The sequence below is a fragment of the Microtus oregoni genome, unplaced genomic scaffold, assembly GCF_018167655.1.
Source record: "Microtus oregoni isolate MIOR12 unplaced genomic scaffold, Mior012 000050F_ref0000143, whole genome shotgun sequence".
Classification (NCBI taxonomy): Eukaryota; Metazoa; Chordata; class Mammalia; order Rodentia; family Cricetidae; genus Microtus; species Microtus oregoni.
In genome coordinates, this window is record NW_024543256.1 from 14,931,949 (window position 1) to 15,220,306 (window position 288,358).

A 288,358-nucleotide genomic window follows, 5' to 3' on the forward strand; every position below is an offset into this window, starting at 1 on the left:
ATATGTAAGAGCTAGCCAATAAGAAGCTGGAACTAATGGGCCAGGCAATGTTTAAAAAATACAGTTTCTGTGTAATTATTTTGGATATAAAGCCAGCCGTGTGGGCGGCTGGGCGCCAGGAACATAGCCCGCCGCTCCAATTACAACAACAATGTCCCTACTAAGTACCACAGGCTAACAAGTACTGAAATTTCGAACATTAATTGGACAAATTGATGCATTCCACAGTGGCACTTCCATCCTTCCTTCTGTACAGATCTGACCACATCCTCCCTTCTCAACTCCCTCCTCATACGCTTATGGACGCGAATTTGTCTCTTTCTCCCACCACACCCTGGGCATGTACTGAAGAGCTCTAATGACCTAGGGACTGCTGAGGATTCTGGCAGTACAAGGGTGAGCTCAATCAGAGATAGCCCTTGCCCTCATAGAGAATGCAGTTTTGCTAACTCTGGAAAGTTCTTGTGTTTTATCAACAATAACATGTTGACTACAGGAGAGAAAAACTAGAATTTGCACTTCTCTGAGGAGAGTCTCCAAATTATAGTGATCTGTGATACAAAGTAGGGTTCTTGGCCAGTGGACGAGTTATGACCCTAGGGGAAAAGGGGATACTTCTCCTGTGCTGTATGCCAAGAAGTTACTATCTGCCTTTTACAGCTGCCTGTGTGTGATTCAAGTCTGATGAGCTTTCAGTAGAGAACTTTAACAGTGCTCAGGTCTTTTCCTACTCCAGTACCGCACAGTGACTCCTGACAGGGAGAGGGCTGGAGCGGCTCGATAACATACAATGATAGTCTTGTGTGAATCAATAGTTGGGCCACTACTTTGCAAAAAACAGGTGTCCTTGTGTACACTCACCTAGTTTCCAGAGGGGTAAAAATGGGGAGATGGCTCAGCAGTTAAGACTGTTCTCCCAGAGGATATGAATATGAGTTCAATTCCCAGCAACCACGTGGTGGATGGCTCACAACCACCTAAAGTCAATAGAGCACTTATATACATAATTAATTAATTAATTAATAATTTTGCAAGTTCTAGGAAGAGGGGAAATGGTGTGAGATGACATAAAGACTGCACCTTACCGTTCCCACACCACCTTTCATTGTTTCACAATGAAACAAGCACATGCTTTAAGAACAAAAGGTAGGGTTTTTTTTTTTTTTGGTTTTTCGAGACAGGGTTTCTCTGTGGTTTTGGAGCCTGTCCTGGAACTAGCTCTTGTAGACCAGGCTGGTCTCGAACTCACAGAGATCCGCCTGCCTCTGCCTCCCGAGTGCTGGGATTAAAGGCGTGCGCCACCACCGCCCGGCCAAAAGGTAGTTTTGAGGCCATGTATTTGATTCCAGCACACAGGAGGCAGAGGTAGGAGTTCAAGATCAGCTCAGGCTACATAATCAGTTCCAGGCCAGCCAAGGCTACATAGTGAGACCCTGTCTGAGAAATAAACAAACAAACAAAACCAAAAAACAAGTTTATTTTGCAATATTGGAAAGTAAGTTACAAGGCACCATAAAAGAATCAAAAGAAAAAAAAACCTGCCATTTGTCATTACTTGTGTCTTTAATCCCAGCACTTGGGAGGCAAAGGCAGATGAATCTCTGAGTTCGAGGTCAACCTGATTTACAAAGCAAGTTCCAGGATAGCCAGGGCCATAGAGAAACACTGTCTCAAAAAAAAGAAAGGAAAGAAGGGAGGGAGGGAGGAAGGGAGGGAGAGAGGGAGGTAGGGAGGGAGAGAGAGAGAGAAGGGAGGGAGAGAAAGAAACAAAAAAGCAGGGTTTAAAATCAAAGGATACACAATGAGGACTCCAGAGAATTTTTAAGTTATGTCAATGAAAGGAACACCATTATAGCTGCTTAAAAAACTTCTGATGCCAAAATTTTCACACCAAACAACACTGCAAATTACTATGGGCATCAACTGTGTCCTCTAGAATTGAATTCAATCTTGAGTTGGTACAGACCCCACACATCAAAGGCTGAGACCCACACAATTGTCCTCTATTTGTCTACACCAGATACCTTTCATGATCACTGTTTAGGTCATCCACACTTCCATGTGACACAAATTGGGAATTTTCCTAATTTCTTTTTTTTTTTTTTTGGTTTTTCGAGACAGGGTTTCTCTGTGGTTTTGGAGCCTGTCCTGGAACTAGCTCTTGTAGACCAGGCTGGTCTCGAACTCACAGAGTTCCGCCTGCCTCTGCCTCCCGAGTGCTGGGATTAAAGGCGTGCGCCACCACCGCCCGGCTGAATTTTCCTAATTTCCTACTGAGGTTTCAATAAGCTATTTTGATGGCTCATAGAATTCACAGAAATATTTAGATTATATTTACCAGTTAATTGGAAAGGATGTTGCAAAAGATCCTCCTACACAACTATCTGAAGAGGTACCTAGCGTGAGGTACAAAAGGGGCTTGTGGATGTATTCAGCAACTTGGAAGGCCACCAAGCCCTACAGCTTAGGAGCTTTTCTGTAGAGACTTCACGCATAAGCTTACTGAACCTCCAGCCCGGTAGCAGAGGATGTGGGAAGTATTAGAAGTGGCAAACCCAATTTTGATAACAGTCCATTCTAGTCAACAGTCCCTACTTACCCTGAGGCTCCAGAAGCCCATCAAGATCTGATCGCTGAAACAAGTTGCTCCGGACTCTCAGGAAATTCAAAGGGCTGTAGGAGGTATGTATTAAGGTATTCTTTTACTTTTAGCACACAGGAAACCAGAGGGGAGCTGTAGGTTAGAACACAGGAGTGAAACCGAATAGATGCAAGCCACTGCTAATTTAAAGCAAGGTACAGGATAGGTGTTACAACTAATCCCAGCGATTATGAAAAGGCCAGAGTTCCATCTACTTGGTTCATTGTTGGAGTGTACACACAAAAGAAATAGCTTGGGTTCCAAGGAAACTAGGTTTTGTGACTGGCTGTTTCTGCCGCTCTCCGTGTTTTTTTTTTTTTTGTTTTTTTTTTTTTGGGGGGGGGGGGTTTCGAGACAGGGTTTCTCTGTGGTTTTGGAGCCTGTCATGGAACTAGCTCTTGTAGACCAGGCTGGTCTCGAACTCACAGAGAACTGCCTGCCTCTGCCTCCCGAGTGCTGGGAAGCTCTCAGTGTTTTATCTTTGAAATGGAGATGATTTCTCTCTTAGAGATTACTGTGTGAAAGGATGTAAGAAAAGCTTTCATATGGAGACTTACTACTGTATCTTCTGACAGTTGATTTGGTGTTTTTATTAGGATCATTCAGAGGAACGTTTCGGGGGAATCATAGCTCCCTTTGAGAGTTTGATAAAAACTACATGAAGCTCTGCTTTCAATTTTAGACAGTCGACAGAACTGTAAAGCTGAAGCCATGATCCCCTAAGGGAGTAACTTTTCATACTCTAGCAAACATACCAACAGACTGATTTGGGAGCTCAATAAAAATGATAAGAGAATATGAAAACAGACAAGAACCAGACATAACCATGTAAGAAATTCATTGTAGTTGGTGTAATTGAGGAATTATGGAATCAAAATACTGGAGGTCACAAACTAAAACACAAATTTACCTCAAATGTAAAACCTAACTGAAATATGCTATGTTCACGTTAATATGTTAAGTGTTATATTTTCTATAATAGAAACTTAAGGAAGTAGTATTTTTCAGTTTCAGTGCTGGAGTGATGGCTCTATGTCTAAGAGCAGGTACTCTTCTTGCCCAGGACCAGACTTCAGTACATAATGCCCCTGTCAGGTAGCTCACACTGCCGCGGGGATCCAGCCCTAGGGAATCCAATGACCTCTTCTGGCCTTGGCAGGCACTTCATTCACATACACAAACCCAGACTCAAAACAAATGCATCTACACATAAAAATAAGACCTTATATTTGTTTCAAGTAACCTACTTTTATATTATATTCTTGGTTAGCATCACAACTGAATTATCATATTCTCTGAGTTCATTTTGTTATTACAAGACCTACTGACCTGAATGAGGTTTGTTGCTATTTAGTTTCCTATAGGAACAAGTAGCAATTTGATCAATGTCAGAGAAAATTAATATCCTGGCTTATATAATTAAATGATTTAAGTAATATTAAGAGCTTACTAATTTCCTGAAACTTCATTTGATCTTTACTGTTGAATCAAGAAATCTCAAAATTTGTAAAATTTTATACCCCACGCCACCCATCAGACACTATTAGACAAGACTTAATTTCTGATCCTATTAGAAAAAGACAAACCAGAAATTCTACCCACCAACATTTAACAAATGTTCATTTCATAAGAAAATACATCCCAAATTCATTCTAATAAAGATTAGCACTCAATATTCATGGCAAAAAGTTTTGGTATCAATAATGCAGCTCATATATACAAGACTCATTTTAGTTAACTGGTCATTTAAGTCTTTGACCCAAAATTAATGAAAGTTTGCAGATTTACTTAGATCCCATCTTTGAAGCAATAATTGCAGGATAAAATTAAAATTTGAAATACATTTGCTGACTACTAATCAATTAAGATGCTTCGCTAAATAGAGTTCAAGTTTATAATTATTAATTTCCTTTCACTCTACATTAACTTAGCAATTCAAAAGATTACGATTTTTTATGGATTTTAGCTGCAGTTCAAGCTCCATTAATTTTATTGACTTCAAAACTATCCCAAACTGAAAAATACATCTTAGTTCAAGATTCTAAGGTTTAAGTGAATGTGTAACTGACTTGAAAGAGAAATTAGGAGATTCTTTCAACAGTTTATTGCTTGTAGTACTTGAAATAAGTTTGTAGTACCTGAAATACGAATCAATATAGACACTTTTTATTTCTTTGGAAAAACTATTGTTTCATTTTGGAGGAAAATGGCTAGTCAAAAAGGTACATGGCACATAGTATATGTTCTTCAAGGATCATAGACTTCAACTTAAAATTTGGTTCACTAAAATACACGACTTCCCCCATAACAAAAATAAATTGACCTCATAGTTGAGAAAAGAGAAATTTGGCAAAGGTCTTTGCATGAACTTGAAAAACAAGTCAGGATTTGTTTTGCCTGTGTGGAACCCACCTAGACAAAACAACTGGCTGCCTGTTTCTGCACTTGTTCGGTTCCACAGCAGGACAGCAGGTAGATGGGAGGATACTCAAGACTCATAAAAGCCACAGGACCACTTACTCCAAATTCATCAAGATTTAATGGAGAACAATAAATGACATCAATAGAACAATCCCAACAGTTTTCCGATGCCTTAAAAGTGGGTGGTAAGCTTGGAACAGGTACTTCAGCAGGAGCAATACAACATGTTCTAAGATTATGGAGGTGAGAAAACATGTTTGTTAGTTCAAGATGCCTTGTGCACAATACAACAGTTTCCAGGACAGAGAGGACAACAAAACATATAAAGAATAAATCCAAGCTGCTTAACTTTCTACAATTCTCTTGAGTAGTAAGCCCAGGCCACCCTTGGCCATTTGCATGGGTGTCTTTTTTTCTTTATTCTCAATGTAAATACTTGCTCCTTGGGTCACCAGTAATTTTGCTTCTTCCAGTCTCTCCTCATCACAGGCTAAGTGTCTGAAATTGGGGATCACAAAGATTAGTCACTACCAGTTCTATATAATGGTTAGGATTTCCAGTCTAAAGTGCTTATCGCTGGACAGTGGTGACATTGGAAAGTTATTTCATCAGGAAAGGGAAATCAATTAGCACGGCAAAGAGTATAAATTAAATTTAACTAGAATAATTATATAACACCGGATTACCTATCTTACTTCTGGCTCTACTAAAACAGCTAGTTGGCTCTAAATGCTAGACTAAGGCACAACTTCCCCATTTGATGGAGATTACTGGTAATTTCCTCCAAACACTTCAATGTAATCATAATGCAGGATTAGAACTGAGAGAAGCTTCAGTTCATGTTGTGCTTCTGTAACAAGTAGTGACTTTCAGAAAAAGAGCTGATCTCACTTGACTGGTATATCTACACGGACAAACCAAGTTACAATTAGCACAGTTATACAGTACAAGTTGCACAGAGGTTAAAGGTCTTGTTATAATGACAGAGCTCACAGTTAACTTGTTGAATCAAAGAAACCAACCTCTGCCAGTCACTTCTATAGACTCTGACAGGCAAAGAATTCAGCACTTTAAACCTCACATTAACCCAGTGAGGAAGAAACTACTGCTATAATGTTACGGAGGGGAAGGAAGGTTAAGTTCTTTAACATGCATGCGTAATGTAGATACAAAGTGGCAGCTTTTGTACTGAAAAACAGTATCCATCCAATTCTAAATCCTACTTTCTCCCAAGGACCCTATACTATCTGATTCCTAGACTATTTCCAGGCCAACGTGATTAATACGTCATGGAGAAATAAGCTAGAATATTCATTAAAAGAAACACACAGTTGCTTAGGCCTACAAGAAAGATTTTCAAGTAAGAATTAAGAAAACAATACTTTTCTTGGTCTCCACTGGGTCCCTACCCTTGGAGATCAGGGAACCCTGTGGAAGAGTGGGAGTGGGAGGAAAGACTGTAGTCAGAGGAGATGGAGGACTCTAGGAGAACATGGCCCACCAAATAAACTAAGTAGGGCTCATTTGGGATCACAGAGACTGAAGCAGCAAGCTGGGCCTGCATGCGTCTGCCCCAGGTCCTCTGCATGCATGTTATGACTGTTAGCTTGTTATTGGGGAATTGTTTTGCCTGCATACTGGGTTGCCTGATCCAGCCTTGTTATGAGGGCTTTTGCCTTGTCCGTTTTACAGTATCTTGTGCTGTGTTTGGCTGATATCTTTTAGAAGCCTGTTCTTTATTAACGAGGAAATAAGGGGTAGTGGATGTGGGGGAGAGGAGAGGTAGGAGAAGCACAGAGGATTGGAGGAAGAGAAAAATGTGGTTGGAATGTATTGAATAAAAGAAGAATCTATTTTCTTTTTATTTTTTTAAATAGTTATTTATTTATTATGTATACAATATTCTTTTCTGTGTGTATGTCTGAAGGCCAGAAGAGGGCACCAGACAGATGGTTGTGAGCCACCATGTGGTTGCTGGGAATTGAACTCAGGACCTTTGGAAGAGCAGGCAATGCTCTTAACCACTGAAGCCATCTCTCTAGCCCAGAAGAATCTATTTTCAATAAAAAAAAGAAAACAATACCTTTTTATGACAGGATCTCTCTATGAAACCCTGAATAAAATAGAAACTTGCTGTGTAGACAAGGCTGGCCTTGAACTCAAAGAGGTCTGTCTGTTCCTGTTTCTCCCAAGTGCTGGAATTAAAGGTATGCACCACTGTGGCAAAGCAGTTTTGTTTGCTTGCTTTTGTTTTTGTAAACAGGGTCTCACTATGAAGCCCTGGCTGGAGTGAAACTAGCTTTGTTGATCAGGCTGGTTCTAACTCACAGAGATCTGCCTTTCTCTGCCTCCCCAGGACTGGGATTAAAGGCGTGTGCCGCCAAGATCAGCCCTTGAAAACAATACTTTCAAAAGCTGTCTTAAAGTCAGAAGGGAAAAGGTTCAGCCTTATTCTACACTACAAAAAAGACCCCAAATTTCTGGTTCAAGAAGTCCTGATTCAACAAAGGAGAAAAATGGGTATGAAAAACCTTACAGACACACAGACACACACCAACTGAGGTAAAGGTTGGCTTCAAGTTATCCACGTCAATTAATCCCAGGTGGATTTAAGAGTCACAGAAGTGAATACTTCATTCATCTCAGACTTACTAGTTGTGGTGGAAATTAATAGGTTTGGCCACATAGTAACTGATAACTCCTGATAATAGTTGAAAAATCATGCGCAAATAAATAAACTGGGAAAATACTTTCAACTGATATGGCATAATGTTCCTACTTTTACTGTGTCAAGAGCACTGAAAAATCAGTCAAAATGACAAAAGGGCAAACTATATGACATGCTGAGGCCCCCAATGCCACCAGGACGAACGGAGAGGTGGTGGAGAGTTGGGGAAAAGGAAAAGCAAAGAGGATTTTTATGTTTTGTTTTTGTTTGCTTGCTTCTTCTTGCTGACTTACTTTTTTGTTTGGTTTTTTTTTTTTTTTTTTGGTCGGAGGCACTGCAGGGATGAGGGGAAGATAAAGGGGAATCAAAAGGTAAACAGAATTGGGGTACATGACGTGAAAAACTCCTAAAGAATAAAGTTAAAAAAAACTGTCAAAAGAAAGAAATTCCCCTAAAAGGGAACAGAAAGGCCGCAAAATTACAATCTTAGGCATTAATAAATTTCAAAATCAAATGTACTTTCTAAGCACGAAATGTCATATATCATACAACACGAGGGTAATCTGAGTGCTGATGGGGAGGTATTAGGTACTGTTAAAATGCTATTGGGAGGAGACAACTCCTCTGGAAGCAATTCATCTTCAAGTATGTGTATTTGTTGAAACAATCAACTTCTAACAATCTCTCTAAGGCCATAATCAGCAATATGGGCAGAGGGTTTTTTTTGTTTTTGTTTTTGTTTTTTTTTAAGCAAATTGGTCAATGCAACATTACTTAAAATGGCCAATAGTTCCGAACTGTTTTAAGTAAACAGTATCAGGAATGATTAAATCATGGCACATCCATAAAATGGAATTGTATACAGCCATCATGAATGTTTTAAACATATTTAATGACATTGAAAAATGCTCACAATGTGCTATGAGATTAAAACATAAGTTACATGATCTCAATTTTGTGTATATCTGCATATAAACAACTGGAAAAATACTCAAAATTTTCTATCAATATTTTTGGGGATAGCAAAATGATAGGCAATTTTAGTTTTTGTCATTATACTTTGGTATCCTTTCAATTTCTTTTGTTCTTAGCATGTATTGCAGAATAAAAATGACTGCTATTTGTCACTTACAGAGGAGTGTTACCCTCAGTGTCTTGGATGTTTGTGGCTGCTTTGTAGAACAGAAGAATATGAACCATCTTCAAGTTACCCTTGGCTGCTGCCCGGTGCATTGCTGTAGCCTCATAATGGTCCTTAGCATCTGGATCAGCTCCACCTTCCAGTAACATGGCAGCAATCTGGAAAGAAGGACAAGAAAACAATGAGGAAATCTATGTTCCTGTATATGATTAGAACTCAAAGGAAAATCATGCAGGGACAGAAGCATACCTCATGCCTATTTTTTGAGGCTGCATAATGGAGAGGAGTGCAGCCATTTTGGTTGACCGCATTCACTTGTGCACCTTTCATCAGAAGGGCCTTTACAATCTCATCCCGGCCAGCAGAAGCAGCAATATGCAGAGGAGACCAGCCTGCCTGGATAAAAGGTGAGTTTAACAAAAGTCAAGGAGAAAAGTATGAACATTAACATTTATTCAGGTTTATAGTTCTGTATTCTCTTGCATTTAAGCATCATGGAAAATTTGGAAATAAAAATTTATACAAACGAAAAATGAGGAGCTGGAGAGATGACTCAGTGGTTAAGAGCACTTATTGCTCTTTCAAAGGACCTTCCTTTAACTTAGACTGCTCACAATGGACTGTAATTCCAGCCCCTGGGGATCTGATGCCCTCTTCTGGCCTCCAAAGGCAACTGCACATAGTTGGCATCCACTCACAGATAAACACAAATAAAAACAAAATAAACCATTTAAAAATAGCCACAATCCTATAACATAGACATGGTGTATTATACTAATTCTAATGGGTTTTCCCCCATACAATAACTTGAAAAAAATAAAAACTAGAATCAGAGTATATGAAGTTCTGTGAGGTGTGTTTTTCACAATTTCTACTTCTAAGAATGTTTCTGCCATTCTTTGGAATGACTGATGGCATATTAAAGTACGAAGTATGTATCCCATGCTCTATTCAGTCATTCTCCCATAAAATCGTTTTCATTTTCTCTTAGAAACATTACTTTAGTAAACATCTCTGAAAATTAACCTGTGCCTACTATAAACAAAAAGACTTCCATTCTCAGTTTTTGTGAGTCTTATCTTTTTACTTATGTATAGGCCAAAATGGGGTGTCAGGTCCTCTGAAGCAAGAATTACAGGAGGTTGTGAGGCACCCAGCATGGGTACTGGAACCAAACTTTGGTCCTCTCCAAGAGCAGCAAGCATTCTTAACTACTGAAACATCTCCCCAGCTCCCCACAAGTCTTATCTTAATATAATCAATATCATTATAATAAATGCTTCTACGTAACACACATATACCCAGGTCTTTATTATTCAGGCAATATTCACCAACAATTTAAACATGAAAATGTTTAGAGTCTTTTTGAGTTCATAATAAGCCCTGCTCTGTATTTCCACCCTGAATTACAGAGATTCATTACCATTGTAAAATAATGCAATCATTAGCCTCCGGCCTAGTCACTAAGGCCATACTGTAACTTCCTACTTATAAAGGTTCAAATTTTGTTTATGAGCTTTATATTCAGGCTTCACTAAATACAAGGCTGGAGTCTAAAGATAACCCAGAGCTTATCAAATTTGCCTAATACTCACGTCATCTTTATCATTCACCGGCACACCAAGTTCCAGCAAGAATTCAACAATTTCTGTATGACCGGCTGAGCATGCCCAGTGCAATGCTGTTCTGCTGTCCTATGTGGGAAACAGGGGAGCACAGCTATCAACATTCCTGAAGACAAATAGGCAGAAAACTATTGATGCCAGCACACCTACAGGTTGAACATAAGAAATGGAGAGTACCAGGTCCTCAGGTAAGTAACCTTAAACCGTATTACTTACTAGCATTTGAGAGGCCAAGCTATTAGTAGGTGAGTGATATCAACGAATGTAAGGAATTCTGGGCAGAAAGGAATGATGAGGCAGAGATGGAGATGTGCTGTGTATAATTCCAACACTTACGCATGCCTATGCGAAACACTGTGACTTTTATATACATCATTTCTTTGGACCCTCACCATGCTCTGTGGTCCCTATTACCCCTCATTTTACATGTAAGGTCACTCAGACTACTTCACATAAGCAACGGATCCAGGGCCACACAATTTATCCAAGCTCTGTGACTGTGAAATCTCTATTATCACACAGACTTCAAGTGAGGTTCTACAAAGATGTGAATTTTTTTGGGGGGTGGTGGTCAGGATCTTGCTATTGTAAGTCAACGTTACCTTCAAATTCTCAATCCTTTTCCTCCAACTCCTAAGTGCTAGGATTACAGGCGCATGCCACTGTTATCTGGTAAACACACGAATGTTATGGAGAAAGAAATGAGAGCTGAATTGCATAGAATCAGCGCACTAAAATTGATTTTTTTAAAAAAAATAACAAGGTAGGAATCATGATTCTCAAGGAGAGTGCCTATTTGTGTTGATTGCTATGCTTCTCAGCCTTGAGTACTGTAAAGTGTTGATTGTATATATATATATATATATATATATATATATATATATATATAGAGAGAGAGAGAGAGAGAGAGAGAGTGTGTGTGTGTGTGTGTATCAAACCTAGGGCCTCCTGCAAGTGCTCTACCACTGAGCCTTTAAAGTAACTTAACTGTGACACTCAGGGAGTTGCCTGGTTTGGGGGAGAGGCTCTAGAAGAAGGAAAAGAAGAAAAGAACTGGCATCACTTGATGCTTCTGCTGGTGCCCAGGGAGGGAGCCAACTGGAAGTTTCACTGCTGTGGACACCTGTGGCTTTCCCTGTCAGTGTCCCCAGACAGCAATTAAACCTTATGGAAATTTCAAATACAAATAAAATAAAGGGAGTATGACAGAGACAGAGACCCACATGCGCCCATTACCTAGCTTTAACAAAAAATAGCTCACCATATTTACTTCTAGATTGTTACTATTTAAGTTTTTAAGAGTTATTGCATGTGTGTGGGTTTGCGCACATGACCTCATGTGCATGGGGAGGTCCTCTGGAAAAGGAATATATACTCTTTTTATTTAAAAAATATTTTTCTTTACTTTAAAAATATTTTTTACTATTTATTTTTTAAAAAACTATCTTTTCTCATTTTACCTACCAATCCAAGTTCCCACTCCCTTGGCTCCCTGCATCTTTCCACCCATTCCACTCCCCATCCACCCCTCAGAGAGGGTAAGGCCTCCCATGGGGAATCAACAAAGTCTAGCACATCACTTTGAGGCAGGACCAACACCCTCTCTACTATATTTAGGCTGAGAAAGGTATCCCTCCAAAAAAATGGGCTTCAAAAAGCCAGAACAAGCAGTAGGGATAAATCCTGGTTCCACTGCCAGTGGCCTTGCCATCTGCCCCAGCCATACAACTGTCACCCACATTTAGAGGGACTAGTTTGGTCCTATGCTGGTTCCCTCACTGCCAGGCCAGAGTTGGTGAGCTCCCATTAGCTCAGGTGAGCTGTTTCAATGGGTGTCCCCATCATGGTCTTGACCTCTTTGCTTCAAATGGAGAGCAAAGAAAGAGATATCTTGATTGAGGGAGCCATTATGGGGCTAGCCAGAAACCTGGCATTAGAGAAATCCCCAAGAATCCACAAGGATGACCTCAGCTAAGACCCTAAGCAATAGAGGAGAGGGTGCCTGAACTGGCCTTGCCCTGTAGTCAGATTGATGACTATCTTAAATATCATCATAGAACCTTTATCCAGCAACTGATGGAAACTGAGGCAGAGATCCAGAGCGGAGCACTGGGCCCAACTCCCACAGTTCAGTTGAAGAGTACGTACTCTTAACCACCTATCTACCTCTTTGGCCCTGCTGAGGTTTCTTTTAAACAGAAACCTAAATGTCATGATTGTTCATCTCTAATTATTTAGCACCCACAAATAAAAGTGCTTTTGTCGCATGCCTTTAATCCCAGCACTTGGGAGGTAGAGGCAGGCAGAACTCTGTGAGTTCGAGGCCAGCCTGGGCTACAAGAGCTAGTTCCAGGACAGGGACCAAAGCTACAGAGAAACCCAGTCTCAAAAATACCAAAAAAAGGGGGGGGACTTTTGTAAGAAACCACAAGATCATTATTAGATTTTTAAAATTAACGTTAACTCTTTGTCACGGATGGAACGCAAACCTTCCAGGTCTTATAGTGTATAGGAAGGGCTCGAGCAGGACCACCTGGGTTACACAGAAAGATTATATCTTAAATAATATCCATAAATTGCATTTGGTTGTTTGTTAGGCTTCATAATCCTAACTCTCTCTTTTATGCCACTGACTTGATTGAAGCATGGTTACATTTTCAAGTGTCTTAATATAATTCATTTGATTAAATTTAAACCATATTACCAGACAATAACAAAAGCAAACTGCGTGAACATAGGGGAAGTCTCCTGTTGAGTAATAAAGGAAAATTTCAAAGAAAACAGTCTCTTCATTTTGAGTTATCTTCTAAAAAAGACAGAACATGGAGAATTTGAAGTATTATACACTGTTTACTACTGTTTAACACCATATCTATCAAACAGAAAGCAATCTATGATTTAGAAAGTTATGAAGAAAACATGAGATGTTGTTGATCAGAACAGAATCATTTCCCAATGTCCTCAGTTCACTCAATCCCATTCGAGGTGGAAATCCATTCTTTGTTCACGGTGGAAATAACCTCCCCTTCTACACAAAGCCCTTTCTGACTATTCCTAGAGTCTTCCCTTTCCATGTTCTGAAATGAATACATAAAGTTCTTTCGGGGGTAAGTTTACAATATGTAATAAGATGAACTTTGTCGTTATTTCAGTTTTGCCTGCTTTTTCTACATAACAAAAATTCTCGGCTCCTCTCAAACTCCCTGACACAAAATTCAGTTACACGGGTTCGATTTAATGGGATTACAACGAAAGAAAAAGAAATCCACATAAAAAGCTGTGTCTTGAAGCCTGGGCATTTCTGAGAAAAGCCGTGGATGATCTAGGAATATAAGAAATTCAGCGAGCTAGTGCTTGGGCCCTCCCCCTCCCCCCAAAATGTTAGTTGTGGGCTAGAGTTGGACAGCAAGTCTTGAGCTAACCCAAGGCTACAATAGGGAGGAAGGGGCGGGAGGAGCTCAGAAGTGGCCTTGGACCAACTCAGGACCGGGAAGCCTCTTAGGGCTTCGCTAACGCCCGCGGCTAAGCGCCAAGCCCTCGGGCTGCTTTACCTGATCGGTTCTAGTAGCTAGAGATTGATCGGCCAAAATGCTCTCCTTCAACTCATCCAGTTTCCCGGTGTAGGCCAGGTTGCAGACCATTACATTAGACACACTCCCCTCCATTTCGCCTTCCCAGAATCTCAGTGAAGCTCAAGCCCCGCCCACCCACAGCTCCTGCTCGGGTAGCCAATCAAAGAGCTCGAGGTTCTCCAATCACTGTTCTCTCTGCTTTCCGTGTTGCCCGCCCCATAGCCCGGAGCTTCTGGGAGTTGCAGTTTGATGGCATTTCCGGGCCTGAAGGCGGTTTAGCTTGCTATTCGGTTCCGGCTCCTAGCAGTGTGGAACTACAAGTCCCAGGATCCTCTGAGAAAGCCATAGTCAAGTTGCCGGTGGAATTGGCCCAGGATGACAGCTGGAGAATGGAGTCAGGTAATGGGAGCGGCTTCTGGAGGCACTGTGTGAAAGAGCTAGGGTGGGTGGTCGTTGGTAGGCCAGTAAATCGGTCACATGAAAGGGATACTATACCAGGCCTAGAGCCTTCTTGGACCCTAAAGATCTTGTCCCTCTGGGCCCTCACTTGCAGTGGCAGGCGGAAGGGACAGTAGTTGGAGCGGAGTACTACCACTTGAGCTTGAACCACTGACTGTAGCTACCCTCCCCCTCCCTGCCACTGTCAAAGGAGCGGAAAGAAGCGCAGGCTAGTTACCCTGGCATCTCGGCGAATGGCATCAGAGTAGGATTCTGCCACAGCAGCGGTTAACACATGACACCATACAGAGGTGATGTGCCAGAGTGATGCTAAAGACAGGGTGTGATGCCATAGGAGCCACTTGATATCTAAGAGATCTCAGTGAGTCTGTAGCCTAGTGACATCGCTACTTAACTGCGGTCACCTTAGGGATACCGGGGATATCCTGGTAATGGCAATTACATCGAGGCTTGCTAAAATGTTAAACTAACAATGTGGGTTTTAAAGAGGGAAATTCCAAATAGTGCTGTAGCAGAAGAGAGGCAAGGCTTGTCTTTTATAGAGCATATCCGAAAGTGTATTAGAAAAGTGCTGAAAATATATTTTAAAAGTAACTAATTATGTTTATGTCTCTCCTGTTGTGGGATAGAACAGGGCTTAGCAAAGTTTATGTAAAATGCCAGATCATAGATATTTTAGGCGTTTTCAGGGCAAATGGCAAAACCAAGTACAGAAGACAAGTTATGACAAAAGTTAATTGGTGAAATTCTAGATATAATAATAGTAGAATATATTTTTCACACAGAAATACTGAGATCAGAATTCTTTGAGGGACGTAATATTTTGCTTAATTGAGGTTTAAAGTTATTATTCTCTATCATCAAAATCAATTCCAGATGTTCTTTAATGAGATTTTATCCATTTTAATCGATAGGAAAGTCTTTGAAATATCTTTTGACACTGAAGGCTACTGCCAAATATTGATAATCCACAACCATATTCTTTTTTAAAGACTATTTTATTGATTGTGTGTGTCTCTGTCTCGTCTCTCTGTCTCTGTTTGTCTGTCTCCCCCCCTTTCCGTGTGTGTACACGTCTTGGTATTGCATGTGGAAGTCGGAGAATGACTTTTGGGAGTTGATTCTTTTCTTCCATCATATGGCCCTGAGGATTTAGCATGACTCATCAGGCTTCCTTGTGGAACCATCTCTAAGGTCACCAGTTCTAATTTTGATTTAAATAAATTTAAACATTTTTTTCAGAACATTTTAGATTTATAGGAACGTTGCAAAGTCGGGTGGTGTGACTCATGCCTTTAATCCCAGCACTTGGGAAGCAGAGGCAGGCGGATCTCCCTGAGTCTGAGACCAGCCTGGCCCACAGAGCAAGTTCAAGGACAGCCAGGACTACTGATAGCAAGACCACAGCTCAAAACAATTGTTGCAAAGGTCTTACCGAATTCCTACATATTCTCCACCCAGTTTTACGTTTCCCTCCCTATTTCACAATCTGATTGTGATAACTTAACACAGCATAAAATTCGACTGGGGCTAGGGGTGCCTAATAGTAGAACATTTAGCAGACCTGTGCAAGGCTCTAGGTTCAATACTCGGCACTACAAAGCTAAATAAAACACACCTATTTAATTACTGATTATTAGTAAGTTTTAGGGTTGTGTGGCTATCACAATGAATCTGTTGTATAACATTTTGATCGTCCCAGTAAGATTTCATGCCCATTTTCAGTTCATCTTTATCCCCACTTCCTGCCCAGGCAGCCACTAGTGTACTCTTTGTCTTTATAAAATTGCCCATTCTTAATTGACATTTCACGTAAATGAAATCATGTAATATGTGGTCTTTTGAGTCTGGCTTCTTTCACTCATTGTAATGGTTTTGAGAACTTAACCATATTGTTACATGCGTAAGTACTTCCTTACTTCTGTTGCCTAATAATATTACAGTGTACGGGTAATACATTTTGGGGTACCTACTCACCAATTGATAGAAACTTAGTGGGTTTTTTTTTTTTCTCTCGCTGTAAGCTATTATGACTAATGCTACTTAGGACACTTGTTTTCGCATCTTTGTGTGGATGTTTGTTTTCATCTCTTGTTACTAGATACCTGAAGGTGGAATTCCTGGGTAACAGGACAATTTATATTTGGCTTTTAAAGCAATTACAAAACCGATTTCCAAAGCAGCAGCTGCAGTCTGTGCAGGAGGCTTCTTGTTGCATCACGCACATTTGTTATTTACTGGGCTCTTGTTGTTGTTTTGTTTGAGAATGAGGCCCAGATGACTTCAAACTCACAATCCCCCTGCCTCAGCCTCCCAAATGCTGGGATTTCAGGTATGTGCCTTACCCTTTAAAACATCGTAGCTATGAAATGATATATTAGTTACAATGTTTATTTTCATATGGAGTGGCTAGGGTGGTAAACTTCTTTTTAAGTGCTCTAAAACCATTGGTGTATCTTCTATACATAAGGATCTGCTTCTGTGTTTATTTCCATTTTAAAAGTGGGTTGTTGTTTACATGTTGACTTGTAACAATTATTTCCAGTCTAAATCCAAGTCCCCGGCAGGTATATGATATGCAAATACTTACCCCTACTTTGTCCTCTGTTTTTTTTCCTTTTGCTTTGTTTTGGTTTTATTTGTGCTATTTTGAGACATGGTCTCACTGTGTATCCCAAGCTAGTCTCAAACTTGCAATCCTTCTGCCTTTGACTCCCTAGTTGCTTTTTCAGGTGAGTGCCCCTGTTGTTTGGCTTTCTTCACCACAATGGTATGTGTTTTGAAGGAAAAGTTTTGAACTTTTTGTTTGTTTGTTTTCAAGACCTCTGTGTAGCAGTTCTGGCTGTCCTGGAACTCACTCTGTAAACAAATTTGGCCTTGAACTCACTGAGGTCCGCCTGCCTTTGCCTCCCTAGTGCTGGGATTAAAAGTGTGGGCCACCACCACCTGGCAATTTTTTTTTTGAGACAAGGTCTCACTCTGTAGTCCAGGCTGTCCTGCAGCTCACTGAGTAACCCAGGCTTGCCCCAGACTTATAGTGATTCTCCTACCTCAAGATCTCTCTCTCTCTAGTGTTGTATCTAGTTAAGACTTTAGAATGGTACGATTTTGATGAGTTGATTCCACATGTTTTCTTCTGGAATTTTGGTTTTTTTCTTTTGCATTTAAGTCTATGATCCATTTTGAGTTAACTTTTCTATATGGTGTAACATCAGGTTAGCTAAGGTTGTTATCCAGATGTTCTAGCAGTATTTGTTGAATCTTTTATTTTAATTCACTTTTCTATCATTATCACAACAGATAAACACACATTGTATATTGTAATCAACTTTTCTCCATACTTTGCTCCAGTTTCATTAGTTTTTCTGTGGGCAGTGTCCCATCCATGGTCCTATGAATCACATGGTGTTTCTGTATCTTTAGAAGCTTGTGACAGTTTCTCAGATTTTGCTTGTTTTGCTGACTTTGGTAGTTTTGAAGTGTACTTGTTAGGTATTTTTTAAAGTCTATTTTCTTATGATTGGATAGGGGTACAGGAGCATAGGATTTTAACTGACCATATTTGCTGCTTGAGAAATAAGTCTATTGTCGTGTTTGCTTTGGGAAATGCCATTACATTGCAGATTAATCACTTCCAACTGACGGTTAGGTGAAAGCTCCTCACCTGCACAGGGAAGTGGATCTTGGGCTCAGGGAATAACCTTTCCACTTTCCACTTGGCCTTAAGGTCTCAAATCTGCTGCTAGAACTTCAGTGTGAACTCAAGTGTAATATCTGTTGGAAACTTGTGCGCGATTGGAGATGCTGCTCCTGTTTACCGTATGCTAAGAGGTAGCTATATTGTGATATCAGTGTTAAAAGTTCAGTGTACTTGGTTATAAATATATACTGTTGCGTAACCAACACCAAAGTTGAGATATAAAATATTTCCATGATTCTCCCAAATTGTCACATGCTTCTTTGTGGTCACTCCCCCCACCCCCACTGTTCTTGACAACTCCCAAGCTGATTTTTGGTTTGTAATTTTTTAAGCACACAATTTAATGATTATAAGTATATTCAGAGTTATGTTATCACTCCCAAAAGCTTGCTTTTAATCATCTGCTTTCCCTAAGAAGGAAGATTTGTATCTATTGTTATTCTTCCTTTTGCTCTCCTTATACAAACATTATTCTATAGGCTTCTACTTTATGAGCATTAACTATACAAATAAGATAATAATATTTGGTCTTTCATGGCTTGTTTTGTCAGTTAATAGAATCATTTTAAAATTTATACAAATGTATCATCACTCCATTTCTTTTTATGAATGAATATATACCATTTTATGTCAGTTACATATTTTGTTTAGCCATTCATTAGTTTATGGCCACTTGGGTTATTACTACCTTTTGTTTCTTCTAAATATGGCTGCTATACTTTATATGTAAGTTTCTGTTCAGACATGTACTTTTCTTTCTTTGTGTACATATTTAAGTGTGGAATTTTTGGATCATAGTCATATGAACAACTCCATTTTACTTTTTGAGGGAGCGTCAGACTCTCCCAAAGTGGCTATTTTATCTTCCCACAATAATGAATTTGGATGAAAAACTTTCTACAATGAACTCTATGTATCAATATATTTCTTTTTGTTATAGCTAGTAGTGGGTATGAAGTACCATTCCATTGTTTTGACTTGTCCCAGTACCAGAAGTATATAAAGGGTCTTGCCATCCCTGATAGTTCAGGCAATATTAGGCACTAAAATGGTTTTACTCCATCTTCACTTGGAATTTTTGTTTTCTAACTTTAGGTTGAATTAAGACAAATTATCAAGTTGGCAGCAAAAGCTAATTTCCAAAGCTAGCCAGTGTTCAGCAATTGTGGTTGAAGGTGGTTTCCATGCTGTTTCAAAATGTAAACATCATTTTTACTTTGCTTTCCACAGAAAATATGTAAGATGGGATAAATTTAGTCTTGTAGCTATAGTTTGCTAATGACCAGTGTAGAATAAATGCGCCCCATGTGTAGTAGGTGATCTATAAATATTTGTCCAGTTTATTGTGGAGGTGTGTTGTATTTACACAAGGAATTGGTATACTGACATTTAACCATAATAGTGCATCAAGGAATGCGATGTGATTGCTAGAAACGGCTTAGAAAAGAACAGGACCCAACATACCTCATACCGAGTGATTTGCTTGCATATTATTTTATAGACAGTATAATGTGCTTTTATTTTATTTGGTAGATGTGGTAGTTAACTTTGGATTTGGAGTTCCTTGACAGTAAGCGTAAGCCTCTTCTTTATATTATGAAAGATAGATGGTAAATAGATCTTACAGGAAAAGGTCTTGTCTTTTGTGGTGCTGGCCCCAGGTTCTGGAGGAACAATGCAGTTGCTGCTGACGTTCGTCTTGGCACAAAGGGGCCCTGTCAGTGTCTGACTTCTTGGCTACTCAGATGATTGACTGTTCCCTATTGCCTTTTCTGCTGGCCACATAGATTCTAGGCCCTAGAAAAAGCACATTAGCCTTCCAGACTTAAGTAAAGCACATGCTAATAATTAGCGTCTATAGAGAACAAGCATCAGATAATGTGTCTCACGTAATCCATACACTAAACCTTTGAGATAGGCACTAGTACCCTCCAGGCCTTGCATTTTTAAAAATGAAATTTTAAACAAATGAACAACAAAAACTAGGGCTGTAGATGTAAAATAACATGCCTAGTAAAACTTGGAGTTTACGTACAAATTCAGGCAGTTTTATTCCCAAACTCTAGCACATAACCGCTTTAACATGTTGCTAAATATTGATGAAGATACAGTTATGTATAAATGCAGACCCCAGATCCTGCAATAGCCATCTCTGTCAGAGGGCTCCAGACTGTACCTGCATGACTATGGGGGAAATGACAAGATTTTGTGCTGTACAGCAGAACTCTCTGTATCTATACTGTTCTACTTTGACACCCTTAGCCATACAGGATTAGTGAGCACTTAAAATGTGTTTAGGAATTTTTTAAAATTTTTGCTTAATTTAAAATTAAATAGCTCCTTATGGCTAGTGTTCACCATTTTGGATTGTGTAGAGAAAGGTAATTGGCCCTCATTTGTTTCTTTCTAATTATCACCAAATAGTTTAGTCATTCCATGGCAGAAATGAGGAAACAATGATATGGGAATGCGAGACAGGGAATATATGCAGTTCAGCTAACTACACGGCAGCCATAGGAATAGGTTTTGAGTTACCAGGCATGGATTTCCTCTATTCCTACTTACTAGCTAGGGCTGAGTAGCAAACTCCAAACTTTTTGAAATTGATTTTTCACTTATTTGAAAATGTAATTTATGTGTCATATTGTCAGCAGTTTACAATTGCCACTTACCAGGTTTAAAATGAGACATTTTAATATTTGATTTTGATGCCACTGTTAAAATGTCCCTGTTATTCTATGTCACTGGTCTATTCAAAATATTCCCATTTAAATCTATTTCATTATAAAACTGACATACTGTTATAGCAATTTACTAAGGCGTTTTATTTACCACTCTTTAGCATTCATGCTCTTGTTTCTAGGTAATTTGTAAATGATTTTGTTATTTTTTGTTATGAACAATAAAATAATCACAACGAATTACAGGAACCCAGAAGGGTTCTCTATACTCTTCATTATGTTTACCTCGTCCACTACACTGTATAGAATTATAATACAGTATCAGATGAGATCGGGCACATTCAGGGTGTCATGGTCATAGATTAAAATTCAATATCAAAACCAGGAAATTGATACTGGCATGCCGTAGTTTGGAATGAAACTGTCCCGCTACCAAAAGGGTCATGGATTGATGGCTTGATTCTCTAGTTGAGAGGTGATTGAATCATAAGGATTAACTCATTAGATGAGTTCATACTGAATGGGCTATTAGGAAGTGGGGCCTGGTTGGAGGAAATGGGTCGCAGAGGTGTATGCTTCTGGTGGTTATGCCTTATCTCTGCCTCTTCCTGTTTATCCTTTTGCTTTCTGGTTGCTATGAGGTGAGAAGCTTTCCTCCGTCATGCCCTTCCACGTGATATTTTAGTCTCACCTTAGGCTTAGTCAACCATAGACTGAAACCTCTGAAACCAAAATCAGCGGTCTTCTGTTAAGTTATTTCTCTCAGGTATTTTCACAATGATGATGCATTAACATATGTGTAAACAGCTTCAAGGTGTGTGTGTGTGTGTGTGTGTGTATGTGTGTGTGTGTTGTTTGACATTCATAAGTATGGCATTTCAGTATTTACACATTCATATTCATATATATGTAGGTGCACATGCATGGGTGTGTATGTGTGTGTTGAAGCCAGAAGGCAACGTCAGTAGCTTTCTCAGTTGCCCTCTGCCTGAGTTTTTAAGAAAAGGTGTCTCACTGGTCTGGAGCACCCCAATTTGACTAGGCTGGCTGACCACTGAGTTGTAGGGGGCTGTTTGACTCTTCAGTGCTGGATGACTGATGAGCATCACCAAGCCCAGCTTTCATGGGGTCTCGGGGGATCTGAACTCAGGTCCTCATGCTTGCCTTTTCCTCAGTCATCTCTCTATCTCGGCCATGTTATTTTGACATATGTAGATTTGTTTAACAAGTACCACAACCAGGAATTATTCTGGCAGTATAAAAATCTCTCCTGTAGTCAGTACCCCTCACCTATTCCCAACATGCATATCCCCAACAGCTGCTAACAGTCTCTTCTTGTCTGTCATTGTATCTGTATGTTATTTATTTCAAGATGTATTTTTAACTCCCCTTGAGACTTGCCTTTTGACTGATGGATTATTTAGAGGTAAGATACATCTAATTTCTACTTGTTTGGAAGTATTTTCTTTGGTGCCATTGTCATCAGAGATACATTATGCATAATTTCAAATATTTCTAATTTGTTTGTGTGTGTTTTTTTTCCATTTTTTTATTGAGAAAAGGAGAAAAAAAACACAAGTTTCCACCTCCTCCCAGCCTCCCATTTCCCTCCCCCTCCTCCCACCCTTCTCCCCCTCCTCCCACCCTTCTCCCCCTCCCCCTACTCCTCTCCCCCTCCCTCTCCAGTCCAAAGAGCAGTCAGGGTTCCCTGCCCTGTGGTAAGTCCTAGGTCCTCCCCACCTCTCCGTCCATTCCTAGGAAGGTGAACATCCAAACTGGCTAGGCTCCCACAAAGCCAGCACACTACATAGGTTCAAAACCCTGTGCCATTGTCCTTGGCTTCTCATCAGCCCTCATTGTTCGCCATGCACAGAGAGTCCAGTTTTATCCCCTGCTTTTTCAGTCACAGTCCAGCTGGCCTTGGTGAGCTCCCAATAGATCAGCTCCACTGTCTCAGTGGGTGGGTGCACCCCTCGTGGTCCCGACTTCTTTGCTCATGTTCTCCCTCCTTCTGCTCCTCATTGGGACCTTGGGAGATCAGTCCAGTGCTCCAGTGTGGGTCTCTGTCTCTATCTCCATCCATCACCAGATGAAGGTTCTATGATGATATGCAAGATATTCATCATTATTGCTCTAGGATAGGGTCATTTCCGGTTCCCTATCCTCAGCTGCCCAAGGAACTAACTGGGGACCTCGGCTTGGGCACTTGGACTCTGTGTGAGTGTCTCTTGGGAGGTTGAAAATGTATATTCTGCTCTTATTATGTAGAATTTTCTGTGTATCCCAATTATATCTTGTTGGTTTATTGTTGCTCAGAATTTTTGCCAAATATTGGAGATTTTATGGTAATTAGCTTTATTTAGCCATCACACAATGTTTATATATGTCAAAACATATTTTATACTACAAATATAAAGCATATGTGCCTGTCAATTTAAAAATAAACTACCCTTTTTCTGAAATGTGGGGATTTTTTTTTACCAATTACATTTTCTGTATTTCTTAAACACCATACTCTTTTTCTTCTCTTCCTAGAACTCTAATGACATGGATATTTCTGTTTAGTTTAATATATCCCTGAATCTCTGTTTACTTTTTTCCAACTTGATTTCTTTGTTGCTCATACTGGGTATTCTCTATCATTCCATTTTTAATTTCCCTGATTTTCCCCATCATCTTCTTTTGTTCTATTGTGATCAGCCAATGAATTTTTCATCTTAATTATTGTATTTTTCCATTCTAAAAATCTGGTACTTCTTTTTTTATACCTTTTATTTCTTTAATGAGATTTTCCATTTTTAAAAATTGGCTCTGCAGAGTTAAGAGTTGCTTGTTTGGAGCATTTTAAGATGAGTGGCTTAAAATTGTTGAATCATTACAATATTTGTGTCATTTCCGTGTTGGTGTCTGTTAAACGCCTTTTCCCACTCAAGTTGATATGTTCCTAGTTCTTTGTATCATGAATGATCTTGTACCATGTCTTTGAATCTTTATGTTGTGACTCTCTGGATCTTATTTCATTCTCCCGTTTTGACAAGCCTACTCTGACACCACTATAGTTGGGGGAAGAATGAATTACATTTATATTGCTGGGTAGAGATGGGAGTCAAGTTCTCCCTTCATGAGCCATTTATCCTCAGTGTAGGGATAGGGATGCCATTATTACTAGGCAGGGGTGAAATTTAAGGCCCTCAATAGGCCTCCACTAACACTACCCTGACTTTAAGAGAAAGGTCTCTACTACCATTGTGTAGTGGGGGAGTCATTGATGCCTGGCATGGTTGAAAGTGCTGGATCTCAATTCTGTCTTTTTAAAACTGCTTCAGGGAGATGGGGAAGTTGGTGTGTAACTAAATCCAGATGAAGGTGGAAATCCAGCCATCCCGTTTTGTGATAAGAATTAGGATTAAATTTCTATTGTATTTGACTGGCTAATTATTGCCTAATAAAAGTTTTTTTTATAGTTTGTTACTTTTATGTTCTTTTGGCTAGAAATAGCTTACTTTTGAGGGACATTTATTGTGTATGTGTGTCTACACTGCTGCATTATATGACTATTCTGTCACAAGGTTCAGCATATGTTACTAAAAACCCAGAGGGCTCACTTCCATGTTATCACTTAGGTCCTAAGGCCCCTAGCAACCAGAATACCTTGTCCGTTTTACCTTTCAGAGATTTAGGAGAGATGAATATATTTATTTATGATACCTTGTGGTTTTAGCTGTATTTAAGTAAGAGGAACAGGGAAAGACAAATCTACTCCATGTTTTATTGGAACCAGAATATGTAAGTGATTGCTTAAAGAAAGCATGGATGTTGTGTTAGTTATAGCCTCTCTCCCAGTGAAAAGTTAAGAATAGATAAAATCACTCTGACCTCCATTCCTAGTCCCTACCAAACACATTCTATTTTGATTCAACTAATCTGACTGCTTAGACTTTTAGATATCTAAGGGAAGAAAAATGGTCTTTTTATTTTTGTCACACACACACACACACACACACAGAGACACACACACACACTCATGCACACACCTCCAATCTGAGAATTATGAGGCTCTAACGTTTTAACCACCTCATAGAATTCTCTTTATTTAAAAAAAAACCTACTCTCTCAACTTGATTTCTTTGCTTTGCATTTTTATGAGATAAGATTCTCACTCTATAGCCCAGGCTGACCTAGAACTCATGGCAGCTCCATCTCAGCCTTTCAAGTGCTGGGGTTATAGTCATGGGTCATGATCAGTAGTTCTCAACCTTCCTACTGCTGTGACCCTTTAATACAGTTTTTCATGTTTTGGTGACCCCCTACAATCTTAAAATTATAGTATATGGACTACAATTTAGTCATTTTTTGAGTAAGTGTATTATTATGACTAAATTTTTATATTATCCCATAGAACCATGATATTCTAAGGCAAATTTTTCCCATGTTTGCTTTTTGTACTAAATTGTTTCAATGTTCTTGTTAGGTCTCTCTCTCTCTCTCTCTCTCTCTCTCTCTCTCTCTCTCTCTCTGTGTGTGTGTGTGTGTGTGTGTGTGTTTGCATGTGTGTATGTGTGTTTGTGTGTGTGTGGTGTTGGGTGTATGCATGTGTATGTGTGTGTAGGCCTGAAGTCAATATTGGATATCTCTCCTCAATGGCTCTCCACCTTTATTTTTTCAGACAAGGTTCCTAACTGAACTTGAAGCTCACAGGTTTGAGTAGCCTGGCTGGCAAATGAGATTCAGAAATCCCTATCTACTCCTCCCAAAGGCTGAGGTTATAGACATAGGTAGCTATGCTTGATTTTAGCATGGGTGCTGAGGATTGAAATTCAGATATTCATGGTGTAAGTTAGGCACTTAACCAACTGAGTCATTTCCCTATACCCATATTTAGTTTTGATAATTTTGACTCTTGTCCCTTTTGCTGCTTTCAACCTACATTTGCAAAATTGGCCCCACCTCCTACCTACTGAGGGTCAACAGTAAGCTTCTTCATTGGACTTAATGTCTGAAGGGGATTCTTTTCAAGGATCATGGGATGGTCTGGATTCACTGTCTCTGGGTATTTTGTTTGGCTATCTGCAAGCTTGCGCTTATTTGGAGACCTTCATTATGGGACTGAGAACTGCATCACCGGGAACACGAGCCCTTGGCGCTCCTGGAACCAGATTACCCCCCCCCACACACACACACACATTTTTTTTTTATTTCAAGCTCCTAATTCTGCAGGACTATCCAATTAGGGGTTGTCTGCTAGGGTTGCTGAACAGAGCAAATGGTGACAGGAAGCATTCTGAGGTAATTCTAGCCTGCCTCACTTCCTCTCATCAAAGAAAGAAACTCTAAAATGTGATATAACAAAAGGCACCTTCCATTTGGGGCACTGAAGAGAAGCACTTGGGGCGTTGGCAAGCCATACAGAGTGAGGCATATTTTTAAATTTCATGGTAGATGGCAAATGGCAGAAATGAGAGTGGCCTTCAGGGGCAGTTAGTGTGAAATTCAGACTCCAAGGGGCCTACAGTACTGCGGATAGCGCATGGATGGTGCAGAAGCAGTTCAGAGTTCACGTGGGAAATTAATATAGTGGTTGTTGCATGACTAAAGAGACATCTAAAACTCATAACTGGAAAAGGCAAGGAAGTTATTAATTGAGTTTCCCTTTATACATAATGTAATTGTTTCACCATCTCAGATATGTTAAATTTTAGTGCTGCTGGTCCTGACTCAACTGAAATGCAAGGCATATGTAACAAGCTTTGAAACTGAAGCTCAGTTTTCATTGGCCACACCAGGTACAAGTCTTTAGTTTGAGGCATATTATCATTCCTTTACCAGTATACGATAAAGCACTCTCCTGTTAGCTTTCTCATTAGATATTCGCTGCAGAGCCAGGAGGGAGAGTATTATCAGCATTTTCTGCATGAGGGGAGGGAATCTCAGAACCTGTAAGAGTGACCTGAGATGACATGACTCTAACAGGTGGACCAGAAATAGAATGTCACCCTTTGGATCCTGGGTAACAGTCCAGTCAGTCTACTATTTATTATTTCTTCAGTAAGATTTAGGGAGCAAATTTGTTTAAAATACACAGTTGAGTGCTTTAAAATTCCAAAGCCTTCGTTTCAATGTATATTGATTTATAAATTGGGTAGCTCCAAGCCACCGGAGGGGTAAGCTTCACAGAGGGGCATGAAAGGATGTAAGACAAAGTAAATGCTTGATTGATTGAAATGGAAAGCCCCCAGAGATTAGTTGATAGTTTGTAATTAGTAAATTCCCTTACTGATTGGTTAAAATTAAATTTCATTTTCCTATTTACACCATTGGAATCTGGTTTGCTGAAGTAGGAATCAAAGACACTGGAGCCCCCTTAGCCTAATGGCCTGCCACACATACTTTTTATGCACGTGTGTGTATGTGTGTGTGAGTGTGCATATTTGTGTGTAATACTGAAGGACAACCATAACGGACATCTTCAAAAACACTATCTTCCTCCTGTGAGGCAGGCTCTGTCATGATTAGGTACCCACCAACTAGGCAAGAGGGGATGACCAATCCCTAGGGATCTTCCTTTCTCTACCTTCACAACATTGCGATTACAAATATAGCTACCATATGTGGTGCTTTATTACTTGGGTTTGAGGAATCAAGCTCGGGTCTTCTTTCTCCAAGGCCAAGTGCTTGACTGACTGAACCATATCCTAACCATTCCCACTAGCTTTTTATTAAAGAAGGAATTCAATATATTATCCTGATAATAACCAACTGATGCTATAATATTTAATAAAGCCATGATTCACAGTCAAAATAAATCTACGAATGCTGGTAGAATTTAGAATGATATAAATGGAAAAATCTCACAATTATATTTATAAATATCTGAAGTCCCTAACTGCTTGCATTTAGATTTGATATATATGTATACAGGAGGATATAATAAATTTATTATATGTTCATTTTTGATATTGGCAAATGATATTGTTAATATAATTTTGATGTCTATCACTAGTAAGTCCTGGAAGTAAATCTAATGTAGAAATTTAGCATTTTCTTATAAAGTTATAGCTGAAAAGAGTAAAGTACAATTTTTATGTGAATGTATAGTTTAATTTATTTTTCCCTTTTATTGAAAATGGAGCTGGGTGGTGGTGACACACATCTTTAATCCCAGTGATCGGGAGGCAGGAAGATCTCTGTGAGTTCGAGGCCAGCCTGGTCTACAGAACGAGTTCTAGGACAGGTTCCAAAGCTACAGAGAAACCCCGTCTTGAAAAAAAAAGAAAGAAAGAAAGAAAGAAAGAAAAAAGAAACTTTTCCCATATAATACATCCTGATTACAGTTCCCCATCCTTCTACTCCTCCCAGTTCCTCCCCACCTTTTCCTCCCTCCCATCTGGATCCACTCCCTTTCTGTCTCTCATTTGAAGAGAGCGGGCTTCCAAGAGATAACAGCCATACATGACAAAGTGAAAAATAATACGATGAAGCAAAAGATAACATATTGAAGTTAGACATGGCAACCCCACAGAAGAGTCCCAAGGGAAGGTACAATAACCAGAGATCCACTCATTTACACACTCAGGAGTCCCGTGAAAACATTAAACTGAGAGCTAACTATATATTCAGAAAACCTGGTGCAGACTCATGCAGGCCCTGTGCTTGCTGCTTCAGACTCTGAGTTCATAAGAGCTGTGCTCAGTTGATTCAGAGGGCCTTGTTTTCTTGGTGTCCTCCATCCCCACCTCCTCTTCCATGGGGGTTTCCTGTAGTGATACTTCATTTGTATTTTAATAAATAAAGCTTGCCTGGAGATCAGAGAATAAAACAGCCCCACTGGTCAGTCTTACAACCCAGACAGTGGTAACACACACCTTTAATCCCAGTAGCCACACTAGTTTGCCATAGAAACCGAGCTGTGCATGTCTTTAATCCCAGTGGTGCAAACCTTAATCCCAGCCCTAGAGAGGATTATAAAACGGGAGGAGAGAGCTCACAGACACAGTCTCTTTCTGAGATTGCTGGAGGCAGGATCGCCATTTTGGACTGAGGTCGAGGTAAGAGTCAATGGCTATCTGCTTTGCTTAATCATACTTCAATTTCTTGAGCTCTAAGGGGAGAGATTTTATGGAGACATCCCACTTAGAGCTGAGTGTTCCAAGGTCTGTCTGTCTGTCTCTTTGCCTTTCTCTCTCTCTCTCTCTCTCTCTCTCTCTCTCTCTCTCTCTGTCTCTCTCTCATGTGTGATTGTGGTTCCCCGTATTTGTTACTATGTGATGCAAGAGGAAACTTCTCTGATGATGGCTGAACAAGGCACTGATCTATGTATGAGTGTAGCGGAATGCCATTGGGAGTCATTTTATTAAAACACAAGTAGTATTTGTTTTGACCCTAGGTTTCTGGGGTATCTGGTCTCTGATTCTTGGTAACCTAAGCAGTTTTGGGTATGGGTTTCATCTCATAGAGTGTGCCTAAAGTAAAATCAAATGTTGCTTGATTACTCCCATGAGTTTTGTGCCACCATTGTCCTAGCATATTTTGTAGGCAGGAAAGATTGTAGATCAAAGGTTTTGTGGCAGGGTTGGGGTTTACGTTTCTCTTTTGATAGCCTGAATAATATCTTCCCATTCCAAAGATACTAGAAGATGGGGTGAAATGTAGTCACTATGTAATCACCGTCTTGACCTGTCCTTGTCAATGAGTTGTATTAACGCTGTCTTCAGAAATAGCAGCTTGCTGTCAGTTTGTGGAAAGCAAACTATTGTCTTGGTAAGAGCCTGGGTGTTTGGGGGGGTTCCATGGGACCCCCTGGCCAACAACCTAATTGAATGTAACCCAGTCCCAGTACTAGAAGCTTCGTTTGGTGACAAGAGATGGTCAGCTGGGACTTCATCTCCCCAATTATTTGAAGACTTCTTTAGGATCGCCTTCATATAGTTTAGGAAGTTTCCACTCCACTAGGTTTCTATACCACACTTCAAATTCCGCAGTAGAGTTTTTTTTTTTTAAACAATCTCTCTATCTAACCAAGGCTCGCCTGGAACTTGCTTGTAAACCAGGGTATCCTTGAAATTATGATGTAACCCAGTTTATGCTTGAATTTGTGATAATCCTATGTAGCACACTAAGCACACAAATTTTAAATGTATAGTTCAAAAAAATTTTATGTTTGTAAATGTCACCAAAATCAAGTATAGTCGTTTGCTGCCCCTTAGAGAGTTTTGTTTTCTCTTCGTAGTGAATACTTTCTCCTGAGGTAATAACTATTTTGTTTTCTATAATCATATATTCGTTTTGCTTGATTTAAGCTTTATTTAAATAGAATCCCACTGTGATTATTCTTTTATATATGGCTTCTTTTGCTTAATACATTATCTGTCGTATCCAGTTTTTTTTCTGTGCAATATTCTTGTGTATGGTAGGCCATATTTTAAACTTCATCTTTTGTTGATTGATTTTGATTTATTTCTAGGTTTATGATATTATAAATTACAGCTGATTTAGGCATCTTAAACCATATTATTGGTTCACAACACACTGGTTTCTTAGAACTAACTGCTAAATGTAGAATTGTTCTGGTATATTTAATTAATAATTCTTTGAGAAATGTCTTAATGAAGGAACTTTTGTCTGGACATCTTATAAGGAGACACTTTCTGAAGAAACAGTTAAAGATGAAAATTTGCCATGTTTTCTTGAAATTTTAGGTTCTCTGCCTGGCAGACATTTGAGAACATTTTACTTTGGCCAGTAAGCAGACTCTTCATGCTTATGGGAAGGGATTTATTTTCCTGGTGTCTGGTACATACTGTGCACATTAGGGACGAGGAGCCATTTACTTACAAGGTCTATCTTTTTTGGATAGTGACAAATTTATTGTCTTTTCTTGGGTAATATGATTCAAATGATAATAAAATAACAGGAAACCAGTTTAAAGAATTTTTCCTTGGGGTCAACTTGGAATGCATCTTTAGTTTTGAAAGTGAAGGTACACTTGCGATTTTATGCAATCGCCAAACTTGACTTTGGCAACTTAATTTTACATTATTTCAAAGGTAAAGATTTTTTTTTAGCATCATATGTCTACTGGCAACATTTCCTAATGAAGTGTGATATGGAAAGGGTATGGGGAAAATTCCTGAGGTCTGGGAGGATGTGGAGGGGGTTGTAAATGAGGGTAAAACTGGGAAAGTGCTCAAAATGAGGAATAGAGTTCCTGGAAAAGACTCCAGTTCTCCCGAGGTGGTCTGACACTTAGCATGCTACCAGAGGGACCAGAAGGAGACCACCCTTAACTATTTTCACAGTACCATCTTATTTTAAAGTTTGTCCTTTCCACCCCACTGTCTTTGTTTTTTTTTAAAGCATTTAATCAGTACTGAATGGTTAAAAAATGACATGGGGATATTTTAATGGACAATGACTTGATATACTACGCCTATAAATTTAAATTTTTCTGTATGTAGTTACAGAGGTATTAGAGATCCTCAGAGGCTCCATGAATCCTGAGTCAATTCCAGAATCCTTATTAAGGCTGCCAAGGTCAGCATCTTCTGGTGCTGAATGTTTCCCTAGCCTCAACCCTTGGCAGTCCACATGTGATGTCAGTAATATGGTTTTTCCGTCTCTCTTTTCCCTCTCCCCCTCCTTCTCCTTCTCCCCCTCTCTATCTCTACCTCTTTCTCTCTGTCCTCAGTGTTTGGTGTGTGTGTGTGTGTGTGTGTGTGTGTGTGTGATATGTATCCATGTTTGTATGGTGGTGTTCAGGTGAGTGAATGCATGTGGTAGGTGTACACATGTATATGCATGCATATGGAGTTTAGAGGTTGGCTTTGGGTGTCTTCCTCAATAAATCTCCATCTTATTTTTTGAGGTTGGGTTTACCACTGAACTTGAACCTCACTGATTGGCTAAGATGACTTGCCAGTGAATTCCAGAGATCTAGCTGTCTCCACTTCCAGCACTGGCTTTACACGAACACATCACTGCACCCAGCTTTTATGTGGATGCTGCGCATTTGAACTCAGGTTCTCATGCTCTTGCAGCAAGCACTTTACCAACTGAGCAATTTTCCTCTGGCCCTGGTTCATACTTCTTTATCCTGCAGCATCTTTTCCCTACCTAGTTTGTTGAATTCTCTTTTCTGTTAGTTACCTTCCTTTCCAAAGCCTCCTTTGGACCCCAAACTGGCTTAGGCAAACTACATCTGTGCTGCTTTTGTCCCTAGTATAGTTGCTTATGATACTGCATAAAAATTAACTTTTTATTTCTCGTACCAGAAAGTATGCTCTATTTCCATGGCCTGGTCACTAACTGGTCACTTGGTCGGTACTAATTAAAGATTGGCATTCATGTTTAGAAGAATATATCAGCTAGCTTAATTATTTCAGAGATATGGTCTCATGTAGTCCAAGATAATCTCAAATTTGGTAATGTAGCAAAGACTGACCTTGAATTCCTGTTCCTTCTGATCCAGTCTCTTAAATGCTAGAATTACAGGCGTGTGCAGGCATGTAATTCTATATCTGGTCTTTTAGACCTTTGGTGTGTTCATATGTTTGGTAAACATTTTATTAACCTTAGGGATGGTTCTGGCACAGCTTTATGACCAGAGCTACAGGGAACAGATAATCACTACATGCCCTGAGACTTTACAGAGTTCATTTTGATACAGAGACAGGAGATGTCCACAAATAACAGTAATCTAAAGTACAAAGGGCTTGGTGCTATAATAGAGATGTAAATAAAGTACTGTGGATTTAAAAGAGAGAACATCCCCTAATGTTTTGTTGTTGAGAAAATTAATGGGAAAAACTAGAAAGTGGCATTTGAGATAAAGAATTAAGGGCAGGTAAGACAGGAATAAGCAAAGATAAAAATCTTTCATGTATCTCGCAGCTTATTTGTGGCCTAAGAGAGTAGATACCGTGAGGTTGAAATGGGCAGTAGAACACGACGGGAGCTGTGTGAAGCCGCCCTGCTGGGGAAGCCCTTCAATACCAAGCTGATGAGTTTGCATTTGGTTCCCCCCCACCCCCTGTCAGGTGCAATAGCCTTAGAAATCTGGGGCAGTTTTTTTTAAGTCTAGTGACATTAACAGAAATTCCCTTATGACTAATTTATGAATGACATGCCTTAGGATCTTTGAAGGAAACAGGAATAGATAATTTCTATGTCGAATAGTATAGAAAACCTCTTGGCCTATAGCTCTTTTCACATCATATCTGTTTTCAGTGAAAACTTATGTGAAGTAACAGATACAAGTGACCAATACATTCTAAGAAGCAGACATTGAAATTGCCAAGGGAAAAAACACTACCAAGGCAGAAATGCCTTAAAAATGCAGAAGAAATACATCAAATGTTGTTTGCTTAGGAACCATTTCCAAAACATTGCTGTCTGGAAAATTCTAGATACAGTATATGAATTGTACTGCTGGTAGTTATTACTTTTAAGGTAACTTTAGGATATTCCAGTTAAATATAACTCTATTCTTCTAAGCTCATTCTATCTACTTCCTCTATACGCAGTGAGTACTGCATTCCAGTCTGTTTTATGGCATCTGGTTTCTAGCCGTGTAAAGCCAGGCCTTGAATGCTGTAGGCCTCAATTATTACATTTTCATTGGTTTCTGGATACAGTTTGCACCAGAATAGTACAGAGCAGTAAGAATGCCGGATGAACAATAAGATTAACTAGTTTTGAGTCCTGGTTATACTGTTCACTAGACATATGGCCCTTGACAATTCTACCACCTCTCCTAAGACTTTTTCTTTTCCTCTCTAAGATGGAAATAGTGGTTCATGTTCTGTCTTTCTGAAGGGGTCTGAGTCCAGGATTACATACAAGTACTCTAAAAACCATGAATGGCTTTACCGAGAGTTGGGCTGCACTGGCTAGCTTTACACTCTATAATGTGATCCCATCTTACCTCTCTTACCTCACATTTCAATATTTCCCAGGACCTACCCCTTTCCAATACGAGCGCGCGCACGCACACACACACACACACACACACACACACACACACACACACACAGTGTTCTACTCATCTGGAGTATTTTCTTCTCTCATTGCTGCTAAATTCAAGCAAAAATTTAGACACCAGTTCAATTTGCATCCTCCAATACCTATTGATTGCCATTTCGTTGGATTTTGACAATACCTAGTGATTGTCAATACTTGCCTTGTGAACTGCCTTTTATCCTTATCTCTTTCTTTTACATAAGGCTCACATTAAATCATTTTAATATCCTTAGCTGGTTCACTTAACACTTAGTAAATATTTATGAGACTCTTTTCTGTTTTTTTTCTGTATTCCTCACAGTACCAAGTTCAGAACACAACTTAGTTCATTTACTTCAAAATTCACATTCAGACTTTCTTTTTTTAAAAAATATTTATTTATTATGTATACAATATTGTGTCTGCTTGTATGCCTGCAGGCCAGAAGAGGGCACCAGACCTCATTGCAGATGGCTATGAGCCACCATGTGGTTGCTGGGAATTGAACTCAGGACCTTTGGAAGAACAGGCTATGCTCTTAACCGCTAAGCCAACTCTCCAGCCCACATTCAGACTTTCTTAAGAGAGACTCATGAACTCATCTTTTTCCAGGGCTTGGCGTATTCCCACTGTCAGCTCACTCTACCCCCACTTCTGTGATTCTATAGCAACCCTTAGAATATAAATGGTTATGACAACTCACTGAGATGATGAAAACATTTCATGCCCATGCTGCCCTGCACAGTAGTTATCCATTGTGCGTTTTGAGTGACTGAAATGTAGCTTAGTGCTATGAAGAATTGATTTTTTATTGATTTTTATTGAGCTCTACATTTTTCTCTGTTCCCTCCCTGCCTCTCCCCTCCCCCTTCAACCCTCCCCCAAGGTCCCCATGCTCCCAACTTACTCAGGAGATCTTGTCTTTTTTTTTTTTACTTTCTACTTACCATGTAGATTAGATCTATGTAAGTTTCTCTTAGTGTCTTCATTGTTGTCTAAGTTCTTTGGAATTGTGATTTGTGGGCTGGTTTTCTTTGCTTTATGTTTAAAAACCACTTATGAGTGAGCACATATGATACTTGCCTTTCTGTGTCTGGGTTACCTCACTCAAAATGATGTTTCCTAGCTCCATCCATTTTCCTGCAAAATTCAAGGTCTCGTTATTTTTTTTTCTTCTGTGTAGTACTCCCATGTATAAATGTACCACATTTTCCTTATCCATTTTTCAGTCGAGGGGCATCTAGGTTGTTTCCAGGTTCTGACTATGACAAACAAAGCTGCTATGAACATAGTTGAGCACATGTTCTTGTGGCACGATTGAGCATCCTTTGGATATATACCCAAAAGTGGTATTGCTGGGTCTTGAGGAAAGTTGTTTCCTAATTTTCTGAGGAATCACCACACTGACATCCAAAGGGGCTATACCAGCTTACACACTCACCAGCAATGCAGAAGCGAAGACCTGATTTTTAAGTTGGTGCTGAAGCTTAAACTTGGGGCCCCACACCTTACCTTTCACTGAGCTACATTCAAAACATCTTGATTTAATTTTAAAAAGCATGTGTAGCTACTGTATTGGACAAGTGGCTTTCCAGTTTTTTCTAACCTTTCTAACCTTGATCATCACACTATGAAAAATACATTTTAGATTGTAATCTAGTTTATATAAATGTAAGCAGAATCAGCCAATTCCCTCTGTGATATTTAATTTCACTTCTTGTTTGTGTGTGGGGCTTGTGTGTTATATGCTTGTCTGTACATGTGCGTATAGAGATATGGAGGATGTTTGATGTCTTGTTCTATTGCTGCCTGCCTTATTCTCTTGGAACAGAGTCTGTAGTTTAACTTGAACTTTAATCTTTTGCCTAGATTGGCCAGCCAGTGAGCTCCTGGGATCTGCCTATCTTTCCACAACTGCCTCCCCCAACTACCATAGCCCAAAACTGAGATTACAGCAAGCAAGACCATGCCTTGCTTTATTTTTGTTGTTATAGTGTTAGGGACTCAAACTTTATTGCTTTTACCCACTGAGCCATCTCTCCAACTCTCAATTTTATTTATTTATTTTTCAAGTGGAAAGCAGGAAAAGGAGATTGATTCAATGTGGCCACACTGGGAAGAGGGAAAAAGACATTCACCAAACACACAAGTCTGTCTTTGAGGGCCTAAAGTAAGATCAAAGTTTTATTTGAGGTCATGGATATGCATGTCTAATCAATCCTTGTCAAGGTGTGGCCATGTCCACCGAAAGCACTGACTACATCACACTATGTAGATTTCATAACCCTTGATGAAGTATGACCTGAGGGTTTGAAAAATACATCATACATTTTAAAGTAGAGTCTGAGGTCCAAAGAAGTGCAGTGGATCCTCCAAGGTCACAGGTTAAGTGAAATGGCAGCATGAGGGTTCAGCTTACATTTTGGAGTTTCTAGCCTAGGACCATTTCCAACAGAACTTCCTTCTCTTTACCATGGCAGGTATGGAAAATCCCAGAGAATCATAGATGAGGATCAGAAAACCAGTTAACATGCCATTTGACTGGACAGTGTCCGTTTCATTTTTCTGCATGAATCATGAGCTCGGTTTTTGAGGATTACAACTGTGCTAGCTTGGTTTGACTTGTCCAGTGTTACTGGTATAATGGAGCATGGAGGTGGGATACTTTTAACCCACTGCATGTGGCAGCGACTGAGTGGATGGAGAAAGCGTGAAGAATCAAGGTCTTCTCACCTCTATTGTGGAAGAGGGGCCTCAGGTCTTACATTATATGGCCACTACATATTGTTCTGCATCCATGTATCCAGTGTGCTGCCCTCTTCTCAGCAAACATACATGGTGCTATGGCCAGAGCTACACTCATCTTTGTTCAGTTTAAAATTTTCTAACTTCTTGATTGTTAGACCCGGAAGAGTCAGACACAAGGAAGGAAATAAATGAAGAGGGGCAGGACCTTTGCCGAAGTCAGCAGAGACTAGGGGAGACCAGAGCAATAAATAAACCCAGGCAGAAGGAAATGAAGGCACATTCTGCCATGTGCCAGAATTTTGGTGTTCTAGATTTTTCTTCTGACTTCTAGGCCTTTTTAATTAACCTGCCATCTACTGTGCTTCTTTTCAAAATTCCTTTGTAGGTGGGCTTCTCCTTCCCTTTTGAAATTTGGCACCATGCCTACGAGTCTAAACTGTTGTGGTTTCTCCACTCTTATCACCCACCCACCCACTCCTGTATTTTCTGTCAACATCTCATCACTCACACTTGAAAGCTACAAGTTATTTTTTAGTCTCTCGATTTCACCTGCCCCACCCTACACCGAGTTGCTTGCCAAGTCCACTCAGTGCTTCCTCAACCAGGAAGTTCCTCCCTTCCCCACTACAGCTTCTATCTTATTGTCATTGTTGTGAGTGTGCTATATGAGAAACAGATGGACATGTTTATGTCTTTCAACAAAATCAGAATTTATTGAACAACAACAAATTCGTAAGTTATACTGGTAGCTTGCTGGCTACAGTTTGCCAAGTAGCCCTGGTTTTATTATAATATTAATTACTAATATTAAATCTCAGAGCATACATTACACAACAAGTGGTAATTCTATTTTTATGTATGAAGGTTATAGGATAGCTACAGAAGTATTGAAAAGGCTGGAGCAGAGTTCAAGGGCTTCAAAAAGTTCTCACTGGAGACAGGTAGAGATCCAGTGCACATGCAAAGAACATCCCTTCAGTGGTAAGATCAGGTACCCAGTTGGCAAGCTGCTAAAGTTGACTTGTAGGGCTGCAGGGTTGAGCTGCAGGGGTTTCAGGCTGGACTAAGTTGAACCATAGAGACAAGGTCTAATAGATGGATTAACAGAGTTATGGACAGCAATGTGAGTAGCTGTAGGGACCAAGCTGAGCTGAAGCCCAGGGGACAGTCACAAGTACCTGCTAGTACCTTGACAAACATCCCAGGTGATCAGTGGTCTGCATCACTAGAGGCTGTTGTCATAGCAGTACTAGGTGTCCTTCAGGGTCTAGATGCAGGTCTTGCACCTGTTGCCTGTCTGGTGAGTTTGATAAGTTTTGGGTCTTTTATTTCTGGTATACTTTTAATATGCCTGTGTGTTCATATAGCCCCAGCTTCCCAGTTTGTAAGTACTACATATGTGCTCTTAAACTTGAGATGGTCCATCCACACCCTAGTTGGCCTTGTGTCCTTTCTTTTTCTTACCTTCTACCATACTTTATATGCTCTACATCCTGCTATTAGCTGATTCCAGAACCATCTTCCCTTGTAGATTCAAAAAACCTTCGAAAGACTATTGCTGTATCTCACTGATTAGCTTTTCTTCATGCCCAGCACATAGAAGGCACCCTGTAGAGTTTATAGAATGAGCTGTGTGTATGTGTTTTCTCCTGTGAATGCTTTGATTTTGAAGATGTGACCTAGCAGTATGTTAAATATGCATGCATTGCTGAGGAGGCTGATTGGAGCCAACAGTCCCTGCTTGCAGTTAGAAAAAGGAACCTGCAAGGAGTTAACCTCTATCACAAATCCCTCCTGGCCCTGAGACTCTGTAGCCTTTTTCGAGAGCTTGTGGTATTTCTTTCTTTAGCACAAGGTTCACAGTATCTTGGAGCCTTCTTTTGTAAGGGTCTTTGTTAAACTGTAGTAAAAGACATCTTGTTTTTCAAGGCAATCTTCTTTTTTCATTTACTTGTGATTTTCCAAAACAACCCTGCAAAAATATAGCCATTCCCTGGGAAAAGTATGACATCAGCAAAAATGGCAGAACAAGGGCTTTTGAAAATTCTCTCCTTAATGACAATGGAACAACAACAATATCAACAAAAACTCCGAAAACAAGGCAGCAGATGTCAGTCAATGTGTTCAGAATTCTGGAAACGAAAGACTTGCACCAATTCAGGGTCCATGCAACCAAGAAAACCAACAACATATTGGGAAGAGGAACTTTGTGGTAGTTCTTGTCTGGCCCCGTCTTTGGCCTTGTACTTTGTAGCTAGAATATCCTTGAAAATCAACAGTTTAGTCCCAGAAACGCCAGCTGCCTCGCTAAAGAACTATCCTCATGTCCTCTGTCTAGTCCTTCCTTGGAAGGCCCCACTTAGAAGTCTTATTTACTTGACCTCATCTCTGCGTTGCAGAAAGCCTTTTACCCAGAGTGTTGTTTTTTAAACCATTAGACACAATTAATTTTTCAGTTGCTGGAAGCAGTAGATAACCTTTTCAGCTAACTAACCAGAAAGCTTCCAAGGAAAAACAGAGGGCTAAGATACCTTGGGGATTTCTAAAAGCTTAAGATAGTCCTGAGAATCTAGAAAACACATGTATACTCAGGGCTGTTACATTCCCAAGGCTGTATGCATTTTCAGGACACATTTTTCTCATTCTTGAGCTTTACACAAGCAGAAAATAGAAGACAGAGAGATCTCCTGACTGGGTTGGAGGTGAAGACATACCCTAACATATGTATAGCTTCCCCTTGGTCAAGGATCGGAGGCACTTTGCGCCCTGGACTTAAAGGAAATCCTGGTTTAATCATTAAGCTAATCCAGTAGAGACGTCAGTACAAAAATTATTCCAACAAGGTGGAGTTTATTTTCCCTTAGACCTACTAGCAGTTAATTTTGGTCAACCAAATGGCATGTTTGTATCCTCACCTGGAAACAGCCTGAAAGAGCAGGATAAGCTTGGTATCGTGTTAAACATGAAGGGCTAGCCAAGTGGAGTTGGTGGAGTGAGGTGAGTTAAAGGGTTTGCTGGTAGTCCGAGGCAACTGTGTCAGAAATGAGATTATTTGTCACTACCTCAAGCACTTCTCAGGTGGCTTTTTCCTCTGTCTGAGTACTCCTGGTGTTGGTCCTATTTTTCCTTTCCCATGTGCACTTAGAGATAGAAACTCTGGGCCCCTTCTGCCTTTTCTGCTAAACTCATCTTCTGTTTGTTCTATATGCGCAGCCTTGGCTCAGGATTTACTGCGGCAGACATGCTGCATTCTGGGAGTCTGTCTTCTGAGAGGAGAAAGGATACAAATAGAAGCTATAATGACCTTCTTGCAGGCCTAGCACAGCTTGAGAATGGGTGAAGAGCCAGAGTAAAATTCTTTGGCTCCCATTTTATTCGGAGCCATCCTAAATGAAGCAGGGCAGTTGCCGTGGACTCTAAAAGGGCTGCACCAAAGTGACCAGATAGCTGGCCGGTGACTCATTGTGGCAGAGTTGGCAATCCTTTCCTTTGGGCCATACTAAAAACAGATCCAAGGCTTCCATGCATCCACGCTGTGCATTGATACAGTGTCCCCTGTCCTCACTCTTGCCTGGGTGTCCAAGAAGCTCTCATTTCCCCATGCTCCTCTCAAGGTCCTTAAAAAAAAGTCTCTCTCTTTCTGTGGAAGAACACTGGCTGTTCATCTCCACCTGGTTGTTCCTGCCTGTAACGGGCTAAGGGTGAGGCAGAGAGGTACACCATGTGATTTACCCTGCCTCTGTCACCCACCAGCCCCTGGGAAGGGCTTGACCTGAATGATCATTTTTAGCCTGGTATTTCCTGTGTGGGGGCCAGGGCCTGAGGCCAGAGGCAGAGAGGTTAAGAGGGCACAGGTTCTCTGGCAGAATGCTCTCTGGGGAATGAGATAGCCGTCTCGTGGCTAAGTTCTTTAGGTTTGAAACACTACAGAGACTGTAATCTTAGTAATGAAAACAAACCAACGGAGAAAGGCTACTTACATTCCTGAAAGCTGAGAATTCTATAATGTTTCAAGAAAATACTCTTACTTAACTATGTTTCTAAAAGTGCTTGCATGGATTGTGACTTCAAACTCCAACAAAATGTGCTAAGCAGAGACACCTGCCTTCAGGCTTGGCAAGGTCTCCTTTCTCCTTTGGAGTATTTATTTCTGCGAAGACAGCACTATTCTGATTTAGAAAACAAAAGGCAAAGAATCTGACCTTTCAAGTGACTTCAGCATACCCCACAGGGCCAGTGCGACTCGCACAGGAAAATCCACCCAAGGGACGCTTAGGGACTGCTTTGGGAGGGTCCTTGTAGCTACTTGTAGCTGAACAAAAGGGTCCCTATTCTCTCCTAGTTTCCTTTTGGGGAGGGGCTGGGAGCTTTCAAAAGCCGCGAGATGGGATGTCTTTACTTTGGGCTCACAGTGCATTTTCTCATGCAAATAGAACCATAAATTGTGAACTATAGCTATCAATTTATGTTTTTCTGGTTACAGATTAAAACAGATTTTGACATGCTGTCTTAGGAACCTGTTCACCACCTATATTATTACTATTGCCTCAGAAGAAAATTACTTAAAAACAGTTTGGAGGCAGGACCTCTCCAAGTCTGATTCAAGTCAGTCTTGAATCTTTTAGCCCACATGTTCCTCCCTCCTGCAGAAGTGACTGTGAACTTGTACCTCTCAGATCACAGAGTTGTAAGTTCTCACAGTAGAGCCTGAGAACAGATGGGATTTAGCTTGTTTTCACTTGGTTGAGAGATGACTGTAGCCGAATGTAATAGGAAAACTGGCTTTTACTATTCACATCCACCACTCAGCACCTCTGAAAGCATATTGGTCTGGAGGGGTGGATTCTCAACACACCAGTTCCTTAGCAACATCAGCTGTGTCTCTGCTGATTTAATTTAATTTTACAGTGTCCGTCTGCTTGAGGTCAGGGTCCAATCCCATAGGTTAAGATTTCAGTCTCACACAACTGCCCACAGGAGCTATCAGTTGTGACCTCTTCTTTTGACTAACTGGCAATAAAGTGCAGTTCCTCTGACCACTGTCTTGCATTCCTCCCCGCTTGTGGATTAATCATTTGCAAGGGTTGCTCACAGAGCTCAGGAAAGTACTTACTGATATTTCCCCATTTATTATTTTAAAAAACATTGCAAAGGATGCAGATAAATAGCTAGACAGAAGATATGTATGGAAGTGGGAGAGGCAAGAAGCTTCTGTTTCCTCTGCAGGTTCCATTACGTGTTTAACATAACCAGACCTCCCCAAACACTGGTGCTCAGGAATTTTTTATGGAAGCTTCATCATGTAAGCAGGAGCTATTTTTGACTCGGGCTCTAGCCTCTCTCCCCTTCCTGCAGGATGGGAGTTGGAATGAAACTTCCATGCTTATAATCGCTGCATAGTCTTCCAGGTGACTGGACCCATCTGAGTGCTTACCAAGAATGATTAAATTATTAAAAATGAAGACACTCTTATTACCCATGAAATTCTAAGGGATTAAGATCTCCATGTCTGGAACTGGGGTCGGAGACCAAATACTAGAACAAGAAAAGAGATGCATCTGACATCCCGGTGCTCAGGAAATTACAGGGATTTTCAAAGCTGTGTGCCAGAAAATGGGGGCAGTGAGCAAATATATAGTTCTTTTTATATCGCAACAACACAATGCTCATTTGTGAATCCCAAGAACAGGTTCTATTTATGATCAGCCTCAAGAGCTTTCTTTGTGGGAGCCATATGTATGATGGAAAATAAAAGCACGTTAAAACGATCTAGTCTTCTAGCTACAATGTTATCATCCCAACAATTGTATGTTCTCGGGGCGTGTCACAGCCTCCTCCAAGGCCTTGGCTGCTAGAAACCTCACCATATAAACCCCGTAGTATTCCCTGAGAACAGACAGGAGCCAAGCGTGCCAGCATAACTGTCTTACCTTGGTCTGCTTTTGTGGGGAGAAGCTAGATAAGTGGGTGCTTATGAAGGAGGCCTGTGAAAGGAGTTTTCAAACAATTCTGGGCATGTGGCTTTTCAAACATCATTTTAAATGGAACCATGAGAAATAGGTCAAATGAAATATGAAGGGCTGAGGATGTGGCTCAGTAAAATGCTTGCTATCTACCCATTTATTTAAATATTGAAATACTCCTTTAGAGTCAAGCTGATGACCTTTTAACTTCAGGGCAAAGGTAGAAATCGGCGAATCACAGGAGTAAGCCCTAGCTATGAGATTATGTTTACATTCGTTCATTTTTCCTTTAGTTATGTCCAAGTATGAAAACCAGATTACTATTTTCACTGACTACCTAGAAGAATTCCCGGATACAGACGAGCTGGTATGGATCTTGGGAAAGCAGCATCTTCTTAAGACAGGTAAGTTTGGCGGCACTGATCAGGGAGGCCCCAGCTAAAGCGGGTGCCAGGGGTGCCTGGGGTTAAGGGCGCCTCATTTTCCTTCTAGGGTTGACTAAACATTGTCTTGCTAAGGGCTAATACTACATCACTTGTTAAGCATAGTTCCTTCTAAGGCCCCAAGAGGCCTTAGCCAAACATTTACAAAGGATTTTGTTGGCATGATTTACAAAAGCAGTATATTTTTATTCTTTTCTGTAAGGAAGTTCCGGTCCCATTCCTGAAGACTTTGGGACTCAAAAACAAATGCAATCATTCATAGTAATTATTACTAAGCAGTATCTAGTCATCGGGCTCTATATTTCTTATTCTTATCATGTCTTTGTGCTTCTAGACAAAACACCTGGGAACTTCCACATAAGCCACGGCTGTCAGAAACAATATCAGACACAAGAAACCTTCTGCTTTAGATCTTCTTGTGATGACTGCAGTGCCCTAGTTAGTTGATTCTGGTTCTGTATATAACTTCTAGTTACTTGTAGTAGATGGAAAGGAGGCTTGAGCTTTCCCACTTATCACACGCATTCTTTTTTTTTTTTTTCGAGACAGGGTTTCTCTGTGGCTTTGGAGCCTGTCCTGGAACTAGCTCTGTAGACCAGGCTGGTCTCGAACTCACAGAGATCCGCCTGCCTCTGCCTCCCAAGTGCTGGGATTAAAGGCGTGCGCCACCATTGCCCGGCTACTTATCACACACATTCTTAAAGGATAGAGAAGGCCTAGTGCCTGAGATGGGAAAGGGGCAGCTCTGGGATGTGTTACTTCCCAAGGGGAGATCTACAGAAGCCCTTAGCATAGCATAAAGGATAGGAGGAAGCTGATCAAAGGGCAGGCGAAGAAGTTAGGCCTTGCCCTTTTCTGCGCCAGTGTTTTATTGGAAAATTGTGAACAGTGGAGAGATCACAAAGCTAGCCATTGTGAGACTTTAGCTTCATAACCCAATGGTTCTCAACCTGCGGGTCATGACCCCTTTGGAGGATAAATGATCTTTTCATAGGGTACACATATCAGATATCCTGGATACCAGATATTTACATTATGGTTCATGGTTCATAACAGTAACAAAATTACAGTTATGAAGTAACAATGAAATAATTTTATGGCTGGGGGTCACCACAGCATGAGGTCGCAGCACTAGAAAAGTTGAGAACCATTGCGCCCATTTGGGAGACTTTGAAAAGGGACTTTCTCTCTCTAAACTGTCCCTTCCTTCTCCAGGACTTCCAGTGAAGGGTTGGGGAGGACCTTTTATAGTTCTACTTTCCAAACAACAGGAAAAATCTAGGATGTGGAGTATGCCCTTATTCAGATATTAAATTTGCAAATGTCTTCCCTCCCTTCTTTTTCTTGAGAAGGGTTTTATTCCATAGCTCAAGCTTACCTGGAACTCTAGAACTCACTATGTAGACCAGGCTGACCTCAAATCCACAGCCATCCTCCTGCTTCGGCCTTCCAAGTGCTAGGATCACGGGCATTTGGCACTATGCCTGGCTGGGAAAGACCTTGCAAATTGAATATTTTGCTGAATTCCTCCCTAGCATAGAGCCAAGCTGGAAGCTATAGGGGCTGAAGAGGCAAGAATGATCTGTGTGAACGTTTAAAGGGTCAGGCATATAAAAATAGCAACATTTGGCATAGACTTACAACATACTAGATATCAACTAAGTGCTTTATAAATGTGTATATATATGTGTGTATGTATATTTTGACTTTATGTGAATTATCTTCTTGAATATGCATATCCTTAATGAAGTAGGTATTGCTACTCCTAATTTTATAGATGAGAAAACAGAAGCTCAGAAACATTGAGTGATCAATTTCTATATACAGTAAGTAGCAGACCCAAGTTAAGTCTCACCCTGCTACAAGGTTCCAATATGTAGCTCAAGCTGGCCTTGACTTTGAAATTCTCCTGCCTTAGACTCTTTTGTACTAGGATTAGAAGAATGTGTCACTATACTCTTGGGTTGAGGATATAGCTCACTTGGTAGAATACCTAGCATGTACCAAGTGTTGGATTCAATCCCCAGGACCCTGGGGCTGGTGGCCATGCCTGTTTGCTTAGCACTAGAAAGTTAGAGACAGAATGCTGGTTGTGGTGGCACACACCAGTAGGATTTGCTGAAGGAGGCAGAGGCAGGAGGATCACGAGTTCGAGGCCAGCCTGGGCTACACATTTTTTAAAAAAAGAAAAAAGAAAGATAGTAACAAAAGAATCAGAAATTTACCACCATCCTCAGAAATTTTGAAGCCATTGTAGGGTACATGAGCCCCTGTTGGGGGTGGTGCTTAAAAAGACAAGACAAGAGAACTCAACATTTTTTAAACTTTATTTATTTAGTTTATGTATATAGGTATTTTGCCTATATTCAGGTCTGTGTACCAGGAGGCCAGACGATGGCATTAGATGCCCTGAAATGGAGCTACAGATGGTTGTAAGCCACCATGTGGGTGCTGGAAATTGAGACCAGGTTTCCTAGAAGAGCATAACCACTGAGCTGTTTTTCAAAGTCCAAGAACTCTTACTCTGGAACATTGTCCATCTCTCAAAATGGGGGCTAAGTGCTGGGGACAAAGAAATACATACAACTCTAATTTTTGATTTGTTCCAAAAGATGGAATTAGAAACTATCAGTAAAATTTAAATTTCCCTTCTGCTTTTGAAAACACAATGACTATAAATTCTATACTAAATTCACATATGCATATATGACATTAAGAGAGAGAGAGAGACGACTAGAGAAGACAGAGCCATACCCAAGTACAGGAGGGAATGCAGAAGCCATAATTGTAGTGATTGAAGCGAATTTGCACCATAGAACGCAAAATAAGCTTTGGAAAGGTATGCAAGGTATTTGTGATATTATCCATTCACTTACATGAAAATAGGGCACTAGATACTATGGATAAAGTTCCTATGCAGTTAGTAGGAGCATTTCTGTTTTAGTTAAATGTATGCATTTGTACCCCTTTTCCTACACATGAAGCTCTTCCAAACATATGAACTCCTAGTTTTAGATAATAGGCGATGGACACTGATACTATCATCCTTTAGGCTAGAGACAGTTGCCTTAGTGGATTATAGAAGATACTTGCTTTTCCTATTTCTTGTCGTTTAGGCATGACCTCAGTGCTAATACCTTTCAGGATCCTGAAAATCTTTGAGAAGGAGACAGGAAGTATCTCATATCATTAGAAGAACCTGTAGAATAGCTCTGGTGAAAATGAAGGTAAAGAGAAGTATTGAAATTAGTAGGCTCAAATGGTATTAGGTTTCCTGTGAATTCCCCTAGTTCTATAACAATCAACTTGATTGGCTATCTGAAAGTAAGCTTGCTGCTGATGTAGAAGTCAAATATAGGCATTTTTTAAGATGGGATATGATGATTTAATTTTAATTTCACATTTAATTACAGAAAAATCTAAGCTGTTGTCTGATATAAGTGCTCGTCTATGGTTTACATACAGAAGGAAATTTTCACCGATTGGTAGGTATATCATTTGTTGTGCTGTGCTTTCCTTCTTGTAGATAGCTTGCTTGAGGTTATCAATGACATCACAGAAACCTCAGAATTAACAGCTCACTGTGGCAAAGAATTTGATTTAGGGGAGCAGGTAAGTTTAACATTTCATCCCAAAATGTCATTGTGGAAGTAGCCCATCACGTGTGGTTCCATGGTGTTGTAGTGTTAAACCAGTAGTAATTTTGGCCCACCTTTAAGTGTTCATGCAACAGATGGTATTTAAAGAATCAAATAAGCTTTCACTGGGTAATATCTAACTATTAAATTGCCTTTCACTGCCATATGGTGCTATTTGACCATAAAAAAGGCTTAGGCCCTGAAGGAAAGAAAATAGTTCCTCCTATTATTTTCTCGTGAAATGAAAGCACTTTGATATTCAGAGACAAATTGAGACAGATTTCCTTAGAATTCCTAGCTGCCATCTAGGGAAAAAGAAAAGGATAGTTTGATAATTAAAAGGATTTGTAAAGCATTTGTGAGCAGTGTAGCCATGCCTTAGGAGCATGGAAAGCTAGGGAAAGAGTCCTATAAGTGGTGGAAGTTACTTTCCTAAAGAACAGCTTGTCAGACCAAGGTTGGACCTAGTAATAGGAGTGAAATTAACCTTTCTGTGCTGGGCCCAAACTGAAGTCCACCCAAACATTTTCTTTGCTTTTTAAGTAGTAGTATCATAGCAGACTAATCTTTAGTATTCTGGGGTTCTAAACTGCTAATGTTCACTGGGGGAAGAGACCTTTGCAAAGCTGGACAATTCTTTAGTCAACTCTGACAGTGTTTAGAAAGAGCTGATCTGTTCTTTTGAGGGCCTCACCCTACCTTTCCTGCACTAATATAACGTCAATCCTAGCGTTAGCAATAGCCCAAGGGCGCTCCTCCAGCTCCGAAATCTATCTACACTCCCTTAGTCTTGACATGGCAGTGCCCCTCCACTTCCTACAACAAAGGGGTTGGGATGCAGGAGAATAGCTTGGCCCACCTGTTGCACAAGAGTGCTCACTTCTTCGGAACTAGACTTCTGGGATCATACCTTCAGAAGACTTCTGCTTCTGAGGTGGAAAAGAAAATCAAGTTATCTGATTATGTTGGGCCTTTTGAATAAAACCCTAGTAGACCTCATCCTGTACACATGTTTGACTTTTACTTTATATCAAATCTCCTTCAAATGACACCCATTGTCTCATTTATTAACTGACTTTATATTTTTTAAAGATGTAATACATTTGTAACGTATTAATAGAATTTTATATAAGACCATACTCACGATACCAAGTATCCTTTGTGGGTTCTATAACTGTGAAATATTTTCTCATTTATTCTTATAATGTCCACCGATAATAGGTAGAGTATATGCTATTATCTTCAACGTATAGCTGAGATTTAGCTTGTATTGGTCTTCTGCCTAATCTAGGGTTCTTTCATTTATTTGTTGTTGTAGTAAACTTCATTAAATACATTTGGACTAGTCAAGAGCCTTTCATATGTCTTTGATCATTTTGATGTCCACCCTCGGTGGTAGTATTTGTGCTTTAGTCAAGGTAATCTCCTTGATGATAGTTACCTGTGATAGTTACTTGCCAAAATAGCATGCATACTCTGAAGTCTTCAAGCAAGAAACCCAAGGGGGCTTGCTTAGTTATTTGTTTGCTTTGTCTTTGACTGTAGACTCTGTTTCCTTTGATTCAGCATTATCTTTACAAGTTCCACTCCTATATTCAAATCCCACATGAGCTCTAAATACATTGTCTCTCTTTTCAGAATTCGTGTATATGTATATGTGTTTGTAGTTTCAAGCATGCTGATGATCGCGAAAAGATTAATTTAAGAAACACATTTTCATGCCCATCCATTTTGCCAACAGGGGGAACAGGTCCTTCATCTGATGCTGGCTGGGGATGTATGCTATGCTGTGGACAGATGATGCTGGCCCAAGCCCTTATCTGTAGACACTTGGGAAGGGGTGAGTTCCATTTGGTCTACAAATGGTTTCTGAGACATCTGCCATATCACTTGCTGCTGGGCTTTAAGAACATTCAGTAACGAGACTGCAGATCCTAAATTGCCTTGTAACAGCTCAAGTGTTGGGCTGAAAAGTCAACCAAGCCCATCATGAGAAGGAACTAGCTGATACTTCCTTATGACTCACCAAGCAAGAGTTATTTCCAGGGACAGAACTAACCTGGGGCAGATGTGTCATTTAAAATTTCCATTTTTACTGCTGTTTGAATGGGTCCTGAAAATGTCAGATTAAAAAAAAGCTGTGACCCTAAACTGGGCATGGTGGCAACCCTGTCTGTGCTCAGGAGGCAGTGGTAGGCCGATCTCTGTGAGTTTGAGGCCAGCCTGGTCTATCAGAGAATTTCATGACAGCCAAAACTTCCTAGAGAGACCCTGTCTCAAAACACAAACCAAACCAAATGAAAAGCTGTGGCCATGGTGGCTCACACCTAAAGTCCTCCCACTCAGAAGGCTGAGGTAAGAGAGCTGCTGTGAGTTTGAGGCTAGCCTTGCCTGCATACTAAGTTTCCAACCAGCCTGGACCACAGAGCAAGACGCTGTTTCAATAAACAAAACAAAACAAACAACCAAAACAAAATGAGAAGATAACAAAGAAAACAGGAAGAAGGGTGTGGTGATTAGTCTGTTTCTGAACTCTTTTTAAAATACCCATGTAGCTCAGGATATAAATGACCTAAAGGAAGTGCTTAATGAGGAAGCCAGTACTATTTTGGTTTTGGTTCCCTGCGTATGTCCATTTGATAATGAATAAATCCCTAAATTAGCTTTCTCAGGAGGCAGCTTCACTATTTAAGAACCTTCTGGTTATTCTTATTTTCTCTGTGACATATGCATGCTTCTTCATGGACCTCTGGAGGATGGTCTTAGATGGACACCAGAGTAAAAGTCCAGTTTCCCATGCTACCAAGCTGCTGAGCTTGCTGGCTGTTGTTAATCTCACTGTGCAGACTCACAAGTCCTGTGGCAGCTTTTAGAGAGGATCTGCAAAGTGCTGGGGGAGGTTTTCCAGCTCCTTGCCTTCCTGCTGGGATTGTTTTCTCTGTGTACTGTCATCATTTCTAGCCCACAGACAAGAAAACTGGGGCTCATGGCAGCGAGGTGATTTGCCCAAGGGCAAGCAGCTTAGATGTGAGATTAAAATGCTTATACTTTGATTCTGTGTCCAGCAAGTATACTACACATACTTCTTAAGCTAGACTTATTATTGTTTTAAGGGATAAATCTGCATTTTGTTAGCATATATCAATTGTACAAAGTAGTAGATTTTATTGTGACATTTCCATACATTGTATTTTGACTATAGTTTCTCTATTGCCATTTCTTTTTTAAAAAAATTGTTTTTAGTTTTTAATATTATGTTTGTATGTATGTATGTGGATTTGCATATGTGTGCATGAATGTAGTGCCTACAGAGACTAAAAGTGGGTGTTGATGCCCTGGAACTCCAGTTACAGATGGTTGTGAGCTATCTGACTTGTGTTCTGGAGACTAAACTTCTGTCTTTCACAAAAGCAGCATAGTGCCCTTAACCACCATCTCTCTAGACCCTCTATTGCCATTCCTTATCCCTCCTTCCCTCCTCCTTTGTCCCCTCTTACTGTCCCCCATAATCCCTCTTTCATTTTCATGCTTCACTTTCTTCTCCCTAGATTCCACATATGAGAGAAAACTTGCAATACTTATCATTGTGAGATTGGCTTAATTTTATTTCCCAGTTGCATCCTTACTAGTTATTTTTATTACTTATTTACTGTGTGTGTGTGTGCGTGTGCATGTGTGTGTGTGTGTGTGTGTGTGTGTGTGTGTGTGTGTGTGCGTGCATGCTCTCTGTACCACAGTGTGCTTGTGGAGATCAGTTGTCTCAACCATGAAGCTCCTGGATACCAAACTCAGGTCATTGGACTTGGAACCAAGCACATTCAGCTGCTGAACTTTCTTGCTACCCCTTTTAATTTGTTTTTTAAAATCTTGAAGGTGAGTTAGTTCTGAAAGTGAATTCTTGAAGTAGGGGACTTGATGGAAAAATCTGCACAGTTATCAGTTACTCTTGCTTAGCAGAAAAGCAAATAGCAGGGAGGATTTGGATAGAGCTTGTAGTTAAAGTAAATTAGAAGAGGTAATTTTGTAAGGATTTTGGGTTCTTTCTTATTCAGTCACTTTACAATTAAGATGAGGTATTCATGTGACAGTCATCAAAAAGTATTTGGTGGCCCTTAGCTACCCATTAATCAAGATTTCCCCAGAACCAGATAGTTGAGTAGCTATTGAAATAAGTTGGCTGTGGTTTGTCCTAGTGGATATGATAGAGTTGAAGCTTAAGACTTTGGGTTCAGAGAAACTAGAAACAGAAGGGAGCTGAGGGATCCAAAGATGATCCTGTAGACTCATGTACATGGCCAAAGTCATTAATTCAGGCCTTAGTTGTTAGACAGGGTCTCTCACTGAACCTGGAGCTTCCTGACCTGGCTAGACTGGCTGGTCAGTAAGCCCTGGAGATCCTCCTGTCTCTCTCCCCAGCACTGCGTTATGGTGCATACTACTCCTGCACTGAGCTGTTTCCATGGGTGCTGGGTTTCTAACTCTGGTCCTCATGCTGGCCATTGTTTTACCAATGGAATCATCTGCCTCCTGCTTTGTGTTTGGTTGGCTGTTCTGTTGAAAAAAAGGTCTTGCTGTTTATAGCTTAGGCTAATCTTGAACTAACAATATAGTCTAGACTGGTGATGAGATCGAAATTTTTCTGCCTCAACCTTCTGAATGCTGATATTATAAGATTTTTTTCTCTCCCTTCTCAATATACAATTTTTAAAAACACTTCCTTAGCAGTGAATTGTGTCTATTATTTCCACATAAACTTTCATATATCAGAATAGCATTTCCCATCATGAGACCCTTTGGCAATACTGCCAGAATGGAAGGACAAAAGCCACTGTAGAGATGAGACACTATGGCGTCTGGGTTATATCCTTGCAGCATAGCTGCCAGAAAATAGCTTTGTGACACTGTTGATATGTAATTGCTGGCCAGCTCCAGCCCTTGGGGCAAGTTCAGTATTCAATTCCATCCTCAGCTTTTAGCCATTCCCCAGCCCTGGCTTTCACTTTATCCCCACCACATCTATAGAAGTCAGTTTTGCAGCATCTGCTATCTAAATGAAAGATACTCAGAAATATGCCAGCTTCACCAGCCTACCTCCTCAATGTAGCTTTCTTGTTTTCCTTTTAATTTATTGCCGGGTTATAACAGTTACGGCTGATTTTAACCCTTTTTTATCCCCTCTCCCTGCAAAAGATTGGAACTGGGAGAAACAAAAAGAACAGCCCAAAGAATACCAAAGGATTCTGCAGTGTTTCCTAGATAGAAAAGACTGTTGCTATTCGATCCATCAGATGGGTAAGATCATCAGATTTGTACGTTCAAATTTTGTAGATTTTCACAATTGTTGCCTATGAACTTTTTCCTTCCCTACCTTATATGGAGCTTCACTAAGTTGTCTGTCTGCTTTTTCATGCCAAAAAAAAAAAAAACCAGGAATCTGTGGCTCACGAAAGGTATTTTGCTAACTTGTTGATTTTTTTTCACACACAACAGCACAAATGGGTGTAGGAGAAGGGAAATCAATTGGCGAATGGTTTGGACCAAATACAGTTGCACAGGTGTTAAAGTAAGTAAAAGTCCGGTGCCTGCTTGTTCTACTTGCTTTTATGCTTCCACTGCCCCAGCCAACTAAACTCCTACCCTCTTAAGTATGCTTGCAATCCCATCCTTCCTGCTAAGCCATGAAACATCTCTACCATCTTGTTCAGATACTCCTTTGATGTGCATAAGTATAGGCCTCTGTCTTGGTATATCAGAGCTGCAGTCACTGGTATCAGCACAGGTGGCTCTACTCCAGGACTCATTCTGTTTCTCGTCCTACAGATGGATGTTCATTTGCCAGGGAACCATCAGCCTGTGGGGTCTTTTGAAGTTAATAGGTTCATACTAAGTGCCAGAGGCTTAACTGGATTAGGCAAGAAATAGACTCCTATCCTGTATAGTAATAAAGGCCTCTACTGAGCCAGGAAGATGACTCAGTGGGTAAAGGTGCTTGCTGCCAATCCCAATGACCCGAGATCAGACATGGGCAGCAGAGAACCACCACATGGTGGAAGAAGAGAACCAACCCATACAAGTTGCCCTCTGACCTTCACACACGCACCATAGACTGTACCTCCCCCTAAATAAAGTATTTTTTTTTTAAAAAAAAAAACCTCACTAGTTCATTTAGCATTTACTGGGTGCCTTGCTGTGTTGAGTACTGGGTATACAGAGATAACAGACACAGTCCTCGCCTCAATGAACTGACTGCCTATTGGAGGATGCCAATCCCAAGGCAGTCTTGGGATTAGTTTGGTATCTCTTAGCAGGTTTAAAGTGATACTTTCATAATTGCCATTTTCTATTGCACAATTTGTGTTTTACCAAGAGGTGAGGTAGAGGGGTCACAGTGTCAGTGGGGTGAGTGTCATCAGTACCCACATCTTCTCTCACTTGGAGTTCTCTCCTTCCTGACAATTTGCCAATGGATGAAAACTCCCTGCGGGCAGCCTGTATTTGTCTTGTTCATTCTGTAGCAGTGGCCCATAAAACTGCCTACTACATAGAAGCACCCAGTAAGCACTCAATGAATAAATGAAATTGGCAGCCAGAACCTGGGGCTAGATGTAGGGATCAGAAGATGGAGATCATTAGGCCTCCTTTGGTGTAGTGTATTTCAATTCCTGTCTATTATGGCTCCGTATAAAGTAGAGAAGGGGCTTTGATTCAGCGGTTAAGCAGTCTTCAGTGAATAGCCCGTGGAGCTGTGCATACGAGGTGAGTAGTCTGGATCTCCTGGGACCCAGGGACACTTGTATCTTGGCTTGATTCCCTGATACCAATGCAGCTTCACTGAGTCCACTTTCTTGCCTTAGTCAGAGTACCTTCTGGGCATCCTTGCCTCTCCTGAGCGAGGAACTGGCCGTATTCCAGAAGTGCAGTAGGAACAGACCCAGAGAAGAATGTATAAAATATTAGAGTCACTAGACTGAGCCCCAAATCTGGTTTCAAATAGATTTTTTTCTTTCTTCTATGTTTTATATTTTAAGGTTTTTAACAATAAACAAATGGAAGGTCGTTTTTAATTTATTGTTAAAATCAGCATATTGTGTTAGATATCATTATGACATTTGCAATCAACGTGTTTTATGCTTTGCCTCCCCCTGTCTCCCCACCCTTGGTTATTCTTGTCTTCCCCTGATTGCCTGACCCCCCAAGATTCCTTTCCTCTTTTATGTCCCATCTGTCCCTTTGCCCTCTCTCATCTATCTCCATTCTCATCAGGATTTAAGTATACTCAGATTTTGTGTGTGTGTGTGTGTGATTGCCTCTGTTAACAATAGCACATATGCTTCTTAACACAGTAAAAGACAGACATCATAATTTGGAAATCAAAATGTATTTACTATATGTAAACTATTGAACAGTACAGCTTAACAAGTGAGCTGTTTTCTCTGAGGATCAGCTGGCTGATTGGAGTTGCAGCTCCCTACCACTGCTCGGCATCGGCAGAGGGTCTTACACTGTGTGTGACTAGCCCTGGGAATGAGTTCCAATTCAAAATTCAAAGTTTGGTTTCTGCTGAATGTTTGTCACTTCCACACCATCCGAAAGTAAAAAAGTAGTAATAACGATTGTAAGTGAGACCAGAGACCATATAATCGCATCATCGTTATTTTGAGAAAGGCGCTGAGTTAAAATTAGTAAATTAAAAGTGTAATGAGCGCTGAGGAGATGGCTCAGTGGATAAGGTTCTTGGCTGCAAGCATGAGAACTTAAATTTGGATCACCAGGAACCATGTAATAAGAAAAGAACAAGGAACATGCGCCTGCAACCCCAGCCCTCCGGGACAGACACAGGAGGATCGCAGGGTCATTGTCTAGCTGAAATGGTGAGCTTCAGGGTAAGTGAGAGACCCTGACTAAAATAGTACGGTAGAGAAGCAACTGAGGGAAGACATCATCCTCTGTGCTCTCTCTCTCTCTCTCTCTCTCTCTCTCTCTCTCGCACACACACATACATTCTCTCACATGTACACCCATTCTCTTCTCTTCTCTCTCTCTCTCTCTCTCTCTCTCTCTCTGTCTGTCTCATGCACACACACACATATTCTCTCTCCTCTCTCTCTCTGTCTCGTGCACACACACACATCCTTTCACATGTACACCCATTCTCTCTCTCTCTCTCTCTCTCTCTCTCTCACACACACACACACACACACACACACACACACACTTTAGGTGCTAGGGATGGATGGATGGATGGATGGATGGATGGATGGATGGATGGATTGATCCAGGACCTCATACATGCTAGTCAAGTACTCTGCCACTGAAGCACACCAGCCTCCAATATATATTTTAATGGCATTACTGTTTTTCTTTTTTAAGGAAATCAATAATTGAGAATGTCTTTTATTTAGGGAAACAAAATATGTTGAAATTTTCAGGACAGATATATAGATATCATTTCTTTTTCCTCTACTAGGAATACTGTCATTTGATGAGGTAGAGTTTTCCATTTTATAAAGCATGACCTTCTTTTAGAAGTTCAGATACAGTGGTTCTGTTGTGGTATTCTGCAAATCCCCGGACATGGAATTTCCCAGAACTCTTGTCAAGCCAGAGCTAACCCAAACACAGGCTTTTCTGTGGCTCAGTGTGTGGTGACGTTAGGAATGCTGGGAGTATAGCGTACCACTTCCAACTGATGTTTTCATCTTCTCTAGTTGTGATTTCATTATATGTTGCTTCGCAGAAAACTCGCTTTATTTGACGAATGGAATTCCTTGGCTGTTTATGTGTCAATGGATAACACAGTGGTCATTGAAGACATCAGTGAGTCCATAGATTGTTAGCCTTCTCATTGGTGGGTGCAGTCCCTTCTCTAATTCAGAAATCTGGAGCTGGAAAGATAACCACGGCCTGCCCCACAAGGACAGGGAAGCCCAGGAGAGCAGAGTGGCTCTCTTCCCTTTTCAGACTTCTGAAACAGAAAACCTTATTCTCAAAGGTGTGCCACGGCTTTTGCTTCAGGAGGGAAAGTGTGTATGATCTGTCAAATCACAGTAGATGGATCATAGAGGCCTGCTATTTCTACCATGAAGGGTAGGAAAACAGAAAACACAGTCCATGACTCCAAGGCCCTTAAAGACTAATTTAGAAATGAGATCCTTGGAACAGGCCCATAATACCTGTTGGCCACTAAGCAGGTGCTCAGTGGCCAATATGAAGAGTGACAAGCTGAAAGAACAGCATAGCATTCCTGTGGGAAACGGGGCTGACTGGTCCGTGGTGGCAAAGGAGAGGGCCTTTCCAGGCATGAAGGGCTGCATGCAAGGTCTTTCTGTTTTACCTTTGTGAAGGCCCTAGTGCTAGATACTCCTGCCTCATCCCGATCTCTTGCCTTCTGTTTCTAGAGAAGATGTGCTGTGTTCTTCCTGTGGGAGCCAACACAGCTGATGAGAGCCCTCCTGCTTCTCTGACGGCCTCCAATCAGAGTAAAGGCCCCTCTACCATGTGCCCAGCTTGGAAACCCCTGCTGCTCATTGTGCCCCTTCGCCTGGGCATAAATCAAATCAATCCTGTGTATATTGAAGCATTCAAAGTAAGTCTCTTTTTTTCTCGAGCCCATTGCTGCCTGCCCATCACACTGCCATGTCAGCACAGAGATCCGTGAGCAGCAGTCCACAAGTGAGTTGAGAATCTTGCATTCTCTTTCCCTTTAGGAGTGTTTTAAGATGCCACAGTCTTTAGGGGCTTTAGGAGGAAAGCCAAATAACGCCTATTATTTCATAGGATTCTTGGGTAAGAAAGGATGGGTTGCAAGTAAGTTGTCATGGGCTAGGGAAGGGTGTGGGGCAAAGGTGCTCATGGGATGTAAGAAGTTCCGGTGAGTGGGCATTGCTTTAGCCTAGGGATACTGTGGCCTCTCATCAGCTCCTTCTGTCTCCAACCTGACCTATACAGAGTGATTCTTGCTTCTTTGTGCTTGATGGATGCCAGGTCCCCATTCATGCTTCTACTTCTTTTCCTCTTATCCTTGATGGGATAGCTTTGCTCTTTTCTTCTGGTTAGACACAAGGTCACGGCATCGCTTCAGAGTGGTCCTTTCCTGCATGTGAGTCCCAGGACAGTTGTGTTTTAGTACTCTGCCTTTGCTGATATCCTTCCTATTGAAGTTCAGGAAATAGCCTTGAAGCATCCACTGGTTTCCCAGGTCACTCTGAATATACCTTCTGTCTTATTATTCAGAACCATGATTAGGTAGGAATTAGAAGATGCAAAGGCAGAGTTGTACCTTTTCTGTGACTAAGCCTTAAAAATACGAACCTCTGTAGTCCTCTATAGTTGGGTGTGATAGAGCATACCTTTAATCCTAACACTAGGGAAATGGAACAAGTGGATCTCTATGAGTTTGAGGTCAGCCTGGTCTGCATAGTGAGTTCTAGGCTAGCAAGGGCTACATAGTGAGAACCTGTCTCAAAAATAAAACAAACCTACTACCCTCCTAATATGGGCCCTAATGATTAGCTCATCATTGTATGCATGTGGTGGGAATCTTGCCACCTTACTCACTAGCTCTGACCAGAGACGTTTAAGGCCCTTAGCACACGGCATGCTAGAGGGTCCATCTAGACTTCATTTGTTCACTCATCCCTTTTGGAACCTGTTAAGGTACAGACTCACTAAATTCAAGATGGGGCCTGAGACATGTTTTTCTAAGGGTTTTCAGTGCTACTGGAGGACCATGATTTAAGAACCAGACCCGGATACCCGATGAATACTGTACACTGTGAGAAGAAGAGGGATATAGCCACAGACATTTGGCACAGGACGTTCTCTTCTGGAAATAGAGTGGTCAGCCATGAACTTAGACTGCTTGCCAGACAAGAAGAGCTAGAATATCTGTAAGCAAGTGCCATGAGAGAATACACAGAGAATAAAGCAGAGAGGATGCTGTTCATCTTCCCAAACCATTCTTTGTAAACCAGGAGGTGGGATGGTAACACACATAGCACATGAGTCTCTTACTAGATATTGGCTTGAATTCTGGAGAAAGATAACTCAGGATCATGTTTCTCTTCTTTTAAATAAGCCAGCACTTGACTCTCTGTTAGGTCATCTCATGGTAAAACTATTTGGCAAAGAGACCTACAGTAAGTGTTCAGTGAGAGATGGCCCCACCCAAAGCCACCCACCGGTGTCTTTCCTTAGCTCTTTGTTCCCGTCTTTCTTGTGGGGGTTGCCACACAGCTGCTCTGTTTCTGCAATGCTGCCATCTACTGATCCATCCTTAAAATTACAACTTAATAGAAAATCTGGAGCTACGAACATTCAGATGCCCTCTTTGTTTAAACTTTGGAGTCCTTGTCAAACAAAGTGACACAAAAATATACGGCCATCACTATCTTAGTGTCTGTGGGTTCCCCATGGATAGATCTGTCTAAACATGGATCAGCAATATTCTTGGGGAAAAGTTTGTACTGAACGCATCCATCCTTTTCTCATCATCACTATCAGCCCTGTGAGACAGACTGTTACTTCCATTTTATACATAGTGAAATGATGATTCAGAGAGATTATTTTCTTAGTGTCACTCAGCTAACAAGCAGCAACATCAGGATTTGATCACAGTTTGGTTATCTCTGTCTGCCCTCCATACCTCCCATTTTTCCCCAGGGCCCTCCTGCCAGGTGCGCAGCTGGAGAAGATGCAGATGTGGGAAGCTCTGGCCACATTAATACTCTGCCTGTCAGATTTTGCTTGTATAGGGAGAAGGAACTGTTTGTTCTTTGCTCTTGGGTATAGGTTGCCATGTGGAGATCTATAGCATTAGGCCCATCTGTGCAGATGGTTGTGCAGCCTGCCTGTTCTCCACGGGCCTCAGTGGAGACCCTTAGTTAGTCTCAACATCCATTTTTAGACGTCATATGTCTTGTGCTGTATCTCTTATAGAAACTCTCAGAAAAAAAGCAGCCTGCAAAGCTTTCCCCTCTCCACTCATGGGGAAAGGTTATGGCTATATGATGACAAGCACCCTGGTGGATGGTTAGGTTCTATCCCTCTTGGGATGTCTATCTTTATGTCCCCAACTTCCCTTTCTAACTACCATTTTGTAAGGCCTTAGACAAGCTTTCTGCTGAACATCTTGGTTGTTGCTCTTCAGTGTGATCTGAGGCTATTGGGTTACTGATCTTACTCACCCTGATCTAGTGAGGAATTTGTGCCATGACTTTCATGTGGCAAATCATACGGGGACACTGATTTCCGTACTTCCTAGCTATATATTTGTGAGTAAATATGTCTGGCTCAAAGTGAGATCATTAAAATAGCTTTATAATGGATCCTGTATTGCATACATTTCACAGAGGTGATCATTTCTGGTTCTTATATACCATCTAATGTACTAGAACAGGCCCCATGACCCCAGTTGAAAATGAGAGTGTTTGAAAGGCAAATGAGTTAAGCAGTTTGTCTTTGTCTATGAAACAGAACAGTGAAACTTACCAGGCATCCATAACATATTCTTTACCAGTAGAATCACATAGATGCACCCTCCATATGGAATTCCAAAGACTTTGGGGACATTTTTTTGATGCCTGTAAATCTTTTGTCACCTGAGTTGAGGACATAGAGACCCAGATGACCTTGGGCCTGGACAGTGAGATCAGATGTTTCCTGAGGTATTTATGTCTACTTATTGGCATAAGAACTTCTGCCCTTTAAACATTGGACCAAGGTGGACATTTTATCATCTCAATCTCCTCCAAGGTCATTTTGAGGTTGAACTTTTGCAGTTCACTGAAACATGGGTTTTCTCTTTTGTGTGAAACTTAGTCATTTTGGACTTAGGTTTTGGCTCAGTGGTAGAATGCTTGCACAGTATACACAAACTCTTGAGTTTGATCTCCAGCAAAACACACACACACACACACACACACACACGTCAGTCAATCCAAGTAGCTTTTTTTCCAGTGATGTTCATCTATACCAATGTTTACATGACAAAGGCTGTCTTTTCTGATGGGAACTGACAGACCTGCTCACAAAGACTAACCCACTAGCTAATTGCTAATCATGAATAGGCATCAATTTAGTGGGTTCTGATCCACAGAGCTTAGCTTCCTGTTGTGTACAGGTAGAATTTCCTTTGGAGGCCAAGGCTTTTTCCATCATGAGAGATGCTCTCTGAGTTTGGTTCTGAGAACCAGCTGTGTATCTCAAGATGCCATCCAATGCTGAAAGAGGCAGTGCGCCCCCTAGTAGCATTGGAGCTCCCAACTTGAGGGATTCTCCTATCAGCACCTCTTTGCAACTGCTGCTCACAGAACCTGCCATGCCATCCTGTGTTCTCTCATTCCCACCTTCCCCAAACCTATCCCTTTGCATTCTGGGACTTGGACTTAGGGAAGATGTGTTAGGTCAAGTTGTCTCTTTGATTAGATTTTGGCACATGTGGCTTCTCTCAAGCATGCTTACCCTGGCTTTGGGCTTCCTATCATCCCATTCTCATTGTTGTAAGGGAAGGGGATTTTAGAGCTATGGGTGGTGTCAGAGAAAGTGCATCCTTGGGATAGCAGTGGGGCCAGGGCCAGAGGTTCTTCAAAGACTAAACATGTCTTTGTAAACAGGCGATGAGCTGATTTTCTTGGACCCTCACACAACCCAGACCTTTGTGGACACTGAAGAAAGTGGAATTGTAGACGATCAGACGTTCCATTGCCTGCAGTCTCCACAGCGAATGAGCATCCTGAACTTGGATCCTTCTGTGGCCTTGGTGGGTATTTGAAGGAGCTCTGATGGCAAGCTATTAAACATCGATTCCTTGGCAATTGCCCAAGTTGTTAGGTAGCATGGCAACAGTGCATTTGCTCTGCACCCCCAAAATGAGGCACTCTGATGTGGCAGCTAAAGAACTGACCCTGGGTCCAAACTGATCAAGTTAGGGCCCAAGCTCAGCTACTTAACTATGTAGGAAAAGTCATAACCTTTCTGAGCCTCAGTTGTCACACATCTGGGAACAAGGGAAACAATAGTTGCCTCATTGTTTGCTTATGTGAGGTGTAATCTATATATGTATCTATATATCTACACACACACACACACACACACACACACACACAGCCCCAGACCAGGACACTGCAAACAGGTTGTCAATGTTAATTGTAGCATTAGCATTTCTCCTCTTATTCTTTCCTGCCCTCAAATGTTTGCCATATCAATATAAGGTGGGAAATGACTAGGAAGCGATTAAGGGAGGAGGACTCCCTGAGAGGTATCTATTTCTTGATGCCCAATCCAGGAAGACTTTGCTCTAGAAAGTGTGATTGCTATCAACACATATTGAAAGGGCTCCTGCCTGTGAAGCAGTCAGTATTTCTTAGGCCCTTCTGCATCTTCATTTCCTGTTTCACTCATCAGAACACCAGTGACCAGGGACTGATACTCCCCTCTTGTTTTGGACCACTCTTGTCCTACTGAATGGTGATTGTCAGGGCAGGATACTGCTGCTTCTCGCAACTCTGACAGACAGTTTTTCAAAGAGTCAACCATCTTTTAAAGTAATGCTTCCATCTAAAAGACTATCCGACTAAAAGTACTATCCAGCTAAAAGTACAAGTAAAAGCTCTTGTGTCCTGTTGCAATAAAATATTTTATACTGTGTGTGTGTGTGTGTGCGTGCGTGTGTGTGTGTGTGTGTGTGTGTGCGCCTGCGCACATGCATGTGTGAATGTGATGAAATTAACCCCATGCTTTGGAGACTGACCTTCAAGTTACAATGTCTAACAATGTTGATGGGAGAGGGAGAAGGCAAGAAAGAAACAGAGACCAGGAGGAAGAGGGAAGGAGAAAGGGGGAGAATGAGGACGGGAGGGAGGGGAGAAGGGAGGAGACATGAGGAAAGAAAGAGACGGAATGGTTATGTATATGCTTATGTAAGCCAGTGATTTTAGGGAGAGAGGGCCCAGCCAGTCAGTCCAGGAAAACGTGTGGCAAGAAAGTGGCCCACCTCCTAACTTTGGGACATTAGCTCTATCTTGTAAAGGGAAATTCTAAATAGTGTTCTTCTTCCCCACCCAAGGGATTTTTCTGCAAAGAAGAGAAAGACTTTGACAATTGGTGTAGCCTTGTTCAGAAGGTAAGGATGTATGGATTAAAAAAAAAAGTGCAAACATGAAAGCTACTAAATCTGGCTCCGTTTAAAGATTACTTATACATAATAACAAAACCATTCTGACATAATTTGGTTGCAAGAGGAGGAAACTAAGATAACAAAGAACCTGTCGGTTGTGGAAAACTCTGCATAAGTTTGGGACAAGTGAAGAAAGTCAAACCTGTGAGTGTGTCAGCTAAGTGGGACACTCAGTGTTGAAGGTGAACGCTGCACCTTGCTAAGGCCATGTGGCACCAGAAACGTTCAGCTAACATTGGGCTGTTTTAACTTCAAACTGCAATTTCTTCCCTACTATGTTATGGATCACCAGTTAGGAGCACTGCCTGCTCTTTCAAAGGTCCTGAGTTCAATTCCCAGCAACCACATGGTGGCTCACAACCATCTGTAATGAGATCTGGTGCCCGCCTGAGGAAGAGACCTGGTCAGTCGTCCTCATCAACTTAGACCATGAGACCCAATATGGACAAGTTCAACAGAACTGACATATATGGGCTGCTCATGTATGCTTCAGCATTGCCAGGGCATAAATTTCAAAATTTCATTTTCGTGTTTGTAACATTGAGATGGTTAAACAGACTGACATGCTTCTAGGTGTTTAGTGATTCATTTATAATGCAGTATATACCATTGTGGTTTGGAGGACATTTTCTTCCACTAACTGGGTTATTTATTTAAGATACAGGCATGTGGCCACTGAAAGGGATCAGAATTTGCAGAAGTCCATGATGAGTGATTCCTTTTGGCATATTGTGTAGAAGAGAATTATTGTATTAACTCACCAATCTCTGTTTCCCTCGTTGCCAGTCTCTAACACATACGAATGAGATGTTATATATTGATATGTGTTCACTGAATGAACTTAGGGAGATCATAGAAAATATTTTTTGAAGTGTCTGCTGGGGTACCAGACATGAATTTCTGTCTTCCAAAACCAAAGAATTGCAGGATCCCAGCGTGCTGTATACAAATGGAGGGAATCTTTTTCTTCACAGTGAACAAATGACTAACACTGATGTCCCTAACTGAATCTGTGACCTCAGATAATAAATAGCTTAGTGAAATGAAATGGAGATTTTACAAGAATTTATTTATTTGAGAGAAGTTATTGTGCATTGCCCAGGCTAGCCTGGAACTCAGTATGAAGCCTAGGCTGGCCTTAAGCTTGTGATACTTCTCCTTCAACTTCTGGTATACTTAGATTATAGATATGCGCCACTATGCCCAGTTCAAGAAAAATATGGTTTGTTATCACTATTGCTGCAGTTCTGAGGACTGAACCCATGTCCGAAAGTGCTCTGTCACAGAGCTATATCCCCAGCGCAAGAGAATTAGTATTCCTTTCTAATGGGAAAATCAAGCGGTCTTATTGCTGTAGCTATGTAAATATTATTCGCAAAGAAGACATGTAATGTGTTTTATATATATATACATATATGTATATTCTTCAAAGTTTTATACACATGCACGCGCAAACACATACCCAATGTACTTTGTTCACATTCTCTGCCATTATCCTCTCTTACCCTTCGCATCAAACTCTTTCTTCTCAACAAGTTCCCCTTCTGCCTTCACGTCTTTTTTTTTGTTGTTGTTGTTTGTAGCCATTATATTTACTTAGAGTTGCCTGAAGTACTTGAATAAGAATAACTTACCAGTGGCTTCCACTGAGGAATATGCCCCCACACATGCATTCAAGAGTTATTCTTTTTTTTTTTTTTTTTTTTTTTTTTTTTTTTTTTTTGGTTTTTCGAGACAGGGTTTCTCTGTGGTTTTGGAGCCTGTCCTGGAACTAGCTCTTGTAGACCAGGCTGGTCTCGAACTCACAGAGATCCGCCTGCCTCTGCCTCCCGAGTGCTGGGATTAAAGGCGTGCGCCACCACCGCCCGGCTCAAGAGTTATTCTTTAATGATCCATGCTTATTACGTTTACTTACCTGTCTGTGTAAGTTTGCCCTGTGTACGCAGGTGCCAGTGGAGCCCAGAAGAGGGCACTGGATCCTCTGGAGCCTTAGGTACGGGTTGTAACCTGCCCATTGTGGGTGCTCAGTGCTAAATTTGGTTCTTCTGGAAGAGTAGAAAGTGCTCCTAACCACTGAGCAAAGTGTTCAGCTCCAAAGATTATTTCTCTAAAGGAAGCGTTTCCATTTCAGAATGTATCAATGCTATATTCATGCTTAAAGCCAGAATGACAATTTCATGATGACTGTATCATTTAAACCAAGACGAATTTGGACTAGATCCGAAGGCATGCAGTTGTGTACCAGAATTCTCTTGGGGCATATTTTGTTTTGATTAAATGACTTTTTTGATTATCTCCCCCCTACATTTGGGTGAACCTGTATACCTAGTGAATTCCCTGAGCCCCGTGACTGGATCAGTTCACACTGGGCTCCATTAGCTGTCTGCTCCAGTGTCCTGCTGGCCTTGTCAACCGGATCCAGCATCGATGCCTTCATTGAGGTCTTCAGATTATGCAAGTGGAGGATGAATGTGTTTGCTGGGTCCCACCTGCCAGCTACTGGACTACTCTCAGGGTTCAGGCTCTTGAACTGGCAAGTAAACAGACATTTACAGCTGTTCCTTTGTCTACCCAGGAAATTCTAAAGGAGAATTTGAGGATGTTTGAATTAGTTCAGAAGCATCCATCACATTGGCCTCCCTTTGTACCTCCAGCCAAGCCGGAAGTGACAACCACAGGTGCAGGTAAGCTGTTTCTGTAAGCTCTCAGCCAGCAGACCCATATGTTGCAACTGTCTGCTGAGATAAAAGCAATTATGGCTCATACTGCTGATGAAAAAGTGAAATTTCTACTTGTCTAGCCTGATTCTTTTAATCTTTGAAGAAGCTGATGTTTGTTCATTTGAAAGACTGCTAACCAAAAGAACACAACACGCTGTAAAGGATTTGTCATTGCAATCTCAAGATGACTAGAATTTGTTTTTATAATAGTGAATCCCAGACCTGGGAACTCAGAAAGTACCTTGAGGTTTGGGTTGGTAGTTGTGTGCCTACAAACACTCAGAATGATGAGGCTGGAGGATCGTAAGTTCCAGGGCAGCTTGAGCTACATCCCAAGACCTGGTCTCAACAAATAAATAAAATGGCAGAAAGACAAAGAGGTGCCATAGTGAGCCTTAATCAGACCACCGTGAGCAGCTCTGTATAAACAGGCCTGGTTGTTTCATGTCTTACAGAAAATGTCTAATTCTTTATAGTAGTCCTATTGTACATTTCCTCCAGACAAACCTCGCCTTATCAAACTGATTCAGATAGGCAAAGCAGCAGTGGCTGGGTAGTATCTTGATTGAGAACATCAGCCCAGGTGTCAAGTGTTTCTACTTTCTCATCTTTGTGTTCCAACAGAATTCATAGACTCTACTGAGCACCTGGAGGACTTTGACCTGGAGGAAGATTTTGAGATTCTGAGTGTGTAAGATAGCGAGAACTCAATGTGAAGGTCTTCTGCCTTTCATCTGACTCCACAAGAACTTGATACATAAAACTTTTTTGGTCAACAAGTGCCTGATATGCCAACAGCATACAAACTCAATACCAATTATAACTGAGCCAATTATGATTTTTCAGAAATAAAAAAAAATCAGTGGCAACAACACTTCTCTGAAAAGAAAAAGTCATGGCGTCTAGAAGAAAGATTTGTAATCCGTTGCTTCCAACTTGTCTTACATGGGGACAGCAAATCTTCAGCAGCTGGAATGGGAGCATTTGGAAGACAGACAGCGGCTTCCATCTTATTGCAAGCACCAGCAGATGAAAGATGGTTATACTGTTCTTCTTCATCCTTTCAGGTGTGACCTCTTTGGGGATAAGTACTAAGAAGAAGCCTGTTTTCTTGCTCAAATAATAAAATAAGTAAACCAGGGAGAAATACTCTTGTTAAATTATTTGAATGTGTACTTCATGTAATTATAATTTTTACCAAAATATTTGTCAAAGAAAAGATGTCAAATGTACACCTCTTAATTGCCTTCCAGTTTGGAAGAACCTATTCAGTAGGCCACACTTGCCAGCCTTACTGATGCTTTTGTTTGATGTCACCATATCCTTAAGTCAAACCATGATTACTTGAATCAGAGGTGAGCAAACTTTTTCTTTAAAGGAGTAGATAGATAATATTTTAGGCTTTGTAGGGCATGTGGCCTTTGTCGTAACTATTCTGTGCTGTAAAAAAGCCTTAGACAATATGCATGTGACTAAGCATGGCTGTAATCTAATAAAACTTGATTTACAAAAGGAAGTGGAGGGCTGGCTATGGCCTTACCAGTCGCTCACTTAGTGTTCATTTTTGTTTGAAGGATGGAATAAATTGTTTGAATTATATTGTTTTGAATGATAACTATATTTAGAAAGAATTATTCATATGGTGACATTTAATCTGTCCATTAAATACATGTCCAAGTCATTGAGGACCAACAGCTTTTTAAGTTTTGAAGCACAGACACATGAGATTATTGTGTTGAACATGTGTTGTGAAGGATGCTGTTCTCCACAGCATCTCTCTGTCTTCCTTCCGTTGCCCCTTTCAGTTTCACATGGGTCTGCATTTCATCTTCATCCTTTAAAGAGTTCCACAGGAGGCCAGCATCTGGTGTCTTGAAACTAGCACTGACCAACCCATTTATTTCCTTAGGTTCCATCTTTTTCTTTCCCTTTTTTCCTTTTCCTTCCTTTTTCTTTTTGCCAGTATCTTATGTATTCTATAGGTTAAAAATTCAAAAGATGCAAAATGGTATTCACTGAAATCTCTCCCTCCCACAGGTCAGTTTCCTTCCCTGAAAACTGCTGGGATATTCTTGTTTATCCTTCCCCAGGATTGCTTTATGCGTATGTAAACACACACACATGTTTAACTTATATGCACTTGTAAGATACGCATATTGCAGACATCTAGTTTAGATTTAGTTTTTCTGTATCTATTTGTGTATATGTGCCTGTGTGAGCATATGCACCTGTGTGTGTGTGCACAGCTCGGCGAGCAGATGGAGGCTTGAGGAGGGGGGCCTCGGGTATCCTCTTCTATCATTCTCCCCGTAGTCTTTTCAGAGAGGATCTCTCCCTGAACCTGAAGCTCACATTTTCTTGGCTAGGATGGACGAAAGTAAGGTCCAGTCACCTTCCTGTCTCTACTTCCCTTGAAGCTGGGCTTCAGACACACACAGAACTCCTGGCTTTTTTATGTGGGTGTTGTGATCCTGTCTCCAGTCCTCAGATTGTGCAGTAGGTACTCTTCACTGCTGAGCAGTCTCTCCAGTCACAAGATTTCGTTTCGTTTTCATTATTTATTTTTTTCCTTGCTTTTTTTAGAGCCAGGCTTTTTCTGTGTAGAAGCCCTGGCTGTCCCGGAACTAGCTCTTGTAGACCAGGCTGGCCTCGAGCTCACAGAGATCCGCCTGTCTCTGCCTCCCGAGTGCTGGGATTAAAGGCATGCTCCACCAACATGCAGCAAGATTTCATTTCTTGGACTTCAGTATTTCCCTACTTTTAATTTATCTGTAAATGATTTTTAGGCCACTGAAGGATAGAAAGTCCCTTCTTGAACTCTAGCATGTGATAAAGATAGAAGCGCGTGTGTGCTTATTGTAAAGTATATTGTGGGCCTGTTAACCAGGAGAAACTTTCTGCCCTTTGACTTAATCATCTTCCAATTTTCCCTGTTTCAATGTTTGCTTATAAAGTTGAGTGAGAGTAGATTTTAAAAGAGTCTCAAAGTCAAACATTCACATTTCATTAATTTTATTTGCTATGTACAAGGTAACACCATCCTTTACTTATGTAGGAGGTGATAATGACAACAGCTCAGATTATACTAGTTATGCTTTGCTTGTGTGGGCACAGTTTATATAATACCCAAAGAAGTGCAATCACCCGGAAGGGAGTGCTTCGTGTCCACGGAACTGAGTGTGTTCTAGGCAACTGCTAATTAAAATAGATCACTTCAAACAGCAGGTAGTATGGGCAAAGTATACCTCATGGGCAACTCAGACTGTGCCTTGGGTCTGCTAACAGTGGTGTGTGCTGGATTTTTATGTGATTTTGGGGAAAAAAACTTGCAAATAGTTTAAAAGGCTACCTGTGAAAGAGTAGTTGGATGGCCGGCCATTTTCATTGGAAAGTCTTGAACAGCCTCAGAATGCAAGGAGCCAACTCACTGCAGCCTCAGTTTGCCACCCTGCATAGATCTGGGTGGCATTTGGAGTAATAAGGGATTTCTGAGAAATGGGGACATGAGATTTACCTGTTTGTTCCTGGAGTTAAAAGCAAAACTGACAGTTCCATATCTATTCATCCCTCTGCCCTAAGCCAAGAAGAAAGAGAAGTGGTTCTCATTTCCTACTGAGAACTTGGTCACGTTTACTGCATCCTTTGTTCTACTTTGGACCAGATCAAGTTGTCCATCTCTTTGGCTGTGGAGAGATCCAGTCAGGAGGCAGTGGTTTGTCTAGGACCAAATGCTGGTATTTCAGCTTTTCCTAGTCAAGACGGGGCATGGAATTAACAAACTCTAAAAGGAATCACAGCTCAGTTCTGGCTGGCTCCTCATCTCAATTCTACTGCCTGCCTAGATACAGCAGGCTGCCTTAAGTAGGCAGGGCTAGCCCTAGGCAGACCTGAGCTGTCCGTAATGTTCAGCCAGAGCCATACTTTTAGGGTGGAAAGCCTGAGTTCTAGTTTAAGTCAAATAATGTGTGGTGACATCTCATCATAAAGAAATAACTTAGCTGTGATAAAGAGCTTCCTGGTCAAGGCAGTGAGAACTCTAGCAGTCTTTGAAAATGGCGGTCCAGCACATCTTTCTGAGGTAACCATGGATAATCACACACATGTCCAAATGGAACATTAGCACCAGATTGATGAACATAGAGCTGCGAATCCTAGCACAGTGGGCTCATCTGTTGGGCCTGAGGGTTGGGATGCCCAGTGTCCAGTAGTCCAGTCCAAATGAGACTCTGATGTACAATTTGACAGGCAAATGGGTTCAGGCCTTCCTTTCTCAGACAGCCCAGATTTGTGAGGTGACTGTTGTGAGGGGGTAGGGAGGGCAGGGGCCGTATGACAGACAACACCCTACAGGTGTTTCATGCACACCTGGCAGCGGCTCACCCTGGTGTGGAGCTGCCCGGTTTTCAGTGTTTCCGAAACAGGCTCTTCCCAGAACTGCCGTCTCTCCTCCACTGCGGTTAGCCAGAAACTATACTTGTTGGCAAAGTAGTGGCAGGTGCCACGGGCACCGCTGCACTCAATGAAAGGAGTGGCCCGGAAGTCCTCAAGGCAGGAGCCAGGGGAGACGAGGGACTGGCCTCCGCCCTCAGCCCCGGCAGCAGTGTGCTGAAACAGAAGGGAGGGGACCGTGGGGGCGATGCCAGAACTCAGAGTGGATGAGCCCCACGTCCTGCTCTTAAAGGACTGCATATGTGCTGCGTCTCAGAAGTCTGGACCCTGAAATCACTCAGCTTCTAGGCGGCATGTTGAACCTAGGCTTTGGGAGCAGGTACTGGCCATCCCCCCTGAGGGAGCTGTGGGATGAGTCGCCTGCTCCTGGCTCCTTTGTACCCTCCTAACCATGCTGCGTAGCCAGTGATCACCTTTCACCCAGTGTTTTCCCATCTGTTCCTATCACACAGGCTTCCCAGCTATGTGAGATTTGCCTTCCTTGACTCCCGTGTTCCACAAATATGTGTAATTTGACAATTTTTATTAAATTATAGTTATTTATTTAATGTGCAGGTTGGTTCTGGAATCAAACTTTGGCTTAGTGACAAGTGCAGATTATATGTGTTATATTCTTCCTTTGATAGTGACAAAATGGAAGAACACACAGAGTAAGGCCTTGGCCTGGACTGAGAACTCCATGTTCTCAGTCCAGAACACCAGGTTTAAATTGCTCTCCTTCCCCCACAACCACAAGGGGTTGGAATTCCCATCTTCATCTCTCTTTATGTTGAATTCTAAGTGTACCTGGAGCCTAAGATCCATGAAAGCCTGCCCTGAGCGCTTCTCTCCCACCATCTACCTCTGTCTTCACTCGGGGACAGAATGGTTCAAGGCCTTACCATGAGGAAGGAGTAACCGATCCAGAGGCTGCGCCAGCCCAAAGGGCACTGTGGGATGGTGATGTCTTGGCTGTGCACAGCAATGGCTTGCGAGGGTGCCTCACAAACAGAGCAGCGGCTGATGTACTGGGGAATCTGGCTCTGACCCACAGGCATCATGGGAATGGGGGCAGTCGTGGAGAGCCAGTAGGACTTATCATTGCATCTGGCATAGTGGCACACTTCATTGATGTTGCAATAGATGAATGGCATGGTGCTGAATCGGGGCAGGCAGGAGCCAGCAAACCCTGGGAAGAGAAGATGGGCAAGGATCGGCTAAGTGGTGGCCAAAGGGCAGGGGCACAAGGCCCGAGTAGCTGACGATGTGACTTTCCACCTAAATGCTTTCCCAGAGCATGACAGCTCTCTCCTACAGTTGGGTGACTCCGGTCTGTACTGGAGCCTGAGGATCAAATCATTTCATAAATATACCAGGGGAGTTGAATAATGACGAGAATCTCTTGATAAAGTGAATAATCACTCTCTAATTAATTTGCTTTGTCAAACCAATATTTAATAGATGGAATTCACACTTAAGAGTTAGCCCACCTGCTGCTAATGCAATTAATCCCGGAGTAATCACCTAATCACTGCTGCTCTGCGGGGCACGCTACTATTGTTATAACTAATCACTGATACTTAATGGAGGCTTAAATACATTTTACATTATTTGATTCATGAATTCCTTACACCACTCTATGTGACACGTACTAGAAATAGTTCAGCCCCATTAAGGGAGGATAAAAGCTTGGAGAGGTTGGATAATTTAGCTAGGGTATGTAGCTTTGAAGTGGTAGGACTTTGAGTCAAATTCCTTTTGACCCCAGAGCTGGTGCTTGTGGCTGACTTCACAACCACAGGTCTAAAGGGCTGGGAAACATAAGAGGTCAGTTCTTGCAGGGACAGGTAACAAGGACTGTATGTCAGAGCCAGCACTTACCCAGGTCCTGGTTATGGGCTTTCTCCTGCCCCTCCACGAACAGTAAGCTGTAACCCACCCACAGCCGGCTCATCCCTATGGGGCATAGCGGCACCTGTTCTGACTGACTGTGTTTGACCAGTGTGTAGCCCACTTGCACACTGTGCCCTGGCATTCCAGGTCTCCCAAAGGGACCCTGCTGCCCTGGAGCACCTGAGAAGAAAAGAACATACAAGTAAGTATGGCACAGATGACAGTGACCCTATCCACTCTTGGTCCTAAACATTGTATAAGGCACATCATATATATGTACCGAGCCACATGATCCTGGTGTTCCCAGGAGCTGGCACTATTATCCGTCCACTCTTCAGATTGGGAAACTGAGCCCTGAGCTGCCATAGGTACAAGATCAGCAAGCTAGGACACCAACTCACGTGTGTCCAGATACACAGTTCCCGTTTTTAAAGAGTACACCATTATCCCTTTCTAGCCACTTGGCCTTGGATTCTAAGAGTGAGTCTAGTGGAAACCTTCTCCTGAACAGCCTTGAAGTCTCTCCCAGGACATAACTAGCTGCCGAATCAGAAGCATTATAAATAACATTAGCTTTAGAAGGATAAAGCTTCATTCCCCTCTCTTGGCCATGAACTGCAATGTTTTGCTACTGAGCCTCGGAAGTATTCTCTACCAAGGACAACAAATCGTTTGTCCCAAGGACAACAAATCGTTTGTCCTTGGTAGAAAAGATAAGTAGTAAAACAATGGGCAGACAGAACTCATCTCCAACTTGATCTACCTCTCCATCCATGTCAGAGGAAGACAAAAAGACATGAAAAGCAAAGCCAGGAAGATCAGGAGTTTGAAGTGAGCCTGAGTTACATAATGAGTTTGAGGGCAAACAGGGCTATGCAGCAAGACACTGGTCCGTAACAAAGCTGGAGAACCCAGGCAAGGATTTGACGAAGATTTGCAAGAGTTTGTTGACTTCCTGAGTGCTGTAGGACTTCCTTTCATAGACTGGAGGCTGTGCACTGTGCAGGGTAGAAGGGCAATGCAGTGCTCCGGATAAAAAAATGGCCCCCATAGGCTTATACAGTTGACTGCCTAGTCACCAGGGAGTGGTACTATTTGAAGAAGATAAGGAGGTGTGGCCTGGTTGCAGAAAGTCTGTCTCTGAGGGTGAGTTTCAAAAGCTTAAACCCAGCTGAGGGTTTCTCTCCCTCCCTCCTCTCTCTCTCTCTCTTTCTCCTATGAAGGAAGTGTGTCTCTAAGGGTGGGTTTCAAAAGCTTAATCCCAACCGAGGGTTTCTCTCTCTCTCTCTCTCTCTCTCTCTCTCTCTCTCTCTCTCTCTCTCTCAGATCAGGGTATAGCTCTCAGCTGCTGCTCCAGTTCTTACCCTCCCGCTACCATGCTCAGTCCATGACTATAATGAACTAACCCTCTGAAACAGTAAGCAAGCCCCCAGTTAAATGCTTTCTTTTGTAACCGTTGCCTTGGTCATGGCATCTCTGCACAGCAATAGAACATCAAGGTAGACAAGAACTCAGCCTGCGAGCCCCCTCACAATGGCAAATTCGCCACAGGATTGACTAGGTCTCTAAGTTTTGTTCACCTGACCTTCAAATCCCGGAGGTCCTTGTAGTCCAGGGAGACCAGGATCACCTAGGATTCCAGGTGAGCCTGGAAGCCCACTGGGTCCATCCTTGCCAGGAATGCCAGGTAGACCTTTAGAACCTGTAGGAGAGAAAAATGCACAAGGCAGGGGGAGGATCAATGCGGAAGTCTAGAGTCTTTGTCCTAAGACTCATGTGAAGTGCAAGAGAGAGAGATAACTTGCCCCCGCTGGAGCAAAGCTAGGACTTAGAAGCCAGGTCTCCTGTCCCCAGCCCTGTGCTTTCTCCTTTGTCACTCAACACATCTCTATCTCCGAACAGAACATTAGAGATGGCAAGCTATCCAGGGGAGACTCCCATGTTCTCTGAAGACTGTTCTACTGGAAACTTCGCCTCAGTCCCTGGCATCCATATACCCAAAGAGTCTGGAATGTTCTGATGGAAGTTCCACCCCAAACACCCTCCCTCTTTCTCCCCAAACCCTGCCACATCTCAGAAAGCTCACCAAATGATGACCCCTCCCCCAGAGATGCTCAAGACCACTTCCACGAGGTATTTAAAGTGCCCCTCAAAAAACAGACTGTAGTTTTTCAATCTCTCTTCCCTGGCTCCTCTCTGAGAGGCTGGAAAATCATCCAGGAGCATTTTATCCATTAATCCTGGGCTTTTTCTAATTCCATTTGATTTGGTCTGATTTGGATTGCTGCATCAGCAGAGAAGCTTATCAGGGTGCAGGAACTTTTCAAAGACCAGTATAAACACGCCCCATTGGCTTTCTGGATTTTCCCTTCCCTGGCATGGAGTGTGAGAGTCTTGTGAAGTAACAAGAGAAAGCTTGATGAAGGTGCCTTCTCATAACTGGGTCAGGGCCTAGAGAGATGGCTCAGATGTTAAGAGCACTGGCTCTTCTTCCAGAGGTCCTGAGTTCAATTCCCAGCAACCACATGGTGGCTCACAGCCATCTGTAATGACATCTGATGCCCTCTTCTGGCCTGCAGGTACATATGCAGGAAGAACACTGGACACATTAAATAAATAAATCTTAAAAGAAAACGGAACTAGGTCAAGCCACAGTATCTTCAGCTTCCTAACCAAGGCTTTCCAGCTCCCCAGGAGTCCCCCGTTTCTAGTGTCATTCTTACCTTGTGGACCCACAGAGCCTTGAGGCCCAGGGTCTCCTGTGAGGCCAGGGATACCATCAATGCCTGGAAGACCCAAAAGTCCTGGAGGAGCCTGAATAGCTTCGGAAATTGGTGTGTGTCCTGGCACACCCTGGGGGCCTGGAAAGCCTGAAGGCAGGTGGGGAAATAGTGGTGTCAGGCTGGGAGCAGAGGAGGGGCACGGATGTCCCTCCCTCTGTCTGCCTCCAGGACAGACCACATAACCCTTGATGACCCTTCTTAGTGGCTTGGTGGGTCCCTGTGGGCAAGGTAGGGACCAAGTCATACCCAGGTTGACTCCCCATAGCTCAGTATGGAATCTACTAGGTGGAAGGCACTTAGGAAATGTCTGCTAGAAATAGAGTAGACTGAGACTTGGCTCAGGAATAGAGCAATAGGAATAGAACTTATACATTGGTCATAATGCAGCACCAAATATGCTGTAGAGATGTATCCAACCCAAAGGTGCAGTTGGCATCCCAGCCTAAGAGCCCCACCCAAGTCAGTTACTTTACAAGTAGAATAACTTGTTCACTGCTTCATTAAGCAGGTATTTCTTAGGTGTTGACTATCTGCCAAGGTCCTGGGAGGTATGAGATTAGAGCAGTGAGGGACAGATTGTGGCTCGGTGATGAAGATGAACAATGTACAATTTTTCATCATGCAAATTTTAAGGACTGTGAAGGAAGTAAATGGCGCAGATACAATAGGAGGGAACATGGGGTGGTATGGGTAGAGGGGTCTTCTTTAGAGTCGCCAACGGATGCTCATAACCAGAGACTGTTAAGCTGAAACTTGAAACATCAGAAGTATCAGAAGGAGCTAGACATTTAAGAAGCGAAGGGCAAGAGAGCATCAGGAAACATGTACAATATTGATGCGAATGTAAACTAGTGCGGGCACCATGAAGATCAATATTGGAGCTCCTCAAAGAACTAGAACTAGAAGTGCCCTATGATCCAGCTGCACCTTTCCCAGTAATATACCCACAGGACTCCCAAGGCAGCACACCACTGAGATACCTGCACATCCAGGTTTCTCCCTGTAGTGTTCACAATAGCCAAGGTTTGGGACCAGTCTAAGCATCCACTACCAGATGGATGGACGAAGGAAATACGGCACATACACACGAGGGATGTTCTTCGGTCATAACGAAAGGAGAAGTGTGCCATTTACAAACAAACGGATACATGGAGAGCACCATGCTATGTGAGATACAGAGAGACATACATACATACACATGACATGAACAGAGGAGGGGACTAATGAGGGAGAAGGGAACTAGTAGGAAGGAGAGAAGGGGGCAACAAGAAGGTCACTGGGAGAATAGTGGAGAGGCCAATGAACAATAAAGGGAGTTGCCACACATGATTTTATGGGTTATAGTTAGTTCATTTTAATGCCGTGAATAGAACGATTTGTTTTTTATTGACAACTGTATGTGAGAAAATGAGTGTTGCTGGGAGGAGGCGTGCTACATGAGAAATGCTGATGGCTTGGACCTCCAGGTAGCTGCAGCGCTGGTGTAAAGGGAGCAGGTATAAGGCATTGTTAGGGGATCTAGCTCTCAGGGACTTTCTGATGGGCTGAATGCCTAGGTAGGATTGAGGACTGAGAGAAGGCTGCTTTTCTGAACTGTGAAAATGAGGGTAGGAGTCTAGAAGCCACGCAGAAGTACTCCGCGCCGGGGGGGGGGGGTGTCAGTGGCAGAACCCATGGTGGCTAAGCAATAAGGCCCTTCAGTCCTAGGAGCAGTTGGGGACAGAGGCATCTCCAAAGTAGAGAAACTCCCTCCTGGGTTGGGGAACACGATCCCCATTTGCTTTTGTGGTGTGGCTGGACAGCTTGGCTTCTAAAAGAACCTCAGCCTCATGCCTCACCCCTTCCCTCCACAGCTCGGGCTTGGCCTAGACTCACCTCTTGGCCCTGCCTTCCCCTTCATCCCAGGAAATCCTGGGTCTCCTGGTGGCCCAACCTTGCCAGGAGTCCCCATGAGGCCAGGCTCTCCTTTCATGCCTGGCAAGGGCCAAAGGAAAACAGGTCAGGTGTTGACATGGTGACAAGGGAGACCAGACAGCAAAAAACCCTTCCACGGGTTGTACTTGGGGACCACCGTACTATGCAGTGGTGATTGATGGGTCTTACAGTGGGTGGAACAGACCTACCTTTCAGCCCTAGGTCTCCAGAGAGGCCAGAGAAACCTGGAAGTCCTTGTTTTCCCTTGAGCCCTTGAAGGCCTGGAATTCCAGGGAAGCCAGCCTCTCCAGTGTCACCTTGGTCTGAGGATGGGCCAGGGGGACCTGGAGGTCCTGGAAGGCCTGGGCGGCCTAGGGATAAGATTGGAAAAGAAATGAAGTGTAGGAAGATGGGAAGCTGTTGAAAGCCTAGGTGCTTAGGTGGCCAAAGGCCATTCATAGTTGAGGGTTTTTGTTTTTTTGCTGTGTATGGAGTCCCCATGCCCTGGCTTTCTGAAACACTTCAGCAAAATGCAGCCAGTTCTAGTCCCTCAGATCTTGGAGGAAGGGAATAAGTTGCGGCCCAGCAGATCCACACATGCTCAGCATCAGGAAAAGGGCTGCATTATATAAAGCATATATGCAAACATCCAAGTCGGGGGGCCAGTTCTATTTAGGGCTACTTGTTTTTACCTCGTTCTCCATCTAGGCCTGGCCGCCCGGGGTCACCAGGCTGTCCTGCTATGACTGAGGGCAAGGAGATGCCTGGGGCTCCAGGGGGACCAGCAGGACCTTGGAGACCTGGGAAACCTACAAAGAATAAATAAAATGGGGCTTGGTGGGCTTCTTATGTTCAGGAGAGGGTAGAGGGAACTCAGAAAATGAAAGCTATTAAGGTAGCTGCAAGACCAGCGGACACCAGTAGAGGGCTCTTCTCTCTTCAGCCGACGTTTCCAGCGAGCAGACAGCCGTAAATAAGAACGGCTCTTCCTTTCCAACTGGAGCTTCATTTTATCTGAACAGAGCTGTGGAAATTTCTAGCTCCTCGATTGCACTGGTGATGGAAGTATTTTAGGTTGCTTTTTCTCCAAATCATAAACAAAAGAAGGCATGGCCAAGCAGCTGGATTTTACGTTTCCCAAGTGTTGTTATTAAACACACCGATCCATCGAACAAATTTTCCCAACAGCTGTCTGATGCTGCCAAAGAGTTATGGCTACTGTATGACCCAACCCAGACCATCCGGAACGGAGGCAGCAAGAGTACTATGGATGGATCCCCTTGTCTGTGTATCCTTGGTTTCTGGGCTATCTCCTGGCACTTCTAGGCAAACGAACCAAAAAAAAAAATCCCCAAAAACAAACAAACAAAAAACCAAACCAAAACAAAACAAAACAAAAAGTCCAAAAAACAAAAACAAAAAAACCATCTTTTATAGGTGTCATAGTAGTGGAATGAGCGCTTAGGAGCCTGTTGAACACACGTCTCTGTAACAGGTATCTGTTCCCCTTTGGTCAAAGTGAATAGTTATGTAATAGAGCATTTACAAAATACTCTGCTTAGCCGGGCGGTGGTGGCGCACGCCTTTAATCCCAGCACTGGGCGGGGGGGGGGGGGGGGGGGGGGGGGGGGGGGGGGGGAGTGGGGGAGGCAGAGGCAGGTGGATCTCTGTGAGTTTGAGGCCAGCCTGGTCTACAAGAGCTAGTTCCAAGACAGGTTCCAAAGCTACAGAGAAACCCTGTCTCGAAAAAAAAAAAAAAAAAAACAAAAACAAAAATCAACAAAAAACCCAAAATCCTCTGCTCAGATTCCCATACTACTTTACATGCTTTTGACTTGTGGAATGATTTCTACCATAAGTTAAAAAACAAAAACTTTCATCAGATGACAACATATTTATTTAATACATGTGAAATACACATATGGCAGTGTTGTTGGGGAAAGATCCAAACTACCGACACATGTGGGGAAGTTCCTGCCGCCCAGCATGCATGGAACAGATGTGTTAATTGGCACAGGCTAATGGAGAGTCAACTAAGAAAGTTCAGTGTGTCTGCTCGATGAAATCTGTTGGTTGAGATTCTCTTTGCGTGTGTGAGAGAAGAAAAATCCAAAAATATTATCACTCATTTTCCTATCATATATCTACCTTTAAAAGAAACTGGTAAGTCCATGTAAAAACTTGTAAAGAGAGATGGTAGTCTAGCCGAAGCAGATCTTTAAAAATAGCTCATTAATGTACTGAATCACAAAGAAAACTGGAGATGAGAAGGTTGATTTAGGGAACAGGCTTTGGTTAATTTTAGGTCCTGGACAAGGGGAAAACACACGAGTAAGCACAAAAAAATTACATGTTGCTACTGGTACATTGTCAACTGTGTCACGATGACTCTCTGAAGTACTTCTCGTTTTAATTAAGGATCTGAAAAGAAAGATATAGTGCATGCTTTTTTTCCGGGAAAGAGAGCTTTAGATGTGCATTTTATATCAGCCGAAATTATGCAGAGACGACAAGGAAAATACCATAAAACCACATGTAAATGAAATAAGCGCAAGCAGCCCACAGATTCTGAGTCCCCCATGTCAGTTTTGTGAAGACTTGCCTGCTCTTTACCTGCTTTTTGACTTTACAGTTATACTAAGATGTCATCAAATGCTAAATAAATATACTACTGCCCTAAAGTAGTGCCCAAATCTCATATTGGTAACAAGTTACCATTATTGTGTGTGCTCAGGGTGGTGTGCAACAGGGCATGAGTGGCTCAGAGGACAGCTCTGTGGAGTTGGGTCTCTCTGTCAGCCTTAACTTTGGTTCCAGGGCTGAAACGCGCTTGTCAGGCTTGTAACTTAGGTGCCTTTACCCACTGAGCCATCTTTGTAAGCCCTCGTATGTATTTTTTTAGGAAAACTATAATGTTCTAAATGAGGAGCTGCAAGTGGAAGATGACTGTTTTGCTAACTGATTACAAAGCCAAAGCCTGAGAAACTCTAAATACGTAAGTGTAGGCTCGAAGGATTCAGTTGCAAGTATGAAGACAGCAGTGTAATTGCGAATCATTTAGCTAAAGGTACTGTGAGCCCAGGGAATGGAGTGTTCTTGGACTGAGTCTGTTTTACTTCCATGAGCAAATGACAGATAGTTTTGTCTGTGGGTACAATACATGCGTTATTCTTTTTAAACAAATTGGTTCAATAAATAATAATCCAGGTATGATGAACACATCTGCCCCCCATTGGCACACTAAAGGAAAGCGAAGATGGAATCATCTCGCTAATTATCTGTGTAGCCCCCACAGATTTCACCCCCTCCTCTCAGAGACAACCATTCTCGAATTCTGTGTTCACATCCTTCCTTTTCATCATAATTTGTTCATGAATATTTGTATCCCTAAACAGTATGTTGGTTGTTTCGCTTATTTTTGAACATCTAAAGACAGAAGCACACCAAACGTATTCCTTTGTGGCGTGCCGCTACTCATAATTATGTTCCTAGAATATATCCATCTTGATGTGTGATGTTTTCTGCAATTGTAATTAGGATTTCATGTCAGCTAAAGTAAATGAATAATTTGATAACCAGAAATTCACAGTCAAGATTTACAAATAGAAGAAGAAATGCCATATGCTTCCCTCCAGTCCCATCTTCTCTATGTCCTGGGGAAAAAAGCCACAATTGCTCTGCAGGCTCAAACCCTGCTTTGAGCCCTTCCCCTGGAGAAACTCCTGACTTCCCCAGAAGGACAAATTTGTCCTGACCAATGGAGAGATTAAACACAGAAACAAAAGCTGCCCCAATTCCAAGTGCAGCAGGAAATGCGTTAATATGTGAATCTAGTGGAAAGTGTGGTGAGATCTAAGGCCCCAAATATACTGCAGATATCACTTCCCAAGTAGCAAGTAATAGCATAGTGCCCAGGGGTTTTCGGGGCATCTGCAGGACACTGACATAGGTTCTTGGACACACGTTGCCCTACTGTTGCTAGAATCCTCCGAAAAAAAACCCCTGTGAGACAGTTCTGTTGTTATATCCATTTCACAGAAAGGCATGTAACGTCATTGCTCAGGATCATACCGCTTAGTGAAAGGGAGAACTGAGATTTGAACCTAACGGGCATCCTCTAAGTCATGAGGCTATACTGCATTCATTTCCTGCTTCCCTTAAGCGGGAGTCAGTATGGGTTTCCAGAACATGGCTGAGAAAACTGAAGAATGGAAATTTGCTGTTACTTTCTGAGAGGGACACACAGAAAGCAGTGTGGGGAGCTGAGATCAGGGTGGAATTTGGTTTATGAAACTATAACTGAAGGCTGGGAAGTGGTGGTGCATGCATGCTTTTAGTCCTAGCCCTTGGGAGGCAGAGGCAGGCGGGTCTCTGTGAATTCGAGGCCAGCCTGGTCTACAGAGGGAGATCCAGCACAGCCAGGGCTACACAGGGAAACCCTGTCTTGAAAAACCGAGAGAGAGAGAGAGAGAGAGAGAGAGAGAGAGAGAGAGAGAGAGAGGAAGAAGAAGAAGAAGAAGAAGAAGAAGAAGAAGAAGAAGAAGAAGAAGAGAAAGAAAGACAGAAAGAAAGAAAGAAAGAAAGAGAGAGTAACCCATCCTGATAGAGTACAGACTGAGCCTGGCCTCAGGAGGCCCTTCTCTGCTTGGGTTTCTTCTGCCAGTTGGTGTCTTCCATCCTCAAGGAGCACTCAGGAAATTGTAGTTAAGATCTCACTAGATATACAAATTCTGTTTCTTCACAGCATTTATGCTGGCTCTGGATAGGTGTGAAAAAGGAGGTCCAGAGCTTCATTGGAAAGAGCTGGGGGGCGGGGAACTGGGGATTAGAGGGCACTTAGAAGAGTGCTTCCCAGCATTCTTTACTGGGAAGCCATAGGAATAGCCTATCATCCGTTTCTTAGTAGTCATATAAGGGTTCTTAGACGTTCAAAGATGTACAGCCAAGCACAATTCATCCCGGTGAACCACGTGGCCCTGATCAATACCAAACCCTGGTCCTCTGCCAACACCTCATTCAGTTTCTACAAGGTCTGACTTGGGCTAACATACCTCGGTCACCTTTTTTTCCCCTTGAACCTTGTTTTCCTGGATCTCCGATGATGATTCCTGGTATTCCCTTTTCCCCTTTGGGACCAGGCAGGCCAGCAGGTCCAGGAACACCGGTGATGCTGGCTCCTAGGAAGAGATGCAAAGGGAGGGGACAGAGCTCAGAGAGGAGAGAGCCCTTAGGTTGTCATAGTTGACTACCCTGTGGCCTGGAAGAAAAGCTCATTCCCACAGAAAGACAAAACATCCTATTTCCCCCTCATAGTAAGAACCTCCAATTGAAGACTGTTGAGGAGAACCAGGATATGGGATATGCTACAGTCATGGCTGACTTCTTCCAGGCATCTGGAAGAGCTTTATGTCCTTAAACTTGACCTTCAGGGCTTTTCTTACCTGGAGTGCCATGGGTACCCTTGGTACCTGGAAGTCCATTCAGTCCATGTAAACCAGGAGGTCCAGAGAATCCTGAGGATAGAAAACATCAGAAATGGCTCCAGCCATCTTTATCTTTATTGAGGCATTACTCATTACCCTATGGAAGAATAGCCAGTTTCTAGCATACACCTTGCACCTTTGGTTTTTATGATTCTTATAAGGACCACTGCAGCTTTAAGATTAATATGACAGTTAATTAGCTGTTAGGGTTTGGATCTAAAGTGTCTCCCAAAGGCCCAAGTGTTGAAGGAGGCAGAGCCTTTAGGAAATCAATAGACTACAATGATTCCAACTTTAGAAATGTATTCATTCAATGTGACTCAAAACTTAACTAAGTTACTGAGTGGACAAGAACTTTCATGAAGTGGGGCCTAATTGGAGGAGGTAGCTAACTGGAGGCATGGCAGGAATGGATCTATTTTGTTCTGGCATTGACTCTTTCTGCTTCTTGATCACCATGAGATGAGCAGCTTGATTCTGCAACACACTCTGTAGCATGATATTCTTCCTTACCAAAGTCTAGCTATAGTCAAACCGCATGACAGCTGGGAACTAAAACATCTGAAATCAAGAGCCCGAATCAATAGGTCCTTCCACCTGTCTTGTTTTTGTTTGTTTGAGTGACAGTCTCGTGTATCCCAGGATGCTTGTAACTCTCTACGTAACCGAGCATGACCTTTGACTTCCCATCTTCTTGCATCCACAACTTGAGTGCAGAGATTATAGGTGTGTGGCACCACTCTGGTTTCCGCAGTGCTGGGGATTGAACCTAGAGTTTTGTATACACTGGGCAGGCACTCTACCAACTGAGCTACTCCCAGTGGGTATTTTTAACAGAATGTAGGAGTAGCAATACCGGCACCTTGAGCTGTCTTCTCCCAGAAATTGGCTCTAGAAATTTAGAGCAAAGAAAGATAACACATGCTAGGCAATAACTTTTCGCTATGGCTTCATATAGTAGTTACATTGCTCATTTCTGTCATCAGATACTTGACACGGGCAGCTTAAAAAGAGAAAAAGTTTATTTTGGCTGGCAATTTGAGGGTGCCATCTATCATGCTGAATAACACTTGGCAGCAGGAACTTGAGGCAAATGGTTATATTGCATCCATAATCATGAAGTAGATGATAATAAATGCGGGTTTTCTGCTCACTTTCGCCTGTTTTATTCAGTCCAGGATTCCAGCCAATGGAATGGAACTTCCTATAGTTAAGGTGCATCTAACCACCTCCATTAACTCAAATCTAGATCATTCCTTACAGCCATGTCCAGAGGCTAACCTAATCTACATTGTCCCTTAAAAGGTGTCCCCAAAACTTGTCTCCTAGCTGTTTCTAGATCTTACCAAGTTAACACTATTAACCATTTCACTTGGATATGGTTTTATTGTTTTCCTCAAGGTCTGTCTTGTGATATAATAAGAGCTGGTGGGATCTTTAAGAAGTAAGGTTTAGTGAAAGTTGGCTTTGACCCTGGGACTCTCCACAAAGGAATAAGGTAGTTATTATAGACCCTGAGTTCTCATAATTGTGAATTGCTACAGAAGAATACGACTAGCCCTACCCTTCACTTTGGCCTCCTATTGAATTGTGATTCATTCTCTCTCTCTCTCTCTCTCTCTCTCTCTCTCTCTCTCTCTCTCTCGCACGCACACAAAATCTGCCATGATGGTATCCCCCATGAGGTGACATAGTTATGGTATGGTTCTCCTTAAAGACAGCGCTATAGCTCTTTGGAATTACTGCCTCAAAAACTATAGCCTTAATCTATTTTCTTTCTAAATAACCAACCTCAGGGAGTTCACTATAGTAATGGAAAACTAATATGCCTTTCTTATTAATATTTTTCTTTGTAGCTTTCACGTTCTTCTATCCCCATTCATAACTGCTCACTACCCTTCTTCTTCTTCATTCTTTTTCCCCAATTAAATATTTATTTATTTAATGTATATGAGATTTTTGCCTGCATGTATGTCTGTGTACTACACAGGTGCCTGGTTCCCATGGAGGTTAGAAGAGGGCATTGGATCACCGCAGACTGGAGTTACAATTGGTTGTGAGCTACCAGGTAGGTGCTGAGAATCAAACTCAGGTCCTCTGCAGAAAGTCAGTGCTCTTAACTGGTGAGCCAGCTCTCTAGCCCATTCCACATTCTCCTTTTCCTTTAATTCTTGGGTCACACCTCACTCTAAGCATGGCATCAGCTTAGCTGCTACAATCTAAGATGAAATAGTTGCCATCTGTTGTTGAGGAAAAGACACTCCCTCCCATTTCCTCCTCACAGACACACATACCTTTAGGTCCTATTAAGCCAGAGGGTCCAGGGTGGCCAATTGACCCCAGATGGCCAGGGGAACCTGGGAGGCCTGGGTCTCCTTTCATACCCGAAATCCCTTGAAGTCCTAAATGTGAGTCCAAGACAGACATTCAGAATAGTGTATATGTCTTGAAGCTCATTATAACTTCTCAGAAGAAAGTTGTCAAGGAGTACATAGTACCTGGAGACCCAGGAAGGCCAGGATCTCCAGCAATACCAACTTTTCCATCATCGCCTTTGTTTCCTGGGTAACCTCTGTCACCAACTAGCCCATCTTTTCCTTTAACACCTATAAGGTCAAGAAAATCGCAGGATGATTAGGGCCCCATTGCTGGAATTGAGATCCTCCACAAGAAAGCCTGAGTAGGAAGGTGAAAGCATTTTGAGTTGGTGTGGGAACTTGATTCATTGAAGAAGCGCTGGGAAAGATTCTAGAAGCTGTTGTCATGTTGAAAACTGTTTTAGGTATACACCATGCTAAAGGTCCTTGTCAGTGTACAAATCATTTTGCCTGGGAAAACTGTAAGCATCCCCTGAATGGATGCTGAAGAACTTGGGGGCTGGTCTCCAAAATTCCTTCTAGTCCTCAGTTCTAAAGCACTTGTGAGGTATACGCAAAACTATCTCAGCCTTACCTTTAAAACCTAATTCACCAGGCTGTCCCTTGGGTCCGGGGCTTCCAGAAATGCCAAGTGTTTGGCCTTGATCTCCTGCAGGTATAAAAAATAATTTTTCAAATGTTCGTTTCTTTCACCAAAATAATCTTTTCAATCTTTCCTCCCTCAGTTCAGATTCATTGTGGCCAGAGGAGCTTCTTGATGAAACTGCCCCCTAGGTAAAGGGACCTAGGATTCTGGCAAGCTACTGGCATGAGATGTTCCTATACAGAACATTGGCAACACATCACTAGGCCTAGTACGTGTGAGAAGATGGTAAGTGGGCCCCAAGTTGTGATCAGAATAGAACAGTGATTCTTGTAAAGATGGGAACTGTTCCTGCCTTGGGGCCTGTGCTCATCAGCAGAAGAGTTGCCCTGACCTGAAGTTCTTTTACCCTGCTGTTTTGAAAGCAGATGGGTCAAAATAGAAAACCAAAGGAACACTTATTACTTTTTTGCCATGAAAACCCTGGGAAGAGATTTTGGCAGGTAGCACTGTTGTGTCTTTGAAGAACAAATGTAGAAGGAGCAGTGGGCTGCGTTCCTGCCCTGCTCCTGCATGGCTAGCTTTACACCCAAAATAACAACACACAAATTGTATTCTTTTAAACACTGCCTGGCCCATTAGTTTCAGCCTCTTATTGGCTAATTCCCACATCTTGCTTTAACCCATATTTAGTAATCTGTGTAGCACCATGGGGTGGTGGCTTACCAGGAAGGATCTTAACCTGTGTCTATCTTGGAGAGGAGAGCTATAGCGTCTGCCTGAATTTGCTTCTTTCTCCCAGCATTCTGTTCTGTCTACTCCACCCACCTATGCTCTGACCTATCAGGCCAAACAGTTTCTTTATTAATTAACCAATGAAAGCAACAGATAGACAGATGACCCTCCTCCATCAAACAAAAACTGTGGAAGGTGTTTGGCCAAATGGGAAATGAAAACCAAATTTATTTTCCCTCTAAACATAACTCTGCCCAGCCCTGAGTTATGGATTGGTAGAAAACCTTATGTTGGTCTAGGCAAACACACCAAAAGAGAAAATGTCCCCTACCTTTTAAACCTGGGATACCAGTTGCTCCCAGTGGGCCAGAAGTTCCAGTGCGACCCTGTGAACCCTTCAAGGCAATAGAGGAATCATTATTTCTGCCTAGAGCTCAGAGATGCTCACCATATTTCTCCTTTCTCCCAACCCCCAGCCATTGCCTGAGAGATGCTGATTACATATTCTGTGTTAGGTGGGACAGGCCTGTAGATGGGAAGGGGCTGAGCCAGGGACAGGCATGCATACTTAGGGTTTACGGGGGGGGGGGATATTCCATCTGTAGATTACTCCTAGTCATGTCATTCATAGCCTACCAGAATCAAAATCTCGGTGAATCAGTGTATGGTTGCATTAACTATTAAGTCTCAGAAAACAGGACATGAACCCTAGGCGAGGTGCTCAGTCTGCTCTGCTGGTATTCAGCTACCACACTTTGTCCAAAACTCTGGAGTCATGCCACACAACCATATCTTCCTCCAGGTCTGAGGGAACATGTCTATAATCTCGGCACTCAGGAAACAGAGGCAGGAACTTCACAAGTTCCACACCAGCCTAGTGAGACCCTGCCTCAAAACTGGAAAAACAATAACAGCAGTCTCGCTTTCCTAAGCAGGGCTAGACCTCTGCTGCAGGCTTCCACAAGGAAGGAGAGGTTGCCCCGTCACCAGGTAGCAGGCTGTCAGTGCGCAGGTGCGAATCTGTATTTGGATGAGTAGCTTCCATATTCACCTGCACACAGTGACAGCTTTCTGAAGCAGTGCATCTGGGCAGTGGTTATGTCAGTGGCTCTCAGCTTTTCTAGTACAGCTTGAGGTATTTGGAGATAGACCCAGGAAAAAGGCAGCCAGTTAGTGTTTTATACAGGAGACTTGAGTAATGGCCTGGGTTTGTTGGCCCACTACCTTCAATGGCATCCCCACTATTCTGCCTGCCTTCTGGCCTGGCTTCTTGTAGCACACTGCTGTAGATATAGATGTTCCTAATGGCAGTCTCTGCTTATGCCGGGATCCCTTCCTCCCTAAATGCATTCCCACTTTCTTTCTATCCCTCTCCCTCTGTGAGTTGTCAGGACTTTTCGCCTAGAAGAATTTCTTGGGAGACTATTTCAGCCATGCAAGTGTACCCTCTCTACCAGATAAACTAACACTTTTGAAAGACAGTAATTTGTTTGTAGGGAGTACAGGTGTTCTGGGCCCAATTCATTTGATCAGACTCTTATTTATGTAGAACATTCCACGCGTTTGACACAATGTTAAGGCCTTTGCATGTCTCCTCTCATTTAATCTTCATACTGTCTGAAAGAAGTTTGTTATTAGTCTACTATTTTTAACGGATGAAAAAATAAAGTTCAGTGAAGTTAATTAAGCAAGATACACAGGATCACAGAGCAAATGAGTGACATTCAAATTCAAGGCCATCTGTTAAAACTTCTCTAGTTTACTCGGTCTTATTTATATTTTTAAATTTGTGTGTGTGTGTGTGTGTGTGTGTGTGTGTGTGTTTGACAGAGTGAGAGAGAGAGAAAGAGAGAGAGAGAGAGAGAGAGAGAGAGAGAGAGAAAGAGAAAGAGAATGAATACCACTACCATGCTACCATGTGTGCAGGTGTCCATGGAGGCCAAAGAATGCTTTGGATTCCCTAGAGCTGTGCTTCATAGGAAGTTGTAAGCCATCCAAATAGAACAGCAAGTATGTTTAACCACTGAGCCATCTCTACAGCCCCTACCCCACCTCTTTACTACAAGGGGCCAGTAATGGGAACAAAACCCCAGAGGTTATCTTGAGGGTAAGGGTTGGGAAGTAGGCTAAAACCAGAAAGATGGGAACCTGGGGCCTGTGCCTATGCAGTGAAGGTTCTTTTGTGGTGAAGAGACAGGAATCTGGATAAACTTACACTTTTTCCTGGCAATCCTGGGAAACCTGTGATCCCCAGGGACCCCTTCAGGCCAGGTAAGCCGCTTCTTCCCACAGATCCGGGGGCACCTTGCCTCCCACTGAGTCCTTTGATGATACTAGACTGGCCAGGAGCTCCAGGTGGACCTGGTAACCCTGGGATGCCAGACTCTCCTTTTTCACCTGGGAAAGAAGCAAAACCTATTAGAAAAAGGCTAGAGGCAACAAAATATCTGTTTGTCTAGGTGCAGGTGCCCAAAGCCATATACCAAATGTATTCTCAGGTGAAGGGGAAGCTAGTTTGTGGGGTGGGGAAGTGACATTGATGTCACTCCAGCTTTAGCATTGGGCAAGCAGCTCAGTATCCATGCCTCTCTTTCTACCAGTCTCTTTCTGGGGTACCACAGACTCAGCAAAAGTGAAGGTAGCCTCCTTGAACCCCATGTTGCCTCCCATATAGCCGTTCTTGGGGGTAAACTTTGCTTTTCATGGGGAGGAAGCCTAGGATAGCTGTAAATCCTTTCTTGAGAATTACTCCTGAACATTCTGCCTCAGCACCTCTGGGCCCAGGAAATCCAATTGATCCAGCAGAACCTCGAGAGCCTTTTTCTCCTTTGAACCAAAGGTTCAGCATTGGAGGTCTTGGACTGGTTGCGCCAACTGACCCTGGATCCCCTCTGTCTCCTGAAGGAAGGAAGATCAGGTGGTCAGGATGAGAGAGACAGTTTACACACAAAGTCACACTGGGTTTGATGTTTCATATTGTTTCTTACCACACTACCCACCCCCAGCCCAGTTTTTAGGCCTTTCTGTCCTCTTCCCTATCCTGTCATTGAACTTGACATTTCTGTGTATGCTTTCTCTTTCTCCAACCCCAAAGTCATCAGTAACTTTAGACCCTACTCAAAATTCTCCATTTTGGTTTGAATAAGTGTCCCCCAAAAATCTGGGTAGTAATGGCTTGATTCTCAGCCATTGACTTCTTATGGAGGTGAAAGAGCCTTTGATGCATGGGGTGGAGTGGGGGAAGTCAAATTAGCGGGTACAGGTTCTTGAAGGGGATGATGGGGCTCTCTTTCTTATCACTTCCTCAGTTTTGCTTCCCAACTGCCATGATGTAAGCTCTGCTCCATGATGTACGGTGCCATCGCAGGCCCAGAGGCAGCAAGGTCAACTGACCACAGCTGGAACCCTCGGAAACTAAGATCTAAAGTTAGCCCCTGTCATCTTACAAGCTCTTGATGCTAGGTATTTTTTTTCAGTACTCAAAAGCTGACTAACATAGTCCATAACATGTAGTGTTGACTCTGAAGTGAATAGGCTTTTGGTTTCAAAGGACTTAATTAAGAAGTTCAAATTTTTGTTCAATATAGAGTTGACATTTATCACATGAATGGCAAAGGTGACAAACAAAATACACTTTGAAAACCAAAGTGCTTGCTTTGGAATCTCTCTCTGTCGCTTCTCTTTCTGTCTAATACACCCACCCCACACACACCCTCTTACCTTTTTCACCTGGAGTACCAGCCTGTCCAGGTTGTCCCACCTTTCCAAATGAACCGGAAGATCCCTTTAATCCATCAGCCCCAGGGATACCGGGAAGGCCAGGTAAGCCAGGAAATCCTGCTGGCCCAGAGGGCCCCTTTTCACCTGTTGAAAAGCAAGCCTTTCTTTATCATGTCTGCAGTACATACAAAGAGACAAAGGGGGGGGGGCACAGAAAGCTCTAACTACTTGTCCAGTGTCACAGAGCTAAGAAGGTGCAGAGAAGAGATTTGAACACAGGTTTCTCTAACTCTAAAGTGTAAGGTGTTTTTTTTTTCCCCCAAACTGGTTAATTATTACCCATTCAGATAATGTGGGTTGTTTTACGTCATTCAGAGCATGTGTCACCCCCCCCCCAAAAAAAAACCCAAAAAAACAAACAAACAAAAACCCTCACCTGGGTCCAGGAGACAAACAGAGGCAAAGAGCTAAGCACACCCTTGCCCCTTTGTGCTAACCAGTTGTGTGTCCTGCCCTGAGACTAGCCATTTTCTCCGGTTTAAAAGAGAGATGCCACACACCTAACCCCTGCAATGATAATAAGAAGTGAGGGCTGTCAGGCTCCTTGGTCCGGTGTCATGTAGAGTGATCTAGATGCAGCTGTTACTGCCCTGGCCCTTGCTGGGCATGTCGATCACCCCACTGTTCCTCACAGCAAGTAGTTTGAGGAACTCACATTAGCTGACTGTCTTCCTTTAGCCTGGTTTAAAGATCTTGCTACAGAAAATCCTGCCTACCTTCTGCTCCTGGGTAGAGAGGAGGGAACACTTTGGGTAGTTCAGAATGAATGCTCCATTTAGGGAGCCCCTGCCCACTTCACTAATCTTCCCATTTTATACTTCACTTACCCTTTTGGCCTGGGATGCCTGGCAACCCAGTGACTCCTGGCAAACCCGGGCTTCCCAGGAAACCAGCTGACCCTTGAGAACCAGGAAGGCCTTTGATCCCGGGTAGACCTCGTTTTCCGGTTGACCCAGGTTGACCTATGTCTCCTCTTTGGCCCTTCTTTCCAGGCTTCCCTGAATGGAGAGAACATAGGTCAGCTAGTAAGCAAGGTTCTGGTCAGATCTGGGCCACTGCTTAGCTTATTCTCATTGGTTCTGATTGGCTGGCTTGTCGAGCTTTGTCCATAGCCCTTTAACAATACCCAGCGAGAGCTGCCAGCTAGCTGAGTGCCTCTTTGGTGAGAGCATCCGTACCTACCACCCAGCGCACCACACTTAAATGCATATTGCTTCAAGCATGGCACAGTGGTGGCAGGAAAAGCAACCCCTTTGAGACTATAACTTCTTCTTTTATGAATGTAGTTTACACCGGAGCCTTTGAATAGAAGCCAGGGTGGCAGCTGGGCTCCAGTTTCCCGGCACTTGCACCCCCGAATCAAGTTACAGTGGCAGTTTCCTGAACCAATTCGCAAAGCAGACGCTAAAGCTGAGCTGTTGTTCTAACTTCCCAGGGAGTCTTGGATACAGGGTTGCCCTTTTAATCCCTCAAGCAAGCGGTTAAATCAGCCAGTTCCTTGGCATTAGGTTTGAAAGGCCCCCTAGTGCCAAGTACTGTAGAGACCCGCAAGGCCCATTTGATCTCCTGGGTACTCTGAGTCGCCTTTCACCACACTCTTTAAGTTGGTCAATGGGATTAACCTCCTGAGCTGCTGCCAAAGTGGAATGTCCAGGTACAAAGCAAAGAAATTAAAAGAAAAAAAAACCCAAAGGATTAAATCAATGACGACAGAAGTATTTGGGCTCCCAAGGACCTAACTGAATGGCTGACTTAGCTTTCCATGAAATGAAAAGCATCAAGTAGCTGTGACCCCCAGGATTCCAATAGGAAGCTGGGAAGAGAGCTCTATAACAGGAGAGAGGAATACAATGGGAGCCAGTGCTCTAGCAGGGTTCAGGGATCCCTGGCCTTGTAAGCAAGGCCATGTTAGAGTGGCTAATCAGATAATTCCCCAGTGGGGAGTCTTAGTCGGTGAGCTTGTGAGTTGTTTTTTTTCTTCTTCTTCTTCATGTCAGCATCTTATAGGAAGACCCCAGAAACAGAAGGACAAAGGAGATAAAGTGGATATTAATGGCTTTGCCAATAACTCAGCTTCAGCCGCTTAGTCTAGCAGACAGAGTGAGGGTGATGGTATAGAATTCCTTGGTACTGAGTGAAAGCCACTGTTAGCCTACGGATCCTCAGAGGTCTGTTCCCCTGACAGGCAGGCCACTGTGGGGTGGGAGGAGTTCAGCTTCAGTTTCTTTGTAGCTCAAAGCAGGCTCGCCATAGCCCCAGTGACTGTACAACACAACTCAGCAGAGGGTGGCTTTAAAAAAAAATAGAGAAAGGCCAGAGGCAGGCCCAAGCATCAAAAGGGGGCAGGAGGCCATGGAGGACAGAAATGACAGAGATTTGTTGTCATAACTCAGAAGCTAAACCATAGCAATGCCTTCTGCCTGGCACAGCCAGGGTGACTTGGGATTTGACACTTGAGAGATTAGGAAAGTCAAATCTCCTAGATTCTGATCATGTCACACTGCCACTGTTAGTCCCCAAGATGCCTAAGCCTAAGTAAAGCCTAGCTAAAGTTGCTCAAGTTGGGGGTTCTTCCTCCAGTGGACCTACCTGAGATGCCAGGAAGGCCTGGTGCTCCTTGGAGTCCAGATGTGCCCTTGACACCAAATGCATCACTAGACCCTGAGAGTCCTGGCTCTCCCGGTGGTCCTGATGTTCCAGGGTTGCCCCTCTCACCTTTGGGGCCTTGCATACCAGACTTCCCAGTCAAACCTAATAAAAAAAAGAGGGGGCAAATGTTTATAGGCTGGATCACAGGGAGGCACTGTGCCACCAAATCATCTTCCAATGGAAGTTTTAGCCCAGGAGTCAGCTCAGGTGAATTGTCCTCTATTGTCAGCAGCTTTGCAAAAAAAAAAAGAAAAAAATATGACTATTGGTTACAGCTACTCCTGGAATTACTAGGATAGGAAAATAGACTCCAACCACATAAGGAAAATCCGCCCTCACAGAGAGACAGAATAGAATGTCATTTCAGCTTCCCAATCAATTATTTCAGATTCAGCCATGCATTTCATGCTTGTATTCATGCAAAGACAGCAGTTATTATAAAGCTTTCTATTCATTGTTAAGTAAGGGGTCAAGAAGAATCACCCATGGGCCCTGAAAGGCCAGAGTCTCCAGGAAATCCTTTGTCCCCTGGCAATCCCTGTAGTCCTTGCTCCCCGGAAGCACCATTTTCAGCACCAAAGATATCACCAGTGGCTCCCTTGGAACCTGGTAAACCTGGACTGCCAGCCTTCCCAGGCAGGCCATCTTTTCCAGGAAGCCCAGGAAACCCAGGCAATCCCTTCTCCCCATGAGGTCCAGGAAATCCTAAATGTAAAGAGGCAAAGATTTAAAAAAAAAAAAGCAATGATGTCTAGAAGCAATTTCTTTGGATGGCGATCTGAGACGGCTTTTTCTAATACAAAAGCTAATATATTAATAATGATCAGCAGTCTCTATCCCATGGAGGATTTGTGCAGAGGTAGGGACTATAGCACATGAGTGGAAGACAGTTCTAGTTCTGGGAGGCTGGGAGTTGGCACAGCTTAGCAACCTGCTCCTATTCCTGGGGCTCGGTAGTTGCTAATAGCCCAAGTCATACGGAGCCCCTCTGGTCAAAGTTTAGCCTCTCTTGCAGCTATTGAGCTCCAGCTGCCATGCCCTCCTTCTTCTCAAGTGGGCAGAAAGTAGTGGAAAGACCTGAAGCAACAAGACACACTAGAGCAGACGGCTTAGGAGAGGCCCTGAGTGCTAGAGCAATGGCAGTTCAGAACATATTATGACACACAGATTGCTAACACTATCCTGGAGGTTCTGCCCACTGGATATTGTGAACAGGCTGAGAGTTGACATGACGACTAAATTCCCAGGTGTTGCAGGTGCTGACCTAGGGGACACAGTCGGAGAAGCTGTGGTACACTGCAGGCCTGAAGCTCAGCTTCTTTTGGGCCGATCTGAATAACTCTCTCTGACCTCCAAGTAGTTCATCTGGAATACTGCCATAAGACTGGTAAGCAGACAGCTGCAGAGTCCTGGTTTTGTCACAGTGGGTTTTTTGAGGTATGGTTTCCTCATCTGAGAGTCAAGGGGTTGCCTCCTTTGTCTTTGACATGGTCCTTATTGCTGTGTTAGGCCCTCATTCTATCTATGGCTCTCTCTTGCGTTTTGCCAGGAAGCGAGTAAATTCAAACCATCTCAGCCACACCAGGGAGCAGACCTAGCTTACTGTCACCCGTGGTGAGTGGAAAGAATCCCAACCCAACAGCCACACAAGGGGTGCCTCCTTTCCTTACCTGGCAATCCTGGAAGATGAATTAACCCCGGACTTCCGGGCCCTCCTTTACTTCCATGAGTGCCAGGCTTGCCTGGAATTCCAGGGAGGCCCCGAGCTCCTTTAGAGCCTGAAACCCAAGTGCAGGTAGTGAGGGGAAAGGGACACTAGCAAGGAGAGGCTAGATTTATGATGTTTAGCCAACAATCCTCCTCTCTTGGCCGACCACCCTGAGTCACGCCTCTCAACACCACAGTCTCCAGCCACTGTGTCCTCAGTCACTGAGAAGCCACTCAGCCGTACACTCATCACTAAGGGATCCTCCGCTTCCTTTGATTCAAGGCCCTTAAAGAGTGCTTACTTTCTCTGGCCACATTCCATACCTGGGAATCCAGGAGCTCCAGGAAATCCCGATGGACCGTATGACCCAGGAATAATACAAGGCAAGGTTACCCCTGTAAATGATAACACATGGAAGTGTGAACTCACCAAGACAGAGAAGAGTTCCCCCCTTAGGCTCCTTTCCTCCAATTCTTTTTAGTGGACAACCGTGGTCTCCCCACTCAGAAGCTAGGAACCCACAGCTTGGCCTCCGAAACTCTTGGGAGACACAACCGGCGCGTGCAATCCTGTTCTTAGTGTTCAGGTGCCAGAGTATCACTTATTAAACCACCACTGCCTGATGGGCAAGCTGCCATCTAGGCAGAGGGAGTTACCCATGCAGGAGCAGCCATGAGCAGCAACTGTCTGCTTGCTGTTCCCTTAGCATCTCTTTCTAGCACTTAAGTTCCAGCACTAAGGGATCATGGTGCCTGCATTATTAGAGTGGATAATTTGAAGCCACAGCTATTCGAGTTCACACTTACACTTCTTCTTTTGAAAAAAAATTATATATTTATTTTTAAAATTGTACGCATCTGGGTGTTTTGCCTCCCTGTATGCTGTGCACCGCATGTGTGCCTGGTGCCCATGGAGGCCCAGTGGAGGCCAGAAGAGGGTGTTGGATCCTCTGGAACTGGAGTTATAGTTAGCTGTGAACTTCCGTGTAGGTGCTGGGAATTGAAGCCTTTTTTTTGAAGGCTGTCTTCAAAGCATGGGGCTCTTTTAAAGCAGTTCATTATTTTGAGTCCACTAAAATTTATTGGCCATCCTTATTCAGGTATGTGTATCTCTAAACTAAGTAAACACTTAAGATCACTCCCTTGGTCATGAGAGAAAAATTGAGACTCCTCAGCTTCTTCTCAGAAACTGTACACTCTGCTACTTGGGGAACAGAGACAGTCAATTTCAGTATTCAAGGCTGGGATTAGCATTCACAGCCTTTTCTGTAGGAAATTCTTCTTTGCTCACTCATATTGCAAATAGTCTGTAGGACCACAGAGGGGACCTTCAATAAACTCTCTGTGACAGACTGTTTGTGGATTTCCTTGAGTGCCATTTACAAACAATTGCTATGCTAATTAAAGTCAGCTTGCCCTATTCATTAAAACAATCCTCCAAGGTCTTTCTTAAACCACAGTGTCACTGGTTCCAACAAAACTCTGTAGCATTTGTTAAAAAACAATAACAAAAAACCACAACTCTAAAAACTGTGAGTACAGCGTAGGATTATTTTTGAAAACTGTGTATAAAGCCTGTGATTCAGACTGCTTACATAAGTAACTGCCATCTCTCCTTTTACTTGCTTCTGTTCTCCAATATAAAGTCTTGTTTAAAGAAAAAAAATAAAACAAACGAACAGACTCACTTGTTTTACTCTTAAGTCAACATTGGGAATTGAATGGTATATTGTATTGGTTATACTGGGCTCGGGAGCCAGACAGAATTTAAGCTGGTGTCTTATTTCTGTTATTACACACCTGTATGGGAAAATACTTGAGTTCTCTGAGCCTCATACATCGAAGGGGAGCTACCTATCCAATAGTGTCTGTGAGCAGTCCATGAGACAGAGACAGAAGCGCTTGATGCCATGCCTGGCCCCTGCTGCCTGCTCAGCGAATGGCAGCTCGTATCTTCCTGGAGAGATGTTCAGAGGAGCTTCTGTTCTTGAGAGCCTTGTGTTTCGCTGTAGGCAGTCTTGTGATGGTCCTGGAAGGCTTCTAGACCTCGTGCTCTTCTGGTCATATTCCCCGCAGCTATAAAGATGGCCCTAAGCATGAATCCTCTCCCATGTGTGGGCACACACTTCCACCATGTCAGACACTAAGGTGGCAGAGCTTTCTCCATTGTGGAAATGTGTGCTATTGACAGGCACCTCAGAGTGAGATGGTTCCCGCTGGCAGGGAACTTCCAGTCCTGTATTCTGCTGGGGCCCAGAGCTTTTGAATGAAAGGGAAAGATATCCCCTGGAACTGATGTCATGAAAGGGACCCCATACGAGACTTTTCTGCCACCCAACTAACTCCAGAGCCCATCAGTTTCAATGTGTCTGTATCTTACTGTTGTATTTCTATTGCCTTAATCATGTATCACAGAACAAACTAAATAAAATATAAGTATCCCTGAGTGGAGTTTAAATGTAAAGCCACCCATATCCCCAATTTATCAGATGAGTTTATAGATTCTTTTCACCTGTGAGAACTAGATCAGAGAAAAGCTTTTATAAAACGGAACTGAGGCCAGCCATCCATTCTAGGGAAGGAAACTGGTGACAAAGGAAGGTAGGTAGAAGCCAGAAGAAATCAAGGCAGCAAGTTCCTCCACAATATCCTCCTCACCATTCTGACACAGACCACCCTGCACTATATTTTGAAAGGAGGGCTTTAAAATGATGGGAAAGTTAAGGACTTCACATCACTTTGCATGGTGTCTGCTTTTATTATATATTGCCATGTTTTCAGCTTCACATTCCTGAATTCCGACCATTCGCAATAAAGCAGAAGTCAGCTTTAGCCAGGTTTTGCTTTATACGTGCAACAGATGACTACATTGTTCAGAATTTCCACCACAAATACCAAAATTCATCTTTAGAATATAAAGTACCTCTAGTTTTCAAGACTCTGTTATTTGCATTTATTCTGACACTAAATAATAGAGACTAGACATGAGTGGCTCCTTGCACACGCACCTTGCAAGGCAAGTTAGAACCCACTAAAAGCTCAGAAAATGTGATGAGAAACTGGCCAATGCATTAACACGTGTGGTGAAGGAAATCAGCCCCTCTCAGGGACTGCATACCACTTCCTCCTGTGGTCCCTTGCAGTTAGGTACTATGGAGCCCTTAAAGCAGTATCAGTGGCCAGTGACAGCCTCTGCAGCCCAGTCTCACAGTTACCCTGCCTCCAAAAGGGTGCAATGTAGTATTTAAGGCATTCTGAGTGGCAGAGGCAAAGGTGAACAAAAGAGAAAAGGTGTTTCGCCAACATCCATGTCTGAGAACCTGAAGATGTAGCAAGCTCTGGCCTCCCGCCATGCCTAAGTGTCTTTTAACCATCTTTCTCCCTGCTGCAGCAATAATAACCTAGACCAATCATGGGCAGGAAAAGAAATAATGAAACCGAGACACGTGTTTGTTGCGTCCTAAGGGAGGTCTTGTGTACAGACCAGATCTACTAGCCAACCACATTCATCATGGGCATTGAGTGGAGTGCTGGCACCCACACATAATCAAGTACACAGAAACCGCTCGCAGTAATAACCTGGGTGATAGATTACATTGAAAATCTGGAGCCAGAGCCTCTATAGGGACCATCAGTTGTCAGTGTTCCCAGAGTTTGCAATAATTCATACCACTAAGTTGAACAGCTTCTGATGACTGCATGCCCTTCCCTGGCGATACAAATGTCTGGTTCTGGCAGGAATAGGCAACACTTATGAACACCATCTTACATTTTGGTGACAACAGAGCTGGCTATAACGCATAAAGGTGCTTGTAAATGATTGGAAAGAATATTATATTTAGTGAGTTATATTTAACTACTGAAGATAAAAGGAAATGTAGTATTCTAAATGAAGTACTTGCAGTGTGTGGTGCTATATACCTTTAATCACAACATGTAGGAAGAAGTGGCAGACCGATCTCTGTGAGTTCAAGGTCAGCCTGGTCTACCGTAGTGAGTTCTAGGATAGTCAAGGTCATGTAGAGAGATCCTGTTTCAAACAAACAAACACCCCCAACACAAAACTAATAAAGATTTATTTGAAAATCCAGGTACTTCCAAAAGAACATTCTCTACATAAAACACCTTCCAGACTAGACTTACCCGCACTGTGTTCCTGAGAACGTTCTATATTTACTAGTTTGGGATAGAAACTATCCCACTGGTATCTTCCTTGATGCAGCCTCATTTCAAACAAAAAGATTGTTGATAATGTCCAAAAGGTTTGAGAGTGTACAAGTTTATAGGTATCATGCATTGTAACCAAATTTAAAATCTACTTGCCTTCAAAAAGGTTTGAGAGCAACAGGTGAAGAGCAATAGAATGACCGTAACTAATAACCCCAGGGAATAGAGTTGAAATCAGAACTTCTCAAAGGAAAATGGATATTATTTAACAAGATACAGATTAGGGAAGAAGAACTCTTTCCTAGCTTGTACACGGCCTGCACATAAACACAGACTTTTCTCATGGCTTCCACAAACCTTTGTGAAATGAAATCCTGACTTGGTTTCAAGAATCTTGAATGAGGCTTTAGCTTGTGCCTCCATGCTTATCACATTAAGCAAAGTATATTTTAAAATATGAACATTTAAGACAGGATATATTATGTTTATTTGTTAACCATTCAAGGTTGTTAGGAAGGGCTTTTCATCTGTATATAAATATTGGTCTCTCAAGGAATGCTGTACTCTGCTAGGCAGGTTGAAAGGGTAAGAAGCTTCACCTTCTTCAGTACCTAGAGACTTTACAATGTTGTTGGTAAAGAAAAAAAAAACCATTAATAGAAGCAGTAATTTAAGTAATAATGGTAGAGTGTAAAAATGAAGAGAAGGGTAATTGTCAGCACTGTGCATAAATAGAATTGAATGGAAACACTCAGCAAGGAACAGAAGAAAAACTCCATAGGAAATTGTCTTTTGTTCACTTATCCATCCATCCATCCATCCAACCATACGTCTATCTTTTCCAAAAGCCCTTGAGCATTTGATAAGCTAGGCATGCTATACTGAGAACTTATCAGCAAGAAGAGCAAAGTAATCATGGGAGGCATTTCCAAGAACAAGATCACCTTAAATTTTCAAACTTCGATGACTATGAGAAGTGTGGTGCCATTCATAGAAAAGGAAAAGTCACAGACCACAAGAACTGTGATGAAGAGGTCTTTTGACTGCACAAAAGACAAGTTACAGTATGGGACCTTCAGACTATATAAGCAGGAATATTGCCTATTATAAACCTTGAAATTCAAGTGGGAAAACTAAGTTATTGAAAGAGAGTTAAGTATTATATAAGGGGTAGGTTAGAATCCCTGAGAAATCTGAGGGTCTGTCATTTGGGAAAGGTCTTTGTCTCCTGATATTATAGCCATAACAACCATACAACTTAGAGAACTATTTATCAAACCTTCTGCTAACTACTTTGATGGTATTTACAAAAGTGCCATCCATCCTCTCCCCGAACTTTTCTATGGATTGTGAGCTCATAACCTACCTAGGCAGCTCCATGACATTTTCAGTTCAATTACAAGAGTCTTCATTAAGAAGAGCTGAAAGCCACATTGTTCTACCTTATAAACTTACCACAATACAGTGATGAGCCATTTCCTACTTGAAACCCCTTGAGGATTGACTGGAGTGATTACAGCTAGTCAGATCTCTTTTTCTGACGCATTTCATGCTTATGAGTCATGGTCATTTCACAAAAGGCTGACTTTTCAAGTCGAAAACCATCTGATTGTATGACTCACCTTGAGCTCCACGGAGGCCCGGTTGCCCTGGTAACCCATCTATTCCTTTATCTCCAGGAAGTCCACGGGGCCCCGGAAGCCCCGGCAGCCCAATTCCTGGTGGTCCAGTTGGACCATCAAGGCCCTTTTTACCAGGAAGTCCTGGTGACCCCTTTTCACCTTGGAAGCCAGATCCACTGTCTCCCTAAACAATAAAAGAAAAAGAGAAAGAAAGATCATTTTAAGACTTATCATCTGAAAAGGCCTCTAACCATAGTAACGAGGTAGTCAGTGAGCAATGCTTTGTGTTTTGTGAACATTCTCCATCATTCTAGTTTATCAACCAGCCTCTGAGTTTGCTGACTGGAAATGAGTCTTGCCAACTCTGGGTGGTCTGATTTTGAAAGAGGTTCTAGATAAGGCTAGGGGAAAGAAGTAGGAAATGAGAATGGCACCAACAACCCTTGTAGTCAAAGAAAGTGACTGGATTACTTGAGAGAGTAAGTCATTGGGAAGCCAAATCATTTGAAATTGATATGGTTAATTATTCCTAGTGCTTATCAAATGAGAGAATAGAGAAAAAAATCTTATTTTACAGAAAATTAAAGCATGGAGTTAACATGTTGGGGGGAGTCAGACTCTATTCTATCTTATTCCATAATGCAATGAGCAGTAAGTCTCCCCTGAGTCCAGTAAGGTGGTTTATAGAGCTAACCAGTTAGGAATGATCTACTTACCTGAATGCCTGGGAGGCCCGGTAAACCTGGTATTCCATCCTTGCCTGGAGCTCCTGCCATACCTGGAGTCCCCTGAGGACCAGCGTCACCTTTGTCTCCTGGCCGTTTTGGTCCTCTACTGATGGTTGGTTCTCCTTTCTTTCCTTTGAGGCCTGTGTGTCCTCTAGATCCAAATAACCCCTGATAAAGAAATAAAAGGCAGCAATCAGGAAATGCAGGCTTCATAGAATTCTTGTGCTGAGCAACGGTATGACCTAAAGTGTGTGATTAAGGGTATTCTTTCACAGTGTTCTGGGCAAGTGATTATGTAGCTATCTTGGATAATTACTTCACATTTTCTGTATCTTTTCCAAACTTTGAAATCTATGAAGACTGGGCTTTCTCTTAGTTTCTAAGCAGTATCACTCAGGCGGCAAATCTAAGTTACTGTGTGCAAGGGAAGGAGGGAACAATGGTAGGTTAAAGCAGAAAGCGACTTTAGAGACCATCTGGTCAGATTGCTTCATGTGACAAAGGCCCATGGTTTTGTTTTCTTTTTTGCTTATTTTCAAAGTTTCTGTTAATTTATTCTCGGCAGAAGATTTTCTCCACTAATTCATCAGCACAATTTCCAATTAGAGCCTAGGCTTACAAAAGCAATGCTTCTGATTTTTCAATTGTTGAGGGAATTTCTTGTGCTCCCAATTACCACTGTGATTGGTTACTTGTCAATGGGAAACAAGAATTGATTTGGCTAACTGCAGAAATGTAAGCAAAATCTTCAGAGATTGTTATCATGCATTTATTTTACCCCTATCTTTCATTAGAAAAATGATTGATGGGAAGCGAAGAACATTTGAATTCTCCATTCCCCTTTCTGTATCAAAGTTAATTAGGACTTACTGGAGCCCCAGCTGGGCCAGATGCACCCCGAGAGCCTGGATCTCCTCTAGCCCCTTTAATACCCGGGAGGCCGATGAGACCTTGTGCCCCAGGCAGGCCTGGTTCCCCATTTGGTCCAATGTTGGGCGTCCCACCTTCACAAGCACAAAACCCAGAGTCTCCTGAAGGAAAAAGAGACAACAAGTAAACAAAGAAAAGTACGAACGACGACAACTAATGAAGTAGGTTCTTTTTCCAAGAGTGGTTACCCATGATTGACAAGCATCCCTTGGGGGAAAATCAAAGGGCTTTGCAGAGACTCAAGGAGCCTAAGGCCACCAGAAGACAGCTGGGCTTGTGCGTCAGTTTTTACTAGTCCTGGAAGAGGTCCAGCTACCATCGAGTCTCATGTTGAGAACCACCAATGGCCACTAAAACAACCGAGGGCCTAGAATTTAGTTCACACATACTGGTGTGACTGATGATGGCAGGCGCTTCAGCGAAGTGCATTTTTCAAAGGCAGGTCTCATACAGGGTATGTTGGTCTCAAACTCACGTAGGCGTGTGCCCCCAAGCTCATTTTCGACAAAGCACATCCGAAGACATACAAAGGAGCTACAAGTATCATGGAAACAGCACGGTCTGCACAATGTGCTTGGCTCCATTTCCCTATGATCCTGAGGGATCTCTTCTGATCTTTTAGAAAACTGAGATCTTGGAAACTCTGAGACAATGGTCTAGTTCTTGGATGACAGAAAACTGAGCACAAACGCTAAGCAAGGGAGATTTGGAATTCTTCAGATTAGGGATGCTTATCTGGCAGAATCTATGTAATATATTTCAAAATCCAAAGGCCACAAAATTGGAAGCACCTCTGATCCCAAGTATCGCAGGCATAGTGAATTTGCATTTCTTAAGATTGATCCGAGACCTCCTGAGTGAGCCGCTTTATGAGGCAGCTCTTGAGACCTCACTTGTTTTCCTGGAGCTAGCTGGCCTTTTCAGTACCTCAGGTCTTGACCTATAGAGTCCTCAGGCTAACGGTGTTGGGAAGCAGTGTCTGGACAAAGCCTTGTGAATTAGCTGGACTGGTTAGCACCCTGGAATGCTGAATCGTGGGCTCAAGGGGTGGAAAGAGCAGCCCGTAAGCCTCTTTTTTTGTCCTGTGTGACCTCAACTTCCAGCTCCACTCTTAGAGCCCCAATTAAAACACTTCCATGAGTCCTATCCCTTCTCTCTGTAACCCAGAATACTTCTGTTCAGGTTCCTAAGGCCACTGTTTTGATCAATCCCCTTAAACTCTCTCTAGGGATTTGGGGGGACAAAGGCATCTAAGAGACAAAATTCACCTTTTATTCCTTTGAGGCCCTGATGTCCTTTTGGACCTTGTTCTCCTCGGAGACCCGGGAACCCAGACTCTATGTTAGGCAAGGGTGCAGTCTCAAATGTGCGACCTGCAGGATTTGAAAGAACACAAAAGGTTGGAGGCTGGTATAAACCTAAGGACTCACCTCAGTCTCGAAGGCTGGATCCTTGAGGGTCAACGTACAGAGCAGAGCAGGAGAAAAAAATCCGAGCCTGGGATCTCTGCCAAGCCTGCCGCGGAAGAGCCAACAGGACTCTCATTTGGCTCTATTCACTGTACTAGCAGAATGACTGTTACGTGTCTCACACTGCACTAGATTCTGAGATGAACAAAGTAACTCAATAACTCAGCAGTGCCAGGCTTTAGCCAAGAAAGCCTTATTTGGGCAAAGAGGAAGCAGGTGCCAGCTTCAGTGGTCAGGGGATTTAGGCTGTAAAGAAACATGCTGGGCAATAATACTTCCAGCCTTTCTCTCTCAGAGTTCAGAATAAGCACTGTGTAGATACTCACATTTTGTCATCTATCTATCTATCTATCGATCTATCTATCTATCTATCTATCATCTATCTATATTTCTGTCTGTCTTTCAATCAGCTATCTTAGACTGGGAACAGAGCCCATTGCCTTGCACAGGCCAAAACCCCACCAAACTAGGCCACACCTCTAGCCCCCTCCCCATGAAGGCTTTCGGCAGACACTTTGAGGATGAAGGCAGGGCTTCTTTCTCAGATCCTCAGCCTACCTCACTGGAGCTCAGGACACTCGGAAAATAAGTCCAATTCTACTTCCCTGGGATCTGAAAAGTCAAAGTCCTGGCAGAGATGGTAGGGGTGTGGGCACTGAGAGCCGTGCAGGACAGAAGGGTGATAAATACAGACGTTAGTGTTTGGTCATCATCAGCCGGCCCATTTCTTGACACAAGACACACTGCACTATTGTTACTGCCAGTAGAGGTGAGCTGACTCAGAGGGGATAGAGCCTTCATTGTTGCCCCCACTGCTGTTGGAGGTCCTCACTGAACTGTTTCTTCTGGGAGGGGCCCTGTCAAAATCATAAAGCTTCTGAACCAGGCCTAGGTCTCAACACCAAAGGAAGGAAAGAATAACTTACCAGGTGGGCCTGATGGGCCTGGTAAGCCTGGTAAACCTGGCAAACCAACTCTACCAGGCAGACCAGCATCTCCAAAGGTGGTGCGCCCTGGGTTTCCTTGGTCTCCTTTCAGGCCTGGAAATCCCCGAGGCCCTAGGGCACCTGGAAGACCTGGAAAGATAAGCCCACACAAAATGCTCACCATAGCACCCTACTGTTTGGGCACATTCTGATCAGCAGTGTAGAGACAGACCAACACAAGGGAAGCATTTGGGAACTCATTCGCTCCTCTCTTTCATGACAGTTAGGAACGTCCCTTGAGAATAGATTACCTAATCGCCTAGGAAACTGTGGTTAGCTTGTGAGGAAAAGCTAGGTTTTTAGCCGCTGACTGCTCTATTGGTTCTACTTCAGTGCTGGACCCAGCTGTACCACCTATGAACGGCCTCCCTTCAAGACACAAATATCCTTACAGGGGGCCCTCTCCATGGAATTTAGAAACTAGTGACTTTAATAGACATGTCTGGGTGTTTGTACTAGGACCAGCCCTGCCTCCCAGACTCTGGCATGCTGTTTCTCTGCCCTGTAGAATGGAATCTATGTTGTCTCCTATGGAGACTGATTGAATAGTATCACCCATAGGATCCTAGGGCCATTCTGTGCTAGAGTTAAGCCTAGAAGAGGGTCTAGGTACAGTTTTATCTATCTATCTATCTATCTATCTATCTATCTATCTATCTATCTATCATCTGTCTCTCTATTTATCTCATGCTAAGAATAGAACACATGGCTTTGTATATGCCAAGAAACTCCAAATAGGTTACACTTTTAGCCACCCCTCATGAAGGCTTTTAGCAGCCACCTTGAGGATCCAGGCATAGCCAGGTTCTTCTTTGTTAAACTCTCCTGGCAGGTAGAAGACCAAATGACACATCCAGGGGAAGAGTGAGAGGGTTCCAACCACTCGATCACTTCCAGCCTCGATGGTAGTCTGGAATTGTCTTTCTGTCTGTGGTGCTCATTTAACACAAAAGAAAGCTACTGACTTAGGCCGACTCTATGTATACACTAGCTTTAGGCTAGCTATGGGAAAACCTACTGACCAGTCTACCTTTCCTTTGACCTTGAGTAGGTTCCTGGTTCCTGAATTTCAGAGGGAGATGCTAGGGATTGGAGTACGGCGGAGACTGATCAATGCACAGAACAGATTAGTTTGCTTTACCTGTTAACGATGGGAGGCCAGGGGTGCCAGAAGGGCCATATTGGCCTTGGATGCCTTCATCTCCTCTAGGGCCTGGGAGGCCTGGCACACCAGGGTCTCCAGGATAACCTGACATTCCAATGAAAGAGAAGAGTAAGATGCTACAGTGGATGTTTGCACTTGCCACAAAATGCCAGGGAAGAGGTGAAGGGAACTGTGATGGGCCTGGCAGTTTTTGTTGCTGTTCTCAGGCCTCCCAGTTGCTAATGATCTTAGTGATAATGGCCTTCCAGAGCTAAGGCCCCACTAGTATTTTATTTTGTAACTAGATCTCAAGATGTAACCCAGGGTGGCCTTGAACTTACTATCCTCCTGTTTCAGACTTCCAAGTTCTGGAATCACCGGCATGTACCATCACACCAAGTCACTACTAATGCTTCATACTTGGTCTTGTTAGAGCTTTATTTTTCTGACAAGCCCTGGAAAGTGCTAGCAAGGGTCTTCTACTGCTACAGCCTTAGATGTTTTTTGTCGGTGTTAAAGTGATTAATAATTATCACTATAGGTTTCTTTGGAGTAGAACTCTGGAGGCCACTATCAACATTAGGCATTTAGATGTTTAGCAAAGGCAAAGAGGAAGGGTGGAACATACCCAGTAACTAGGACAAGGACAGAGGAGGACAAACTTTCTAAATAACATACTGCTTTGGGCTCGAAGATGAGCAGCATGCTTGTGGGCATCTCCATGAAACCCTGAGTATTCTACAGTCTAAGGCTAAAGGCAGCCCAGCTGCTCCCCTAAGCATTCCAGGAGAACCCTCCTGTTAATCAAATTCAGGCCTAGGAAAGCCCAGATTCTTGTCCTGACCGATCAATACAAAAATGGGAGGCTGCACTTGGCTTGTCTGTCTAAGAGGTTGGAATTCGATTCATTCACCAAGCTCAGGACTCCTGAGTGGCCCTTGATACTGTCGGTCATCCAGTGGCTGACAATGTATTCTTTCAACAATTACAGGAGATATAGGTTTTAACACCTTGTCTTTTCTTCTCTCAGTGGCTAACAATGGATTCCTTCAATAATCACAGGAGACACAGGTTTTAACACTTTGCACCTGAGATCACAGTGCCATCTGGATCGGTGAAAATGTCTGGGCCTCGCAGACCAAACGCCACCCTTTTCACCCTGTAAAGATGAAATAGATCGAACACAAAATTTTCCTTGATTACATCACCCAAGATCTATGTGCCTTCAAAGCAAAACCCCAGAAAAGTAGCAAGTCCCCCCTTGACCCCTGCCTTCCAGGATCATCTAGTTCAGAGGTTACTTTCCAAGAACAAGGAACCAAAGATGAAGATGAAACAAGGTAGCTGGATCTACAAATGTGATCTGCACATTTGTCAAGGACGAGGGATCTCAATTTTGTTTTGCAACACCACTATGAGGCATCCTGTTTCTGGGCCCAAGAAGTGGAGCATAAGCACAGCTAAGGAGGCACCAGGTTTCAACTGTTTCCTTCTGTTCTCAGCAGGCTTGAGATTCTAACGCCTACCACCTTTATTGTTTGAATGATGGCAAAGGAAGTCTAAAGAGTCCTAATTCTCTGCAAAGACAGACTCAGTGACTAGAATCTGATTCAGGGGAATACCCAGAGTGGATACTAGGGTAGGCAGGATGCACTGTCAGCAGAGAATTTTAAACACTAAGTGTTGGTAACATCTGATGAATGTTCATCAGCTTTGTGTATAGCATGGGGCACATGCATTTAAGAAAACTGTGACATCTAAAGCATCAAAATGTTAAAAACACTTCGTATCCTAAGTAGGCATTTATAGGAATTCTTCACCTTTTCACTTCTTAAATCCCAATGATATTACCTTAATTCCTGGGAACCCGTTAATCCCTGGAAAACCAGAAGTCCCCTTCTTTCCCTGTGATAGAAACTTAGTTATCACTAAGTTCAAATATATAAGGTGAGCTGCTTTGTCAATTATGCCAAGGCAAATAGTACAGGGATCTTGCTGTCATTCAGAGTGTGGACAGCTTTGCCAATTCTTACAGATGATAATATGGCATTAGGTAGTTAACCTGCATATTAAAGTGCATAAGAGTCATAGAGGTGTGGATACAAGCAGGCTAGCCTTGTTGACCCTTGATAACATGCCATTATATATTACCGCACCTTGGCATGTCAAAACACAAAATGTAGTGTAACAGTGGTTATCCATCCTCTTGGGTGAGAACAGAGAGAAGTGGGGCAGGGGAGAGACTAGGATTATAAAATTACATAATTAGAACATAGACAATTTGCATTATATTTGCATTATAAGCAATGTCTCCACTTGGCTATGTTAAGTAAAGTACGGTGATCTTTTGATTAGGATTTTGTATACCAATGCTTTATGGATATTAATCAAAATACCTGTCTCCCCGGATGTCCTTGTTCTCCTTCGGAACCCATGGGACCCTGTGAAGTGAAGAACCACACCTTGGAAAGTGAATAGATCACACTTGAAAAAAAATGCTGCTAGACTCATATAACAAAGTTATCCACCCGAGTTCAAGATTTAGGAGCTGCTAAAGCCAGGTAAGAAAACCTTCCTAGCCTTGGCTTAATTTCTTTCTAGGCATTAATCCATCAGGATGAATAGCTTCATGAAAGATTTTTAAAGAGCTAAATAAATGGAAGCATTTTAAGTAACAGTAGGAATTTAGTAGGAGGGTTGGATGGCATACTTAGCTACATTGGTTTCAAGTCAGATGTTTTTATTAGACGGTTTCTTGTTTTTTGTTTCTTGTCTGCTACCCTAAACATATTCTTTGTTGGTGATTATGAGTTTTGAGGACAAAGGATAAGGGAAAGGAGAAAAAGAAATGGCATAACAATAATTAAATATTGCTAAATACTCAGAGACTTAATATCCTCATGGACAAACTAAAAACACAATTCTCTCAAATGTGCTTATGTAAGGTAAAAGTTGACCAACTTCTTCTAACCCAAGGTCTCAGTTTCTGAAAGCTAGGAATCAGAAGGAATGATAATCATTTCTCAATTCAAAGTAAGATTATTTTGGAAAGTTGCTAACTCCAAACGTTATTCACTATGTTCTAGAAGTTTCCAGACTTGTTTATGTCCTGTGAAGATTACACCTGGCTCTCTTCCATTCCTGTTATCCTTCTTGCTCACACTCTCTTGGAGTATAAAAGAATAAAGGCAAGAAAGCATGTGCACCATCCTGCAGCTCAGGAGAAAACTATATACGAAAGTTAAAAGCCCAAGCAGATTGGGGAGCCACCTAGGAGTAGCAGTTACATCATTCCTTATTCAAGGGAGCCAGACAGTCAAGAGAATGGGGTAAGTGGAGAGGTGAGCCTGCCAGAAAGTTGAGAAGAGAAGTAAGAGAAGCTTAGCCCATCAAATTATACAATCAAGGGACCAAAATAAAAATGAAGAAAAAAGAGAGCTACATTTCATTAAAGGAAAGAAAATGGGTCAGATGACTTGATAAACACAGGCAAATGAGACTCCAAGTTCATACCCTAGGTCCTGGCAAACCAAGGATTCCCTTTTCTCCTTTCTCTCCAACAGATCCAGACTCCTGAAGAAAAAAAACAGAAGCCAGAAATTATAACAATCATTTTCTCACTGGGATGGTGGGATGGCAAATATCTAGAGTTTCAGCTTTTCAGAGCCTAAGACAGGAAGAATGCCATGAATTCGAGGCCAGCCTGGGCTATGTAGCGAGTTCCAGGTCAACCAAGGCTAATATTTAGCAAGTCTCTATCTCAGTCAGTTAATTGTTTGTTTTCTCATTTGTTGCATGGCTCCATTCAAGGGGAAGAAGTCATTTCAAACCAGATCTACTGAGTCCTTAGGTAATCTCCTTATATTGAGCATCTTGCCGAAAAGCACATAGAGAATGACTATGTGTTGGGCCATTCATTCAGTATTGCTTTGTGGTTCTAGAAGTAATGCCTTTCCATCAAACACTCTCACATGTACTGGTGGCATCATTAGCAAGTAGCACAGGAATAATAAAGTGCCGAAACTCCCATACTGATTTTGTTTTTCCGGCAAATGTCATGTTTCATTATTTATTTATTTATTTTTAATTTATTTATTTATTAAAGATTTCTGCCTCCTCCCCGCCACCGCCTCCCATTTCCCTCCCTCTCCCCCAATCAAGTCCCCCTCCCTCATCAGCTCGAAGAGCAGTCAGGGTTCCCTGACCTGTGGGAAGTCCAAGGACCATCCACCTCCATCCAGGTCTAGTAAGGTGAGCATCCAAACTGCCTAGGCTCCCCCAAAGCCAGTATGTGCAGTAGGATCAAAAACCCATTGCTATTGTTCTTGAGTTCTCAGTAGTCCTCATTGTCCCATACTGATTTTTACAGATGAGAAGCATCCAGGAAGGGTAAGAATCAATGAGTAAGTTGAGTCTTTTGTGATCCCAGAGCTCTTTCTACGAGAGCCAGCTAGCTGCATTCTGCCACCGAGGAACTTGGCAGAACAATAGAAGGGTGTGTAGATGTTTGGGAATTCATACTAGAAGGAAAACATTTTCCCCTTCAGATACACAAGAGGATCACGACATCCTTTTCCATGGGAAAGGAATATTTCTACCTACAGTCTCCCACTCGTACTATTAAGTTTCTCATCACATCCTAGGAATAAACCAAAGGGGATTATTAATCAGTTCCTTTCGCCTTGCTATAAGAAGTGAGGACTTAGAGCTATGAGTTTGATTTTTGGGCTCTGTAGAGACAAGCAGGAAATCTAAGAGCAGATGTAGAGAGAGCCTTTTCAAGCCTGGATCCAGGGCCAACATCCAGACCTCCAAGTTATAGAAATGTTCATTACCAAAGTGAATAAAATCTTTCATGAGAAACTTAGCTGAAGCCATTTGTAACTGTTTAAAATTGTACATATTGGAGCATAGGGCTTTTCTTTTGTTTGTTAGCAAATAGTATTTATTCCTGTTGTAAGAGTAAAGGAGGAATGAAGGTTTCTCAGATATAAGCTTGTCAAAAGATGCTAACTGAAGCTGCGGCGTATCTTCCATTGTTCCCCTGATAGGCGCTCACTCAGCTGGTCTGAGGATGCTGTCTTGATCCCATCTGTATCCTTTTCTTTCTCTTAAAGAATCTGTGTATTATTACAAGTACTGCAACCTGAATGAATATCCCTTCCTAGACTCAGGAGTTTAAAGAAAACAAATGTGGGATTTTCCATTGCTTTTTCATTGTGGGGAAGGTGTCTTTGAGAGGTGCAATTGAAACGGGGCTTTGGCTCCTACTTCTCTGTTTTCTTCTCTGCTTTCATAGATATACTTCAGCCCTCATGCTGAATATGGTGTATAATTTAAATGGACTGTGGTCAGCCAACACTCTCTGGACTCATCCATTTTTAAAGAGTACATGAAGTTGGGTGTATAGGGAGGTGGGGAAGAATCTGGGAGGAGTTGGGGCCAAGGGGATTAATATGATCAAAATATATTCTCTGAGATCCTCAAAGATTAAATAAAGGCATATTTAAAAAAATCAAATGTAGTGTAAACCTGTTTGAAATCTTAACTTCCTCTACCCCATATTTCAAATTGGAAACAAAAGTATGCTGCCTACTGGCAGAATGTGTCTAGTGGCCTGAGAAGTTGAGTAGTTCCAGTAACCTTCCCTGACCTGTCCCAAAGTGTTATGGCAGCCCCAAACTCTTTAACCCCAAGTCTTCTATAAAAGAAAATTTTCCAAGTGGGAGACTTCTCTTACAGCCATTCCCGTCTGCCTCTGAAGCATGCTATTACCAAGGGCACATATGCAAAGTGATCCAGAAAATACTTGCTGAATTAAGGCAATAGTGACACAGAGAATACAACTACGGCAAAAGACAGCAGACAAACATAATGCCCAGGAACTGTAACTATGCCCCTGTCCATCTTTCCCAGGAGGATAAATACAAGAAAGTCTTTTATTTCTTCAGAAAGTGAGAGAACCTGTATTTGCTCACCATTTTGAGGTCCAGAGTTTGCAAAAAGTATGTATACAAAAATAAACATGTGAAAATGTAAAAAGGAAAGCTCTCTCTGTGTTAGAGCCAATAAAAGATAAATGGCTTGGCAAGCCACTGTGCACAGGGAAGCACTGTTCAGAGACTCTGCTGAACAAGCTGTTCTAGCTAGATATCCCGGGACCTGATCCATTACTGTTGGCTTTGGTGAGCAGTCCTGTCATGGCTGCCCCCACCCTTCTACTCAGGCACGGCCCGGAAGCCTTCTTAGAGTACTAGCTTAGCTCTTTAGAGCCTTATTCTCCAGACCTCGAGGCTCCTGCTGCGTTTCGTTTCTGAGGAGATTCAGTCAGAGAGCTTCACCTACCCAGGAGTTCCCTCAGATCTACTGAACAGTCACGATCAGGATTTTCCAGGTTCATCTCTGCTCTCGCCCTGAACCACTGCCGTTCTACTTTCTCCTATGTGTCCATATCCCATGGACATGTGTGTGCAGTTCTGACAGCCTTCATGGAGGGACCTGTGGCCTATAATTGTGAGCCTGCTGCTGGGAACGAGAGAGGTAAAAATGATTAAAGCTGGGACCAAGCCAGAAAATCAGGGCTTTTTACATTTAATTAGCTAATTAGTTTATTTATTTATTTTTAAACTACAAAAGGTGCAAGAGAAAGAACGTGGGGCACACATCCATCAGATTGTGCATTTTATCTCCTGCAAAGATTGGGGCTAAAATGGGAAGGAAGAGGAACAACTTGGGATCTCTAGAGATTACTCTTTAAGGTCTTGTTTTTCGGGTAATCGAAAGCTGGTCTGATGGAGGCTTTAGTTTCGAGAAATGCACCTCTAGAAAGCTCATGACACCTCCTATAGCCATCCCCTTTCCTCTCCTAACTTTGCTCTCAGGCATATCAGGGTATTAATGAATGTTCCCATAAAGCAGGCAGATAAGGTAGGGGTGAAGGTGTTACATTATTTGACTTCTGTCCCCCACTGAATCCATGTAGGAGTGAGCTTAGAACTGCTTCCCTGGTTCCCATTCTATGCAATCCAGTGTGCTGTGTACAAGGAGACATTCCCCAACTTTGATCCTTTTTTTTCCAGCCAGGTTTCTGTTTTTACAACTGTGAAACATTGAGAACACTAGTTGGGAACAGTACTGTGATTTTATCACCACATGTTGTCTTCAGTCGGTCTCTCTTACAGGAGGGAAGGGATTGAGACGATATCACGGCGGAGGAAATCTACGTGAAAAGAGGGGGAAGGAGGCAGCATGAGCCAGGGAATCCTAAATCCCAGAGCAGCAGAGTGGAATCACAAAATCTTGGCGATTTTAGGGCCAAAATACTTCCACTGGGTGACTTTCGTAAATTGGACTGCAGGGGGCAGTGTGGTATGAGGAAATAAATTCTGAAGCAGCTAGCTTTAAACAGTATTGAAAGGCGAACAGAGTCTGCACCGGTCTGGAACAGCTCTCCTGAGTATAGATCGTGGCTTCCAGTTTAGTGTTTTCATGGGATTCTTGAGTGTGCGAATGAGTAGGTCTCTGTTTCCTGTGATTTTTCCTGGGCTCTTTTCCTTCTGTTTGTTTGTTTTGTCCATTTCCAAAGTGTTAGTTTTTGTTTTATCTTGTTAGAGTATATTGCAACCCCTTCTAAGCCTATTTGGTTTCTAATGTGAGACAGAAAGGGACTGTATACGGAGGGGGTGAAACTGGGAGGAGTGGAGGGATGGGAAACTGTAATCAGGATACATTATGTGAGAAAAAAACTATTTTCAATAAAAGAAAGTAATTGGTGAAAAAAATGATTAAACAACACATTCTGAGGAAAAAAACAAGAAAACAGAAACAATGAAGGGCAGTCTCAGCTCTCAAGTGACTCTGGGCAAGAGGGACAAACCTGGATTCACTCGCTCACTTCACAAGGATGATGCCAGGTGACAAGTCTGAACAAGATGCTTTACAAAGAAAGGTGCCATGCTTCTTCCTAAACCTCCTAGCAAAACGCCATCTGATAGAAATATAATGTGAGCCAGTATGATACCGGCAGTTTCTTAGTAGCTGTTTTTTTTTTTTTTAAATGAGAAAGAGATTTTAAGAGTTATCCAAATCCATCAGAAACAAGAGCTGTTTAAAATCACTCTTTCCATACTGGTGTTTTGAGATCAGTGTGTATTTGCTTACAGTACAGCTCGTCTCATTTCAAGAGCTCCGTAGCCATATGGAGCTACAGATTATGACATCACATAGGAAAGCTTTGTAAAGAATCTTCAATACAGTGCAATTTGGGCCTCAGAAGGAAGACTAGCAATAGCTGCTGTCACATTGCACATTGACAGAAAGCAATTCAGCTGTTTGTCCAAGCCCCAGAGCTAGAGTTGAGTCTAAGGAGAGGGTGCTTTCCCTCCAACACCCTGGCTCACCTCCTTTCCTATTCACTAGCTGCAACGCTGATTAAAATCAAGGGAGTAGAACAAATGATTCTCTACGCCCCTTTGTTTTTGTGGGGTAACAGGAATCCCGAGGAAGCAATCTGTGCCACTGGCTCCCCAGGCTGCGCTTCCTGGCTGCGCGGTGAGACAGAGTATTTCAAAGTACTACCGGGGAAGACTGGAGTCCACAGTTATCCCCACTGTGCCAGCAAGTGGGGGCAAGTCTTGCTGTCCTGGATTTAGCCACTTTCTCCCAGTCTCTAACAGCAATTCGTGAAAATTCTGTCAGCTTCTTCAAACCACATTTTGTCGTGGAAGAAAACAACCAACTGTAGCGCAGGGCCCTCATTCCAGATTTCGTCATTACAGTTTTCCAGGCACCAGAAAACTGTATGTATTTATGATCATAGATTTCTGCCTTCTTAACTGACATTAAATAATAACTGGTTAGCAAGTTCCCAGAATCCCTATTTTGAGAATTACTGAAGCATTTAGGATGAAATATGTTGACTATATGCTTCCGATGGACCATGGGCTGCTAATTGTGGAAGCAAGGTAATGAGTACCCAGGAAGACCATTATGCCATTGTCTTTCTATTTGTATGCGTTTGAAATGTTCCATAATAAAAAATACAGCATGTTCATATTTTCTACTTCTCTCCATTTCCATTGCTATCACCATGACCTGAGTGATTACCACCATCTTTTACCTGGGCTGCTATAATAACTTGTGCTTACTGCTCCAGATCCTCCCATCTGGCCCTCACCCAGTCAGTATGATTTCAATAATACAAGTCAGGGACGGGGAGATGGGACGAACTTCTTGCAATGTTGCTGCAAGCAGCAGAGTGCAAGTTTCCAGAACTCACTTAAGAGATGGGAAGGCATGGTGACACCCTGTTATCTCAGCACTCCGAAGACAGAGGGCAGGATCCTGGGCACAGCCCTGGATTCTGCCGGAGACTCCGTCTAAGTAAATATTGTGAAGAGCAATCTAGAACAACATCCAATGTCATCTCTGGGCTTCCACACACATGTGTATACGCATGAATATGCACTTACATACAAAGGTCCACTCACACATACACAAACATAAGTACACACCATGCACATGCTCACGTACACGCATGCACACACACACGCGTGCACACACACTCACAAATAGCTGTTCATGACACTTCAAATAAAAGCCACAATTGACTTCTGAAGCTGGCTCTGACCTGACTCCTATGTCTCTTAGTTTGTCCTTTCCTTTCTGTTCGACTGCTTTATTTTGATTTTTGAGATAGGGTCTTGCTGTGTAGCCCATTCTAGTTGAGAACTCATGACGATCCTTCCACCTCAGCCTCCTAGTTGGTAGGACTAGGGTTATATGCTACTCTGCAGACCTTGGCCACTCACCTGCTGCACCTCTCACGTGCTGAGCTTTCTCAACCTCAGGGAGTTGGAACTTATGGTTCCCTCAGTCTCCAGGCACTCTTTCTCACATTATCCAGGCCTCAGCTTACACAGAACTTCCTCAGAGAGGCTTTTGCTGACCATTCTCTCCCGAGTGGTTCCCCCTCCTATACTCCACCACTGCATTCATTTTCCATCTTTTATATGTCACCATTGTATAGACTTTTGCTTGTTAGCTCAGTTCTCTTTGTGCTGCTAGGAATAGAAGCCAGGGCTTTGGGCATGCTAAGCCAACAGTGACCATTGAGCCACATCACAGCCCTTGAATTTGCTATTGATTCATGCTTTCTACATTCTTTATCACGTTTCCATTAGAATGCAACCTCGAGGACAGAGAGGAACTCTTATTTAGGTTCTCTTATAGCCTCTGAGGTCAGTAGAAAACCTGACACACAGAAGCCTTCCAAAAGCGTTTGCTGAGCGTAAGAATCTAAGCCAGAAAGGCAGATAGGAAAGATAGGGTTACTCAGAACAGATATTGTTTGCTGACCACTTGCTAAGCTCCAGCTATGTACAAAGCATTCTCTCATGTGTCTTATTTCATCTTCAGATATACTCTATTACTGCCCTCTTTTGTGGGCCAGGAGAACAAAAGTCAGAAATAGGAAATTCTTGGCCCAGAAGGCAAGCCTAGGTCTGTTTGAACTCTGAAATTTGAGCATGGAGAGTCATGTTCAAAGTTGCATGAGTCAAGAAACAAGACTATTTCCTTCAAGGCCCTCAGTAAAGATGACAGCATTCACAGTAATAAGCATGGGTGGAGGTCTTCCTGTTAATCACACAGTGCATTTTATCCAATACGACCCAGGAATATATGTTTACCAAGTGAGAAGACTTACCAGGAACCCTGGAGGGCCACTCATGCCTGGGAACCCCTGAGGCCCTGGTTCACCCTGGAAAGTTAACCAAAGGCTAATGAGTAGCAGCAGGGAACAATGAACACGAATGCTAGAGGCTTCTTGGAAGTACTTGGGCTACCCAGTAGCGAACCAATAAGTATGAGTATTACGGCACCAAATAGTGGCGTACATCCGTATGCTTGCCGTGATGTCTTATCTTAGGAAGCCCCTTGGCCTATGGATGGTAAATGACTAATACATAATCTCAAATACTCAGGTGAATTGGGACAGGAGAATAGATAGCTGTTTCATTTCTTGTGGAAGAAGCCACTTCGAACATATGAAGAAGAGAATGTTATCAATCAAAGTTTGGAAAGAGACACATAACATTTCTACTGTTTCTCTCCCTGTAGTGCAAATTTATCTTACAAAGGCCATGGAAAAGCTCCTCGTGATTTAGGAGGGATTGGAGGTGCAGATAATCTTCTACATACTCTTAGATTGCTCCCAAATCAAGAATTTCCTCTAGACAAAGCTAGAGCAGTGGTTCTCAACCTGTGGGTCATAGACAACACTTTCACAGGGGTTGTGCATCAGATTCATCACGATTCACAACAGTGGCAAAATTACAGCCATGTTGCCGGGTGGTGGTGGCACACGCCTTTAATCCCAGCACTTGGGAGGCAGAGGAAGGCGGATCTCTGGGAGTTCGAGGCCAGCCTGGTCTACAAGAGCTAGTTCCAGGACAGGAACCAAGAGCTACAGAGAAACCCTGTCTTGAAAACCAAAAAACAAAACAAAACAAAAACAACAACAACAAAAAAACCAGCCATGCAGTAGCAATGAAATAATTTTCTGGCTGGGGGTCACCACAACCTGAACTGTATTAAAGGGTCACAGCATTAGGAAGCTTGAGAACTACTGAGCTAGAGGGAATGGAGTTGTCCACGAAGGCAATATTAAGGGAGGAGACTCTGAATGTTTCCATCTGGGCTCCTTCGTCATGGAAACAGAATCGCAAAATTCAAAGGAACCTCGGGAAGGAAGGGAATGCAGGCTCCCGCAAGCTATCAGCTCAGCTGAATAGAATGAAACTGTTGAAGCACCGCCATGCACACAGCGTATCCTGCTGGAAACGGGCAGATTATGAAATGTAACCTTCAGCCTGGTGGTTCATGTAAGGCAAATTAGATCATGCACTGCTACTTGTTAGCAATATTTCCTATATTTAAGGTCAACTATCCCCCCCCCCCCGCCCCGTGCTGCGAGACCACTCAGGACCTTTAAGTAAGCTCTCTACTACTGAATAAAGCTTGATGGGCAAATGACTTCTTCAAAATGATAATTCACAAAGGAAACATTTATACTCACTGTGTTTGGTGGACAACTTAAATACTGAGAGCTTTGGAGTTCATAGGGAAATAATTCAAGTATGCATTTTTTAAAAAAAGTTATTTGGCATATTAAAATTAGATGTGCAATTATCACATGTACTCACTCATAAGTGGTTTTTAAACATAAAGCAAAGAAAACCAGCCTACAATCCACAATCCCAGAGAACTTAGACAACAATGAGGATACTAAGAGAGACTTACATAGATCTAATATACATGGGAAGTAGAAAAAGACAAGATCTCCTGAGTAAATTGGGAGCATGGGGACCTTGGGGGAAGGCTGAAGCGGGGAGGGGAGAGGCAGGGAAGGGAGCAGAGAAAAACGTAGAGTTCAATAAAAATCAATAAAAAAATTAAATGTGCAAGTCTGAGGCAAAAAATGCTTATATGAATACTCAGATACAGGTATACTCACAACTGCACACCAGAAAACCAACTCAGGACAAAACAAAGAAGGCTTTGCCTTTCCTACCAAAACCCATTACTCCTACTTTGGAATTGGCTCAGGTTAGTCTGATTATTAGACTTGAATTCTAGTATTAACAAGAAAGGGTCAGGTAATTTTTCCTATAATAAAGGTTTGCTACCTTGGAGCCTTTCTTCCCTTTGGGGAAACCCATGAATTCTAGTTCCCCAGTAGATGGAGGTGGTCCTGCAGGGCCAGGGAGGCCGACATCCCCCTGTAAAATCAAAGAGATATTGAACAAAGGATAGTTATACAGACCATTTTTTGCAAAAGGTAAGCTAGTTTTCTGGTTGTAATCCACAAAAAAATTGTCCATTATTTTTTTTCTTTTTACCCTTGCCAAGAAGCAAACCAAAATTTCACTTATAAGGGATAAAAATTCTAAGCCCAAGAGTGAGTTTTGTGCTGTCACGGCAGAAGGAAAAAGCAAACGAGTGAGAGAAAACCAGATTCCCAGTTGCATGCTCATATACAAAAGGGCAGTGAGAAGACAGCCACAAGGGATTTGGGCAAGGGGAATGGCTACCTCTTGCCCACAGTGATAAGACTCTATTATTGGCTTTGTGCAACCTGTAGCCCATAGGCTGCATATGGCCTCATGCAGCCCAACGTAGCTATGGGTGTGGCCCAACACAAAATCGTCAACTTTTAAAAAAACATTATAAGATCATTTTCTGTGATTTTTCTCTTATGAAAATTGTGTCACAATGTCAAAATGTTGGACATGTCTGATTGGTTCAAAGGTGGGCAGGCAGGAAAGAAAAGGGACTAGTGAAGGAGACATTAAGTGGCTCAGAAGAGCTAGGAAATATGTGTATGAGTGTTTGTGTGCATGTGTGCATTCATGCATGCAGGCAACAGAATATGCAAAATGCAGATAAATACCTAGGTGGAAGGAAAGGAAAGAATACATCTTAAGAGGGTATATTTGTAGACAGTATAGACTTATACATAGGAATCAGGGTGAATTTTTTTTTGAAAGAGAAGACTCCAAAAGCCCATGTGTGTGGCATGTAGCTCTCAATGTATTCCGTATGGAAATTGCATGAGATGGGAAGTGGACATTTTCTAAGGTGGAAAACAAACCCATTTATACAAGCATGCATACATATGTAACCTAGAGACATTTCTTGGAGCGCGTGGGATGTAGACTGTATTTAGAGAATCTATTTACCTTGACTCCTTTTTCTCCTTGGAAACCTAACCCCATATTTCCCTGGGGCACAGGGGTGCAGGAAAGAAAAAAGAAAATCAATTACTAATAAGCTTCATCAACTTAAATTGGAATGTGTTATTTTTATTTTTTAACTAAAAAACAGATTTCAGCCACTATCTTTGTGGGAAAAAAATTAGAGAACTTAGTGGCAGGCTGGACATAAATACTCCCAAAGCATACTTACGTCTGGACCAGGAAGTCCAGCAGGGCCTGGGGGACCCTAGATTAACAAGTAATAAAAGAGTGAGCATTTCTTCATTACAGACACAAACCCCCAACAAAACCAAACCAAACCATAGCCATGCTGGGCAATAGCAGGGATATGCTGGCTCCCAGCTTAATGCAAATTAGCTTTGCAATAGTGGTCTTCTAGCTCCATTTCTCATGATTTCTTTTGAAAAGATTTTTATTTTTAATTCTGTGTATACGTGTGTGCCTGAGTGTGGGTTTGTGCACACAAGGGCAGTGCCTGCCTGCTGAGGCTAGAAGATGGTGATTGCATCTCATGAAGCTCCTGGTTGTTCTGAGTTAACCAGTGTTCATGCTAGGAACCAAACTTGGGTCCTCTGCCAGAGTGGTATGTGCTCTTGATCATTGGTACATCGCTCCAGTACCCATCATTGTTTCTTTTATTCTTCTTTGAAATCTCCCAAACTGACCTGCTAGTCCCATTCATGTGAAGGCAGTAAAAATAGCATGTTATTCCTTATACCATGCTAGGAATGTTTCAGTGTGACTTGGTTAAGTTCAGTCATAGTAGTAAGTAGTAGGATTTAGGCATTGTTGAGAATGACCTGGGGATAAGGCCTTCCTGGAAGCAAAGATGCCTAGCTATAGTCTTCCTTTATCAGTGATACTTAGTTTCAGTGTCAAAAAACAGGTAGGTACAGCTGTCCAAGGTGCAAGGCTGACAAGATTTTGAAGTATTCTTAGAATGGCGATGATAGAGGTTGGTTTGATTAATTAACAATGCATGGCATAATTAGGGAGCAAACAGCACAAGCAGATGTGTCAAGTATCTGTCTTCTCTTGGCTATACCTCAGGTTGAGTTATACTAGCAAGCTTTGTGGGCACATCATGGATGGCCAGGGAAAGCAAAACAAAAACCTGGTCAGCAAGGCCAACAAATAACTCTTAGCAAGAGTATGTTTCAAGACTGGAGTGTGATATATCTTTAATCCCAGCACTCAGGAGGCAGAAGCAGGTGGATATCTATGATTTCAAAGCCAGCCTGGTCTACAAAGTGAGTTCCAGGATAGCCAGGGTTATATAGTGAGGGCCTGTGTCTAAAAGAGAGAAAAGGGAGAGAGGAATAAAGAGAATGAACATGTTTCAGCATAATCTCCCAGAAATTGCTTTTGCCCTTCTGTAAGAGAGCCTATATTACATAGGTCTGTATTTAGTCCATGGCCTGGTGAAGAAAGGGAATACTGCAAATACACACTACACACTAGTCTTAAGTTGGTCTTACTTGTAAGCCTGGTGGTCCTATGGGTCCTGCATCTCCAGGAGATCCAGGGTATCCTGATGGACCCTGGAGACAGAAGTTTTTTATCAAGGTCAAAAGGCACGGTAGCTTTTCACAAAACAAAACAACATATATGTCCACAAGAACTGTATGAGAGTTGCTACAGCATTTTTATTCATAATAGAAAATGCTGGAACTGTTTCAAGTAGTCACTGATACAGGGATTGATAAATGAAGTATGACATACAAGAAGAAAAGCAGCAAATTTATTTTTATATGGAACACTATGGATGACTCTCAAAAGCACTGTGGTGATGGGAGTTAGACCCAAATGTCTACATATGATATTATTCCCTATATATGACCCTCTAGGATTAGTAAAAACTGATCTATGCTGAAGAATAATCACAACAAGAACTATTGTAAAATTAATTATACTGAGCTCTGTATTTGAATTGTTACTATTAAAGTTTTTTAAAAGGAAAAAGAATGTTATATAGTATCAGATAAAACAGACTTCAAGGTTAAGACTATTAACTAGATATAAAGATGGGGCATTTCATAATGAAAAAATGGGTCAATTCCAGAAAACATCATAGTATTATTTATATCTATATATAACAAGAGAGTTTCAATGTACACAAAGTAAAACCTGATAAAAGTACAGGCAAAACAAGCCATGCAAAAAACATGTTATCACTAAAATTTTCAGTATTTCCCTCAGTAATTTATAGAACTTACAAAAACGGTCAGGTTACCAACTATCAAAACGCCATCAACTACATAGACATAGTAAATATTGCTTAAATCATTATAGTCACCAACTGCTGGATATATGTTGCTTGCAAGTTTTGGTCATAAACCCAACTTCAGCAAATTTCCCAGGATTAAACACAAGATAAGAGAAAGGTATCTGGAAAGTAACCAAATACTTGGTAATGAAAAAACACTTCTAAATATTTCATGAGTCAAATGGAGACTAAAGTCACGTGGAAAATTAGAAAATGTGTAGAAATGAGTATCCCCACTGAAAGCCAGAGAGAAATGAGGAGAAAGGTGATGCGGGGAAATGCGAGGCTCCGTTTCAGAGTGGTAGCAGGATGCAGGTGGGACATGCCCAAGAAAAGGATGGACAGCCTAAGGGAGGTCAAGGTATGGACAACCGGAAGGGAAAGAGGAATTAGAAGATTATCTAGAAATGAAGATGCCACGATCTACTCAGCTACAGAGAATAATTACAATGGTGTCCATCTTTAGGGTGGGACAGGGACAGGGTAATGCTCATGTTCTGTGGAATTCTGGATTGACAACCAGGAACAACCTTATTGATCACCAACCTGCTGTTTCACTACCAAACATCCTGTTTTCAAAGCTAAGTTCTTTTTTGGCATCAATGTCTGTATTGACAGGTAAACACTGTATGTCTGTGGGGAGGGGGCTGAATTCCTAAGAGAAACTGTGAAGCAAGCAGAGTGGTTATTATTAAATGAATTTAATGAACGCACCTTTAAAGGCAATTTTATTGAGCTCTGGAGTCCCTCTGTACCTTGATCCTTAGTTATCTTTGTTTTTTTTTCCGGTGTGGGCTTACATACTTCATATTTTTTTATAAATATCCACTGCTAGCAAGTCTAAACTTCATCAATTCTTCTCAGAAACTACATTATCTTTCATAGATATGTATCTCCTACCAGAATTTTGATACATAGTTCTTCCTTAAGGCCTTCTGGAATTCTTCTGACATATTCCTACCCTTACATTTTCACATCCTTTGTGGGAGGGACAGTGTCTAAATTGCCTGCGGGAACACTCTGAGCACCTGGCTCCTAGTGGGTACCCCATACGTACTGAAGACTAACAAGACAAAAGAAGAAAAGAGAGAACACATACAAGAAACCAGGGATGGTTCTTAGGCTTCCTCAAAAGGAAGCAGCAGCAATGTGGAATCTCAAGGAAACAGAAATTTCTTAGGAGTGCAACTTGTGGACTTTTCATCAATGTCCTAAAATGAATTTCTATATGCGATATCTTTAAAAGAAGTGTATATAAAACACTGAACACACAGAAGAACACTTAGTAGATGGTGGCAGAATGCAAGGCCCGGTGCCTTCCTAAGATATCAAGAGAATAGAGTGGGCTTCCTTATCCATTGTTTTCCTTTCTGGTTACCCCATCAATCCCAGTAAACAGGAAAAGTGGGAAAGTGCTTATATTCAAGTCACCTTTCAATAGTCACCCCATGCTATGTCTCATAGCCTGCATTGTTCACCTCACTTCATCACATAGGCTTCATGCTGTTTCATATCTTCACAAGAAGAGAAATGCTACATGCAGTACACTAAGTTCCTTTGAGAAGGAATTCAGGTTGTTGCTGGTGGGGGATCATACTAACAACTTTTATTACTTATCTTACTATAGTGTGCTATTGTTTATTAGCAATTGTTGCTAATATCTTACTGTGCTTAACTTATAATTTAACTCTATCATTGGCCTATGTACATAGGAAAAGTATGGCCTATATAGGGCTTAGAATTATCAATGGTTTCAGGCATCCGCTAGGGGCCTTGGAGAACATATACCCTGCCAATAAGGAAGGGGTGCATCGAATCCCTGATCTAAAGTCTGAAGACTGCCTGTCTTAAAATTGAGATGGCCAGTTCATCTTCTCAGGATTTTCTATCTGGAAAATGCAGGCAGTATGACTTGTCCTCTCTCAACACTCTGGATTTTCCTTGAGTAAATTTCTGGAGACCTTTGGATACCACCAAGAAGAGGGAAAGGAAACCATTTGGGAGTTGACACCCGCGGGGGGCGGGTGTTAACACAAGGAGCATGACTTACAGCAAATCCATCCAGTCCAGGCAGCCCAGGATCCCCCTGAGAAACAAAGAACAAACAGAAGAGATTAATCAATCAAGTCCACTGGGTTGCAGACAACCAACCTCAGATTCATGGGCATAGAAACACATTGCTGCAACTTGGGCCCCTGTCAAGGTCTGCTCTTTTAAAATGCATGACTTGGTTGCATCTAACCATTTGTTGTTTTCCTGTGAACATTCTGGACTCTAGAAAACAAATATTACAGCCTTGGCTGAACAAGATTTCCTATTTTACCTACATTAATTAATTTTCACATTTGCTAGGAACTTATCAATTAGAAACGACTTCTGCAGGCTGGTGATTTTCTGCTCTTTTTGGAGGAAAGCAAAGCTACCTTCCCATGTGCCTCCATCCCCAGAGAATCTGTGCCTATATGTATACAATGCAAATCTGACATTTCAAGGGAAAATCAACAGAGCATACAGACTCTGATTACGTTTTAATTACTTTGCAGCATCTTAAGCCACTGTATGAATCTGTAATATAACCATCTTGTGAAAATTGCTGTGTTCCACTGGATCCAAGGTTTCTTTGATTTCTGCCAAAACCATTTAATCAATGTTTACTAAGACAATGGCTGTATTTTGACACCTGTTAGTCTTGCCCCACTTGGCTTATAGTAAAAACCTCTAAACTCCCTGTAGCATGGAAAGAATACTGCCTGAGGTTTAGTTCTTCAGAGATCTGGCCATCTGGCTCTGAGTAAGTCACATAGCCTTAGATTTTCAACTTGTGAAATGAGCGACATGAATCCAAGAACCACGAGGCCCTTGCCAACTTTAATGTTCTGTCTTCTGCTAAGGCACCCACGGTCAAGAACCCAAATCTCCCTGCTTCTTCTCTAGTTTTCCAGCTCTTTCATTCCCATCATTGCTTTTACAGTCAGATTCCAATGGTCCTGGCCCTGTACCCAGATGGAAGACAGAAGAGTGGTGTCAATTATCTCAGTAACCTAGGTGTGTTCTCCCCTCCAATTGTGGGCACATGAATTCCTATTTGCTACCTGGGCAGTGATGGGTTCTTCTCCTAGTCTGGGAAGGAATACAGTCAATCATTTGGAACCAGGGTTTATTGATACATCACAAAACCCCCAGTTAGTGCATAGAGAGAGCAAACTTCAATAGAAGAAGATTCCTGACAAGGGATCAAATTCTGATCAATTGCAGAGAGAGCGGGCAAGTTTTTCTAGACATTCGGGGATTTAGAGAAGAGTGGGCCAAGATGCTGGGGTTCTAGTCACAGGATGCTGGGTTGGTAGCCACACTAAACTGTGTAATGATCTGGATCCAAACCAAGGTGCATGGACATGAGGGACTTTAGAGGAAACAAGGAAGTGTTTGCCTCTAGAAAAGGTTTTGGTTTGTTGTGAACTAGAAAAAGACAAGATCTCCTGAGTAAATTGGAAGCATGGGGGACCTTAGGGGAGGGTTGAAGGGGGAGGGAATAGGCAGGGAGGGGAGCAGAAAAAAATTTAGAGCTCAATAAAAATCAATTTTTTAAAAAAGTAAAAATTTAAAAGGTTTTGGCTTGTCAAAGAAAATGATCTTTGACAACTGTTCGTCAATCTGTCTCTTATTCTTGGTGCAGATTCTGGAAGGCAAATCTCTTAGTTGCAAATGTTTCTGCTAACATTCCCACTGCGAGAAAGCTTGGGAGCCCTCTTAAAGCAGCCAGGATGCTCCTTAAGAAGGGACACAGGTGCTAGCTCTGAAAATGAATTGGTTTGAGGTGGGGCCCAGCCCCGGGGGAACCTCACTTTCCACCAACAACTGCCGGCATTAGGAGCTCTTACCTTCATTCCTATGATGCTGTCTTGAAAAGGAGCGGGTTCTCCTTTTGAACCTTTGAGACCAGGCAGCCCCTGGGTAAGATGTGAAAAACTTGTGAGAAATTTCTGTTTATACTCTGTGTACACATACACACACACACACACACACACACACACACACACACACACACAGAGAGAGAGAGAGAGAGAGAGAGAGAGAGAGAGAGAGAGAGAGAGAGAGTTGCTAGCAATATGTTCTGATTATATAGAGGATCAGGCAATGAGAGCCTGAAGGTATGTTTATTGGGCTGGCAAAATATTGGCCATGTTTGGGGGCAAAACCCAGCTTATACAGAGCTCATCTTGAGGCTGTCTGCCTTTCTTCTATCTTTATCTCCAGGCTCTGTGAAGGGATGAGAGTTAGAAAGTAGCAGACTTTAGATCTAAATCAGAACACTGCTTTAAGGAAAGCTCTACCCGTTACAGGTTCTACATTACTGACAGGGTCTTGATCTAGGTCAAAGGTCAACAAAAGGTGCTTTTGTGGACCAATATGTAGGTCCCAGCTTCAAACCTTTGGAGAGGCTGGTGTGCCTCATTATTATCATGAAAAACAGTCCAGTGTACCTGATTCCAGTCTTTCAGCCAGGTTTTTCCCTGTCTTAGTAGCAAATGCTGCCTCATATCTGATACCATTATGTCCCCCTTGGAGAAATAAATGAATGATTTTACAACTAAGGGGGAGTCAGGATTTATTGGAGGAGGGCCCACTTGTTCATCCCAGCCGCTGGGCTAGCTTAGCCCAGAAATAACCACACAGAAACACACAGAAATTGTATTCATTAAAACACTGCTTGGCCCATTAGCTCTAACTACTACTACTACTTCTTCTTCTTCTTCTTCTTCTTCTTCTTCTTCTTCTTCTTCTTCTTCTTCTTCGAAGATTTATTTATTTATTTATTTATTTATTTATTTATTTATTATGTACAGTGTTCTGCCTGCATGCATACCTGCACCCCAGAAGAGGGCACCAGATCTCATTATAGATGGTAGTGAGCCACCATGTGGTTGCTGGGAATTGAACTCAGGACCTCTGGAAGAACAGTTAGTGCTTTTAACCGCCGAGCCATCTCTCCAGGCCCCTAGTTCTAACTTCTTATTGGCTAACTGTTATATTAATTTAACCCATTTCTATTAATCTGTATATTGCCATGTGACTGTGGCTTACCAGGTAAAATTCCCAGCATCTGTCTCCTGTGGCTCCGTGGCTTCTTCTCTCTGACTCTGCTGCCTTCTTCCTCCCAGAATTCCATTTAGTTTTCCCCACCTAGCTCTGTTCCCCTACAGCTCTGCTATAGGCCCAAAGCAGTTCCTTTATTAACCAATGAAAGCAACACATAGACAGAATAACCTCCTACACCAAGGATTAGTATTGGGGGTACACTTTGAAGATTAAATTGTTGATTGATGATAAATTCCTAAAGTTCAGGGACCACTGGTGTATTGAAACAACAAGGGCCCAGAAATACAAATTAGTTTCTTAGCTTAATAAGTACATACCCAAACTTCTGTTTCAGCTTAAGGCGATATTTTAGGCAGGGGTTAGGTTTCTTCTCTGGAGTTCTGTCATTCAGAGGATGTCTGTTACCTCAAAATCTTTATTCCATTTCTTGGTGTAGAAGTCCTGCTTTGCTAGACTTGCATTTTCTATTCTACCCCCCTTTCTGTTGCCATGACAGTTTTCAGGAGCCTTTATGACTCATACAGCTTTCCCTGTTACCTCCTGCTGTGTGTTGGTTTGGTGTAGGGATCCTTTATGCCAGTTTGGAGCTTGTACTTTGCCAGTTTTCTGTGTTGTATTTTCACAAATATTCTCATACCTCACAACTTGGCCACTGAAGGCAATACCTGTAACTAGGAGATCTGTCTAATTGGTGACATGATTTCTAGCTTAGAGAAAGTCTCATATCACAACCTTTATAGATTTAGGTTTTCCAATTTAGGTTAATAGTGAGTTTTAAATGTGTTCTTTTTCTTTTTCCATCCACTCCTAAATTACTTCTTGTAAAGGCATGTTATCTACCATTTGCATGATATCTGTAAAGGGCATGATATCTGAATATCATAGCTCTATTTGAATGAATTAAATTAAACAAAACTGGAGACATGAGACAAAAAAAATAGAATATTAAGCTTAGAACCCAGAATAATGATGTGGGGTGGAAAACAAATGAAATACAGCGTTTCTTAACATCAGCATCACTGACACTGAACAAATTGATCTGTTGATGTTACAGTGTGTGTGCTATCCTGTGCTCTAGTTGTGACATCTGAAGTTATGAATACAAATTCAAATACTTCCCAAGAAGCAAAATCAGCCTGGTTACGATTTACTGGTATAAACCAAGCTTGCCATGCCTCTAGATTCTTGTTAATATGCTCATGACCACAAGGGCTTCCAGGCATATTTCCGTGCTGCCTAATATTGGAACATGCCAAATAGCCCAAGTACATGCTTTAATTTGAAAGGTACTATAGCTATTATTTGTTTGTTTTTTTAATAATCTTGACAGTTCCAAAAGTATCATTAAAAAGTATCCTAAAGCCATGTAACATGGGCATCCCGCAACTGGCATTCATTTAGAATTTTGCTGTTGTGGTGCCACCAGTGGAAACTCTTGCATTGGACAAGGTGGCACAGTGACTGTCTGTAGAGACTTAATGAAGTTTCCAAGGAAACAAAAAGGAAGACTTTTGGAAGTGTATTTGCATTAAGGTACAAGGATCTGGTAACATACCGGTAGTCCTAAAATCCCAGGGTAGCCATCAGGGCCTGGAAATCCAACAGTTCCTTGAGTTCCATTACAGCCATCTAGTCCAGGTGGACCTCTGGGACCTGGTTGTCCAGGGTGACCCTGTTCCAAAAGAAAAGAAGGGATCAAGTCAGGCACAGGACTGTCAGCTAATTCAACAGGTTCCACAATGAGAACAACCAAGTGCACCGCAAAATTCTGGCTCCTTAGTTTCCTTAGCTTCATCACGTATGTTCTCAAACTTTCCCTTTATACACAGATGTATGTTGCCAATCGCAGCTCAAGTTATCCCACTCAAAAAGACAACTGGTGCTTTAATGAGATCCAAGCTGCAACTAAAGGGCTCAAGTGTGGACAGATATGAAGTTAAGGCACCGTAACTTCACCTTCATTGAGTATAGAGAAGTACTAAAATGGGATTTAGCTGTCTGGCAGCTAAACTGCTATCAATAGAGAACTATCCCAAGGTTTCAGATTCCTCAGACCACACAGATCCTGGGAGAACTTTCTGGGGAAGAAGAACAAGGGAGAATTAAGACAAAGATGCCTTTTCTTTTCCTGGTTTTCTTTCCAGCCTCAGCCTCCAAAAGTCTACATATAGCTAGGAGACAAAAGTCTACACACAGCTAGGAAACCTGCGTGGCATAGCCTATCCCCCCTACCAACAAAAGTACAGTTCCCAGTAGCTGCCCGAAAACATAGATAGCAGCAAACTTTATAATCCCATGCCTTTTCATGTGTTTTCAGGCAACCATTGGGCATCTTAGAAGACATCCCAAACAAATAAGGCAGGCTACTATACCAGAGAAAGGGTTAGTAACCATATTCTTGTAGAGAAAATGTGCCACAGAATTCCAACTCATTTTATATTCTTATTAGACTTATAGAGGTTCAACAGACTACTAAAATGATGGTTTCAACTTTGCAGGGGAAACATTCAGCAGACTTGAGTCTAATCCTCAACTCCTTACTGTCAGCTGGGATGGTTAGTGTCATTCCTGGTGAAGAGCCCCAGACTTGTGCTTTTGTTGACCTAACTTTTGCAGGTTGAGGTTAGACCTTAAAACTAGCACAAATGTCCTTTTTCTGCTTCACAACTTGATGGGTAGATTTTGTCTTGTGTTAGATTGTAGTAACTTTAGTACACGAGTCTTTTCTTTGCTCTTTAAGCTAGCTTTTACGTCTTCACTGAAAATAAGTATTCTTCTTCTGTTTGTCACACCCGAATTGCCAGCATCACTAATCTGCTTTAGGGTCACCATTAAGTAAAATATAGAGCATATGAGCATAATACTGTGATACTGCTGTAAACATTGATCTGATAAAGATAGCTACTTAGTGACTAATAGGCTGCTCGAGAATATAGCATAAATATTCATGGATATGCTAGACAAGGGGATGATTTCCATCACAGGTAGGATGGAGTGGGCTGGCATTCGAGTTCATTATACCATTCAGAACAATGTGCAATTTAGAATTCATGAGTTATTTTCATGGATAATGAGGGACTACTGGTAATTTGAAAGGTTCAGGTGGAACACATGACACATTTCCCTCAAATTATTAAATACACATTTTCCTATCGAAAGTATGTTCAAGGAGAAGTAGGAACCTACCTTTCATTGACCTGTCCAGATCATCTATTAAGCTCATCTGCTTGCACCATGCCCCAAATACCAAACGCTACTGGTTTTTTACTAGATTAGGACATTATGTACTCCAACTCTGAAACTTACTGAAATCAAATGGGCTATATGAAAATCCTAACTCCCCAGCTAAACCACTGCCCTGGGGGTTCATATGAGGAAGAGGAGAAGAGACAGAGCCTTAGCTGAAGCAATGATCTGACCTGTGATTGTGACAAACAGATTATAAGAGGGGCTTTTATAAGACCTGCTAAATTGTGGCTGAGCAGCTTTCCGTAGAGGATATGCTGTGTGAACTTATTTCGTTCTGTTAACCAAGACCCAGCTTCAGTTCCCATGTAGAACTTCCATACAGAAAGTTAGAGTTGTTGTTGTTTTTTAAATAGCCAGATTTCCCTACAGTCTTAGTACCTGTTGAACAACAGTTCTATAATAGCTCTGTAATGTTTCAGTATTAATGGCTTGGAGTCAGTTGTTCTATAATCCACTGTTGCTTCCCTTAATCCTGCCATATCCTCTGAATATACTCTATTCAACTCTATTTAGTCGAGCTCTCTGGGTGGGGTACCCAATTTCCTAAGGGTTATCTTTCAGCTATGTAGCAGGAATAAGTTAAAGCAATAGTCTAGCTCAGTATCAAACTCAGTATCCTACTCCTGGGCTGCTAAAACTTTTATCTAGACTCTTATCTTTTGGTATCCACATGTTATGGCTCTCTGGTTTTCTCATCTAAACTCCTAACACCTCTCACTGGTTGGGAAACTTGCTTACTCCATCTCTACCTTAGTGAAATTCTCTGGAATTAACCTCTGACCACCACCACCTCAGACTTATTGTCTCTTTTTCCCTCTGCTGATACAATGTGCAGTGAAAGTTTTGAGCAGTTAGACTTATAGTCTAATCCAGCCTTACTACTCCCCAGCTGGAGCACTCTATTTCTCCATTGGGAAACTGGTGACAAACAATACGTAACTTGTAGAGGGTTGTCAACATTAAAAACAACATTGTGCTATGCTTAACATCAATTGATATTAGGTTTACTAAGTAACAAAAGGGTAAATGGTATAAGATAAGCTATAGGGCAGAGTTCTACCTCTTCTTAATTATCAGGACCACAGAATTTCTGGCACTGTGCCCTCCTTGGCTATGATGATTTTGCTGATGTGTGCCAGATTCTAAGGGCATAGCTCTTTGAGGGGTCCTCATGGCTTTATATATCCACAAGGGAAAGGATCTGCTGTGCTCCAGATCCAGAAAAGTTGTGCTCCCTAGACCCAAGTCCAAAGGGAGAAATTCCTGTGTGATGACGGTTATGTGTTCACTTTCAGGATAGACATCTAGTGTGCTTCTTTAACAGGGAAAAGTTGGCGATTGACACCCTGGGAAAAGCTAAACCTCATTTCAAAGTACATCTTGAAGACTTCTGCTCTCAACTCATTTTAATAAATGTTTTACATATATTTTATAAATATGCGTCTGTGGCAGTGCCAACAGCCCTTACTCACAGCAGGGATATCTCAAAGCCCTGAGTTGTACCATTCCCAGTGCATTTTGTGCTGCTGTTGAATATCCTAGTAGGCAGGCAAGCTCTGTTTGCTCTCCACTGGCTGTTGGGCCCTTTGGTTCAATGAATCGGGTTATCATGTTGAAATTGTCTACATAATAGCAAAACATGGAATTTGGAGACCCAGTGACATGTTAATGGTCAACTATTGTCAGGGGAGGACTAGATTTGTGCAGTGATCCGGGTTAGTAAGAGGTGTCAGAGAAGCTGTTGGCTTCTGCTGAATGGTTTAATACACGTTGCTAAAAGATGAACAGATTGATTAGTGACACAAAGCCTGTAGGCTCTGTGTTTTTCTGTCTGAGGTAGCTCCAGCAGTCTGAGAACTCCAGCTTTTACTGATTCTAGAAGTAGGAGTTATTTCTTCCATTTTGTTAGGCTTACTGGGGCTCTTGGGCCTCAGGGTGGAACAGAAGACATTACTTGTACTTTTAAGGAGTTAGATGAAACTATCACACAAAACAATCAACACCAGGGGTCTGTATTCATCGTGGAACTAGAGTAGTGAATCACATGTCAAGGACTCTTGAGATCTTCTAGAGGGAAGGAAGAAGTAAGTACTGAACAAAAAGTTACTTCTTAGACAGTTGGGAGAGGGGAAATCAGAAACTAGGAAAATCAAAAGTCTAGAGGGAACACAGCCAACCCTTAGTTAAGGAAAAGGTAAGGAAGTGGGTGTGTCTTTTGGGAGCAACCAGCTCTTTTGGAGGATTCTGGGGAGCTGTAACTCTTTCTCCTAAGCAATGGAACCACAAAAAGGAGTGATCAATACCTGCACTGGTTATAAGGTGGAGGCATCAGTGGCCAGCTGGACTTGGGGACCAGTTCCCGCATACTTTTAGAGATAGTCTAGGCAGAACAAGATTCTATTAACTTGTTCTCAGTTCTAGCTCAAAAGAGAGGTCAGAGGTGGGGAGGATAGTAACACTACAAGTTCCAGTCACCGGTGCAAGGCTACCCTCCGGGTTGGCAGTTATATTCTTTTCCTGAGCCTGGAAGATGCACTCTGAGCAGGGATTCTGGCCTGTGCAGCCATCGGTACACAGCCATAAGAAAATGTAGGTGGATGTCAAAAAGCAATGGCTATCCCTGTTCACTTAATTTTCCAATTGAACTATTTTTGGACATTTTCTAGACACTGAAGTTGAATAAAATGCAGATATGTGATGGGTGATGTGATTTAAGTCAGAATTACAAATAAACTGAGTCTTGCAGTCTCCAAATCTACAAATGTCTACTAGACTTGAGAGAGAAATAGATCAGATGATAGTATCTATGAAGGCAAAACCTTATATCCTTCCTGTATATCCTCAGTGGAGGGTACGAGCACATAGCAGATCCTTAAGACAGATCCCCTAGAGATTGGACCAAAGAGATCTGAAACATCTTTGGTGATATCAGAAGGTTGTATAGCATAACATAAGACAATGGGTAGTCTAGTATTTCCCCAATAGTGTTTTGATATGGTTCAAAGAACCTCTCAGGGGTTGTTAGAAGGATAAGGGCAAGCTTTCCTCTTCTTTATTGTGTAGTCCAAGTGTCCACACCCTTTCTGGTCTCTTCGACAAGACTGAAAAGCCTTTCAGACAAACATGGCCAAGGTTATGTTTTAAATGTAGAAGAAAAGGTGATATGGACCAAACCAGAAAGTGATAGCCAGTAAGGGCCAAGTGTTATATTTTGGAGGCTGGTGGACTGGCACCATGGAATCAGAATCAGTGCATTAAGTGGGAATACAGGATCCAAATGGGAAATATAAGAGGTTGGACTGGGTGGGATGAGAAAGGGACTGTTTACAAGCTTCAAATCCACCACTTATGTTTGTGGGAAATTATGAAGTGAGATTTTTAGTTGTATAAGAATAAATAATGTGATTGTAGTTGATAGTACAGCGGTAAATCATGTAGATGTGTCCAGTTGTGGCATTCATTATCTGTAAAAGTAAACAAACAAGCAAACAATAACAACAACAAAAAAGCCTAAAGGGACATTCTCCTTGAAAGGAAATGAGCCTGATGAGAACCAATTACTGAAATAAAATGATCAAGTTATCACTAAGGAATTTTCTATCAAATTTTGTGCACCTTATTGCTTTCCTGTAATGAGTACACACATGCTCTTAAATGCCTTTGCAAACTCAGAGGCAACCCCTCTACATCTAGATGGAGCTCCCTTCAGCGCCCTCCTTGTATTTATTTTCTTACTTAGGTAAAGGCATAGCGATATTCGTATGGATGATTTGCCACTACTCTTATTAAATCATCTGATTAAAATCTGCCAGAACTATTGAGTTGAAGGCTAAATGTGTGGGACTCCTGCCTTTCACATCTCACCACACTTACCACAGTGCATGGCTCTGAGCATGCTCACACAGGACACAATGTGTCTAAGGAAAAAGTACTTGAGCCAGGAGGCAGAACCTAGAAGGTGATATTAATGTTGTTGCTTCAGGAGATTGTATGAGTGGACTATGGGTGGGTGCAGGTGGGAACATGAGTGATCAGGTTTGGGGGAGGAGGGGAGAAGTACTGAAAGAGACTACTGGAAGGGGGGGGGCATTTCAGGGTTAGATAGAAACCTGGCACAAGGGAAACTCCCAGGAGTCTCCAAGGATGACTCCAGCTAAGACTCCTAGCAATAGCTGTGGATAGGTAGCCTCAACTGGTCATCTGTAACCAGGCAAGACTTCCAGTGAAGGGATTAGAAAACCAACCCAGCCACATAACCTTCGACCTACAGTCTGTCCTGCCTAAGGAATGTGCTGAGGTAAGGATGGCCTAGGGATTGAGAGAGTGGTCAACCAATGACCAGTCTAGCCTAAAAGTTGTGCAAGGAGATTAAGCCCATGTCTGATGTAGCTGGGTCTTCTTTCTATCTGTTGCTTTCATTGGTTAATTAATAAAGAAAACTGCTTGGCCTGATAGGGCAGAATTTAGATAGGCGGAGTAGACCAAACAGAATACTGGGAAGAAGGGAAGTTAGACAGACACTATAGCTCTCCTCTCCAAGACGGATGTAGGTTAAGATCCTTCCTGGTAAGCCACCACTTCGTGGTGCTACACAGATTATTAGAAATGGCTTAATCAAGATGTGAGAATTATCCAGTAAGAGGCTAGAGCTAATGGGCCAAGTAGTGTTTAAAAGAATACAGTTTCTGTGTTGTTATTTTGGGTAAAGCTACTCGTTCAGGAGCTGGGTGGTGGGAAACAGCCCGCAGCTCCTTCTACACATGTCTGACACTGCCTGGAGCACCAGGACTCACAGGCTGCATGACCCAGAGACCTAAGATAGAACCAAATACGAGTGGAGGAAAAAGATGTAGATTTAATGATATCTAATGTTATTCTGCTACACACATAGATTAGTGCCTAGCTTAATGGTCACCAGAGAGGCTTCATCCAGAAACTGATAGAAACAGAGACCCACAGGCTAACGTTAGGCCAAATTCTGGGAATCCTGCAGAAGATGGGAGGAAGGGTTGAAGGAGTCAGAGGGGTCAAGGATACCACAAGAAAACTCATAGAATAAACTAACCTGGGCTCACAGGGGCTCACAGAGACCGAACCCACAATCAGGGAACCTGCATGGTACTGACCTAAGCACTCTGCACATATGCTACAGTTGTGTAGCTTGGTCCTCTTGTGATACTCCTAACAGTAGAAACAGGGGCTGTCTCTGACTCTTTGCTGGCTTTTGGTACCCTACTCCTCATACTGGGTTGCCTTGCCCAAGCTTAACACATGGGGAGGTGCTTAGTCTTACTGCAACTTTTTTTTTTTTTTGGTTTTTCGAGACAGGGTTTCTCTGTGGTTTTGGAGCCTGTCCTGGAACTAGCTCTAGTAGACCAGGTTGGTCTCGAACTCACAGAGATCCGCCTGCCTCTGCCTCCCGAGTGCTGGGATTAAAGGCGTGTGCCACCACCGCCCGGCTTACTGCAACTTAATATACCATGTTTTGTTGATACTCATGGGAAACCTGCCCTTTCCTAAACAGAAATGGAGGAGGAGCAGATTGTAGTGGGGGGAGATGAGAACAGAGGAGGGTGAGAGGAGGGAAGGGAAACAGCGACTGAGATGTAAAATAAATACATTTTTAAAAAAGGTTGCTTTAGTGCACAAACTCACCGGAATCCCATTGATGCCAACAAAGCCAGGAATTCCCATGGGACCCTGAAGAAAGGAGAAGGAAGAGAAATGTGTGAGACAATTCAATCAATGTCTGTTGGGTTCAATATGTTTGCTGATGGGATTCGATGAGTTAAGTTGTTGATGTTTTACATCTCCTTCCTCATGCTATGTTGCCATAGACCCCAGGTTGAAGGGATTGATCTAAGGTCTTGATCACGCTTATGTTCTGCGACCAGTTCTTGTGTTAAGCAGGATAGCAGAAACTAAAAACTAATGCTCAATATTACAAGTAACCGTTACATCTGGGTTATAAACAGAAGGGTTTTGACTAATCTAACAAAAAAATTTCTTCTCCTACTGCTCCTTCAGATAAGCGTCTTAGGTTAGACAACCCTTCTTATCAGAGGACACGTGTAATTCTTGCTTATCCATGGATGGCAGTTTCAGTGCAGGCCAGGCCACTGACTTAAGCAAACAAGCCAATCACACGTTCATTCAGGAACCAGGGCACCACACCGTCTTGAGGATAAAGCCTATCATCTGCAGCCTCTTGGTTCACTTTGTTAAGTACAAGTGAGTGGCATTACATGCTGTGCAAATAATCCCTTCCCTAAGATGTGAATATAAGTGATTCGTGGGTTTCCATCCATGCCATCCATGAGTAGAAAACTGCCATCGCCTCTTGTGTCCAGATGAATGTTAGAGCTTCAGCTACTCTTAAAGTTACTTTGGCAATCCCTTTCCCACAATAAGAAATTAATAGGAAGTGATGAAAATACAGAGGGTCTAAATGGAGTCTCAAAATTCAATAAGCCAGTCACCATGTTATTACCATGTGTGTTTATTTGTAATGTATTCCCTTATATTTGTGGCCAAGAATGCTTTTAAGTCTTCTGAGTTCTTGCTTGCTAGTCTCATCTGTTGATGTTTGATCTCTACTGAGCAGCTGATCACTCTCTCTACCTGAGCCCAGCTCAAGCCCACATAAGTTGATGAGTGCACCAACTTTGCAAGCATTTGCTTGCAATGACTTGATACAGAGAGTCTCCAGAAATGGTTTTCTCCACCACTATTGCTCACTCCATTATATTTCTCTTTCTTTATTTCCCTTTGAGATGGACTTTTTTTTGGGGGGGGGGTTGGCTGTTTTTGTAAGTAAGGCTCTTCCTCTGATCTTGTGGCAATCCTCCTGCTTCTGCCTCTTCTTTTAAGAAAGATTTTTTTCTTTTTTTACTGTTTTTTTATTGAGCTGTACATTTTTCTCTGCCTCTCTCCCTGTTTCTCCCCTCCCCTTAAACCCTCTCCCAAGGTCCCCACGCTCCCAATTTACTCAGGAGATCTTGTCTTTTTCTACTACCCCTGTAGATTATATCCATGTATGTCTCTCTTAGTGTCCTCATTGTTGTCTAAGTTCTCTGGGATTTGGTTTGTAGGCTGGTTTTCTTTGCATTATGTTTAAAAATTACTGATGAGTGAGTACATGTGATAACTGTCTTTCTGTGTCTGGGTTACCTCACTTAATATGATATTTTCTAGATCAATCCATTTGCCCGAAAATTTCAAGATGTCATTATTTTTTTCTGCTGTGTAATTTTTTTTCTCCATTGTGTAAATGTACCACGTTTTCCTTATCCATTCTTCAGTCGAGGGACATTTAGGTTGTTTCCAGGTTCTGGCTATGACAAACAATGCTGCTATGAACATAGTTGAGCACATGACATTGTGGCATGATTGAGCATCCTTTGGATATATATCCAAAAGTGGTATTGCTGGGTCTTGAGGTTGTTTGTTTCTTAATTTTTTTGAGAAATCGCCACACTGATTTCCAAAGTGGCTGTTCCAGTTTGCACTCCCACCATCAATGCAGGAGTTTACCCCACAACCTCTCCAGCATAAATTGTCATCAGTGTTTTTGATCTTGGCCATTCTTACAGGTGTAAGATGGTATCTCAGAGTTGTTTTGATTTGCATTTCTCTGATGGCTAAGAATGTTGAGCATTTCCTTAAGTGTCTTTCAACCATTTTAGGTTCATCTTTTGAGAGTTTTCTGTTTAGGTCTATACCCCATTTTATTAAAAAAAAAACTGGATTATTTGTTCCTTGAACTCAACACCAATTTCTTGAGTTCTTTGTATATTTTGGAGATCATCTCTCTGTCCGATGTGGGGTTGGTAAAGATGTTTTCCCATTCTGTAGGTTGTTATTTTGTCTTGTTGACCATGTCCTTTGCTTTACAGAAGCTTCTCAGTTTCAGGAGGTCCCATTTATTTATCGTTTCTCTCAATGTCTGTGCTCCTGGGGTTATATTCATGAAATCATCTCCTGAGTCAATGCGTTCAAGTGTACTTCCCACTTTCTCTTCTATGATGTTCACTGTGGTTGGTTTTATGTTGAGGTCTTTGATCCATTTGGGCTTGAGTTTTGTGCATGGTGATAAATATAAATTTATTTTCATTCTTCTACATGTTGATATCCAGATATGCCAGCATCATTTGTTGAATATGCTTTCTCTCTCTCTGTCTCTCTCTGTCTCTCTCTGTCTCTCTCTGTCTCTCTCTCTCTCTCTATATATATATATATATATATATATATATACTTCTTTGTCAAAAATCAGGTGTTTGTTCAGTCACAGTCCAGCTGGCCTTGGTGAGCTCCCAATAGATCAGCTCCACTGTCTCAGTGGGTGGGTGCACCCCTTGTGGTCCCAACTTCTTTGCCCATGTTCTCCCTCCTTCTGCTCCTCATTGGGACCTTGGGAGCTCAGTCCAGTGCTCCAGTGTGGGTCTCTGTCTCTATCTCCATCCATCACCAGATGAAGGTTCTATGATGATATGCAAGATATTCATCATTATTGCTCTAGGATAGGGTCATTTCAGGTTCCCTATCCTCAGCTGCCCAAGGAACTAACTGGGGACCTCGGCTTGGGCTCCTGGGAGCCACTCTAGGTTCAAGTGTCTTGCCAACTCTAAGGTGGCTCCCTTAACTAAGAATTGTGCTTCCGTGCTCCTCTATCTAACCTTCCTTTATCCCAAGACTGAAAAAGCATGGGATAAAACTGGACTCTCTGAGCATGGCGAACAATGAGGGCTGATGAGAAGCCAAGGACAATGGCATGGGGTTTTGAACCTACGTAATGTGCTTGCTTTGTGGGAGCCTAGCCAGTTTGGATGTTCACCTTCCTAGATATGGACGGAGGGGGGAGGACCTAGGACTTACCACAGGGCAGGGAACCCTGACTGCTCTTTGGACTGGAGAGGGAGGGGGAGAGGAGTGGGGGGAGGGGGAGAAGGGTGGGAGGAGGGGGAGGGAAATGGAGGCTGGGAGGAGGTGGAAACTTTTTTTTCTCCTTTTCTCAATAAAAAAAATGGAAAAAAAATCAGGTGTTTGTAGGTGATTGGTATCCAGGTCTTTGATTGGATTCCATTGGTCCTCCTGTCTGTTCTTATGCCAATACTAGGCTGTTTTCAGTACTGTAGCTCTGTAGTAGAGTTCAAAGTCAGGGATTGTGATGCTTCCAGAAGTTCTTTTATTGTACAGGATTGTTTTGGCTATCCTGGATTTTTTGCTTTTCCATATGAAGTTGATTATTGTTCTTTTGAGGTCTGTGAAGAATTTTGCTAGGATTTTGCTGGGCATTGCATTGAATCTGTAGATTGCTTTTGGTAAGATTGCCATTTTTTACTAAGGGAGATCTTTCCATTTTCTGGTGTCTTCTTCAATTTCTTTCCTCAATGATTTAAAGTTCTTGTCATATAGTTCTTCCACTTGTTTGGATAAAGTTATGCCAAGATACTTTATTTTATTTGTGGCTATTGTGAAGGATGATGTTTCTCTAATTTCTTTCTCAGCCCATTTATGAACTGTATAACGGAGAGCTAATGATTTTTTTATTTAATCTCATATCCTGCTACATTACTGAAGGTGTTTATGAGTTGTAGAAGATCTTTGTTATAATTTTTGGGGTCACTTATGTAAACTATCATATCATCAGCAAATAGTGAGAGTTTGACTTCCTCTTTTCCTATTTGTATTCCCTTGATCTCCTTTTGTTGTCTTATTGAATAGATATAGAGAGAGTGAACAACCTTTTCCTTTTCCTGATTTCAGTGGGATCGTTTTGAGTTTCTCTTCATTTAGTTTGATGTTGGTTGTTGTCTTGCTGTAGTTTGCCTTTATTATGTTTAGGTATGTTTCTTGTATCCCAGCTCTCTCTAAGACCTTTAGCATTAAGGGATATTGTATTGTGTTGAAGGATTTCTCAGCATCTAATGAGATAGTCATGTGTTTTTATTTTCAGTTTGTTTATATGGTGAATTACATTGACAGATTTTCATATGTTCAACCATCCCTGTGTCTCTGGGATGGAATCTATTTGGTCATGGTGAATGATTTTTCTGATGTGTTTTTGGATTCAGTTTGCCAGTATTTTATTTAGCATTTTTGCATTACTGTTCATGAGGGAGATTGTTCTGTAATTCTCTTTCTTAGTAATAATGTCTTTGTGTGGTTTGGGTATCAGGGTAATTGTAGCCTTGTAAAAAGAGTTTGGCAATGTTCCTCCTGTTTTTATTGTGTGGAATAATTTGAGGTGTATTGGCATTAGTTCTTCTTTGAAAATCTTGTAGAATTCTTCACTAAAACCATCTGGAACTGGGCTTTTTTGAGAAGGTTCCATGAGGTGCTGAGAAAAATGTGTATTCTTTCATGCTGGATGCAATGTTCTATATACGTCTATTAAGTCCATTTGAGTCATAACATCTCTTAGTTCCCTTATTTCTATGTTCAGTTTCTATCTGGAAGACCTGTCTAGTGGTGACAATAGGGTGTTAAAGTCTCCCACTATTAGTGTGTGGGTTTTTATGTGTGACTTAAGCTTTAGTAGTGTTTCTTTTACATATGAAGATGCCCTTGCATTTGGGGCATAGATGTTCAGTATTGAGGTTTCCTCTTGATGGATTTATTTCTGTGACAAATATGATATGTCCTTCTTTGTCTCTTTTAATTGATTTTAGTTTGAAGTCTGTTTTGTTAGATATTAGGATAGCTACACCAGCTTGTTTCTTAGGTCCGTTTGATTGGAATTTTTTTTCCCAACTGCTTACTCTGAGACAATGTCTGTCTTTGAGGTTGAGATGTATTTCTTGTATGCAGAAGGAGGATGGATTCTGTTTTCATATTCAATCTGTTATCCTGTGTCTTTTTATAGGTGAGTTAAATCCATTTATATTAAGGGATATTAATGACCAGTGATTGTAGTTCCTGTTATTTTGGTTTTCGTTGTTGGTTATGTTATTGTGTGTGTTTTTCCCTTCTTTGGGATTTGCTGCTGTGAGATCATCTATTGTCTGTGTTTTTGTGGATGTAGCCAACTTCCTTGGGTTGGAGTTTTCCTTCTAGTACTTTGTGTAGAACTGGATTTGTGGCTAGGTATTGGTTAAATCTGGTTCTATCATGTACTATATTGTTTTGTCCATCTATGGTGATTGGAAGTTTTCCTGGGTATAGTAGCCTGGGCTGGCACCAATGGTTTCTTAATGTCTGCATAATGCTTGACCAGGACCTTCTGGCTTTCATTGTTTCCATTGAGAAGTCAGGTGTAATTCTGATAGGTCTACCTTTATTTGTTACTTGGCCTTTTTATTTTCAGCTTTTAATATTCTTTCTTTATTCTGTATGTTTACTCTTTTGATTATTATGTGGCAAGGGGACTTTTTTTTTTTTTGGTCCGGTCTATTCGGTGTTCTGTAAGCTTCTTGTATCTTCATGTGCATATCTTTCTTTAGGTTGGGAAAGTTTTCTTCTATGACTTTGTTGAATACATTTTCTGTGCTTTTGACTTGAAGTTCTCTTTTTTCTATACCTATTTTTCTTAGGTTTGGTCTTTCCACGGTTTCCCATATTTCCTAGATATTTTTTGTTAAGCTTTTGGTAGTGTTAACATTTTTTTGACCAATAAGTCTATTTCTTCTATTGTGTTTTCAATGCTTGAGATTCTTTCTTCCATCTTTTGTATTCTGTGTTTATGCTTGCATTTGTGGTTCCTTATTGTTTTCTCATATTTCCCATTTCCAGAATTCCCTTGGTTTGTGTTTTCTTTATTGTCTCTATTTTGGTTTTCAAGTCTTGAATTGTTTTTCCCCCTATTTTATTGCTTTTTTTGTTTTCTTTAAGGGATTTGTTGATTTCTTCCTTTTTTTTGTTTGTTTTTCCCTCCATTTCTTTGAGAGAACTTTTCATTTCCTCTTTAAGGGGCTCGAATATTCTCCTAAAATTATTTTTTAGATAATTTTCTTCTGCTTCATCTGTATTGGGGTGGCCAATGCTTGCTGTTTGAGAGCTTCTAGTTTTTGTTGGTGTTGTGTTGCTCTTTGTCGTGTTGAATGTGTTCTCATCTTGTCTATCCATCTTTTCCTCTGACTGGTGTAGTTGGGGCCGTGTCTCTGGTAATCAATCTTCCAGGTGCCAGTGGATCCAAGGCTCAGAACGTTGCTCCTCATGCTGGATTCAGGACCATGGTTCCAGTTACCCTGGAGGTCACTTGGCATTCCCAGAGCTTGCTGAGCGCTAATGTAGGTTGCTCTGCAATCACTCAGCACTTCTGGAGGTCACTCTGCAATCCCATAAGTCATTCTAGCCTGCTTCCATGGAAGTTGCTTGCTTGGAGCTGATCCTGTGGAAGACGCTGGCTCAGGCCTACTCCCTTGGATATCCCTGGCTTGGGCCTACTCTGGCGGAAGTTGCTGGCCTGAGCCTGGTCCTATGGAGTTTGCTGGCTTGGGTCTGGTCTTGTGGATGTTCCAGGCCTGGGGCCTGGTCCAGCAGAGGTCACTGGCTCAGGCCTGTTCCCTCGGGGGTCACTCTGGTGGAGGTTGCTGGCTTGGGCCTGGTGGCATGGTCCCGCAGATGTTGTTTGCTCTGGCCTGCTCTGGTGGTGGTCACTGTCTCAGGCCTGCTTGCAACCCTGTCTCAGGCCTGCTCTCACAGAGGTCTCTGGCCTGGGCCTGCTTCTGCCTCTTGAGTGCTGGGATCACAGATGTCCTCCACTATACTCAGGTCAACTTTCATTCTTTCTTTTTTCCTTCCTCCCTTCCTCCCTTCCTCCCTCCCTTCCTTCCTTTCTTCCTTCCCTCTCTCCTTCCTTCCCTCCTTCCCTCTCTCCTTCCTTTTCTCCTTTCTTTCTTCTTCATCTCCTTCCTTTCCTTTTCTTCTTCTTCATAGTTTTATTTTATTTCAATATAGTCATTACATACGGTGCTATGTTTCACAGACACATTTCACACAAGTATACACTGTACTTTGGCTCAGCTTGCCTTAAAGCATATGCCCTGACACCAGGATATTTAGGGACAACAATATTCTCCTGAGAACTGAGACAGAACATTTGACTTTTGTACTTACAGACCTTGCATCAAAAATGCATTTTACCTTGTCTCCTTTTGATCCATATGGTCCCAGAGGGCCCGGCGAGCCTCTTTCTCCTTTCAACCCTGATAAACCAGTAGGACCAGCAAATCCTTGAGGACCTGCTGGACCTTGAGTTCCAATTGGTCCAGGGCGTCCCTAAAGATGGACAGAATGACTGAAAATTAGTCAAAAGAAGATTTAGCATCAACATTTCCAATTTTCTCAGGCACAAAGTAAGGCACCACTTCACTAAACCCTTTTGGCTTAGAGACCTGTGAGGCAGGCCATGTTCCTGACATGGATCAGAAAAGGTTATTTTCGGGGCTGCTAAGCTTATTTGGATAGAACACATTTTATAAGCACATTTAATGAGATTCATGTGCACCCAGATTCTTTAACTTTGTACTTCTTAGGAGATTAGTTATTCAGGCTGGATAATATTGTCCTCTTCCCAGTTAATGCCAGGCCATCCATCAGAATGTCAAAATAGCGAAAGAACAGAACACTGGAGAGCATCATGGCATTTTCTAAGTTTCATCCAAATGGCCAACTACATGCCTGCAGTGAAGTTCAGAAATGGCCGTGTCTAAAGGATGCTGCCCCAGGGGGGCCAAAGGAAGGTAATTCCAGAAATGGACAATGCTCAAAATTCAGCTCATCTCAGGATCCCTTCATTGTACCTGGCAACGGATACTCAGATACTCACAGGGACCACACACACACACACACACACACACACACACACACAAACTCATTGCTCATTCTTTCTTCCTACACTCTTTCAGCCCCCTCCCCGTATTTGCAATCACCCAATGTATAAAGGCATAGGGAGCCTGAACATATCTGTTAAGTATCAATTACGGTAGCAGGAGCGAGCAGCCTGAAGATTTTGAATGCCTTGGTTATAAAATGTCTGTAACAATTAAGCCTGAGAGTTCAGGCTGACATTTTAAAGCAGACTGAGGCTGAGAATTAACCCCAGTAGGTGCAAAACAAGACAGCCTGGACTATCATTTAGAACAAATCCCAGTAGGGACTTATTTTATTTTGGCTGAAAAGTAAAAACCATTAGCAATGTGCATTACCTATCTGAGAATTTTGTATCTGGTAGAAAGCCTATTTTCATAAATGCTTCCAGTCCTTCCTCCCCACCCCTTTCGTGACTGTCCATAATTTCCTAAAAATCTGCGAAAACTCTGAAAAAGCCCATTAACCATGCCCTTTCTCATCACCTTCAAGCTTTGCATTTTAAAAGGTTGAACACAGAACAATTGTGTCTAGAGTTATGTCCTAGTTAAGCAAGCGCCCACCAGCTGTGCTGGTCCTGTGGGGTATAATTTGCCGTGTCAATCAGACCTGTGAAGACCTAGAACTCTTGCCAAGGAGTGAAAGTTGTTCTACCCAATGAGATGCAACTCTCTGCAACACTATCTGCTACTCAAACTCTCCCATGCTCATGTGCAGGCCAGGAACTGTTTGACAAACCTCTGGGAGTAATGGGTAGATATTGAGCATTCACTTTTTCAGTTTGTTTGTTTTGTTCGAGATAGGGTTTCTCTGTGTAGCTTTGGAGCCTGTTCTGGAACTCACTCTGTAGATTAGGCTGGTCTTAAACTCATAGAGATCCACCTGCCTTTGCCTCCCAAGTGCTGGGATTAAAGGTGTGCACCAACACTGCCCCATAATTATTCACTTTTTAAGCTCTTATGTGCCATTGGGATTTTGTTTAAAATCATTCTCGTGTTTGTCATTGAAGCTTGCACACGTGCGCGTACATGCGTGAGCAGGAGTACTACTAAAGAGGGAAAAGCCTGCAATGCTTTAAAGACATTATGCTAGCATTTGTTAAGGATGAATGAAGGAGTGGGGAACTGGACCTAGGTTTCAAGATGAACAGAACAGTTCCCTGATAGTACTATGTGGACCAGAGAGTAAGAGCTTCAAGCAGAAATGCTGCCTGAGGAGGTCTGTGGAGCACAACACCTGGCCCATGACTGTGGGAGTCATAGCTACTTGGGAAGGCCAAGCAAACTCCAGCTGGAATGGGCCTGGCAAATTAAGCAGGAAAGGTGCAGGCATGTGTGGTCAGCTCCGGAGAGGCAGCTGGGCAGAAAGCAGTGTTCAGTGTTGTAGCCCCTCAAGGAGCAGCATGAACATCACCGAGACTGAGGCGTTCTGCCTGAGGCTGGAACAAGGGAGGCAGAGAAGCAGCAGCTGTTGGAGGAGAGGGCTGTTGGGGTGGGGGGAGGACGGGGAAGGGTGGGGCTTGACGGGGCTGTATTATTACTGAGAAGATCCAGTTAGACCACAGAAAGCTTGGCCCAAATCTCAGACCTGCCAGAGAGGTTCTTCCATCAAGGGTAGGTGTACCTGGTCAATCACTGGACCTCTACTAAGAGAGCAGGGTTGTCTTGTGGCCCAATTCCCTCCTTGTGCTGTTGTGGGAGGTCAAGCAGTGGCCAGTGTGAGCACACGGACGAGTGTGATTCACCTCTGCTCTCCTATATATCTAAACAGGTGCTCATCAGCCCAGGGAAACTAGGAAACTTAGGCTTGAGAAATGGTGATGAACTTAATAGAATTCTGAGTTGGTCCAGTAGACGCTGGCTGAGCAGCCTGCTTCCTTTCTCTTGTCTGAGAGAGCATGCTAAATTAGCCAGAATGTTGCCTACAAGTCCCCTAAAGATTAAAAACAAACAAACAAACAACAAGCAAATCCCAAAGGTTTTTTTTTTTTTTTTTTTTTTGGAGAGGCAATCTCTTGGAGAAACAAGGTTTCTGCAGCTGGGCTCAGGTTGTTGAGGTTGGTTGGCTACATTGGCAGCCCAGCAGGAAATCTCTCAGGCTGACTTCAGTACAGGATCCTGCCGGGTAGGTGTCTGGAGGCTTCTGATGGATGCTTATCTTGAATTGCCTTCCCAGCACGGTGCCAAGGCCTTGTGGTGCATCGAGACAAGGAATCTTCCCACCCACTGAAATTCTTTCACTCAGTGGCACAGAGCACCGCGGAAAGATGAAGGCAGCCATGAGAAAAGGAGAGAGGCTTTTTTGGCGGAGGGAGGGGGGTGGCGGGGGGGGTTCTTGATTTGTGCTTAACATTACTTGGGTTTTCCCTCACCCTCATCTCCAACGCTTAGAGTTTCAGTGTGCTGTTCAAGCTTCATACTGAATCACTGATAGACTGCAGTATGATTTATTTGTCCCCCCTCTCCCCCCCCCCCTCGCAGTTAGCTACGACACTTTTTCGAATGGCCAGCAGAGGGCAGTGTGAGAACATAGAGATTGAAGATAAACAAGTGGGTGGGCGGGCCTTTCACACAGAAAGAGAAATCAAACCAGTGTCAGAAAAGTCACAGGATGTTCAAGAAGGAAAGGTCCTTGGAGACCATTTAGCCCAGGGTTTATTTTATATGGGGTGGGGGAGACTGAGAGAAGAAGAGAAGGAGGATTTTTTTTTTAAGATCACGTAGCTAGTAGGAACAGCATGAGATTTAAACCAGGCCATCTCCTTTCGGTGCTAGGCTCTCTGCTCACTAGACAGGGGCAGATTTCCTAGGGGGTCCTCGAGACTGTCTCCTGCTCACCCTAGATCCTCCTCTGGGACCGTCCCCATCAGCAGGCTGCAGCAGCCAGATGCTCTCTCATCATTCCTGTCTTCCTAACCCTGATCACAGAGCCAGTCTGCAGCGCTGTCGCTGTTTGGATGGCTAGCAGAATTTCAATGGGCTTGGACTAATGCCATGCCCTGATACATGTCATTTATTTTGGCAGATGGACCCATCCAGGGCAGAAGGGACTCCTCCACGTTGTTCCAACAAGCTCTCCTGCCTCCATCTGCTCAGTATTTTTAATGTGCACAGCAGGACCTAATTCTTAAGGGCTGGGAATTGTGTCTAAGGCCAGGAGCTACAGGTCCACAGCTCAAGCTGGCGATCTCCTCCTGATTATGGTGGTTTGGAGTCAGTGTGCAGCTTTAGGTTACCATTGATTAGAATCAGACAACCAGAGTAATGAGCCTGTTAATGGAGGTGCCCATACCGTAGTAGAAATAGGCAAAACCAGCATCTAAGAATCTCAGAAGAACATACCCGAAACTAAGTGGGATGGCAAAATTGACGGAAGAATCTGACTGCATAATTTGGTGGATTTCTGCCTTTTTATCTCTCCCCTCCCCCAAGATTCCAGTGGTCTTCCCTCATAAAATTAAAATTTGGTCCTAAGATTCTGAAGCCCTTTCCCACTGAGGCATGGATGATTGACAGCTTTGATGTTTGCTTTTCCCAAAGGGAGGCTTGTCCTTTAAGGGAGAGCAAAACATTAGGCCAGAGACGCCAGTGATATTTACAAAGCCGGGAGAGGAAGAGGGCAGCCTTCCTGAGGATCTGGCTGTACTTTAGGAGGTGGTGAGGTGGAGCAGCACTACTACCGGGTCCTGGAGTTGGCGTTCCTCAAAGGCATTGCAGCTGTATTCTTAGGGAAGTTACTCAGCTATTCTGAGTGTCAAGGGTTTGTGTACTATACTCACTGTTGTGTGGAGTCATTGTTAGCATTTCAATGAGTCAATGATTGTACAATTCACCTGGTACCTAGAAGAAAAATATCAATTCCCTTTCCTCTTTAGGTATCGTTCATGATAGAATGGAGAAGTTAGGACTGAGTAATTTTTACCTTTGGCTTGAAGTTTAAGTGAAAGATGCATGGATGTTATTGAGAAGCCTTTTTAGGCAGGGAGGGGGGAGGCCAGGGAACAATGGGGGCATGGGCACTGACAGACAGCATCCGTGAGACCAATTCTCCATTCCGTATAGATTGTGTCCTAGTTGTCCCAGACACTGGGGACCTCAGTGTCTGCTCATACTTTATTCTTGTGTTACATTTTAATACTGTCCAAAGTGAGAACCTGTAGCTGGGTTTTTCCTCTGAATATGCCATAAGCTACAACTAATGTTTTAGCTGGTCTCTGCACTGTGAGGTTCCCATTCAACCGCAACAAGAGCTTATTGACGTATTGTTTTCTCTACAGTCTCATCCCCTGTACTTGTTCCTTTCTCCAGAATGATTGGATGCAACTCAGTAAATCTAGAAAGCCAGGGTTCATCCACATTCTTTCCTTTCTCACATTCAACCCATCATCAGCAAGGATTGTCAAAAATATTAGCCAGTCATATGTGTCTGTGTCTACTGCCGTAGTTTTGCATCAGGACTTCCTCATTGCCTGTATGTAGTGTTTCCACATTAGCTTAGCATCCTCAGTCTTGCTTTGCTCTCGCTGAGCATCCTGACACATTGCAATTGGATGTGATATGTCTCTGTTGTCCTGGCTAGTTCCTATGTAGCCTGCAGGTTCTAGCAAAGATATTCATCAATTTCTTCAGGGAGATTTCCATCATTACTCCTAGCCCACGATGTGACTTGGTTATGTGTTACATGCTATAGATTATATGCCAATACCCTTCGTTGAAGATAGAACGAACTCCTTGAGAGCCATGTCTTACTTCCCACAGACTAGTCAAGTGCTCAGCTGAATGGATGGAGAAAATGACTGGATGAGTACACATACTGCCAATCCAGGAGCTCAGAAAGGGCAGTATCTTCTTGGGAAATCTAGACAGTTGCAAGAGAGTGCAACCAAGACATGACTTCTCATCAGACCACAGAAAAGAGAGCTGCATAGGACTTGAGAATTACCCAGTTCAGGATTGAGAAAAAGAGAATTACCTGAGTTCATGCAATATCAGCTCTAGACTTTTAGAAACACAGTAGCATGATAACCTTTTAGAGCCTTTAAAGGCTGATTTCGTTTATATGTGATATATAGTTCCTGAGCACTCTCTCTCTTCTGAGCTCCGAGTGGAATGATTTTATTTCCGATACTGAATGGTATCTACACAACAGAGAATTTCTTCAGCACCTACCCTGTGCCAGGCACTCAGGGGAAGATGGTGGGGAAGAATCGGTTTCTGTATTTGTGGTGCTTACAGTTTTGTTACTTGAAAGCAACTGTGCATGGCCCAGCAACAAGCTCATTCAACCGTTTTCATCTCAGGCAGAGTCTGCACTAGACATGTATGTAGCGATGTGTGGTTAATGAAGTGATAGTACACAGGAAAACATGCCACATGGCCCACCCTGCTTCTTGGGAATGAGAAGGGCTCATCGTTAGAAGTGGTTGGGAATGAAGTTGTAGGCAATAAATTTTAAAAATTGTACTGCATGAGTGCCAGAGGAATTCAGAGATGTGTGATCCAGCAGGAGGTTAGAGACATAAGGAAAGCCTTAATAACATGGTAGGGAATGCATTCCAAAGAAAGAGAACAATAGGCTTGTGGAAATGAGGAAATCAGCTTTTGTGAGCAGAAGCTAGGCTTAGCTGGAGCAGAGTGGGGGAGGGAGTAGCTGTAAAAACCTCTGGACCCTAAAGTGTTTCCTATAATTCACAAACTATATTTTAAGCCTTGCATCGTCTCCCAGTGACTTTGGAGTTTCAAGAGACCACCTGGCATAGTAGATGAGGGGACAAAGATTCAGAGTAAAAAGTTCTGGCTTTGCATCACCTCTTCATTGCTGTAGGACAAGGCACAAAGGATGGCCTCAATTTCCTCATCTCTGTATCAAATATAGATAATAATGTTAGTGTCTACCTCACTGGGCACTTACAGACAGTATGCTGAAATAATGAATGGAAAGCATCGGTTTTATTACTTAGAATGCAGCAGATTCACCTGAACATGTTAAAAGACAGACAGCCACACCCCATGCTCCATTTCAGATTTGTTAGGTGTGGCTTAGAATGTGTGTATTTAATAAGGTCCCAGGTGACATTCATGCTACTGGAGAGAGGCCCACAACTGGAGAATCTCTTCTGAAAATCATTTTGCAGGGTGCCTAGAAGAATAACTGTGCAATAAAAATTTATAGTTAATGGCATATTTCTATTACTTAATAGACTGACTTGTGCAGAGCAGGAGTTCAAAATTTCAGTAACTCCCCCAGAATTCTTTTATTCCTATGGCTCAAGGCACTTCAACTTCTTTCTCATTTTGCCACTATATAAGAGAAAATGAAGTGTATGGACAGCACAGCCAGAGCCGGAGTATTGATGCTGTGAGCTCTCGGCTAGAAACGCTAGTGGTCTGGATTAGATTGCTAGTACTGGGGATGGGGAGAAGGCAGCATTGAGCAACAGTTCAAAGCCTAAAAGTGGCACAATTTTGTGTTAGACTGTACTTGATGAGTAAAACTGAGGGAGGTGCAAATGTTGACTCTGATCTTATTTGATAGGGCCTTCGAGGAATCTCTACACTGACTTGAAGAAGCCTAGAAGATGCAGAACCCTTGGCGGGAGTTCCTGTTTGGATAGTCTATATTTAAGAAGTATGGGAACAGCTGAGGTGAGGTTCAATGATGCTTTTACACTAGCCTGGAAGATCTGAGAAGTCAAGGGATGAGGCAGGTTTTACTCATTTCATCTTTGGACATGCGGTATCTAGGGTGTGGTCAACTCTGAAAACATAGACTGAAAGAAAAGCTTAGCTGTGAAATAAATGAAAATAGAGAATTAAATGTGCACGTGGGACAGTCGTGTAGCTTGGTTTACTTGTGAGACTTCTAACAATGGGAGCAGGGGCTGTTCCTAACACTTTGGCTGTCTCTTGGGAACCTATTCCTTATACTGGATTGCCTTGCCCCAACCTTAATACAAAGGGAGGTGCTTAGCCTTACTGAAACCTGATATGCTATGTTTTGTTGATGCCCATGGGAGGCCTGACCATTTCAGAACAGAAACAGAGGAGTGGATGGGGGGAGGCAGAGGAGAGGTGTGGGGAGGGTATGGGATGAGAGGAGGGAGGCGAGTTTAAACTGTAGTCTGGATGAAAATTAATAAATAATTTTTAAAAAAAATGTGCATATGGATTTATTTAGAAGGTTCTTTCCAAGTCTTACTAACTAGGAGCAAAATGAGATTAAATAATTGTTGCTAGCTTGAAATGTCCCCAGGAGCTCCCATGAACTGGAGTACAAAGATCCCTAAGCTCCTGTGCAGATATTAGATATTAGCTGGCTTGAATTTTACAACTCATCTTTAATCTACAACTGTAATTCTTATTCTTATCTTAGTTATAGGGTATGTGTTTGGGGGATGAAAAATTTGACAGAATCTGGTTAGAAGAGACTAGCCATACAATATAGTAAGGCAATATTAACAAATACATGTTCAAGAGCAGAGATACTTTGGGAATTCAGAACAACACTTTCCTTTTTTGCCTTTCCTCTGAGTCATTGCAATATTTTCCGGATGCAAGCTATGAGTATCAAACTGAGAAGCAGTTAACCAATGGCACTTAAAGCCCAGTAGGTGCTCAGTGGTACAGCTAGTGTTAGAGCTTTCCAATCAATTCTCTGCTCCTTTATTGGAACAAATTGAGATAGGCAAATCCAGGACCCTTTGAGGCCATTTTCCTAATATTAGCACTAAAGGAGTACCACTGTCGATGGAAGGAACGAAGGAGTAAATATACTGGCAGTGGAAGGATATTGGTAGTATTTGGCAACTAAAGACTTTAGCTGGGCTTGGTAGTGCACATCCGGTAATGCTAACCCTTGCGAGTTAGAGGCAGAAAGATCAGGGTTCAATGCTGTTCTTGGCTATACAGGTCATGTGGGGCCAGTGTGGGCTACAAGAGACCCTGACTCAAACAGATAAAAAGACAAAAACCATAAAAAATTAAAAATTCCAAATAATAACAATATAAACAAAAATCTCCTTATGAAGGCATACAGAATTTTACAACCCACAAAGCTCTAGTTTGATTTGATAATTTTAGAATTATTCACATTTTGCCAGCCATCAAGAGGAAGAACCCTTCCTATCTAAACAAACAAAGAAACAACATATACAAGGATTGTGTAGAAAGATAGCTATGGGCATCTTTCAAAGACTCAATCTTCCAAATTGTCTGTGTCACTGCTAAGGACAAGTATCATAATCTGGCTCTCTGTGCATAGATGAAAACATTTCTATTCTAGTTCTTTAGCTGTAATCAGTGTTTGAAAGAGCCAGCTTGGCAGGAAGACATATATCTACAAGTTTTGTTTGCCGACACACATATACCCGTTCCATCGGCTGTTGTCAGCGTGTTGGAACTCTGGGAGGGACAAACCCCAGAGTGATAATTTTAACTCCTGCTAGGCAACTCTTTCCTTCACTCTCTTCTACCTCAAGACTCACAGCTCTGTTTCCAAACGTAGTGATGACTTCTTTGTACCACTTCTCCACCTTGAACAATGCTCTGAACAGAGAAATACAAAGCCACAATAAGAGCGCTTCTGGACAGAAAATGTTAATTTTTATTGATATGAAATAATTTTTTCTCACATCACCAAAACTTTTCACTGAAACGAGCACTTAGAACCACAAATATGCTAATAGAATTTAATAAAGTAAGAAAATGTACTTCAAGCAATGGCACTACCTAAAACTTACAAATATAAAGGATTTCTTCTTGTTCTGTAATCAAAATGTCTTCTTTAATAGGCCTATGGGTAATGGATAGTTTTCCTGGCCCTGGTAGACATATTTTGATGCTCTAAGTATTCCAATGGTCACATATTAATTTATCAGTGGATGAGGGACTATGGATGTGATAGGCTTATTTTATAACCATTATGTAAAACAGAAATGGGAAGATTTAGTTTTTAAATTTCACATTTTATCTCATCTCTGGGGGAATGTCTGGAGAGAAGCAAATAGTTAGAGAATCTGCAGGTCAGTCTTCTCCGTGACAAGTTCCTAAGTCCTATATCAGAAAGCTAACTAGAAGCAACTTTCCAATAATTGAACATTATAAGAACTAAAAGTAAAATTGTAAATATAGGCAATACTTGACCATATAAATAGAAACAAAATAAACACCCCTGGAAGTACTATAAATGGTTGAATGAGCTTGTTCATTCCTTGGAATGTGAATGCATAGTTTATACAAAGAGCTCCAGTGTCATGTATGAGAAAATACATATGGGTCTATTTGGCATCAACTTAACCTACAACCAGTATATCTGTTGCAAAATTTGGAATATTTAATTTGTTATAATTTTCTTTTCCTGCTTAGATGTTGAGAATGATTCAATCATGCAGTACTCTTTAAAATTTCCACCACACGTGAACTGGTGTTGCCTTTGCCTCTCTGAAAATCCTGTTCTACACAGTATCAGATTTTAAGATTTGAGTTCAACTCCTCACTCTCAATTTCCTGCTGTGTGATTTGGAGAAAGGTGATTAATCTCTAGGCCTTTGTCTTCTCGTCAACAAAATGGGTTTCTTATCTGTCCTGGTTCCTAGAGTGCTTTGATCATTACTAGAGACACATGGGAAAAGGAGCTATGCGCTCATTCCATTTGCAAAGCTTTGCTTTGGGGGAAAAGTGAATAAGTCAACTCCAATTTTAAAGCAAAACTCTCATTTATTAGACTCCTAAGGCAATAAGCCCTTGAACAAAGATTCGCAAGGAAGGGGTTTTGTCAGAAAAAGATTGAATGAAAGTAGGAGCAGAATTTGAAGTAGTGAAAGGTGGGGGCAAATGATCTGGCACGGGATTTTCATTATAATGTTAGAGTGATTAGACATACTGCTAAAATATGTGGTTTATTTTTAAACATATAGTTTAATTACCATTGAGAGCCAGCGTTTTTCTTTCAGTTTTCCTATCAAAACAGCCATGGTTTTGTAATGAAAATCATAGCAGAATATAACCCACCAGAGATTCACTTTAGAATAATTTTTGCTCTAGTGTGTCTATTCCATTAGATAAGGGATATTTTCAGCACTTTTCTCTGACATAATAAATTATCCTTCATTGCTGTACTACACAATCTTTGGTCTAATACTGAGCTGGCGTGAGATGATTGCGTCTGGACCAATGTTGGCTTTCTGCATTCTCTTGTGAGAATCCATCAAGTTTGGGCAATTGAGAGGTAACAGAGAGCAATTAGCTACTGCTTCTTAAACAGGAATATGATGGGATCAAAGGAATTCTCTACCAGGACTCACTTATTATAAAACTCAGGGATCTCTCAGGAACAGGCAAGAAAAGGATAACAATGATGTAGTCACACAATCTCGGTGTTGTTCTCATGCAAATGAATGCCCTGTGTTCATTTAGAACCAGAGCAGCATTCATATCCACACTCATACAGATGAAAATGATACATGTTCTAACCGAAACACATATCCCCATGGGCACAGGAGTCTTCTAAAGTGATAAGGCTGGGTGGCACTCTGGCTTAGTTTACGTTATACTACCTAGCCAGCAGTGAATTTAAATTCAAGAAACTGGGATGACTTATAGCTCTCCTTGCCTTTCCTTGCTCCTACTGTATGCAATTATTCCTGTGGGCTAGTAAAAGCATCCACATCGACACACATAGGCCAAAGAGGAGACAGGAAGGGGGAATCTGAAGGGAAAATACTTCACATTCTGACTTAGTTTCACTTTGCTTGACGGGCAGTTGAAATCAAGATATGTCTGCACAAGAAAATGAAGGCAGAAGCTACCATAGATGTGACACATAGAAGGTCCAGAGCTATTCATGGTATTGGGAATAAAAGCTACGTGCCTGTATTGGAGAAGTTTTGGATTTCAAAAAGTATTTTCATATTCAGGACTCCATCTAATGGTCAAAATGACCCTGTCCTAAGTATACGTGTTGCTTTTATTGGTTAATAAAGAAGCTGCTTTCAGCCAATGGCTTAACAGAATATAGCCAGGCTGCTTTGTCAGAGAGAAGCCATGTAGCCGCCTGCAGGAGAGAGATGCAAAAGAACCTTGCTGGTAAGCGAAAGCCACGTGGCAACACACAGATTAATGGAGATGGGTTAGTTTAGGATATAAGAGCTAGCTAAAAATATGCTTAAGCTATTGGCCAAACAGTATTGCAAATAATATAGTTTTTGTGTGATTATTTCAAGTCAGGGTGGTCGGGAAATGAACTAGTGGCCTCTGACAACAGGGTTTAGCTTTTTTGGAGGTGGTGTGTCACTGGGGATGAGCTTTGAGGTTTTAAAAGTCCATGCCATCCCCAGATAAATAGGTAAAAGTGTGCCCATAGTTGGAAAGTAATATAGAAGTGAGCTAGCAATTCCTAGTAAATGATGATTTCCTAGAAATTTTAGCCTCACCAAAAGTGATAATTCTGAATTACCTATAGGTGATCTTTGGACCTTTTCTCTTTGCCCTGTGGATGCAGATCAGATGTAAGCGCTCAGCTATTGCTCCAGTGCCTCCTTGTCTTCTTGTTCCCTTGTTTCATGCAATAACAGACATGGTCTCTAACTTCCTAATACTGTAAGCAAACCCCTCATTAAACACTTCTTTCCATAAGTTACCTTGGTCATGGTTTCTCATTGCATCAATGGAAACTTAACTGAGACCCAACTCTTTGTCCAAATCAGAAAGATAGACTATATACAAAAAGGCCAAAGAGGACCAAGCAGTGTTGATTGATTTATCTTGGAAACAGCATCCTTAAGCCCTCCATGTTGGAGAATGAAAAGAGATGTGTAAAGAAAAGATTCAGAACAATTTTGTGTAACTAAGAAGGAAGTGAAGAAATTGGTTTCAAATTCATCTAAATTTTCTTAGTGACCATAAGAATCCAGGCTACAGGCAGAGACTGGAAGTAATTAAGTCAAGGGTGACTAAAGTGCGGAGGAGATGCTGCAGAGGACATGGCACGAAGGTCTCTGAGCAGTGTTAAGACTTGCCAAGAAGCACTAAGAGTGCCATTGTCGCTAGAGCAGTGGTTCTCAACCTGTGGGTCTCCACCCCTTTGAATGATCCTTTCACAAGCGTCACCTAGATCACTGAAGAGCAAAGATATTTATATTATGATTCATAATAGTATCAAAATTAGAGTTTTGAAGTAGCAGCAAAATAATTTTATGGTTCGGGGTCACCACAACATGAGAAACTATATCAAAGGGTCACAGCATTAGCAGGGTTGAGGAACATTGCTCTAGGGGATGTGTGTTCGCATGTGTTCTTCAAACAGTAGCTGGCAAACAAGAAGAAGAATAGATGAAGCAGGTGGTGGGGATTTCCGGAGTTGGGGATCCCAGGATGCATCAGGAGTCCCAAAGGGGAGGATGAAGTTGAATGGGAGGACATACTCAAAGGGAGAGCTATAGGAGCATTGTGGAAGCAGCTAGAATTGGGCCCCAGGTTGAAGAGTAAACTAGAGAGGAGCTAGCAGTTCCTGGTAAATGATGATTTATTAGAAATTTTAGCCTCCCCAAAAGTGAGAAGTCTGAACTGCCTGTAGATAAAAGTTATGTGCACTATTTAGTATTTCAGTCAACTTTTTTTTTTGGAGTGAATCTTGAGGCAGAGAGAGCACTGTAGGGATGCGTAACTAACTGGAGACAATCCACCAGACTGTGTTTGATATCATGCCATATCTAACCAGGCTGAAGAATCTTATCCTTAGTCTAACAGTCCACTCAAAGAGAAGTCTTTCGCTACTGTAGAAATAGTGATTCTGACTTCCAGGTCAGGATCAATGGCCAGTATCAGTAGTAAAGCAGCTTACATACTAAAAGCTCATCAAACGATCAGATTTTGTCAGAGACCTTCATGGTCTGTGTATTCCCACTTGCACTCTGTCATTGATTTTGGTTAGAACTCCATGTGTCCTGACTGTTGAGAAGTAAGGAGCAGTAAAGATGCTTAAACAGTTTGCTTGTCTTCTAGTCCCCAGGTAAGCAGAGCCAGGGGTAATGTAGAAACTACTCCAGGAGAACAAGGAAGGAAATTGTCAAAGGAAGGTGTAACAGTAACCAGAAAGAGCAGAACAGGAAGCAAAAGAAGGCAAGAAAGGAAGCAAAACTGGCTGAAGTCGGGGACTTCTAGAAGAAAAAGCTTACCAAAGGGGGCTGGCTATTCAGGAGCTTGGCCTGGGAGGGTTAATTGGTCGGGAGGCCCCACTATTTCACCCTCCCCCTTCACATTTACCTTTTTCATTCTCTGTTTTTATGAGGATTTTAAAAGCCTCTAGATCTGGCGCTGGCAATCTTTCAGAAAAAGCTAACAGAGAATTCCGTACATATAAAGTCCCCAATGAAGCCAGCCTTAGCCAAGAGTAGCAACAGTTGTCCCCTCCAGCCGAGTGGAAAACAGACCTCAGGTACTTTCCCCTCCCAGGCTTTGAGTGCTTCAGGTCTTCTGGACTGAGAATCAAGCAGCTAAATCACTCCTTGACTTGCTGACTGACAAAGACAGGCTTCTTTGTCGTCAGTCTGGTTTCAACCAGTCTAAACAAGTGTAGGCAGTGGATTTGGGTTGGGGCGGGTGCTATTGTGAGTCCATCAGGAAGGGAAGAATTGGCCAAGGGGCACAAGGAGGAGAAAGGTGTAAACTGAGATACACCAGGGCTAGCTCCCAGTGACCTTTTACCAAGAAGGCTGCTCTATTATGACTCTTACCTCTCAGGCTGCTCTATTATGACTCTTACCTCTCAGGCTGCTCTATGGCTGTTAGGATAGTAGTGGAGGGATTGCATTTCTTCTCCTTGTATTTTACCTGCTGTTCATCTTTAAACATATTCTCATCTGTTTGGTACTAAAACAAACCAACAAACAAAATGGAGAAACAAAACCCTGTCTCTGACTACCTACCCCTCATAAGCTACCACATCATCTCTCTACCACTTTCCTAGAACAAACTTTTTGATGGAATAGTCAAAAGTCCATGCCTCTGCTTCCCCTCCCCTTTTTTAATTCTTCAAACTCCTGGAAGTCTAGGCTGACACACACCTCTATCTTCAGAATCTTCCTGAAGAAGTAACCAGTAAACTATGCTAACTCATTATACTATAGACCTTGTTTGCAGTATTTGTCAATACCTTTCCTTTCTGAAATCTTCTCCATGGCTTTCAATGCCTTCAGGCTGCTAGGTTCTCATAGCCCTCTTCTTTGGCTCCCACCATTCTGCTCAATAGATCTTGCCACCCTCTTCTGAGTTCGTTCACTGCCTGCAGAATCTACCACCTCTGCTATACGAATAAGACTCCATACTCATTTGTTTCTCAAGCATTGTCAATTCCCAATGTTAACTTCTTTCTTATAATCCCATTAGGAGTCAATAATCAAGACTTATCTTTGTCCATAATTAGATCACACATAGAAAGTGGCAATAGTCTCTTTATCCAACCATAGCTTCAATTCTTCTAACATTCTCTGGACAATCACCTTCCTAGTTATAATCCTATTGTAGCCTTGTTCAAAACTGAAAAACCACACCTATTACTTCCAAAAAACCCTGTGCTCTTTTGTCAGGTATTGAAAGCCCTTCATTCTTCAGCTTTCACCTGTCTTCACAGGCTTATTTTCTACTAAACACTATTGCAAGAAATCCATGGATGCTTGGGAAGAAAACTTATTTATTAAAGGATGAAATAAGGAACATACACACTCACAAATCCAGTGGGAAATAATGCCATTGCCTCTTTGTCCACTATGGAAGGATAGAGAAAACTCTGGACCAGGTTACCAAATGGCATGTCAGAAGCCTTCCACATCCAAGTGAAAGAGAGAGCATGACCCCTCTCCCAACTTCAGTTCTTATACAGTCCTATATTAGAAAAAACATTGCCCATGGCAAGTCACCTCCAAATGTTATTGGCTAAATGGATAAAGATCCCACAAAATTTCTCCTTTTTCTAATAAAGAACATTCTAATCCTAACATAAAATATATGCAATAAGAACTATCAAGTATTTTCCATAAGAAAGGTAATAACATAAACAAAACTGAAACTACAACAAGAACAACATCAATCAAGAAACATATTTTAAATGTTCAGACCATAGGTAACACTCCAAAAGCTGTTCTATCCTGAGGAATCCAAGTTTTGTACTTAATATGCACTTAGCTGAGATACAAGAATACTGCAACTATGACTATCTCGTCTTCAACTCCACCCAAGACCTAAGAAGAAAAATTATATTGCCTGAGTAAGCAAGAAGTACAAGTAAGCAACTTCTGTAAGATGCAAGGAATGTCAGAAGCAAGCACATGCTTCTGGACAGTCAGCCAAAGTTTCTCTGTAATGTTGGGACATCCTGCTTGGCTTTAGGCCTAGAATATATGACAGACCATTTTCAGAAGCAGGAAAATTTGAAAGACTGTCCTATCCTGTCTTGGGCAAGGTTCAGTAGTCATCTTTCCTTGTATCCTGGTTGTCCAGATAAGATAGTGGTACTGTCAGAAGTCTAGGCAAAGGAAGTTCTTTGCCCAATAGGCCAGTTTCTCCAGGAAAAAAAAAGTTTCATATGGAGTGTCTTTGGTGCCCATGATCCTCTAGGGAGATGAGCAGTACTGCCAGGAACAGTCATATCTCATGTCAACAGAATTCTAAGTTATTAAAACTTTTAAATGCCATATTCTGTAGGTCTTTGAAATGTTTGAAGATTACCTATCTATATGTGTCTTTTTTTTTTTTTTTGTTTTTTCGAGACAGGGTTTCTCTGTGGCTTTGTAGCCTGTCCTGGAACTAGCTCTATAGACCAGGCTGGTCTCGAACTCACAGAGATCCGCCTACCTCTGCCTCCCGAGTGTTGGGATTAAAGGTGTGCGCCACCATCGCCCGGCGTTACCTATCTATATGGAATACATCTTTGTGCATCTAGAAAACCTAAGTAACATAAGTATGACATACATGGGTGGCTGTAATTTTTAATAACCTATATAGCTTTAAAGACTAAAGTTTCACATTACAATAATAAAAAAAATCTGTAAGCAGATGTATAAGGACAATGACCTCGAAATTGTGACAATATACAAAAATACCTTAATCAGAGGTAGAAATGTATAGTAAAATTTGGCAAAAATATCCCTAATATTCATCAATATACAAAATAACCTAAACAGAAGTGTAGTAGGAGGCTGCTTGTTTGTTCCCAGGTGCCCAGAACCAAAATAATCACACAAAAACTATATTATTTGAAAGACTGTTTGGCCGATGACTCTGGCATAGTCCTAGCAAGATCTTACATATTAAATTAACGCATTTTTATTATTTTATATTTTACCACGAGGCTCATGGCCTACCAGCAAGGTTCTGGATGGCAGTTTGCATCTGTCTCCTGTGGTATCTCCATGGAGTCTCTTAACTCCACCTTCTTTCTCCCAGCATTCAGTTTATTTTTCCCCTTCTAGCTCGACTCTGTACTATCACAGGCTAATTCAGATTCTTTATTCATTATCCAATAAAAGCAACACATATAGAGAAGAACTTCCTACATCACAGAAGTATAAACATATATAAAATATGACAATAATCTTACATTTGTAAGAATATACAAAATAATTTAAACATAAGTAGAAACATATATACAATATGACAAATATAATTTTGAATTTGTAACAATATACAAATTATCTTAAACAGGAATAAAAAAATAATTTTACATTTGTACCAATATACAAGGATTCATATCATTGCAAATTATCTCAAACTGATAGTTGCTATTTTACTTTGCAAGTAAATACAATAATCTACCTTATTGCCTTATTCTATCTATTATAGTTTAGGCATAACTCTTTACTAATAACTTAGACCTGTACCATACTCTCCCATGGCCTGGCTTTAAAGCAAGTAGCTTTTTTTTTTTGCTAAAGATACTTTTCTCTTCCAGAACTCTCTACAAATATTATATCCATCCTTAGAAATTCATATCAAATGTGACCTCTTCCAAACAGATTTCTCTGAGTAGAGTCTTCCTTACCATATCACTTAAAAGATTGTTTTTGAGGAAATAAGCTATAGAGACCTAAATTAATCAGACCTTTAGGTTCAATGCAAAATCTTGTCAACCCCTTCATCCTCATCTCCATTCCTGCTCCCTCTCAGGTACCTTCTCTAATGCTGCGATTCATTCTTTCTTTCTTTCAAGGTATCTACCTATAATCTTTGTATGTGTTTGTGCTCAAATCAAGATAGATGTCTTTGAGCTACTTATATTCTAGTTCTTATATTTATACGAATATCTTAAATATCTATATTGATATTTATACAACTACTTTACTGCTTCTGATACATGTATTATATTTCATTCCATTTGCTATACTTCACTCATGCTAATAGACATCTAGTTTGGCTACAGATAATTCTGTGATTGAAAAAATGGTTCTGTAACAAATATCATTGAAAGTGTCTCATTGTTTTAAACAAATGGAGAATTTCTCTAAATATATACCCAGTGGTATATATTCTCTCTCTCTCTCTCTCTCTCTCTCTCTCATATATATATATGGCTTTACGAATATTTTCATCATTTCTATCAATATATATATATATATATATATATATATATATATATATATATAGTCAAACTTCTCTTCAAAAGCTATATCTGTTTAAATTTCCACAAGCTATATGTGGAGATTTCTTTTCTCTTCCTGCATGCTCATAAACACTAACTTCTTCACTGTTGTCAATCTTAAGGGTACAGATAAACATCTCACTGTCGTTATAATTTTATTCCTTTGAATACCAGTAAAAGAAAAATCATCCCTTTATGGCCCCATAAGTAGGCAAAAGAGTCAGCAACTGCCCTGACTTCCACTGTTAGGAATCCTATAGGAACACCAAGCTACTTAGCCATAACATATATGCAGAGGACCTAGCTCAGACCCATATAGACTTTCTGATCTCTGTAAGACCCCTATGAGTCCTGGTTAATTGATTCTGAGGGCCGTGTTCTCATGGTGTCCATGAACTCTGGTTTCTCTGATCTTTCCTTGCCCTCCTGGGCAGGATTCCCTAAGCTCTTGGCTGTGGTACTCTGCATGGACTCCCATCAATTTCTGGGTGAAGTCTCTCTTGTCTCTTTGATGACAATTCTGTTAGGCTCTGGTGCCTTGCTATGCAGGCAGTAAAAGCTGTAGGTCAAAGGTTTTGTGGCTGGGTTGGTGTCCCAATCCCTCCAATTGAGGCCTTGCCTGGTTACAGAAGATGGCTGGTTCAGGCTCTGTGTCTCCCCTTACTCTTTGCTATGGTTACTCTCATAGATTCTGTGGAGTTTCCCTTGCAGCAGGTTTCAATCTCATGCTGAAATGCCCCCGATTCCATTAGTTTCTCCCAGTCTTTACTCCCTCCCCACAACCTGATCCCTCCTGTTCCTAACCCCATTTGGCCTCAGCACACACATGAAATCTATTCTATTTCCCCTTCCCAGGGAGATCCAAGCTTTCCCCCTTCCCCAGGCCCTCCTTATTACCTAGTCTATCCGGGTCTATGAATTGTAGCATGGTTATCCTTTATTTTACAGCTAATCTCCACTTACGAGTGAGTACATACCATGTTTGTCTTTATGGGTCTGTATTACCTCATTTAGGATGATTTTTTTCAGGCTTCATCCATTCATCTGAAAAATTTATGATGTCATTTTTGAACAGCTGAGTAGTACTCTAATGTGTATATATTCCACACTTTCTTCATCCATTCTTCCATTGAGGGACATCTAGGTTGTTTCCTTTTTCTGACTATTATGAACAAAGCTGCTATGAACAGAGTTGAGCAAGTATCCTTGTGATAGGATGGAGTACTCTTTGGGTATATGACCAGGAGTGGTATAGCTGGGCCTTGAAGCAGACTGATTCCCTATTTTCTGAGAAATCACCATGTTGATTTCCAAAGTGGTTATACAAGTTTGCACTTCCACTAGCACTGCAGGAGTGTTCCCTTTGCTTCACATCCTCACCAGCATAAACTGTCATGTGTGTTTTTGATCTTAGACATCTAAGATGGAATCTCAGAATTGTTTTGATTTGCATTTCCCTAATGGCTAAGGCTGTTGAACATTTATTTAAGTGGTGTTTTTCAGCCAATTGAGATTTTTCTGTTGAGAATTCTCTGTTTAGATCTGTACCCCTTTTAAAATTAGACTATTTGGCTTGCTGATATTTAGTTTCTTGGGTTTTTAAAATACATTTTTGATATCAGCCCTCTATCAAATGTGGGCTTGATGAAGATTTTTCCCATTCTGTAGGCTACCATTTTGTCCTTTGATGGTGTCCTTTACCTTACAGAAGCTTTTCAGTTTCATGAGGTCTCAATTATTGATTATCTTAGTGCCTGCACTATTGGTGTTTTGTTCGGGAAGCTGTCTCCTGTCGCAATGTGTTCAAGACTATTTCCCACTTTCTCTTCTATCAGGTTCACTGTATCTGGATTTATGTTGAGGTCCTTGATCCACTTGGACTTGAGTTTTGTGCAGGGTGATAGATATAGTATTTGCATTCTTCTATATGCAGACTCCAGTTAGACCAGGACCACCTTGTTGAAAATATTTTCTTTTTTTCCATCATATATTTCTAGTTTCTTTATCAGTAAATCAAGTGTCCATAGATGTGTGAATTTATGTATGGGTCTTTGATTCAGTTCCATTGATTGACATGTCTGTTTTTATGTCAACATCATAGGTTTTTTTCACTATAGTCTGTCATGCAAACTGAAATGAGGGTTGTTGATACCCCCAGAAGTTCTTTTATTATACAGGATTAATTTAGCTGTCCTGTTTTTTTCTTTCAGTTTTGTAGAAAATTTTGTTGGGATTTTGATGGGAGTTGTATTGAATATGTAGATTGCTTTTGGTAGGAAGGCCATTTTTACTATGTTAATCCTACTATGAGCATGGGAGATGTTTTCATCTTCTGATATCTTCTTCAATTTTCTTCTTTAAATTTTTATTTATTTTCCTGAAATTTTATCATACAGGTCTTTTACTTGCTTGGTTAGAGTTACTCCAAGATATTTTATATTATTTGTGGCTATTGTGAAAGATATTGTTTCCCTGATTTCTTTCTCAGCCCATTTGTCATTTGTATATAGGAGTGCTACTGATTTTTTGGAGATAATCTTGTATTCGGTCACTTCACTGAGGATGCTTATCAGTGGTAGGAGTTCCCTGGTAGAATTTTTGGTGTCGCTTATGTATACTATTATATTATCTGCAAATAATGAAACTTTGACTTCTTCCTTTTCAATATGTATCTCCTTGATTTCTTTTAGTTGTCTTATTGCTCTAGTTAGAACCTCAAGGACTATATTAAATAGATATGGAGAGAGTAGATAGCTTTGTCTTGCTCCTGATGATAAAGAAACGCTTACATTTACAATTTTATTTTCCACACTCATGTTTTGATACACTGATAGTTCACCTAAATTGTGATATGGATTGACAATCTGACTTTATTTTTCTCTAGAGACTACTGTATCTTACTAGTTTTACAGTTCATGATACCAAGATAATATGACAGGCCAGGCAGTGGTGGCGTACACCTTTAATCTTAGCATTTGGGAGGCACAGGCAAGCAGATCTCTATGAGTTTAAGGACAGCCTGGTCTACAAGAGCTAGTTCCGGAACAGCCAGGGCTACACAGAGAAATACCATCTCAAAAGCAAACAACAAACAAACAAGCAATAAATAAAGCTAATATAGCAGGAGATGCTTAGCAGAAGTCTGGCAAGATTGGGCTGTGCTGCTTCTAGTCAGAAGTGGAGGCCATCAGGCTTGGGGCAGCAGCCACATCAGGTCCTGCTTGGATAGCTCAGAGCTCGAAAAGGTCAACCATTTCACACAACTATAATCAATTTGCATCTTGTAATGCAACATAGACTGGTAAGCTCTGTCATTTCTTGAACCACTCTTTCTAATACAAACCCATACCTAAGTTATTTTGAAATTTTATTTATTTTATCATTATCATTATGTTTCTTTTTTACTTTTACTTATTTTTTCTTTATTTGACATTGCAACTACAGTTCTCCCTACCGCCCCTCCTCCCACCCCCTTCACCTCCTCCTGACAGGTAAGGGCTGTTTCTTATACGTTTTTGGTTTACTGGCCTTTTTTTGCACCACCCTTTAGCAGCATCTCTTCTTCTCCTTGTCCCCACTGTGTCCCCTCATTTCTGTATCATCTTTAAAATGATAGGAAGAGTAAGGCACCCATCTATTCTTATTTTAAAGTTAATTTAAGTACTCATAGATACACTAAACCCACACCCACTCCCCCAATCCCCAAATTGCCCTCCACATATATGCATGCATACAGTATTGTTATTTCTATTGCAATGGCATTTAATTTATGAATTTTGACAACTTTTCATGATAAATCATTCCACTCATTAATTTATTCAGGTCATTTACATTTTTTGTTAGGGGTATTTACAAACTGTATCTGTAAAATATCTAATGTTCTATTTGCTGGGTAATTAGTTACAAGGAAATATGTTAAAGGTTTTCTTTTCTGTCATTATTGTGAATTGCCATTCCACATGTAGAACATGTGGATACATTCAGAATGTATTTTGGACTAAAATTCAAAATGTCTGTTTTCCAAGTAAAGCTTGGAGCATCTGAAGATGCACTTTTCTTTTTTGTCTAGTGCACTTTTCTTCTCAAAGAAAGTGCTTTGCCAGAGTAATTGTTCATTTAATATTGGTTGAGGACACTTTATAAACATTGGCTTAATTGAATTGAGGGGACAGGGAAGGACTTCAGAATGTTTTGAAATTATTTTTGATGTAACTTCCTAGCAGCAATGCCATGCAATTTCAATTTAAAGCTAAATTACTTACCTTTTTCAAATTAAATATTGGGGAAAACAAATTTTCAGTTATTAATTAATGCATAATTTTTGTTTTTAAAGCATGCTAATCCTTTATATAACCTCTAAAGTAGCTTAAATCATGAAGGATGGAGACAAAAGGATCACTGCAAGAGTAGAAACAGCAACAAATGGTATAAGCTCTGATAGACATCAACTGGGACGAGATATATGAAGAGAATGTTCTTAGATTTGGTTGGGATTATAGGGGTGTTTACTATAAAAATTCTTTATGTTGTACACTTATGACTTTGGTTTATTATATCTGTAGTGTCATATAATTTAGACGTTTTTTGAAAGGGACTTATTGGATGTTAACAGCACATACACACAAATATGTATATATATGAGAAAGGTTATAGATGTATATATAGACATAGATACAGATATAGTCTCCTGGCTGGTAACAATCACACCTAGTACTAATTGTGAATCAGGTTGATATTAAGTATCCACAAGGAAGGCTTTATTAAACGCTTGAAAAATACCTCATGACATAAGTACTATTATTTGCTGTACTTTATAAAGGAAATGATGCAAAGAAGGTTAGATAAATCCATATTCATATATTTGGAAAGTGGTAGAAGCATTGCTCCAGCTAAGGGAGCTGACAGCTGAGTCTGCATTTAAAAAGCTACTATTTGTTTATTTGTTTTATGTGTGTGTGTACCTGAGTGTATGCATGTGTACCACATGTACATAGTGACTATGAAGGTCAGGGAAGGGAACTGAAACCCCTGGAACTGGAGTTACCGTTGGCTGTCAGCTATTGGTTGCACTCTGGAAACTTACCCTGAGGCTTCTGTGAGAGCATCATGTGCTCTTAACCACGGAACCCTCTCCAGTCGCGGATTCTGCATTCTCAATTGGCATGCTGAACTCCCTTCTAGTAAAGAGGACTATTGTGAGTGTGTGTGTGTGTGTGTGTGTGTGTGTGTGTGTGTGTGTATGCAGAGAGGGGAGAGGCTTAGAAGCCTGTAAGTAAAGCATCCTCATCTTTATTCCTTTTTAGAGAGACTATATCTGTGTGAGAGGGGTGTTTGTTGCACTTCAGCGGCCATCATTTCCAAGGGTGTTCATGGGGAAGCTCTGCAGAAGAAAAGAATTAGGCTGCTCCTGTCTTTCAGGCAGATCATTCCTATGGTCTTTCTAAAATCACAAGTCAAAATGGAGTCCATTTTTCCTTTTAAGCTTTTATTTTAGAGGAATGTTAGACTTATAGAAAAAATGCCGAAAACACAGCCCTGGTACCAGACTCATACCCATCACCAGATTTGGGGTAACTTTGCATGACCATTATACATTTCCTAAATGTAAAAAGTTAACCCTGGTATTATCCTATTACCAGCACACTCTATTTAGATTTTTAACAGTTTATATTCATGCTTTCTGACCTATAAGTTCCAAACAAGGACTCTGCATCACAATGGGTAAAAAGCTTTTACACTTTAAAATTGTGGTAACATACAGAACATCCTCCCTCTTCGCCATGCGTAAGCGCATAGTTGTGTGTCATTAAGTCCGTTTATATTGTGCAGTCGTGATGGCCACTCATCACATTTTTAATGTTCTGCAACTGAAACTAGTAAAATGCATTTTTATAACAACAAAGAAAATATGTAGTCCAGTGCAGCAGGAGCTAAAGAGAAACACTGCCATGCAATTAACAACTAAGCTGCTACAAGACCAGACAAAGAAATTGATTCATATGGGAACCATGGAAACAGCTAAATATGAGTGGTTCATGTGGAAACATCTAGATTCGTTTAATGACAAACTCTCCTAAAAAAAAAAAAGAAGTCGTCTTTGGCAACAACAAACTAAGCAAACCATTTGAGTGGAATCCACAACCCAAACAAGAAGCTGCAAACAGTTTTTCAGAGAAGACAATGTTTTTTTGTCAAACTAATTCAAAAGAAAAAGATTCACCAGGAAGACCATGGAGAAGATACCTGGTTTTAGAAGAGAGCCTACAGCTTTCATTTGACATACTGTCTGGAAGTTACCCAGCAATGTGCATGGCAGTTGAGTGCATGATCAGTTACCCGGTATGGATGTCTCTAGTGGTCTGCACGAGCCTACTAGCATACAATTGATGTATTCTATTTCATTGAGTAACCATCAGAGAACTGTACTCTCAGTTACTTGGTACTGGGGACAATCTTGTAGTGTCTAATTGAGATCATATAGCTATTGTTGTAATTATTTGACTACATAAAGAAGGAGAAAGATGATTTAGTGTAGGGACATGTTAGATCTTCTCAGTCAGTGCTTTTTCAGGCTGTACTGTACCCATGAATAACCTAGGGATCCTATTAAAGAAAGGTTCTGATTCAATAAGTTGAGGGTGATACCCACGATTCTCTACTTCTAACAAGCTCCCAGGCGATGGTGACATTACTGATCAATAGACTGCACTCTAGTAGCAAAGAAAGAAACTGGTATTTTAAAACTTGGATTCATACTTGAATCACCTAGAAGCCTGAAAAAAATTTCCTGGTTTCATTTCTAGAAGTTCTGATTTAATTTTCTCATTTAAGGCATGTTATAGACTGAATGATGTTTTCCGCAAATTCATATATTGAGGCTTTTAACCCTGAATGTGACTATATAAAAGACAGGATTTTTACCGAAGTGATTCAGGTAAAATGAGGTCAGAAGGCAGAACCTTGATCTGATCGCATTGCTGCCCTTACAATAATAGGCAGCAGACCTGTCTCTTCATGAGAACACAGCAGGAAGATAGTCATCTTACAAAGCCAGGAAGAGAGAGCTCACCAGAGTCTGGCCATGCTGGCATGCTAGTCGTGGACGGACAGTCTTCAGGATTATGGGAAAACTAAGTTCCATTGTTTAAATCATATAGTATTTAGCTAAGGTAGGCTGTGACCTAGAAGTCATCAAAGGTCTCCTGGTGAGTCTAATGTAATTAGAGCATCCAGAGCACCACTCTAAATAACAGTCCAAGTGAATGAACTCTCAAAGGTGCACTCACTTATGCACCCACACACATTAACATAAAAGTTAATAAATATTCTTGGGGAAACATCAATCTGTAGCACCAATTTGTATTTGAGAAAGGGACTCATGCAGTCCAAGCTGCCCCTGTCAAGCTGTTGTAGCCATGGATGACCTTAAACTCCTTCCTGATTCTCCTGCCTCCTCCTTCCAAGTGCTGGGACTGCAGGGTGCACCATCATGCCTGGAATCACATCACTGATTAATTCCAGGATAGACATAAGTAAGCCCCTTTCCTGTTCAAACAGTGGAGTCATATCCACCAAGGAAGTGAGTCCCTTCCCCAAAGCTGACAGTTCATACGATGTCTATGAAGAGATAGCTCTCATATTTATCTTTTAGTTCTCTTCAGGAGAAAGCCTACGGGCAGTGTTATGATTTGTATCTTCTGCTTGTGGGCTTAACTCTGGACGGGATCCCTTTCCCACTCAGCATGTGGGAATCTTGCAGAGAATGAACCATTCTCATAAATTTTGCTTCCTTTCCAGGAGAAGAATAAGAGAGCTATTTCCCACTATTCTCAGATCACATCAGGCATCACTGTATACCAGAACATGTATGACTACCCACGCATATGTTCACTTTCAAGGAGCACCTGACATGGTGGACTCAGGCTCAATACTGAGTATGGTCAGGAAAGAATAGGCTTGATTTGAAAGACTTTTGCAGCAAAGTGAAGGATTAGAGCAAATGAGTTCAAATTTCTCATCAGTCATTTACTGTATACTATTGGCCAAAAATCATAAAAATACGCTCCTGGGCACTGTTTCTTCAGGCTAGGCTTATTCTTGGGCTGGCAAATAATACCACATTGCCTCAAATCTCAGGCTCAGGTATCTGAACCTATACACCTGTGCACTTGACGTGCTGAAAGGCACAGCTTCAGAACAACTGATCTACAAAGTGACCCCTAATCATAGAATTTTTTTAAATGCTGAGAAGGTCCAGAAGCTTCACTTGGAAAGGGCTTTGGAAAAACATTCAATACCTGCTATATATGATAAGAGGATAGTGACTAGTTGGAAAATTGTTGGAAACTATTGAAGTGGTTCAGATTTGTAAGCCTCAGACTGGCTCAGGTATCTGAAACAAATATTTTTTTCCTACCTGCAGATAATCAAGACATAAGAATGAAAATTCTTATCAATTTTCTTATAAAATTTCTTGGGCTTATGCTTTGGTAGATACCCCCAGGCACTTGTCTAAGAAAGATCCAGCTTACATGGTCTCAGAGCTTGGCTTGACCCAGAGCAAAGACATGTCTACTTTCAGATACCTTTAATATATATTCTGGCTGCATCGAGAGATGGTTAAAGAAGATATTCTAGCATGAACAGTCACATGCAACAAAATTGCAAGATCCCCATAAATTCTGATATCCCAACCAACAATGTTAGGATATTTTCTTTAGCTGTGACAGCAGTAAGTTACTGGGAGCAGAAATCACAAAGAAAAATACATCATTATAAGATAAGACAAAAAACTTCCAAAACTTATCACCTCACAGAAGAGGTATTTGATTTGAACTAAGAGTGCATGTCTATGAGTGTGCAGACACATGAGACTAGTTCAAAAACTTTCCAATCGCCCTTCTCTAAGACGTCAGTCAGAATTCGGATTCTCTCTCCTCACAGACATTTCCAATAGCTCACTGCTTTTGTCATTAATGATATCAACTAAATGGTGCAGAGAACATACCATGGCCAGCATTTTGCAAGAATCACACTCAAGGAATTCTGGGTCTGCTACACGTGCTAGATAGATCCCACCATACTATCCTAAAGCTGAGGCTCGTTGGCCAGTATCTTTGCATTTAATAAAAATATTACAGCCCTGCACATACCATGAAGGCAATCATACACCACAGTCACACTGTGAGAACAGGTGGCTGCCTGTGAAATAATATTTGATGCATATGCACGAGAGCCTCCTCAGAAGGCACAGACTCCACGTTTCAACTTATAGGTGCAATTAAAGGGCAAGCCTTCTCCCTTGTCCTCATAGGGTACACCTTTTAGTGTTGGTATCAACGATTAGTTTGGCTACTGTCATCTGAATTCAGTGTATGTCCCAAAGACCTTAAAAAAAAAACAAACAAACAAACAAAAAACCCACCACAGCCTATTGCATAGTCTGAGCCACAATCCAAACGTATTCTAGTTTCTTAGCAAACCAAAACCTGACCGAAAACCTAAGAATTGAGAGGTCAGTGTAACTTTTATTGACAGAGGCGCTAACCAACATGCCAATTAGCTGCATGAAAACAGCCAAGGAGATAAACTTGTTAGACCCATGCTACTACTGTCTCTAATCTTTCTTTCTCTCTGATTCTGAAGCGCTGATGATTTGAGTGCCTCTCTGAACAACTTGGGCGGGGGAGAGAAAGGATTGTCTTTTCTACTGTCTCAAAATACACCTGGAGCCACCAACTGTCATCTCAATTTCTTTCATGTTTGATAGTGTCTCATTTGTATTAGCACTTCAGAGTTCCGATTCGTAGCATTTCCTAGCTAATATGACATGGAAGGACAGTCTCTCCCTGTCTCAGTTTTCTAACCTTCTGCTTGCAGATAGTGGGAGCATGGACTAGTCAACATTATTTAAAGGACTGGATGAGCTAATTCATTTATATCAGTTAAAATTCTTGATCGTAAGCAACAGAAATAAACTCTGCATGTGTTCATCCAGAATATGTTCACCCAGAAGTGTTCACAGCAGGGGTGGCCAAACCTTTTCTGTTAATGGGCCAAATAGCAAACATTTTCAGCCCTGTGGACCATACTGTATCTGTTGCAACTATTCAACTCTGTCATTGTAGCACCAAAGCATCCAGAGACAACAATCAAATGAATCTGTATTTTTATTTTAGAAAAAACCCTTTATTTTGGTAAAAACAGGCAATAGGCTGGATTTGCAGTTGTCAACCCGCAACATCAAGACTTCCTGAAAGGGTGAATGCATGGGGCAAACTCTGGAGCTTGGTAGGAAGTGCCAGAGTACTAGCACTACAGATAACGAACATCCCTGGGATTGAATTCCATCTCATCATCTTAGCTTCAGTGGCTCCAGATTGAAAGTTCTATGGAATGCATCCTGTTGACTCAGTATAAGTCCTGTGCCCACATCCTCATTACTCAAAAACAGAGATAGGGAGTAATGGCTTTTACTGTGAGATGCGGAATCCAACTTTACACGAAATGTCACAAAATTGGAGAATCTTTCCAAAGCTGAAAGACACTTGGATGCTAAGCAATTACAAATGACAAATATCTAGTATGCACCACAAAGTTCTTAGCATATTATCTTCCACACAGAAAGTTCTTGGTGATTATAACAGTGGTAATGACGAAGCTTATTATTAGCAATTGGAGAACTGGCACGGTGCCTGATTCATGTGGGTGCCTGGTACCCAAATGCCTACTGTGGTTATTCCTTCTCATAACTGCCCTACTCCCAGTTTCCAATCTGTGTTTCGAAACCAATTATTCCCTTAAATTTTTTTTTTTTTGTTTTTTCGAGACAGGGTTTCTCTGTGGCTTTGGAGCCTGTCCTGGAACTAGCTCTGTAGACCAGGCTGGTCTCGAACTCACAGAGATCTGCCTGTCTCTCCCTTCCGAGTGCTGGGATTAAAGGCGTGCGCCACCATCGCCTGGCCTATTCCTTTAAATTTTATCCTGACACTTCTCCTTGCTTCCAGACCATTTCTGTAGGGATGATAGACTGTCACTTGAACCAGTTCACAATCTCAAATAATCATTGCTCTTCTTTGCCTACTTAAAACTCGAGGCCTTATGCATGGCATCTCCGTTACATCTGTACTTCTGGCATAAGGTGTGGAAATAGTTTACAATATCATCTCCTTGTTCCTGCTTTCTGTTGCTCTTATCCCCTATTGTTGCCAATACATTTTGTACAGAGTGACCAGATTCAGATTCAGATTCCCCAAAGAAAACTATCCAGGCCAAAAAGCATCTCAGAAACCTTTGGTGCCTTCGTCAACTCAGAACAACTTAGATTGAGATCTGAAAGTGGCCTTCAGATGCTTTAAAACCTATTATACCTCCCTGGAAACTGTATGAAGGAGTGGAGCATCCATGTGTGGATTTTTGGTGACAGGACAGGATATATAGTTTTTAACCAGAGTCTCAAAGGAACTTGTGGTACCACATATTTAACTGATTGCCTAAGGTGGTGATATAATTTTTGCATATGTTTGATAATCTATTAGTTTTATAATGTACTAGTGTATCAGAATAAGTATTTAGTTCATAAATAAGTACACATTAATTGGGGCATGCTTATTTTGATAAAAATGTTTGGGAATACTATAAAGGATCAAATGAAAATTCCTCTCCTATTTTTCTACCCTTAGCTTTAAAAAATTAAATTTATTTCATGTGTATGAGTGTTTTGTTTGCATATATGTCTGTGCACCAACTGTGTGCCTCGTGCCCAGGGAGGCCAGGAGAGGGTGTTACATCCTCCCTGGGATTGGAGTTACAGAAGATTGGGGGCAGTCATATGGGGACTGTAATCAAATACAGTCCTTTAGAAATGCAGCCGGAAAACTTACCTGCGAGTCCTCTCCAGCTTCTACCCTTATCTCTTTTTTGAGTCTTCCACACATATTATAGGTTCATTCCCAGGTCTAAACTGTGTTTTGTGTGCTGTGTACAGCCATTCTCTTCTCTACAACATCAGAATTATATATTTTTTTGAAGTTTTAGGAAAATTTCCACCTCTCTCCCAAAGCTCAGTGTGACTGCTCCATCTGAAACATCAGTGCAAACCCTGCAGCACTCGCCACATCCCTTAGACAGATAGCTCTTTACTGTGTATGTTGCGTGCTTTACAGACTTATCTCCTACCACTAGACAGTATACTCGTGGAGTGCTGGGGAAGATGGAAGATCAGATGATTAAACGCTGCCTCCGTGTGACCTAGTACAGAAGAGTGAAGATCAAAAGAAATACGCTCTTTCCCTGGGAGAGCAGGAGGAGAACATTAGAAACCTGCAAAGAGAGGCCAGGACAGCAGAAAAGTGTGGGAAAGAAGGGGGGGAGGAAGCGCACTCATTAAAAAAGACTGAAATACTTTCCATATCCTCTGAAGGACCTACCACAGAGCTCGAATTAGGGCTTAACAAAGACTCCCTGAACGGAGGCAAAGCAATAAGCTGCTTGCTATGCAATAGGCTGGAGTCCTCCCATGTTTCTACCAATTATAAGGCTATTGGTTGGCAGGTGAATGAACTCACGCGAAGGAGCGCTGATGATCTAGGAACCAGGTGTCAAAGAGCAAAAAACTCTGAGTAAACAAAATCCTGTCACCTCATAGAACTTTGCGCTTCCAGTCTATTTCTCCAGGGGTCTCAATTTTCTGTTAAGACTAATTTGATAAATGTGTTTCAGGGGAAAGTATTAATGACTGATAATGTATTTAATGCATGACCTCCTTCCAGATAATGGCAGGAAAACCATAATGGAGCCCTTCACTGGAGTGATGGAGAATTATCAGTGTAGGCACTGACAAGGTATGAGGGGGGTGGGAAGCTGGGCTTGGTGCTTCCTCGTGTGCCTCCCCTCACATTCTAAAAATGAAGAGTATCAAAAGATAAGTAGGGCGTCCGGAATTTCTCACCACACCAGGGGGCATTTCATCAGAGCGGGCGCGGCAACCTATTGTCTCCTTTTCTCTCTGGGAGCTATCTACCTCCCTATGACAGTTGCCTCTTTTCCCAGCAGCCCGCAGTTGTATAAAACACAATCTGTGACTAAGATATCCTTCATTGCAGAGCTCCATGCGGTTTGCAGTGTCCTGAAAGACACGAAGCTTGAAATACAGCATTTCAAACCCCAAATAACTCTAAATTGGAAGCTAGATGTGCCGCAGTGGGTCGAGACCCCAGGACTGGAGAGGAGAGCTGTGCAAAGGAAACTTCCGGAAAGTCGGCCCCTTGCCAGCTCTGTCCTGAGAATCAGGGGGAAAGCCAGCTGGGCAGGCCAAGAAATCCCACAGTTCCAAACAATTTCCAATTACCTTTCAAGTATTGGCTCGCTGCAGTGCACTGCATTTTCCTTAGTCTTTTGGGTGGTGGTGAAGGAGCTCTGGGAGCTATGGGCAAAGACTACGGACTACCAACAACTCCCTGAGAGGGACGCAGTAGAAGAAGAAGGCCTGTAGGTGTTTAAAAACTTTCCTCTCCTACCAAGTGGTGGGCGAGCATCAGGCAAACACCCTGAGATGAGCAGGTCACTCATCTCAGTTGCTCTTGGCTACAGTTTATGAAATGATTAATTCCAACCCCCTTGTCGTTACTCCCAGAATCTAAAGAAATTCCTGGGCGTTGATGACAAGGCTGTCACCCTCCCTTAAGCACCATTTCTTTGTGCACATAGTCTCCCCTTCCAGTCTGCCCATTCTCTGGAGGACAGGGGCCTTTGTCTAGAAAATCCTTCCCTCTGTAGTCCAATCAGGGTTTAAGTGACTCCCTGGACCTGTAGAACCCCTCACAATGCCCACACTTCCTGCCTTGAGAGCTCAGAATTCATGACCATGCAGATGAATGAATTACACCCTTGGGCAGAGATTAAGCCTGGTCTTTTGTGAGGCAACCTCTGAGGTCTGGGGGAAGATTTGACCTGTCAGGGTCTGTGTTCATTCTGCCTTGATGAGAGGCAGAGCAAAGCAGTCCAGGCTGTTCAGTCCCATACTCTGGGGTGTGATAATCAGCAAATTGCAAAGAAGGAATTGGCTTTTGCCTGATTCTCATTGTTCATAGCCCAGGCTGTAGTGTGTAGGGGATGGCAGGCTATTTTTCTCACTCCATATGGTGGGCCCATCTTTTGCCAGGCGAGCCAAGAAGGAAGGGCCTCCTGAGCCAAGCTTCTACCAGAAAGAGAGTCTCAAGAAGCAGAATGCACTGGAGTGTGGTCTACCCAGGATCCTACCCGGGGGAGGGGGAGCTGATACAGGAAGATAACTGGAATCTCAACTTTTCTTCCTTCGATTTAAACCGTACGATTTACAGGGAGGTAGCAGACTGAGAATATCATTTAAACAAGAAAGGCCACTGGCTGTAACACACCAGCCAGTTATTCTGGGAAGGTGAGTCATTTTCCAACCGATCGTTGCAGCTGCCTGCAGGGTGACACGCCTGTCTTAGCTTACTCCTCATGTTAAACTCATGCATCTGTGCCCATGTGTCTTCCCTGGGGACAACTATCCCCTATCAGACCCTCTTGGTATGGTCTCTAGTGTTATTATAACTTGTCTATGTTTAATCTATTCATCTGATTGGCAGATCTTTATTTTGTGTTTACTGACTCAGCTCCAAACTCGGTAGATACAATAGTGAATGAAACTGACAAAGTCCCCAGTCATCACAGTAGGGGAGATCAAAGGACAGTGAGATAGTGAATTAAAGTTCAACTGGGAAATTTTATGCCTTTAATTTTTTCAACAAGCTTTATGTTGATCAAATAGTAATCAAATAATATCCTATAATGTTCACTAATTGCTAATTATTTCTTCTTCTTTCTAGTTTAAATAAATCTGACATTAGCCAATAACAACAAAATGGTCATTAGCAAAAGAATTATCTTTAATCTGTCTTCACTGTTAAGTCAACAAAACATAATCACATAACACTGTTTTTAGTTTTTTTTCATTGTTGCGCTAGGGATCCAAACATTGCACTGTTTACACCTTTATAATAACATTTACCTTTCTGAATTGTGATGATTAATATCCTGGCCTCATGTCACCCAGTAGTTAGCTACTTGAAGGGAAGGGCTATGCCTGACTCATCTTTGCATTCCTAGAACCCAGTCAGATGTTCAAGAACTATTTGTTGAAATAAAAATCCCAGATCCCTACCACCCGTGCTGAGGCCACTCAGTGATTTGCCTGCAAAGCCCAGGAAGAACAGATGGTGATGATGGATGCATCCCAGTACGGTCCAGGCCAAGCTGGGATAGGTCCATAAGCTCTCTCTCGGCCCCTGGGAATTTTATTCTACGATTTGTGAGTTTCTGTGAGCTCTATCATTTATTTGCTCATGGCAGTTACTGGAGATTATAACAAATCTAATGAGGACTCTTGCAGAATAGACTGTGGAAGTTTACAGAACTGTTTGATTCAGTAAAGCCTAAAGGGAAAACATTTATTAAAAAAGAAGACCTTCCAAATAGTTAGAGGCAACCTTCCTGCCTCATAAGACACAGTTAAACAGAGATGACACAAAATCTTTCTTGGTTGTTTGAGGACTACATGGGCCTCTGAGTGATTTCCTAGCAGACAATTTTCCATTGCACATATGTTGCTTAGTTTTCTTCCAGACTTATATCCCCGACTTCTTTACAGATAATTTTCCTGATCATATATAGTTCTCCATAAAAGAATAATGCCACAAAATCCAGGTAACAACAGTACTGGAGCATCAAGTTTTCACTAGCATTTCAGAGGGATGTCTATAATCTTATTCTCACTCTTAATTTAAGAAAAATCACTTTCACTATTCTCTTAGGTAGTCAGAAGTCAGACTAGCTACTTTGGAGCTAGAATTCCTACATAGTTGCAAGACATCGGGAAACTCTTGATGCTTGGTATAAACTAGCACAAATTCTAGTCCTAATATTGTGAGAAAGCAATTTGCTGATCTACAAGGAGAATAGTGAGTCCTTCTTAAGAAAGAACTTTCAGTCTGGTGGGCACTGTGAATACATATATACCTATGAGCTTTCCTTATCCAGGGGAATTGTGTAGAGTGAAAGAGAGTTCAGACATTAGGTGTAAGCCAGGGGTGGTGCTGGACTGGGGGAATAGGAGTGGTTAGGAAAAGGGAACGTTAATCTTGGAGAAACCAACGATGGAGTGCAGAATTTCGTTTACTTTGCCTTATCTAGGCAAATCTGGCCTTCTTAACTCTTGTGGCTTTTAAAAGCAACAATGGAAAATGGTGTCTTAAGGGTTAAAAATCAAACTCTGACCAAGTTTTGTATACATTTTTCTCCAGATATGCCAGGGAAGCCTTCCAGAAGCTGCACACTTACACGGAACCCCCAGTGTTAGCTTTGCTGTTTAGTCAAACCACTAAAACCCACGGGGGAAAAGAAAGAAGAACAACAAGCCTGAAAGATGGATGTCTATTACTTGAAGAGAGTTGGCCACAAATTTCTGCTCTGAATTGGACCAAGGTGTGGTCTCCATTATCTGGAAGGGCCTGTTAGTGGCTACTGTTTAGCACCTTCATAACTCTCAGAAGTAAAGCAGCATTTCTCAAAGGGAAGCCCAGGATAGAGGAAGGGAAGATGAGAAAGAGGGAGAGGGTGCGATTCACTTAAGATACTAGGTAGAAAACTGCACTTTTGCCTGGACTGCCAAAGGCCCACTACAAGACAGCATTCAGAAGTTCCTTTCTGTCCTCTCCATATCATAGTTCTGTGAGGACTCTGACACACAGAAGCCTCAAACTAATAAAATACTCTTCTTCAATTATGACTTTCAATGATGAAACTGGAGACTCTGAAACTATTTCAGATTTGAATGGTTTGAGATGAAACTTTAGGAAAAGAATGGAGGGGAGGTAAAAGGAGAGATTCTCAGAGGCTGAACTGCAGATGATTAAACAGAGGATCCATTTCATTCAGATTCCCTTGGTAATTCAGGGACCAAAATCATGTTTCTATGAAGTTAGCATTTGGAAGACTCACTTTATACTATGTGTTTTGTATGTTGATTCTACAGGACAAGTTTCAGTTCGAGGTCTAGTAGTGAGATGGGGTCAATGGCCTGAATGGCTGAGTCCTGGTGTGGGCACTGAAATGCTCCAGGGTTGGTGGATCATAAGGTGTGGGATTCCATGCAGTGTAAGGATGGCGGCAGCAACAAGACTGAAAAAGAGGAATGAGGTCAGAAACTAAGGAGGCTGCTGGTGCTTAATAAGTTTTCCTACGAGCGTAGACCCATATATAATCTGGGAAGGCCTTCCTTCCCAAGACAAACTAAGTGTTGGAGGAAAGTAAGACAAGAAGCCAACAGCACATAGGAGATAATCTTCAAAGGAGACTGAAGCTCACGTAAACTGTGAACTCTTTCTGAACAAGCTGCCGAGAAGCCCCAAACATAGGCTACTTTGCCTTTAGGTTACGCGTGCTTTGGAGGGCATTCTTTCCATTTTCTCCATTGAGGAAACCTATGTGTGTGAGGCCAACTTCTGTCAAGCCCCCAGATTATGGAAGGAGGTAAGGCAGTTTTGTGAAGGAAATTGCAGGTATATATCTCTAGATGGAGAGTGGCTCTTCCAGCAGAACCTGGGGACCAGGTTTCTGACTGGTGCCTTCAGTGGGGCTGAAATGCTTTAAACACACTGAGATTTAGATGATTTATGGCAGCATAAAGAACCAATTTCAAGAACAAATACTGGGTCTTTAAGACACAAGGTAATTTTAAAAATTAAAGGAAGGAAGAAAGGAAGGAAAGAAGGAAGGAAGGAAGAGCAAGCCAGACATGGGGTGCAAGTCTTTAATCCCAGCAAAGGCAGCTTGATCTCTTTGAATTCAAGGCTAATCTGGTTTACATAGTGAGGTCCAGGAGAGCTGGTGCTACATAGACTATTGTGTCTTAAAAAAAGAAAAGAAAGAGAGAGGGGGGAAGAGAGAGAGAGAGAGAGAGAGAGAGAGAGAGAGAGAGAGAGAGAGCAGTAGGGAAATGGTGTCCATGCCTTTAATACCAGCAGAGGTAGGTTGATCTCTCTGAATTCAAGACCAACCTGGTCTACATAGTGAGTATCAGGAGAGCCAGCACTACACAGTGAGAACTCTAACTTAAAAAAAAAAAAAGAGAGGAAGGAAGAAAAAAAAAGAAAAAAAACCCGATTGTTAGTAGCTAGTAATCCTCCCTAATAGAACTTAATAGGAATGTTCAACAGCAGGATAAGCTTTAGGATGTAAACACGTTTTATGAACAGAAGCACTGCTTGCTCAGAAGCAGATGAGATGCAGCTGGAGAGAAAATGATAATGTCATTGAGCACAAATATACCCTTCTCCTGATGGTTCATTTGTAATAATTATACTGTTTAATAAATAATAATAGTTCTTACCTTACAAATCATGTAGCACTGAAAATCTAAAGAATCAATTTGGAACTAAATTTTAGGTTATAAACATGACCCAAAGAACCAGTAGCAAAGATTCGCAGGTTCTTGCTACTGTAAGAGAACAGGGAAATAGATTCCTCTCCTCTCTATTGAAACTGTGAGGAATTAGAGACTGTCTTGACAGTGCTTTCAGTGTTATCACGTGGAATCAACACAGTCTTGGTATGGAATAGAAACACTATTAAGAGTTTTAGCCATGAGTCTAAACAACAAACCATTAAGGGAAGAGCAGAACATTAACAAATGCAAACACACAGGGATTTCCTAAGGCAAGGACTGTATTTCTTAACCAGGTTAATATTCTAGAAGACCCTGCTAATCTAGAACAAATTGTTTCAACAAATGGGGTGCTATGTTTTCCTTTTAATCAGGTGGCATGGACGCATGTGTCTACAAAATATTCAAGTCCTACTCATGAGAAAGTATTTCAAATATTGGCTTTGGATGTGACCGTTCCACAAATCAACAGCTTGTCCCAGTTTATGGAACTGGACTTTAGTATTATTTTTCAAACAATCCTTACCCAAGGATGCTGCAAACTCTCAAAAAGCAGCTCTCAACCTGTGGGTCACAGCTCCTTGGGGTCAAACAGCCCTTTCAAAGGGGTCGCCTAAGACGGTTGGTAAACACAGATTTATTTATTTTATGATTCATAGCAGTAGCAAAATTACAATTATGAAGTAGCGATGAAATAACTTTATGGTTGGGGTTCACCACAGCATGAGGAGCTGTATTAAAGGGTCGAGCATCAAGAAGGTTGAGAACCACTGCTCTACAACCTATGATAGAAACTCTTGGCTAAGTCAAGGGAGACCACGCATCTGATGGTCTATTTGATCTGGCATAGCTGATTTTCAACTCAATGAGTTTTATAATATGGACCTGTCACTTTTTATTTCAGATGGATTAATAACTTTATGCAGCCAATGCATAAAGATACAGATCAATAAACAATTAAATGGAAAGGAAACATTTGGCAAATTAGGTAAGCAAATTATTTTTTGTTTGAAGAATGTTTATTAATTAATGTGGAAAGATGGAATTTGATTTTGTGCAATCTGCTGTATATGCCTCAAAATGTCCTACAATGATGCTTAACACAATGTGACTAAAAGTGCATTACTATTTAAGACAGGAAAGGAAAAGGAAAATTAGTTTAATGGTTTGCTAACCTCTTCCTCTTCTTAGTGGAACTACAAAGAACTTGGGTGCTGTGTATCTTGAAAATCTCAGTGCTTCCAGAATATGTGATTTTACTCTACCTTCCACAATGGAGAAAGTGACCATACCCAAGCAGTTTTTGTCAACTAACTCTTCCCCAAATTAGAAGCCACCATCAACATGGACAATGGTGTTCTCTTGCCCTACGTGATAGTTGCTAGTCATATGTGGCTATAATGGAACAAAAAATAAAAATTCTAATCCTCGACCACGTATCTCGAGTGTTCAATGATTATATATGGCAGGAGACTACTTGGTAGGACATCAGCAATGTAGAACCTGTGCTTTACTGCAGAAAGCTGTACTGTATGATGATCATCTAGAAGGTTTAAGAATTATACCTAGTATTGATATGGATTCCAAAATGGTTCAGAGGTTCATAAACTGCCGTGATTATTCATAGCTAGAAAAAGCTCTGAAAATTCAATTTCATCACTTTAAACTTATGGGTGAGGAAATTGAGGTTTAGAGACGGTCACATAGCTTATTTATAGCAGACTAGAGATTAGAACATAGGCTTCCTGATTTTGAGGCCACAATAATTTTACTGTGTGCTTCACTAGCTTGTGACCATCTTTCACGGTATCAATAGCTCTAGAGCAGTGACCAGATGTTCCCATCATCCCTCTCTCAACATGCCAGTATCTTAGAGAGAGAAACATCAGGAGGACATTGAATAGGGCCAGAGATGGGGTAGAATATGCAATTATGCAAGTAAATATCTAGCTCCGGAATTACAAGTAAACATTCCAACTGATCTATAAATATTTAACCAAAGTCATACATCTGGGCCCCAAAGAAGCAGGTTTCTTCTTGGCATTTACAATTAAAATGGATTAATTCCCTGACAATGTTAATATTAACCTTTCTGGATGATAAACACATCCCAGGCTACTTGACTGTGAGTATAAATGTATAGGAACACATTACTCACTGAGTAGCTGACCCCTGGCAAAAACACAGTGCTCTGTTCTAAGTGTACACTGAAGGCATTACATCAGGAAGGGGCTCGCTGGAACTGTAAAGGACATGGCTATGTTTACAAGGTCAATTAGTCTGTCCCCGCAGAGGTCTGGAAGCATGGTCTCATTTGAGTGGGTCCAAAAGCCCCAAGACATTTCTAGGGTGGTATATTTTAATTGGCTACCTTTTTCTATACTACCAAGAAACAGTGGCTAAAGTAAAGCCCCAGGGCTATCTCTATCTATCTATCTATCTATCTATCTATCTATCTATCTATCTATCTAATGAGTGGGTGTCCCACTCACTGCTCTCATATTCCTTTTCAGAACTGATCTTTTCCCTATGTGGTTCAGAACAGGCACCCATGCAAAGAAGCCCAGCTTGCACAAACAAAACGAGTTCATTCCCTCTGCTTCAGGGAATCTCCCCTTCATTTCCACCCAGTTCTGCAAATAGAGCCTAGTACCTTATTATAAACTAGGTATGTTTCTGGATCAACCTCAAGCTATTGTTCTGCTATTCGTCTACCAAGCTAATGGCAATACTTATTTTCAAAGGGACTGGATGTGTTAGGGGCTTAATCTATTCTATCTGTCTACACTGAAATACAGTCAGTCAAAGAGGAAGTATTAAAATCAAACATTTATCGCTAAAGGTAGAAATTCAAGTGTAAGTTAGGAAATTAATGTAACCTTCAGAAATGTGTTTTGAGAATTGGGCAGAGTGATTATATGAGCAAAGAGGGGTTAAGATCATGACGGGAAACCCACAGACAACTGAGCCTAACTTGCGGGAGCTCACAGATTCTAGACCAACAGCTGGGGATTACACATGGGACTGAACCAGACCCTCTGCATGTGGGTGACATTTTGTAGCCTGGTCTGTTTGTGGGATCCCTGGTAGTGGGACCAGGATCTATCCCTGGTGCAGGATCTGGCTTTTAGAAGTCCATTCCAGGGGCTGATCTAATGGGAGCTGGACTGGGACTGATGGAGCATGTGATCAAACTGGACTCTCTGAATGTGGCTGACAATGAGGGCTGATGAGAAGCCAAGGACAATGGCACTGGGTTTTGATCCTACTGTATGTACTGGCTTTGTGGGAGCCTAGTCTGTTTGGATACTCACCTAACTAGACCTGGATGGAGGGGGGAGGACCTTGGACTTCCCACAAGGCAGGGAACCTTGACTTCTCTTTGGACTGGAGAGGGAGGGGGAAGGGGATGGGGGAGGGGGAGGGAAATGGGAGGAGGTGGAAATTTTTAATAAATAAATAAATAAACAAAAATAAATAAAAATAAAAGCATGATCAAAGAAATGGAAAAAAAAAGAAGTCCATTCCATACAGTGGGATTCCTTGCTCGCCTTGATGTGTGTGGGGGGGTGGGGCTTGGTACTCTTTTAACTGAGTAACTGAATGTGCCGGGCTGTGTTGACTCCTCAAGGGAAGACTTAATCTTTTGAGGAGTGAATGGGGTGAGTTGGGGAAAGGTGGGGAAAAAGGGGTGGGAGGGGAAACTGTGGTTGGTATATAATATGAATTTAAAAGGTAAAATAAAATATTAAAAAATTCAAAAAAGAAGAAAGAAAAAGAGAAGCTCAGGCAGAATGATCACTGAGATTTCGAGGCCAGGCTGGGTTAAATTGTGAACTCCTGTCCAATCTGAGCTAAATATTGAGACCCTGTTTAGGAAAAAAGGGAAAACAAACAAATGAACAAACAACAACAACAACAAAATTCAACCAATTACTCAAATAATAACAGCAGCGGTAGCAACAACAATACAAAAATATGTTGTGTGGAAGGGGTGAATGCCCTTGCTTTCAGCCAATATCACCATCCATCGTGAATCATATGCATTTTAAGTCCTGGTCTTTTTTTTTAAAATCTCATAATTTTATTTTTTAGAGCCCAATAGTAATTCATTTTGTATATGTAATACAGCTTTATTGTCCATTCATCTGTTGATAGACATCTAAGTGGTCCCGCTTTCTTGCTATGGTAAAGTACTGAACATGGACGCCCTTTATCGTAAGAGAATTAGTTGCCCACGTTTCATTTAACTTTCTGAAAAAGAAATTAAACCCTTCTTCATGCAAGCAGAAGATATTGTTCTCTCTACATTTATCAAACACTCTGATACTTTCAGTAATTATGTGCTTTAAGAAATAAATTGGGGGATGGTGGCAGGAGAGATGACTTAGGAATTTAGAAAGAGCACTTTCTACTCCTCCAAGGAAACCCGAGTTCAATTGCCAGCACCCACATGGTAGCTCACAACCGTCTGCAAATCCATGTCTAGGATAGGTAACAAACACCCTGTGCTTGCCCTCTTTGGGCAGCAAGCACATATGTGGTGCACCAACATACATTCAGGCAGAACAGATATATACATAAAAATAAACAAAATCATTTTAAAAAATGGAGGAGAGTCTGTGGCTAAGTTCAATGATGAAGCAAGTCTTTAGCTGTTGTGAGAATTTGGTTTAAAGCCCAGCAATCTCCTCCCTACACTGTTCCGCATTTGGATGAAGCAAATGTTTATGAAGCCCAGGAAAATCCCCAAGCACCATCCCAAATAGTCACTAATGATAAGAGTCTGGCATGAAACCTGGTTTGGCAAATAGAAGGTATTCTACTAACTATTGGGAAATAGAAGGTATTCTACTAACTGTTGGGAAATAGAAGGTATTTTACTAACTGTTGGGAAATAGAAGGTATTCTGCTATCTAGTACTAAGCCAATGTGGTTTGACTGTCTCAGAAACTAAACCCAGAGAGAGAAATGAAACCTTCCTAACAAGGTTCTCCAATGAGAGTCCCTGGGTCCCACTACACAGAACAATGATTCTCAGTTTTAACTGGAGTATTAAAATAAAGCAGATTCTCTTGTGGAAATTCTGACTTAATTGGCCTGGCATTGAAGCCAGGCACTGGTTTTATTCTAAATGTTTGCAAGGAGGTTCTGCTATGCAGGCAGGATTAAAATGCACTGCCCTGGAACACAAGACCCAGCTCAAAAATTTCCTTAATTATCTAAAATGTCACAAATAGCTTAAGGCAGTGATTCTAATTTTTTCTTTTTCTAAGTTGTGTGTGTGTGTGTGTGTGCGCACGCACTTGAGAGAGAGAGGGAGGGAGGGAGAGAGAGAGAGAGAGAGAGAGAGAGAGAGAGAGAGAGAATGAGCATGTGTGCACGTATGTGCATGTGAAACACTCAGGCTGATGTCAGGAAGAATTCTCAATCTCTCTTATTCCTTACCCATCAAGACAGACCTCTAGATCTGGCATTGCCCTGCCTTGCTTTACAAGGTGAGCCACCACAATCATCTGGTATTTACTTAGAATCTGGGATCTGAACTCTGGTCCTCATGCATGCACGGCAAGTCTTTACCCACTGAACTGTCTCTGTAGCCTCTCCTTTTTTTTGGTGTGTGTGGTGGGGGGTGCTGGAGACCAAACCCAGGATATCTATCACATTTGATAAGAGGTAGTTCCAAACAGTATCTTACTGTGAATTTTTAAAATTTTAATTAGTGTATGTTCATTGTACAAAATGATGGGTCTCAGTAGAACATTCATGCATATGTACACACACATATACACACATCATCTACTTTGCATATTTATGTACCCATTACCTTCTCTTGTATTTCCCGTCTCTTCACTAGACCTCTTCCTCTACCAAATAGTCACATGTATGCTTTCATGATTCTAAACACACACACACACACACACACACACACTTAAATATAGATTTTCTATATGAAAGAAAACATGGAATGTATGTCTGAGCCTGGCTTTTAAAGATGCAGATTCTTGGGCCTTTTCCCTATAGTTATAAATCAGAATTTTCAGGAATTGGTGCAAAGAGTCCACAATTTATAAGCTCCAATGGTTCTAATGCAGCCAGCCCAGCAACCCTCGGAGGAGAGAATAGAATGCCTTTGGGAACTACAGAATTCAATCTTCTGTAAATCAGCAATGGTGCTGCATAGCAGCATCTCTGGTTGCTATAATACCTGAATCTTACCTCCGGAGAACTTAATTTAATTTATCTGAAGCAGACCCCAGGTATTAGTAATTTTTTTTTAATGTTCCCTGCAATTCTGTGTGCAATCAGACTAAGGAAATATTGGCTTGGAGCAAGAATGTCACAAAAGAGCCAGCCTTCATGGTAGGCATCGCTAGTCAGTTCTGGCAATTCTTTTCTATAGTGTCCATTTTGGCCTCATAATTATTCTCTTTGCATTGTGGTAGCCAGCCACAGTCATGCGTGGAATGGGCAGGCAATGACTGTTATCTTTTTCTTACATCTTGTCTGGCAGAAATCTAATGACCTCTGGCGAGCCCACCCTGGCTCTTATTTCCAAACATAGTACTTAAATGTCTGGATGATTGTCAGCCAGTATATGGCTCTGCAGAAGAAGGTGGAAGCCAGAGATGGATACAAGAGGAAGCCCTACTATCTAACCAGCCCTTCTACTCAGTCAAGCTCTTGTGTTTGTTTTGAGCTTCGCTCCACTAGAACTTGTTATGTGTCTGTGGCTGGCCTTAAACTCTTGATCCTCCTGCCTCAGCCCCCACAGTGCTGCAATTACAGGCATGTGTCATTATACTTAGCAGTTGAAACACTCTCCACTTCAGGTCATGTTGCACAAAGAAAGCCTTTTGCTTCTAGTTTTATTCATAGCAGGTTAATGGAAAAATCTAACATCAGCTGTATAGGACAGGACATGCATGAAGAGAGTTCACTCAATGGCTATCACAAATCCTGGATGGGACCCCTGATAACCTTGTTTTTACATCCCTGTCTGCTTTCCATAAACATTTTATCTACTAAAGGCTTTTTCCCCCCACATTGTGCGTGTGCGGTGCACTGAATCTAAATCTGTCTCAGGCCTTGGTTTGCAGAAGAGCACTTGGCCTTCAGAATAAACCTTGTCTCTCACTGTGGTGTTTTCTGCTTTGGCGAAGAGCCAAGCAAACACAAAGGTTCAGCAGTGTTTTCCATACATAATAATTATGTGGAATGTAAGGAGGGCAGAAAGAACAGACTTTTTTTTTTTCTTCTAAAAGAGGCCCTCTTTTCCTGAGGCCTGTTATCTCAGCGAGTGCATGACCAAGAGCTGCAAGAAGCCTGGGCTTCTCTCCGTCTTGGTAAGCTGCAATCAAGTAAATTTAAAGGCAGCAGATCCTAATCTTGATTAAGACTGGAGAGGTAAGTGTACAACAAACTTGCCAAGGAGCCACAAGTGCATGAACGAGGAAATACCTCTGAGAGGCAGGCAGCCTGGGAGAAGGCAAGAAACACAGTCTTTGGAGGTAGACTGTGTTGAGTGTTTCCCCCACTTAGTAGCTCTGTGAGTCTAAAACGAGTACTTAACCTCTCTTGTGTCAGTTTCCTCGACTGCCAAAGAAGGGATCACACACTTCCTCTCTTAAATGCTGGTACGGAGTTTTAAATTAGATAATGGTCCCTTTCTATAAAGCCTCTTAGAACAGACCAGTGCCTAGATAATAGTAAGACTGGATGATGGCTAGTATGTGTACAAGTCCTGGTTCTGTGTAGACATTTCATTCAAGTTCATATTAGCTTTTCTCAGGGGATGATTCCGAGACGATCAGCTCTGGGTAACCTGGAGGAGCATTTCCACATGTGGATTCCTAGATGACATTCTGGATCCGAAGAAGCAAAACTGGGTTTAAGTTTGAGAAGCAGATGTTTTCGCAAACACTCTTGGTGGCTCTGTTTCACATTTAAGTTTAAGGAACGACTGATCTTCCTAACAGGGTTGACAGCATCTGGTTTGTTCATTTAAGGAGATATAGATATAGATATATGGGAGAAACAAAGTATAGGCGCTTAGTGCAAATGACACTATAGATTTTCGAAGGAATGTGAACTGACACCATATAGGTAATGAGACAGGACATGAACTCAAACTCTGGCTCCAGACTCAGGGAAATTCTGAAACAGACCATCTGCCTTCATTTCTTCCTTACTCATGTACAAAGTAGATTAATAATTGATAAGCATATTTTGTCTGGATCCAACAAAGATGCCCAAGTTATTTTAACTATTAGGTATGACTTAGTCTGCGAGCCAGGTACTGATGATAATTGCAGCAGTGGATGAGACAGAGAACACTCCTGCCTTCCCTAGGCTTACAGTGGAGGAGACAGATAATAAATAATTGAAGTTGCAACTAAAATTTCATTTGTCTTTTTTGATTTGTAAACCACTTCCAACAAGAATAAAACTATCTAGAAGAAGACAAAAACTTCAAGTACTTTACAGGTCACTTAGTGTCACAAACAAACACACGGTCCTTCGGGGTTGTGGGCGTGAGATGATGTTATCAAAGGACGTCTAAACATAGAAGGGCCACTGTTCAGTTGTGACTTTGAGGGGGATCTGAGGCGGGTGAAGAGAGAGGGAAAAGGGAGTGGGAGAAGAACCACATGATGGGAATTGGGGAAAGATAACAGGCATAGAGGTTGATTGAAGAGATCACTGCCGGTCTGTGGATATCAAAATAGGTTCTCAAGACAGAGGGGGAAGAATAATGCTGGGTGAAAGTGATGCAAGGACCGAAAACATCTCACACTCACACAGTCTGGTGATAGGCTGTAAGGCTAAGCCTTTTTCTTATAGGTCAGTTCTCAGACCAGGACATCACAGATGTTTTCCTGCATAAATGATACCCCAGCTGTATCTCCATTTGGGTTCCAGTTTCTGCTTTACTTTGAGAAATACAGCAGCTTTTAAGACAACTTTTCTTTATCAAGTCTTCCCAAACACTGACCTTAGATTGCATGGAGACAGTTGCTCCCTGCACTAATATTTCACAAATGTATATCCAATTACTTAATTATAACTAGTGTAATGGATTTGGCAGCAACACAGGTGCTTCTTGGAAAGCATTCAACTTTGTGTGTGGAAGCAGACGTGTTAGGGACCAATAGAAGCAAGGAAACTGGTCTTGAACTTCCAGTGTATCCCAAGCATTAGTGAGCACGTGTATTTTAGTAGAAAGGAAAATGTCAAGTTAATCCATCAATTCAGTTAAGTAGAGGTAAGGAAAGCTTTTGTTATGTCAAAAGGGTTTATCTAAAAACGCATAGTCAACAGACACCACAGTCTCAATTCACTGCTATAGTTAATTTTTTAAAAAAGTAATCGAAATGCACGTCAGCTAAGGTTAATAATTGCTAATATTTGTGTAGTACCTGCTATGAGCACAGCATGGTGTCAAAGAACATTATGGACATTATTTTTGACATTATTTTATTTAATCCTAATGAAATCTCACATGAAGTAGCATGCATTGTGCCCATTTATGGATGAATAAACTAAGTTAAGAAACTTAGCAAAATGTACACAGCAAAAAAGGCTCAGGTCTAGAGGGTGTAGAACCCACACTCCTTACTATCATACAGTGCTGCCAAGCATCAGGTAAGCAAGTTGGGAGTAGATAGCAGAATCTTTTCTTCCTTTCCACAGCCTGGTGGGAGTATTCCAAAGCAGAAGACGGAATATCCATGACAACACACATAGCCTGACTTTTCTCTTTCCTGATCTTTGCTGACACGGTTGCTGTACAGCTCTCTTCTGTGTAATGATCCAGCAAGAAAATCAGGGCCCAAAGCAGACACTGTCTGAATTTATTGACTTTCTGAAACAACAGTAATTTTTTTTTCAGTAGGAACATTGCCCCCACAACCTTATCTTTATTTATCCCCCCCCCCCCGATTTAGCTGTCATTTCTGAAGGCTCATAGACAGTTGCTGTCTCTTGGTCCTCCCATTATAGAGAATCCTCGCTTACTTCCTGTCTGCAAATATTACTGGGAGTCATCAGTCTTCTAGTCTTCCAAGGAAACATTGGGAAATAGAAGATGAGAACTCAGCCTTTTGGCTGAGGCTGAGCCATGTTAACCATCAGAGTGAAAAGACATGAAACCGAGCCTTCCTGAATGGGAGAGCCAGACAGCCATATCAACCAGCTGCTCTAAGTTGTGCAGTAAAATAGATCAGGGAAGAAAACTGCCAAGTAAATGGGGGATGGAGCTGGGAGGCTTTCAGAATCTCCAGTCACAAGGACCTCTGTATAGAAGCTTTACAAGAGCCAAGCACATTGTCAGTATAGGTCAGGCAGAAACCCAGAGGGGGTACATTTAAGGTCAGATAGTATCTCCTACCTATAGGATGCCAGAGGCTAGATTTAAGAGCGCAAGTGTGTTGAAAGACAAGGGCACAGAGTTGCCATGGAGACTTACACTAGAAAAATTCTTAGTCAGTGTCAGAAAGATCAGCTTAAATCTCTTTGGGCTAGCAATGAGAATTTGTAGTCTGAAATTCTATCTGATCAGACAGGGCAGGATGGGGCAGATGCATGATGTGAGAGCCACAGGGGTACAAAGGCAGGCAAGGAAGCTCTAACCCCAAACTACCCTGGGCCTATTAACATCTGCGTGAAGCCCAGAAGCAGCACTCAGTAGCAGACTGAGAGATTTGTGGTGATTTAACAGTCCTGTTCTTTAAAAAAATTACAGTATGTTAACTTTAACGTTATTCTTGTTCAACTGCCATGTGATGTCAGGATTTTCCTTTATAAAACTTATTTTTATTTAAAATGAAGATTTTGCTCTATCTGTTTCAGAGATCGGAGAATTTGTATATATGCTTTTCTGTGTATGTGTGTGTGTGTGCGCGCGCTGAGGGAATTTCATTCACCTTCCATGCCCAGTCAGGGCTGAATGGTAGTTGGTGATGACTGCGAAAGGGGAAGATGAACCAAATCTTAAGGGCAAATGAATGGAAGAAAACAGGACCACGCCTCAAGTGGTCATTCCTCCAATTACTTGGAGGCCTTTAGCAAGTTATGGGAAGGAAGTAGGAATACATAGAATGGCAAAAAGCAAATCGAATGAAGACTTATGAAGGTTGGATTTCCATTTGGGCGCTCATCAAATTTTTGGTGTGGCCTTGAGTGAATCATTTAGCTCTGAGCATAGTGTTTTTCATCTGTAAAATGGGAACAATCATATCTGCCTTACCCACCTGTGGCAGATTGCACTTTTGCCTTGATTCTTTGTTGGTTCCTTATCTGTGCCATTTTAATGAATCTTTTTTTTCTCCCCAGAAGAGATGGGACGTATATTTCCCATTAATTGATTCTAGGTTGTATCATGTAACTTGCCTTGGCTAACAGAATGTAATGGAAATTAATGGTAAGACTTTCATAGCCTATGCCCAAGATGCATTCTGTTTATCTGTTTGCCTTTGCATTGCAGCCTTAAATATGAAAAGAACATGCTGAGTCTAGCCCACTGAGGTTTGGAGGAGGTAAAGGAGGTAGAGAAGGAGGAGGTGGAGAAAGAGCAGAAAGAAAAACACAAAGCAGAACTGCCTTCAGCCTAGGAACTCCTAGCATACCACAGACCTATGACTGAGCCCAGACTGGCCAATGCTCAGAAAACTTGGGGACCGGTGAGATACTATACAGGTTTTAAGACAGTGACTTTTGGAGTGTTACAGAATGAGAATTAGTTGATAGTTGCTTAAAGAGGTGGTGTGCCTCACATGTAATGATACTGTGAAGGTAATTTTTGGAATTTTCAAGGCTTCTAAGAAATCAAGCCAATATTCTCAGTGTGACTAAGAAGCTTGATGGCCTGGAACAATAAGGTAATGAGAAATTTAGTCATTTTCTGTCCTTGTGGGCTTCCATTTGCTACACGGAAACGGGGGGGGGGGGGGGGGGCTAAGTCCTCCTCTTGCACCCCACTGAGCTCACGCGATGCTCCAGGAGCACAGGAGGTACTGTCCTGGCACTTCAGGAAGGACAACAAAACCTTGAGCAAAAAGAGATAGAAAAAGGATGGCTTAACGAGAAGACACTCAGACCTCTTCAGACAGCAGAACAAGATGCCAACAGCTCTTCACGGTGCTTCTTCAAGTACTGGTTCAGCTCATTAAATCAGCCATAAAATCCGTCACTGGTGGTGAAGCGCTGTGAGCTGTGGCCAGCAAGCTTGCTGAGCAATAATCCTGTCAGCTCTCTGTTCCAAGCAACTATCCCTGAGAGCTCCAAAAGCTAAACACAGGAAAACCACACCCGCCACAGGCCTCAGCAGCCAATAAATCGATGATGGAAAGCAGCAGCTCACATGGTTGTTTCTAGTCCCAAGGGAGAGGGACAGCTTGACTTTAAAAACCCCCCACTGGGCTGACTAAAGATGCTCCCATCATCTCCAATTTACTTCAGAGTTTGGGTCAAGTTGTATTTTTACCAATAAAATAAATATCTGAGATATTTGGAAGACCTTGGCAGGAAAAATATTAGTAAATGTAAGAGTGCAAGCAGTGTATTTTGGGAAATAATATTAACTCGAGTCAGTTGAATAGCGAGTAAATTATTTATACTCTTAAGGACTTGACTCAAGCATTTAAGGCAGGGAGAAATGGCCATCTGGTGCTCGAGCTACATGTGACCTGCTTGTGTGTCACACAGCACATCTTGAACTGCAGCCAGAACTATGTAACAGAACCAGAGATGGTCCCAGAAAGTTTCCCTTGGCGGGGGTCTATAAAGAGGGGAATCCTGGGTTCTCTTAATTAGCAGTTGATATTGCTAGTTCTTATTTAATGCAACTGTCTGGTGGGAGTACCATCCTATAGAGCGTGAGAAGCAAACTACTTCATTTCCACCCTGTTTCCAGCCATTCTTCATGCTCCCACCTTGGCAAGGAAGACTCAACAGTAGATGGATTCCCTGTCATCTGACAGTAGTCAGGTATACCTAAGAGCACCTGAAATCTAATGACTACATTTCCCCTTTCCTGAGCCTACCAGCCAAAATAGATTTCTCATCACCAAATTCCTTATCCCTATTTTCCCATGCTCAAAGCATGCAACCTGTCCCATCCTTTACTCCTACATCCCTCAGAACTTCACTTTATCTTTTTTTTTTTGGAGTGAAGGATGTCTCTCTTTTGCTTTAAAAAGCTTGACTGAGATATAATTCACATCATACAATTCACCCACTTAAAGCACACAGCAATCTAGTAGCTCTTAGAAGGTCCGCAGGAGGTTTGCAAAGTTCTGTAAACATTACAACTTTAGAACATGTTCACCATAGAAAAAGGAGACTCCATTAGTCTGTAGTGGCTTCCTATTTTTCTACACATGCCCACTTTTCCTCTTCCCACTGCCCCATTGTCCTAGGCAATCACTTCCCCATTGCCTAGGTATATTTTAGTGTTCACTTGTCTCAGCCCTCTCCTTTCCTCTCCGCTGCTCTAATGCAGAGTCTCTGTGCTAGGGTTTGCTTACTCTAACAACCTAAAAGGTTTTAGATCTCTAGTTGTTCTCAATGTCTCTTCCTGTTGTATTTCAGATCACGTGCCCCAGCTACTGGTTCACAAAATCAGTTTATTTACTTCTTCTTAAAGGAATGACAGGGATCCTTGGTTTCCTATGGCATCAGTGCCTTGGGGTGGTGGTTCAGTTACTCATTGTGTCAACTAACTCTAAGCCCATGTGGAAAGCACACAATTAAGTGTGCTCATCAATTTAATCAATTTAGTCAAATGATTTCCTTCACCCAGGGTATTCTTTAGATCTCTCTTTCTAGTAAATGCATGTGCTTAAAGTTTCTATCCAACAAAAATTTCCTAAAAACTACCCACTAGATTAATAAGAACCTAATTAGAAGCTAAAAAATCAGAAGCAAAAGCACAATCAGGAGTATTCCTGGTCTTCTTACTGTTGGGTTATTGGTGCTTTCTTCAGCAATTGCTTTTTTCAGCCAATCTCCTTTCTTTTCCCTTTCAGCAGAACACCTTGATTCAGAATGACATTCACTACTTGATCTACCAGTGGTTCTCGAGCTTTGGTATGCAATGGAGTTACTCAGGGAGACACAACACTGATCATCCATTCTATTCATGACAAATTAAGGAAAACCTCTAGAAGTGGTGAGCCTTGGGTCTTGGTGTCCCCAAATCTACTCCAGGTAATTTCCAAGTTAACCACTGATTCTTATTATCACCAAGTCTTCCTGCTATGTTTTCTCCATTTTTTGCTTCTCATCTGCCCCAAATTTTAATGCTGCTTTATGTTTAGCTTCGTGTATTCCATTTATTTACTCAGTCTTTCAATGCCATGGTGATATATATCCTATATTAAATGGATAAACAGATTACAGCATGCTTAAATATAATTTTATATGTGTACGACTTTTCTGTTGCTTCAAAACAAATTTCTGCACATTTAGATGATTAACCTTGGAGCATAAAACAATGAAAATATATGCAGTCATCTGTTAGCACAAATTAGCTGGGTCTCTTCTTAGGGAATCTTCACTATTTGAAAATCTAAGAGTTTTAAATTATTAATTTGGGTTTTTTGGAGCCCTCCAGGTTAAGAGGTGACTGCTATTTAAAATATACTTTCTTATAGTTACCAAGAGGAGAAAGTTTGCCCTACCAGATAGAGTCATGTAGGAATGTACCAAGGACTGAGAGGAGATGAGAGGGAGGGGAGCATCATGAGCAGCAAACTTTCTTTGGTTTCTATGGAGAAACGGAAGGCATGGTAATAGGTTTTTGATTGGCTAGTTTGAATAATTCACCAGGCACTGAGATATGAGGTTATTTTTACTTTTCTGGTACCTGGACTAAGATGACTGAAGTTGAGGAATAGTGTCTCCGAACATGTAAAAGACAGAAGTAAAAAGTGACCTAGAGTACGGACCCTAGATTCCCCACTTTGCACAGATATAATATGGTCTGGGATATGCTGTTTATCATCACTTGCCCTTGGGACTTTCTCCTCCATCAGTGGTGGTCCATTTGCCAAAGAATTAAAAAAAAAGTATATATAAGAAAATAGCATTAACGTACTCACCTGGCTGAATTCAAAGAACCAACTGAAGTGTAATTTAAGATCATTTGCCATTGACAAGGTTAAGTTCTTTGTGTCTTTAGGGATGAGGTTCTGTTTTCATGCTAGTTGCCTGCTGGCATTCAGTCTTAGGAGGTCCTCTCAGGTACTAGTCATGTGGGTCTCTTGAAACTTGAAGATTTTTCTTCAAAGTCAGATAAAAATTTTTACGTATTATTACATAATCATTAAAGTGACTATTGCAACACCTTTACCAGGTAAAATAAGTTAATCAAGGAGAAAGACCCTGTCATCATTGTAGATAAACTGTGGATTTACACCACAGAGAAGGGATTACACCAATGGCATGAGTCTCAGAACTCCACCTTTCTCTGCATGAAATTATTTAAATGATTATGTTTTCAAGGGAGAAAGTCTTGCAGTGTATCTGTGTGACTATTAATCAGCTCTGTTTAGGAGAGTTTGAATGGCATTATTTTTAGATGATATCAATTTTATTTTATGAAATACATGTACTATTCAAAAAGAGAGGAAAATGGAAGGGAGTAAACAAAAGTAGAAGGGGGAGCCCTTCAATGAATTACTAAATTAAAAGGCAAGTCCATCTTATCAAATAGGTCATCTTTAGCATAATTCCAAGCATGTTCAAATCCTTTTCTTCTGGTAATAGCTCCTTAAGACAATCTCTTTCTCAAGGCAAACCAAGTATGCCGGTACACAGTATCCTGTGCTTTTCTACCGATATGGCCCACTCAAATTATGCCACTTTATTTCTGCCAAAATCCTGCCCATCACTCAAAGTTCACTGCAGTTTCCCCTATGAAGTTGTTCCCAATTTCATCAGCCAGGCAGTTCCTGCTTACCGTGGAAATTTCTGAATAAGAGAGCAGACAACTCAAACCCTCAAACTCTAGGGTCGTTGTGTCTACATTTACACTCTTGGTTGGATCTTGTGAAATTTTACCTGGGCAGTCTGTGGTTAATTGGTTAACCTCTAATAAGACAGAACTGATACTCAAAGGAAGCAAAGCATGAAAGAAGAGGGAGTGAAATTCAAAATCCAAGGAACACTGGAAGAGGAAGGATATTAAAATCTCTAAGATAAAAACCCAGGAGAAGCTGTGTATGCCTTCAGGAAGAAATTAAGGTTTGGAACTGAGATTTGGGAAGTCAAACTTTTGGTAGATGTAAATGAACTGAGCTTTGATGGTCCAGCCCCAAACATAAGCATTGCCTTGGAGAATACCCTGGGGAAAAAACTAAGTGGGAAGTAACTGCATCATGAAACCAGGCAATGCCACCAGCGATGCCTTTGACTATTTTTCCAAAACAGATATTTCCTTTTGTTGAGATCTCTCTGTAGAAATCTACCACATTAATTATAAGTAAGGAAAATTTGTTTGTGAATTCTCAAGAAGTGAACTTATCCAAGAAAAATAATCATTTCTTATGACTATTTTTCTCTTTCATTTATGACACTCGGATTATAAAAGTAAAAGCTAAGAATAGTATTTTCCAGACTTGAACTTAAAATAAACCTCATACCCCATCCTCTGTTTAGCACTCTGTGTTTTCAAGAGGGGCACAAAAGGACAGCCAAATAACAATCAATTAACCTACAAAAATGACACCATGGTGACAAACCAGGCGAACTCACCTTGAACTGGTATTCAGAGCGATAAATCTCAATTTTCTTCGTTTATAGACTAATCAGAAACCATAGCACTGAAAGATAACACATTAAGTTCCAGAGAAATAACTATACTATTAATGTCTGCTCTTCATTTACACATGCTATGTGACAGCTACTTTGCATGTATGATCTTAGTTCTTATAACAATTCCACTACCTAGGCAATCTTAATTAGCAATGAAAGAGGGCATCTGAGGGCAGCGAAATGGATGTGGAACTGAACAGGATCACTCACTTCTTCTTTACCTGACTTTTTTGGGCAAGGCATGAGACAGGGTTTCTCTGTGTAGCCCTGGCTGTCCTGGAACTCACTCTGTAGAACAGGCTGACCTTGAACTCAGAGATTCAAGGGCCTCTGCCTCCGGAGTGCTGGGTTTAAAGGTGTGCCACTACTCAACACTTTATTTGACTTCTTAGATGAAAATAGCTCAAAGTAACTATTTATTGCTTGCCAGGAAAGTGATTATTTATAAAACAGCAACAACGTTGACATTCTGGAGTGTTTTCTCTTTGCTTGATGGGTGGAATGAAGAAGTGGATGACTAGAGGCAGAAAAAGGGTGCTCCTATACTCTAATTGTGACAGGACTTCCTCCCTAACTTACTTTCTTTTCTGGGGCTGCTTCCTTATCTGTATCCTGCAAGAATTTGACTAGACTGGGAAAATTTGGAAGCTAGGAAAGCTCAGCACAGTGCCAGTGGTCGAAAGAGTAGAGGCAGCAAGGGAAGACAGACTGCCTGTGGGCTACTCTGGTAAACCTCAGGGTTTGAAATATGACACACAGGATGACCAGAATGGTCACAGACTTCCAAGGGGAAAGAGGCAGAATGAACACAGAGGCTCTTAATAGAGAGTATGGGGGCAGGTGTGGGACAAAGGTCGTTGGAGAGTAATTTTTTTTTTAAAGATGTTCTGCTGATAAATCTAAAGAAGGATCACACTTAAGAAATGAGAGCAAATACCTGACACGGCAGAGCCTGCCTTTACTCCCAACTCTCTGGAGACTGAGGCAGGCTGGTCTACATAGCCAGTCTCAGAACAGTCAGGACTACTTAAGTGAGACCCTGTCTCAAAAACACGAAAAGAAAAGAAAAAGAAAGAAAGAAAGGTGAGCAAGACAAAGAAGTCCAAAATACAGAGGCAGAAAAAAGCTTAATGTTATATTTATTGATTTGCTAATACAGCTCCATTGCCTTGCCTGCCTGGAGGAGGACTGACAGCTCTCTTGTGCTTAGGTGTAATCCACTGAAAGAAAGGCACTGAAACTTACAGCTGAATCGGCCTTTTATGTGTCATTAGACGAAACTCTCAACAAGGCGGGTTTTTTTTTTTTTGGTTGTTGTTGTTGTTTTCCTGTTTTTTTTTTCCCTGAAAGCCCCCAGAACCCTCCTTGATCTGTCTCCCCTGGGAAGAATCACTATTCGGATTTAGACACTCACAGATTTAGTGCAAGCCAGCTCAAAGAATGCTGCATTTTACAAATCAATAAAGAGAAAGCAGTCAGAAAGAGAGGTACTTAGCTAGCAAGTGTTCTCAATTTATAGTATTAATTGTATCGGACAGTTCAAGCTGTCATCCCAACTTTGATAGTCATGGTCGAAGAGATAATACTTAAAATAAATGGAACCAAGTTTTAGTTTTGGAGATCATACAGCATCAAGTTTCTAAAATCCATGTTGAAAAATGATTTTTCTATTTCACCTGGAAAGGAGTTTAACATCTTAATATCCATTTATGAAAATAATACCTCGCCTGACTGGTGGAGACAGGCAGACAGTTTTTGTGCTTTAGGTGTAATCCTCTAAAAATTATGAAAATATTTTATGAAAATTATGGAAATAATTTTCCTTATTATGAAAATATCTGTATGCTCTCATAAACTGTTTTGGTTTCACATCAGTTTTCTACTTCCATCTTTTCTTTTACACAACGGCAAGGTATAGTGTTTATGTAAATTGATTTAGTATTAATAAACCTCGGGAGTCAGAAATTGAGGTTAAAATCCTGATAAATCCAAGGAACAGCAGAGGCATGTTCTTCTGACCCTACTCTCCATGTTTTCCTGGTCCAAAAGCCCCAGAAACCTCCTTCAGTCCCTCCTTCTCTCCTCTCTTCTCCTGTCCCTCTCTATCCAACTTCCTCAGTTTTCTTTATGGCTCACCCCAGTCAGCAAATAGTTGACTCCATCCTTGACTGAAGGTGCCTTTATTGGCCCAGCAGAGTGGCAGTATGAGCAATTCTCCCGCAACAGTGAGGTCTCACCAAAAAGAAAATGGGTCCTGACACAAAGTCAGAAATTCTCACTCTCCCAAGTAGCCCACGGCTGTTGATTCTGGGCGCTCAACAGGAAATCAACTGAGACAGAGCACAGCAAGGCAGAGAGGACAACTACTAGACAGACTTCATTACAGGTCCACAGTAAGCTAGCTCTCAGGATCTAGAGTAGAATAACCAGCAGGGAATCCAAATCAGCTCTGAAAGTTCCATCCTAACTTCTTCCACAAAAGCACTTCTTTAAGATGCTAGTTTTCTATTCCAAACCCTTATGCATGTTAAGTTGCAGTTTTACTATGACTTGGCCTACAGAATAATGATGGTTATGATGCTAATCATACAGAAGCAAATATGATTACAGGAGGAGAGAGCTTTTATGGGGGAAAGCGAAAATGTCACACTGCAGTATCTGAGGGAAAGGTTGTTAAAGCAATCAAAGCCATTAGCAACTGGAAAGCACCCAGGCCTGACTTCCCACTGAGCTTTTGGTCTGTGTTCTCAAGATAGCACACAGAGCTAGGGCAAAATGCTCTGAGGGAACACGTAGTGAGCCAGCTATGACATGTAATTTGTGCAGTATCTTGAAAGAACTGCCATTTTTTCAGCAATACTTTTTTGCTTGAGGAAGAATATTGACCAACAACATGGCCACTTACCATCCCCTGAGAAGAATGGTACCCAGTTTGACATGATGAGAGTAATAATGGTCCTGTAAATAGCGAAAAGCCGTTCAAACGGCCATGGGTTGTAGCAAACAGGTGATTCAACACTTCAGATCAGTTATATAGACAACCAGAAGACAGTCTGTGTAGATGTTATACAGTTGAAAGAGAAGGTTGTACCTATTGGGTGACAGCTACTCCTTTCAGGAAGACGACAATGAAGTTTAACAGCATGCAGCGTAAAGGACCTTGTAAAGGTTGGTTTCAGATGTAGATGGTGATGTCTTTATTAAGAAAGAAAGATGGCGAGCCATTTCAGAAGTAAGGTGTAAGCACAATGAATGGCCTTGGTATCTGGGACACAATAAGTATAGTTAAAAGTTAAAGTTAAGTTCCACTTCTCACTTGGTGCCACTGACTTGGAAAATGGAATAACTCTGGCAGTTTGTGGTGAATCCCAATATATACAGAGGAGTGGGGGCTGGAGTTAAAAAAAGTCAAACTACACAGGTTTAAATTTTCTGTGTCTCACAAAATGTAGATGGTGAGTTTTAGTAAGGTTATTTTAAAGTCAAGAATCACAGCGTTATTCAAACATGAATAAGAACCTCTTGAGAACTGGGACAGGTGGTGGTCTGCTTCCTCCATATTCTTACTCTCCCATTCTTTGCTAATTGATAGAACTCTGATATTTTATCTGGGAATAGTAGCCACCCAAAATAAGGACTAGTTCTTTTAAAATATTATATTTATGAATGTATGTATTTATTTAGGGGCAGTGTACACCCATCATAGTGAGCATATAGAGGTTAGACTACAACTTGGGGGAGTCGGGTCCTGCTGTAGGAAGTCCTTCTTCAAGGTCCCTCCTTCTACCTTGTAGGCCTAAGGGATTAACAGTTTTACCTCACAAATTGTGGAATGCCCCCCTTTATGTTTTCCTTGGGTTGATCTGTGTTATTTACCAACTAGTTTACAGAGATTAAGAACATACCTAGAAGCAATAGAAGTCTTTAATTGTATCATTAAAATACTACAGATTGGTTTAATAATCCAGTGTATTGCTTATGTAGCTGGTGAACTTAGATCTTATTCATTACCCAGCTGCACTGTTGTCTGATATGGGATTTCCCCTCTACATGCTGTGAATATCATTGGTTAATAACGAAACTGCTTTGGGCCTATAACAGAACTATAGGGGAACAGAGCAAGGTGGGGAAAACTAAACTGTATGCTGTGAGAAAGGAGGTGGAGTCAGAGAGAAGCCATGGAGCCCCACTGGAACCAGAAGGAACTTTAGCCCGTAAGCCACAGCCACTTAGCAATACACAGATTAATAGAAATGGGCTAAAATAATATGTAAGAGTTAGCCAATAAGAAGCTAGAGCTAATGGGCCAAGCAGTGATTTAATTAATACAGTTTCTGTGTTGTTATTTCAGTTTCTGGGCAGCTGGAAAACAAACAAGTGGCCTCCTCCAACAAATTGGAGTGCCAACATGGTAGACTAAAATCCACATAAAACCTGAGAAAGCATGGGAAGGAATCTTAGACACAAAAGAACGGAGTTAAGCATGGCATTTTGGTATCTAACATTTTGCTGGCAGCATGCTGAGGCTCCTTTAAGAAAAGTTTTCCTGATTCAGCGGTAGTAGGAAAAAAGTGGCAGTTATAAAATGCCCACTTTCTGGCCTGTGCTGCCAGTGCAAAGTCTGACTCTTTCTGGAGGTCTGGCTATGGATCATTTGAATGGAGTCTGTGAGTAGACTGCTACAACTTGCTTAATGGCAACATAGACTGGGTGTGTGCCTAAAAATGGGGCTACGAGCATGGCTCTCAGAAGCAGCAAACAACTCTACCCTGTTGGACTGGGCAGAACAAGTAGAAAGTGCCATATTTCCTTTAGTTAATGTGGCCAGTTAAGTTCAAAAGAAGGGCTTAGCATATTAAGAAGTGCTCCTGGACAGTAAAGAATTACAGATATACCACAGGACAGATTCAGACATAAAGAACCTCTAAATGGTTCACAGGGTTGAATAAATGTATATAGGCTTGGGAGAGAGAAGAAAAAGAGTACAGAGAGTTATAAAAAGAAGTAAATGGTCTTTTAAAAAATAAAACAAAGTCTTTAAAGAGACAGAGTACAGACAATCATAGATTAAAGGAGTGAAGATGATAAAATAAACATTAAACTTGTAGAAAAAGTAATAGAGTAAAAACAAGCCATATAAAGATAGAAAATTCACAGAGTCTGGATTATTATTGTGTTATCTTTAAATTTTTGGACTGCAGAGAGACATTTGATTCTGGGGACTGCTAAGCTAATCTAACATATATATTTTAAAGGTATGTTAAATTCAAATTTTGAGTCTAAGGATATGTTCCTTTGGAAAAGAGGTTCTTCTTTTGTTTCCACAGAGCATGAGAACCTGCAGATTGCTTCCAGACTAATATTGTTTGATGTAACAAGACCCTCTGAAAGGTTGCCTTGCACACCCATCAAAAAGATTACTTTGCCCAATAAACAGCAGGAAGGAGTTTGGAGAAGAACTATGCCCATACTCCCAAATATTGTCTATAAATGCTTGTTACATTTAAAGGGAATATGCTATAGAGATTTGCATTGGAATGGCTCTTGGTTTCTTAATACAAATTTAAGGTCCATTTTGTTATACTGTATATATATATATATATATATATATATATATATATATATACATACATATATAGTTATTGATTAAGGTATTGTGTTTGTATAGATCATTTAAAAATATAATGTATAGGGGGCTGGAGAGATGGCTCAGAGGTTAAGAGGATTGCCTCCTCTTCCAAAGGTCCTGAGTTCAATTCCCAGCAACCACATGGTGGCTCACAACCATCTGTAATGGGATCTGGTGCCCTCTTCTGGCCTGCAGCATACACACAGACAGAATATTGTATACATAATAAATAAATTAAAAAAATTAAAAAATATAATGTATAATAATAAATATAGGTTAATAAATAATCATCTATGATAGCCAAGCTTGTAGTCATGTTACTTAGATTTTCTAGATATATGAGATGTATTTCAGATGGAAAGGCATTTTTCAAATTTTTTAGAGACCTTAAGAATATGGCATTTAAAATGTTTTAAGAACTTAGGGCATTTCATGACAATGAGACACAACTGCTCTTGGCAACACCAATCTACTTCAAGAGGAAGATGGGCATTGAAGAGGCTCCTTATGGAGTTGGTTAGTCATTTGGGCAAGAAACTGCTCTTGCCTGGACTGTTGCATAAACTGGACATGCAGAACCTGCAGATAAATGACTGCTGAACTTGCCTAAAGGTGAGACTGTCCTTCAGGGTTCCTGCTTCATGAAAGAGTCTACCAGGCATTCTGCAGGACACAGAAGAAAGTGACTGACAAACTTCCAATAGAGGCAAAACAGTCTTTCAAATTTCCTGCTTCATGGAAAAGTCTGCCAGATACTATGGGTCTGTAGGCTGAAGATGACTGTCAAGGCAGTGAGCAGTCTCTGTCAATTCTAGAGTTTTGAAAGTTGCTTACAATGAACTTGTTTGTTTAGATAATATTATATCCTTCTGGAGTCTTTGATGGAGTTGAAGAATTTATAGTTATAGATTTTCTTAGTTATGATAATTTGTAATTTTACTATGTTAATGTTAAAGTCTTCATATGCTGTGAACATGACTGGTTAATAAGGAACTGCTTTGGGCCTATAGCAGAGATCTAGGGGAACAGAGCTAGGTGGGGAAATTAAACTGGATGCTGGGAAAAAGGAGGTGAAGTCATAGAGAAGCCATACAGTTTCTGTGTGGTTATTTTGGGTCTAAGCAGCTGGGAACAAATGTGCAGCCTCTTTCTTTTTGGAAACATAGATTCTATCCCAAAATGTTTTGATATCTTTGTTCTTAATTATTGTGGTTTCCTGAACCAAAGCAGGCAGCTAATTTTGAAACAAGTTCAATATCTTTTCCTTCGAAAGATTAACTCATCTTTCCGTACCCGAGATCCTAAACAAGTGGCATCTGTATTCACCCAAACCCTGAGGATGTATTTTTCACCCAAGAAATTTTGGATTTCAACAATAGATCCATTCTACTGGGAAAAATGGTATTGATGGGGAATTGAGTGTAAAATTGCTTCATCTTCTTGCAACAGAATCTCTCTATAACCTCCCTAACTATGTTCCGTACATAGCTGCAGATAGTACGAATAGAAGCCAGTCCCTTTCTATTTCCCCACTATTTGTCCACTTACAGTTTCTTTTTTTTCTTTCTAAGGAGACTGAGTTCTACATTTTTATGACTGCGGTCTCTCCATAGAGTTCTTCTGGGGCCCTTAATAATAACTTTGTTATGCTTTTGAGTGATGCTGACATTTTCTGGAGTGTAAACAGTCTTGTTGCTAGGAATAGTCTTTATTCTTGTAGAAAGGGCAAAACAAGACTATAATTTCTGACTTCACTTTCAGATGAATGCCAACAGTGGTACTAAAGTTTTGGCTTATGCAATGCAAGCAAAAAGTGATGTTACATCTATTAGTCTTTGTCAACTTGGCACAAGGTAGAGTCATCTGGGAAGAAGGAACACCAATTGAGAAAATGCTTCCATAAGATCAGCCTGGGAGCAAAGCTATGGGGTATTGTTTTAATTGATGATTGATGTCCATTGTGTATGGTTATACCATTTTATTCATGGTCCTGGATGATTTACGAAAGCAGACTGAGGAAGTCATGGGGAAGAAGTCAGTAATCAGCATTGCGACATGGATTCTAGTTTGGTTCCAGCCATGAGTACCTGACTTGAAGTTCCTCCTTGATAGAGTGTAACTCTAGAATTTTATAATGAAGTCCTTTCTTCCCAAGCAGGTCTTTGGTCAGTGCTTTATCATAGTAATAGAAAACAAACTTACAAACCATAAAATGTATGTGTCTTTAAATGGAGGGGTCCTGTTTTCCCTAGTCTTTTGCCCTGTTTCAATGAAGTTGTGTCAATTTAAGCTATAACTTTGGACTCAACCTGCAAATCATAAATGGAATGGTAACAAGATAGAAAGAGCATATTGGGCTGCCATTCAATATGTAACTGCATAGGTAGAGGTGAATAGCATCTCAACATTGCATTCTTCGTCTTTCCAAGCTCTAGTAATGCCTTCACCTGTTCACCCTTTCCTTTAGGAGCTTGGAAATGTGCAAAACAGATATATTAATTATTTAAAAATATCTGTCTACTGATTCTGTAATTTGTTACTTATAGAAAAGTTTGGATTTACTGACTTCTCATTAGCTTTCAGTATTTTCAGCTTATTTGACGGCTTTCTATTGAATGCTATATATGAATTTTATCTTGATTGTTGCTGGACAGTTTGTATTTCTATAAATATCCTTAGACTTTTTTTCTGGGAAACAGTTAAATTACTTGGAAAAAGAATATTTTTGGACTTGTTTTATTAGCCAGGTCTAGAACACCCTTGAATGTAAGGCTATTTTGACGCCACCGTAGAAACAGGACCTTTTGAGTACTCTATCCAATGACGCTCTGTGAATAAACACCTTTTCCACTGTGGCTGAGCACTGAAGCACTGATGTGTCTGAAAACTGCGACAGCTATTACTAGTCCTTTGGATGGCTCTTTCTTTGCTTTAGATCAGAGTCCTTACACACACGTTTCCCAGTACTCAGTCAAAGATATGGTGGAGACTTGCTACAGATCTCAAGTTCTTTCACATAGAACTCTCCTCTTCAAGACTTTGCTGTGCAAATTCTAGCTGCTGTGATCCCCCTGGACTTTGAGCAAGGATTATCTCCTCTCCTGTGAAACTCAGCTTTGCTATTCTTTTCCCCATATCTTTGCCTGAACGCCCTCCAGGCACTAAACTGGAAAAACTTACAGGGCTTGCCTTTGTTATCGCTTGTCTTCCAGGGGTCACTGTTTTTGGTTTTGTTTGCTTGTGTGTTTTGGTTGTTGTTGCTGTTGCCTCACTTCCAAAGTCTGAAAGCTATTGTTTTCATTTGGTCTTGTTTCCAGCAGAAGAGTGAATCTGGTTCTTGTTAGGCTATCTTGGCCAGAAGTGAGAAAATGTACATCAGAGAGGAATAAATGGCTCTAGTATTTAACCCACTGTTATTTGGGGGTTCCTGTCATTTGCAGCCAAACAGAATGCTAACAAGCACAGGGTTGATCCTTGGTTTGCTTAGGACAGCTCCTAAGTTCAACATAAAGAAGCTATTTTTTTTTTCAGAACAACCCCTGACTAACACCGGAAGAAGAAAGTCAAAGATCTGGAAGAAAATCGAAAGCTCTGTCATTTCCTATGCAAATTCATTCCAGCTGGTGTGAGCTGACAAAATCAAGTATATTTCCCACTTAGTGTGATTAAATTCTCATTCATGATTACAGTAGTTGTAATTGGGTAAAAATGTATTCCATAGACTTTGAGCTTCTACTATAGCCTAGGCACGAGGCCCAGTTCTGACAATATAGGCATGTATACTGATCAAACCATATGTGTAAGGGAACTAACTTAGACCAAGGCAGGAATCATCCAAAAAGACTGAAACATAATCATCCATAAGCATTTCACAATTTGGATAAGGGACCTCTAATAGATAAGGTCCCTTGTCATGTGAATAGCTCATGAATTTGGCTAAGAAGCTTAGTGCCAGCTTATTTTATTAAAATAAATCTCTTCTATTTTTTCCCTTTTAATTAGGGATAATGCCTTTTCAACTCAAGGTTCTGCAGTGAACCAAGTAATTTATACTTTCAGCCTAAAGTGGCTGCTCCTGAACAGGATATATTCACACAAATTCAGAGCTTTACTGATAACATTGCAATAGAGAAATATGTTGGACATGATCCTAATGAATGATTAACATCACCACTAGTGGAGAAAGGGGCATTCTATTCCTCCTCATGAGAGCATGACATTGTGGTGAAAAAGATGCTTAATCACAATGCATTCATGATGAAAAATCGTACAAATCCAGTTGAGACACATCTGCAAAATATTGGCCTGAACTCTTCAAAAAGTCTCAATGTTATAAAAGACAAAAGAAAAACAAGTAGAATCTGAGAGCTTCTAGAGCAGGGATCCTCAACCTCCCTAATGCTGTGATCCTTTCCTTCATACAGTGCTGACCCCTCACCATAACAGTAATTTTGTTGCGACTTCATAATTTTGCTACTGGTACGAATTGTAATATAAATATCTGTGTTTTCTGATGATCAGAGGAGACCCCTGTTTAAGTGGAGTTTGACACCCCAAAGGAGTTTGGGACCCACATGTTGAGAAATGCTGCGCTAGCTTTTGAACAGAAATCAAAGAAACTGACAAAGTAAATGCAATGCCCAGTATTTTATTGGATTCAGCCATAAAACAAAAAACAAAACACAGCTAATAGAATATCATTGGGAAGAGTGGGTGAAATTGAAATTGGAATGCAGATTTTTGACCTATATAATGTGTAAATGTTGTATTTCCTGAGTATGGTGATTATAGTGTGTATGCGTGTGTGTGTGTGTTTGTGTGTGTGTGTGTGTTTGTGTGTGTGTGTGTGTGTGTGTGAGAGAGAGAGAGAGAGACAGAGAGATATATGAATCAGTGCAATACTGCAATTACTCTACATATCAGTTTTGCAGGCTTCAGTGGGATTTCAATCATAGTAGCCACCAGAAGCTCCTTCATTCCTCTGGGCTTTCCTTTAACTTGTTCCATATCCTAACTCACTACCCTAAACTTACTTCTCCCACTCTTATGCCTGATACTAAAAATAAGCTCGGTACCTGATGTCAACACTTGAGCTTTATTGTATAACAGTCTCCTCCATGATTGAAACATTCCATTCTGCAGGGAAACTCTTTAAGACAAAATGGAAAGAAATCAAAATAAACTTCAGGAAGTCCTTGAAACTGTGCAGATTCTTTAGGATCCTCCTTCCCAAGAGTGAACAATAAAGACTGTTGACAGCCTCTCTCACACAAGCCAAGCTGCAAAGAAGGTTCTGAGACCACACTAGTTCCCTGGAATAAGAAAAAACAAGCTAGGTGGCCTGGAAGATGTTCAAAATGATTGATGCACTGGGAAAGGACTTTCTCCAACCTGTTGAGTTACCTGCAGGCTGTGCAATGTGCTCTAGGTTCCCAGATTTTTATGAGCTGTCATCCATGCTGGGGTGGGATCACATGATGCAGTTGTCTTTGAGTCATTATTTACTCCTATAAGTGACCCCCTCTGTCTTAGTAGAAGTTAGGACTTCTACTGTTGTGAATAGACACAGTGACCACAGTGACTTCTATAAATGAAAACATTTAATTGGGGATGGCTTACAGTTTCATCAAAGTAGCAACATGGCAGCATGCATAATCCCCTATCCTGATGAAAGCCACTGGTAATTTTGGGATTTATGTATTATTTTTTAAAAAAATATTAAGTTTCTACCATGATTATTAATATAAAAATGTTGTGTTGGCTAGTTTTATGTTAACTTGACACAAGCTAGAGCAATTTAGGAAGACTCTCAATTGAGAAAATGCCTTATAAGATTGGTTTATAGGCAAATAAATATATGGTGCATTTTCTTGATTAATGGTTTATGTGAGAGAGTCCAGGCCAATGTGGGCAGTGCCAGCCTTGGGCTGGTGGTTCTGGGTTCTATAAGAAAACAGGCTGAGAAAGTCATGAGGAAAAAGCTAGTAAGCAGCAACCCTCCATGACCTCTGCTTCAGTTCCTATGTCCAGGTTCTTGTCTTGGGTTCCGGTCCTGACTTCCTTCAGTGGTAGAATGTGATCTGAAAGTTGCAAGCTGAAAAAACGTTTTTCTCTCCAAGTTGCTTATGGCCATGGTGTTGTATCACAGTAAAAGAAACCCTAACTAAGACAGTTGTACAAATACTTTGTTCTCATAATTCCAAATTAATATTCTATAATAAACTTTTGTCTAAGTCAATAACATCCTCAAAGGGGAAAAGCCTTTATTTTTAAATTAATTTTATGTTGGCATACAAAGTAATGTGTGCCACCATCATTACCTTAATAGACACGTGCCATTATGCTTGGGTCCCCTTTCCTTACTGCCTACCTCTGTGCCTCCCTCCAGCTCTTCTCTGCCCCAATTAGTCCCTACTTCTATTTTCTTATTACATATATTCCATTGCCCTCTCTCTATCATCTCTGTCTCTCAATTTTCTATGTTCCTTAAGATGTCTTCCCCTTCTAATGATTCTCTTTCCAGTTTTGTGACTTATAAATACATATAAATATACTACACACAGGTACATAGATATAGTTACACACACACATATATACACACATACATGTATTGTACACATGTGAAGGATGCTTAAAAGAAATCCCATACTAGCTCAGAATTGAGAGTAATAGAGGGTTATTTATTTAGGGGTAGACTCACAAGTCACAATCCTCTGCTGAAACAAGAACAGCAATCCAATCCCACAGCCAGAAAAGAGACTGCACACACGCTTTAAATCGGCATAAACAGTGTAAGAGGCCACTCCCAAATGCGCAGGTAACTTAAAGGCTATGGCAGTAGGAATTCCTAAAGCACCTCCCTCTTTTGTTTAAATAAAAGAGTTCTAAGCCAAATACAAAATTATATAAATAAGAAAAAATATATCAAGCAAGAAACATGTGATAAATGCTTCAATAATTATCCTATCCTAATGAGTTTAAGTCTTGTATAATAAATAACTTGGCCAAGTCATGAGAGGAAAGTAACTACAACTATCTAGTCTTCAACCCCATCAAAGATCCGAGAAGGGAAATAATATTATTTGAGTAAACAGGAAGTACAATCAAGCAACTTCCAAAAATGTACAACAAATGACAGACAACTGGCTACCTGGGCAATCACCCAAAGTCTCATTTGTAACATTGGAGCAACCAACTTTGGCTAAAGCCTAGTGTAACTGACAGACCATTTTCAGAGGCAGAAAAATTTTCAAAACCATCTTACTCTGTCTTGGCAAGATTTGACAGTCTTTTTCCTTGTGTTCTGCTTGTCCATTTCCAGATACCATGAACCTTATCAGTGGCAAAGGCCAGTCATGCCAAGAAGAAAACAAACTCCGAGTGGAGTGTCTTCGGTGTTCAACATTCTCTCTGGAATAGATCGGCGCTGCCAGGAGCATTGGCACAAATAGTATCAGATGCCATGCCCAAGCAGGCAGCTAACTTAAAGGCTACTGGCAGCAGGAATTCCTATAACACACATGAGTGGAGATATACAGTAATTCCTTCTTAGTGGCATAGTTCACTTAATGAAATGTTTTCTAGCTGCATCCATTTTCCTGAAAATGTCATAATTTCATTTTTCTTTATGGCTGTATAAAATTTCATTGTGTATATGTACCACATTTTCTCTATCCATTCACATTAGTGTATATCAAGGATAGTTCTATTTTTGGATTATTGTGAAAAGTGTAGCAATAAACAAGGATATCTATGTGGTATGTGGCCTTAAAGTTCTCCAAATATGTAGGCATGAGTTGCATGATTGTTTTATATTTTATTTATGTTTTCATTTTTTAAAAATCAATCTCCCTACTTATTTATATAGTAGCTGTAGAAGTTTATACACCCACATGCAGTGAATAAGAATTCAGCATCAGTATTTGTTAAGATTTGTTTTCTTGGTGGAAGTTACTGTGATGTTAGATAGATTCTTGAAGAAGTTTCAATTTGCATTTACCCAATGAATAAAGATGCCATTTATTTGTAACTCTTTTGGAAAATGTCTATTTAGTTCTTTAGTCCAATTATTGATTGGATTTATTTCCTTGTATGCTTAACTTTTGTAGTTCTTTATATATACTGGATACTAATCCATAGTTCAATGTATATTTGTCAAAGAAATTTTCCATTTCTATAGGTTTTCTCTTCACTCTAGCCATTGTTTCCTTTGCTATATACAAGATTCTTAAATCCATATAATCCTGTCAATTGTTGAGATTATTTCTTGTACTATTGAAGTCCTTTTTAAGAAATCCTTGCCCCCCCTCTCTGTTGTATATGTGTGGTGCATGACTAGAGTGTATACATGTGTGCAGGTACCTGTAGAGGTCAGAAAAAAGTCTTGGATTCCCTGGAGCTGGAGTAAGATGTAGTAGTGAGGAGCTCAATTTAAGTGCTGAGAAATAAACTGATCTTCAAAGCCACAGTCACTCTTTTTTTAAATTGATTTTTATTGAGCTCTACATTTTTCTCTGCTCCCCCCTGCCATTCTTCTCTTAAAATCCAACCCTGCATTTTGTAAAACAAATTGTACATGAAATGTTTACTCACTATGTATTGCCTTGTCTATTGTGGAGAGCATCTTAGATATATATTATAAACACAATACATCAGAGGTGTCTTTAATAGTCTTTAGTAGAGTACTTCTTTGTCCATTATGAGGCACATGACTAAATTGTTCCATAATTATTATAGTTCCAATGTAATTGTTATACCTTTGATAACATGATACATTACTGATTCTATTTATAATTCATTCATTAGTATCCTTGGTCAGAAACACAGTCACCATTGTAGCTCAATTCTCAAGAAATCTATCTTCATCAGATATTAATTTTAGTATTGTATCTACTGTAAAAATGGGCATAGTTTATACCACCATTCTTTCCTCCTCCCGCTGACCACTAGAGAGTGGAAAACATTCTGAGGTATCAAAGCCTTTTCTGTCTTCCAAAGGGACCCAGACAGTTCCCAAACAGAAGCTGCCACTTAATACCGTCTTCCTCATTTACCTATTTCTTTCTGGTCCTTTTTCTGTAGAAAGCAAACTCCATCCTTGGAAAGTGGGACATCATCTCTTACAGAAATTGCTGTCGCTTTTTCAGCCTGAGTTCTCAGTGGAAGAAAAAGGCACCTCCTCCAGCTTGTTGCATCATCTCCCATAGATAAAGGTAAAGTGATAGAAACCATTACATTGCTTGTGACCACTGAAACTTTAGACTATGGGAAGTAATCAAGACAAAAATTTCAAGATGCATGTATAGGGCAAAGTAACTTTAGTAGCAGCGAAAGAATCAAATCCTAAAGTGAATTGCTGAAGAAATCTGTTCCAATGCAGCTCAGAGGATTTCTTAGCCTTTCCCTGAAAGTCTTAATTGGCATACTGCCAGCATCACATAGTAGAAAACAAGGAAGACAATCACTTCAATAGTTATCTGGTTAAGTGACGAGTCAGTTTTATTGCCGAGACAATTTTATTCTTGTGTTCAAGTGGCCAAGTGTGTATTCTTTAGTTACTAGCAACATTGTGTTTGGGGAGGCATCCTGATGTTTGGGTGCATGTATGTTTGAACTAGACAGATCTGGGATTGCAGCTTAGCTTTATAATGTTGCAGCTTTAAACCCTGTCTCCCCCCTTTAAACGTAAATGATCACAGTACTAACTAAACAAGCAAACTACTGACTAGATAAAACAATTAATAGTTAAGTCCTTAGCAAAGTGTCTCACTAATTTTAAGTGTCTAAGGACAACTACTATCATCAAATTTGGGGTTCCTTGCTTTTAGAGTATGTAGCAACAGCTCCTATTTGCACCTCTGCTTACTGCTTACCATGCCCATGTCAATCTTAAACCAATAACCTGCCTATGTCCTATTTGAGATCTTGTCCCCAGTCTCCTGAATCTCAGCAGTGCATGGGTTATCATCTGAACTACATCCGGGCCTTTGCTTCTGCTCAGCCACATTTTGCTGGCAGGATGACTTGGTTTAGTTAGGCAGGTCATACCCTGGCTGACATTGACATTGTGTTACTCCTATCCTTGCTATGTATACCCCAGGCCAAGGAGAGTTTTGCTGTTTGACGACAACCGGGAATCACTGGTAATTCTTAAAGATGGAAAAATGACATGACCGCTTTGAGAAAGGCAGTCTGGTATTTAATGCCAAAAGTGGTCTTTATGCTTTTAGTTGATTAAACTGGCAAGAATTTGTAGAATAATTTAATTTGATTGGTATATTACAAGGCAGGTACTTCCCTAACAGTTTTTTTTTAATATATAAAATTTGTCTTGTGGGCAGGCAGCCTAGGCCATGTAACGTGGTGGATTCTCTATCACGCCCCTTTTATATACTCTCTGATGCTCCTACCTACCATCTATTAAGCTGTTTGAGGGACATTTACCATATACATTCAATGTAGACATCATAGCAATACTGTGATGTGTAGGCCATTATTGGTATTTCTCAGCTGAGGCAATGGGGGCTTACAGCTTTTAAATGCCCAGTTATATAACAAGCACAGTGCATGGGGTAACCAGACCAGAACTTAAAATCTAAGCTCAAACTATCTCTCAAAAAAGTTCAAACTTTAATAATACACACAAGTCTGTGTATGGTGTATGGGAGGGCATGGAAGGAGGAAAGGGAAGTGCTGCACGAAAGTTTACCTGCCTACTGGGGCATGGCCTCGTAGACTATTTACCGGAGCATGTCCAGCCCCTTTTCTCTGCACCCCTTCTTCCTGTTAGCTCTTTTGGCTTGTTTAGGATCCGATCTCCATCCATTGTTTAAGCAGAAAATCCTAGTTTCTAAGTTTTCCCCCTAAATAAATAACTGTCTATCTCTCAGTTCTGAGCCAGTGTGAGGTTTCTTTTAAGCGCCCACCCGATATCGCTGTCTTCACTTGGCACCCACGTGGATTTAAACTCCATGCCTCTCAGGCAGATTTCCCAGCCGCTTCACGGGCCAGAATCTTAGGGACATCATTTAGGGGTTGATTATAATTGGTATATGGTTGAGGGTTGGGGGAGGAATTTTATAAGCTCAGGGATCTTTTCAAAAAAAAGGGAAAATTGGATGGATAATAGATTGGTTTGTGAGTTATTATTTATAGACAATTACATTGGTATAGATTCTTGTATATTGATACAAAGTTAAATAATGTTAAATATTGTACACATGCATGCTTCTACCTCTGTTTAAAACATATATATATATATATATATATATATATATACCATATTGCAGTGTACATTTCTACCTTTGATCAAGATACTTATAAATTGTTTACATTTGAAGATCATTGTCCTCATTTATTGCACAGTTGTTTATTGCCTTAGTCTTTAAGTTATATAGGTATTAAGGATTATAGATCAATAGCCATCTATGTTTGTCACACTTATAGTTAAAGAACTCAGGTTCTTTAGATACATAGAGTTTATATTCTGCATAAATAGATAATCTTCAACCACTTCAAAGAGCTATAAAACATGGTATTTAAATAACTTATAGTTCTGTAAAGTGAGACACAATTGCTCCTGACAACAGCAATCTATTCCCAAGAGAATGTTGAGAACCAAAGACACTCCGCTTGGAGCTTGTTTTTCTTCTTGGCAAAACTGGCATTTGGGCAAGGAACTGCCCATGTCTCAACCACTGACAAAATACATAGTATCCAAAAATGGATAAGCAGGACTGTCAAATCTTGCCAAGACAGGGTAAGACGGTTTTGAAAAATTTCTTGCCTTTAAAAAATAGTTTGTCAGTTATTCTAGGCCTTAGCCAAAGTTGTTTGCCTCAATGTTGCAAATGGGACTTTGGGTGATTGTCCAGGTAGCCAGTTGTCTCTATCATTGGTTGGACGTTTTGGAAGTTGCTTAATTGCACTTTCTACTCACTCAAGTAACATTATTTCTCTTCTCGGATCTTCGATGGGGTTGAAGATAAATGTAGTTACTTTCCTCTCATGACTTGGCCAAGTTATTTATTGTACAAGGCTTAAGCTAGTTAGAATAGGATAATTGTTCTTATTGTATATAATTTTGTATTAGTTTAGAACTCTCTTATTTAAACAAAAAGGGGATGTGCTGCAGGAAGGTTTATCTGCCTACTGGGGCAAGGCCTCATAGACTTTTTACCCAGATACCGAAGTATGTCAGGCCTCTTCTTCTCTCTGCCCCCACCTCCCCCATTCCCGATCTATCGTTCAAATAGAAAATCCTAATTTGTAGTTTTCACCCTAAATAAATAACTGTCTATCTCTCAGTTCTGAGCCAGTGTGAGATTTCTTTTAAGCACCAGATATCTCTGTCGTCAGGAAAGGAGAAATGATACACTTATAATATAAAAATAAAAGGAATAATTTTTAAATAAATAGAAATAAAATGGAATAAAAATTACTTGTATGAACACACAAGAAACTTAAAAGACATCATGAATACAAATTATATAAAATTATCTCAAGTAATAATTTTAAAGTGATTATATGCTACAATATTTTGGATTTAGTTGTTAAATAAAACATCACACACACAATATAAGTTCAGTGCCAAAATGCTGTTCTTATCATTATACTGAATAATGATGTACTAGGGACTGAAAGTATGGTTGGGAAGATCTATCAAACAGCGGTTTTCTAAATCTCCATTGTAGTGTGGCGGTTCATTCCTATAACTTTAGCACTTACTATGCTGAAGGAAGAAGCTTGCCTTGGTTCAAGGGCAGCCTAGGCTACTGACTGAGACATTGTCTCAAAAATCCAAAACAAAGAATGCAAATCTAAACAACTTTGAGATATCATCTTACACCTGTCAGAATGCCTAAAATAAAAAAACTCCAATGATAGCCTTTACTGGAGAGGCTGTGGAGGAAGGGGTACCCTCATCCATTGCTGGTGGAAATGCAATCTTGTGCAAACACTTTGGAAATCAGTGTTTCGGTTTCTCAGGAACTTCGGGATCAACCTACCCCTGGACCCAGCAATACCACTCCTGGGAATATACCCAAGAGATGCCCTATCATATGACAAGAGCATTTGTTCAACCATGTTCATAGCAGTATTATTTGTAATAGCCAGAACCTGGAAACAACCTAGATGCCCCTCAATGGAAGAATGGATGAAGAAAGTGTGGAATATCTACACATTAGAGTACTACACTGCGGTAAAAAATAGTGACTTCTCGAATATTGCATGCAAATGGATGGAAATAGAAAACACTATTCTGAGTGAGGTAACCCAGACCCAAAAAGATGAATATGGGATGTACTCACTCATAATTGGTTTCTAGCCATAAATAAGGGTCACGGAGTCTACAATTGGTGATCCTAAAGAAGCTAAGTAAGAAGTTGAACCAAAGGAAAAACATATAGTTATCCTCTTGGCTATGGGAAGCAGACAAAATTGCCGGGGAGAAAATTGGGATCTTGGGGGTGGGGTGGGATGGGGGTAAGGGGAGATGGGGAGAGAAAAAGGAGAAGGGGAGGATGAGGGGAACTTGGGGAAAAAGGAAGATTGGGATAAAGGAAGGTAGGATAGGGGAGCACGGAAGCACAATTCTTAGTTAAGGGAGCCACCTTAGGGTTGGCAAGAGACTTGAACCTAGAGTGGCTCCCAGGAGCCCAAGCCGAGGTCCCCAGTTAGTTCCTTGGGCAGCTGAGGATAGGGAACCGGAAATGACCCTAGCCTATAGCCATACTGACGAATATCTTGCATATCATCATAGAACCTTCATCTGGTGATGGTTGGAGATAGAGACAGAGATCCACACTGGAGCACTGGGCTGATCTCCCAAGGTCCCAATGAGGAGCAGAAGGAGGGAGAACATGAGCAAAGAAGTCGGGATCACGAGGGGTACACCCACCCATTGAGACAGTGGAGCTGATCTACTGGGAGCTCACCAAGGCCAGCTGGACTGTGACTGAAAAAGCATGGGTTAAAGCTGGACTCTCTGAACATGGCGAACAATGAGGGCTGATGAGAAGCCAAGGACAATGGCACGGGGTTTTGATCCTACGCAATGTGATAGCTTTGTGGGAGCCTAGCCAGTTTGGATGTTCACCTTCCTAGATATGGACAGAGGGGGGAGGACCTAGGACTTACCACAGGGCAGGGAACCCTGACTGCTCTTTGGACTGGAGAGGGAGGGGGAGAGGAGTCGGAGGAGAGGGAGAAGGATGGGAGGAGGGGGAGGGAAATGGGAGGCTGGGAGGAGGTGGAAACTTGTTTTTTTTTCTTCCTTTTCTCAATAATAAAAATAAAATGAAAAAAAATCCAAAACAAACTAACAAAATCACACCTTTTAGACGTTTAATGCAAACCCATATCATCATCTGAGAGAGATTTTCATCAGGGACCCTGTGTGCTATTTGATAGGATGTGGTCCAGACATGTGTGGTTATGAGGAACAGCAACAACAACAACAACAGCAGCAACCACAACAGAATCTACCAGTCTCTTTGGGGACAAAGTAAAAGTGTCCACGAAATGAACACGAGACACAACAAATGTCCCCTTTTGTATCATTGTTAACAAGAATTAACAAGAATTATTCCACGGCACAAATGAGAGACAGAGGAAATTATGAAGGGAGTGTTATATGAGTTTGAGAATCAGAGACAGCTCATATGCTGTGGGAATTTGCCAAGTTATTTGATCCCTGCAAACTGTAGTTGCATCATCTGTAAAAGGAGTTTAAAATAAAAAAAAGACTACTTAAAAGCTGCAAGGAAAATTAAAATGAGATGAGGTGATGCTCTAACTGGAATTCTGGTGACAACAGGTGCACAATCTTGTGAATATACTAAATGCCACTGAAATGAATTCCCTTAAAGGGTTAATGCCTGACACTTATAGCTCATTAAAAATGACAAGAGTCTATATACCTAGGCCAATGTTTGACAAAGCAAAAGCTTTATTTATCCTGGTAAAAATGGCTAAGTTCATGGTATGTGTTACATTTATCATTGAGTGAGGATGGTGGCAGTCAAAGAGCTCTTTTTAGCTCTGACAGAAAAGTTTTGTCTCTGTGAACACTTCAATCAAGAGGAAGACTTGAAGTTCTTGGGTAGGGCATTTTCCCGGCATACCTAAGGTCCTATATCCCACCCCTAATAAGGACATTGTTCTCTCTTTTTGCTGCCTGATGTTTGGGATGTAGAACTCTCAGTTACTTCCCCAACACTATGTCTGCTTGCATGCTATCACCATGCTTTCTGCCATGATGATAATGGACTAAACCTCTGAAACTGTGTCAGCCCCAATTAAATGGTTTTCTTTATAAGAGTTGTGATTGTTATGGTGTCTCTTCACAGTAATAAGGAACCCTAACTAAGAGCTAGAAAAAATTTCAACTTTCACTTGAAGAATTTACCAACATTTCTTTTGGGAGCCTTTTTTTTCCTGTGAACTCAAATGGACACTGGAAGATCTTTGACAAATAACAGTAGAAGTTGGAAAATCACGCAGGTCTTTATATCACTTGTGTATTATTAAACACCTTCTGAAAGGCTTAAATACAAGGCCCTCTAAAAGTTAAGGACATCTAGAAATTAAGTTAATATTTAGAACAATTTTGACTTGACTGGCAAGTTCAAACTTCTAGGAAGGGAAAATGAATACCAATTTGAAAGACTATTACTAAAATTTCTCTCCATTCCAACCCCTAGAGACTAGAAAGTGCTAGAAAAGTGTTCCAGCATTGAGTTACACCAGCAGGTCTAATGGTTATTCCTTTCAAAATGGATACTTTGGACATGTGGGTTCATTTCTTCCATTTTGTAGGACAGATTATGTTTTTCTCTGTCCTTGGGCAGGAACCATGTAGCAATGTGCAGATAGGCTGACCCTTCTGGAGAGCAGGTTGTTTACTGTGGATAAGATGTAAAACAAGTAAGCAAGGATGTAGGGTTTAGATGGCCAAGGACTAACTAGAATTGCGTGGGTTTTAGTTACTAGTACTTCAAAGTCATGGTGCAACTTGCCAAATTTTTGTATGTGAGTAGTAAGAGAAAAAGGAAGAGGCCATAATGGAATGCCATAGTTGGCAGTGGTTAATGGCTTGAATGATTATAAATACTATTCTATTTTCAGTGGTAAAAAGAAACTTGAATCAAAGATCCTATTTGATAATTACCGTATTCTCACTCAAAATACTGAGAAATTATGTTATTAGATCATCAATACCTAATGGATTTACTGAATTTCACAAGTTTTCTAATAATATTTGACTTCTCTACTTTTTCTAATGCCTATCACCCAAGGGGCTTTATTCTCAAGGTAATATAAATTCCATTTGTAAATTTATACAGCTGTCCATAGCAACTGATAAGTGTACAAAATTGCTCAAAGTTCAAGATGAATAAAATATTATTAATCTAGTATTATAAGAAAAGTGAAATTATGTTATGCATCTTATCAGTTACAATAGATAAGCATTATTCTTGGTAGCATCTGGCTATCTTCCAATTTCTCCTCCAAACCCAGGGGGGAATGTATTGGCATGATTAATGGGTATACATGGCTACTCCATCCAATTTATGGTCCCATTTTTTAATGAAAAAGGGACTTCAAATGGCTAGTGTGTAACTCCCTTCTAGAACCCTAGTCCCATGAGCCTCTAGCTACCCCCATCCCAGTTAAGCTCATATATCTTATTCTTTTGCTGGAGGGGGAGTTTTGAGACGGGGTTTCTCTGTGTAACACTGGCTGTCCTGGAACTCGCTGTATAGACCAGGCTGGCCTTGAACTCAGATATCTGCCTCCTGAATGCTGGGATTAAAAATGTGTACCATCACCAATGGTCAGGCATATATTTTCTATTGAGTAAAGCTCTGTACAAGAGAGTTCATCACAAAGAACATATTACTCTTAACTCAAAAGGCTTAGACCCAGTAAGAGAGAATAATAATAGTGTCAGTAACATTGATAATAACAATTGTGGTATGGTAGCAATGGATGACCGTTGATTGTTTAATGTGTCCTAAGCACCTTATCCCTATCATCTCATTTAATTCTCATTCTAAAGAGTAATTTAGTCACTCATTCCCAAAACAAATCAGGCCAAGTTCTTCTCTTTTTTAAGCAAATAAGAAGGGAAACTTGGTCCATACAGGTAGGAGGAGAATCAAAGAATTAGTGTCTTGAAAGTTACGCCAAAATGTTTCATTTTCTTATTTTTTAAGAGAGAGTAGAATGGCATTTCTTTTTTGTTTAGATTTATTTATTTATTTTATTTGTGCAAATACCTTACCTGTATGTGAGGCCCTGGTACCTGTGGAGCTCAGAAGAGGGTATCAGATCAAAAGAAGGCACCTGATTCCACGGAACTGGAGTTCGGAAAGTGTTAAGCTACCATGGAGATGCTGGAAATCAAACCTGGTTCTTCTGCCAAGAGCAGTAAGTACTTTTGACCACAGAACCATCCCTCTAGGTTCAAAATGTTGACGGCAGGTTAAATTAGATGAAAACAGAACTAGCAATTGTGCCACTAGTGACTTTTAGGAATGGTTCAAGGGAGAATAAGCAAAGTAGAGATTTTCATTATGAACAGTCAGTTCAAGGAGCTATGCTTGGCGGGGGGTGGGGGTGGGAAGCAAGATTAACTGTGGGAGGAACTGAGAGTGTTTAATAGTAATAATACCCAATAATCAATGGGTAATTTTTATTTTATATATTTCAGCATATTTAATGATCTTTAGAGAGTACTGTTATTTCTAAGTCACAAATGGAGAAATTGAAGTATACAGTGGTTGGGACATTTGTCTAATGTTGACTTTCTTAGCATTGGCTAAGAAACATGTTGAGTTCTATTGCAGGGCTATGCATCGTAAGGAGTTCAGCAACCTCCATGTATTCTACCAATAAGATGCTTCACTGCTTGTGGCAATCAGAAATATTTCCAGATATTGCAAAATGTTCCATGGGGCATTTCTTTCTGTTGGGAACTGCTGGAGAAGGATCATCTAGTAAATAGTAGAGGCAGGATTCCAAAGATTGATTTACTTGACTCCAACCAAAGTCTGTCCTCTCAACTACCATATACAATTTGACTCCGATGATGGCGAATTACCCTACCATGCTTTAGGCACCTATGAGTCCCTTGGAAATGGCAATGATATCTGGCCACTTGAACTTAGGGCATGGTAGACTTACAGAATCATTTCTTTGTCCTCTAATATGAACTCCTGCTCACAACTCCCTTTGCTGGGATTTGAATAGTGTTCTCTTCCCTCCCTTCCCCTCCTTCTTCTTTATTTTCCTCTCTTTCCTTATCTTTCTCTGTCCCTCACTCAACCTTGGTTCACACTTTCATCTTGGTCATCATGATTCTTCAGAGTTTAAATCTCATTTCCACTGTGGGCCTCAGTCTCCCCATATGGAAGATGCGAATGCTGGACCACATTATCCCTAAGGTGGCCTTCTGGCTCTGACATCTGTCCTGTTTGTTTACATGTCCTTTTGGTTTTCATGAGGTAAACATTTCAGGGAGGGGCAAGGGATGTTTGAGAACTTCCAGTTTGGAAGCTGGAACTAAGTTCCCAGGCTGGGTTTATTTTATGTCATGTTTGCTTCTTCCTAACTGGTTTTTCCCACTTCTAAGGACCAAGGGCCACTCTGGATGCAAGTGGGTGAGGTAGGGCAGCAGGTCCACCAGGTCAGTGGTTCAGGGCCACCTGCTGGGATCAAGTACCAGAGTTTCTTATCTCAGAAGTATTGTCACTGACCTGAAAGGTGACCTGGTATCTCTGATGTACAGGTAGGCAATATTATGAGGCCAGCTGCCTGTGGGACCAGAATATCTCTCTCTCTCTCTCTCTCTCTCTCTCTCTCTCTCTCTCTCTCTCTCTCTCTCTGTTTGTGTATGTTGGGAGGGTTCTGAGAATTGAGGATTTCTCTGGATAAAATGAATATTCCATACTGAGTTCAAGGTTAGATCAGATTCTTGCCAGGAATATGAGAATCTTCATGGAAGCTCTGATGGAGCCAGCCAAACTTAAAAGCTGTAAATAGGGTAAAAGGAATTCAGTTTCTTATTGTTATAGGAGTGGAGCTGGTGAGGCCAGCTTCCCTCCTGCTATTGGTGCTCAAGTTTGTTTGGATTTAAAGTGTGTAGCTTAGGAAAAAGTCAAATTCCTATTCTGAACAAGCAACTGGAGCCATAGCTCCTGGAGTTTTGATAATGAATTTTACTAGGTCACTCAACTCCCTGTCACATGCTTCAGAAAAGCAACCCCTGGTAGAGGCACTTTGAGCCTCTGTGATTCCCTGCTGCAGAGCCTCCCTCTGTTTCCTGAAGTCTTTTGTGGGACCTTTGTGATTTGGGAGAGCAATATTAATATCTATGCTGATAGACAGGTTTGGGAACATATTTTAGTTCATGTAATGCCTAAGGACGTTTGCTGTATGTGTGCTTAGTTAATAATTCTTCATCTTCATTGCAAAGACTATGTTTAACTACAGGCTCCTTCCCTTCCTTGAGTTTTATGAAATTTAAGGCTCCATTCTTACAGCAAAGAGACCCTGTTTGGGGAGCCTGTTTAGACCTGTCTCTTCCTTTTGTTTGTTTTCTTTTTGTCTCTCTCTGGGGAAACCTGGCTCCTGAACCCTGGTTACCTCTCTCTCCATTCTGGGCCCCACAGCATGTTTCTCTATAGCTCCCTTGGTTGCTCATAGCTTTCTTGGCAGTTCTCCCAGCAACATGGGACAGAAATCACTGACTCATGTCAGCTCTGTGAGGGAACCCAACTAAAGCCGTGGAATGCCAAGTCAGTACAATTACTTGAACTAGCAAAGACATGCACAGGGACAGAAGCCATGATTTCTTTGATATGAATGATAATAAATCATATACATTAATCTTTCTGAAGGTGGAAGGAATGAGCATTTCTTTTGAGTTTTTGAAAATGAAAAAGTAAGTCTATGCATAGTATGAGCCTGCTATGATCACTAAGGTACTTAATTGATTTTTTTTCCATTGATCAAACTTTAAATTTTGTTTCATATGAAAAGACTTCCTTTTCCTGCCTCCATGATTCTCCAACCTCTGTTCTTCATTCAAAGTCTCCACAACAAAATTTATTGAGCAGGAAATAGATGACTTTGGGGAAACCATCTAGTTGATCTGTTGCGGGAGAATTGTCTGTATTCTGTCAATCATGTTATAAACAAACACTAATTGGCCAGGCAGAAAGTATAGGCGGAAAACCAGACAGGAAGTAGAAATGATGTAATGAGAACAGGCGATTTTTGGGAAGGAGGAAGTTGATTCCTCCCACTCCTACCTAGATCACTGAAGCAGCACGATGTGATCTACCCCACTGAAAAAAGGTACTGAGCCACATGGCTAACATAGATCAGAAAAATGGGTTAATCAAGATGTGAGAGTTAGCAGGTGAGAGACTAGCACTAATGAGCCAATCAGCTTATAATTTATGGAGACCTATGTGTGATTTTTTTTTAGGGCTAAATAGTTGTGGGGTACTGGGCAGGACAGAAAACCCACACAAGCAGGCCTGGCCCCCTTCATGTTACAATCTTCCTCCCTGGATACCATAGGAAATCATTGGGAGGTTCTAATGTGGGAGGTCCCACAGAGAAAGGTCATCTCACAGTTTTCCTCTGTGACATGGATTTCACTTGACTTGAGGAAGAATGCCTTTCAATGGGATCAGCAGGAGACATGAAATGCTTTGAAGGGGTTAGGGAATGTAAGGAAAAGGAGCAAGCACCATTTACAAGAGCGTTCAAACAGTAAAAACCTGATACATTCATCTAAATAGAAGCCAGGCAGCACCAAGTCACCAGCTCCAGTGAATGTATGTGTGTGCTTTCTAAGGTGGACACATTCGGAGAAAGATAGCATCTGAACAGCAGACAATGTCCACCTTGCTGTCTCTACACTAGAGGTTTGGGACATACTACTCAACTTTTCCCAACAAGGAGCCTGGTATTTGTCCTTTCTGTCTCTCACTTCAGTCCATCCCATTTATTCCTCACCAACTTAACATTCCCAAAGAAACATTTCTGTAACAATATTTTAAAGATTTTCTTAGTAATGCCATATCATACAAATTTCTCTGCTTTGGGGGTTTTGTGCTCTTTATGCTTTGATCTATCTGCATGACCAGGTAGGTAAGCACTCCACTGTCTCTTCTTCCAGGAGAGGCCTGGTGTTTGTAATATGTTTGCACTGCCTAGAGGCACAGGCATCTGAGGGCTTTCTTAAATCTTTGTCTAGAGGGTTGGAACCTCACATAACACAACAAGAAAAATTAAATAGAGAATCTAGCCTAGGACATCCACCTCTGTAGAATTTTTTAAGTGAAAGAGGTCATTAAATAATTGGATATGGGCCACATTTGTTAAAATAAAAGCCCTTTTGAAAAGATGACAATGAAGGCAATTTCTGCAAAGTAATGTACATTTTCCCATTGACTTTTACTAGTGTGCAAGAGAGATGCTGTGAAATTAATTTTGTTGACCATTTTTGGAAGACTTCCATCAACACACACCCCCAAAGTAGACACTAAATGCCTTCTCTGACATAAGTATAGAGATGAAGTGAGTTTCCATATAGTGAGTGGCATGCAAAAAGGGAAAAGTCCTGCTTAGAGCTCTAAGATATGATATGATTCCTCCCCAAACTTGTTACCACAGAAGAAAACCAGGCTCTCCTTAAGCATGAAGTTTATTTCTTTAGACTTTAAAACACAAAAACATTAGGGAACAGTCTAAAATTCAAACAATGATATGATGGTATCCTGGCAGTATAGAGTTATTATTTGCTGGGCTAGAAAAAAGGAAGGCAATTGATTTGTGAGTACTTGGTCTATGTCTAGGCATATTTTCTCCACTCCAAGTCTCTTCAATTTGCAGTAGTCCAAGCACTGTGACTAAGGCATGGAGTTGAGATGCTTATGGGCATGGGAAGAAGACCTATTTGACATAACAGGAAGAACAAAAAGCATGAGGATGAGCTTTACTGTGTCACTTGCAGGAGGCCTCTTAACCCTTTGGATACTTTCTTCTGAGCATTTTCATGTTTAATATGAGAAGGAAGAACATTCCTGGGTGTGTTAATGAAAGCCTTTTACAACCCATTGTTTATAACATGGGAGCTGGATCCAACCTTCCCAAGTTTAAGATTCTGTAATGTTTCAAAATTTTACTGATTGATTCTAAGCACATGTGTGTTTTGCCTGCATATGTGTCCGTGAGACATGCACATTCCTAGTATAGGTGTCAGATCCCCTGGGGCTGGAGTTACAGATGGCTGGAGCCACTATATGAGTACTGGTCCCCATGTAGTTTAACTATGGCCTATGCCACAACTTCTCAAATGGTGGGTCATGTGCCCACATGCAATTTGTATGTAATGCGGGGTTGGTGGAAATTTAGCAATAGTAAAGGTTTATGGCTACACAAAGACGAAGATCTTAATTCAGAATCAAACACATAATAAATCCAAGGTGTTTCTAGCCACACTTGCCTTTATGGTGTCAAACAGCTTCACTGCAGCCTTGATTCTGAACATATAACACTAGCACTCAGTACTGAACATACCACACAATTGTCAATGGATACTGTTTGAAGTACATCCACTCAGGTCCGAGATCACTATATGTTTTAAATTGTAGTGTATTTAATTGTGTTTAAATACAATTAAACACTGTGGTGGTTTAAAAGAAAATGGTGGAATAGCGATTAGGAGGTATGACTTTGTTGGAGTAGGTGTGGTCTTGTTGGAGGAAGTGTGTCACTGAGGGGCTGACCTTTGAGGTCTCTTATGCTCAAGCTACTCCCAGTGTCACAGTCCACTTCCCGTTGCCTTCATATCAAGATGTAGCAGTTGCCTCTCCAGCACCTTGTCTGTCTGCACACATCCAAGTCCCACCATGATGGTAATGGATGGAAGCTCAGAAGTGTAAGCAAGCCACCACAATTAAATGTTTTCTTTGTAAGCATTGCTGTGTTTATGGTGTCTATTAAATGTTCTCTTCGTAACCATTGCTGTGTTCATGGTATCTATTCACAGCAATAGAAACCCTAACTAAGACATATACAAAGTAGTTTGTTCTTATAGAATGGTTTAATGATAAGAAACAAAGACTTTTAAATATTTTTACCATCATTCCTCAACATGTACATTTGGATTTATTGTGGTAGAATGTTTAATTTTAAAATTGATGCTTAACTTGCTGGCTTTAGTTTCATAAAGAGTTATTAATTGAATTTGGCCTAGAATAATGATATTATTTCCAAGAATCTCTGAAATGACTGTACACATGTTTCTTTGTACTATTTATGTGAAATGGCCTTTCTCAGCATCAACAATTATACAATAAAAATATCCATGAACTCTGTAAAGCAGTTGAAGATGTGTTATAGATCAGTTGCTCATCTTATCACTATGACAAAATACCAAACAACAGCATCTTGGGGAAGGGCTTATTTTGGCTTATAGTTCTAAGGGTAGAGAGTGATCGGTGGCAAGAGCAATAGGTAGGAGCTCACATTGTTTCTACAGTTGGGAAACTGATCATTGAATCTTGATACTCAGATTGCTTTCACCTTTTCACTCAACCTGACAGGTGGGGTGGGTCTCCTGCCTCTGTTAACTTAATCTAGATGACCCCTCACAAATATACCCAGAGATCAATATACTCCATCACACTCTATAGCTCATAGCACCAAATATTCAACAGATATTTGTTATTTATGTAAAAACTAACAAGCAAACCTATCTAATTATTATGTAAATTTACTTTAATCTTCAACAAATAGTGAAATCATAAGTATATGGAATTGTTTTATAGTAAGATCTCATAATTTATTATTAGTTAATGTTTGATTTGTTATATACATGACAGGTAACTTAAATTTTTTTCTTGGGCAAAAAGGGGTATGAGTAGGAAAAAATACTTAGTGTAAACCTGTAGTCTCTAAAGTCCTTTGATTAAACAGCCCCTCCAGTTAATAAAAGGCAACTTTGGAGTTGAGATGTAGCATCACAGCATAGTGCTTATCGGGTATACATAAAGCCCAGCTAGGCTCAATGCCTAGCACTGAAGGCATGCTTCTTTGACTCTTGTATGTCTTATAACAGATTGCTAATAATTACACAAATAATATAACCATTATACTCTTTGGACATGTACATGAATCTATATACATATATATAAGATGAAACAGCATGTTAAATGCCTTGGGTAGTGTCCTACTTAGGGTTACTATTTCTCTGATGAAACAGGAGAACCAAAAGCAAGTTGGGAGGAAAGGCTTTATTTGGCTCACACTTCTGTGTCACTGTTCATCACCGAAGGAAGTCAGGTCAGGAACTCAAATAGGACAGGAACCTAGAGGCAAGAACTGTTGTAGAGGCCATGGAGGGATGCTGCTTACTGGCTTGCTCCATGTGACTTCCTCACCTGCATTCTCACAGAAACTAGGACCACCAGCCCACAGATGGAACTACCCATAATGGGCAGGACCCTTGCCCATCAATCACTAATCAAGAAAACGCCTCATTGACTTGCTTGTATTCAGATCTTTGGGAGGCATTTTTTAAATTGAGGTTCACCCCTCTCAGATGACTTAATCGTGTTTCAAGTTGACGTAAAACTAGCCAGCAAAGGTAGGGTCCTCTTCCCTCCCTCCATTCCTTCTTCCTTCCTTTGCTCTGAATCAAACTTAGGGCCTCAGCACACTATGCTCCATGCACTACCATCCAGCTCCATGCCCCTGGCCTGGGAATCTTAGCATCTTTCTATATTTTTATAACATAATCCTAAAATAATATTTTCTTCCATATCCAATGGATTGACTTGTATGCCTTACCTCTAATCCCACTGATCTAGACTCTGAGATTTAGAATCTTTTGACAAAAGAGATGCTTTTGTAAACTGCATTTAAAGGACTCCTTCCTGATACCCTGAAGATGAATTTTTCATGCTTGCATAGGTGGCAAAGAATAAAAGGATGGCGACAGAGACATAGATTGGTGACACAGGAAGTGATCTCACGAAACTGAATGCAGAAGAGGGAAGTTGTGTGAGGAGGCCATGATTGGGAAAACGGGGAAGAGAGATGGAGAGAGAGAAAAGCTAAATCAAGAGTGAGGGAAGTCTAGAGGGGTACAGGAAGAAATTAGGGACTAGGCAGAAAGAGCAAGGACAAAATTGGGGGTAAATAACTGGCAAGGGGCAAAGAAGGCAGATTCTAGGATGACAGGCTATGTCACAGATTGAGGTACAAGATACTCACTTCCAGTTTCATAGCCAGTATCTCTGTCATATGGATTAGCAGAGTCAGTGAAAGGAAAACTGGGCAGTCTCAAAGGACAGATGACTGTGCATACAACTCCTCAGGTGTGTAGGGTGACCTCAGTCCTGCTCATCAGATGTGGAAATGTGTTTAGACACTGCAAGGAAAGTGAACCTTGCTGAACCAGGAGTGAATTTCAAAGCTAAAACTGTAAGCAGAATGATTCCCAAGCAAGGCAGGAAAGAATGTTCTGGTAAATAGTCATCCCTGTGACTATCTTCAAATGACCTACTACAGTGTTAGGAGCTTTTGGTAGCAGCAGGAAAGAAACTATGGCTGCGGGGGCTGCAGCCTAGTTCAGAGATAGGGTGCTTGCCTTGCATATGTGGGGCCTTGGATTTGAACTCTAGTACCTCATAAGAAAAAAAAACACCACTAAGTGATTGAAGACAGAGGAAGCTTCCTAAAGCCACCCCAAAATCACGACTGTCAAGTGTTGCTCTTTATATCTCAATAGAAAGCACAAGAAGTCACTCTGGGGAAAACAGAATTTCAGAGCACAGTAACAGAGTGTCTAAGTTACATCATGGGAGGTGGTAGATTCTTGGAGATCACACAATGCACTGCTTTTATTTTCCTTTGAGGTATACTGAATCCCTCCAAGGAGAAAACAGTAGTTGGCAAAGCTCAGGCATAACACTTAGGACTCTGGAGAGCCAAAGAAGTCCTCCTGTCTTTACAGCCATGTATTCATTTTCCCCTCCAGCTACATGGCTTCTTTCTAATAGGAACCACTCTTCCAGCAAGGAAAATAAACTCCATGTATGTTCCAATATGATCAAAAAATGATTAAGATCATCTGTGAACATATTAGCTATGATTTCACCTTGAGCCTGAGCACAGACACTAACTTTTAAGATTACCATCAATTACCCCTGGACCTAAATAACCTTTTAAGATTATTATCAGTTACTCCTGGACCTAAATAACCATCCATAATTACCAAAGGACCTTTCCTATCACCCTTCCCCACTGCCACACAGCAGCTACTTCCCTGCTCAGACTCAGCCTCCCTTATTCCCCATCAGGGGGAAGAAACAGGTGAAGATCAAGTCCATCATTTCTGTGAAAGATTAAAAGGCTTTAAGGACAAAGTTGGTGGTAAGGAGAAGGAAATAAGTGTCCAAAAGTTATGAATTATTTAAGAATGCCCTTATCTTGGTGGAGCAGACTGATGGCAGAAAAAATGATTTTTTTTGGCCAAATCTCTTGTAAGTAAAAAATAAAAAGTGATCAGGCAAAAGAAGAGTCAAAGTAAAAATCTCAGAGGAGTTAGAGAAACCCGGATCCCAAAGCAAACAATAAGAGCCAGAAGGTGGAACCCTGACTACCAAATGGGATCCAAAGAACATGAGGAAGTGCCTGGCCTGGATTCTCCTTTTTTACTGTTGCTGTGTCCTTTGTGAGTAGGAGACTTACTCGGCTTTATAATGGTCTCATACCTAACCCCGGACACGTCAAGAAGGACTGGAACTACACATGGTCATTTGGCCAGTCCTTTATGAAACAGTTTATTATGCTTACCAGCCATGCAAGGTATAAGACAGTGTCTGTCCTTCAGTTGTTCATAACACTGGCCAGTGCTAACAAGCGATTAGTTTGCTGTAATTCAACATAAAGTAAAGATGATAGAGTAGATAACATCAGCCTTATGTCTCATGGAATGTTGATGCTTGTCTTTAGTTTTAAAAGATGAATTAACAGAAGCAAGTTAGCAGAGAACAAGTACAGCCAATGAAGGGATAGCAGCCTCAGAGTAGCATTATTAAAACACATACCTGGTTCTGAGAAATATGTTATATATGTATAAATATATATTTTACGTATGTATACTTAAAATTTTGTCTGTTTCATTTGTGAAGGGACAAATGTTGTGTAGTGATGAGAGGAAATGCTGGGGAGGGACTTAAAGGCCAGGTCTTGGAGGATTTTGAACATTTAGTAATGAAAGTTTTTATTGGGAATCTATAGGGGTGGCTACTGAAAGATTTTAAGCAACAGTTTCCTAATGATGTGTGTGTTTTGGAAAAATTAGGGAAGCACAATGATTAGGATAGAGTGAGGTAAAGGGCTGGGAGAACAAGCTACACTCAATGACAGTAATTCAGGCAAGAATCAACACAAACCGAGGTCAGATAAGCTAGCAGAGAGAAAACTGAGTGGTTAGCAGATGGATTAAGGTAGCTAAATTGACAACAGGTTGAAGGGGTTGGTGGGGAAAGGAAACACAGGGACAGTTGTTAGCTTTCTAGTGTAAGCAATTGTTTGATGTGCCATTTGCAGAGACTGCTTGGATTCCCCTAGGTAAAGGTCATTTGTCCATTTCATGATTTGGGAAGCCATGTCCTACACACTTTGAGAGTTTATGACGCCTCAGTTTCCTGAGAAATTGATCTCAAGTGACCCAAATTCTTGTTGTTGATCTCCATCCTGCTGCTGCTCCCCACATCCAAAATATATTTACCCGAAAGTCCAGAACCCAGATGCACTGTCCTCTAGTGGGTTGGTTTATTCTCCTACGAAAAGTTGGTATTCCTTGTATAGGTTGACTTGTGCCATGGCTACGGACATGACTCTCCATTTTTCTTGTGAAGTAACCAGTTACTGTGTACATCTTTCCTTCCTTCCTCTGTCCCCCATATACTCCTGCATTATCCTCTTAGATTCCCTGTTGCTCTAATCTCATCATCTTGTTGGATCATATGTTAATGATCCTGTAGATACAGTGGATAGTGAGGAGTTTACCATGTCATACATAGACAGCAGAAGGCTGTGAAAACAGGTAAAACTCTGAAATAATATTAAAAACAAAACAAACAACAACAAAACAAAGATCCTCCTCACACCCCAAATTTCAGACAGACACACACTATCAGGCACTAATACACAGGCAATTTTCCAATCCTGTAAAGGAAAAATGAAAGGGGTGGATGTCAATCTAAAATGCTTTGGTTAATCAAATCACAGGAAAACAAAATAAAAATAAAATCAAGAGAATAACTGAAAAGAATAGTTCCTCTGGATAACAAACTTACACCCAAGAAAGAAATTTGAAAGTCAAATATTAAATTTAAGTGTCTAGTTTTGTTTTAAGGCAATAACTTTTATTTAGCACAGGGAGATATGCCATTTTTTAAAAACTGTCCTTTCTTTAGTAGGCTAAGATTTCAGTAATAGGAGCTAAGCAAGTCATGTAGCACAGTCTCTTTGAAAAAAAGCACAGTGGGGCATTAGAAAGTACAACACAATTCCTCCATATTTGGCTAGAGCTTTTACCAGGCATGGCACAATTTGGAGACATCAGTCAAAGATAGCTACAGCCAACAAGGGTTGGATTGCTGTTTGTAGGCATGTTAGGTGTTGTGGAAATATCCCAGTCAGTTCAAGAGGCCTTTGGCAAAGGAAAAGTACATACTGCCCAGCAAGTTATGTAGTTGATGTCTCTTCAAGGCAGGACGCGGCCTGCCAGGGGCTGCAGCGTTGCTCAGAAGTGACCCAATCTCCTGCTTCCTCCCAGCTGGAGAAGAACAGCTTGGGATCCAAATGGGGCCGTCTGCTCAGCTAAGGAAAACAGTCTCAAATCTTTCTGACAGCTGCACAAAAAGCGGACCAATAGGTTGTCCCACATGGTTAATAGTGCTGAGGCCAGATTAAACAACTCTGCTTGTTCCTGAGAATTTAGGAGAGCTGGGAGGGTGACAAAACAGGACACAGAGGTTTTGCGGCATTAAGCACTTATGTTCTCAGCTTGTCCTAAGAGCAGGGGCCTTACCTGTTTGTAAAAATACAACATTCTTTCTCTTTCCTCATAAATCACAGATTGGTGCATTGCAATAACCCTGGCAAATAGGCTCAGATATCTCAGACTTGACAAACAGACATTAAGAACACAAGAAACTGTGGAGCCTAAGTCTTCTTAATACCAAAATGCAGCCGTGCACAGTGATAGCTCATTTTCCTCTGCCCCTGCCCAGCAAGCACTCACATTTGCAAAGAAGTTAGACTTGGGCTCCAAATGTTGGGAACCCAAATGAGGGTTCCTCAGAGAATCTTGATAAAATCAAACCTCAGTCTGGGGGTTAAAGAGTGAGGTAGCTCCAGGCATGTGTGCCTGGTGGAGGACCAACCTCTGGAGGACCAGCCTCTGGAGGACCAGCCTCTGGAGGACCAGATTCAGGCACTGTTAAATGATTCCAAAGCATAAGTGGTCGAGGGTTCCTCAGTTCCCTGATGCTTGAGTCTTATCACCCTGTCCCAGTCACAAGTCATCAGGAAACACTGTTTTCTGTCAAACTTCACATCTTCTCTGCTTCCACATGGGCCATTTTGATTTACCATGTCCTTGCAGTGATAAGATCCATCACCTTAAAGGATATGTGCAGGAAATGCCCAGAAGACACAGACTTGCAGTGAATATGTGGACATGTGCTGAGATTCACATGTTATCAGTGAATGAGGATACATTTTACTTGTTGTAGTAGCAAAACTGTGGCAACACAAACATTCACATACCAAGAGAATGAAGATATGAATCCAAAGATACGCTGTGGGGTAATTTTCCAGTAGTTTTAAAAGTTAGGACGGATACATAATAATTCTGATCTTTAGTATCTATGTAGCTATCTGCACAAGAAACTTTAAGTATTTTCAAGACAGCTTTGCCTTTATGAAGTGGCAAAAATACAGAACAACCTAAAATTACTAGCAAAATGGACAGTCATTCAACTAGAGGTTGAAGCAAAACCCTTAAGGATTAACACTCAAAGACACACACACATATACATACATACACACTCAAAACCAACCAACCAACAACAACAAAAATTGAAAATAAACACCCTCTCCCCAAAACATTTCAATTCTATTTGGGAAATAATTTTTTTTTTTAAAAATGAAGAGTGAATGTATATATGTGTGCATACACATTACTGATTACACGTAGAAAAGAGTCACAAAGGCATAGTGGTCCTGAGAGAGCCTCAAGGGGACCTTTGCTTTGTACTCCTGGCACATTGATGAAAAGTGAATTGGGGCCAGCGAGATCGCTCGGCTGCTAAAGGTGATTTCTGCCAAGATTGACAACTAGAATTCCACCCTGAAACCCAAATAGTACAAAGAGAGAAACAACATGGTACAAAGAGAGAAAAAAAAAGAGAGTTCCGCCCCCAAGGCTCAAATGGTCCAGAGACTTGTTATCCTCTGACCTCCACATGCATAAAGTGCCCTCCAACAAAATAAATCAATGTAAAAAAAATCCTTTTAAAAGAACACACTGGCCTTGGTGGCTACAATAAACACAGCTTCACCAGAAGGTAGGAGTAGGTAAGCGAATGAAACAAACAGGTAAGAAATTAGAAGACCCACACAATAGCCAGGAATCTGTCATCAATTTACTGTGCGAAGCCAGGAAGTCATTGTCCCTCTAAATTGGTACAGTCAGTGGACAAGATGAACAGCTCCCTAAAAATGCCTTCCTTTTCTGATAGCTTATGATTTTCTAAGTTCATGTCTTTAATGGGCATGATCCTTTCTGATGAAGAGAGGGCTTTTATTCTTTTCCCTCAGACTCTGGCATAGTTTGACATTTCACTTTACTGCAAATGGAAGATAATGAAAGAGAAGGTGGAACGGTCACCATGTTCCCTCTGCCTATGTGTTTGAAGGTTTGCTTGACCCACTTATGCTACTACCTTCCTCTGACAGTGTAAGCTCTTTCTTTGGCTTATTTGACTTTGATGAGAATGCAAGCATAACATAATTTTAGAAGTTAGAAGATCTAAACTTATGGCACGGTGGCCATAAGTTCTGGGGGGAATCTACCTATAATTTTAGTAGAGTGGATGGCCTTGAATACATTATCTCCATTATACTAAAGACACAGGTTTATTTAGTGAAAATATATGGTGGCTAAGTATACATAGGCACTGACGGAAATGTGCTTATTGTGATTTACATGGCACTCTGTATGGATGCGTAAAATGCATTTTAAAACATATCCTTTATTTTAATAGAGTATCAGCAAACCATTTTTATAGTTGCCTGCATTTCTGGACTTTACAGCTTCCCCACCCTCTTGCTTCTACCCCCAATAAGCCAGTGATTTCGGAGAAGCTGCACCCCAATCTGTAGATAAAAACGGGATCACCTGTCCCCTAGAGTGGCAGAGAGAAACTAAGTGGATATAAATGAGCTATGAAATTCCCCACGTATCTACAAACATTATCATAATCTGGTTCTGCACAATCTAACTAGCTCTTGGAAACACTCCAATGACACTGTGGGGGAGCCTTGGCATTAAGTCAGTGCAGGAAACTGCTTCATGGTCCCTCAGAGATTTGACCAGTCTCTTTCTGCTTATTAGCAGTGAACAAGGTTCCTGCCAGCTTGTTCTCATCACTTTGCTTGTGCTATGAGGTCATACGAGTAAATTCTACACTATTTAATTTTAAAGGAAACATATAAAACAGATAACATCCTCTGTGACTATTTGTCTTTCAACAACACAATAAGCAACTTACTCTTGCTCCTTTCTCAGGGGAGCATGTACAGCCTCCACTGCAATCTTGGCTCCCGCATGGATTTCCATAGGACATCTTCTGTCCCTATTTAAAAAAGAGAAGACAATAGTAGATCATGTGAACCAGGGAAAAACATCACCCCAGGGAATCTAACCTTTAGTCACATTTCTCTTCACCAAGTAATAGACTAATGATTTCATCCAATGATGTCATTTGAAGGAAAGACTCATCTTATGTTAGTATGATGGCTATTCTAGGTTGTCAGCTTGACTGTATCTGGAATGAACTATAATCTAGCAATGGAGGGCACATACCTGTGATCTGGATCTTAAGGCAAGAAGACAACATGCCTTTAACCCAGATCTTGAGGCAAGAGGCACACCTTTAATCTGGGCCACACTTTCTTCTAGAAGCCTAGATAAAGGCAATGGAAGAAAGAAGGATTTGCTTTTCTTTGCCTGCTTGCCTTGGCCTTGTTAGAACATCCAGAAGACCAGCTGAGACATCATGGGACTGAGCAGATACTAAATCTTGGACTTGCCATTCACAACCGTTGTTGGACTCGTTGGACTGCAGCCTGTAATTTCATTCCAATAAATCTATCTATCTATCTATCTATCTATCTATCTATCTATCTATCTACCTACCTACCTATCTATCATGTAATGTGTATATGTGTGTGTATACACACATATATATGTGGAGAGAGAGAGAGAGAGAGAGAGAGAGAGAGAGAGATTAATTCCATACATTCTTTGACTATAGAGAACGCTGACTAGCATCCTTATAGGTAAAGTCTATACTTCATCAAATAGCCAATTTGGTAGCTGGTTAAGAAATGATGATACAGACACTACCTCATTAGTAAAAATTTCAGTCACAGAATACAAGAGAATATGTGTTATGTGGGGCTCGTGTGGAAGAAGTTGTCCAGAGATTTATGGATTTGTACTTATTGGCAAAGCAATAGCTGTAGATAATTACCCAGGGAGAACATGCTAGAAAAATAGTAGGAGATGAAAATAGTCACCCTGAACCCTGCTCCCATCTCCTCAGGGTCTATTTTCAGCAGATCATTCAACCTTATAAGTGTCTCTCCTGTACCTCATGAGTCATATTCAAATTGCTCAAGAACCATCCCACAGCATCCTGGGCACTCTTGAACTTCATCTTCCCCTCTACTCTGCTTGATGGCGTTGATGATGATGATAACAATGATGACTAATTGAAGTTCTACAAGACCCTCAAATAACCTGATATGTGCTCATGTTGTCTAAACTTTTTTCAGTCTCTCTATGGCTGATGCAGCTCTAAGCACATGCACAGGCATTCTCTATATTCTAAAAACTCAGCATGTAAATTGGATCTCTGTGGACTAGAGTGAGTCCCGGGGTACTCGATTAGTCGCTACAGAATGGGTTGCTATAAAGTGGTTTCCCCTGGCATTTTGGCACTTTCTTCAAGTCAGCTCAGTACCTTCCCTCATGCCACACTATCAGACGGCATGGAGTCCTCTCCAAACACAGCTTCATGATCTTCAACTTCCCTGCCAACAGAACCACAGCTTCTCAAACTATAGACTGTGACCTCATCTGGGGTCATGTGACAGAGCATATGAGTGGTCACAAAACGTTTCGAAACAATACAATGTTTTTCAACATGCAGCCACTAAAAACAAATTCAGAACCAAACATGCAACGAGTCCGAGGCATTTCTGGCAGCATTCACCTGTGTTGTGCTAGTGGCTTCACTGCATGTGAACACACAGTATAAATATGTTGCTCTTTGCATGCCTCCACACTGCCTGAGAACCCTCTGCACACATTCAAAACTACTACACATGACGAACTGCAATATTTTCATAGAACATGAAAAGTTTCCCGCTTTTATAGACATAATGACTTAATTACAGGAAACAATGACTTTCAGTAGTTCCCGGCCATCATTACTCAGCATGTATCAGATCAGTATGACTTTGGATTTCATCATGTTAGAATGTTTGATTTTTAAAATTTCTCATTTAAGTTGTTGACTTAAGTTTATAAATAACCATTAAATGAATTTTGACTTGTATTAAGGCACACACTCCAACAATTTCTGAACTGGTCCTAAATATGTGTCTGCTATTTATTTGTCCTACACATTTATGCAGTGTAGTGTTCTCAGCATTAACAATTATAATACCAAAAAGTTGATCAACTCTGAAAATCCTTGAAGATGCTGTATATCCTGCATTACAGAATACTCTATAGAATATTTGTAAAACAAACATAAGTAGTATACCTCTTTCTCTAGCATGCAAATTTGCTTTCATCTTAAAAACCATCGTACCAAAGAATTACTTGAAAATAAAATCTTAGTGATTTGATTTGCCACAGGATCAGTGTCACTTCCTGGAATGTTCTTCTCCAGATGGTTTTTCTTTATTTCTGGCTTCTTTTCATAAGCGAGGTCTCAGTTTGTCTGTTCTCACTCCTGAGAACTCACCTTCAGGTGGTCCCTAGTTACTTCCTTTGTTACATGTGTAGCTTCACACACTATCTTCCCCCACTAGAACACAAAATCTGTTTCATCAAGGATGTCATCTGTCTTGGACAACGTAGTAACCTCGATGCCTAAAACAATAGATGACGTTCAAGTAATGGTTGATGACTAGCGGATGAAACCATGACATGAATCAAGACTGTCCTCAAAGTATTTTAACATGTGGGCCGTAGCGTTTTTTAAGTCTTTTTTTTTTTTACTAGAGCCTCAATTCAAGGACTCATAATGGAGGAAAACTTTCATCCTGACCTTACCACCCTGGAAAAACAGCTAAACTTGAATTCTAGCTAATATATGCAACACAAACTGTATCTTAGAGTGGATTTAGTATCATTTGACGTTTTGTTGTTGTTGTTATTAAATAATGGTCACTTTTTCCACAACAAGAAAGGCATATTTATGAGCTGGTCTCACACTTCCCTCCCTCTGTGTAAATGCGTGCCTTTCCCTTATTCTCAGAGAGCACAGTGAATTTTTCAGATGGTCTCTTATCTCTTTAAACATTCCCACAATACTTTATCGCCAAAACACCTCCATAATAAGGTAGTGATGGCAGAGCTATGACAAAATATTACTATTTTAGATTCCAAACACCTTCCCAACATGAGATACTTGATCTCTCTTCTATGCTTTTGACATGCTAAGTGGTACCTTACAATTTCCAGTTGGCCCTCCACCTTACAGTATACACACGGGCAAGTTTTTCATGAGAGCAAGATCAAAGGATACTTTGAGAGGAGGCAGCTTGGAGCTGGTAGAGACCAAGAAGAAAATAAAAATAAAACTAAGAGATCAACTCATTTCTATTACATGTATTTATTATATTCCTTAGTAATCCTTAAAAGGAAGTGATAGGTTTGATATACCAATTTTAGATTTCACACTGGATGTCATATTGCTTCATATTGAACATTCTTCTTTTTAGGATAATGATTATTTAGTATTTCCGTGCCCAAACATTCATGCATTCTAAATCACTCTTTAGGGAATGTTTATAACTCATGGAAAGAGAGAACAGCCATACATGCTATTAAATGGAGAAAGCTACACCTTTCAACTGAGAGTACTCAACAGGTTTATTTTGGAACTAGGTTCCATTTCCATATGGCATCTGTTTGGTCTCCCATAAAAATTATCATATCAGACTGGGGTTGGGGGTAAGCAACAGTGAAAAAATAGTCTATAATACATTAAGAGCTTCTATATTTCTACTATAGGAGTCATGGAGCTCAATAAGATAGGAGAATAAAATACCAATGATAGTAGCTAAGCAAAAATATAAGGAGCAGAAACTAAGGTTTCCTAGGAATTTTCCAGAATAAGCGGACAGACAGGGAGGCATCACTGTTCTCTGTCACTGGAGAAAGTAACCAGAGAAGCCTCATTAGTCATGAGGCAATGGATGTGAACCTGTAATGTCAGCCCTGTCAGTATCCACAGAGGTCTTCAATTACAGTAAGGTGGGCAGAGTTAAAGCACCCTTAGAAAGCCTATCCTCTATCCTAACTTGTATAGGGCCACTCAAATCTCGGTTTTCTTAGTAATCCTTTCTACCATTGAGTGCTCTCAACTTCCACTGAAAAATCCAATTTTCCATTTACACCTACAGAAAATAAAAACTATGAAGACTTTGGGAGATAGTCTAGGGCAGTGTTTCTCTAAAACTCTACCAGACCACCATCATAACTCCTATTTCAAGTATTTATTCTTTCCCTTTGTAGTCCTGAAAAGAAAACAATAAGAATAAGTTATTATAAGAATGCAAAAAGTCTGATCTGGTGGTGCAGGACTACAATGCCAACTACTCAAGTAGCTGAGGAAGGAAGATCACAAGGTCAAGGATAGTCTGAGCAACTTAGTGAGATCTTGCCACAAAATTAAAAAAAAGTGAAAAATGGCTTAGAGTATAGCTTAATGGTAGAGTGTTTGTCTAGTGCATGCAAGGCAGTGGGCATAATGCCCAGGGAAAAAAGTAAAACTTTATTGATATCTTGAAATCCATATATTATGGACTAATGCATGGGTCATTTAAAATAAAACAATATGTATTTTTGATATTTAAAATGCATCCCTAGCTATAATGGAAAGTACAATGAAGTGGTCAGAGACTAAGCTGTATATAGAATCAACACAAACATGACATCGTGCTGAACTGGTGATGGTTGAGTATTGGTTACTCAAATTTTAAGACTTTAGTTGTGATTGGTGCAGTGAGTCGCTGAAGCAGTAAAGAGCTCATGATAATACTCTGAAAAAATATAACGTTGTCCCTTTTTAATTTGCTAGCTTTATCTAGGAACACTAATGCCATTAAAAAATCATTTCAATATATAAAATGTACCTATGTAATGGACTCTGATTATTACAACCCATTTTCACTTGCATGAATGTAGGTCATAATTCATCATAGTATACAGGGCCCCAAACTATTATTAAGTTCCACTTTTGCTAGCATTTAGATAAGCAAATATGGTCCACCCTTTCCAAACACTTTGCAAGTGCAGAATCCTTGTGTAAGAGGTTCTAATGAAATTATTTTGACCTGGGACATAATGGGAAGGACCATGTGCTAACACTTGTGATCTTAATGCCATTCCCATCCCACTACTCCACATGCCATGGCCATAATCACACTTCACATCTTCCCTAGCCACTTCAACATCAGTGAAAAGCTACAGCACTCAAGGTTCCGGTCATTGAGCAAGCTGTGGGACAGTCTTATCAAAGGTCCTTAGATTGTGAAGTACAACTTGTTTTTTAGCCAGATGATGTGGGATACCCCTCTGTATGCTGACTATTTCTGGGAACTATACTAATAGATCAAAGCATTAGGAAGGTTGAGAACCACTGCTCTAGTAAAGCAATTAATGTGAGCTATTTGTTGGATGATATACACCATGCGAGAGAATAAGAAATAGGAAGTATCATGGTCAGAATGCTGCTCTGTTGGGAAAATCAGAGGATATCTTGCTTATGAGGTGACTTATGAGCAGAAAATACTGCTTCTTAAAGTCTTTGGACCAGCACCAATCAACTCTGGGAGTTTCCAGGAAATGAACAGTTTTGTTTCCTTTTTAATTTATAAACGTTGTGAGAAAACCAAATCTCTTGATTTCTTCCACTACCAGCTTACGAAACCTGAGATGCTACAATTCTTTATTACATTCTTACCTATCATTTGAGATGTTGAGGTTTTGGAGATGAAAGCCTTGGTTGTTTTAATAACAAAAATCAGTTTAAATCCTCTATGTCTCAATGCCTGGCATTATTTTTCAGGTCTTCCTGAAAGTTTAACATAACACCCCTAGTAAAATGGCGGACATATATAAGATGCTCAAAATGTTAGATGGGATGAACTTTAGAGTAACAAGTATAGTACAGGAGATACTTAAGAGGGGCTCACTCAATGATCAGTTCTCTCTAAATGTGAGGAAATGCAGGCTCAGCTATTATATGACTTCCCAACACAGAGAGTCAAATACAAGTTGTGATAAGAAACCAGGTATTTCTGTCTCTAGTCCCTCTTTTTCCTCTTGGATTTATTGCAACTAGCTTTAAGATTATTCTGAAAATGAGCAGCCAGGGAGAACAAGGGAAAGAAAGAGATACATCTTTTTATGCAGTTTTCAAGATTACGTTAATTACTTCACATTATTACCTTACCATTAGTGCATTTTCTTGCCAGCTATCATATTGAGTCCCATAACTAATTTTGAAACAAAAGAATTTCTATTTGACCATTTTCCAGATAAAATAAACAACACCAACACCTATGAGTTTCAGAGCTGGTGACAAAGTGAAGACTTGAGACTAAGTTTTCTCTTTATAGTTCATAGCTAAGTGTGTAAATGAGGAAGATATTACAAGACAGTAAGAGACTCTTTTATAATATCCATTCTCATCCAGCAGTGGTGGCCCATGCCTTTAATCCCAGAACTCAGGAGGCAGAGGCAGGTGGATCTCTGTGACCTCCAGGTCACCCTGATCTACAGAGCTAGTTCCAGGACAGTCTCCAAAGCTACAGAGAAACCCTGTATCAATCAAACAAAAAAAAACAAGCAAAAAAAAAAAACAACAACAAAAAACCATTCTCTGCTTATGGGCCCAGGGTCCAGGATTCAAGAGAAGCTTCCTGGAGTGCATTGCACATATTCCTGGGCCCACATTCATCAATGTTAACAGTATGAACATCTGCAATGCACTAAGTTAAATAGTTCACGGCTTTTATCTCATAGAACTGTGGGACAGGCACTGTTACTATCATATTTCATAGAAGAGAAAACTGAAGACTGAGGAGTTAAATGGACACCTGCCCAAGGTCACAGGGTTTCAATCCCAAATTTGATTCTAAATGCTTTTCCGCTAAATCAGATCCCCTTTAACAGCATCCCAATGTTCCTCAACATTGTACTAATAGCACAGAGAATCCAATACGACTTTGAACAGTTGTAAAGAATCTGCTCAATGAAATATAAACAAATATACATGCTAAACCACACTGAGTTCTATCCCAGGTTTAATGTGTATTTCCCTTTGAAGAAAAGCTCCCCATGATATTATGAATGAAAGTCTGAAAAGAGAAGGAAGTGAGCTGTGGGAGTTGGCTCCTCACCAGATGGACTTGTCACCCACGTTTTATCTTAAAGAAGAAGCCGACACCAGACGCTGCTGAGTAGTTCTTAAAGGCACTTCTCTCTAACATCTGCTCAAGTGTATTCACTCCATACACAAACATAACCGACAGGGTCAGGACATCAGAGAGAAATGAACATTCTTGATTGCATAGGAAAAGCTTGACATATCCAAAATGAGTTAGGACTCAGAGGGATGTAGCATTGCTTGAAAAGAACTTTAAGTTGCCTAGCAAGTGCTCAATACACAATCTAAATGTTGACCATAATCTTTCAAACAGATGATACTTTCCCCTTTGCCAATATTGCCGAGCATCCATGAAAGACAATATTTTTTTAAGTCTAGATACTGGTCACAACTGAAGGATGCTCCAGTGTTAAGGTTGGAAGATGCCTGAGGAGACAGGTCCCATAGTCTGCAAATAATTAGAGTGGCTATATTTAGCAAATAAAAAATTAGAATGCCCTCACAGACTTCAAAAGAACAATACTCAACATCATATAGAAAAATGAAAACCCAGGATAGCCAAAACAATACTGTACAATAAAGGGACTTCTGGAGGCATCACAACCCTGACTTCAAACTCTGAGTTACAGTAATGAAAACAGCCTGGTATTGGCATAAAAACAGACAGGAGGACCAATGGACTCAAATCGAAGAACCGGATATTAATCCACACACTTATGAGCACCTGACTTTTGACAAAGCAGCTAAAATATAAAATAGAAAAAAGGAAAGCATATTCAACAAATGGTGCAGGCATAATTGGATATCAACATGTAGAAGAATGGAAATAGATCCATATCTTTCACCATGCACAAAACTCAAGTCCAAATGGATCAAAGACCTCAACATAAAGCCATACACACTGAACCTCATAGAAGAGAAAGTGGGAAGTACACTTGAACACATTGGCACAGGAGACCACTTCCTAAACATAATCTCAGTAGTGCAGACACTGAAAGCAACAATTATAAATTGGACCTCCTGAACTGAGAAGCTTCTGTAAAGCAAAGGACACGCTCAACAACACAAAATAGCAGCCTACAGAATGGGAAAAGATCTTCACCAACCCTATATTGGACAGAGAGCTGATCCCCAAAATATACAAAGAACTCAAGAATCTTGGCATTAAAAGAAAAAAATTATCTAATAAAAATGGGGTACAGACCTAAACAGAGAACTCTCAAAAGACAAATCTCAAAGGGTTGAGACTGTGTCTTATGGAATAAACTTACATAAATGCTTAAAGAATAAGAACTGTGCTAATAGTATTGGAAAGAAAATCAAGATATTATGAAAATTGAAAATTTAAGACATGAAGACATCACAATAGTTCCTTCATTAAAAAAGTGAATATTAGTGAGCTAGGGAGATAGATCAGTGTAATGGCGTAAACGAATGCAGACAGATTGTAAAAATATATATACAGCTTTAATGGCGAAATAGACTTACAGAACCACTGTTCCCTCGGAGACCAGGAAAAGCAGAAGCAGCGGCTGGGAGCACTCTTGCCAAATTTATAGGCAAACATTAGCCCGAGGCGAACTCGCCCCCTTAGGGGCGGGACTTATCCCTACAGATCAGTATCAGTAAATTGTCTGTTGTATGAGCTTGAGGAACAAAGTTTTAATCCCCAGCACCAACATACAAGGTCAGGCAGGGCACCACATGCCTGTAATCCTAGGGAAGGTGCAGACAAACAGATCCTTGAAGCTGTTTCCAAAAATATGGTAGAGTACAACTGATGAAGACACTCAGTCAACTTCTGACCTCTGTGAGCATGTGCACTGACACACACACACTGAAAACTATTGAGTGATGTGGGATTCCCCTCTGTATGCTGTGAATACCACTGGTTAATAAAAAAAAAACTGTCTTCGGCCTGTGCAGGGAATAGAGGGAGGTGGGGAAACCAGGCTGAATGCTGGGAGGAAGAAGGCAGAATCTGTGAGACGCCATATAGCCCCACTAGAGACAGATGCTGGAACCTTGCTGGTAAGCCACAGCCACGTAGCAATACACAGATTAATAGAAATGGGTTAAATTAAGATGTAAGAGTTAGCTAATAGGCCAAGCAGTGATTTAAATAATATAGTTTCAGGGTGATTATTTTGGGTCTAGACAGCTGGGAATGAATGAATGGCCTCCCTACAACAATTGAGTCCCCAGTTTGTTTCAGACACCTGACCTGAACATAGGTGCAGACTTGGTGCCCTGAGCTCAGGAATTTCTATTTGACACTGTAAAAGCAAATGATATTCTTTCAAGGATATGGGAATACCCAATCTGAGCATCTGGCCTCATTTATGGGACAGGAGACGTTTTATCTTAGATAGTGTGGTATGAAGTGTTAGGAGGTGCCAGCTAGGTCAATGGATGAGGCAAGACAAAACTCATTCCACGAAAGAGAACATTACATGCAATGCTCTTGGTTGACAGAGAGCACACCATGCAGTGAAGCAAGAGGTTAGAATAACTGAAACAAGAATGGCAAGTGGAGGACGACAAGAGTTCATCTTATATAGGAAAGCAAAGAAACATTGTATGCTTAATACACCACAGGGAAGAACTCAGTAATTTTCATAGGAGAGCAACATGGTCAGATTGAGTTTTTCTAAAAGGAAAAAAAAATAACATGTTTCTGGGAGTGGTATGTAGAGTAGAGAGGAAGAGGAAAAAATTAGGGGACTGCTACTGATATTCATGTGAGAGAGGGTGGCAAAGTAAGGGTTATATGGAGGTTGGTTAGAGAGAGGAAATGGACCTATGAAATATTGAAATAGAAAAGATGCAACTAGAAGCTGAACAGGGTTGAACCAAGATTTCCTCACATCAAGATCACTTCACTGCTTTGAAGACAAGCTTTAAGGCACATTTTCTGAATATGAAGGCATAATATTCAGCACTATAGGAAAAGATTGTTTTTTAAAATCATTTGAAAAGACATTTCCCTGAGGAACTATAATCCTAATAAAGGAGCTAATTATCATGAAAATAAGAATGTGAGGAGCATCTTTCTAAAGCTTAGGTGTGATTGTGTCTTTCTTCTCTTGAAAATATTTGATGAATACACTTCCTTCAATGTTTGCAACTCAGGCATGTAATTTAAAGACCTTTGAAAGAGATTTGACTTCCTATTAGAGCCCTATTTCTGACCTCCTATGTTCTGGTCATAGGGGTCATTGGTAGTTTGATTGAGAAATGTACCCCATAAACTATGTAATTTGAATATTTAGTTTCAAGTTGGTGGTGCTGTTTGAGGATGTTTAGGAGAGGTATCCTTGCTGGAGAAAGTACATCACTGGGAAGGGGATTTGAGAGTCTATATCCTTGTCCCAGCTTCTACTCGGCTCTTTGCTTTTATGATTAAAGATGTGATCTCTTATCTTCCTGCTCTATCTCTCTGCTGCCATTCCTCCCGCACCATTATGACTCTCCCTCTGAACTGTAAACTAAACAAACTCTTTCTTCTACAAATTACCTATCATTGCAATAGACAAGTCACAAAGCAAAAGCCCATTGACCAGCTATTAATTTTCCCACAGTACTTTTCATATTCCAACCACTGCGTGGGAAATCTTCATCATGTTCTCCCCTTTTCAGTCTCTGGTACTAGTTTTATTATAAGACTTTTACTGAGATATATCTCAAACACAACATTTCTCAAATTCTTAAATGTCACCATCCTTCCTTTCCAACAGCTTTGAATGTTTAATTAAAACATTCATCACCCTCACTGATAGCCTACCTTTTGACTGCTTCAGAGGAACTGCGGCGAGTATTTTCCAATGAAAACATAGAAAATTATTTCAGGTGGCTATATTGAGTTGTTTCCTCAGCTGTGCAATGTGTGGAATGGCTGGGCATGCTCTTCTACACCCTGAGAGCTTATCTTGCTACTGCTAGACTTTATTTACATGGTAAATTTCATGTGCTTTAGTGGCTTGGCCCAGGACGTTACTGCTCATTTATTATATGATACCCTTAGGAAAACTTGTGGCAAGTTGCAAACAAAATCCTTTAGTGTTTCTAGATGGGAGCTTATGTTCGCACAGAAGACTTGCCTATTTCTCTGCAAGCTGAAAAATATCCTTCAGGAACAGAGAAGATTGGGATCCCAGAACAGACAGTCTCTTCTGTGATTAAGTCTAAATGGCCAAGGACACTGCCATTTCTGCCTTTTGTATCAGGAGAAAGGAATCTAATGAATGTCTAGTTGAGGGAGTCCAAGTGTGGTAGCAGGAGACAAACTAAGTTATTTCTGTGAAGATACTGAGTCATGATGGGATAATTTGTAAGTCCCGTAGGTGTTAAGAAAGCTAAAGAGCTACAGCTGGCTCAGAGATGGGGAAAAATGACACAGAAAAGGGACTCTGATGCAGAAAAACAGAATGACTAATAGGATAGCCACCCTCACCCTTATACAAATTAGTGCTAATGGAAATTACTTCAGTCATTATGGAAATAAGCATGGGATTTTAAAAAAATATAAGGTGGAACGAATACCATTATACCACCTTCAAGTGTATATACATAAAAGAAAGGAATCCAGCATAAGTAAGGCACAATAGAGATAGATATACACCCACAGATAATATGAAACTATTCACAATAAGAAGTTAAGGAACCAGTCTAAATGCTCTCAGCAGGTAAGCGGATAAAGGAAATGTGGCATACATACAGAATGGAGAATTACAGTCATTGAAGAACGGAAGTGTGTCAGCTACAGGAAAATGAAACGAGATCATCATATTAGGCAAAAGGATCCTGACCAAGAAAGACAAAAAAGATGTCTTTCTCTCATACATAGGATTAAGGTTTTTAAGACCTGAAAGTCAAAGGGAAGATATTACAGTAAGGTAGAGGTGAATATGATCAAATATTACTATTTAATAGTTTATATAATTGATATACCACGATAATGATGGTGATGAAAACCAAATACATCCTTTATAAACTTGGGGGGATAAAAAATAAAAATAAAATCTCACATATGGGGTAATTAAAACAATCCTGAACAATAAAATAACAGTTGGAGGTCTCACCATTCCCTATTTCAAGTTGTACTACAGAGCTACAGTAATAAAAACAACAAGGAACTGGCATAAAACCAGACTCATTGATCAACAGAATCAAATTGAATACTCAGCTATAAATTCACATACCTATGGACAGCTGATTTTTTTGATTAAGAAGCTAGAAATACATGCTGGAAAAAAACCAGCATCTTCAACGAATAGTGCTGTTCAAATTGGACGTCTGCGTATAGAAGAAGACAAATAGAGCCATACTTACCACCATGCACAAAACAACTCCAAGAAGATCAAAGACCTCAACATAAAACCAGACACACTCAACCTGATAGAAAAGAAAGTGGAAGAACAGTCTTGAACACATTGACACAGGAGACAGCTTCCTTAACAGAAGAACACTGATAGCACGAAGATCAACAATTAATAACTGGGACCTCATGAAGCTGAAAAGCCCCTGTAAGGCAAAGAACACTGTCAACTGGACAAAGAGGGAGCCTACAGAATGGGAGAAAAAATTTTCCAACTCCACATCCAATAGAGGACTAATATCCAAAATATATGACAAACTAGATATCAAAAATCCAAATAAAACAGTAAAAATGGGATACAGATAAAAGCAAATAATTCTCAAAAGAGGATACTCAAATGGTTGAGAAACACTTAAAGAAATGTTCAACATCCCTACACATCAAAGAAATGCAAATCAAAGCTGCTTTGAGATTTTGTTTTACACCTGTCAAAATGGCTAAGATCAATAACATAAGTAACAGCTCATGTTGGTGAGGATGTGGAGTAAGGGGAACACTCCTCCTCTGCTGGTGGGAATGTAAACTTGTATAACCACTATGGAAATCAACATGGCAGTTCCTCATAAAGTTCAGAATCAATCTACTTCAAGACTGAGCTATATCACTCTTAGGCATATACCCAAAGGATGCTCCATCCTACCTACCACAAGGACATTTGCGCAACCATGTCCAATGAGGCTTTATTCATAATAGCCAGAAAAAAAACTGGAAACAACCTAGTTGTCCCTCAACCAAAGAATGGATAAAGGAAATGTGGCACATTTAACAGCTGTTAAAAATGGCATCATGAAATTTGTAGGCAAATGAATGGAACTAGAAAAACTCATCTTAAAGGTAACCCAGACCCAGAAAGATAAATGTGGTATGTATTTACTTAGAAGTATATATTAACTGTTAAGTAAATGATAACCAAGCTACAGTCCATAGACTCAGAAAAGTTAGGTAAAGAGGAAAAGTGGGGTTGGGGGTTACAAGGATATCTTTGGGGGGGAATCAAGTGGATTTTACAGGTTGACTAGAGGTGGTTGGGGACAGACACGTGGATATCAGGTGGCAGTGGAGAGTGGGGGTGAGAGTGTGCAGGGAGACATGGTTGGAATTGGGGAGCAGGGGAGTTTGGTGTGGAAACCTAGTGTAGAGGAAACTTCTTGGAATCTATGAAGGTGATCCTAATGAGGACTCCTAGTAAGGGGTGATTGTAGTCTCAACTGGTCATCTCTTATTGCTACGCAAGACTTCCAGTGGTAGTTCTTAGGCACATTCAGTTCAGTTGGTTGCCAAGCAGGTCTCATGGAAATTCTCAAACAACCTACGCTGTTGCTAAGACAAAGGTGTTACTCTCTGCAAACTGACAGTGAGGATCTTTGCCAACTCATGGAGAAGTTGAGCTGATGCCTACATGGAACCTTCACTCCTACATCCTATTCTCTTTGCTGTGGCAAGGTACTCTACAGGCTACCAAAAGAGAAACATGGGCACCAACCATGCCACAGAACCTTTGACCTAAAATGTCCTTCCTGAAAAGTATGCTAGGGCAAAGGTGGCACAGAACTTGTGGGAGTAAGCAACCAATGTCTGTTTAGACTTAAGGGCTACTCCACAAAAGGGAACCCATACCCAACATTGCTTGGGTAACCAAGAATGAGAGAATAGACATCTCAGAGACCTAGGATAAAACTAAACACTATTGGTCTAAAAGACTTAAAGTATCAATAAAATGATTCCTAATGATATTCTACTATACTCTTAGATGCAGTCATCATTAGAGGGGCCTCCTCTGGCAGCAGATTGAAACAGTTGTAGAGACCCACAGTCAGACACCATAGGGTGAGAGAGTTAAAATGGGATATTTCCATCAAATCCCTCCCCTCAGGCCTCAGGGAATCTTGCAGAAGAGGAGGTGGAGAGAGTTTAAGAGCCAGAGGGATGGAAGACAGCCAGGAGAACACAGCACTCTGAATCAACAGAGGAAAGAACATGAGAGCAGAGACTGAAGAAACAAGCACAAGGCCTCCATGGGTCTGCTCCAGGTCCTCTGTGTATATATTAGAATATTAGCTTAATGTTTTTATGGGCCTCTGGACCGTGTGAAGGAGTGAGTCTCTGACTCTTGCACCTGCTCTCAGAGCTCTTTTCCTCCTGTTGGGTTGCCATGTTTAACATCGGTTCTTGCTTCATCGTATTATATTTTATTTAGTCATGTTTGGTTGTCACCTCTCAGAAGCCTGTTCTTTTCTAATGAGAGACAGAAATGAAGTGGATCTAGAAGGGAGGGGAGGTGGAAGGAACTTGGAGGAGTAGAAGGACGAGAAACTATAATCAAAATACATTGCGTGAGAAAAGAATCTATTTTCAACAAAAGGGGGATCTCACAAAGTACAAAACCAAGTCCATAGCAGATCAAGACCTCGGCTTTTATTTCCCAATAAGATGAAATTATTTCTACTTTATTTTATGGCTGAAATTTTTAGACAAAAATTCTTTCAGAAGTGTTTAGTTTTTTTTGCATCATGAACAAGGCAAATCAACTTGTCATGTATGCCTGGATTTCTAAATTTAGGAGAAACTACCCCAATCCCTTCTCATTTGCAGAAAATAGAAACTAGTCAAGTAGTCTACTTTGTTAGTGGAAACTGACTTTAAAAAGCACCTCTCTCTCTGTCTCTCTCTCACACACATGCACGCACGCACACACACACACACACACACACACACACACAGAGAGAGAGAGAGAGAGAGAGAGAGAGAGAGACAGAGACAGACAGACAGACAGACAGACAGACAGAGACAGACCCCTTATCCCTGTATACACAACCATCACGTGTCTAAAACAAAGTCAAATTTCAGGTCAAATATTTTGGAATTATCCAAACTCAGAGAGTGGTCCAGTATTTCTATCTGTCATCACGTGCCAGTATTTTAAAACGTGTCTATTTTTCTTTCTATCTCTAGGCAAAGTGACACAAAAACTTGATTTTAACAAGCGTGTTTGTGGTAAAGCCTTAGTTACATCTTCTGCTATTTTTCCACAAAACATAAAATACCAAAGCTCACTTGTAAGAAAATAGATAATACGGAAAGTTTTTTACCTTTTAAGGAAATTGAATTGAGAGTTAAAAATATCCCCATAATGGAAACTTCTGGGCAATATGGCCACAGTGTTTGTTTTTATCAAGTATTCAGGAAAAATACCAGTCTTATATAAATTGTACCACAAACCTGTTTGTGGGGGGTAGTTTCAAGTATTACTACTATAGAGCAGTCATTTTTAGAACTAATTTATGTTTTATGCTAAATGCGGTGGCAAATGGTTTCAGTTTGGTGGGGCAGGAAGGGAACATGACTATATTTCCAATTTCAAAGCTCATTTTCATCATATCTGACTCTTTGGAGAGTAGCTGTTGTTTATGTTTGTCTCATCCAGTTTCCATTCCCATTTCTTCTGAGCATCTGTATCCTATGATGCTTGCCTGTGACATAGATGTGGCCATGCATGGCAATAGCTTTAAGATATATAGGTTAAAAAGTTCTTAACACAATTTAGATTTCAAATTCCTATAAAAGTTATGAACATTTTGGACAAATGTAATTTATTTTGGGTATTGTAAGTTGGTTCAACAACTCAAAAATAACGAATATAATCCGTCATACTTATGATCAAAGAAAGAAAGGAAGAACTACATGTGACTGGTTTAAATCTAAGTAGGTGTTAAAAATGAATTTGAAAAAAAAAAATTATTCTCTGTTCTTGGTTAAAAAAAAAAAGCCCAAAGCAAAGCAAAAAATAGATGGTACAGTTTTCATCCTTCTAAAATCTATCTACAAAACCAAACTACAGCTAAACAAACCAAATCTTCAACAACCAAGCCAAACCAAACCAAACCAAAACAAAACAAACCAAAATAAAAAACCCAAATAAAATAATATTGCAATTAGCATCACACTCAAAGATGGAAGACTTTAATACTTTGCACATTAAGATTGAGAAAAAGACAAACATCTCTGGATTTCTATCACATTTTCACTTTTATTCAACATGGTGCTGCTTCTAAGCAGTGCTATGAAGCATGCAGAGAAGATAGATTCAGATTTGAAGGGAAGAAGTACAAAAGTCCTTATGCACAGATAACATAAACTACAGAAAACACAGTATGAAATCTACAAAAGAGGCACCATGTATTTAACACAATTAAACATTTTACATGAAAATGGAAAGTGTCTAGCATAGTTAAATGCCTTTTTAAGGAAAAAGGTTTAAGTTACCGGAAAGCAATAGCAATGAAGATCTCTGTGCTAGTCAGTGTTTCATGGCTGTAATAAAACACCCAAGCAAAACAATGTAAAGGAGGCAAGATTTTTGGCTCACAGTTTTAGATAGTCACTTCATGGTCACTTTACTTCGTCACTGTATGCTTGTATTGAGGCAGAATATCAGAGAGTAAAGAGTGTCATAGACAAAGCCTCTCATTTCATGATGGAAGACAGAAAGAGAGAGAGAGAGAGAGAGAGAGAGAGAGAGAGAGAGACTTTATCTAACACTTTATCATTTTCCATCTCTGAATAATGTTATAACATTATGAATTCATCAATGCATGAAATCACAGGTGAGTTTATTAATATTGAGCTGTATAAGAACAATGAAACAATCAGTTGCATTTCTATGTGCTAGAGCACCCTCACGAGTAAGTCATTATGCAAAGCTCGTCAGCTGCACCCATGCTTTCAACACAAAACCTTTCATGTGACATGTCAGATTCAAACTATAGCAACACTGCCAGTTTAAAGACTGGCTTATATATCAGTGCAACAGAATAGAGTCTAGAAACATTTCTACATGTACAATGACAATCGATTTTTTATAAAGATTCAAAGGCAATTCAGAAGAGAAAAAAGTCTTTAGCAAACACTGCTAGAACAAGGGGGCATCCACAGACAGAAGAAACAAGAAATGAATTTTGGTCTGCACCGCATGCTATGTACAAAATCAATTCAAACTAGATTACAAGAATAACAATGTCAGCACAAGCCTTAAAACTTTCAGTAGAAAAATTAGGAAAAACTTCTTTGTATCCTTATACTAGGCAAAGATGTTTTATATAATACTAAAAATGATGTATGAGACATACTGAGAAACTGGACACCATCCCATTTTTAAAATAAATTACTTATGGTAGATCTGATCATTAATTTTGTCATCAACTTGACTGGGCTAAGAATCATCATGTAAACAGACCTCTGGGTGTATCTATGAGGGCATTTCCAAAAAGGTTTAATTGAGGAGGGAAGACATACCCTGAATATGGATGACACCATTTCGTGGGTTGTGCTGGTTAGTTTTGTCTACTTGATACAAATAGACGCTTGGGAAGAGGGAAACTCGGGTGAGGAATTCTGTTCATCAGGTGGCCTATGGGCATGTCTGTGGGGGCATTTTCTTGATTCACCATTGATATAGGAGGGCTAAACCTACTGTGTTTAGGGTCACACCAGCATTCCTGGGCAGGATGAGCAAGCCATGTGCAACAAGCCAGTAAGCAGCTCCCCTCCACGGCCTTTGCATCAGCTCCTGCCTTCAGATTCCTGCCTTAAGTTTCTTTCGTGACATCCATGAATGATAGTCCAACCTGTAAGCTTTTACCATATGTTGCTTTTGGTAATGATATTTATTAGCAGAGAAGAAAGCTAATATAGCTGGGTCCTGAAGTGAATGGAGAGTAGAAAGCAAGCTAAGAAACAGCATACACCTCCCTGTTCTGATTGTAGTCACAATGTGACCTGCTAGCTCAATCACCCTCTGCCATTCCATGATGTCCCTGTCATGGTGGACTATACCCTTAAACTGTTAGCCAAATTTACCCTACTTCCTTACCTTAAGTTGCATCTTCTCAGGTATTTGATCATAGCATCAAGAAGAAAGCAGTAGGGTAGCTATTGAATTAGTTTTAGGAGTGCAAAACTCAGAGAAATTATTTAAAAACCATTAATCCCATGAAGGAGCACAAATATAGGCAAATATCCAAATATGTGGCAATAAAAATGGCTCACCAACCTACTTCAAGAGGAAGATGGGCATCGAAGAGGCTCCTTATGGAGTTGACTAGCCATTTGGGCAAAAAACTGCTCTTGCCTGGACTGTTGAATAAACTGGACACAAAGAACTCGAAGAGAGAGGACTGCTGAACTTGCCTAAAGGTGAGATGATCCTTTGGGGTTCCTGATTTATGAAAGAGTCTGTGAGACATTCTGCAGGACACAGCAGATTCAACTGCCTTTGAAATTTCCTGCTTCATGGAAATGTCTCTGGATACTATGGGTCTGAAGGTCAAAGATGGATACCCCAGTGGTACAAAAGAACTTTGGGTAACTGTCCAGGCAGAGAGATGTCTCTGTCACTTGTAGAGTTTTGGAAGCTTCTTACTTCTTGTTTACTTAGGTAATATTATATCCTTCTGGAGTCTTTTATGGAGTTGAAGAATAGATAGATAGTTATTGTTTCCTTAGTTATGATAAAAGATAAAGTAGATATAAATATTGTAACTGTAATTCTTACTTGATAACTATTTTGTTTTATGTAATTTTACTATGTTAAATTGAAAGCCTTTCTTTTTTGTTTAAACAGAAAAAGGGGAAATGATGGAGGAGAGTCATCTGTCAATGTATAACTTTCATTGGTTAATAAAGAAACTGCCTTGGCTTTTTGATAGGGCAGGATTTAGATAGGTGGAGTAGACAGAACAGAATCCTTGTAAGAAGGGAAGTGAGGCAGACGCCAGGAGGTCTGGCCCAAGATGGATGTAGGTTAGAATCTTCCCGGTAAGCTACCATCTTGTGGTGCTACACAGATTACTAGATGTGGGTTAAAGCAAGATATGAGAGTTAGCTAAGAAGAGGCTAGATATAATGGGCCAAGCAGTGTTTAAATGAATACAATTTGTGTGTTGTTATTTCGGGTGTAAAGCTAACCGTGCGGGAGATGGGCAGGTGGAAAAGCAGGCCTGCCCACAGCTCTCACTACAAATGGTGTCAGTTTCTATGTAATTATTTTGGGGCATACGATAGCCAGGCGGCCGGGAGCTGGGTGACAGGAATGCAGCCCACTGTTCCTTCTACACAAAAATTAGATTGAGCAAAAACAGTTGGAAAAGAAAGTATGCATTTTGCATTTCTTATTATAGACTAAAATTCTAGAACACGAGCAGATTTTTTTATTATCCTAGGATTGCAGGAAATTGAGAGTTATGAGGGGAGGATTACAAAGAAATGTGGGGATGTGAAAGAAAAGTCTGTTTCCTTGGCTATGATGATACATTCATGATTGTGTATATGGGTCTAAACCTGTGGAATATTTTATAAACACTATACTGTAACTCAGTAACACTGTACAAACACAACAAAGCATATGGGTCATTCAAAGGAGGCAAAAGGTAATCTATCCAAATAGTAATAAAGTGAGCATTAATGATATCTGCAGTAAATGAAATGATTACCTTGTTAATGACTCCATAAACTCACGATGGTGTGCTTCACACCCATATACATGTATGCATGAATGTACATGCATGTACCACTCATTTTTGGTAAAGGGTAAAACTTATTTTTAAAATATTTTTGTTAAAAGGTAATAGAATCAAGCATTTCTACTGATTTTTCCTCACTGAACTATATAACTCAAGGTAAATCATAAAAATTAATGAAGGGATGTTTCTCTAAAATGAAGTGTTTAAGTATGCACAAGAAAACCCAGAATTATTGAAGCAACATGAATGAAGTAATGGACTAAGGCAAGAAACACCAAAAGCTGCTAATTTACTGAAAGGAGAAGAAACAGACATCACAGATATTTTGTCCACTGATAATGATGAAAGTATATAGAACCAATTTTTGGAATAGTCTATTGGAGAGACTGGAGTGTGATTATTTTTCTTTGAAATTTAGGGTCTTCTGCATGCTAAGTAACCCCAGATTGCCAATCCCTTTTTAATGTTTTATTTTAACTTAATATATTTATTCAGTGTGTGTGTGTGTGTGTGTGTGTGTGTGTGTGTGTGTATGAAGTGCACACATGTCATGGAGTGTCAGAGAACATCCAGCAGGAGTTGGCTTTCTCCTACCGTGTGGTTGGGTACTGAGTAATCCAACTCAGGTAGTCAGGCTTGGTAATAGATGCCTTTACTAGGTGAACGATCTCACTGTCACTTATTTTGATTTTTCATAATAGGCTTACAGAGTAACAGGTTTCTATATAGCATTTCATTTTGGTGGATTCTCTCCCCTCATCTTGTTTCCCCCTTATTTCCTTGTCTCTATTTTTTCTCATGGTAACCTTGCATTATGCCCCAGTAATCCACTTTCTACTTAGTTACATTGTCTTTCATAACCCCTGCCTTACAGCCTGTTTTTCCATTCTCATGCTCCCCTTTCTGGATTCCTGGACATTTCTTACATTTGCTCACCTAGACATACATATTTAACAAAGGCTGAGCTCTACCTCTGAGGAAAAACAAAAACATATGCCTTTGTGACAAAGCTACCGCACTTAATACAATGCTTTCCAGGTCTGTCCATTCTCCTGAAATACATTATAATTTAGTTTTTTTTATAATTCAATCGTATATTTATATTGTTTTATTACCCGTTCTTGTGACAGTGGACATCTATGCTGGTCTCATTTCTTAACTATTATAAATGGATTGAGGAGGCATAAACATCCATGTGAAAGTTTCTGTGTAGTGTGAAGTAGAGTCACTCATATAGATAGATATGTGCCCAGAAGTGACATAGTTGTAGTTTTGATCTTTTGAGAAGCCCCCACACTGGTTTTCATGGTGGCTATAACAGTTTGCAGCATCAAAACTGTTGCTTTAGGTTCTTCTTTCCCATATCTACTCAAGCTTTTTTTATGGGGGGAGAGAATCTCGACACAGTTTAAATTTACATTTTTCTGATGCTATAAATAGTGAATGCTTTTGACTCCCCATACATGCATTCTTTTGCTACTGCCCTTGTTGCCCACCCCGCAAGGAGGTGAAAGGTAAGTCGCTATTGTTGTAGACACAATGCACTTTAGAAACAGGGCCCAGAGGGTCCTAGGCTAATACTGCTCAGATTGGCTATTCACTGAGGACTAGCTTTCATGGTACCAGAAGGCATCATGCAAACAACAGTCCTACTTAGCTATGATGTCTATGAACAACAACAGTGACCAGCATGGCATGATAACCCTAAGGGTACAATAGTGGTTATCACCTTAGTGATAACCAACAGCTCTCTAGTCAGATTTAAGACCCTTTCAAAAAGAGGGAATTTATACCTGATAACTGGAAACCTAGATAACTATTCAATGTTAGTGAAGTCATTGTTATTGGAGGAAAGTCTACAACCATTTATTTTCTAAACCAGCATAATCTCTAACAACAATCTATACACATCTGTTCTTATAACCGCAGATTAAGTACAGTCTTCACCTCTCATCAAGGAACTTCTCTTTGTAACAGAGAGGGACCATGACAGAAAGCCACAATCAATCCAAATGCAGACGTGTAGAGCACAGTTCCAGTGGATACATCCCTCCAAATCTCTTGTACCTAGTGCTGGGGATCATTGTGCAAGTGGGGGCAGAAAAGACTATAAGAGCCAAAGGATTGGAGAGTGTTTTGTGAGCTTGTGTCTCCTAGTAACATCACCAACTACACCCATAAATTCTCACCAGCATGACTCCCCAAACATGAGCTAAACAAGGAGGATGCCAATGAATTTGCCAAACTGCATGGGAGAAAGCCCACAATGTCTCAACACCACAAAAGCAACTACAGGTAAAGAGGAAAGCTGGGAAGAGCAGAGTATGCTCTCTGGGTATGAGCATATTGATTGGTTGTCTGGAATCAAACGGTCAGCCTTAAAAACACATTATAAGTAACATTATATGGACTGACCAGGCTATATTTAGGAATATATATACATACATATATACATGCAAGAACAATTAATGAAAAAAGAGGCTACTAGTTTAAAAGAAAGCAGGAAGGGTATATGGTAGGATTTAGGGGAAGAACACAGAAGAGAGAAATAATCTAATTATGTTATAATCTTAAAATGTAAAGAAATTATTGATTATTTGTATTTCTTCCTTTGAGAACTGAACTGTTAAGTTCATTGGTCCATTTATTGACTGGCAGCTTTGGGTCTTGGTGTTTAATTTCTATTTTGCAGTTATCTATATATTTTAGATGTTAAGTCTATGTCTGAAATATAACTGGCAATGGTTTTCTTTCCTTCTGCAGGCTGTCTATTGACTCTATTGATAGTTTCTTTTGCTGTGCAGAAGCTCTTTATTTATTTCTAAGTAAATCTGGGGATCAAGAAACAATACACTCAAATTTGGAAAGCCCCATAGGACAAAAGAATCCACCTTCTTCAACAAAAGAATTGTGGGAGAAAAGAGATGTTGGGAGAAATCTACAGGTTTAATGGCTCTATCCTTGAATTCATGTAGGTGCTATCAAGTTTGAAACCCACAGAATAGTATGGAGGTCCAAGGCCATAGAGTTGAGGCTAGAATCCAAAGGTATTTTGTGTCATAATTTTATTTTTAAAATCCTTTGGATTGTGCCTGTCATATGTACAGGAGTGTGGGTGTATGTGCATCATGGCATACATGTTGGAATCAGGGGACAACTTTTGAGAGTCTTCTCTCCTTCCACCTTATTGAGGCAGTGTCATTTTTGTTCCAGCTATTGGGATGCATACTCTAGGCTAAATGACCTGTGGGCTTCTAGACTATTCTCCTGTCTCTGCCTCCTATCTTGCCTTCAGACTACTAGATGACAGATGCCTGTCACTGCACCCTGTTTTTTAAACATGGGATCTGGGGGAATCAAAATCGGGTCAACATGGCAAGTCTTTTACATCCTGAGTATTCTCTCCAGTCCTCCAAACATATTTTGGAAGCAAAATTTCTTTTTCCTCAGGAAATCCTTCAGGCATTCAAATGATAGAATGTGGCCTACCCATATTTCCGAGCTTAGTTTTCTTCAATCAAAGTCTACCAGCTCAAGTGTTCATTCTTCTATAGAATTTCAACACAGTAACATCTAGACTGCTGCTCAAATGAACAGTGAACCAAAGTCTACCCGAGTGAACACATAAAACTACACACCACAGTGGTTAATGTCCATTAATGTGCTAGAATTGGAACCCTGTGGACTGCTTATGTTTGTGTGTCTCCTTATGAGTGGGCTCAAGGGTGAGTGAGAAAAAAAGGAAGGCCAAATGGAAGGATTAAGAAATAGGAGGAACTTATTTTTCAGATTTTCCTTAAACGTTTATTAATCTTTAAAACCAATGAACCATTGCATTATTCATCTGTCCAGAGGCAAGAAAGTAACATGACCTACCATCCCTTGAATGGGTTTCTAGTCTCTGATTTATTATTGGCTGTCTGAGTAACTCTGGAAAACTGATTTTTCATTTCTTTGTTTCTGCTTAAGCAACAGCACAAAAGAAATCTCAGGAATTCTTTAAGACCAGTGTGGTCTAGAAAAGATCTTGGTTCAAATCCTGCTTCTGACTAGTTCTAAACAAGTTCCTGCAGCTCCAAAGTAGAAATAATACCTCAAAACACAACAGATTAAATGATCAGAGTTGAGTGCACAGAGTACCACAGATGTTAGCAAGAAGAAAACATCTGTACAGATGGAAAGTTAATCCCGCTTAGAAAAACATAACTTCCAACAGAGACTCATCATAAGCAGGAAACTGAAAAGATCCATTTGAGAATCTTGTACTGCTTTTGTTATAGCAGAATTTCACTTCATTTGGGGAGAATATTTATGATCATTTGATATTCCTTCAGGTCTAGAAGAAATCCCTTGACTCCTTGACTCTTTAATTCCCATGAGCCACTGATGGCTTTTGGTATGTGGGAAACAAGCTCAGTTTGAGCCGTGGGAATTTCTGTAGCACCAGAGAGAGGGTGACCCTTTTGCTATGTGACTACCAGTAAGATATGGTAATCTTATTTAAGACTCACAAAACAATTAGCACAGATAGGCATTACTTGTCATGGTTTCATATTTGCGAGCGAGGAAACTGAGACTCAGAGAGTGGGTGAACTCAATTGTCCAGGAATATGCAGCTAATAATCCCTGAGGTGGAATTTACTTCTATGTCTGTTCAGAATATGTAGTGTTCACTAGTGGACTGCATTGTCTCTCCTTGAAGTGTGATTTCCTTTCTCTTTAATCACAACCACATGGGTAGTTGAGATGTTTAAGGATTTTGTCATTGGAAAATGATTGTGTATGTGATATACACGTAAACACATATAAGCAGATATACTCTCTGTGTCACACACAGTCAAATGATTTTTAAAAATTAAGCGGTTAACAAACCAGGATAGATAAATTTTTCTTGAAATTCAAATTACTTCCTGAGTTCTAGAATGGGGTGGGGCAAGGATAAATGGAAAAGTCACTAAGAGGGCTGTGGCTCTGCTTAACTGGGGTCCTTGTCTGTATATCATATTTTAGACGAGGCTTGCAAAATTAATTCCAGTAGTTGGCATGTAGTGTTTACAGTATGTCAGACAATTGTGTCTGTCTAGGCACTGCACCATAGAGTACCCCAAATCATCTTATGCAGCAAATGAGAAGGCTGAGAAGTCATATCATTTATTAAGGTCATGTAGCTAGGAAGTAACAAAGCCAGGATTCAACTCAAAACTCACAGCTCTTGTTTCACACCGAGTGGATTTCCAGAGAAACATGGCAGTTCTGCAGTAAACTGAACATAGAATGATTATGCCATCCAACAACTCCATAACTAGGTGTATGTGTCTAACAAGATGGACACTTGTTAGAATCTTGCCAGTAAGCCACAGTCACATGGCAATACACAGATTAACAGAAATGGGTTAAATTAAGATATAAGAATTAGCCAATAAGAAACTAGAGCTAATGGGTCAAGCAGTGTTTTAATGAATACAGTTTCTGTGTGGTTATTTTGGGTGTAAGCTAGCCGGGTGGCTGGGACAAACAAAGGGACCCTCTCCCTGCAACATGAGCCAAATAAACCCTTTTCTCCCCATGTTGCTTTGGTCATGGCTTTATCACAGTAGTAGAAAGTGACTTAAGATATGTAGCTATAAAAAAGATATGTAGCTATATGGTGTAAGATGATATCTCAAAGTTGTTTTGATTTGCATTTCTCTGATCGCTAAGGAGGTTGAGCATGACCTTAAGTGTCTTTTGGCCATTTGAACTTCTGTTGAGAATTCTCTGTTCAGATCAGTGCCCCATTTTTTAATTGGGTTAATTAGCATTTTAAAGTCTAGTTTCTTGAGTTCTTTATATATTTTGGAGATCAGACTTTTGTCTGTTGCGGGGTTGGTGAAGATCTTCTCCCAGTCAGTGGGTTGCCTTTTGTCTTAGTGACAGTGTCCTTTGCTTTACAGAAGCTTCTCAGTTTCAGTAGGTCCCATTTATTCAATGTTGCCCTTAATGTCTGTGCTGCTGGGGTTACACCTAGGAAGCGATCGCCTGTGCCCATATGTTGTAGGGTACTTCCCACTTTCTCTTCTATCAGGTTCAGTGTGTTCAGATTGATATTGAGGTCTTTGATCCATTTGGACTTGAGTTTTGTGCATGGTGATAGATATGGGTCTATTTTCATTCTTTTACAGGTTGACATCCAGTTATATGGAATATTAAGTAGCGATAAATTCGTAAAGAAGTGAGATCAGTATTGATCCTGGAGGGAGAGGTAACAAGGAGTAACTGCTTAACTGGTTTCCATTTTGTAACATGAAAAAGTTCTAGATAATGGAAATATTTGGAAAATAGTGTGACTACTTTTAATGTCATTGAATATACTTTTAAAAGTTGCTCAAATGTTTGAACTCTTGGTCCCCAGGTGCTGTGGGACAATGGTCTGTACCCTGTCACTTGTATTTTAAATAAAAGCTGATTGGCCAGTAGTCAGGCAGGAAGTATGGGTGGGGCAACCAGGCAGGAAGTAGAGAAGGGGCAATGAGAATAGGAGAATTCTGGGAAGAGGAAAGCTCAGTCTGCAGTTGTGACCCAGATAGAGAGGATGCAAGATGAGACTGCCTCACTGATGAAAGGTATGAAACCACGAGGCTAACCCTGACACAAATAATGGGTTAATGTAAGATGTAAGAATGAGTTAATAAGAAGCCTGAGCTAATAGGCCAACCAGTTTATAATTAATATAGGCCTCTGTGTGTTTATTTGGGACTGAACAGCTATGGGACCTGTGAGACAGAAAACTGTCAACACTCAGGTGGTAGCTGTTGGGAGGATTAAGAGGTGTGGCCTTAATGGAGGAGTTACACCACTAGAGGCTTTGAGGTTTTAGAAAATCTCATGCCATTTCAGTAGTCCTCTCTACTTACTGTTTATTGTTTAAAATATAAGCTTGCAGCTCTTCCTCTCACCCTGCCTTCACTCCACCATCATAGACTGTAACTGTCTGAAACTATAATCCCAATTCAACACTCTTTGCTTATAAAAATAAAATTGTTCAAATGGCAGTTAATTAAGTCATTGGTCCCTGGTTTTTCCCTGCGCCTAAAAGTAATACTTCCTAAAACTTTTTAAAGGAGTTTCCTCTCTGCTGGTTCATTAATACTCTGAGTTTCTTTTGTTTCTTTCTGTCTAGCTCTCACCATCCCTTCCCTATTGTTCCTTAGACCATGAGTTTCTGAATCCTGAATATCATCCATTCTTCACAAGCTACATTGCCCATCCAGAATTCATTGATTGATCATTCTCTTGTTTCTCAAATCAAGACCTAGGTCCAGAGGCGATGGTGCAGGCCTGTAATCCCTGCATCATGAATTTGAGTCAAAAAAGAAATCTAAACCATCAAAGGTAGGTCCACTTTTGACAGTGTCTTTTTTTGTAACACCCCAGTGTCTCTTATAGCACTTATGAGTTGTTAAATGGCTGGGTTGTGGTGGCACACACCTTTAATGCCAGTACTTGGGCAGCAGAGGCAGGCATATCTCTGTGAGTTCAAGGCCAGCCTGGTCTACAGAGGTAGTTCAAAGATAGCTGGGGCTACACAAAGAAGCCCTGTCTTGAAAAACCAAAAAAAAAAAAAAAGTAGTTGTTAAATGAGTTGGGATTAAGGGTGTGGTAGCACATACTTGCAGTCCCAGCACTTAGAAGGCAGAGGTAGATGGAACTCTGTTGCAGTTTCCTCTGAGTTGTATATCCAGAACAACCTCCAGACTGCTGGCTGAGGTAGTCCAGCCTCACGGAATACTTCAGTAAGGACTTGACCATAATCCTAAATTTTCTTTGGGTCCCCATAAGATTATCAGCATCCCCAATCAGCAGGAAGTAGCCTAGAAAACTATGTCCACATTTCCAAAAAAATGGATTATAGATGTTTCCCTTATTTTAAAGGGTGTTAGGTACAAGTTGTTATGGATAATGGTTCAGAAAAAAGCTAAACAAAGGTTAGATTCAGAGTTCTTGATTTGAAAAGAAAAAAGGGGAAATGCCATGAGATAATGCTCTTGTACCCTGTAAAGATTTGTCAATTGTATTGGTTTAATAAAATGCTGATTGGCAAGAAGCCAGGTAGGAAGTATGGGTGCAGTTACCAGACTAGGAGAATTCTGGAAGAGGAAAGGCTCAGTTTTCAGTCACCAACCAGATGCATAGGAAGCAAGATGAGAACATTTTACTGATAAAAGGTACCAAGCCACATGGGTAAGCATAGATAAGAATTATGGGTTAAATTAAGTTGTAAGAGCTAGTTAATGATAAGCCTGAGCTAATAGGCCAACTAGTTTATAATTAATATAAGCCTCCATGTATTTTGTTGGGACTGAATGGCTATGGAACCGGGCAGGACAGAAACTTCCATCTACAGAACTCTGAATTCAAGGCCAGCCTGATTTACAGAATGAGTTCTAGGATAGCCAGAGTTATCACACAGAGAAACCCTATCTTGAAAAACCAAAACAAAGAGTTGTTTAATGAGAGTGAGAAACAAAGATTCATTTTTTTTTTCATTTTTTGTGACTGCTGAAATTTGTGGGTAGTATTCTGATGATTTGGCTTGAATACAACTGGATCACACAGTAAATTTTGTTTAATTTTTGTTATAGAAAGGGTTTTTCTAGCCTTACTTCTTTGGTTACATGTTCTTCAACATTTTCTGTTTCTTTTCCTTTTTCAATCGCCTTTCCATGTGATGGTACATAATAGATTCCCAATAAATACTTATGATAAAAGCGCTACAAATTGATGCAATGGGTCTCCACACCATTGTTGACATGTAACATAGTACTGTATAGTCCATTTCTCCATCAGAGAATTAATTCTGAGGTGTGTTTTCAGTTTCCAATCAATTAAATTCAGAGCATCTCCCACTAGTTAAGCTGGGAGTAGACATCTTCAGAAAGTAGTCATGAGCATCTGTTCTGAATCAAGACAGGCATGGGAGTAAACTCTGATTTAGGATTTACAAGCTATGTAATCTTGGGCAAGTTACCTCTACTCTCTGAGCTTCAATTTCCTCACCTGGGAACATCAGGATATGAGTTATAATAGCAACATTCATTGCCTTTTCAAGAATAGCTACAGTATAGAAGTTTTTCTATTCAGTTGTGAACAATGCTATGAGGACGCAAAGATTTATATTATAAAACTCAATAAATTATGGAATATTCAGACTGATGCTATAGCACTGTAATTATGACCTTATATCTTCAATTAGCTGTGCCATCCAGATTCTTTTTGGAATGGTTGTGGCATTCTTAACCCTGAGAACAAAAGTGGGACTTGAAAGAAGGGCTAGTTTGCATCCTGGCACATGAACAAGGGTTCTGCTGGTGGATTTCCAGCTGATAATAGAAAAATCAGTGGACGGGAATGACATGGCATTCCCAGTGTTTAACCATAAGAATAAGCCTTTTAATTCCCTAAGCTCTGTGGATCTCTTGGACACACGGTTAGTCATCAATTTACTTTGGACATTTGATTGCTCATGCATGCCAAGAGAGCTGTCCACATTTGAATAGACTGGCTCATACCTTGGCACTGGAACTGGAGGCTGAAGAGTGAAGTTACACGAGGTAGAAAGAAAAAATGAATCAGAACAAGAAATGGCCTTGGGAATAAAAAATTGCAATTTTTGTAAAGTATTATCAATGTACATACATAGTGGTTTTAGACTGATCTTACACAGGAATCTAAGACACTTGTCAATAATCTGAACCACTGAAGGGGTTAGCATAGAACTGGGCGAGAGTCCTGCACTTGCAAATGCGTTGTTGGTATCCAGTAGTTGCCTGCTCTCATAATGCCCCAACTCTACTTGAAGGTTTGAAGAAAGGCTTGTCTACTCAGTTGGGCTGACTGTCTCTAGCCCATACACTGTGATCTCAAAGTCCATGTGGTTCAAAATGAAATTGCACTATAGTTCACTTGTGTAGGAACAGTTTTACTCGCTCTCATTCTTGAAATTTGTTTAAAAAATGGCACTGGTCTGAACACTGGGTGTAAAAACAGATGAAAGTATAAATGAATTTTAGATATCTATAATATGCCAAAAACTAATCAAGAGAGGATCTTATTGTCAGGCTAAACTTAACAAGATACGAGAGAAACATCAGATCTGCTTGATTTATGGTTTTGAAAGTGGCCACCTCTAATGGTCTCCTCACATTCAATTGTCTTTGGGGCCAAACGTCAGCCACAACCCATAAAAAATGTAGGGAATAAGATTTTTAAATTGCCACTTCAGACTGAGAGTAAGTTTGTAAACTAGGAGTGGACAATAGAATATCTCCTAAAACAGGACAGAAACCTGGCACTTTATTTCTCTGCAGTTTCTAACTAAATTAGACCCACTAGTTTCTGAATTCTATTCCTCACTCCTGCTAAAAACAATTATATATAAAATACATGTATATATGTGTATATATGTGTGTGTGTGTGTATTATATATAAGCATGTACTTTATAGTCAACATAAGGATCTCTTAAAATTTCCCTCTTATTATATTCTCTCTGGGACTGACCTTTACCCCTTTTAACTTTTCATTTCTTTGGCCTTTGATAGGTTCTTCTTTTATCACCCTTGCTTTCTCTCTGGGGTATTTTACTTTACCCAGAGCCATTACTTTCAGAAGTTCAGTTCTGAACCCACTTAAAGCCCCAGCCTTCCAAATTTTGAAAATTACCTGTAGTTGGAGCCAAATCCTATTCTTCCATTTTGTCTAAGCACAGTGTCCAGTAGAAGTGTACAAGCCTCCCTTCTTGAAAGTCAGAGATATAATTAGGAAAGGAATAGATTTTGATCTCAGGGATGAAAGTTTGCCCAGTCCTTTTATATCTTGGAGCCCAGGATTCAGCTATCTTCACATAGTTCAATGCCTCTGTCCTCAACTGCTCTTTCTGACCTGCCTTCTACTCCACTTCTTGGCATCCATTTAATCTTTTTGTCTTCTGACCTCATTACTTACTTTGCCTGTTCTGTGTTGCCATGGATTTGATTATTGCTACAGCTTCTCTGTTTCTGAGCTGATTTCCTCCTCAGCAATTATTCCAAATCTTTCTCTTGCTACGATACGTTTCATAGCCCTGTACGAATATCCTACTCAACTTTCCAAACAGGACCCTGGCACTCTATTCAAACCACCTTTCTAAACAGTTTAGTGATTACCCTGGAACTCATTTTATGTTTCAAATAGCTTTGAGATGCTGTACTTTCATACTAACTCATCCATTCATTCACGCACTCATTTCAAAGTGAATGATTTTTTTATGGCCATTCATATACAAGCGATATACAATTAAATGGATTATCTAGGGTGGCATTGAGGAATTTAGTAGAACCTTCTTCTGTGTTAAAAATGCTCTGTAAGAGTGCTGTTCAATTAGCTAAATAACCACTAACCACGTCTGGCCATTAAAAATCTGAAATGTGATTGGTGCAACTGCGGGACTATACTTACATTTTTAATATTTTAGTGGTACTGGGAATTAAACCCAGGACCTTGTGAATGCCAGACCTGTGCTCTGTAATTGAGCTAGATGTCCAACCCTCTCTGACTTTTATTTTTGAACTGATTTTTGTGCAGGGTGAGGTGATCTAACTTCATTTCTCTACATGATATGCATCTGGTTTTCCAGAATCATTTGTTGAAGAGGTTGTCTTTTCTCCAATGTGTATTTTTGTCGCTACTATCTAAAATCAGGTGGTATCTAAAATCAGGTGGCTCAGGTTATGTGGATTTCTGAGTACTCTGCTTTATTATATTTGTCAATGTTTCTATTGTGTATACAGTTTAAAATCACATATTATGATTCCTCCAGCATTATTCTTTTTAATCAAAATTGTTTTGGCTATTCAGTACAGTGACTTCACATGAATTTTAGGATTTTTGTATGCCATTTAATCTTTTTTCCATTGATGTATATTTATTGCACATGTTACTTAGTCCCATAAGGAGATTTCATATATGCATATATTTCATACATGTACATAATGCATTTTGAGAATATTCTTTTTCAATTACCAATTCTGACCTATTCTAATAATTATTAGTCTCCTTTAAATGCTATAATGTAATCCCATCCCTTCCTATAACTCTAGTCTTCTAAGTTCTCACTTTTTCATATATATAAAACATCTCCACTACAAGCTTTGTCTCCTCTGTTTCCTGATAATTTAGCTATTGAAAATAGTGCTGTAGCAAACACCAATGTTCATGTATTTCTGTGGTGTGTTAACTTCAAGACGTTTGAATATATAACCAGGGATGGAATAGCTGGGTCAGATGACAGATATATTTTTAGATTTTTGAGAAACCTACATAATGATTTCCATAGTTGTTCGACTAGTCTACATTTCGACTAGCAGTGTCTGAGGGTTCCTTTCAGTTCATACTTAGGACAGCATTTGTTATTAAATGACTGCCATTCTGACTGGAACAAGATGGACTCTCAATGTAATTTTAAATTACTTTCTCTGATGGTTAGTGAATTTGAACATTTTCTCATATGGTACTGGTCATTTGAAATTTACCTTCTGAGAACTGTTCATCTCATCAAGCCATTTATTTACTCAGTTATTTCATTTCTTATTATAAAGGCTTTTGTGTTCTTTGGACACCCTTTATATTAATTTGGAGTCAGCTACGTGGAGTTAGCATTCTCTGGAGACTGCCTTTTCAGCTGATGATTAACTGGTTCCTTTGTCATGCAGCTTTCAAAATTTTGTGAAATTCTACTTGTCCATCATTGGCAATACTTTCTCAGCTACTGGAGTCAATATAAAGTGCTTATCTATGCCTGGATCTTATACTGTTCTCCCTACTTTATCTTCTAACAGTTTCAAAGTTTCTGGCCTTATGTTAAGGTCTTTGTACAACTGGAGTTGATTTTTCCACAGGGTGAACGCACGACTAGAATCTATTTTCACTCTTCTACATATGGATAGCTACTTTTATGGAACTGTCTTTTCAACAATGCGTATTTTTGACATCTTTATAAAAACATCATATGGTTATCGCTTCATGGGTTTATGTCTGGGTCCTTTACTCTATTCCATTGATTTGTGTGTCTGCATTTGTGTTAATAGCAGGCTGTTTTTGTTACTATGGTTCTGTACTATAACTTGAAACCAGGTATGGTGGTACCCCCAGGACTGTGCTTTGAGCACCTGGGGTTTTTATATTTCAATACACACATTAAAATGTCTATTTCTGTGAAGAATAGCACTGGAAGTTTGATGGAGGTTGCATGAAACCTGTAGATATAATTCTTCTAATCCACAAGAGGGACTAGAATTAGAAAAATTAGAATTCTTCTAATTCCATCTTCTACTATCATCTCCAATTATTTCAGTGTTTTAAAGTTTTAATTATAAAAGCCTTTTACTTATTGGGTTAGGTTTATTACAAGGTATTTTTGTTGTTGTTGCTGTTTAGACTTGTGAATGGCAGTCACAGGACAATTTTTTTGAGTTGTGGAGACTAAACTCAGGTCATGAAGATTGTTTGACAAATGCTTCCATCTAGTAAGCTACCTTGACAACCTTTATTGTAGAAGAAGATAGAGGATATTACAGATAAAGATAGAAGAAATGCTCTTGCTTTTCTCCACAGTTAGTATAATTTGGGCTACAGACCCATCATATATAGCTATTATTATATTATAAAGTGTTCTCTGCATTACTAGTTTCTTTAGTACTATTAACACAAAGAAATATTGGACTTTGCCAAAGGCCTATTCTGTCTCTACTGTGATTGTCATGTGATGTGTGTCCTTGACTCTATGTGGTGAATTACATTTATTAGTTTGCATATGTTGAACCACCTTTGTGGTTCTGGAATGAAGCCAATTTGGTCAGGAGGAACTATTTTAGAGAGAGTCTTCCTATATAATCATGGCTGATGAGCAACTCAAATTATAGACTAGATTAGACTTTAAAATGTGATTCTTCTAGCTCAACTACTGTGTAGTAGCATTACGGATGTGTGTCACCATGACCAGGGAGAGATTTACATCATATTTGATTTTAACTAATTAAACTTAAATTCTGAACAAAGAAAAAACCAGTCAATCATCAACCTACATAATGGGAGGACAGTCTTTGCTAACCACACACATTTTATGTCAGGTTAATACACGGGATATATAAAGAAAACTTCTAAGAAGAAGTAAAAACCATACTACTATATTAATCAGTTTAGACCTGTTGTTTATATCTAGTAGACTTGCTTAGTTGAACAAACACTGAAATTATCAACTTTTCTAGAGTTTGTAAAATGTCTTCTAAAATAATCCCCAACACAGAAAATAGTTTTTCAATAAATGCAAACAGTGACTACTGACTGCAGTGAAACACTTTATGAACTTATAGAGAAATGACTCTCATATTTTTATGCATACTTACCAGCGATTTTGACAATTCACTGATCAAGGGTTGGCTTGTGTGAAGTGATTCATTCAGAATAACAAATACTTACAGTGTCTTTGTATGTGTAAGGCTGACTACAAGTCAAGCAATCGATGATAGATACATATGAACTCTCTGACTTAGGACTTTTCTAAACTCCCCATGGGCTAAACTTTATTACTCCTGGCATGAGACAGTACCGTACAGGCCCTCAGTACAATTGATACAAGTTGTTCTTAATACTTGGGAAATACCATATTCTCTAACCTACCTTTCTAAGTGTCCTCATTTGAGAGTGAACTCTAACGTCATCTCCTTTGGAAAACTTTGCTGAGCTCAACAAGTCAAAATTAATTGCTCCTGCTACGGAATAATTTCCACTTGAAAACATTGCAATGACGCTTGGTCAGAAAAACATTATTTGTTTCTTCCTTTGAGAATTGTACTTGATTATATAAAGGATCCCAGGGGACTTAACAATGCACCCACCAAAGTCTTCAGAATTTGATGAATGAAATTACAACATATGGAGTAGATAAGATTCAGAGATGCAAAGTTACCTTTGAGGAGACAGCAGAGGTTCTAGGCTTACAGCCAATTCTGACAGTAACACAATGAGTGTTGTTATCCCAGGCTTAGAAAGAGAGCCCACAGGGAGGAAGAAAATGACTTGGAAACACTGAAAGGCGGGATGTTCAAAAGGAGTTTATTGGCAATACAGCTCTGCTAAGGCTAGAAAGAAACTCTGGCTCAAGAAAACTACCTTCTGTTCTCTGAGGTCAGCACACACGTCCTCAGGATGGATAGATCATCCCATCTGACGTAGTTGCCAGAAAATATTAGCATGATACAACCAACTGTGCTTGCAATGATGCCAACCAAGTACACCAAGAGTCCTTTTTGTTATCCTTTGGCATCCCCAGTGGATTTTCCTACAGGCAGAAGACTTGTTCATGTAACCATCTGTTTCTCAGCTGTAATGATGTTCTTCTTATCCTAAAATGAACCAGTCAACATTCTACTGCCAGTGTCTGCCTTTTGTGGGTAGTGTGAGGTCTACCCTAAAACATGATTGTTTTAAATTAGAATTATTAATTTTTGAGAATTTCATATATAAGTACTATATTTAAACCATTTCCACTCCTCCCCTTTCCTCTTCAAGTGCTCCCATGTCCCTCCCCACTCCCTCTCAAATTCATAACCTTTTTTCTTTAGTTATTATTGTTACATAAAAATTATATATAAATATACATATACACACATATAAAACCATTTAATGTTGTTTATATGTATTATGTTAAGCATTGAGCAGTTAGGATTGGGTAACACAACAATTAGGGAGCCCTTTCCCAGGGAAAACTGATTTTCCGTCTCTCAGCAGGCATTGATTGCCTATAGCTCTGGTGGAACCTTGTGAAATTCCCCCCGTTAACACTGGTATGTTGACTTCTGTCATTATGCATAACGTGTATAGGCAAACGTATTGTTGTGATTTCATTCATGTGTACCATATCTCTGTCATGTCTAGAAGACATTATCCCATGGTCCTCTGACGCTTAATATACCCCATCCTTCCTTGAATTTTCTCTGAGTTTTAGATGCGGGGTTTCATTGTAGATGTTCCCAAAGGACTGAACACCCTATGATAAATTATTTTCTGCATCTTAGCCAGTCATGAATCTATATAATAATATTCATCTGCCGAAAAAACTTCTTTGCTGAGGGGTAGACTATGATATATTCACTATTGCTTTTGAACTGACAATAATGTTCTTTTAGTATACTAGTTGTAGACCTTGATATGTGGAGAACTTGATAAGATGATACTCACAGGGCTACAAAACTCTTTCCTGGGAAATCTTCTAAGCTATCACTACCTTTGAAACAAAACTCAGAAGTACATGGTATTTAGTGAGTGGGAATGGCCACAGCACATTCTATAAATAACTTTTACCAGAAATCTTTTCACATAGGTATGTTGCATCCTTATTTAGGAAAGTTTTCAGAGACAGGTGTATTTTGCTAAATTCTTTGTGCCTGCAAAAGGGCAGCTATAATACTTGCCTAGGTAGACTCTCAGTAGACCCTGAATGAAAATGATTTACCAACTTTCAAAATGGTGGAATTTGAGATGTGTATGGGGTTAGCTTAAGAGTCAGAGACTTCACTCACTTTTTCAAACATGTATTTTGAAGACCCTTATATGTTCTAGCTGTGTACACAACCCACATTTCTCCCCACACAGAATTTTCAAGGCAGCCTAGAAAGCAAAACGGACATTGTACTTGACCTCATGAAATATATATGACCCAAAGACCTATTCAAAGAAACAATTATGAAGAAGGGCATTAAGTAGTATATTTTCACATATATAGATAGGCAGTTTGGCTTCTATTAGTGTAAAATACTAGACATTGATTTAAATACAATGAAGGAATGGAGAATGGAGTGCAAAGGGAAAGTTTGTTAGAGGAGTATTCACGGGTAGTCAGCCTCATAAAGTTATTTAGTACTAATAACTATTAATTAGTCTAATTAGTACTAATTGGGCTTAGAAACTAATGGGAAGAGAAACATTCTAGGAGAAGGCAGTAAGCAATATGTAGGCCCTGAATATTGGGGGATTTGGTGCAGTTGAGGACATAAAAGTATAATTAGAACATACTAAACAAGGGAAAGAAAGATTATCTGAGTTAAGATGGATGCAGAGTCAGACATTGTGGGTTATTCTGAGAATTGTGGGGACAAAGGAGTGAACAACAAAGGGTTTTGAGTTGTGGCAGACCTGAATGTAGTGGCACTTCATTTGTATTTTAATAAATAAAGCTTGCCTGAAGATCGGAAAAGTAAAACAGGCACACTGGCCAGCCTTACAGACCAGGTAGCAATGACACAGCCTTAATCCCAGTAGCCACAGTAGCTTGCCGTAGAAACCAGGCAATAGTGGTGCACGCCTTTAATCTCAGAACTAGAGAGGATTATAAGACAGAGGTGACAGCTCTCAGTCACAGTCTCATTCTGAGATTCCTGGAGGCAGGATCACCATTTCGGACTGAGGTAGAGGTAAGAGCCAGTGGTTGGCTGCTTTGCTTTTCTGGCCTTCAGGTTGAAGCCCAATATCTGCTTCTGAGTCTTTATTATTTCTGCTACATTTGAATTTTGTAAAGATCATTTTAAGTGCCCTGTGTGCAATACAGTAGGGCACATAGAGCTATCAAGTAATTAGCTCAATCGTAATGAGCTCTTCCATGCTTTCCATCCATTTATGGCCCTTTTCCAGCATCCAATAACAGTGTCTTTCCTTTGTCTCAGATCCACCAAAGACTACCAGCTTTACTCAGAGTAAAGGCTAAAATCTTTACAATGACCTTTAAGACTCTAGACGCTTTGCTCACTCATTCCTTTACCTCCCTAATCCACAGCTCTGCCTCCCATTCACTTCATTGTTGCCACACTGACCTCCTTGCTAAAATATATCACACTCTCAAAAGTAGGGTGGCAGCACTAGTTGTTGCTAGAAACATTTTTCCTTGATGGAGGAAGGTCATTGGCTAATAAAGGAACTGCCCTGGCCCATTTTATTGGTTAGAGGATAGGTGGGAGGAGTAAACAGAACAAAATGCTGGGAGGAAGAGGAAGTGAGCGCAGAGACTCAACCACTTTCCTCTCGGGAGCAGAAGCCTCAGAGAGAGACGCCATGCCCCGCTCCGGGGATGAAGCTCCGACCCAGGATGGACTAGGCTGGAATCTCCCCAGTAAGCGCACCTTGGGGTGCTACATACAGATGATTAGAGGTGGGCTAAATTAATATGTGAGAATTAGCCTAGAAGAGAATGGGCCAGGCAGTGTTTGGAGGAATACAGTGTCCATGTAATTATTTCGGGCATAAGCTAGGCAGGCAGCCGGGGTGCTGGGGATGCAGCCCCGTCGCCCTTATTATTACATATGGCGCCCACGTGGACAACTGCTTCCACATAAAGCCTGAGACAGCTTGGGAAGTAATTCTAGAACAAAATGAAAGCATTGTGCCTGGTTTCTTGGTAGCAGCAATTTCTCGGTTCTACTCTGCTTGCTAGAGGCAAGTAAGCGCCTCATCTAAGAGAGGCTTCCTGACTCAGCTTTAGCTGCAAAGCCTGCAGCTCATTAAGAGGTCCTGCCACGAAACACTTAAACAGTGTTGATGAAAAGCTGAACACATGCTTTTCGGTTTTCAGCCGTAGCAGGAAAAAAGCTGTGCTGTTTAAAAATGCCGGCTTTCTGGGCTGTCCTGCCAGGGCAAACTCTGACTCTTTTACGCAGGCGGTTTGTGTGGTTTGCAAGCACAGGCTGCTGAAGCTCGCTTGCTGGCTACAGCCAGTACCTCAGCCATGAGGCTGGAAAGCTAAGGAATGGGCTGGATCCAGCCGGCAAAGCCACGCCTTTAGTCCTACTGAGATTGCTTGGTAAATTAAAAACTCATGTGGTCAGAAAAACAGAGAGAGATACAGTAAAGAGAGTGTCAAAGACGAAGAAAATTTTTAAATGATTTACAGCGTGTTAAAAATATATGCAGACTTCGAGCAGATGAGGGGGGGGACTTGATCGGGGGAGGGGGAGGGAAATGGGAAGCGGTTGTGGGGACGAGGCAGAAATCCTTAATAAATAAATAAACTAAAAAAAATATATGCAGACTAAAAGTTAAAATTCTTAAAGTAAAAAACAAAAAAAAAAAGGAAGAGAGTTGTTGTGTGTGGTAGTACACACCATTAAGCCCAACACTTGAAAGGCAGAGGGAGATTGACCTCTGTGACTTCAAGGTGTGGTAGCACACGCCTTTAATCCCAGTGCCTAGAAGGCAGAGACAGTTCTCTGTGAGTTCAAGGTGTCATAGTGTACACCTTTAATCCCAATGCCTGGGAGGCAGAGACAGGTGGATCTCTGAGAGTTCAAAGACAGCCTGGTCTACAGAGTTACTTCAGGTCAAAGATAGAGAGAACCTATCTCAAAAAGCAAAGAGTTAAAAGTAAAAATAAACAAAATAGAGATTAAAACAAAGCTGCACAAAGATGGAAAATACACAGAGAATTTTGATACTGTATGCTATTATGCTCTCTTTGAATTGTTTGAATGCTGAGGAAAGAGCAAAAGCTACTAAAAGACATTTGTTTATAAATGCTGCTGAACTAATCCAACATAGATATTTTGAATTTGGATCTAAGGATATGATACTTTGGAAAAGAGTTTCTTATTTTGTTTTCACAGAGGATGAGACGCTGTTCATTTCTTCTATTCTGATTTGGTATGATGGACCACGCCCTCCTGAAGGGTTGGTGTAAACATCTTCAGAAAATTGCTTCGCTCAACTGCCAACTGAGATGAAACTAGCACACAGGTTATACCATGAAAGACCTAATTAACGACGCCCCCATTCAGCAGGAAGCAGTTTGGAGAGAAATAACTGTGCCCATATTCCCAAAAAATGTTTATAAATGTTCTTTTACATTTAAAGGGGGATATGATATAGGTATGAATAATTTGCATTAATATAGATTTTGCTTTATTGATAGTGATTTACGGTCAATTTTGTTATATGTATATGTATTTCTGATCTTTATTAAGGTATTGTGATTGTGTAGTTCATTATTAAAATGTAATGTATAATTAGGAAATATAGGTTGTTGATGGATAATCATAAATAATAGTCAAGTTTGTAGTCATGTTAGTTAATATTTTCTAGATGTGCGTAGATATATTTTAGATAGACATTCTTCATGTCTTTCAAAGATTACAGAATAGGACATTTAATGTTTTAATAACTGAGGACTTTTCATGACAATGAGACACTCTGCTCCTGGCAGCACCAATCTACTTCAAGAGGAAGATGGGCATCGAAAAGGCACCTTATGGAGTTTGATAGCCATTTGGGCAAGAAACTGCTCTTGCCTGGACTATTGCATAAACTGGACACAGAGATCCCACAGAGAGAAGACTACTGAACTTGCCTAAGGTGAGATGATCTTTCGGGGTTTCTGATTCATGAGAGTCTGCGAGACATTCTTCAGGACAAGCAGATAGTGACTGCCTTTGGAATTTCCTGCTTGATGAAAATGTCTGCTGGATACTATGGGCCTGAAGGCTGAAGATGGATGCCCCAACGGTACAAAAGAACTTTGGGTGACTGTCCAGGCAGCGAGATGTCTTTGTCATTTCTAGAGATTGAAGTTTCTTAGTTCTTGTTTACTTAGGTAATATTATATCTTTCTGGAGTCTTTGATGCAGTTAAGAATAGTTAGTTATAGTTACAGTTTTCCTTAGTTATGTTAAAGATTATTGTAACTTTTACTTGATAACTGTTTTGTTATATGTAATTTTGCTATGTTAAAGCCTTTTTTTTTGTTTAAACCGAGAAAGGGGAAATGATGGAGGAAGGTCATTGGCTAATAAAGGAACTGCCCTGGCCCATTTTATTGGTTAGAGGATAGGTGGGAAGAGTAAACAGAACAAAATGCTGGGAGGAAGAGGAAGTGAGCGCAGAGACTCAACCACTTTCCTCTCGGGAGCAGACGCCTCAGAGAGAGACGCCATGCCCCGCTCCCGGGATGAAGCTCCGACCCAGGATGGACTAGGCTGGAATCTCCCCAGTAAGCGCACCTTGGGGTGCTACATACAGATGATTAGAGGTGAGCTAAATTAATATGTGAGAATTAGCCTAGAAGAGAATGGGCCAGGCAGTGTTTGGAGGAATACAGTGTCCGTGTAATTATTTCGGGCATAAGCTAGCCAGGCAGCCGGGGTGCTGGGGATGCAGCCCCGTCGCCCTTATTATTACATTTCCTCTTGGCAGCCATAGACCTATTTTCTTATCCATTTCAATCTTGGTTCAAGTTTTATCTTTTTCAGGAAATGTATCACTTTTCAAAGACAAGGTCTTGCATATTTGGGGCTTTCCTCAAAATTACTAGGGAGGTAGGGGTAGGTATGAACGTGAACTTTTGGTCTTCCTACTGCTACCCCATGAGTGCTGACATTACAGGAAATATGCCACTATGCCTGGTTTTGTGATGTTATGGGGGATCAAACCCAGGACTCTGAGCATGGGAAGCAACAGCTTTCTCAACTGAATTACAACCCTAGCACAAAGAAGCCCACATTAACCATTGTATTCAATATTGCAAATCACTTACCAAATTTACTTCTCCATATCCAGTTTGTCCTTTCTTATTTTATGACAGTGTCTAAAATCCTCTTGCATACTGTTTAGTTAACTTATATATTCTGTCTGTTTCTTTCCATAAAACAAACAAAATAAAAGTTGTTTTCTGTTTTGTTTAATGTTGGAATCAAAGTACCTAGGAAAAAGGCCTGGCACAGCATAGGTACTTGATAAACACCTGATGAATGCCTAATCAGCATGGAATGCAGAGCAAAGGTCTGGACTAGTAATAAAAACTTGACTCCAGTGCATACTAGCTCAATAAAGCACTACTTATATTATATTTGATTGTGTTTGACTAGGGATACAAATGATAAAAAATGAAAAGTTATAAAGCCAAGCCCCTGGGGAATTTTGTCATTAGGAGGTCAGAGGAAGCTAAGCCATGACAATAGATTTTAGGAAGCATTTAGGAATGCAAGAAGAGAATCGGATGATGAAAGTTCTTATAAGAAAGGCAGACAAGAAGTCGCTATTGCACTCTAGAACAATGTATTCAGTACAGAGTAGGCTTCTTATTTCTTGTTTCAATATATCTAGTTGATTTACAATAGTGATCCTGTCTCTTATGCATATCCTATATACTGAAACCAAATGAGTATTCCTACAAATAACCATTTTCAATATTTACTGAAAGACAGCATGTTAACAAAAGAATGATAATAAAAGAAGAATTGCCAACCAAAACCAGCATATTCCCAGACAATCCCAAACAAACAAACCCTGGCCCCATTGCATTTCATCTATTTCAAATATGGGTATAAGAGTCTTGACACAAGGGGAGGAGCTCAATCCTACTTCAACTTGAAGTGCCATGCTTTTTTTAAGCCCATGGGAGGCCTGCCCCTTTCTGAATGGAGACAGAGGTGGAGTGGGCGGGGAAGGAGGGAACAGGAGGAAAGGAGGGAGGGGAAACTGAAGTCAGTATGTAAAATAAACAAAATGTATCTGTTTGTTTGTTTATTTATTTTGGTTTTTTTGAGACAAGATTTCTCTGTAGCTTTGGAGCCTGTCCTGAAACTAGCTTTTGTAGACCATGCTGGCCTCAAACTTATAGAGATCTGCCTAGTTATTTGGGATTTTCCTCTGTACCATTGGTTAATAAAGAAACTGCTTTGGACCTATAGCAAGGCAGAATTTAGGTAGGCAAGGAAAACTAAGCTGAATGCTGGAAGAAAGAAGGGCGGAGTTAGAAGCCATGTAGCCCCACCAGAACTTTATGCGGTAAGGCATTGACACATGACGATACAGATTAATAGAAATGGGTTAAATTAAAATGTAAGTTAGCCAATAAGAAGCTAGAGCTAGATGGAAGGGGGAGGACCTTGGACCTCCCACAGGGCGGAGAACCCTGACTGCTCTTCAAACTGGAGAGGGAGGGGGAGGGAAGGGGGGAAGGCGAAGGAAATAGGAGGTGGGGAGGAGGCAGAAATTATTAATAAAAAAATAAATAATAAAAAAAGGAAGCTAGAGCTAATGGGCCAAGCAGTAATTTAAATAATACAGTTTCTGTGTGATTGTTTCAGGGCTAAGCAGCTGGGAACTAACTAGAGGCCTCCTTACTACAGTCTGTCTCTGCCTTCCGAGAGCTGGGATTAAGGCATGTGCCACCATCACCCGGCTGAAATACATTATTTAAATAAATAAAAAGAATTACTGTTGTGGACTAACAAGATAGCCTTGTGGATAAAGACACTTGCCATTAAGGGAATGACCTGAGTTTGATCCCCAGGACCCACAAGGTAGAAGAAGAGACTAGATCCCTGTGAGTTATCCTCAAACCTCAAACCTCTACATGCACACCCATGGCACGTCTGTGTACATATGCACATGTAGAGATACACATACAATAAATACATGTAATGAGCAGGTTTTAGAAAAGAATCACTGTCATCTCATAGGATTATCACGGAGACCCAGGGAAATGAATGTGTAACAAGCAATGGGTCTTGTTCCCTAAGCAGCAATTGCCTGGTTTCAGAGGCAGGCATGGGATATTTCTTCTTCCCAGTACTGTAAGCCAAGGTGACTAGGGCAGAAGTGGGGATTTAGATGGGATGAGGTTATGAGAACTAAAACTGAGGGCACAGCCACCCTGCCTTCACATGTCACACAGTGATTTGTGGCTACCCTTTGCCTTGCACAGGTTCCCTAGTAAATTCTTAAACTAAGAATTAGGGATTGCACATCCTTTCTGGTTGCCTGAGAGGGAGAGAAATGAAGAAAGTGGACATCTTAAAGAGAGGTTCATTTCCCTTCATCCAGAGTGCCACAGCTTCCTCTGGGGACTACTTACCTCTTTCCACTCTCTGATACTTAATGTAACTGTTGACTATAGGTTTTACATTTACATCAGCACTAAAGTTGGCATACATATATTAGTTACTATTGCAGAATTGTGACCCCAGTGTCCGAGAGACTAGGAGAGAAAGGGTTAATTTTCAGACTTTCAGAAGGCTTAGTCTATGATTTTCTGATTCATGTTTCTTTCTGGACCTGTGGTGAACACATCATGGAGGTGGATGTGTGTGACAAAAGTTGTTTGCCTCTTGATGGCAAGGTAGCAGGAAGAAAGAGATTGGAGTGCAGGTATAACACTAAAGAACACTCTCCCAGGATCTTACTTTTACCAGCTAGACCACATCATGTGAAGTTACAAACACCTTGCAAAATAGTGCCACCAACTAGGGCCCCATGTGCCTGTTGGAGATATTTCATATGAAAGGCATTATGATACATGATACTGCTTTGGAAATGTTATCACAGCCTGGCACCGTGCTAGCCATTGGCTGTCAATATTCATTTGTCCATAAATTGTACCACTAAGAAGAGTAAAACTTAAACATCCTCATACAACGAATATTTATTGTGCAACTACTGTGTATTTAACATTGTTCTGTATGTTGAGGATATACTACTGAATAAAACAAAGATTCCTGTCCACATATATATTGTATTAGTCAAGGAAAGATTACTATCACACATCTTAAGACTACAGAATGATACCTTAATTGTCATTAGCAAGGTACAAATAAAATTCCATAGATTCAATTAGTGGCAACAGGAGAACCAGCAGCATGGTGTTATGGGAAGAGCATAAGTTTTGGCGCTGAACCATATCCAAGCTTATGTTCTCATTATGTTACTTTAGGTCAGTGGTTCTCAACCTTCTTAATGCTGTGGCCCTTTAATACAGTTTCTCACGTTGTGGTGACCTCAACCATAAAATTATTTTATTGCTACTTCATAACTGTATTTTTGCTACTATTATGAATCCTAATGTAAATATCTGAAAGACAGGATATCTGATATGGGACCCCTGTGGGGCTCATGACCTACAGGTTGAAAACTGCTACTTTTGTGCAATATATGCCTTGGGTAAGTGGCTTGACTTTGCTGAGCTTGATGTTTGAAATGAGAACAAAGAATACGGACTTTTCAGGGCTTGGGTAAGAAGATGTGTTAACTCATGCATGACTCTTTACACATTCTGTACCACTAATTCTACTACTATCTTATTCCTTTAGAATTTTCACATATTTTGAACTAAGGGTTTGAAAATGAGGAAAATGTTTAGCATTTTTGAATTTCAATTTGTCTATCAGTACACTGTGGATTGGGATAATTACTTCTTGGTTTGAGAATTAAGACTGTTTATTCAAAACTTCTTGTAAAGGGTCTGGTTCCTTTTATTTGTTTATTCTGTTTACTTTATTCGGGTCACTGACATACTCAGAGTCAGTGTTCAAAAATCACTTCGGAGTTGTAGAGATAGCTCTTCCAGGCAATCTGGATTGGGTTCCCAGCCCCTACCAACAGGTGGCTTATAGTTATGTCTAACTCCAGTTCTATGTGGTCCTTTGCCCTCTTCTGTTTCACTCAGGCACCTACAGATGTGTGGTGTGCACAGAGATATGCAGACATACAAAATTAAAAAGAAAAAGGTCGCTTAGAAAACCCAGCTACCAGATATTGTTGATAAAAATCTATTTGGCATGGATATTGTGAGGAAATGGGGCATGCATGTTCCTGCCCTGCTGCCCACATAAGAAGTTCACTCTTCCCATGCCAAAGGGTTTACCTCTCTAGGGGCAGTGGAACCAGGGAGAATAGAGTTGATAAATGAGATGGACTAAAGTCTAATGCAATAGCCAACTTTATTCAGAGCATCGGGATATTGATACTCTAAGGGTTAAGAGGAGCCACACGAGTAAAGTGTACAATGACAATGACAAACCACGTGTGGAAAAACATGTTTTTCCATAGAGGCATACAACCAAATAACAATAGCCAGTTGTAATGCATAATCTGAAGTAAAATCACTCCTATCCATTATACCTGGGAGTAGCCTGGAAATACATTGCAAGAACAATTAGGTGTTTGGAAGAAACTGATGGCACACGACTCTAGACTTGTTTTCTTGGAGCTTTTTTTCACAATTGCTCAGAATTCTCCTCGCATGATTCCATTCTTGGACTGTGTTCTGACCCTGAAAAAAATCTAATTAATTTTTTTTCTAAGGTCACTGCCTGGAAAATCTTGTACAGCTTGAGTATGGGAACACAGATTAGGGTCAGCAAGGCGATGAAGAAAGGACACACACAGGCACACATAAAGAGAAACTGGAAATGGGGAAATTGGGCTCTCTGATGGAGAAGCTGAAGACCCTCTCTTACTGGAAGCTCAGTGTTTTTCTTGTATCCGATTGAACAGGGAGGCGAGGTTATTACATACAACAGAACAAGGAGACAAGGTTATTACATACAGATAAACAAGCAGGCAGGGTTTGGAGTATACAGCTGGATCAAGAAGACAGGTTCAACTAAACTTGGTAGGCACAATGTCTGTAGAGGGAGAAGTCTTCAGGTGGTAAACATTCAAGAGAAGAAAACTAATGGTGGACAGACATCTCCTGCATGCACTGTCAGTATTTGAACTCAGACCCTTGGAAGGCTTGCCCGTCTCATGGGTCCGAGGCATTACTCCCCAGACCATGCTCATATCAAACAATATACATTCTCACAGGACGTAACTCACCACCTACAACCCTACAATAAGTGATTCAGAAGTCCTGGTTATATTCAAGCAAAAGCTACAGGAAGCTCATTGATGAAGGATGAGAAAGGAAATGAAAAACAAAGTAACAGTGGACCAGAAGGCAGGACAAAGACCCAAAAAGCAGAGGCTGGAACCACTGGTTAGCAGTTAAAAATCTCTAACATATATAGTTCTGTTTAATGGTGTGGAGGACTGAACATATGGCCTTATGTGTGTTAGGGAAGTACTCTACCACTGTGCTGCATCTCTGGCTTAATTATTTCTAACTTTAGTATCTACAGTTGTGATACTAGTAGTGAGACTACATAAAAACCAAGAGACAGACATCAAAGAATTTCTGGCTGAGATGCTGAAGAGTTACCAGAAAATTTGATTTAGAGTTTTGATTTTTTTTATTGTTTGACAATTTCATTCATTTCTATAATGCATTGGTCTTAGTCACTCTGCCTTTACTCCTAAACTCCCCTTTCTACCTCCTGATTTTGATAATTAGACTTTTAAATTTGGGAATGCTTTGGTAGTATTCCAGTTTTTTAGAAAAATATGCCAGGCCCAGTTGTATCACAATACACAAATATATTTACAAGTTTATGCTCTTGCCAAGTTCCTTCTGCGATCCCCACCTTGTTCTAATCCAAACACCCACTACTTGTACCTCCCATCAGGGTTTAACTGAACACCAACTTTATAAATGTGCAACAATTTGGTTTTAGTGTTGTACTTAGACTTTACAAGTAGATCCAATTTAATTTAAACAAAATATCTACTATTTATAAGACAATAAATAAGACTCTTTCCTTTCTGGAATGTAAGTTGAAAACATTGCTGGAGGGATATCAGAATTGTAGATAATAATGACAACAATATATGGTAATTCAAAATTAAGAGATTCTCAAGGTCTGCTTTTGATTGAATTTGAGTCAAATTCTGCAACAAAACTTAGTACCTAGTACTTAAAATAGCTCCTCTTTTTAAGAAGAAAAATAACTAAATAAATGTTAACACGAAGATCCATTAGTATCATAAGACCCCATACAAGTTTCCAAAGGAAGGAAGCAGCCAATATTCCTACACAGCTATGGTGCCTATGAATAAAAACAATGACCAGAATAGCAAGATAACCCTATGGGTGCAATAACAGCATGCATTCCTTGAAAGTAACCAACAGCTCAATAATTGAACTTAGGACCCTCTCAATAAGAGGAAAATCATGGTAGTACTGGAAACCTAGGCTACTGAAGTCATGGATCTTGGAGGAGAAGAACTTACAACCAACACTTTACTAACCCAGCATCTTCTCAAATTACATTCTAAATATTTCTTATTATACCCACAGATAAGTGTAGTCCTTACTCCTCATGAAGGAAACTCCTCTTTGCAGCAGGCAGAGACAATTATAGGAAAGCACAACAAACGAAAGTGCAAAGAACAAGAAATTCTGTGGTGTCCAGTTCCAGCTGATACATCTACAACACAATTCCTGCACAGGAAGCCCAGGGATCTTTGTAGAAGAGAGTGCGGAAAGACTGTGAGAGCCAGAGGATCAGGAAGTTAGTTGTGAGATTGTGTCTACTCCTTGATATGTCAGAGAAGTTATACCCACAGTCTCATCAACATGGCTGCCAGAGTAGACCCTGAACAATGAAGACACCAGTGAACACATTAACATGCAATGGGGAGAGCTTGAGGGACCTCAACACTAGACCAAGAACTATGGGCAACTGGGGAATGGTGAGATTGGGAGAAATGGTTTTCGACAGAGAAGAGTCCCTAGTGGGTTATTCAAGTGTCAGCTCTGAGATTATAGACACATAAGTAACATTATATGGACTGAGAAGGTTGTACTTATATACTTAGGAATGTGTATGTGTGTGTTTAAGAACAACTAAAGAAAAAGAAGCCGTGAATCTGAGGGAGAGCAAGGGTGTACACGGGAGGGATTGGAAGGGGGAAAGGGGTGGGATTATAATTTCAAAAATAATACATCTATATGTATGATTAATGTATCCTTCATATGAATTCACATGACTGCTACAAGGATTAAATGAGAGAAGATTCATAACACATTTCATAAACACTGCCTGTTTTATAATAAATACAATTTTCACTAAATATTGCCTTTTTACTCCCAGAGGAAGGTAGCACCCACCTGGTGCCCATCTGTATGCTTGTATATAAAGGAGTCAGCTGATCTTCCAGTTAAATGTAGGGGGTCCTCAGACCTCCTGGTTTTCCTTATTGTAGTGATAACATTTTGGACCCAAGTTTTTAAATCTTGTTTGCACATTGAAATTAGAGGCAGTGGATTTAACATATGGGTGCCTGGCCCCTACTTCACCATCTCTGGAGAGTCTGACTTAACTCATCTACTGTGGGGCCTGGGCTGGGCAATGGAATTTTTCACCTTGCCCCTTCCATGTGATTCTAATGTGCAACCGGAGTTGATAATCCTTGATTTCAGACAGATGCTGCACATCTGTGCAGAGTTGATGAAAATCCAAACTATACTATTGAAGCAGGCAGAATACCACCGCAGCATCCTTGATCCTGGATTCCTCCCAAATCTCTCGGCCCAGGGTAATGATCACTAATCCATGAAATTCCTGTTGGTCTCCACCTGTATTTACAAATACCACCCATCCGTACTGTGCCCTTCTCCAGTAAACATATTCAGCTGGCGCTAAGGGGGGATTAAAAAGATTATACCTGGCCTCATAATGAGATTGCATAATGTAGCAAGGTAGTCTAAGAGTTAATCTCATTAATGCTAATCTCCTATGCTTGGGCTGTTAGCTGTTGCTCAGCTTTTATTAAATTAGGCTTCAACATGTATCTGTCTTGTCCATGATTCCAGATGGTGCTATAACTCATGCCCTTCTGTCAGTTCCAGAAGATGACTACATGTGTTTTATTTAGATAAACTGTAATTATGCTGACTTTCAGCTGTTTGGGTAATTTGGGTCCATTTGTGGGTGATAAGTGGTAAAATCCACTCTTCATTATTACATACTGAAAATCATCTGAAAACAGATTGGTTTTCATTAATGAAGTCTCTGGGGATGGGTGAAGGCGTAAGTCACAAACAATGCCACACCAATTCGGGGTTATGATTATTAGGGTGGTATTTATTTAAAGGGGAAAAAAACTTACAGTTCACTGTCCCAGGCAACAGCCCTCTATGCAACCAGGAAAGGAGTCTAGTCGCAGGCGGAGCAGGAAGTGAAGAGAGAGAGGAGAGGGAAGTGGCCGCTTTTTTAAAGGGAGAGAAACCACGCCCCAATGGGCTGGTACCTCAGCGGTGATAGGCTGGAGGAGTGGGAGGACCTCCCGCAACACCTCCCCCTTTTGTTTAAATAAGAGAGTTCTAAACCTACTATGAAATTATATACAGTAAGTACAAATATCCTATTCTAACTAGCTTAGGTCTTGTATAATAAATAACTTGGCCAAGTCATGAGAGAAAGTAACTACATTTATATAGTCTTCAACCCCATCGAAGATCTGAGAAGGGAAATAATGTTACCTGGGTAATTAGGAAGTTCAGTAAAACAACTTCCAAAACATGCAACAAATTACAGAGACAACTAGCTACCTGGGCAATCACCCAAAGTCACATTAGCAGCGTTGAAGCAACCAACTTTGGCTAAGGCCTAACATAACTGACATACCATTTTCTAAGGCAAGCAACTTTTCAAAACTATCTTACCCTGTCTTGGCAGGATATGACAGTCCTGTTTTATCCATTGATGCATGCTCTGTATCTTTGTCAGTTGTTGAGGTATGGGCATTTCTTTGCCCAAACGCCAGTTCTGCCAAAAAGAAAGGCTCCAGGTGGAGTGTCTTTGGTGTTCAACATTCTCTCGGGAATAGAGTGGTGTTGCCAGGAGCAATTGTGTCTCACTACCACAAAACTCTGAGTTAGATTAAAGGCCATTTTCTACAGCTCTTTGAAGAAGTTGAAGATTATCTATCTATACTGAGTATAATCTCTATATATCTAAAGAACCTGATTAGTCTATTATAAATGACAAACTTAGATGACTATTAGTCTATATAATTCTCAATATCTATCTAACTTAAAGACTAAGACAATAAACGACTGTGAAACAAATGAGGACAATGACCTCCAAATATAAACAATGTACAAATATACATTGCAGTAGGCAAATATATATCAATACACAATCATTATATAAGTATCTTAATCAGAGGTAGAAATGTACACTGCAATATGGTAAATATATACAATATATATATATATATATATATATATATATATCAATACAATATATGTCAATACATAAAAAAATGTTTTAAACAGAGGTAGAAACATGCATGCGTACAATAGTCAATATAATTTAACTTTGTATCAATATACAAGAATCTATACCAATGTATTTGTCTAAAAACAGTAACTCACAATTACAAATCTATTATCCCATCATCCCTCTTTTTTTTTTCTTTTCAAAATGATCCCTGAGCGTATAAAATTCCTCCCCCAACCCTCAATCGTGTACTAATTATAATCAACCCCTAAATGATGTCCCTAAACCCAAGGGCAAGTTTTACTGGGAAAGGGGACGTCGTCCTCTAGAATTACTTCCAGCTGTCATGGGGGCGACGTTCTTTCTGGGGGATCCTGTGAAAGTGAAATGATGGTTAAATTTCAAGATCAATGTCTTTTAAAATTGCCAATAGTCTCTGAGTATTTTGTGCAGGTCTGGCCAAAATGTTGTATAAGATGTGCACCATTTCAGCTAACCAAGTTGGAACTGTCTTGTGCAGCTGGTACCAAAAGCAGGTCTTGTAGTAGCGCTATCAGCATCATGACGTCATATCAACCAGGTGGAGTTGTTGTTATGGGGCCCCATCTTCTTCCTGGAAACTTCAAATGTCACTTCAGGAAAAACTCATTGTTCATTATGAAAAACTTAAACATTAATCATATAGACATATATAGACATATATATATATATTCAATGAAAGACATGATAGATATATTCAATGAAAAGTATGATAGATATGAAGAAAAGCAAAGATGTTTTCTAAACTCATATTTCTTTCTGTCCCATATCATGGCTCTTGACATGAGACAGAAACTCCAGAAACTCTGGGTTTTTCTCTTACTAACAGGCTTGGAATTGGAGAGGGACTGAGCCATAGTCCAACTTCAAAACCAGCTTTATAAATTTAGAAATATGGTTTAATATTACTTACACAACCCATTCAGTTGTCTTGATATTTCCTATTGGGCAGGTATTTTTCCATCTGTCAGTATCCAAACATCCAGGGTCCCTTGAATTTCTCAAAGATGAGTGTTTTCCTGTGGAGATAAGAACAGAACCCTGCCCCCATTCTATGTTTTTCTTACCACCTGTATGAATATCATCATTGTGGATGAGTTGTCATTTCTCCTTTCCAAGAGGTTTCTCCTCTTCAAATCGAAACTTTATTAATTTTGATGGTATCCACAATTTTTCTTCTCCTGTGGAAACAAGAGCAAAACCCCTTCCCCAACGTAGCACATCTCCTGGCTTCCACTGAGAGTTCAGCACATCTTTGAAATAAATCGGTTGATTTAGTTCAGCAGACTTTTCCATTATCCAATGTCTTTCTGCTGCTGTCGTTCCTTTCTCATTAGCGTTAAGAAAATTCAAGGTTAATAAAGCATTATGTAATCTATTTCTGGGGGTATTTTCAGTCCCTTTCTGTTTGTTCAGCATATCCTTTATAGTACGATTTGATCTTTCTATAACTGCCTGACCTGTAGGATTATTTGGTATACCTGTAATGTGTTTTATATTATAATAATCAAAAAAGCCTTTCATTTTCTTAGATACATATGCTGGACCATTATCTGTCTTTATTTGCGCAGGTATACCCATGATGGCCATAACTTCCAATAAATGTGTGATTACTGAATCAGCCTTTTCTGAGCTCAGGGCAGTAGCCCATTGAAAACCTGAATACGTGTCTATGGTGTGGTGTACATATTTAAATTTACCAAATTCCATAAAGTGGAACACATCCATCTGCCAGATTTCATTTCTCTTAGTACCCTTTGGGTTACTCCCTGCAGGCAACGGTGTTTGATTATAGAAAGAACAAGTAGGGCATCTCTTTATAATATCCTTAGCTTGTTGCCAAGTAATGGAAAATTCTTTCTTTAGGCCTTTACTATTGACATGATGCTTCTTATGAAATTCCGAGGCCTGCAACACACTTCCAATCAATAATTGATCAATCTCAGCATTGCCTTGGGCTAGAGGACCAGGCAGACCTGTATGGGACCGGATGTGTGTTATGTACATCGGACAAAGCCTGTTCCTGATTATGTCTTGTACCTGGATAAACAATGAAGTCAACTCTGTGTCATCTGGTATAAATTCAGCGGTTTCAATATGCAAGATAACTCTTTCTGCATATTGTGAATCTGTAACTATATTAAGAGGTTCTTTAAAATCCCTTAGCACCATAAGAATGGCATATAATTCTGCCTTCTGGACAGAATTATAAGGGCTTTGTTCCACCTTACTCAATTCATCTGACTTGTAACCTGCTTTCCCTGATTTATTTGCATCAGTATAGAACGTACGGGCTCCAGTTATTGGAGCATCACGTACAATTCTAGGAAGAATCCAAGAAGTTCTTTTTATGAGATTAAGTCTATCACTTTTGGGATAGTTGCTATTAATTTCTCCCAAAAAGTTAGCACAAGCTCTTTGCCATGGTTCATTGTCTTCCCATAACTTTTTTATTTCTTCAGTAGTAAAAGGCACTATAATTTCTGCTGGGTCTATACCTGCTAGTTGACGAAGTCTCAGCTTACCTTTTATAATTAATTCAGAGACCTTTTCCACATAAGTTTTTAATTTTTTACTTGGTTTATTAGGTATAAATATCCACTCTAAAATAATATCTTCCCTCTGCATTAGAATCCCTGTAGGAGAAATTCTGGAAGGCAATATGACTAGGATGCAGCTAAGATTTGGGTTCACCCTATCCACATGTGCCTCCTGTAATTTTTCCTCAATCATTGTCAGTTCCTTTTCTGCTTCAGCTGTCAGTTCTCTTGGACTATTCAAATCTTTATCACCATCTAAGGTTTTGTTTAAATGAACTATTAGATCAGGTGTTATCCCAACAGCTGGTCGTAGACTGGAAATGTCTCCTAACAATCTTTGGAAGTCATTAAGAGTCTTTAACCGGTCTCTCCTAATTTGTGCCTTTTGCGTTTTAATTTTCTCTAACCCTATTCTGTAACCTAGGTAATTAATAGAATTTCCTCTTTGAATCTTTTCAGGGGCAATTTGTAATCCCCACCTAGGCAAGACTTTCTTTACTTCTTCAAACATCCTTTCTAAAGTATCTTTATTTGAATCAGATAATAAGATGTCATCCATGTAATGATAAATGATGGACTTGGGGAATTGTTTACGAATTATTTCCAATGGCTTACTTACAAAATATTGGCACAGTGTAGGACTATTGAGCATACCCTGTGGGAGGACAGTCCACTGATATCTCCTATTAGGCTGAGAATTATTATAAGTAGGCACTGTGAAGGCAAATTTTTCTCTATCCTTTTCTTGTAACGGTATAGTGAAAAAACAATCTTTCAAATCAATAACTATAAGAGGCCATCCTTTTGGTAACAGAGAAGGCAAAGGAATTCCAGATTGTAGTGGGCCCATAGGTTGAATTACTTTGTTGACAGCTCTTAGATCTGTCACCATTCTCCATTTACCAGATTTCTTTTTTACAACAAACACAGGAGAATTCCAAGGGCTGGTTGATTCTTCAATATGGTGAGCATCTAGTTGCTCTTGCACCAGCTGTTCCAATGCCTGTAGTTTATCTTCAGCTAGAGGCCATTGTTTGGTCCATATTGGCTTCTCAGTTAGCCATTTTAAAGGTAGGGCCGTTGGTACCTCTAAAGGTTTGGTATTTGCTGTATGTTCTTGTACAGCCTGAATGGCTGGTGACCTTTTTCCATAATACCTCATCATATCCTTCCCAGAATTATGAGTTCCTGGAACTACAGGAATGTTAATCTGGGTATTCCATTGCTGTAGCAGGTCACGGCCCCATAAATTTATGGCAATATTGGCTATATATGGCCTTAGTCTTCCTATTTGCCCTTCGGGCCCTATGCATTCAACCCATCTTGTGCTTTGTTTTACACGAGATAGGGTTCCAATTCCCAGGAATTGAACATCTACCTCTTGAAGAGGCCAATTCGGATGCCAAGATTCTGGGGTAATGATACTTACATCCGCACCTGTGTCTAATAAGCCTTCAATAAAAGTGCCATTTATACAGACTCTTAGCTTTGGTCTTTGATCATTAATAGAAGTCTGCCAAAATATACGTTTACTCTGTCCTATTGGGTTTTTTGACTCATCCTCCACACGTAATTCTTCATTTAGACCAGTATTACTTTTTACAGCAGAAATTGGAGCTTTTAATTTTCTTGGTGAGGCACGTTCTCCACTGTGACTGGGAATGACTGGGCCACTATTGGCTTGGGGGCCTGCGAGAGGCCCCCCAAGGAGTTTCCCGATGATATCGGATTGCCCCGTCTGTCTGTTGTTGACCTACATTCGTTGGACCAATGCCTGCCTTTACCGCATCTCCTACATATACCTGAAGGCCGAGGTCTCCTATTTTTGTCATTCCCAGAAGAGATATTATTCCTAGAAATTCTTTGCCTGCAATTCCTTTGCAAATGTCATAATTTACCACAATTAAAACACCTGGCAGTTTGATGTCTCCTCATTGCTTTGGAAATCGCTTCTCCTACCCAAGATTCATCATTATAGCTAAACGTCTCAACATTCATCGTATGCTGAATCCATTCATCCATAGGTGCTGATCTAGACTTTAAAGGCCCAATTATCTTTTTGCATTCTATGTTTGCATTCTCAAAAGCTAGAGATTCAAGAAGTATTCGTCTAGCTTCTGGGTCTGTTACCCCTATGTCCAGAGCCTTAATTAATCTTTGCAAAAATTCAATAAAGGGTTCTCTCTGTCCCTGCCTAATTCTGGTATATGATTCAACCCTTTTTG

The 288,358-nt window shown here is 40.8% G+C and overlaps 3 protein-coding genes across 5 annotated transcripts; 1 reads left to right on the forward strand and 2 right to left on the reverse strand.

The window, feature by feature from the left end:
* Positions 1-5,161: 5,161 nt before the first annotated feature.
* On the reverse strand, positions 5,162-14,161 carry LOC121437124 (26S proteasome non-ATPase regulatory subunit 10). 2 transcript variants are annotated; one of them, XM_041636962.1, is made up of 5 exons: positions 14,048-14,161; positions 10,467-10,565; positions 9,121-9,267; positions 8,863-9,029; positions 5,162-5,560 (listed from the first exon to the last, which is right to left on the reverse strand). In XM_041636962.1, exons 1-5 carry the CDS (start codon positions 14,159-14,161, stop codon positions 5,407-5,409), a joined length of 681 nt encoding a protein of 226 aa, XP_041492896.1. In that variant the 3' UTR covers positions 5,162-5,406. The 2 variants fall into 2 exon arrangements, with proteins under 2 accessions (XP_041492896.1, XP_041492897.1); XM_041636963.1 differs by having other exon boundaries at positions 5,464-5,560; positions 8,942-9,029.
* Positions 10,648-65,424, forward strand: LOC121437123 (cysteine protease ATG4A-like). Of its 2 annotated transcripts, none has more exons than XM_041636960.1 (13): positions 10,648-10,684; positions 42,906-43,016; positions 46,469-46,540; positions 48,435-48,533; positions 51,884-51,985; positions 52,184-52,256; positions 55,431-55,510; positions 56,092-56,279; positions 56,401-56,479; positions 60,307-60,452; positions 61,758-61,814; positions 64,444-64,552; positions 65,213-65,424. In XM_041636960.1, exons 1-13 carry the CDS (start codon positions 10,663-10,665, stop codon positions 65,281-65,283), a joined length of 1,209 nt encoding a protein of 402 aa, XP_041492894.1. In that variant the 5' UTR covers positions 10,648-10,662; the 3' UTR covers positions 65,284-65,424. The 2 variants fall into 2 exon arrangements, with proteins under 2 accessions (XP_041492894.1, XP_041492895.1); XM_041636961.1 differs by lacking the exon at positions 10,648-10,684 and adding an exon at positions 39,519-39,646.
* Positions 65,425-68,756: 3,332 nt separating this feature from the next.
* Positions 68,757-156,013, reverse strand: LOC121437118 (collagen alpha-6(IV) chain-like). The gene is given in 45 exon segments (XM_041636955.1): positions 68,757-69,193; positions 69,919-70,205; positions 70,898-71,089; positions 72,495-72,611; positions 73,633-73,779; positions 75,568-75,666; positions 75,816-75,977; positions 76,299-76,415; positions 80,658-80,783; positions 81,048-81,119; positions 83,384-83,491; positions 83,588-83,695; positions 84,042-84,116; positions 85,117-85,180; positions 87,001-87,182; positions 87,558-87,683; positions 88,506-88,649; positions 89,393-89,563; positions 91,155-91,316; positions 91,698-91,919; positions 92,885-92,992; positions 93,246-93,317; positions 98,711-98,894; positions 99,427-99,606; positions 100,309-100,469; positions 101,637-101,741; positions 102,764-102,913; positions 103,965-104,072; positions 105,056-105,107; positions 105,109-105,126; positions 105,819-105,872; positions 106,364-106,408; positions 107,481-107,540; positions 114,673-114,726; positions 116,654-116,746; positions 117,707-117,748; positions 117,933-117,968; positions 119,221-119,283; positions 122,059-122,094; positions 123,890-123,958; positions 126,664-126,780; positions 134,013-134,057; positions 141,441-141,575; positions 150,649-150,709; positions 155,925-156,013. Coding segments are annotated over 45 exon segments (5,079 nt in total). The 3' UTR covers positions 68,757-68,932.
* Between the last annotated feature and the right edge of the window lie 132,345 nt (positions 156,014-288,358).

What these genes read in the sequence shown, in the direction of transcription:
- LOC121437123 (XM_041636960.1), top strand. Translation starts at nt 10,663, where the DNA reads ATGGAGAGTACCAGGTCCTCAG. An exon ending in ACAGTTGCACAGGTGTTAAA is followed by an intron (nt 52,257 to 55,430) that starts GTAAGTAAAAGT and finishes GTTGCTTCGCAG; the next exon opens with AAAACTCGCTTTATTTGACG. An exon ending in AGTGGTCATTGAAGACATCA is followed by an intron (nt 55,511 to 56,091) that starts GTGAGTCCATAG and finishes TTCTGTTTCTAG; the next exon opens with AGAAGATGTGCTGTGTTCTT.
- LOC121437124 (XM_041636962.1), bottom strand. Translation starts at nt 14,161, where the DNA reads ATGGAGGGGAGTGTGTCTAATGTAATGGTCTGCAACCTGGCCTACACC. An exon ending in CCTCAAAAAATAGGCATGAG is followed by an intron (nt 9,030 to 9,120) that starts GTATGCTTCTGT and finishes CCTTCTTTCCAG; the next exon opens with ATTGCTGCCATGTTACTGGA. An exon ending in ACTGAGGGTAACACTCCTCT is followed by an intron (nt 5,561 to 8,862) that starts GTAAGTGACAAA and finishes CCCCAATTTCAG; the next exon opens with ACACTTAGCCTGTGATGAGG.